Source organism: Aotus nancymaae, unplaced genomic scaffold, assembly GCF_030222135.1.
Source record: "Aotus nancymaae isolate 86718 unplaced genomic scaffold, 86718_ANA_hifiasm-v0.15.2.pri h1tg000003l, whole genome shotgun sequence".
In the NCBI taxonomy this organism is placed as follows: Eukaryota; Metazoa; Chordata; class Mammalia; order Primates; family Aotidae; genus Aotus; species Aotus nancymaae.
Window position 1 is genome coordinate 39178847 of NW_026988414.1, and position 288358 is coordinate 39467204.

At 43.5% G+C, this 288358-nt stretch overlaps 4 protein-coding genes and 3 pseudogenes across 11 annotated transcripts; 3 read left to right on the top strand and 4 right to left on the bottom strand.

Annotated features, from left to right (window-relative positions):
• Nucleotides 1-43035: 43035 nt before the first annotated feature.
• On the bottom strand, nucleotides 43036-43151 carry LOC135277433 (U4atac minor spliceosomal RNA; annotated as a pseudogene).
• A 7406-nt stretch (nucleotides 43152-50557) lies between these two features.
• Nucleotides 50558-115675, top strand: B4GALT1 (beta-1,4-galactosyltransferase 1). 3 transcript variants are annotated; one of them, XM_012454598.3, is made up of 6 exons: nucleotides 50558-51157; nucleotides 83266-83501; nucleotides 98365-98552; nucleotides 103407-103529; nucleotides 105954-106058; nucleotides 106258-109183. In XM_012454598.3, exons 1-6 carry the CDS (start codon nucleotides 50740-50742, stop codon nucleotides 106388-106390), a joined length of 1203 nt encoding a protein of 400 aa, XP_012310021.1. In that variant the 5' UTR covers nucleotides 50558-50739; the 3' UTR covers nucleotides 106391-109183. The 3 variants fall into 3 exon arrangements, with proteins under 3 accessions (XP_012310021.1, XP_064236735.1, XP_012310022.1); XM_012454599.2 differs by lacking the exon at nucleotides 103407-103529 and having other exon boundaries at nucleotides 50740-51157; XM_064380665.1 differs by lacking the exons at nucleotides 98365-98552; nucleotides 103407-103529; nucleotides 105954-106058; nucleotides 106258-109183 and adding an exon at nucleotides 114984-115675.
• Nucleotides 115676-131051: 15376 nt separating this feature from the next.
• On the top strand, nucleotides 131052-163539 carry SMU1 (SMU1 DNA replication regulator and spliceosomal factor). Of its 2 annotated transcripts, XM_012454600.2 has the most exons (12): nucleotides 131052-131158; nucleotides 135018-135228; nucleotides 136957-137109; nucleotides 140454-140564; nucleotides 148650-148778; nucleotides 150191-150310; nucleotides 153056-153172; nucleotides 153807-153934; nucleotides 154511-154637; nucleotides 157484-157651; nucleotides 162244-162396; nucleotides 163100-163539. In XM_012454600.2, the coding sequence occupies exons 1-12, from the start codon at nucleotides 131133-131135 to the stop codon at nucleotides 163196-163198; spliced, it is 1542 nt and encodes a 513-aa protein (XP_012310023.1). In that variant the 5' UTR covers nucleotides 131052-131132; the 3' UTR covers nucleotides 163199-163539. The 2 variants fall into 2 exon arrangements, with proteins under 2 accessions (XP_012310023.1, XP_021528524.1); XM_021672849.2 differs by lacking the exon at nucleotides 148650-148778.
• A 7258-nt stretch (nucleotides 163540-170797) lies between these two features.
• On the bottom strand, nucleotides 170798-185417 carry DNAJA1 (DnaJ heat shock protein family (Hsp40) member A1). Its single transcript, XM_012454601.3, has 9 exons — nucleotides 185279-185417; nucleotides 184039-184180; nucleotides 183655-183832; nucleotides 180719-180823; nucleotides 180086-180313; nucleotides 176152-176266; nucleotides 174009-174124; nucleotides 173585-173685; nucleotides 170798-172015 (listed from the first exon to the last, which is right to left on the bottom strand). Exons 2-9 carry the CDS (start codon nucleotides 184168-184170, stop codon nucleotides 171797-171799), a joined length of 1194 nt encoding a protein of 397 aa, XP_012310024.1. The 5' UTR covers nucleotides 184171-184180; nucleotides 185279-185417; the 3' UTR covers nucleotides 170798-171796.
• Nucleotides 185418-206579: 21162 nt separating this feature from the next.
• Nucleotides 206580-207170, bottom strand: LOC105718775 (large ribosomal subunit protein eL19-like; annotated as a pseudogene).
• Nucleotides 207171-211688: 4518 nt separating this feature from the next.
• APTX (aprataxin) lies at nucleotides 211689-233545 on the top strand. 5 transcript variants are annotated; one of them, XM_064380678.1, is made up of 9 exons: nucleotides 211716-211767; nucleotides 214427-214517; nucleotides 221636-221772; nucleotides 223372-223418; nucleotides 223660-223962; nucleotides 225148-225207; nucleotides 226025-226251; nucleotides 231763-231866; nucleotides 232640-233545. In XM_064380678.1, the coding sequence occupies exons 3-9, from the start codon at nucleotides 221637-221639 to the stop codon at nucleotides 232792-232794; spliced, it is 1032 nt and encodes a 343-aa protein (XP_064236748.1). In that variant the 5' UTR covers nucleotides 211716-211767; nucleotides 214427-214517; nucleotide 221636; the 3' UTR covers nucleotides 232795-233545. The 5 variants fall into 5 exon arrangements, with proteins under 5 accessions (XP_012310026.1, XP_012310027.1, XP_012310028.1 ...); XM_012454603.2 differs by lacking the exon at nucleotides 214427-214517 and having other exon boundaries at nucleotides 211689-211767; XM_012454604.2 differs by lacking the exon at nucleotides 214427-214517 and having other exon boundaries at nucleotides 211689-211767; nucleotides 223660-223746.
• A 37320-nt stretch (nucleotides 233546-270865) lies between these two features.
• On the bottom strand, nucleotides 270866-271182 carry LOC105718768 (large ribosomal subunit protein eL36-like; annotated as a pseudogene).
• Between the last annotated feature and the right edge of the window lie 17176 nt (nucleotides 271183-288358).

The window sequence follows — 288358 nt, forward strand, 5'->3', positions numbered from 1 at the left end:
TCATAATATTCTTTTCTTTCAGATCGATTTTCACAGTTTGTTATTATATACTTTTTTTTGAGATCGAGTCTCACTCTGTCACCGAGGGTGGAGTGTAGTGGTGCTGTCTCAGTACACCACTGCCTCCTGGGCTCAAGCTATCCTCCCACCTCAGCCTCCTAAGTAACTGGGACTCCAAGTGTGTGCCACCATGCTTCGCTAATTTTTTAATTGTTTGTAGAGACAAGGTGTCACTATATTGCCCAGGATGGTCTCAAACATCTGGGCTCAACCAGTTCTCTGTCTCCACCTCCCAAAGTGCTGGGATTACAGACATGAGCCACTACTCCTGGCCTGTTACTATATACTTAGTGGTATGTTTATTTGCTTAATATATCTCCCATAGTTGACTGGAAGCTCCATGGAGGCAAGTTCTGTGTGGGCAAGTTCAATGTGTGTTTTGCTTATCATTGAATACTCAACACCTGGTCCATGTCTGGCGCATGGCAGGCCTTCAGTAGACATTCACTGAATAAACTAATAAGTAAGCACTGACCATACTCAGGGGTGAGAATTTCTTGCAGTAAATCAGTGGTTCTCAAAGTGTGATCCTCGGATCCAGCAGGATCAACAATATGGAGGAACTTGTTAGAAGTGAACATTCTTTTTTATTTTTTGAGATGGAGTCTGGCTCTTTTGCCTAGGCTGGAGTGCAGTGACGTGATCTTGGCTCACTGAAGCCTCTGCCTCCCAGGTTCAAGCAATTCTCCTGCCTCAGCCTCCTGAGTAGATGAGATTACAGGTGCCTGCTACCATGCCTGGCTAATTTTTGTATTTTTAGTAGGGGTGGGGTTTCACCACGTTGGCTGGGCTGGTCTCAAACTCCTGACCTCAAGTGATCCACCTGCTTTGGCCTCTCAAAGTGCTGGAATTATAGGCATGAGCCACCGCACCCGACCCAGAAGTGAACATTCTTGATCCCACCACAGGTCAGAACTAAAATCAGAAATATGGGGTTGGTTTCCAGTAATCTGTGTTTTAACTAGACTTCCGGGGGATTCTGACGCACACTAAAGTTTAAGAATACTTACTAGATTAATAAATGGTCATTGTAGGCCGGGTGTGGTGGCTCACACCTGTAATCCCAGCACTTTGGGAGGCCGAGGCGGGTGGATCACGAGGTCAAGAGATCGAGACCATCCTGGTCAACATGGTGAAACCCCGTCTCTACTAAAAATACAAAAAATTAGCTGGGCACGGTGGCATGTGCCTGTAATCCCAGCTACTCAGGAGGCTGAGGCAGGAGAATTGCCTGAACCCAGGAGGCGGAGGTTGCGGTGAGCCAAGATTGCGCCATTGCACTCTAGCCTGGGTAACAAGAGCGAAACTCCGTCTCAAAAAAAATAAATAAATAAAAATAAAAAAATAATAAATGGCCATTGTAATGTATCCTAGACACCTAGATTTTAACACAGAGGCAAGAATAATTTTATCTGAATTGGGGAATACTTCATGGAGAAGGTAATTGTAAGGCTGGTCGTCTCGCTGGGAGCTCGGACACACCCCCTCCCTCTCCGGGAGCTCGGACACGCCCACCTGCCCTCACACAGCACCTAGCTCTCCCTTAAAGAACCCCACCAAAATGCAAAAGAAGTCTTGTAAATCTACCCAATAGCATTCGAGTCTTAACTACCCAATAGCAGTCGAGTCTTGTAAATCCACCCAATAGCAGTCAAGTCTTGTAAATCTACCCAATAGCATTCAAACCCTGCCTACCTGCCAATAGCAAGCTTGCCCTTCCCACACCCTGCTCTCCCATAACCAATCAAATGCCTCCACTCCCTATAAAACCCCATGTCTGAGAGGAGTCCATGCGACTTCTCCAGCCCCTCCAGTCGGACCGCAGAACCTCGCCCGGGAGCTGAATAAATTCGCATTGGATCTTCTTGTGCTGGCCTCAGTTTCTTCTTTTTAAACTCGGCAAGAACCCAAGAACCCTTACAGTAATATTTTAAGGAAATTTCCAGCTGGATAAATCATGGTAAGGCAATTCAGATAGAGAACTGTATACCCAAAGGCATATAGGCATGGGTTAGCATGGCCTTTGGAGGGATCTCTAAGTGATTCTATGGGAAGTTTCATGCATGGCAGGAAAGGGCCTGAGATGAGATAAAGATGGAGAGGTAGGCAGGGGTCTGGAATGTTAATTGTTAAGCAGGGAGATAACATGCATGGGGTTACTCCACCTTACAGCTGGAGGAATCCTGCTCCCAGGCTTGAGTGTAGTGGTACACTACAGCTGGAGAAATTCCTCCACCTTACAGCAAAAGCCTGTCCTGAGCAAACTTTCCTGGGCTCACTCTCCTATTCATGCTTTCCCTCCTCCCTTCTGCTGCTGCTCCCTCTTTTTCTTCTCCCCTCCCCTATGGGTGAGGCAGCCCAGCTGCTGGGGGCCAACCCGACCCTCCCCCAACCTGGCTTACCCACTGATGTCAGCTCTGCTGGGGCTGTCTGGTTTGCAGCTCTGGAACCAAGCCTGGCCTAGCCCCCTGCTTTAGAGGAAAGCTTGGGATGCTGGTGTGCTCAGAGGTAACGCTGTGGATGTACCTACTAGGAGGGTTCATCCGGGATTTCCAGGGCTCTAGAGAAATAGTCCCTTCCCCTGGAGACTTCCTGCTCCCAGAGAGGGGGCAGCAGCACCAGGGCCAGGGTTTCTTGGGACCCAAGCTTTCATGACTCAGTGCCACCCAGGAGAACTGGCTCCAAGCTGTGCCTGCTCCTCTCTGGTGACTCACACCAGGACTGGTCTCCAAGATCTTAAACCTAATTGTGCCTGGAAGTGAAGAAGCCTGATAACAATAGATACTATGTATTGAACACTTAGTGCTTGCTCTGGCTGGGGCTATGAGTCACCTACACCTGTAGTTCTCAATGTTATTTGATTAATGTTAAGTGCCCCTTTCTTGTACTAAATATTTTACAACACCACCTTTAGCATATGTAGATAATATAACCAAACTACATCGTGGTTTCATAAAATTAGGCCATAAAATGTCACAATTAATATAAAGGGGAGGGGGCCGGGCGCGGTGGCTCACGCCTATAATCCCAGCACTTTGGGAGGCCAAGGTGGGTGGATCATGAGGTCAAGAGATCGAGACCATCCTGGTCAACAAGGTGAAACCCCGTCTCTACTAAAAAATACAAAATTAGCTGGGCATGGTGGCGCGTGCCTGTAGTCCTAGCTACTTGGGAGGCTGAGGCAGAGGAATTGCTTGAACCGAGGAGGCGGAGATTGCGGTGAGCTGAGATAGCGCCATTGCACTCCAGCCTGGGTAACAAGAGAGAAACTCCATCTCAAAAAAAAAAAAAAAATATATATATATATATATATATATAGGAAATAAATGTATAGGCAGGGTATGGTGGCTCATGCCTGAAATACCAGCACTTTGGGAGGCTGAGGCGAGTGGATCACTTGAGGTCAGGAGTTCGTGACCAGCCCGGCCAACATGGTGAAGCACTGTCTCTACTAAAAATACAAAAATTAGCTGAGTGTGGTGGCATGCACCTGTTATCCCAGCGACTCCAAAGGCTGAGGCAGGAGAATCATTTGAACCTGGGAGGCAACGGTTGCAGTGAGCTGAGATCGTGCCACTGCACTCCAGCCTGGGTGACAGAGCAAGACTCCATCTCAAAAAGAAAAACAAAAACAAACACAAAAAGAAATGTATAGCACAAGGGTGTATATTTCAACACATAAATGTTTGGACAGATCCCTGCTAGAAGATATAATAGTCATAAGCTTGTGCCTTACACAGACTCTCTGTGAATGTGCAACAGTTAGAAGTGCAGACAGATACAGGTATGTTACATGACAGGCTCAAATACCACCAGTCCCATTGCCATTCAATTATGATTTACTGCAAGAGAACTCTCTTGCTAAAGCTCCAGGTAAGAGTCCAGTCTTCCCTTGATTTACATAGTAGGCTACTATCTTTTGTTTGTCCCTCCAGATACATGCTCCTTCCCTTTCTACTCTGCTCTCAGCCCTGGGAGTGTGATCCACCAACCATGTTCACACCCTCGGGTTTATGAGAGCCCTGGTAGGCGATGGACCATGGGAAGAAAGCAAGACTGGGACATTTATTTCTCTGGCTACCTCCTTCGCTGTATACCTCAACCTAAGATCACTGCTGCTCTCAACATGGCTGACATGGTTTGGATCTGTGTCCCCGCGCAAATCTCATGTTGAATTGTAACCCCCAGTGTTGGAGGTGAGGCCTGGTGGGAGGGGACTGGATCATGGGGATGGATTTCTCATGCATGGTTTAGCACCATCCCCTTGGCTGTTCTAGCAATAGTGAGTTCTTATGAAATCTGGTGGTTTAAAAGTGTGTGTCACCTTCCCCTCTCTCTCTTGCTCCTGCTCTGGCCATGTGACATGCCTGCTCATGTACCACACCTGTATCAGTCTGCACTTGTAACTGTTGCACATTCACAGAGATTCTGTGTAAGGTACAAGCTTATGACTGTTTATTATATCTTCTAGCAGGGGTCTGTCCAAGCATTTACAAGTTGAAATATACATCCTTGTGTTATACATTTATTTCACCGTTACCTTAATTGTGACATTTTGTGGCCTAATTTTATGAAACTATGATGTAGTTTGGTTATATTATCTACATATGCTAAAGATGGTGTTGCAAAGTGTTATAAGATAGGGGCATTGAGTCACATAACATTGAGAACTACAGGTGTAGGTGACTCGTAGCTCCAGCCAGAGGTGGAGACAAAGGATTGCTTGAGTCCAGAAGTTTGAGATCAGCATGGGCAATAATATAGTGACACCTCATCTCTACAAAATTGTAAGTTTCTTGATGCCTCCTCAGAAGCCAAGCAGATGCCAGCATCATGCCTCCTGTACAGCCTGCAGAACTGCGAGTCAATTAAACCTCTTTTCTTTATAAATTACCCAGCCTCCGGTATTTCCTTATAGTAATGTGAGAACAGACTAATCCAGTGGCCATGGTGGATTGAATGGAGGCCCCCAAGAGATAGGTCCACGTTTTGGCTCCCAGAACCTGTGAACATGAATTTGGAGAAAGGATCTTTGCTGATGTAATTAAGGACCTCAAGATAAGATCATGCTGCATGATCTGGGTGGGCTCTGAATCTAATGGCAAGTATCTTTATAAGAGACAGAAGAGAAATCAGAGAAGAAGAGATGGCCACATGAGGACAGAGGCAATTGGAGTTATGGAGCTGCAAGCCAAGGAGCCCTCAGAAGCTGGAAGAGGTGAGGAAGGATTCTTCCCTGGGGCCTTTGAAGGGACTGTGGCCTTGCTTGGATTTTAGACTTCTGGAAATGTGAGAATCTTTTTTTTTGTTTGTTTTAAGTCACCAAGTTTGTGGAAATTTGTTATGGCAGCCCTAGGAAACGAATACTCTCTGCAACACTGCGCCCACTCTGCAACATTCTTCTTCCAGGTTCTAGTAATCTCCCCACCCCTCACTCCTTGGGCATAGTTGTGGTGATAGCTCTGCTCCTGCCAGACCTGGGTTTCTGCCGTATCTCTTCTGGCTTCCCCATACCTGTCCACACCCTTGGGTATTTCTGTACTATTCAATATATCTTAAAACCACACAGCTGAGTGTGGCAGCATGCACCTGTAATTCTAGGTAATCAGAAAACTGATGCAGGAGGATTGCTTGAGCCCAAGAGTTCAATACCAGCCTGGGGAACATGGAGAGACCCATTGCAATGAAATAATAAAAATAGGGCAGGGCGAGGTGGCTCACGCCTATAATCCCAGCACTTTGGGAGACTGAGGCAGGTGGATCATGAGGTCAGGAGATTGAAACAACCATCCTGGCCAACAGGGTGAAACCCTGTCTCTACAAAAATATGAAAAAATTAGCCAGGCATGATGGTGCACATCTGTAGTTCCAGCTACTCAGAAGGCTAAGGCAGGAGAATAGCTTGAACCTGGGAGGCAGAGGTTGCAGTGAGCCGAGATCGCGCCATTGCACTCCAGCCTGGGTGATAGAGTGAGACCCCATCTAAAAAATAAGTAAATAAATAAATTAAATTAAATTAATTAAAAGTAAATTAAAACCATACAACAATATTTTGTGATTATATATGTAAGAGTTAGGTTCTAGGCTCATGTAATTGTAATGTCAGATGAATGATGAACCATATGAAAGCTATGGGGAACGAGGGACACTTATTGTGTGGGAGTGCTCTAAGTGTCACAGTACCTCTAGCATCCCTAGCCAGAAGCATTCCACAATCATCATTACAATGAAAAATGGCCCTACAAATTTCTAACCCACGCTCCCCAGAGAGTGACGTCATCTTATTGTGAACCACTGATTATATAATACCTCATTTAATCCTTACAACCACATTTTGACATGGGTACCATCTCTACAGATGCAGAAACAGTCTCAAAGAGGTCAGAAATCTGCTTATGTCTGTCTGAGGTGGACCTGGAGTTCAGAGTCAGATCTGAGGAGACTTAAGGTCTGTGTTCCCAATTGCAAAACTGCACTTCGGGTCTTTGTCAGGGGGAGAAGGTGGGGAGGGCTGGGGCAGAGACAGTGCTGTGGGAGATTAGGTCTAACTCTGTGGAGAAGAGGGGCTCCATCAGAGATGTGCTAGTCTGGGTATGCTGGGGTGTGTATAAGAACTTATAGCCTCAAAATCTCAGTGACTTAGCAGTAAAGCTTGATTACTTGCCCCAGCAAAATTCAGTGCAGATCTTGGTAGTGAACTATCTCCTGGGTAGCTCTCATCCAAGTGGTGAAATCAGAGATTTAGCTTTCTTCCTTCAGGAGGTTTCACCATTCCCAGAGCCTTTTGCTTCCAGACTCACAGGTGGAGGAGAGAGTGTGTAGAATTTTTTTTTTTTTAAATATTTGAGACAGAGTCTCACTCCGTCGCCCAGGCTGGAGTGCAGTGGCACAATCTCAGCTCACTGCAACCTCCGCCTCCCCGGTTCAAGTGATTCTTCTCCCTCAACCTCCAGAGTAGCTGGTATTATAGGCGCCCGCCACCACACCCAGCTATTTTTTTTGTATTTTTGGTAGATACAGGGTTTCACCATGTTGGCCTTGGCTGGTCTCGAACTCCTGACCTCAGATGATCCACCCGCCTCAGCCTCCCAAAGTGCTGGGATTACAGGCATGAGCCACCGCACCTGGCCTAAGTGTGTAGAATGTTACTTGGAATATTTCATGACCAAATGTGAAAGTGGTATGCATCTCTTCCCCCTCCTTCCATTGGCAGAACTCAGTCACACAACATACCTACATGCAAGGGATCCTGGGAAATGTAGTCTATGTCTGTTGAATACAGCACTGTCTCTGCAGAAGAGAGCAATACTTCAGCTGAATCTGGCCAGCTGAAGGGCCTGGTTTCTCCCCTGACTCTACTTTGGGCCCTCAGCTAATACATTGATGAAAGATGCTTTCCTTTACCCCAGAAGGAGCCCAGCAGAGACCGCTCCATCCTGTCCAGACTCTTCTATTCCTTGTTGAGCTATTACATAAGGTGAAATATAAAACACTTCCAGAAAGGCCTTGGTACACTGAACATGATTTGTATGTCAATCCCTCCCTTTCATTCACACCCCTGTCATTCATGCTATAGGAAGAATGCTAGCTTTCTGCCTGATAGTCACTATATCACTGTCCTTACTCCTATATTGGGGGCAGCAATGTGCCTAGTCTTAGCTAAGACTACATTTTCCTTGCAGATAGGGATGACTAATGAGAAGTCAGGGGAAGTAATTGGGTGGGGTTTTGAGAAAGCTATATAAAAGAGGCCAACTTAGCTAGCGAAGTACCACTGTGTCTTTCCTCCCATCATTCTTCCTTTACCCTCCCTGGGACATGGACCTGAGGTGCGAGGCCCTAGCAGTCATCTTTTATCCATGAGGTGATCTCAAGGAGTAGCGTCATGTGCCATGGATAGCAGAGCAGAAGACAAAATAATTCTAATGTGGAGACCTTGTAGATAGAGTCCCCATACCAGCCTGGTCTTTTCTAAGAGAAAACTAAGACCCTGTCTTATTTAGGCCACTGTTGCCTTGGATCTCTCTTACTAGCAACTGAGCAAATTCCTCATTGATAAAACCTCAAAACCCTCTTATAATTCAGTTTCTCTCCACCAAATAGTCCCAAGTCACTCATTCATTCATCAATTCGCTTCCATACTCCAGCACTCTCTGACTGATAACATTCCATATTCTAGAATCAGATGAGATTACGTGGGTATAAAAGCATGTTATAAATACCAAAGTATTAAATGTATGTTACACTGTGCCATTATTTTCATTAATATTATGATTTGTTGTTACTCTGGTGTCATAATTAAGGAGATTTTAGTAAGTAGTATGCAATTTCCTTGGGGAAAACTCCTGTTAGTGGGGTATAGTATTGAAACCAGTGCTAATTGATGTTGTAAATTAAAGAAGCAAGGGGTGATCTAGTACGAGCGCATCTCACAGTTTAATATGCAAAGAGAAAAACTTGAGAATCTTATTAAAATGCAGATTCAGATTCAGAGAGGGTCTAGAGTGGGGCCTAAGATTCTGCATTTCTAAAAAGGTCCTAAATGATATGCTTGCCTTGAACCTTAGAGTAACAGGGAGACCTTGCAGGTGCTAGGGAAGAAAATCATAAGAGAAAGATGAGCTGAAAGCAGAGAGGAGAGAATTTCTGAAAATGGGAAACAAGAAGTTACTCAGAAGCTTTACTTTCAAGCAGGTTAGTAACTTAATAAAAGTCAGGAACTATGCGCACATAATTTCATTTAATTTTTTACAATTTATGTAAAAAGAATTATAAGCCTTATTTTATAGTTGAGAAAGTAAGTGGAAACTCAGTGAAGTTAAAGATGTACCCAGAGGAGTCAGGTCCAGTGGGCTCACGCTGATAGTGGCAGCCACACAGGAGGCTGAGGCGGGAAGATCACTTGAGCCCAGGAGTTCGTGACACCGGTCTGGGCAACATGGTGAGGCCCTGCCTCTAAAGAAAAAGAACCCAAAGTCAGCAGTAGCAGGGATAGGATCGACCCCAAGTTTTTCAGTGTCCAGAGTGTGTACTTTTTCCTAAGCACCTTGAGGAAAGCTTGCTCCTTTTGCTGAATTCTTCCTCCTCATCCAGGACATATTGGTCAGAGGAAGACAAGGCCATTGTAGAGTACCAGGTCTGCTGGTGTTTGAATCTGCTTGGCTCCACTCTTATCAATCCCGAAGGCTTTCTGTGGCTGCTGTATTTTGCTTTCAAACACTGGAAGCCAGATTTTGGTGGGGCCCCAGGAGTGGGGAGCAGGAGAGGTTTCTGGGGGATTTTTTTTTTTTTTTGAGGAGGCGTTTCGCTCTTGTTACCCAGGTTGGAGTGCAATGGCACGATCTCGGCTTACCACAACCTCCGCCTCCTGGGTTCAGGCAATTCTTCTGCCTCAGCCTCCTGAGTAGCTGGGATTACAGGCACGCGCCACCATGCCCAGCTAATTTTTTGTATTTTTAGTAGAGACGAGGTTTCACCATGTTGACCAGGATGGTCTCGATCTCTCGACCTCATGATCCACCCACCTCGGCCTCCCAAAGTGCTGGGATTACAGGCATGAGCCACCGCGCCCGGACCTCTGGGGGATGTTTACAAGTTTTTTGGGACACTTCCCGTGTTGTAAGCCCAGTGTCCCTTCTAGAGGCTGCCATATTCCAGAGTAGCAAGAGCACATCCTGGAGAGGGGAGCTGCCAAGGCGAGAGCAACCCCTGCTTGGACTCTGACCTGGGACCCTCTCTTTCTTCCTGGATACCTGAGATCATTGAGCGGCTGATAAAACCTGAGATTCATCATAGCAATTGGCAGACTGGCAAGTGCCAGGCCTGGGTGAAGACCCTCACTTCCTCCCAAGATAGGAGATAAATGGACACTTTGTGTCCCCACGAAGGGTCAGCCACTCAGGGAGGATCCTCTGTGATTGGCTGTGGTTCCGCTCCCTGCAGCTCTGGTATAAATCTGGGCCATTTCCTTCTCCAATTTCCCCCATGTGACTTGCCTTTGTCTAATCTCATTACCATGGGGAGCTGGGGAAGCTTCCCTGCAATAAATCTTTGATTGGGAAGGTGGTTTTATCATTTGAGAGGAAAGAAAGTTAAAGGAGAGGACGCAAATGACTAATGTGTTCAGGGAGTGATGCAAGAGATGTGAAAAGGCAGGGAGGGGTTCCCAGCGGAGCACAGGGTGACAAGAAAGGGATAAGCCTGGGACCGCAGGGCGGGGCTGAGGAGGTGCCAATGGGGAGGATCCCAGAGACACATTAGGAAAGCTAGCCCCGGGCCTGAATGCAGAAAAGTGCAAAAGGGCTTTCAGGACAGAAGAGAAACCAACACAGATACTGTGGTTCCCTTTCTTTCCAAGAGGACAAACTGTGGTCTGCTTTGACGTCAGCTATGCAGATGTGCTGAGGCTATTGGAAATGTTGGTTCCAGGCCTGGAATGCAGCCGCAGCAGCATCAGAGGCAGGGAGGGAGGGGGCGGCAGGGGCAGCCTCTCCTTGAAGGATGTCCAGAGGCACCCCAGTGTGAAGCAGCCCAAAGGGAGGACTTAACAGCATCTACTCTGGCTGAGCTTAAATCATCCTCCAGCCTCCTTTTCTTCAGATGTGTTTTCTATTCCCAGGTCCCCACTCTCCCCTTGTTTCTGAGACAGCATCAGCATTTCCAGGGCAATGAAAGCCAAGGTCACCAGATGGGCTGCAACACTGAATGGCATTGGATATCCCAGGCAACCCTTGCTCTGGCTGCCCTTGTCCTAGAAGTAGAGAAAAGCCAGGAGAACCCTCCCTGGAGCCCACGGCCTTCACTGTCTCCTGGGCACCACTATCTTCTTCCGTGTCACGCTGCTCAAAATGGTTGACAGTACTTGCTACTTTCTCAATTCTTGTTCTCCCGGCACTCTCTAGTCTCACTTCTTCCCTGTCCCTTCCACTGAAACTGCTCTTGCTAGTGTCATCAACAGTCTGGGACCAAATCCAGGAGCCATTTCTCAGCTCTTACTTCTTCTGTCAGCCATTGCCTGTTGATAACACTCTTGTTTGTTTGTTTGGAGACAAAGTCTAGCTCTGTCGCTTAGGCTAGAGTGCAGTGGTGTGATCATGGCTCACTGCAGCCTTGACCTCTTAGGCTCAAGCGATCCCACCTCAGCCTCCTAAGTAGTTGGGACTACAAGCATGTTTTTTTTTTTAGTAGAGATAGGGCTTTGCCACATTGTGTAGTCTGGTCTCAAACTCTTGGACTCAAGCAATCCACCCACCTCCATCTCCCAAAGTGCTGAGATTACAAGCGTGAGCCACTGCACCTGGCCTCAGGTTCTTTCTAACTCAAAGCTCTGCCAACTCCTAGGGTGTAGCCCTCAACCTCCTACTCCAAGATGGTGCCGTCTCATGCTCCAAACAGCACAATGGAGGGAGGAAAAAGCATGAATGTAAAGGACAAGCTTCCACTTTCTCTCAAAGATTCCTAGAAGCTGCTATGTGACATTTCCACTTTTGTATTATTGACCCAAACTCAGTCACATGGTCACATCTATCTGCAGGGAGGCTGGGAAATGTAGTCCTTATTTAGCTAAAAACTGAATTCCATGAATGAGGAGGAGAACAGACATGGAGGGACAACGAAAGGTCCATGTCAGAGCTTCCACAACAATACCAATAGTGGATTCTATGGATGGGTTGACATAACACCCCTTCCCATCTCCTTCCAGTACGTTAGAGCTGGGACGCATACTTCCTAGACTCTATTGCAGCTGGCATTCCAAATGAGCTTTAGGAGTTGTCATTCTATAAACTTGCATGAGACTTGAACCTGAAACTAAGTTAATTGGAGACAGAGGATGCAGGTAGGGCATTAATTTTGCTGGTGCAGATTGTGGCAGATTGATTTTGTAGTCCCCAGCCAGCACTGCTTTCTGGCTCAGTAGCTTCCTGTGGCAGGAGTGGTGGCAGGTTCACGATCAGTGATGGCAGACCCATGATGATTCTGAGGGCTTGCAGTTATTTCTGGAAGCTCCATTTTAAGTCTACTCCTCCAGCCCTGCTAGTAATGTTGTAAGCCAAAACTTTTCAAACTTTAATGTTCATATGCATGGCCTGAAAATCTAGATACAATGCAGATTTTGATTCAGTAGATCTGCCATGACATATAAGATTTTACATTTCTAACAAGCACTAGGGTAATGCCTGATTGGTAAGAGGGACTTCTTAGTAACTTGAGCCTGGGGTGTCTTCTCCTCACCTATACCTGGTCATAAATTCCTTTCTGCTTTAACTATTGTAGTAGTCAGTGTTCTTCAGAGAGACAGGATCAAGATATATAAATATCTATTGTATCTTTATCTATAGACAGAAACTCTCAATGGAAAAAACGAAACTCTGCAATATATAATATATTTTAAAGAGGTTTATTTTGAGTCAATATGAGTGACTGCAGCCTGGGAAAATACAAACCCAAGGGCCTTGAGTAAGTGGTTCCCAAGGCAGTCAGAATGCACCTCTATTTTATACATTTCAGGGAAGCAGAAGTTACAGGCAAAGTCATAAATCGATACATGGAAATTATACTTTGGTTTGGCCCAAAAGGGTGGGACATCTTGAAGTGGGGACTTGCAGGTCATAAGTAGATTTAGAGAGTCTTTAATTTGCAATTGGGTAAAGGAGTAAGGATTTGCCTAAAATCTTGGAGTCAGCAGAAAGGAATGTTTAGGTTTAATTTTAACATACATTAGTTAAGAAGTCTGCTAACCATCATGTGATGCTATGCCAGAGTAAGGCTGCAAGAGCAAGTCACAGTACGCTGGGTCAGGGTGACCTGTAGGGTCTTCCTACAAAGAGTCCACTCTGTCAGCCTTATGGTCTCAACTTTAATATTAATGCTAATCAGTTGTTGTGTCTTCGTTGCAAATGAGGGAGTATAACGAGGTGTGTCTGACCTTCTGTCCTGTCATGACTGGGAACTCAGTTTTTAAGGTTTTTCTGGGGTCCTCTTGGCCAAGAAGGGATATGTTCAGTGGGCTGGGAGGTTTAGGATTGTATTTTTAGTTTACATTGACATACAATAAAAGATTCATTAGGGGGATTGTCTCGTGATTATGGAGGCTGAGAAGTCCTGCGACAGGCTGTCTGCGAGCTGGAGAGCCAGGGAAGCTGGTGGGGTAGCTCTGTCCAAATCCGAAGGCCTCAGAACCAGGCAAGCTGAAGACATAATTCTCACTCCAAGGTCAAAGTCCTGAGAACCCAGGGGCCTCTGGTCTAAGTCCTGGAATCCAAAGGCTGGGCAGCCCAGAGTTGTAGGAGAGGAGAGGAAGAGTGTACCCTAGTTCCAGCAGATAGATTAACACATTAATCTTTTCTCTGTTTTTGTTCTCTCTGGACTCAGCAGATTGAATGTTGCCCGGCTACATTAAGGTCTTCTCCACTGAGTTCACTTAGACTCACACACTTACACAACCCAAAATGATACCAGATTTCCAGATATTTTTTAATCCAGTTAAGTTGACACCTAAAATTAGCCATCATTACTACCTAGTGATGGTTTCTGATTCTCTTAATTCTATAATGGTTTCTTCCTTTTCTCTCTTCAGGGATCTTCTTCCTATGTTTGTCCCTTAAATACTGATGTATGCCAGGACTCAAGCTTAGGATCATTCTAGAAACTCTTCCTGATCTCCTTTATTCTCCTGGTTTTAATCACTATTAATCTCAAATTCATATCTACAATCTATCCTCTTTCCTGAGCCCCAAATTTCAGTATTCATAGCTGACCAGAACTGAGTTCTATAGATGAGCAGTACATGAAAGAAAGGTTCTGTGGTCAAATAAGCTTGGGAACATAAAACTAAATTGGTTTCCTTGCTGAGGTACTTCTAGAACTGTTAATGTGCTAATATGCATTGCAGATTTCTAAGTGGGGTCATGTAGTACCTAGTGTTTCTTTATCTTGTTTGACATCTGTGTTGGATACATTCTATATGTTTTCATAGGTTCTCTTCGCCTACCTAAGTCCTGGACTTTAGTCTTTTGCTTTTCCTTAACTGTTGCCACTGCAGCCAACTCTGGAGTTCTGTGGTCAGCCAGCTGCTGCCAGGAGTCTCTGGCTACTCCAGGTATCTTGCATCACTTCCCAGCCCTCCCTTTTACGTCATTCTTGAGGGTCTGGATTTGTGCCTTCATTAAAAGAATCAGCATATAATCATTGCCCCAGGCTTTGTTTTCTAGGCAACCTGAACAACCCTCAACAGTCCCCCATCTTTTTTCCTGGGATATTAATATCTCCTGGAACTAAAGTTCCTAGAAAACACTTTAGAAGTACTATCTTTCCCTGTATGCACCTTAGATTCAGCACATCCAACAATGAATTGTAGTAGTCCGTTCTCACACTGCTATAAACAAATAAATACCCTAGACTGGGTAATTTATAAAGGAAAGAAGTTTAATTGACTCACAGTTCCACATGGCTGGGGAGGCCTCAGGAAACTTACAATCATGGCAGAAGGTAAAAGGGGAGCAAGGACATTCTTCACATGGCGGCAGGAGAGAGAAGTGCAAGCAGGGGAAATGCCAGATGCTTAGAAAACCATCAGATCTCATGAGAGCTCACTCACTATCAGGAGAACAGCATGTTTCCATGATCCAATCACCTCCCTCCCTCCACATGTGGAAATTACGGGGATTAGAATTCAACATGAGATTTGAGTGGGGACATGGCCAAACCATATCATAAATCAATCCTGGGTCCTCACCATTCTCTAATGTGGCCAGTTCGCAAAGTCGCATTGCCTATCTGGCTCTGAAGGCACTGGCCTAAGTGACCCTTAGTTTAGAACATGAGGCCTCAGAGCGTCTTCATTGTTTTACCATCTTAGCCCCAGAACTATTCCAAGAGACAGAACAAGTGTGTTCCTATTTCACTGACAAGGAAACAGTAAAAGGGATTGGCCTGGATGACACAGTTGGAAGTAGTGGAGCCCGGGCTCTAACCCAAGTTTCCAGCCTCCCAGTCCTGGCCTTGTGCACTGATGAGGCCCATGTCTTCATGTCCCCAACACTAAGGGGATGCAGTGGGTTTTCATGGCCCTCCCTTTGTCCCCATTTTCCTGGCTACATCTTCAGTGTAGCCAATGCTAGCACTCTTGAGTTTTAGAGACTTTAAAAAACAGGCACATTTCTGAGGGAAAATCTTTGCACGTGTTTTTCCCAGAAAGAAGAAAGTGTAATAATGTGTTGTCTGAACTAAGGACAGTATGGTTTTGAGCTTGGCCAAACTTTCCTTCTTCAATTGTGAAAAAAAAAATAATAATAAATGGGACTAGATGTGTGAAGCAATCTTTGCAATTTTTGGGGGAAGGTCTCACTTAGGGGATAAGCCCTTTTCCAGATTCCTTGTTTGGAGACGCTGCCTTCGTAGAGAGCAGTGCTCCTTAAACTTTCCTTTTGGTTACTTGCTTGAGAATTGAATAATTGTTTTGGATCCTCTTCCTAGAAAAATTTACTTACAAATGTAAGGGAATAAATCAAAGTTGCTTGGTATTTTCTTTACGTTTGGTATTCTGAAATTTGATCATAGATAATCTGGGTGTAGGTCTTTTTTGTTTTGTTTTGTTTATTCTTCTTGGTCTTCAGTGGGTCATTTCAATGTGAAAGCTTTTGTGTTTTTTCACCTCTAGAAAATATTCCATTATTTATTTCTTTATTTTTCCCTTTCCATTTCCTCTGTTTCCTTATGCTGAAATTCCTGTTAAATAGTATGATAGAACTTCTGGATTCATCCTCCATACTTCTTGACTTTTCCTTTATACTTTCACCTCTGTTCTTTTGCATTTTAGGAGAATTTCTTTTTTTTTTGAGACAGGCTGGAGTGTAGTGCTGCAATCTTGGCTCACTGCAACCTCTGCCTGCCGGGTTCAAGCAATTCTCCTGCCTCAGCCTCCTGTAGCCGGGGTTACAGGAGTGCACCACCATGCCAGGCTAATTTTTGTATTTTTAGTAGAGACGGTTTTGCCATGTTGGCCAGACTGGTCTCGAACTTCTGGCCTCAGGTGATCCTCCTGCCTTGGCCTCCCAAAGTGTTGGGATTACAGGCATGAGCCACGACACCTGGCCGTTTTTTATTCTCCTGAATTTCTTAGCTGCTTGATCTTTTAACTCTATTGTTCACTCTTCAGCTGTATCTATTTTGTTATTAAGCCCATTCAATTTTCATTTGGGAAATTGAATTCTAAATCAATCTTTAGTTGATTCTATTTTTTAACTTATTTTGAGACAAGATCTTGCCCTGTAGCCTCAGCTGAAATGCAGTGGCAAGATCAGAGCTCACTGCAACCTCGAATTCCTGGGCTCAAGTGATCCTTCCACCTCAGCCTCCTGAATAGCTGGAACTACAGGCACACACCACCACTCCCAGATAATTTTTCATTTTATTGTAGAGATAGAGTCTTGCTATGTTGCCCAGGATGGTCTCAAACTCCTGGATTCAAGCAATCCTCCTACCTTGGCCTCCCAAAGTGCTAGGATTACAGGTATGAGCTACCATGCCTGGCCTAATTCCTTTTAGTAAATGAAATATCTTTTCACATATCTTGTTGAGATATTAATTATGTTTCATCTAATAGTACTCTGTTAGTATTTATTAATTCTCATTCTTAGATGTTTGTTTTTCAGATGGGTATAGGGAACTAAAATTATTTACTTCCTCAACATTCATATATTCTTAGTTGGAATGGACCCCTATAACAAAAGACAGATTGGTGAGAGAAAAACTAACAAGCTTATTAGCATGTATACTTCATATATACATGGGAAATACCCAGGCAATGAATAGGCCTCAAAGAGGTGGCTTGGAATTCCAGCTCATATAGCACCTTCAACAAAGAACAGTAAGTGTTTAGAGAAGTGGCAAGACAAAGGAAAAGGACATTGAGTCCCTAAGGGCAGCAAATTGTGGGAAGGCAAATAAATGGAAGTTGCAGGCTAGTGAGTAGAGCTTGCTATGTAGATTCCTTTGGTGCCATCTCCAGGCTGTTAAGCTCTAAAGTCGTCTCTGGTGGTTAACCTTTGTCTTTCCTGACAGAGGGTAGGAAGATCCCGTTGTCTTTGTAACTCTTCTCGAGTGCCTTCAACTCAGAATAATCCTTACGTCAGAGTGGCATGTTTCGGGATGGCATATTCTGGTTTCCCACAGTGAATTTTTTATTTTTTATATTTGAGGCAGGGTCTCACGCTGTCTCCCAGACTGGAGTGCAATGGTGAGATTGTGGCTCACTGCAGTCTCAAACTCCTGAGCTCAAGTGATCCTTCTACTTCAGCCTCCTAAATAGCTGGGACTACAGGTGTGTGCCTCCACACCTAGCTAACTAAAAAAAAAATATGTAGAAATGGGGTCTCCCTATGTTGCCCACGCTGGTCGCAAACTCCTTAGCTCAAGCGATCCTCCCACATTGGCCTCCCAAAGTGCTGGGATTATAGGTGTGAGCTACTGCGCCTGGCCTACAGATGGATTTTGATGGCTCTGTTTCAGTGTTGCTTTTACTCGACTCTTTAGTAACTCTAGATATTTTGTTTTGTTTTTGTTTTTATTTTTGTTTTGAGACACAGTTTCACTCTGTTGCCCAGGGTGGAGTGCAGTACACAATCTCAGCTCACTGCAACCTCCATCTCCTGGGTTCAAGTGATTCTCCTGCCTCAGCCTCCCTAGTAGCTGGGACTACAGGTGCCCGCCATCACGCTTGGCTAATTTTTGTATTTTTTAGTAGAGACGGGGTTTCATCTTGTTGGCCAGGCTGATCTCGAACTCCTGACCTCAGGCGATCTGCCTGCCTCAGACTCCCAAAGTGCTGGGATTACAGGCATAAGCCACCATGTCCAACCTGTTTGTTCATTTTTAAATTGTGCATTATTACTTTTTTTTCAAGACAGGATCTCACTCTGTTACCCAGGTTGGGATGCAGTGACATAATCATGACTCACTGCAGCCTCGACATCCCAGGCTCAAGCAACCATCCCATCTTAGCCTCCCAAAGTGCTGAGATTACAGGCAAGAGAGATTCCAGGTATGCTGGGATTCCAGGTATGCGTCACTGTATGAATCTAGTGCATTCTTGTTCTTGTCTGTTTTGTTTACTGAGCCTGAATGTAGTAATTTTGTGGGAGGTGCTGGGCCAGTGGCATACCTGTAATCTCAGCTACTAAGGAACCTGAGACAAAGGATCACTTGAGTCCAGGAGTTTGAGACCAACCTGGACAACACAGTAAGATGCTGTCTCTAAACAGAAAAAGAAAAAGAAAAAAAAAAAAGAAAGTAATTCTGTGGGAAGAAGAATGTGTTGATGGGACGTATACATGGGGATGTATGTCAGGAAGAAGATAACCCATCTTGTCTTTGGGCATGGCAATTCTATACCCAGTTCCCTACTCCAGTGGGGATAGTTGCTACCTGGGGGCATTCGCTGGTTTGGTGTGGAGAAAATCTGCACTGCGACTGGTCAGAAGTAAGGGGATAGTTGACACAAATACTCTAGATACAGTTGCTCAATTAACCACCCCAAGGAATGGCACAAGGCCCTCTTTTCTTTGTATCCAATAAATCTGACATTAGGGTAGAGTTCTTTCTTAACCTTTCTATTTTTGTGCTTTTGCAATAGTCTTCTGGTGCCGGACTTTTTTTGCGATGTCGTCAATCTTTTCTTTCTTATCTGCCTTTGGTGTTAAACTTAAAATGATCTTCTGTACTCTCCCTCCTTTCCAAAATTATAAATATTCACCTATTTTCTTATTTTACTATTTTTTTTACATTCAAATCGTTAAGCCATCTGGAATTTATTCTAGTGTCAGCCATGACTTGGGGCTCTAACTTAATTTTTTTTAATGGTGAGTCACTTGTACACACCATGTTTTCCATGTGTGGGCTTTTAAAGTGCAGCTCAACCCTAAGAGCTCCATAAAAGCCTAGGGGTTAAGAATAGAAAAGCTAGGACTATAACTCATTCAGCTCCTAATTTCTGCTCCGTTACTGCTCACTCCAGCACTCTGGCATAACTGAGTGCTCCTTAGGGAAAAAGCTCTGACCAATGATTTAAGACTGGGAGGGCTGGGGCAGAGAGGAGGATTTGCAGAGAACCCTCTAGAGGAGGTTCATAGTTGCTGTGTTCCAGCCACAGGGCATGGCCTAGGGAGAAACCGTTGTTCTGCCTTACAAGGAGCTGCAGGAGCCCCAAGCTCTACTCTATAACTGCATTTTCATTTTCTTTTCTTTTCTTTTCTTTTCTTTCTTTTTTTTTTTTGAGACGGAGTTTCGCTCTTGTTACCCAGGCTGGAGTACAATGGCGCGATCTCGGCTCACCGCAACCTCCGCCTCCTGGGTTCAGGCAATTCTCCTGCCTCAGCCTCCTGAGTAGCTGGGATTACAGGCACGCGCCACCATGCCCAGCTAATTTTTTTTGGTATTTTTAGTAGAGACGGGGTTTCACCATGTTGACCAGGATGGTCTCGATCTCTTGACCTCGTGATCCACCCGCCTCGGCCTCCCAAAGTGCTGGGATAACAGGTGTGAGCCACCGCACTCGGCTGTGCATTTTCATTTTCATTTTCTTTCTCTTTTTTTTTGAGATGGAGTCTCACTCTGTAGTCCAGGCTGGAATGCAGGGGCGTAATCTCGGCTCACTGCAACCTCTGACTCCTGGGTCCCAGTTCAAGCAATTCTCCTGCCTCAGCCTCCCAAGTAGCTGGAATTTCAGGCATAAGCCACCATGCCCAGCTAATTTTTTTGTATTTTTAGTAGAGACAGGGTTTCGCCACGTTGGCCAGGCTGGTCTTGAACTCCTGACCTCGTGATCTGCCTGCCTCGGCCTCCCAAAGTGCTGGGATTACAGGTGTGAGCCATCTCGCCTGGCTTATAACTGTATTTTTTTCTTCAGCCCCCAAGTCCTTTTCCTACTTACTCAAAATCCAGCTCCAAGCCAGCGAGGCTTAGATGCTCCTCTTCCTGGGTCCCCACTGCATTTTTGCATATGTCTCTAGAGCTATTTTTATAATTGTTGACATGTCTGTCATGCATTAATGAATTAGTTGATAAAGTTATCAGGCATGAAGGGTGCCATCTGCCAGGTGCAAGAGGAAAAACACACCAAAGGATATGGAATTGCCGATGCCCTGTAGACCCCCTGAGGGGGTCATGGCACAGTGGTTGGCATCATACAGGGGCTGCAACTTTGATTAGGCTGCCTGGAGCTAAGGAGTCTTTATTCTTTTTGACCAAGTGTTAGGTCCTGGAGACATGAGAAAGGATCCGATTGGCTTTGTCTCTTTCCTCAGGAGGCTGATAATCTAGTGTATAAGTTTGTAGATAGAATTAAAATTTTTATTTTATTTTATTATTATTTTTTTGAAACAGCTCTTTTGCCCAGGCTGAAATGCAGTGGTGCGAGCTTGGCTCACTGCAACCTCTGCCTCCTGGGTTCAAGTGATTCTCCTGCCTCAGCCTCCTGAGTAGCTGGGATTACAGGCATGTGCCACCACGCCTGGCTAATTTTTGTATTTTTAGTAGAGATGGGGTTTTACTCTGTTGGCCAGGCTGGTCTCAAACTCCTGACCTCAGGGGATCCACCTGCCTTGGCCTCCCAAAGTTTTAGAATTTCAGGCGTGAGCCACCGTGCCTGGTCTGTAGACAGGATTTTAGAAGAAACTTTAGGAAGGGAAAAATCAGACACATCAAAATCTTCAAAGAGATCAAAGAATGTAATTGAGTTGGAGAATGTCCCCTTAACTAAAAAGAAGTGCAAAAGCATTGAACCAGTGTTTTGTGTGTGCTGAATATGTCTGAGGCTCTAAACTCTGTTTTTTTCTTTTTTTTGAGACAAGGCTTTGTCACCCAGGCTGGAGTGCCATAGTGCAATCATGGCTCACTGCACCCTCTACCTCTGGGGCTTAAGCAATCCTCCTAACTCAGCCTCCTAAGTAGCTGGGACTACAGGCATGTGCCACCATGCCTGGCTAATTTTTAAATTTTTTGTAGAGACAAGGTCTCATTATGTTGCCCAGGCTGGTGTTGAACTCCTGACCTCAAGCGATCCTCCTGCTTCAGCCTCTTAAAGTGTTGGGATTACAGGCCATGCTGACCTTTTCCTTCTTTTTTAAATGAGAGAGGGACTTGCTATGTTTCTTAGGCTAGTCTTAAACTCCTCAGCACAAGCAATCTCCCTCCTCAGCCTCCTTGGAGGCTGGGACCACAGGTGTGCACCATGGCACCCAGCTTGAGGCTCTAAACTCTTGACATGCTTCATCTCATTTGATCCTCAAAAAAACCAGGTGGCATTATCCATTTCATTTTGTAGATGAGAAAACTGAGTCTTAGAGAGGGGAAATGATTTACCTAAAGTCAGAAAGAGGAAGCTACAATCAGAAGCCCAGGTAAAGGCCAAGTGCAGTGGCTCATGCCTGTAATCCCAGCACTTTAGGAGGCCAAGTGGGTGGATCACCTGAGATCAGGAGTTCGAGATCAGCCTGGCCAACATGTTGAAATCCTGTCTCTACTAAAAATACAAAAAAAAAAAAATAATGGGGTGTGGTGTGGGCGCCTGTAATTCTAGCTACTCAGTAGGCTGAGGCAGTAGATCATTTGAACCTGGGAAACAGAGGTTGCAGTGAGCTGAGATCATGCCAATGTATTCCAGGCAGGGCAACAAGAGCAAAACTCTGGCTCAAAAAAAAAAAAAAAAAAAAAAATCCCAGGTAAATGAAGAGGTTAACTTTGGCAAGAATGACCTGATCTTTGGCTGGTCTGTACTCCCTCCTTCTCCTTCTGCTTGGAACTAGTTGGTTGGGCTGAACAGAATTTGCAGTTTTAGTCCTCTGGGCCTTCTTTGCTCTTGCAATTTCCTTTGCCCGCAAATCCCTTCATAGCCCTTCTCTCCTAGTGAAATCTCAGCTTTCCATCAGAGGCCAGCTCCAATGTCATGTCATTGGTAAGGCCTCTTTCCCCTTCCTCTTCCTCTCCAGGGGCTCCTGTAACCCCTCAGACAAGGGCCTAGCCTAGTCCCTGAATTTAAATTCATGTCACCTCCAGGGCTCTACCTCCCCATCGGCTGCTCCCTACCGGCTGTTGCTCCCTGAGGAGACAAACTTGATGCTTTTTGTTATCTCCAGAGTCTAATATAGGGTCTGGCACACACGCTTGCTAATTAAGTGTAGGAAGAAAACTGACATTTTCAGAGCATAGTCAGTGTGTTAATTTTGGAGCTTGCGCTGTTCAGAATCTGTCCCTCTGAATCCTCATGTGAATGTTACCCGGGATGTAGCTAAGAACCATAAATGCCCACTGTTTTCACTTGTCTTTTGCATGATTTCCTTGAGAACTATCATTTTTTCAAGATATTTTGCATTTTGAGAATTAATTAAAAGACAATTTCTTAATTTCCAGGTGTAGTCTTTTTTTTTTGAGACTGAGTCTCTGTCACCCAGGCTGGAGTTCAGTGGCACAATCTCAGCTCACTGCAACCTCCACCTCCCAGGTTCAAGCAATTCTCCTGCCTCAGCCTCTGAGTAGTTGGGACTATAGGCGCCTGCCACCACACCTGGCTAATTTTTGTATTTTTAGTAGAGATAGGGTTTCACTATATTGTCTAGGCTGGTCTTAATGCCTGACCTCAGGTGATCCACTTGCCTGGGCCACCCAAAGTGCTGGGATTACAGGTGTGAGCCATTGCGCCTGGCCCAGGTGTGGTCTTTTTAAAAAACAGTGGTAAAATACAAATAACACAAAATTTACCATTTCAATAATTTTCATGTGTACAGTTTAGTAGTGTTTAGTATACTCAAATTGTTTGCAATCAATCTCCAAAATTTTTTCATCTTGCAAAACTAAAACTCTGTGCCTATTAAACAGTAACTTCCCATTTTCCTCTACTCTAAACCTCTGGCAACCACCAGCCCACTTTTTGTCTTATTAATTTGACTACTTTAAATACCTTATATAAGTGGAATCATATAGCATTTGTCTTATTCTGATTGGCTTATTGTACTTAGCATAATGTTCTCAAGGTTCACCCATGCAGTAGAATTTCCTTCCTCTCTTAAGGCCAAATAATAGTCCCTCCAGCTGTAGTTTGTTTGTTTAATTTTCAACTTGTCTATTGCCTTCAGTTTCTATTTTTGCTATTACTTTTTACTTTCTTTTTTTAATTTTTTTTTTGTTGTTGAGACTGAGTCTTGCTCTGTTGCCAGGCTGGAGTCTAGTGGTGCGATCTTGGCTCACTGCAACCTCCACATCCCGGGTTCAAGTGACTCTCCTGCCTCAGGTGCGCCACCACGCCCAGCTGATTTTTGTATTTTTAGTAGAGACGGGGTTTCACCTTGTTGGCCAGGATGGTCATGATTTCTTGACCTCATGATCCACCAGCCTCGGCCTCCCAAAGTGCTGGGATTACAGGTGTGAGCCACCGCGCCCAGCCGCTATTACTTTTTATCGGATTATAATCACATCTCTGACTGTCATCAGAGAATGTTATCTGGTACTCATTCTACTTTTTTTATTTTTATTTTTTTCTTTTGTTTTTTTCTAGTCATTCTACTTTTTGAAATGTATTGAGATTTTTGTTTTGTTTTGTTTTTGGCCTTGCATGTAGTCATTTGCAAATGATTCATGGGTACTTACAAAGGGAGTATATTCTAGGTTTTCAAAGTATGGACTTTTGTTTTGTTTAAGTTGGGGTTTCACTCTGTCACTCCAGGCTGGAGTGCAATGGCACTATCTCCGCTCACTGCAACCTCCGCTTCCCAGGCTCAAGCGATTCTCCCACCTCAGCCTCCTAAGTAGCTGGGACTACAGGTGTGTGCCACCATGCCCAGCTAATTTTTGTATTTTTTTGTAGAGACAAAGTTTCACCATATTGCCCAGACTGGTCTCAAACTCCTGGGCTCAAGCAATCCACCCACCTCAGCCTCCCAAAGTGCTGGGATTACAGGCCATAGCCACCAAGCCTGACCTTGAAGTTTAATATCCATCTATATCCTTATTTACTGTATGGTTTATTGATGAGTCATGGGCTAAGAGAAATGAATTAAAATGTCCTGGCCAGGCACGGTGGCTCATGCCTGTAATCCCAGCACTTTGGGAGGCCAAGGTGGGTGGATCACTTGAGGTCAGGAGTTCAAAACCAGCCTGACCAACATGGAGAAACCCCATCTCTACTAAAAATACAAAAAAAATTAGCTGGGTTTGGTGGTGCATGCCTAATCCCAGTTACTCGGGAGGCTGAGGCAGGAGGATCACTTGAACCTGGAAGGCGGAGGTTGCTGCCTGTGCAGCAAAAGCAAAACTCCATCTCAAAAACAAATAATTAATTTAATTAAATAAAATTTCCTTCTATTATTATTATTTATTTATTTATTTTGAGTCGGAGTTTCGCTCTTGTTACCCAGGCTGGAGTACAATGGCGCGATCTCGGCTCACCGCAACCTCTGCCTCCTGGGTTCAAGCAATTCTCCTGCCTCAGCCTCCTGAGTAGCTGGGACTACAGGCGCACGCCACCATGCCCAGCTAAGTTTTTTTTGTATTTTTAGTAGAGATGGGGTTTCACCATGTTGACCAGGATGGTCTCGATATCTTGACCTTGTGATCCACTCGCCTCAACCTCCCAAAGTGCTGGGATTATAGGCGTGAGCCACCATGCCTGGCCTATTATTATTTTTTTAAATATAAAGATGGGGTTTCACCATGTTGGTCAGGCTGGTCTTGAACTCCCGACCTCAGGTGATCCGCCCGCCTTGGCCTCCAAAGTGCTTCGATTACAAGTGTGAGCCACCAAGCCCGGCCTCCTTCTATTATTATATTTCTATTTCTCCATATATTTCCCATTTTTTGCTTTATGAATTCTGATACTATATTATTTTATAAATAAAAATTATGACATCTTCATTGTAGCTTTTAGCCTTTATCATTACCCGATATTCTGTGTCTTCTTTTCAGATTTTTTTTTTTTTTTGGTGAATTCAACTAAGTCTGATATTAACATTGTAACCTCTGTCTTCTTGTTTCATGTATTTGCATATATGGCATTTATTTTTGCTTTCTGTTTTTTCCTTTTACTTTCAATCTTTCTGAGGAACACTGTTTTAGATGTATCTCTTACATACCACACTAATTGCATTTTATTTTGTGAAATCCAGGAGTTGTTTCTGAAGAGTAAGATTACTGGGTCAAAGGTAAAGAAAGCTTTTGTAGCTCTTAACCCTCATGACCAAATGAAGAGTATTTTACAGGTGGGCCACTTTAGCTCATCACCAGCCATTTAGAACCAAGCCGTTTCCCCACCCCTGCCAGCGCGACTATTATATTCCTGTTTACATTTTTAATAGGTGAAAATGGGACCTCATTGTTCTTTTATTTGCTTTTCTTGGCTTCATCAAATGTTACTTTAAGTAAGTTAAGATGGAAGAAGGATGAGAAGTCAGCAGGAAATGTCCCTTTTCAGATCTCTCCAATGAGATTGATGGGTGGTGGGGTTTCTTATTCCTGATTCGTCTGGTGACACTGAATCAATCACTTCCCACAGGCTCCTCAGCCAGCCCTTGGCTTTTCCCTTCCTCACAGCCCTGTACCTTCCTTTTTTTCTCCTCCCATAATGAATAGGCACTATAACACAACAGGAAGATAGATACAGGGGAAGCTCAATTGAATGAATTCAAATCCAAACTCCATCTCTGCCTAATCATTTATTAGCTAGCCATTTAGCAAATCCTAGCCATTTGGCTGGGCACGGTGGCTCACGCCTGTAATCCCAGCACTTTGGGAGGCAGAGGTGGGTGGATCACCTGAGGTCAAGAGTTCAAGACCAGCCTGGCCAACATGGTGAAACCCTATCTCTACTAAAAATAGAAAAATTAGCCGGGTGTCGTGGTGCATGCCTGTAACCTCAGCTGAGTCAGGAGAATGGCTTGAACCCGGCAGGCAGAGGTTACAGTCAGCTGAGATAGCACCATTGCACTCCAGCCTGGGCAACAGAGCGAGACTCCATCAAAAAAAAAAAAAAAAAAAAAAAAAATCCTAGCCATTTATTAACTGGGTGATGTATGGCAGTTGCTTAACCTTCTTTGTGCCTTGGTTTCCTGAGGTAATAGTTCCCAAGGGTAATAAAGATTACAACAGTAATACGTATTGGAGTTTTGCAAAGTAATTAACATATGTAAAAGACAGAGGCCTCTGGAAATGTTCCTTTCCCACTCCAACAATGAGGAAGGAAATACCTTCCTACATGACCCTGCTTTTTTATCTACTGTTCTTAATCCTAGGCCAGGGGCAGGTCCCTGACATAAGGAGACCCAATCAGAGTCCCTTCCTGGGATCTTTGACATTGGGACTTGAGAAAGGAAGCCTTTGGTGCCTCTTGGGTGAGGAAGCTCTCAAACGTGAGACCCAGGCTTCTGGCAGCCGTATTTTCCAGCCTGTGGAGGAAGCCAGGCTGCAAGAATGAGAGAAGCAGATATTAGAGTCTGGCATTGTTCGAATCCCTGGTTCCTGCTACCCCAAAATGCATCCTATGAGCCAGTCAATAAATATCCAATTTTCCCTAAGCTTGCTTGTATTGAGTTTCTATTCACTTGCAACCAAAAAAGAGCTTTAGCTGGGTGCCTGGCAAGTGCCTGAACCCCAGCTACTTGGGAGGCTGAAGTGGGAGGATCGCTTAAGACCAGAAGTTCGAATCCAGCCTGGGCAACGAAGTGAGACCCCCTCTCCGTGTCTCATGAAAAAAAAAAAAAAAAAAAGAAGAGTTATAATATACCTCTTAAGCCATCTTAGGAGAGTAAATCATGAAGTCTCCTATCTGTCTCCAAAAACTCTGTCCAAGCCCCTCTCTCTCTCTCTCTCTTTTTTTTTCTTCTTTTGAAGACGGAGTTTCGCTCTTGTTACCCAGGCTGGAGTGCAATGGCGCGATCTCGGCTCACCGCAACCTCCGCCTCCTGGGTTCAGGCAATTCTCCTGCCTCAGCCTCCTGAGCAGCTGGGATTCCAGGCACGCGCCACCATGCCAAGCTAATTTTTTGTATTTTTAGTAGAGACGGGGTTTCACCAGGTTGATCAGGATGGTCTCGATCTCTTGACCTCGTGATCCACCCGCCTCGGCCTCCCAAAGTGCTGGGATTACAGGCGTGAGCCACCGTGCCCGGCCCAAGCCCCTCTCTAAGACACACACACACATGCGCTCACACACACAGAATGACGGTAGTTCAGTTCCCACTCCAACTGGAGGGGACTGTGGCTCCTTCTCTGCCTGAGCCGCCTGCACATGCCTATACTTCTCCACACACACCAAAAGACAGCTGTGTCAATGCCCAGGCCTCAGGAACTGCACTTGCTAAACAGGATGTTATCCCGGAAATCTATGCCCTACTCTGTATGCCTCTTGTCCTTTTTTCACTGCCCTATTCAGTAACTTCACAAATATATAATGAGCACCTGCCAAGAACCATGTCAGGCCTGGGGCAACAAACAGTCCTTGCTGTCAAGGAACACGCAGGCTTGTGGGGCCGTCACGCTGTCAAAAGACAGCTCCAAGAGAGACAGTGGGATGAGTATCGAACAGATGTTTTAGCCAAGTGCTGCAAGAGCTCAGAGAAGGCCTCGTCACTTGTTGCTTGGGACAGACATCTGGCTGGTCTGCCCGCCTCCCACCCCAGCCCTCCGTATGCGCTGCTGCCAGAATGTCTTCCTGAACACAGCTGTTCAAGTCCCTCTCCCTCTGCAGGCCTGAGCCCACATTCCTTAGCCTAATCCAGATATTGTCTCAACCTATTTTCTCAGCTACACCATCCACTTTCTCCATTCACAAACGTTGTCCACAAGCCTAAAGAGTAAAAAGTAAAAGGATCAGTTTGCAAAAATCTGCCATAGACATGTAGGTTGGGGGTGTGTGCAGGGGAAACAGCACACTTGGGAAGCATTTACAGACTTTGTTCCAGGTTCAGGTCTAATGTCATCCCCAGCCCCAGGAAACCTTTCTTGCCTCTCCAAGTGAAATTAATCACTTCCTTTTCTGAATATATATATGCTTCTCTGTACCCTCTGTTAGAGCACAGATCGCTCCTACCTTTTTGGGAGTGCACATATTTTTATCTGTTTGTGGAGGTAGGCGCATCCTATGGAGTATGGTACAAAACAGGGATTCAAAAGCTGTTTGCTGACTATTCGGAACCATGTGATTCACCATTTGTCATTCAGCAGGATGGATTCTGGCTGCTGAAGTGCTCAAGTTCCTGTCATGGGCTGGCTTTACCTACTCCTTGCACTCTAAGGATGGTATTTTCACTCCTGATCTGATTTCCTGTATTGTTACCTCTGTCCGATCTGTCATTTGCCATCTTCTTGTGAACCTGCGGCCACTGAAGTTTGAATTCCCAGCCTCTCTCATTTGTTCCTTTATTCAGGAAACCATTATTGATGCCTCACTGGTGGCCAGTTCAATGCTCACTATCAGGAACACAAGGATGGTGTCCTGCCTTGGGATCCTGACTTGGGAAGAGTAGGGAAGAGGTGGAGGGAAGACAAAGACAGGAGTGATGGGATACAAGGAGAAGTGATGAGGCCCTAAGAGAAGAGCAGGGCGAGTGCCAATGGAGTCACAGCAGAAGGCTTGGGTTGGGGAATATGGGATAGGGAAAGTTGTGACATACTCACATCCATACCAACTGAATTCTCTCTTCCCCTACACTCCTCAACATCTTATAACTGGGCCCTTGATTGCCACAGCTGCAAGCTCTGGTCTCCCAATTCCAGAACCTGCACCAAATGAGTGAGGAAACATTTGAATAGCCTCAGGTATAGCTCATCCCATAGCCCTCCCCAACCCCACTGCCCATTCTCCATCCCACACAAACACACAAATCTCAAGAGCTCAACACTAACTACCTTTCTAGACCTGGGATCTGGATGCTTCCCCCTGGATTCTCTTGAATTGCCTCTGCTGCAGTGCATACCCAGGACACTGGGCTCAGGTAACCCCGCAGGCTCCTGAACTACATGGGGGACCGGCTTTTCCTGTCCCTAGGGCTTGGGGCCCACCACAGGCATCTGTGATGTCCCTAAATTATCATAGGGGCTCTAGATCTATTGGCCAATTTTGCTAAGGCTGCTTTGCCTCTGTCTCTGTGGGTTCTGGGTCCCTAGGCACCTCCTTCACCTTCCTGCATAAAACCACTCCCCTCAGCAAACATGTGAGGCTGCCAGGCCCCGCTGAGGAGCTGTAGGCCCTGCTGGCAGCAGGCGGGCTAGCTCCAGAGAGTTGGCTGGAGGGGAACGCAGCAGATCACATTTCTTCAGCTCATGCCAAATACAATTCAGACGTAGCTTTTCAGACAGACACAAATTGCTCATCTAATAAACACAGAAGGGCTAATCCCAGGACATTTATCAAAGTGGGAAAAGATGAGAGAAAGGACAGTCACAAGAGGCCTTTGAGAGCCGACTCACTGTGGCTGGCGCAGGGTAGGTGGTGAGACTTCCATGCACTCCTGGGGCTTTCTCCTTAGAGGGCCTGAAACCCAGCACCGGGGCTTTGGGATTTGCTGTCATTGGGACACACAATGCTCACATTAGTGTATACACATCTCTGTGGTGAACAATGATTAAGAAATCTATGTGGGCCATGTTGCCTTTGTGAGCAGACAGCCCTCACCCCCATGTGACAATGGTCAGGTGAGAGAGCTGGCTGCAAGGACTTCATAAGCTGTCCCCACTGTGCATGCATAAACTGTGCTCATGCCTCTTCTGTATTTGCAGGGTTCACAGGAGACAGTCCCTCCTGGCCTGGAACTTCTTGCTGACAAGTGGAAGAACATGGGGACCAGAGACACAGGGTCCTCTGCTCATATCAGAGGGCTGGCCAAGTTACTGAAATCCTCTGCCAGCCCCTTTTCTGCTAGGCCCTTCTAACTAGCCCCATGAGCTTTCCCTTCCAGGGATTCAGCCTGGAGATTGGAGAAACCAAGCCCTGGTCTGAGGCCAGAGAGAGGAAGGACTAGATGAAGCCTCTGCAGGCTGCCTGGGTCCTCCCGCTGCCTGTGCAGGGTCTGTGCCATGCCGCTGGCACTCTGACGTGTACCCAACAGAGCAGGGGGTGGGCCATGGGAAGGAGGAAGCAATGACTAGATTAGGGTACGAGTATGAAAGTAACTGCTGACTTTTAGATAGAAGATTTTAAACATTAAAGCTGAGAGAATAAAACCTTCTGTAGGGCCAGACTATAGCCTCAGCTGGCAGGGACTCTCTGGCCCCCAGAGCTTGATGGAAACAAGGTGCCTTCTGGCATGGCTGGTCCTAACACAATCAGGAAGCCGAGGGGAATTCCCAGGCAAGACTCTCACAATCCCGTGAGGTCAATGTGCTATTTTGGGTATTACTTTTCAGATAAGACACTGTGAAGTTAGCTAACAAGTTCACATCACCTGGCTAAAGACTGAGAGGCTTCAGAATCTGTTTTTTTTTTTTTTTTTTTTTTTGAGACGGAGTTTTGCTCTTGTTACCCAGGCTGGAGTGCAATGGCGCAATCTCGGCTCACCGCAACCTCCGCCTCCTGGGTTCAGGCAATTCTCCTGTCTCAGCCTCCTGAGTAGCTGGGATTACAGGCACGCGCCACCGTGCCCAGCTAATTTTTGTATTTTTAGTAGAGACGGGGTTTCACCATGTTGACCAGGATGGTCTCGATCTCTTGACCTCGTGATCCACCCGCCTCGGCCTCCCAAAGTGCTGGGATTACAGGCGTGAGCCACTGCGCCTGGCCAGAATCTGTTTTTAATCTGACTTTGCTATATGGCACATAGACCTATGGAGAGATATGGGGGTTTCAGAAATATCCACTTGTAGCTGGGCCCGGTGGCTCACGCCTGTAATCCCAGCACCTTGGGAGGCCAAGGCGGGTGGATCATGAGGTCAAGAGATCAGGACCATCCTGGTCAACATGGTGAAACCCCGTCTCTACTAAAAATACAAAAAATTAGCTGGGCATGGTGGCGCGTGCCTGGAATCCCAGCTGCTCAGGAGGCTGAGGCAGGAGAATTGCCTGAACCCAGGAGGCAGAGGTTGCGGTGAGCCGAGATCGCGCCATTGCACTCCAGCCTGGGTAACAAGAGCAAAACTCCATCTCAAAAAAAAAAAAAGAAAAAAAAGAAATATCCACTTGTGTGGGAATCCTTAAGAGGGTAGGATTTCGCCGGGCGCGGTGGCTCACGCCTGTAATCCCAGCACTTTGGGAGGCTGAGGCGGGTGGATCACGAGGTCAAGAGATCGAGACCATCCTGGTCAACATGGTGAAACCCCGTCTCTACTAAAAATACAAAAAATTAGCTGGGCATGGTGGCACGTGCCTGTAATCCCAGCTACTGAGGAGGCTGAGGCAGGAGAATTGCCTGAACCCAGGAGGCGGAGGTTGCAGTGAGCCGAGATCGCGCCATTGCACTCCAGCCTGGGTAACAAGAGTGAAACTCCATCTCAAAAAGAAAAAAAAAAAAAAGAGGGTAGGATTTGGAGGTCTGGTGTCCCCAGGGTTGGGATGGTGTCTTCAGGGCACAATGCTCAGGCAGTTTCCACTGAGTACCTGGGGTCTCTATAATTAGGGTGACTAACCCTACCAGTTTCCCCAGAACTGAGAGAGTTCTTGGGATTTGGGACTTTTAGTTTTAAAACTGGGATGGTCCTGGGAAAACCAGAACAAGTTGGTTGTCTATCTGGAACTAAAGGACCGGGTACAGATCATCGCCATGGACTTTAGGACATGACTGCAGCTCAGCCAAGCCACACATCCCCAGGCTGGGGACCCAGGGCGTGGTATGCTGATTAGGAAAATGGGCAGAGGGCAGTCACCTGGGAACAGCTCTTCCCAGACACTTGGGAGTGCCAGGCTGTGGCTGTAGGCAGCAGTAAAGCAGGGATACCGTGACCCCAGAGCTTCACTGGAAAAAGGTGCATTCTGGCATGGTTGATCCTACACAAACAGGAAGGCTGAGGGGAATTCTCAGATGAGGCTCACCAGGCAGGCAGGCAGCATGAACCAAGTGGCTTCCATTCTGCCTGCAGAAAGGAAATTTCTTTGCTGGTTCCTGAAACCTGTCAGGAATCTACCTATCTGAGGGCCCACACTGACCTGCACTTCTAGACTCTTATCCTTCTTTCCCTCTCTGACTTTGTCCTGCTTGTTGCAAAACTGTGTTTATTCATCATTCTCTTTCCTTTTTGTTTGTTTGTTTGTTTGAGACAGAGTCTCACTCTGTCGCTCAGGCTGGAGAGTACAGTGGCCTGATCTCAGCTCACTGCAACCTCCAACTCCTACGTTCAAGTAATCCTCATGCCTCAGCTTCCTGAGTATTTGGGACTACAGGCGCCCACCACCGCCCCCGGCCAATTTCTGTATTTGTAATAGAGATGGGATTTCACTATGTTGGCCGGGCTGGTCTTGAACTCCCGACCTCAAGTGATCCACCCATTTCGGCTTTCCAAAGTTCTGGGATTACAGGCGTGAGTCACCAACATGCCCAGCCAGTCTCTTTGCTTTTGAAGATCTCAAACTCACTGGTATAACACTTGGAAGATTTTTAATATAAGGAGATTGAGTTCTGAGGCACAGAAACTATAGGCAGAAATGCTAATAGGCTTCAGGAAAGACCAGAATGGGGGCAAGGAAGCCTCAGGAATGTGGGCAGTGCTCTCTTTCATTTCTATGTCCACTTCTTTGTGGTCTGTTTCATTCTCTCAGCTTTCTTTGCTTCTCTGTGCTTTGGCAGAAGGTGAAATGTTTACATCATCTCAATTCCAGCCACACCGAGGGACCAAATGGCTTTCTGGAATCTCAAATATGTATTCTCAGGAGAAATCATCTGATTAGCCCAACTTGGGTCAGATGCTCACCCCTGGCCCAGGAAGCTGTGGCTGTGGCTGGGGGCAAGCAGTACCAACATGGCTACCCAGAACCCATCCCGAGGAGGGGCAAGTTTTTGGAGAAAGGAGTCACTCTGAGCTGGCTAGACATTCTTGCTTTCTATCATATATGTTTCCTGAGCTGGTAGGTAACTGTGCCTTCTGTTCCCAGAGTTTATAAAATTTCTTTTGAGGCTCCCTGGTGCTTGGCTCGATGTTAGTCTCACCCTGGAATATTGAAAAAATTAACCTGGATAACTGGTAAGCTACTCAACAAGCCAGGTCTTAAACAATGTGGCCCATTACCTCTACCTTATACAGCACCCTATCATTATCTCCTTTGTATGATGGTTAGGGCCTTGCAGCTCAAAGTGTGATCCATAGATCAGCAGCACTGGTATTGCCCAAGAGCTTGTTGGAACTGCCGAATGCAGTTCCTACCTACTTGAGCAGTGTCTGCATTTTAACAGCTCCCCAGGAGATTCACATTAAAGTTTAAGCACCTGGAGGAAGTTCTTGTCTTTTCTCTCCCATTAGATTAAAAATTCTGAGGGCAGGGACTCTATTCAGCAAACCTCAATTGTCTACTTTCTAAGTGTAAAGTACCTTGCTTTGTCTTGCAGTGACTCATCAAATGCAGTTATGAGCAGATTTTACGCTCAGGATAGTGGTTGAAGAGGATAAATTAATTACAGTCATCCACCCTTATCCTTGGGTATATGTTCTCAGATCCCCAATGGATACTGGAAACTGCAGATTGTATTGAACCCTACATACATCCTATGTTTTTTTTTTGATCTGATAACCAAAACAGCTGCTAATGGGTAGCTATCTAATGAACAGGAAGTGAACACAGTATGGATAAGCTGGAAAAAGGGATGATTCACATCCTGGGTGGGATGGCAAGGGACGGGGCAAGATTTCAACACTCTACTCAGAACAGTGTGCAATTTAAAACTTATGAATTTTTTATTTCTGAAATTTTCCATTTAATATTTTCGGGCCATGGTTAACCTCCAGTAACTGAGACATCAGAAAGCAACGGATAAGCAGGGACTACTGTACATGGTATCTGAACTTTGCTTTAATCCTGCAGGAGGTGGAGGGAAGTTGGGGGTATAGATGAAATAAACAGGCTAAATGTTTATCTTTTTTTTTTTTTTTGAGACGGAGTTTCGATCTCGTTACCCAGGCTGGAGTGCAATGGCGCGATCTCGGCTCACCGCAACCTCCGCCTCCTGGGTTCAGGCAATTCTCCTGCCTCAGCCTCTCGAGTAGCTGGGATTACAGGCACGCGCCACCGTGCCCAGCTAATTTTTTTGTATTAGTAGAGACGGGGTTTCACAATGTTGACCAGGATGGTCTCGATCTGTTGACCTCGTGATCCACCCGCCTCGGCCTCCCAAAGTGCTGGGATTACAGGCTTGAGCCACCGCGCCCGGCCATGTTTATCTTTTTTTTAAGTGGGGTGATGGAAACTTGGAGACTTACACTATTTTCTCTATTTTTGTGTATTTTTAAAATTTCTCATAATAAAAATTATAAGAAAGGAATGAGTCAAAGGCATTGTAAGAGATCATTTAGTTACTCAAAATAAGTTAGTTTCCTGGCCAAATGAAGTAAATCCAAGGCACTAAGAGAATTTCCAAATGAAACTGCTCAATCTTTATCAGAGACTTTTGGAGGATGAGTACAGTGGGGAGAAGTTTGGAACATTGGTCATGTGCAAATGATTTTCTAATTTTGCAAAAGGAGGAGTGGTAGTCAGTTTCTTTCTGTTACTTCAAATCAGCTTAAGGAGAAAAAAGGAGAAGTAATTCTCCAGGTCACATAACTGGTCAGTCCAGGGGAAGTCTGATACAGATTACCAGGGTGCAACCCTCTTGCTTCCTTGTTGGCTTAGTTCTCAGACAGGCTCTTTCCTCATAATGGCTGTAATGAGATGAACAGCATACCTCCAAAATGCATTTCTATCCAAAACCTCAGAATCGACCTTATTTGGAAATAGTCTTTGCAGATGCAATTAGTTAAGTCAAATTGGGGTCATACTGGATTAGGGTGATCCCTAAGTCTAGTGATTGGTCTCCTTATAAGAAAAAGAGGCCACATCAACAGGAGAAAATCATACGCGGAGAGAAGGCCATGTGAAGATGGGAGAGTGGAAGTCTCTTTCCCATGTGAGAAAGAGACTTTTACAGAAGGAGTAATGTTGAGGAAGCAGACAAAATCAATACCCGTCTATTACAAGGAGAAGTTGGTTCTGCAAACTACACTCTTATCTAAGAATAGTGTGTGTTTATGTGTGTGTGTGTAAGACAGCATCTTGCTCTGATGCCTAGGCTGGAATGCAGTTGTGCAATCACAGCTCACTGCCGCCTCAACCTCCTGTGCTTAGGCAATCCTCTCACCTCAGCCTTTTGAGTAGCTGTGACTACAGGCACACCACCATCACGCCTGGCTGTTTTTTTTTTCCTAATAGATATGAGGTCTCACTATGTTGCCCAGGCTGGTCCCAAACTCCTGGGCTCAAGCAATCCTAGCTTGGCCTCCTGTGTGCTGGGATTATAGTCATGAGCCATTGTGCCTGGTCAAGAATAGACTTTTAAAGATGTAAAGGAAGTGGAAATTTCTCAAAATAAGCCAGAGCAAAGACTATCACATTTCCCTCTTTTTTTTCTTAGAGTTTTGCTCTTGTTGCCCAGGCTGGAGTGCAGTGGCTCAATCTCAGCTCACCGCAACCTCCGCCTCCCAGGTTCAAGCAATCCTCCTGCCTCAGTCTCCCGCAAAGCTGGGATAACAGGCATGCGCCACCACGCCCAGCTAATTTTATATTTTTAGTAGAGACGGGGTTTCTCCATGTCTCTACTAATCCTGGTCTCAAAATCCTGACCTCAGGTCATCCGCCCGCCTCAGCCTCCCAAAGTGCTGGGATTACAGGTGTGAGCCACTGCTTTTTTAACAGGTCCCTAAACTGCCAGATCACAGAGCTGCATTTGATAGTCTGTTGGCAAACTGGGTCTTCAGCAAGGCCTTTAACAATTTGTGTTATGTTATTCCTGTGACTTAAAAGGAAAATATGGGTTGGACGATCGTACGATTAAAAGGAAATTGAACTTTTTTAAATGACTGGAGTGAAACTTTGCCATTATACTCGTCCACTCAGCATGCAATCCCCTATCTTATTTTGGAAGAATTTTTCAGCGTATATTGTACCAGAGGGCTGCAATGCCCTAGCTCCTACCATGGAGGAAGAAAAGGGAAGAGTCATTTCTCTCCTACCTGGCAGCTAGGGCTCAAGCATGTGAGTTGGCTCAGTCATTCCCACTGAAGACTGAATTCTTAGAATGCTAAGAGGCAGGAGTGGTGTAGTAATTATTCATGGAGGCAGCAGCAGCAGCATGAATGGTCCTGTAGCAGTGGTGTTAAATAATCATGGTAGTAGTGGCCATAGCAGAGCAGTTGTTATAATTGATGGTTTTCATAGCCAAAACTCTGGTTGGTACAATGACTTTATTTAAAGGGTTCAAGTTCAACTTATAGGAATGTTCCAGGATGCTGCCTTCAGCCTTTTTAGTTTAACATGAACATAAAAAAGTGAACATTGTTTTAGAAGGCATTGATGAAAATATGATATTTGAAATTACAGAGGTGATGGTCCTGCTCTATTCTGTTGCTTAGACCCTAAGTGGAATGCTGCATTCAGTATGGACCCTACTAAAAGCCCAGGCAGTCAAAGCCCAATCAAAGAAGAATAATTGGGACAGGGAAGGAACTCAACAAGGAAGCCTGAAGAACAATGGATAAGGAGCTGGGCATGGTGGTGTGTGCCTGTAATACCAGCTACTCCGAAGGCTGAGGTGAGAGGATCACTTGAGCCCAGAGTTCAAGACCAGGCTGGGCAACATAGTGAGACTCCATCTCTTAAAAAAAAAAAAAAGTACAGTTGATAGGTAGGCTAGTGAGGAGTTGTCTTCAGGTTGGGAGAAGGTACATGGCTCATCTCTTTAAATAACAGGAAGATCATCATGTGGAAGAGGATTCAGTTTATTCTCTGGCTCCATGAACAGACTTGATATTACTGAGGAAGTTAAAGACATGAATTTTAGCTTAATGCAGATGCTCTTACTTACAATGGGGCTTCATCCCAATAAACTCATCATAAATTGAAAATGTTGTTAAGTTGAAAATGCACTTAATACATCTAAGCTCCCAAAGATCACAGTTTAGTCTAGCCTTTTTTTTTTTTTTTTTCACTTTTTTCTCTTCCTATTGCTTTGAGCAAAATAGTCTAGCCTTTTAAAATACTCTCAGAACATTTACATTAACCTATAGTTAAGCAAAAGCATCTAACACAAAGCCTATTTTAAAAATAAAAGATTGACCTTCATATGTTGCTAGCCTGGGAAAAGATCAAAATTCGAAATACAGTTTCTGCTGAATGCATATTGCTTTTGCACCACTGTAAAATCAAAAAGTCATAAGTCTAACAACAGTAAGTCAGGGAGTGTCTGTATAAGAAGGCTTAATAGTTGGGTCAGTGATAGCCACAAGGGAGCAGGCTGCCTTATGATACAGCAAGCTCTCCGTCACTGAAGGAGTGCCCACAAAGCCAGGAGAACTCTCAGAGAGTGTGGCGTGTGGAAATCCCCACTAGATGAAGTTAGGTTGATGTCCTTCCATATTCTCTCTAATCCTGAAATCTGATGAAGTCCATAGTGCAGGTTGGAAAGAGCAGAAAACTGGAGGGAAAGAGACCAGAGATATTACAAATCGTGAGCTGTTCTGGAGCACAATTCCCAGCCACCATTCTAGTTCCAGAAAAAGAAAAAGTCATGGAGGGTTGCATTACTCCCAATTCTTCACCACTCCCTATATCCAATCCCTTTGCCATGTGACTTTGAAGTTTCTCCCACCAGAGGCAGGAATATGATAATGTTGGGTTGGCCAATCAGCTTGTTTTGGTTGATATAATGTGGATGGAAGTGACAATCCAACCACGGGCCTTATGAGGTATTGGGGCTTTTTGCTCACCCATCTTGTGCTATGTGAAACACAAGCCCTTGGTAGGCATCACAGAAGAAATAGAGACACATGGCATAGACTAACCTAGCCAACCTACAGAGCTACTACATCCTTAAGCAGAGCTGTCCCAGCCAATCCATGGACACCTGAGAGAGAAATACATGCTTTATTATTGTATGGCACTTCAATTTGGTGGTTATTTGCTAAGCAGCATTATTAGGGCAATAACTAATTAGCAGTTAGTTATGGAATATTCCAACAATTTTAAGATACAGCAATTGAAAGCAGTCACCAGGCTTCTGTTGGCCTTTCTAGGATCTGAGAAAGCAGCACTTGAGGCAAATAACCCATCCCAACAGACTGTAGACATATCCTGTCTTGGGGATAGATGTTGCTGGAAGTGGGTGGCCAAAGTCACTGAGCAGGGCCTGGACCCAGTGTTACCGTGCCTTTGTGCAGGTTGGGATAAAGGGGTGAGAGCAGGAAGCAGAGCCACTGCAGGTCATGGGAACAAGTATAGTTGAGTACTCAGAACAAAATGTAGATGGTAATAGCATCCTGACAGGGAGTTTATTTGTGTTGTAATGGATTAAAGATGGCCACAAATTCTTTCCTACATCTCTTATCAATATGTGGAGTCTGTTTTCCCTCCACTTGAATCTAGGTTGATCCTGTGACTTATGCGGATCAACAGAATGTAACCATGTATCATTGTGTAACTTCTGAGGCCTGGCTTTAATAGATCTTCTGGGCCAGGCACAATGGCTCATGCCTGTAATCTCAGCACTTTGGGAGGCGAAGTGGGTGGTAATCTTGACCCCAGGAGTTTGAGACCAGCCTGGGCAACATGGCAAAAAACCATCTCTACTAAAAATACAAAAATTAGCTGGGCATGGTGGCGCACACCTGTAGTTGCAACTACTTGGGAGGCTGAGTTGGGAGGATCACCTGAGCCTAAGAGGTGGAGGCTGTAGTGAGCCAAGATCACACACCACTGCACTCCAGCTTGGGAAACAGTGAGACCCTGTCTCAAAACGAAAAAAAAAAAGAGATTTTCTGTTCCCTCCTATGCATTCAGGATGCTCCTTCTGAGAACCCAGCTGCAATGCTGTGAAGAGATCCAAACAACTCTGTGAAGAAGTGAGACACCTGGCTAACAGTTCCAGCTAAGCTCCCAGCTGGCAACCAGCACCAACTTTCAGCCATGTGAGTGAGGTCATTTGTACCTCCAGACATTCTACCACCCCAGTCAACACTCTGTGAAGCAGAAAAACACTGGGTTAATGGTTAACACACAGAATTGTAAGAAATAATAAATTGTTTTAAGAGACCCATTTTGGGTAGTTTGTTTTATTTGCATAGCAATAAATCAGGCATTGGCAAACTTTCTGTAAAAGATCAGATAACCAATATTTTAGGTTTTGCAGGCCAGATGATCTCTGTTGCTACTACTTAACTTTGCCATCATAGTATGAAAACAGTCATAGACAATACACAAACAGAAGAATGTAGCTGAGTTCTAATACATTTTCACTTAGCAAAACAGATGGTGGGCTAGGTTTGGCCCATGGGAACTAGTTTGCCAACCCCTATAATTGATAATTAAAACAAATTAACACCCAGAAGTGGGGGGCTTCCATAACAAAAATCTGAAACATATAACATTGACTTTGGAATCAGGAAGCTTGCAGAGTCCTGAAGGGTAGGAAGGAGGATGACAGCACAGTGAGGAAATTGTTGGGAGGTTATTTAGGACCTAAGTGACAAATAGTGGTAACATGTAGTAACATGGATAAGAGAAAATATATCAATTGAACTTGCAGTCTTGGTATGGAGATTTCCAGGCAAAATGCTTAAAATGCCAGCTAACTCCCTTTAGCTGCCTGGGAAAAAGTCCAGGAAGAAGAAACTATTTTGTTTCAAGCAAAATTTAGAAAAACTAGTGGATCCAGGACATTATCTACAGCTAGAAAACAAAAAACAAAAAACAAAAACAAAAAACCTCTCAAATTAAAACCTAGAGGGAATATTAATTCTAAGACCTTTCCCATAAAAGGGGGGCTTAAGATCAAAGACATGGCTATAAGACTTTTTTGTTGTTGCTTCTCAAATGTTATATTTGTTATTTTTTGTACTCTATTAGTATATTATTGGCATATACCAATATATGGGTTAGCAATTTTTAAAAAAATTTTAGATTCAGGGAGTACATGCACAGGTTAGTTATATAAGTATATTGCATGATGCTGAGGTTTGGGCTTCAAATGATCCTATCACCCAATAAGTAGTTTTTCAACCCTTGTTTCCCCCCATCCTCTATTGGGTCCCCAGTGTCTATTGTTCCCACCTTTGTGTCGTGTGTACTCAATGTTTAGCTCCTACTTATCGGTGAGAACACGCGGTACTTGGCTTTCTGTTCCTGCATTAATTTGCTTAGGATAATGGCCTCCAGCTGCATCCATGTTGCTGCAAAGGACATAATTTTGTTCTTTTTTATAGTTGTAAGACTGTTGAGAGTCTCAGAAAGACTTAAAAGTGTCTCCTAAACCTCTCATGTAGACTAAAGTGCTTCTAAGAGTCTTAAAGTTTTGTCCCACAACACTGTAATTCACAGCCTAAAGGAGGGAAGGACTTATCTTGAGATTTGGGGGTATGGTTTAAGTAAAAATAAAATTCATGGAAAATCCACAGTTTTTTCCCCTACAAGAATTGTACCAGCGTAAGCATTAGTGATTGACCTAAAACAGACAAAGCATCTTGAACTAAAACAGTGAAGCATCTTGAACAAGTTACTGGAATGTGAACAAAGCCTATTTTTTTAGAAAAGGAGGAATGACTCAAAGGATGAAGCCAAGATCTCCATCTAAGGGTAGAGATAAGAGCCACAGAAAATCACATTCCCTGCCCCTGGAGCAGGGGGAATTGGTGACAAGTGCATGATTAGTTCTCAGATTTGCTAATGGCTGTTATGTGACTCTTTTTAATCTCCTGTTCTAAATGGGAGTGTCTATTGTGGTTTTCCTGTCCTTGTATTTCCATTATATGTTGGATGTGTTGGGGGGAAATCACTTAAGGAGAAGTTGCAAGTTTAGTACAAATAATTTTTTTGGACTACAGTCACACATCACTTAATCATAGGGATTCTTTCTGAGAAATGTGTCATTAGTCAATTATGTTATTCTGCAAACATCATAGAGTGTGCTTATATCTAGATGGTACAGCCCACTACACATCTAGGTTATATGGTATGGCCTTTTGCTCCTAGCCTACAAACCCACACAGCATGTTACTGTACTGAATACTGTAGGTTATTATAACACAATGATAAGTGTGTAACTAAACATATCTAAACATAGAAAAGGTACAGCAATAATACAGTGTAAAAGATAAAAAATTGTATACCTGTACAGGGCAGCTTTATTATAATTTTATGGAACCATCATCCTATATGCTGCCCATTTTTGACTGAAATGTTATGTGGCACATAATGGTATTTGAGATTAAATTTCTGATATGATGCCCTATTATTCCAAAATCCTTTAGTGAATATTTTCAATGTTACCACAATACAATAATTAAAACAGGAAGTTAACATTGCTACCTTATTATCATCTTATCTTTAGTCCCCATCCAAGTTCCACTGGTCGTCCCAATAATATTCTTTTTTTAAAAACATTTATTTTTATTTATTTATTTATTTATTTATTTTTGAGACGGAGTTTCGCTCTTGATACCCAGGCTGGAGCGCAATGGCGCGATCTCGGCTCACCGCAATCTCCGCCTCCTGGGTTCAGGCAATTCTCCTGCCTCAGCCTCCTGAGTAGCTGGGATTACAGGCACGCGCCACCGTGCCCAGCTAATTTTTTGTATTAGTAGAGACGGGGTTTCACCATGTTGACCAGGATGGTCTCGATCTCTTGACCTCGTGATCCACCCGCCTCGGCCTCCCAAAGTGCTGGGATTACAGGCTTGAGCCACCGCGCCCGGCCTCATTTATTTTTATTTTTTAGTGACAGGGTCTTACTGTTATCCAGGCTGGAGTACAGTGGCTTGATCATAGCTCACTATAACTTCAAACTCCTGGGCTCAAGTGATCCCCCTGCCTCAGACTTCTGAGTAGCTAAGACTACAGGTACGCACCACCATGTCCAGCTAATTTTTAAAATTTTTTGTAGAGACAAGGGTCTTGCTAGGTTACCCAGGCTACATTGAAACTTCTGGCCTCAAGTGAGCATCCTGCCTTCGTCTCCCAGAGTGCTGGGATTATAGGCATGAGCCACCACACTAGGCCCCCAATTACATATATATATATACACATACACATATATACGTGTATATATATATATACACACACACACACACACATATACACATATATACGTATATATATATATATAAATATATATATTAGACAGAGTCTTGCTGTCGCCCAGGCTGGAGTGCAGTGGCATGATCTTGGCTCACTGCAACCTCCACCTCTTGGGTTCAAGTGATTCTCTCTGCCTCAGCCTCCTGAGTAGTTGGGATTACAGGTGTGCACCACCACTCCCAGCTAATTTTGTATTTTTAGTAGAGATGGGGTCTCACCATATTGGCCAGGCTGGTCTTGAACTCCTGGCCTCAAGTAATCCTCCTGCCTTGGCCTCCCAAAGTGTTGCAATTACAGATTACAGAGCCACTGCTCCTGGCCCCCAATAATATTCTTTTCTTTTTTTTTTTGAGATGGAGTCTCACTTTGTCACCCAGGCTGAAGTGAGTGGCGCGATCTTGGCTCACTGCAACCTCTACCTCCCAGGTTCAGGCGATTCTCCTGCCTCAGCCTCCCGAGTAGCTGGGATTACAGGCATGTGTCATCACATCCGGCTAATTTTTGTATTTTTAGTAGAGACGGGGTTTCGCCATGTTGGCCAGGCTGGTCTCGAAACCCTGATCCTAGGTGATCTGCCTGCCTTGGCCTCCCAAAGTGCTAGGATTACAGGCATGAGCCACTGTGCTCAGCTAACATTCTTTATAATAGAAGGATCCACTTTAGAATCACATGTTGCATTTATTTTCTTCAGTTTTTCATTTTTCCAAAAGTTACACCAAGCTAAAGCATGATGTGGCTGTGTCGTGTGGACGTTAGCAGTACTGCCCTCACCACATGCTCTTTGGACAGTAGTGCAACCCCAAGAAAAGGACGGTTAGTTGTTATTTCTCTTTATTTTCATTCAACTGGGAGGAGAACATTTTCTCAGTCTTTGACTATCATGACCTTGACACTTTGGAAGATATCAGGATGGTTGTTTTATAGAATGTCTCACAATTTGGATTTCTCTAATGTTTCCATTGAAATTATTAGAATTTCTTAAGGCAGTATTTGAAGTTAGGTAAACATATTGTTACGCATCAAATTCTGTTTATTTATATCACTATGGACTCACAGTTTATTTTGTTCAACTGGTCATAAACTGTTTCTATCAATATTTCATGCTCAATTTTTTCTGTATTTGGCCAGTGGGAGCATCTTCAAACTGATTTGTCTTTTTGACACAATCTCATCATTCTTTGAGCTCTTCTGCACTTTCTGACACAAGATTGTCTAGGTTCATCTTGTAATATTCCTAGCCAATCCTTGGAATCAGAAATCAGCTTTTTCTCCAAGAATACCTAGGTTCTTTTATTGGAGAATGATGTTTAGAAACCAAGACTTGAGTACTAGATGTGCTCATTTTATTGGGAAATTTCTGCTCCCAGACAACACACACACACACACACACACACACACACACACTCTCATATCTATACTTCATTATCTATCACTATATTGAAAATCATGAATTCACACCAATTTCTCAAATTTAAATAAAGTATCAAAGGATTCATTTTAGCTTTCTTCCTGTCTATATTTGTAACTCCTCTTACTGTCAGAAACTTGTGTAACTCTCATCTATATATGTATACTTTTTTTTAAGACAGAGTCTTGCTTCTTTGCCCAGGCTGGAGTACAATGGCACGATCTCAGCTCACTGCAACCTCTGCCTCCTGGGTTCAAGCAACTCTCCTGCCTCAGCCTTCCCAATAGCTGGGATTACAAGCATGTGCCACCACACCCAGCTAATTTTTGTATTTTTAGTAGAGATGGGGTTTTATCATGTTGGCCAGACTGGTCTCGAACTCCTGACCTCAAGTGATCCTCCCACTTCGGCCTCCCAAAGTGTTGGGATTACAGGCGTGAGCCACTGCTGCAACCTCCGCCTCCCAGGTTCAAGTGATTCTTCTGCCTCAGCCTCCGGAGTAGCTGGGATTACAGGCATGTGCCACCATGCCTGGCTAATTTTTTGTATTTTTGGTAGAGACGGGGTTTCACCACATTGTCCAGGCTGGTCGCAAACTCCTGACCTCAGGTGATCCACCAACTTGGCCTCCCAAAGTGCTGGGATTAGAGGTGTGAGCCACCATGCCTGGACATATAGTTACTTTTTAATCAGTCTTTCTGTGTTTAACACTCTCTTCATCACATCATGGCTTTAACACCCTATACTGGGCTGCCCTACCTCACAGGAGACTTCCTACCATGCTCAGGTCCTGAGGCCATTTTTGTTCTCCTGAGCTTTGACCCCCTTTGCTGGGCTGCTGTCCTCCCCACCCCTCCCTATCCTGGTTGGGCTTTGACACTCTATGTTATTTGGACCCTTACATTGCTCAACCCTACTTAGTGACTTTTTAACTGAATTGCTCAGGAAAAAGGAGAAAAAGAAAAGAAGGTAATTTGTTTTTATAATCTACAGGTCCCATTTTAATCTTTATTTTTTAGAGATGGGGTCTCACTATGTGACCCAGGCTGGTCTCAAACTCTTGGGCTCAAGTGATCCTCCCGCCTCAGCCTCCCAAAGTGCTAGGATTACAGGTATGAGCCACTGCACCTGACTACCATACATCCTGTCCTTGAACCTGAGGAATATACCTGTGAAACGGTGTCCCTTCAATTCTAAATCTTTTGAGAAAAAAAAAAAGAAAAAGAATCTGTGTCCCAAAGAGTTAAAGAAAACAACTAACAGAAATTCCTGAGTTTGCAGGATGGCAGATAAGAAAAGAAACTGCTGAAATGCCAAAACTCCCTCTGCTTGAGATAAAAGAACTGGCTGAAATCGGTTGGAACGAATATGGCAACTAGAGTCTTGCACAGAAAGAGGTTGCTGGTGTCACAACCCAAATTTCCACATTTCATACTAATCTCCTTGAATGTGACCCATGAAGAGGCAGGAAGAAATAATGGTGCATGCCTGAGGACTTTCCAGACCTCCCCCTTCCTTTCACCAATTACTTATCTCAGAATTCACCCCCCAAAATTTTTCTGATAAAAACACTGCCTTAAAGCCAACGCAGGGAGACTTAAACCCACCACAGGATTTCAGCTGGACTCTTCTACCTCCTTTTTGGCCTACCTGCAACATAAAGCTTTTCTTTTCTCAAAAACCTGGTGTCACAGTATTGGCTTCTAGCACATTGGGCAGTGAGCGCTTTTGCTCTTTGGTCAGTAACACCTGGAACTGATTTAGATAGTACTTTGGTCCTGAAGTCTTTTTTTTTTTTTTTGAGACGGAGTTTCACTCTTGTTACCCAGGCTGGAGTGCAATGGTGCGATCTCGGCTCACCGCAACCTCCGCCTCCTGGGTTCAGGCAATTCTCCTGCCTCAGCCTCCTGAGTAGCTGGGATTACAGGCACACGCCACCGTGCCCAGCTAATTTTTTGTATTTTTAGTAGAGATGGGGTTTCACCATGTTGACCAGGATGGTCTCGATCTCTTGACCAGGATGGTCTCGATCTCTTGACCTCGTGATCCACCCGCCTCGGCCTCCCAAAGTGCTGGGATTACAGGCATGAGCCACCGCGCCCGGCCTCTGAAGTCTTTTTTTTTTTTTTTGAGACGGAGTCTCGCTCTTGTTACCCAGGCTGGAGTGCAATGGCGTGATCTCCGCTCACCGCAACCTCCGCCTCCTGGGTTCAAGCAATTCTCCTGCCTCAGCCTCCTGAGTAGCTGGGATTACAGGCATGCGCCACCATGCCCAGCTAATTTTTCGTATTTTGAGTAGAGACGGGGTTTCACCATGTTGACCAGGATGGTCTCGATCTCTTGACCTCGTGATCCACCCGCCTCGGCCTCCCAAAGTGCTGGGATTACAGGTGTGAGCCACCGCGCCCGGTCTCTGAAGTCTTAATTAGTTGAGCCTTTGGGTGGTCTTGGGAAGACACTAATGTATTTTACCTGTGGGAAGAATCTAAATAATTTGTGGCCATTGGGCAGACTGCTGTGGATTAAAGATTCGTGACAATTCTTTGCTCCTCCTTCCATCAAGAGGTGGAGGGAGTCAGCCAGGCGAAATGGCTCAGGCTTGTAATCTCAGCACTTTGGGAGGCCAAAGCACGAGGACTGCATGAGCTCAGGAGTTCGAGACTAGCCTGAACAATATCACAACATCTCATCTCTACTAAAAATTTAAAAATTAGCTGGACATGGAGGCGCATGCCGGTAGTCCCAGCTACTCAGCTGAGGCGGGAGAATCACTTGAGCCCAGGAGTTTGAGGTTGCAGTGAGCTATGATTACACCACTGCACTACAGGCTGGGTGACAAAGGGAGATCCTGTCTAAGAAAAAACCAACAACGCAGAGGCAGAGCCAGTTTTACTCTCCTTGAATCTGGACTGCCCTATAAACTTGTTTTAAGCAAAAGAATGCCCTAGAAGTGATGCTAAGGCCGGGCTTTAAGGGATCTGCATCTTCTGTATTTTTGAAATGCTCCCTTTTAGAATGCTTCCTCTAGATTGTGAGGAAACCCAAGCAGCCACGTGGAGAGTCCTTTGTGGAGAGGTCTAAGTGGAGAATGAAGGCCCCTGACCTCAACCCATTCTGAGTTTCCAGCCCCTAGCCAGCACCAACTGCCATTCATGTGAGTGAAGCCATTTTGGAACTTCCAACTGTGCCAGTGCCTCAGCTGACACTGTGTGAGGCAAAGCTGCGTAGCCAACTGCAAGACTGCGAGACACTATTGTTTTAAAACACTAAGTTTTGGGGTAGGTGTTACGCTGCAATAGATGACTGAAATAACTGTCTACCATGTGCCAAGTGCTATTTGATGCCCTTCTGATCCATGAGGGTAAAAACAGAAATGTAACCTGACAGGTGCAGAAGAGGGCGCCATAGAAGGGCAGAGGAAGGCCAGCTGCAGGGAGAAGCAGGGAGCTGGTGATTCTGGGCAGAAGAGCACTGGATGGGCCAACGGCCAAGCCCCTGTGCCAGCTTTTGGACAATCACCACTGCAACTTCCTTCTCCATTTGTCTCACCAGATGGGATTCATTTTTCACGTGATGCAGTTTAGAGTGGAAAAGAGCTTGAGACAGTGGGGAAGAAGGTTGCCTGGGTCTGTCTTTCACTAGCACTAGTTCATGTCTGGACTGCTGGACAATATTGTCCCGAAGGTTTCTGGGCCGTCTGTATCTTTTGTAATTTACTGATCTGTAATTTACTAATTCTAGGTGCTTGTGGATCAGGGGCTGCAAAGACTAGTGCTCAGGCCTCAGTGGACTCTGCAAGTTCCTGAGGGATAGGCAGTGAACAAGTGTTGTTCCTTTTCCTCAATTTCTGGCCAGAGTGTCCTGGGAGAGTCCGGTCTCCTGGCCATCATCTCTACCAACAGACGATACATCGTCATTTCCCCCTCCCCTTAATTTTCAGTTGTGGGACTAATCTGACCCACTGTCACTCATGGGCCAGGCTGACTTTACCCCTAGACACAGGCTGCTGGGGTCAGCTTCACCATTACCAATTAATTCCTTGGAGAACAAATCCACTTTATGTTCTAAACTAAGCAATAACTTTTCCCTTCTCCCTTTCCCACATCATCAAGATGATCACGTATTTAAAAAGTATTTTAACAAATATCTATTCAGTGCTAGGCTCAGTTCTAGGGGCTGAAGATACAGTAGTGAACAAGAGAAAAATTTCCTGCCCTCATGAAGCTGATCTTCTAATGAGAGAGGCAAGACAACGAAAATAAATGTGTGATATTGGGTAACTGATACCCACTCAAAAAAATCAAGTAGGTTAAGCAGATTCAGGCAGGAGGCCATTCTGCATAAGGTAGTCTGAGAAGGTCTTTGTAAAAAGGTGACATTTAAGAGACCTGAATTGAATGAAATATTGGAGACAAGTGTTTCAGGCTAAGGGAAAAGTAAGTACAAAGGCCCTGAGGCAGGAAGAAATATGGCAAGTTCAAGGAATAGCAATCAGGATAGTGCGGCTAAGGCAGGTCCAGCATGATAGAGTAATAGATGTGAGTGGGAGATAGGAATCAGATTGGACAGGGCTTCTGTGGAGTTTGGTTCTGAATAAAATGGCATGATCTGATTTATGCTTACAAAGATTTCCTGGATGCTCTGTGGAGAACAGACCGGGGAGGAGGAATGAAGGAGGTGGAAGCAGGGTGACCAATTAGTGGCTGCCATATAACCCAGGGCAAGATGATGGTGGCTTGATCCAGGATGATTACATCAGAGTTGGCCAGTGGTGAATTTTGATATTTTGAAGGTAGCACTGACAAGGCTCTCTGAGGACTTGCAAACGTCATTTGAGAGTAAGAGAGGCACATCAAGGACACCTTTTAGATTCTGGGGAGATGAATGAACAATGGTATCACTCTGTGAGGGTGGTAAGAATGGGTGTAGGGTGTAAGGAGTAGGTTGCTGGGGGCAAGATGTATTGTGTTTGAGATGCCACTAAAATAAGCAGTTGAGTCTGGAGGTCAGGGAAGAGATCTGGGCTGGAGACAGAAATTTTGGTGATCAGCATATGTATATTATAAATGACTCCTAGGGAGTGAGTATAGACACTAAAGAACATCATGGACTATGGGCAGTGCCTTCAACAGCTGGGGAAGAAGTCCAGAGAGGAGACAGAGATGGCCGGTGAAGTGAGGAAGATCAGAAGGACCTGGTGTCCAGGAAGTCAAGTGAGGAAAGTTGATTTTGTATGATCACAACCAAGTGTCAGCTCACAAGCCTTCATTTTCTCATCTGTGAAATGGAGACCGTAACACACCTACTTCATGGCAGATAGTACTGGCACATAGTAAACTCTCAAAATAAGGTAGCTACTGTTATTCTCTGCTGGTTGGCTGCAAGAGCCCTCAACTTCCCTGTCCACATTACTAACAGCACCTCCTCAAGTCGTTCTCTGGGGTGAGGGGTCTCTGCTCACTCAGGGTCTGAGGCCTCTGGGTCAAATTGAAGCCAACTGGCTTCAGTGCCTAAGTCTTTTACCACACAGCCTTCAGCCCTCATCAACAAAGGGTAAACCTGTGAAAAATACGGGTTTTGGAGCCAGAATCCTGCTTTTTGCCAGCTGTGGGCTCTTGGACAAGTTTCTTTTCTTTTTTTTTTTTTTGAGACGGAGTCTCGCTCTGTCACCCAGGCTGGAGTGCAGTGGCATGATCTCGGCTCACTGCAACCTACGCCTACCGTGTTCAAGCAATACTCCTGCCTCAGCCTCCTGAGTAGCTAGGACTACAGGCGCACGCCACCATGCCCGGCTAATTTTTTTATTTTTAGTAGAGACAAGAGTTCACCATGCTGTCCAGACTGGTCTCGAACTCCTGACCTCATGATCTGTCCACCTCGACCTCCCAAAGCGCTGGGATTACAGGCGTGAGCCACCGTGCCCAGCCTCTTGGGCAATTTTCTTAATCTTCCTGGGCCCCACTCTATCTATGACATGGAGAGAACTCCTACTTCATGGGACCGTGTGTAGCCCACTGTAGACTGTAAAACCAGCTGCTCTCCTGCACGCTGGCCTGGGAGTTAAGAGGCTTCTTGCCGCTCTTCTCTTCAAAGCATACAGGACTCCCACCACACACACACCTGGAACCGAGCTGGTCTGGTTTGAGAGCCCCTATAGCCCAGGCTACCTGATGGTGAGGCAGAGAAGGGGCAACCTGTCCACTTTGCCCCAGGGCCCCCAGTTAAGCAGCGGGGCCCGCCGGGCTGAGTAACGGGGGGTGGTTTCTAACGTGCCACCCCCCGACGTCTAAGCGCGTTTCCCCGGTAACCTTTTTCTGCCCCTCTTCTTAGCCTCCCAGGCCCACTGGCCAGAACGCCGCCGCGGCCCCAACCACCAGAGACCACCACCCGCCCGCTGTCCTCTCCGCTCTCTCCGCCGCTGCCGCCGCCGCCGCCGCGCTGTAGGCCCAGGCCCGCACCCCAGTCCCTTCGCACCCCACTCCCTTCGCACCCCAGGAAGTGGCGCGGCCTCTCAAGTGCAGCGTGGAGGAGGAAGAGGAGGCGCGGCTCAACCCGACCGAAGCTCCGCCACGAAGGCGCTGGAGGAAGAGGGCGGTGCACCGCCGGGCGTCGGAGCTCTAGTCAGACCCCGGGCCCCACCCCCCGAGGCCGCCCCGCCCACCACCCACCCTCCCGAGGCCCCGCCACGGGCGGCCCCGCCTTCCTGCACTCATCCCGAAAACCCCGCTCCCGGCCCCGCCCCCGCCCCCGCCTCTGCCGGGGCCCCTCCCCTCCCCTCCCCTCCCCGCCTGCGCCTCGGGCGCCCTCTCGCCTCTTCCAGGTCTGGCGGGTGGGAGTCTCTATGCTCAGCCGCCCGCCCCCTGGCGCCGCGCTGGCCCGCGGCCCCTCCGGCCCTTCCCCCAGTCGCCGTGGTGGGGCAGCGCCTGGCGGGCGGCCCGCAGGCGGGTCGCCTCCCCTCCTGTAGCCCACACCCCTCTTAAAGCGGCGGCGGGAAGATGAGGTTTCGGGAGCCGCTCCTGGGCGGCAGCACCGCGATGCCCGGCGCGTCCCTGCAGCGGGCCTGCCGCCTGCTCGTGGCCGTCTGCGCGCTGCATCTTGGCGTCACCCTCGTTTACTACCTGGCTGGCCGCGACCTGAGACGCCTGCCTCAGCTGGTCGGAGTCTCCACACCGCTGCAGGGCGGCTCGAACGGTGCTGCCGCCATCGGGCAGCCCTCTGGGGAGCTCCGGGCCAGAGGGGCCCGGCCGCCGCCTCCTCTAGGCGCCTCCTCCCCACCGCGCCCTGGTGGCGACTCCAGCCCTGTCGCGGATTCTGGCCCTGGCCCCGCGAGCAACTTGACCTCCGTCCCAGTGCCCCGCACCACGGCGCTGGCGCTGCCGCTGCCCGCCTGCCCTGAGGAGTCCCCGCTGCTCGGTAAGAACTCACGTCGGCGCCAGTTCGAGGATTGGGACTCCCTGGGATTTATCCGACAGGGGCCCCTAGACATTTCCTCATGCCCCCTTCTACGACAGCCGGCCTCCCCATTCTGGATCAGAGTCTTAAATCCCACACAGAAGCTTGGGACTGGATGGGAGAGAAGGGTTGGGAGGTGGATCCCTTGGGAGTCATGTTGGAGGCTTGGGGCTGGGACCGCACTGGGAAGTTCCGAGGCCCCTCTAGCCCCAGAGCCAGAGAAGGCCTTGGAGACTTCTTTGCTCTGGCCCGAGCTCAAGAAGTTTTGGAGTTTGGATCGGCTTAGGGCTTGGAACAGCCTTGCACTGAGAACTCTGGTAGAGACCTGGAGTAATCCACTCCCTTTTGGGAACTGACGTGAGGCTCCCAGTAGAGCCACTCTCCTGAGAGTGGCTTTTTCTCCTGATCCTTTGGGCCAGGTGACTTCTCTCTGAACCTCAGGTTTCTCTTCTGGGATAATAAATAGTAACCCTTTCAAGGGGTTGTTTTGGAAGATTATGTGAACAATATAAATAAGGGCTTAATTAATGAGGGTAAGTAAATTGTCACTGTGTGTTCATTTCTTCCTCTGTGGATCGTGACTGAGGGCCCTTCCCCCTAGCCTCCTCCCAGTACAGGTATCCAAAATCTAAGTGAGCAGGAATCCTTCCCAGGGACAGAGGGCTTGTGTACTCTGAGGGCTAGAGGGCTAAAATATAACCAATGGACACACGTTGCTCATTTCTTGTACTTCCTGTAGTAGCCAGTCTCAATTATTTTGCCCGGATGATCTGAACTCTGGCCTCTAGTCTTTGTTTCAGCATAGGCAGAGAACTTGAGTAGGTGGATTTGCATTCCTCATAGCAGGAGGCTGAGCCTAGTCTGGACTTCTCTTTGACCTGTGGTTGAAGGCTCACAGGCCCAAGGCAACCACAGGTTGCTTCGAGGGTTACCAGACAGGTGCCCTCTAATTTCTAATGCCAGGTTTTAGAGAAATGTTGTGAGTGAGGGGCCCTGGCAGGCAGGATGACATCCTGCCAATAGGACTTGTGTCATTTTCCCACAGAGCCCTGGCTACTACATACTCTTGCTCAGTTTCTCTGATAATTGCGTCAGTGTGTTCATATCAAGTTTGGGAAGGTCATCTTGGAATTGGTCAGACATGAACTGCGGTAATGGGTGGGGGGCTTGTTTTTTTTAAGCAGAAAATTAAATTCCTTTGCATTTGATGATTATTTTGGGAAGCAGACTAGTCCCATAAAATGAAATGGTCTCTGCCTTGCTGCTAAGTGTCTGACTTCAGGCATGTTATTGAGTTTCTCAAAGTCTCTTCCTCATGTGTAAAATGTGGTTGTTGATGATTACCTTACAGGCTTATTTTTAAGACTAAATGAGATCGTGGACATTAAATACGGGCACTCAGGCCAGACTCGGTGGCTCACCCCTGTAATTCCAGCACTTTGGGAGGCCGAGGCGGGTGGATCACTTAGGGTTAGGAGTTTGAGACCAGCCTGGCCAATATGGTGAAACCCCATCTCTACAAAAATACAAAAAAAAATAGCCAGGTGTGGTGGCACATGCCTGTAGTCCCAGCTACTTGGGAGGCCGAGGCAGGAGAACGGTTGCAGTGAGTTAGGATCGCACCAGTGCACTCCAGCATGGGCGACAAAGCAAGACTCTGTCTCAAAAAAAAAAAAAAAAAAATACAGGCACTCAATATACTGTGGCTAATAATAATATAGTAATAATATTTCCTTAGGACCTTTAAAAAGTTCCATTTTTTCAAACTCCCATGGAGATGACTCTGAACAGCAGAGTGAAGCGGGAGAGAGACTGAATCTCCAGGCCACAAAAAGGCCAGTTTTTTTTGCTTTTGTTTTTAGTTGTTGCCTGGATATTGCACAGAAAGAAAAAATAATTAGCAAATTAAAGAAAAGTGCTGCAAGGTTGATTAGATTGGTATTTGAGTGTCACATCTTCTCTCGGAAGCGTAAGAACAGGGTGGTGACCATAGCTCAGCTTAGTTTTGTTTTGTAATGGTGTTGCTAGTGATCAGCTTGTCACCAGTTACTGTTGTTTCTAAATGGACTAGAACTGGCTGCTTGAAAGGAGTTCCTGAGAGAGAATATTTTACAGGACAAGGAGAGAGTGCCTTTTCTAGCTTGGCTGCCTTTGTGTGACGTGCAAGGGACCATGACATTTACGGTGCTACTGAGGCAACCCCAGAAATGAGGGCTGAGAGCGCTTTTCTTCATTTTAATAGGGCCCGTAGGTTTGAATGGTTAGGTACAGTTTTCAGAGTGGAGGTTCCTGGCTATGGGGCCTTGAGAAAGCTGAAAGTCTCCTTGGAAGTGTGTGGGTGAGGGAAGTCGAGCCCATCTGTTCATGGGCAGGTGTTGGCCAAAGCTCTTGCAAGTGGTTTTGAGGTTGGTGGGAGAAAGCATCGTGGGGTTTAGAGTTATGGCCTTTTCACTACTTGCAGTTCCTTTCCCCGACTTGGCTTTACTTTCTGGTGTCCAGGGGTCTAAGCCAGATGCTAAGATTCCTCTCGGCTGACAGGTGTGAGTTATGAGCAAGCCCTTTCCTGGAGGAAGGCACTGGATTTGGACTGCTGATAGGTTGCTGTTGGATCTGTCAGGGCCTTAGAATAGTCTTCAGATATACTTGGGTTTGTTTGACTTGGGGCAGGCTGCAGTGTTTGGAGCTATAGTACCCCTTTCCCCACTACTGGGCACCCTGCCGTGGGCTAATGTGACGCTTGCAGGAGTGAGTGATGCAGTCAGGGAGGTGGGCCTTTCCTGAGGATTCCTATAGCTTTCTCCAAGGAATTCTCCCAGCAAGTTTAGGCCTGCAGGTGCTATGCTATCTTCCTTTCCTGACCCTTTCTCAGGTCCTCGGGGAGGCTGTGCAGCATCCACTCATGACCCTGTAGCGAGGCCCTCTTTTCTGGCCACCTGGGGGTTTGCCTGAGACGGGAGGAACAGTGGCCTTGGGTTTCTTCTCCTGGCGTGTTTATCTCTACTCAGATTTGGCAGCAGCTCAATGGGACTTGACCACTTGTGGCACTGCCAGTCTGGAGATGAGTAGGGTGATGGGGAGAGGTGGGCAGTACTTGAGGCTGAACTAGTGAGGGGAGGCAGGCCTGGCCTGGAGGCTCAGCTGGGGTCTGGGACGGTTGGTACAGCCCTCTCAAGGAGGCTGCTCTTGCCCACCTGTGCTTTGAAGAGATACTCTTCATTTGTTCAAAAGAGACGACTCTGATCTAGAGATGGGCACTTGGACGAACAGACAGCAGCTACAGGTAGCCAGGACAGCCGAGGAGCACTTGCCCATGAGCCAGTTTCCCGGTTTTTTTTTTTTTTTTTTGAGTCGGAGTTTCGCTTTTGTTACCCAGGCTGGAGTGCAATGGTGCAATCTCGTCTCACTGCAGCCTCCACCTCCTGGGTTCAAGCAATTCTCCTGCCTCAGCCTCCCGAGTAGCTGGGACTACAGGCGCATGCCACCATGCCCAGCTAATATTTTTTTGTATTTTTAGTAGAGATGGGGTTTCACCATGTTGACCAGGATGGTCTTGACCTCTTGACCTTGTGATCCACCCGCCTTGGCCTCCCAAAGTGCTGGGATTATAGGCGTGAGCCACCGCGCCCGGCCAGTTTCCCTAGTTTTTATGGGGGCTGTCGCTGAGCCTCTGCCAGGGTTTGTGCCCTAGCACTTGCTGGTCTTTGCTGGGCTCTCAGCTCTCAGGTGTTTCTCTCCCAGGACATTTCCCCCTCCCTCATATGCACACATGTGGACACAAGCAGGCTGCCCAGGACAGAGTGTACTTTGAGACTTGGGAAAGGACTCTGTCTCGCCTCTTTGGGGATGAGCCTTGGAACCTCATCACTTTCCAGCTTGGGGTGGAGCTTCATCCTGGGGGTTGAAGCTTTAGGCTTAGATAACTAGTCCTGTAAACCAGTTTTTTCCTGTTGTGTTTTTTTTTTTTTTCAATGGAAAATAATGTGTTGACATACCCTCAGATATTCCTTGTCTAACAGTCTGAGATTGAGAAACACCCTCCATGACTATCTGGCTTGCTTTCATGGTGAAACTTGGTCGCTATCTTTGACACAGCCTATGGCGATAAAAGTGATCCCTGCCTGCTGTAATTCTTCCCAGGCTTGGAGCAAGCGCAAGGAGCCTCCTCTTCCTCCTGCAGTGGAGCCTCTGATGAACCAAGCAGAAACTCCTTGGGGAATGGGGAGCAAGAGCCAAATGTGGGATTGAAGTCAAACTGCAGCTTCTTAGAACTGTAGCATCCCAGGATGGGATTGTCTAGTGCTCTTCCTGAAGGTTACTACTCAGTAGTTGGCTGGCGTACAGGTTCAGGGGTGACCTGATGTGGCCTAAAGTTTCAGAAGAAGATCCCTGCAAGATGTGTCTCTGGGTCCATCTTGTATGGTAGTCTTGTGTGGATGTCCGTGATGGCTAAGGCATCTGATAATTTCATTCATTCAGTTCCAGCAGTGTGCCTGTATTATACTGGGCAATAGAGCTACAAAGAAGAAAACAAAATGCCTCCTTTTCAGGAACTCTTAGTTTAGACAGGGGAGGCATAATTAAACAGTGCTGATGTCATCTAAGGGAACCAAAGTGTGTGTTTATCCCTTTCCCTATTACTACCCTCCCTCCTTCATTTCTTCCTGTCTCCTTTCAGAAACTCCAAGTTCATATCAAAGTCTCCATTCTTGGTATTATTTGGTTATGTGAAAATTTTCCTCTAATTTCTGAAGCTATGCATTAGCTCTGCTGGGTAATCTTTAACTTGCTGCTTTATAATGATTATAATGAGCTATCACTGGGTATTATGGTCTTTGGGTAGCAGCAGGGTAGGGATTTCCAGGCTGGGACTAGGCTAATGTATGAGTTGGGAATGATGGGTCAGTTAATGCCAAGGCAGTCCAAGCCTTCCACAGATTCCACTGTAGGGGCCATCCAGACAGGGAATAGGGCCAGCAGGTCCATCCCTTTGTGTGTTTGTGAAAGGGGCCTGGTTATTCTGTAGTCGGATCTGCTGATTTTCCCGATATCTGCTTACCCAGTCCCTCTTGCACCTTGTTTCTTACTCTCTGTTCTCTGCTCTTACTGTGAAGAAGCAGATACTGAAATTCTGCTTGAACTCCCATCCACCTGGAAATTCCAGTTTTTCTTATCCAGTGGAGCAGCAGTCCAGTTGTCTTAGGACAAATGGTCTGTCCTTGAAGCTTAAATCCTTTGAGGGCCTGGCACTGTGACAATTTTACATTTGGCTTTGGTATAGCCTGCTGTGGTCCCCCGACAGTGAGGTCACTGTAAGGCCAGCCAGCTAGCCAGACCCTGGCTCCTAGGGAAATTAACAAGGCATGGGATTAGAGTCACAGGGTCCCACCTGTCCCTAAACTTGGTGAGGGTTCCCGGGAGCCACACTGTGACTGAAATTGTAGAGACCTGAGACCTGAGTTGTGGGGGCCTCTGTATTGATCTGGCCTATGCAGGGTGAGGTGAGGTGGTCACTAGCTCAATGAGTGATCTCAGGATATTGTTTTGTAAGTCAGAGACCTCTAGTTTGGAGAGTGGGGCTTGGGGGTGGGGAACAAGGTTTAGCAGGGAGGTGAATGTGGCATAAAGGGATTTGTCCTTAGAAGACAGAGGGGTGAGTCACACACACTGTGTTTCAGGTTCCACTTTTCAGCCTGGCCTCAGCCCGCCCCTTCCCTACACAAATGAAGGCCAGGAGCTATATAATTGGCTGTTGCTGAATTCTTTGGCAGTGACTTTAATGTCTGGTCTGAGTGTGTTATGTAGCTGCTTCTCTATCCACTCCCCCAACCCACTGCTTCTCCAGAGCCCCTCACAAAGCCCAGGCAGAGCAAGAGAGAGAACGACTTGCCTCGCAGGGATGTTGGGGATAGGGCTGTAGGTCTTTGCTTTTGCCTTTTGAGGGGGCATAATCTCTTCCTTCATTTTGTAAAAGGTAATGCAGGCTCACTGAAAATAATTTGAAAAGTTGAAAGAGATAAAAAAAAAGCACAGCCAAATTCCTGTCACCCAAAAGAAACACGCTGGAATATTTCCTACTAGTCTTTTTCATGTTTAAGAATATAGCTGATGTCTTTCTTTTTTTTTCTTTTTTGAGACAATGTTTTGCTCTGTCACCCAGGCTGCAGTGCAGTGATCACGGCTGGCTGCAGCCTTGACCTCTCGGGCTAAAGCGATTCTCCCACTTCAGTCTCTCGAGTAACTGGGCCACAGACACACACCACCATGCCTGGCTAATTTTTGCATTTTTGGTAGAGATGGGGTTTTGCCATGTTGCCTAGGCTGGTCTCAAACTCCTGAGCTCAAGTGATTCCCTTGCCTCGGCCTCCCAAAGTGCTGGGATTATAGGTATGAGCCACGACACCCAACGTTATAGCTGTTGTCTTTATAGATGGACAGATAGATTAACATAGATTCATGCAGATAGCCTGGTGTTCAGCATTTTTCACTGAAGAGTCTGTCATAGATTTGACCCTGTAACTTTAAAAATTACAAAGACTATCATATTCTGTCAGCTGAATATGCCATACTTTAAAAGAAAGTCATTCAACTGTTGCTGAACACACACATGTACATATATAGTTTTTGTTTCGTTCTTAGCGATGTAGTGATGTTTGTGCATAAAGCTTTGTGTACTTTTGGAGGGTTTCTGTTGGAGAGCTTTCTAAAACAAGAAAATAAGGGTTGAATGGTTTTTTGAGAAGGGCGAGATTTTCAAGCCAGTCTTACGAAAGGATAGACCCATTGGAGATTCCAGATTTGCTTAGTGCTGGCAGATGAGTATTGCTTATTGCTGAAAGATGTGACTAGAATTCTGATTAAAAAGGAAACTAGGTGCAGGAAGTGCCTGGGGGCAGGGGCAAAGGGCCAGGCTGCAGGAAAGGCTCTTAGGATCTGGCTGAGCAGAAATCTGCTGTGAACAGAATTGATGGGGGCGATGCTTTCTCAGTAACTTCTCCATTTGTTTCCTTAGCAGCCAAGTCCCTGGGCTGGACTTCCTGGATTACTGTGGCTCTGGGGCTGTGGTGCTGGGTGGACAACAGTTACCTAACCCAGTGCTGTTGACATCACTGAGATGTGACACACAGGAAGGTGGGAACAAGCTTACAAATTAGATTCTGAAACAGAGCACAGCTCTCCCACGTTTAAGTGGTCCTGAGATCTAGGTAGGGGTCATAGGGAGAAACCAGATTTCTGGGAATTCTCTTAGGGAGAAGCCTCAGAGACCAGCAGAACCTGGGTCTCAGTTGGGGCTGGTTCAGGTGGGTTGAATCAATAAAGCCTCAAGCCAGTGTGCCAGGCTATTCCCAATGAGTATTCTTTGAAGTTACTCCCTTTTGAATGTCCTCAGTGGAGCTGAATTCTCTTTGAGGGGCAGTTTTGGTGCAGAGCCCGGAGTGCTAGGGCGAGGTTGCATTGAGGGAAGGGGCTGGATTATGTCAGTAGTGTGACTGATACGGTGTGAGGTCAGGCTCCTTCCTGCCCCAACACAGGGGCCTAGAGGTCATGTGGAGGGTCCCTGGCAGGGGATTCAATCATTACTTGGCCCCATGACAGGGTGTATTCTAAAAATGCCTTAAGTTTTTTTCTTTCAAAGTTTCTTCCTGTTTTTCGTAATGGTCTTTTAAAGCCTTTGACATCCTGAAACCGCAGAGTTGTCATTGGTGTTGCTGGACACTGCCAGCTTGAAAAAAATCAACCAAAAAAAAAAAAAAAACCAGGAAAGGATATGGATTTAAGGGTGGTGCCTAGGGAAGCTGATATTTATGTTAGGGAGTGTGGAGACGTGGCATTGAGGTGTTAGATAGCACCTGGCATTTAGAGGAGTACTCTGGGCCGAGTTCCTGCCTGGCGAAGAATAGGTAGAATTGAGTCTTCACACTAATGTCAGGAGAGACCCCCCCCCAGGAAAAGAATGAATAGGGACTCATTTGCACATTCAGCAAACTTTTATTGATAACTACACTATGTGAACTGTGGGAGATAGACATGAATAAGAGAGGCCCCCACTCAGACTCTGACAATATGGTGTGGTCAGAGAGAGGAAGCCTGGGTGCTTTGAGGGTACTGAGGAGGTGCAGGAAGCTAAATGGGTGATCTGGGCCAGGGCCAGAGTCAGAATGAAGGACCACTCTTTCAGACACTGATTTTAGCATCTCTGTCTCAGCATGTTTTAACAGTCTCCCTTATTTGAAGGGCAGGGGTCTACCGCGAAAAGTAACCTGCGATTTCCTCTAGTGGCTGTCACATGAGAAGAACACAACACTATAGCTGAAATTCCAAATGTTGCGTACCGTTGCCAGCAGGGCAGGAGAGGAAGGGAAATGGAGGCAGAGTGAGCTGAAGATGGTAAAAGCGAGAGAAGGTGGTACAGTTGGGACTGTTGTGGACAGAGGAAGTCTGAGGGTAGCTGGACTGAGGGATCAAAGGGAGGCAGTTGAAAGGGAAGAGCACTGCAGAGGATTTCATGGTCTGCAGAGGGTAGGAGCAAGCCTCGAAATTCTGAGCTCTGGTCTTCATCCTTTTCCTAATTCATTACATCATTTTAGGCAAGTCTTAACTCCTTTGGTCTCTGTTGTTTTTCTGAAATTTGAGTGGGCTGGGTCTGCTGGTCTTTAGCCTTCTTTCTCTACTTCCTAGATTCCAGTTTGGCGAGTTGAGGGGAAACCTGGTTATATCTGCAACATGAAAGGCGTCTGAAATTCCTTTTGAAGCTCTCTACCCACAAGACTTCTGCTAAGGATTTCATCATGTCTGTCTAAGCAGACATAAAAATTTTAGCAGGTGGATGACCCATAGAAATGGCACAAGGAATGTTTCTTGCTATCACACTGGGGTTTTTGATTTAGGAAAGTTGTTTTCCTCTCTGTGCCTCAGTATTCTCACCTGTAAAATGGTAATGACAGTATCCACCTCATAGATGTTGTGAAGTAGGTAGTAGCCACAAAAGGGCTTAAAACAGGGCCTGGCACAGAATAAGTTCTGAATATATGTTATTTATTATTGGTAGTATAAAAATTCCTATTTGTGAAGATTTTGCCTTTTGCTTTATAGGACCTTTTTTTTTAGTTGAAAATATGTTACCATGTTAAAAGATGAAAAAAATTCTACCTACCATTGTAACAGAACATGCTCCCACCCCTGTAGCAGAACTTTCTATTACTTTCCAAATACATACATATTCTAATGCATATGTTCCAATGCAATTATAGAGTGAAACTGTTTGCATGCAGCTATTTTTATACAACATTATCTTATAAAATGTTATGTTGTTTATAATTATCCTAATTATCTTTGTTGCTGTCTGGTATCCTTATATTCTGTTAGCATACGCTATTCCAGGTTTCACTATCATAGATAATCTCAGAAATGAACATTTTTGTAGTGTGTAGCTCTTTGCTTCAGTTGAATTATTTCCCTGGGATAAATTCCTGGAGAGGAATTTCTAGGCCAGAGGATACGGTCATCTTGACAATACCGGTTCACACTGCCGCATTGCTTTCCAAGAGGTTTGGAATCATTCACAGGCCCTAAATTGGAATTCCTGGCTTTTGAAGTAAGTAGATTCTAAGGGTGAGTTGGATCTAGCTGGAGCCTCACACTGACACTTGCAGCCTGTGTGTGTGTGTGTGTGTGTGTGTGTGTGTGTGTGTGTCTGTGAAGTTCCCTATGCTGGACACCATGTGGCCTTTTTAGGGTTTTCCTGTAAGTGATTGCCTCAGAGCAGTTCCTGTTGAAGTCACTCTGTGTACACAAAATGAGCCTTACTGTGGCTCTTTCAACACCCCACCTACCTTTGCCAAGTTGGTTTACAGAAAGTAAGAACGTTCTTTCCTTCTTCCTTGATATGTGGAGCTAAACCTATAGCATGGAGGCAGGGTCTGGCTTTAAAAACCTGACTTAAAAATAATGGTGTTGATCAAAAATTTTGTGGATTGGTTTTTGGTAACACTGCATGTAGCCATCCATAGAAACTGTCAGATTCTGTTTTGCTAGCCTGGGCGCCTGATCGTTTAACTCATGTGGATGAATTTCTGTCTGACAGTCCTCGTTTATGGGATCCAGAAACAGTGTCCTAATGAAGAAAGGCTTTTAAATTATGTTGCATCAAAATAAGTTGTTAATATAACCCAAAGTGTGCAAATATGAATTGCTAGTTCTGTCCCTGTAGTCATCCCCCATGTACCTGCCTCCTTTGTAGACTCTTGAAGATTCAGAAGCCTACTGAATTGCATAAATGATGGAATGATTTTAGTTAATGACTTCAGTGACTAAAGTTTATAGATCTGGCCGGGCACAGTGGCTCATGCCTGTGATCCCAGCACTTTGGAAGGCCAAGGCGGGTGGATCACCTGAAGTCCGGAGTTAGAGACCAGCCTGACCAACATGGTGAAACCTCATCTTTACTAAAAATACAAATATTAAAATTAGCTGGGTGTGGTGGAGTGTACTTGTAATCCCAGCTACTTGGGAGGCTGAGGTGAGAGAATGGCTTGAACCTGGGAGGCGGAGGTTGCAGTGAGTTGAGATTGGGCCACTGCATTCCAGCATGGGTGACAGAGTGAGACTCTGTCTCCCCATCCCTGGGAAAAAAAAAGCTTACAGATCCAGCAGATGGGGCATATTCAACTTGTGACAGCCACTTCCTTTACCTTATAGCTACCTCATATGTCTTCTTCTTTGACTGGATTCCACAGCTGTCAGTTATGACTTAATATGGTGCTCTGGGCCCATTGAATTAGTTCAGAGCTGCTAGTAGTGTATTGTTCCTAGAGACCTAGGGCAAAATTTTCTTACTATGTGAAATGAAGGAGATAATTTTGTACCTCAAGGGATTGGTAAGAGGAGTGAATGAAATTAGGTATATGGTAATATCAGTACACTGTCTTTTGATCAATGCCTAACTCATAATCTGGGGCACAAAAGGCACCCTTAGGCCACATAGTAAAATTTCATCCAAATGCAAGTTTTTCATCTGCTCTGGGGCAGAGTCAAGAGAATGAGGGAGAGGCGTGAGGCTGTGACCACAGCTTAGGGGCACAGTGTAGCCCAAAGCAAGTACTACCCCAGGTCACAAGGAGAAGGCCTCTGTCTTGTTGAATCCATAGCACTGGAAACTTGGAGTGTGTGTTTCCCTGTGTGAGTTATGCCAGGATTTTATGGCTGTGCACGGTCTTCTCTTCAGGTGGACATTGTTAAAGTATTCTCGGCAAGAGGCCATCATAGACCACAGACAGCTAAGTAATTAGGAGAGGAGCTGAAGAGGGAGCATTAGATGTTTGATTGAGTCTTAGGTGAGAAAACATATCATTAAAACAAAAAGATGGATGTAGGTGGGCTCAGTTTTGTGTGCCTGGTGTGCTGGTAGAAAAACTAAAACACAGTCCTGTAGATAACCTGCTTTATTCTCTCTCGGGGCTGGTGTTGGGATCCTGGATGGCAGACCCTAAAGTCCAGCTCTCTTTCCAACCTACTGAATAATCTGAGAGAAATCATGTCCTCTATCTGGGCCTCAGTTTGCCCATCTATAAAATGAGATGAAGAATTGGCTTGGATGTTCTCTGGAGTCTCTTCCTGCCTGGAGTTCTGACGTAGCCATGTATTATTCCTGCTTAGCATTGCTAAATGGCTTAGGGGTAGAACCATTGAGTGCTGCCTCCATTACAGCCAGCTATATAATGCTGGGGTGGCTGTCAGTGGGTGCTAAGAACCAGGATTGGTCTTACTGCAGAAATCCACACCCACCTAAACTTAAGACCAGGGGTGTCCAATCTTTTGGCTTCACCGGGCCACACTGGAAGAATTATCTTGGACCACATATATAATACACCAATGATAGACGATAAGCTTTAAAAAAATCTCAAAAAAAACTCAATGTTTTAAGAGAGTTCATGAATTTGTGTGGAGCTGCATTCAAAGCCATCCTGGCCATGTGTAGCCCATGGGCCATAGGTTGGACAAGCTTGCTTTAGACCCTTCCAGCAATTCTAGTCTCTAAACAGGAAATCAAAAGTCAAGATGAGTAGGTAAGTTGGTCAGTGTGAAAAAGTAATTTGTGGGAGCCTCTGTAAATGCAGGGCTCTAGGCTCCATCAACAGCCACCTACATCACCCCACAACAGATAATGCTTATTCAGCACTTACTACCTGCCAACCATGGGAAGAATACTTCAGATGCTTTGTTTTAATCAACTCTCACAGCAGCTCTGAATTGCCTAAATTCCCCGGTTAGAACCTCCAGTACAATGTTAAATAGATATGCTAAGAGACAGCATACTTGTCTTCCTAGGGGGAAAACATCCAGTCTTTGACTATTAAGAATGATATTAGCAGTGGATTTTTCCTAGGTGCCTTTTATCAGGTTGAGGAAGTTCCTTTCTATTCCTGGTTTGTTGAGTATTTTTATCATGAAAAGGTGATGGGTTTTGTCAAATGCTGTTCTGTGTCTGTTGAAATGATCATGTGCTTTTTGTCATTTATTCTATTGATATGGTATATTACACATTGATTTCTCAGATATTAATCTTGCATACCTGGGATAAATCCCACTTGGTCATGGTGTATAAATCCTTTTATTTGTTGCTGGGTTAAGTTTGCTAGTATTTTGTTGATTTGTATTCATAACAGATAGTGATCTGCAGTTCTCCCCTCGCCTCCCCTCTTTCATTTTCTTCTCTTCTTTTTCTTCTCTTTTGTAGTTGTTTACTACTGTCCTCCCCTCCCCTCCTCTCCTCTCCCCTCCCCTCTTTCATTTTCTTCTCTTCTCTTTCGTAGTTGTTTACTACTGTCAGAAAAGGTCTGTAGTTTTCTTTCCTTGTGAGATCTTTGTCTGGTTTTGGTATCAGTGTAATACTGCCTCAAAAAAATGAGTAGGGAAGTGTTCCTTCCTCTTCTATATGTTGAGAGAGTTTGTGGTGGGTTTTTATTAATTCTTCTTTAAATATCTGATAGAATTCACCAGTAAAGCCATCTGGGCCTGACATTTTCCTTACGGGAAACGTCTTGATTCCTAATTCAGTTTCTTGTTATAGGTCTATTCAGACCTTCTATTTTTTCTTAAGTCAGTTTTGATAGTTTGTGTTTTCCGAGGAGTTTGTCTGCTTCATCTAAGTCATCTAATTTGTTGGCATATATTTCATAGTGATTCCTTATGATCCTTTTTATTTCTGTTAAAGTTGGTGTATGAATAGTCCCTCTTCATTACTGATTTTAATAATTTGAATTTTCTTTTTTTCTTAGTCTAGCCAAAAGCTTCTCATTTTTATCCATCTTTTCAAAGGACCAATTTTGGGTTCATTATTTGTTCTCTTTGTTCTCATTTTTTCTGCTTCATTAACTGCTACTCTAATCTTAATTAATTGGTTCACTCTGCCTGCTTTTGGTTAAGTTTGCTTTTTCTGGTATCTTAAGGTAGAAAGTTAGGTTATTGGTTTGAGATTTAAAGATCATGCACTTTAAACATTTTGATAGATACTGTCAGTTTGCCCTCTGGCTTTTTCTCATTAACAGTGTATAACAGTGCTTATTCCTCATCCTCATACCAGTCCTGATGTTACTAACCTTTATACATTTGCCAGTATGTTATTTAGACTAGTATCTTGTTTTAATATGTTTCTCTGATTACTGATAAAGTTAAGCAAACTTTCATGTGTTTATTGGCCATCCATCTTTATTTTTTCCTTCTTTTTTTCAAGATGGGAGTCTTTGCCATATTACCCAGGCTGGACTCAAACTCCTGGGCTCCAGTGATCTTTGCGCCTCAGTCACCTGAGTAGCCGGGACCACAAGCGTGAGCCGCCATGCTTGGCTTGGCCATTTGTATTTCTTATGTGAATTACTTTTTTTTTTTTTTTTTTGGCAATGGAGTCTCGCTCTGTTGCCCAAGCTGGAGTGCAGTGGTGCGATCTCTGCTCACTGCAACCACCGTAGTGGTTCAAGGAGTTCTCACACCTCAGCCTCCCAAGTAGCTGGGACTACAGACATGTGCCACCACACCTGGCTAATTTTTGCATTTTTAGTAAAGATGGGGTTTTGCCATGTTGGCCAGGCCGGTTTCGAACTGGCCTCAAGTGATTCACCTGCCTTAGCCTCCCAAAATTCTGGGATTACAAGCGTGAGCCACTGCACCCAAATGACTTTTTTTTTCTCTTTCTTTCTCTTTCTTTCTTTCTTTCTTTCTTTCTTTTTTTTTTTGAGACAGAGTCTTACTCTGTTGCCCAGGCTAGAGTGCAATGGTATGATCTCTGCTCGCTGCAACCTCCGCCTCCCAGGTTCAAGCCAATCCTCCTGTCTCAGCCCCCCTAGTAGCTGGAATTACAGGCACACACCATCATGCCTGGCTAATTTTTGTATTTTTGGTAGAGACGGGGTTTTGCCATGTTGGCCAGGCTGGTCTCAAACTCTTGACCTCAGGTGATCCACTTGCCTCGGTCTCCCAAAGTGCTGGGATTACAGGCATAAGCCACTGCACCCGGACTTTTTAAAAAATTCATTTCTTTAACCCTTTTTTTAAAACCCATTTTTCTATTAGTTTAAAAAATATCTTTGCAGGAGCTTTTTATATTGTGGATTTTACTTGTTTATTACATATCATTTATAAATATGGTCTCTCCATCTGTCACTCTTCTTTATCTCGGGTATCTTTAGCTATATAGAAGTTTTGAATTTTTATGTATTTAAATCTATCTTTGCTATATGATTTCAGATTGCTTTCATACTTAAGCAGGCCTTTGCCATCCCAAAATGATGTTTTCTTCTAAGTTGGTTCTTTAGAAGCCACCAAGTTGGCCCCAACAGCAAAAGATGAACAGAATTTCTGTTTAACTCTCATGCTGCAAGAAGCTTTATGTAGTACTCTAGAGACTGGACCCTTTAAGGTCCCAGACTCTTCCTCCAAATCTATCACTGATGCTAGTGGCTAAGAGTAGAAATGTGAAAATTTAGCCATGTGAGCGGATAGAGCTGTAGTAATTTGTAAACTTTGAAGTTCTGAGGAGTCAGGGGAGAAGGGAAAGTAACATTTATTGAACATCTCTTAGTGCCAAGCACTGCAATAAATATGTATATATATTATCTCACTTACATCTGAAAGGAAGGCATAATTATCCCCACTCCTTAGAGAAGGAAATGGCTACATTTAAAGTGGTCCTGGCTGGGCGTGGTGGCTCATATGTGTAATCCCAGCACTTTGGGAGTCAGAGATGAGTGGATCACCTGAGGTCAGGAGTTCAAGACCAGTCTGTCCAACATGGTGAAACCCCATCTCTACTAAAAATACAAAAAATTAGCCAGGTGTGGTGGTGGGTGCCTGTGATCCCAGCTACTCAGGAGGCTGAGGCAGAAGAATCGCTTGAACCCAGGAGGCAGAGGTTGCAGTAAGCTGAGTTTGCACCATTGCACTCCAGCCTGGGAGACAATAGCAAAACTCTGTCACAAAAATAAATAAAATAAAATAAAATAGGCCGGGCGCGGTGGCTCATGCCTGTAATCCCAGCACTTTGGGAGGCCGAGGCGGGTGGATCACGAGGTCGATTGATCAAGACCATCCTGGCCAACATGGTGAAACCCCGTCTCTACTAAAAATACAAAAAAAAGAACTGGATGTGGTGGCGCACTCCTGTAGTCTCAGCTACTCGGGAGGCTGAGGCAGGAGAATTGCTTGAACCCGGGAGGCAGAGGTTGCAGTGAGCCGAGAATGTGCCACTGCACTCCACCTGGTGACAGAGTGAGACTCTGTCTCAAAAAATAAAATAAAATAAAAAAAGTGGTCCTGACACCAAAGAGGATTGCCAGGAGTACATGGCTGGCTGAGTGCCCAGATGGCCCATAGGGGCAGTGGGCCCTCCACAGTCCAAAGTCTGGTTTTAGATGGAGAGAGAAGAATGTACTTGTAATACTGAAGCTCCAGAAAATCTGTCAGGGCTCCAAAACTGATTAGAGGGGCAGCTGACTCAGTAACAAAACTCCCAGGAGACTTATATACATGCCAGAATGTAAAATTGCTGCTTTACTGGGAAGATTAGAACTGTTATTGAGTAACTTAGAATTCTCTGGCTGCAGGCAACACTACAAGGGAAGCCACAGGATAAGCAGATAGCTGGTGAGTCAGCAGTCAGAGCAGGGAAGTGAATTTAACATTAGATGGGTCAGGCTGTCATGGCTGATGAATTCATCCTCACAGTACTGTAGAACTGCCTTAGGGACCTTTGTCTGGACTAGGGATTGGGGTCCCCCCTCCTTTGTACAGCCCTGTAAGGACACATCCAGCTCCATCCTCCATTACTCCCTTACTTATTTCCTTTTTTCTTATTTCCATCCAGCCAGCAAGCTTCATTTCATGACCAGTAATCATCATTGGGGTCTGACTCTCCTGCCTTATGTATTTGTTTTATTTTGTCCTCATTCCCACTTCTATTTCCCAGCTATATCACAGACAACTATTCTAATGTATTTATAGTTGTGTATCTGTTTCTGCTCTTTCTAAAATGGAAGCCACTGCTTTATATATAAATGTACTCTTAAAAAATTTTTTTTTAGATTAACATACAATAAAATTGGCTTTTTGGCATACAATCTATAAATTTTAACACATATTTGTATTTGTGTATCCACCACTATAATCAGGATACAGAACAGTTCCATCACCCCAAAAAATCCCTCATGTAATCACATTCTCCTCTCACCCTTAATCAGAGGCAACCACTGATCTATTCTTCATTACTATTGTTTTGTCTTTTTGAGGATGCCACATAAATGGAGTCACACAGTATACATGCATTTTAATAATACATGTAAATGATATTTTATAGCTCATTTTGATTGTATGTTTTTCATCCAGTTGGATTTTTTTTAATTTTTAAAAAGTTTGATATAACTTCAAACTTGTAGAGAAGTTGTTAGACTAATACAAATAATTTCTGGATATCCTCTGGATTCCCTAAATGTTAACATTTTACTATATTTACTTTTTCCTTCTCTCTCTCTCGGTCTCGCTCGCTCTCTCTCAGTCTCTCTCTCTCTCTCTCTGTGTATATATCTATAGATAAATGTTAATGTAATTTTATCTAGATAGATACATCTAGATATCTCTCTCATATATAGATATATATACTTTTAACCTTAAATATTCAGTGTATATTTCCTAAAAACAAGATAATTTAAAAATATAATATATAACCATAGTATAATTAACAATCAGGAAATCAACATTGAAACATTTCTACTATGTCATCTACAGGCCTTAGGAAGACTTTGTCAGGTGCCCCAATAATAGCCTGAATGGTAAAAGAAAACCATCTGTTGTATTCAGTTGTAATGTCTCTTAGTGTCTCATAATCTGGAATAATTCCCAAATCCTTTGGATTTCATGACAGTGACATTGTTGAAGAGTACAGGCCAGCTATTTTGTAGACGATCTCTCAATTTAGATCTGTCTGATGTTTTGTTTCCTCATTATCAGATTCAGCTTATTCACTTTTGACAGGAATACTGCTGAAATGATGCCGAGTTCTAGATCTACAGACAGGCACTGTCAGTTTGTTACTTATGGGCAGTGTGAACGTTGAGCATTTCATAATAGTGATATTTGCCATTACTCCATTATAGTTAATATTTTACCATTTTATTTTTTTTTATTTTATTTTTTTGAGACGGAGTTTTGCTCTTTGTTACCCAGGCTGGAGTGCAATGGTGCGATCTCAGCTCACCGCAACCTCCGCCTCCTGGGTTCAGGCAATTCTCCTGCCTCAGCTTCCTGAGTAGCTGGGATTACAGGCACGCACCACCAAGCCCAGCTAATTTTTTTTTTTTGTATTTTTATTAGAGACGGGGTTTCATCATGTTGACCAGGATGGTCTCGATCTCTTGACCTCGTGATCCACCCACCTCGCCTCCCAAAGTGCTGGGATTACAGGCGTTAGCCACCGCGCCTGGGCCAATATTTTACCATTTTAAATTAAAAGTATCTAGGCGGGCGCAGTGGCTCATGTCTGTAATCCCAACACTTTAGGAGGTTGGGGTGGATGAATTGCTTGAGGTCAGAAGTTCAAAACCATCCTGGCCAACATAACATGGTGAAACCCCATCTCTATAAAAAATAAAAAAAATTAGCCTGGCGTTGGTGGTGGGCTTGAGGTTCCAGCTATTCAGGAGGCTGAGGCACAAGACTTGATTGAGCCTGGGAGGTGGAGGTTACAGTGAGCCGAGATCACGCCACTGCACGCTAGCCTGGGTGACAGAGTGAGACTCTGTCTCAAAAATAAATAAATAATAAATAAATTTTAAAAAAATGTATCCTATGGGCATATACTTTGAGATTATGTAAATATCTTGTTATTCCTCAAACTTTCATCTACTTTTTAAAAAAAGTTTTCCTTATCCTTCATTGTTTTCTTTATCCACTGGGTTTTAGCATCTACAAATGATTCTTGCCTGAATCAGTTATTATGGTAGTTGGCGATTTTCTAATTCCATTATTCCCTCTATGTTTGTTAATTACCATTCTTCTATGGGGAAGAGCTTACCCTTCTCCTCTATTCATATATTAATGCAGACCTGTGGATTCTTACTTCTTTAAATAAATCACAATCCTTTACTGTCATTATTTATTCTGATGTTCAGACTATCCCAGATTTGGCCATAAGATCCCCTTCATGGGGTATGGTCTTTGGGATTCCTCTTTAGAGATTCTTTTGACATATCCTATTCTTTGAGCATTTTTTTTTAAACTTTTAGGCTCAGCAAGAAGTTCCAGGGTCCTCTTGTTCTTTCCTCAACTCAGCCATAGAGTCAGTCACTTCTCCAATGAGCTCTACTTCCTTTTAGTAGAGAATCATAATTAGAAAATAAGAATTGGGTGCCAAGTGTGCACCTTTGTTTTTAAGGTCCATCCACATTGCCATGTGTATGTCCAGCATGTTGATTCTACTAACTGCTGAGTAATACCTCGTGATAGTTAACTATCCCAGTGTTTCTTTTTCCCTTCTGTAATGAAGGCCTCCTGGACTGCCTCCAGCATGACTTTCACAAGTATTGCTGTGAGGAACATCCTTAGACGTTTCCTTTATGGGAACGTGTGGGTATGTTTATGTTGATTCGGGGGTGCCAGACACTGCTCCAGAATGGCTGCCCCAGTTTACATTTCCAGTAGCAGAACATGACAGGCTCTGTGTCTCCGTGAATAATCAGCATTAACCAGCTTCCTATTTTTTGCCAAACGAATAGATGTGCTGGGATAATTCTTTGTTTTAACTTGCTTTTCTCTGATTACTAATGAGCTGGAGCATTTCTTCATATGCTTGATGGTCTTTGGGATTCCTGTTTGGTAAATTGCTTATTCATTCTAATCCTTTGCCTGTTTTTCACTGGGGTTCTTATATTTTTCTTGATGATATGCAGGAGTTCCTTATACATTCTGAATATTAATCCCTTGCTGGTCTCAGGCATTGCAGATATCTTCTGAATCTGTTACTTACTTATTTATTTACAATTTTGTTCTTAAGAGTTGGAGTTTTGCTCTGTCATCCGGACTGAAGTGCAGTGGTGTGATCAAGACTCATTGCAGCCTCACAATCCTGGGCTTAAGCCATCCTCCCACCTCAGCCTACTGAGTAGTTGGGACTACAGGTGTGCACCACCAGACTTGGCTAATTTTATTTTATTATTTAGAGATGGGAGTCTTAATGTGTTGCTCAGGCCACTCTTGAACTCCTGGTCTCAAGCAATCCTTCCACCTCAGCCTCCTGCATCTGTTATATCTGTGTTCACTTTGCTCATGCTGTATTTTGTTTGAACATAAAACTCTTTTTCCCACTGTTTTGTGCACTCTCTCACCAGCACTCTTCTTTTTCTGTAACTAAGTTAATACCCTTTGTTCTTCCATATGTTAGTTATGCTGGTATAGCTGAACTCTGCTAACCCTCCTCAGCAAACAATCTGTTTTTATGACACCTTATCCTCTACTGAATTCTCTTTATTAAGATTAACTTGGGGGGCCCTGTGTGGTGGCTCACGCCTGTAATCCCAGTACTTTGGTAGGCCGAGGTGAGTGGATCACGAGGTCAGGAGATCGAGACCGTCCTGGCCAACATAGTGAAATCTCATCTCTACTAAAAATACAAAAAAATTAGCTGGGTGTGGTGGCGCACGCCTGTAGTCCCAGCTACTCGGGATGCTGAGGCAGGAGAATTGCTTGAACTGAGGAGGCAGAGATTGCAGTGAGCCGAGAATGCGCCACTGCACTCCAGCCTCTGTGACAGTGCAAGACTCTGTCTCAAAAATAAAAAAGAATGACTTGGCCGGGCATGGGGGTTCGCATCTGTAATCCCAGCACTTTAGGAGGCCGAGGCGTGTGGATCACCTGAGTTCAGGATTCAAGACCAGCCTGGCCAACATGGTGAAACCCCATCTCTAGAAAAATACGAAAACTAGCCAGGCATGATGGCGGGTGCTTGTAATCCCAGCTACTGGGGAAGCTGAGGCTGAGAATCGCTTGAACCTGGGAAGGAGAGATTGCAGTGAGCCAAGATAGCCCATTGCACTCCAGCCTGGATGATAGAGAGACTCCATCTCAAAAAAAAAAAAAAAAAAAAAGAATGACTTACCTGCCTCTTAAGAGTGTGAGGTCTGCATGCAAGTATTATTAATATATTTATTCAGCAAATGTGTGACATAGGCCTATTGTGTGTTAGGAACTATGCTGTCACCAATGAAATTTAGAGAAGTTAACAAAACTTGCCTGTAGCTTTTTAGAGGTGGCGCAGTGATTTGAAACCTGGCCTCTGATTCCTTCCTACTGTGTTACCTTTGCTTGAAAATTGCATTTGGGGATCAGTCATGGTGGCTCTCATCTGTAATCCTAGCACTTTGGGAGGCTAAGGCGGGTGAATCACCTGAGGTCAGGAGTTCAAGACCAGCTTGGCCAACATGGTGAAACCTGTCTTTACTAAAAATACAAAAAGTAGCTGGGCGTGGTAGCACGTGCCTGTATTCCCAGCTACTCAGGAGGCTGAGGCAAGAGAATCACTTGAACGCAGGAGGTGGAGGTTGCAGTGAGCTGAGATTGCGCTACTGTACTGCAGCCTGGGTGACAGAGCCAGATTCTGTCTCAGAGAAAAAAAAAGAAAGAAAATTGCATTTAGTTTCTGTAGACTGTGTGTCAAATGTCTAAATCTCTTCTAACAAATGGCCTAAGGAGGTGCAGAGCAAAGCATCCTCACCAGCATCCTGACCTGGCAGTGAAGCATGGGACCCTGGAGGGAGTAGTGGTAAGTGTGACTCTGGAGTTCTCCAGTGGCAGGCCCTGGGCTACTTGTTAGTGACTGGCTCCAGGTTGAGAGGAGAGCCCAGAAGAGGCAGGTGGCTACCCCAGCCTGGAGGTGAAAGTCTTAAAATAAAATGCCAGATATCTATACCATTCTAATCCTTTCTAAGAAGCTAAAATCATCCCTTTGGGAAATGCTCTAGTTCTAAAAGGACAGATACACAGCAGGATCTTCCTGGGGCTAATATGGGGTTTGCAGGCAAGTAGGCCTCAGAGCCTTTTCCTGGTAGTGATAACTGTGGGCAGGCACAGTTTCCAGAAATTCCAGTGGAGGGAGTGAGAAGGCAGAATCTGCCTTTGGGTGAGGACCAAAGAAAGCAGAAATTCCTCTTGGGACTTTTTCCTCCAGAGGCCAAACACTTGGGAGCCTGTTTACTGGGCTTTAAAGAGTGACCTCTAGTCATTCTTTCTTGACCCCAAGGCTTTACATTTCTGTGGCTTCCCCACTGGACAGAAGTGGAACTGTCATGCTGCCTGTTTTGGGGTCTCCCAGAGGTTTCCCCATGTCCTCTCTTTGCTTGTACTGCCCCACGGAATTGGGGATCTGTGACCACATATGGTTTAGAAGTAATGCTTGAGAATGGTTTAGGTCGGTGACGTCAAATAAGATTCACTTTTATGCCACCTCCATCAGTTACAGGCCCCCTGGGCCCCTAAATTGGGAAAGATTCTGAGACAGAATCCCCATGGGCATAGCGTAGGGACAGTAGAAGCATGTGTGCTGTGATTTGCTATTCACTGTGTGGCTGCATCCAGGAAGATCAGAACCCTGGAAGATTAAAGGAAAGTTAGGACCGCTTTTTTGCCAATCCAAGAGTATCCTTAAGGAAGTCTGTCAACCTCTCTGGCCTTCAGTTTCTTTCCTGTGTAACCATGGGGCCAACACATAATTATCAAAGCTCCTTTGGCCCTGGTCTGCCAGGATTCTCTGGGGTCTGGTTTGAGGTGGATCCTGGCCCTTCAACGTGGCAGAATCTAATCGTGGCATTGCTTCCTTAGATTTAGGCTTTGATACCCTTAGTGACACCATCCTGGGATCCTGGGCTAAGTGACCACCTGAGGTTTTTCTGGTGATTTTGTGACCCATGTAAGACTTTCAGCTTTGGGGTTATTCTCTCAGGGAAATAGTGACATTTGGTGAAGAGCCTGTTTGGTGTGGCTATGTGAGGCTCACCTAAGAAAATGCAACATTTTTATTCGGAGGTTAGGTCATCCGTTGCCACAAAGTGTCAAATGCTAGGCCTAGAGCCTGGAGAAAACTTATTTTAAGATTGATGGGGTGCTAGAGGGGGTGGGGTGGTGGTGGTTGTAGCTCATGAATCAGGTGCTAAACCTAGAAACAAAAGGCCTCATGAGCACGATGAATGGAAAGCTGCCCAGTTGGTCTAGTTGTCCACTTGGCCACCGAGGCTTGCTGTGAAGACCTTGTCTGGCAGAAATGAGAGTGTTTTTGCCCCACCTTGATTGTAACTGTAATTTAGGACTAAAATCTTAGATTCTAAAACATCAAAGGCAAGATGGCTCCCAGCTCTGTGAGCTCAGCTTCTCACTTCTTAGTTGAACAGGATCTGTGTGGGTTAGCACACGATTGCTGCTCCTGCTGCCGGGAGCTGTCCCAGGCATAGAAAGGAATGGGACACAACCCCTGCCCTCAAGATGTCTAAGGGAGGAAGTGGGCAGGTCAGCTGGTGCCTCATCCCTGCGGGGCTCCAGCCAAGATTTGTGAAGGGTGTTGCAGGCCTATGGTGTGGGGACTGACTGGTCCCGAGAGGGTACTGGGGAAAGATTTGAAGAGGGGATGACATTTGGTTTGAACTTCAAAAAATTGTTGCTTTACCTTTTTCCAGAAGTTTTTGAGGTAGCTTATAAGAACACATACCATATAAAGGACCAATATAAATTTAAAATCAGAAAAAGAGAAAATGGGAGGCTGAGACAGGAGAATATCTTGAGACCAGGAGCGTGAGACCTGCCTGGCAACATCTCAAGTGAGACCTTATCTCTACAAAAAATTTAAAAATTAGCTGAGCTGCGTGGCTCATGCCTGTGATCCCAGCTACTCAGGAGGCTGAAACCACAGCCCAGGATGATTACCTGGGCCCAGTAGTTTGTGGCTACAGTGAGCTGGCACCACTGCAATTCAGCCTGGGGTACAGAGCAAGACCCAGTCTCCAAAAAAAAAATTAGATATTTGCCCCACCATGGGCAAACCATGGGTCCCAGCATAGTTATTATACTTGACCGTTTGCAAAAGCTGAAAGCAAAACATGTTAATGTGTTATACCTTGTTAGAGAGGAAAATACACGGTAGTTCCTGAGTGTGAGTTGTTTTTCTTGACCTCACTCTTAAATAGTTTTATGGGGGTGGGAGGGAGGTGGTAGTTAATAAGTGAACCTGTAAACCAGCGTTTCTCCAAATGTAGTCCAGGGAATAGCATCAAAATTATAGTTACCTAGAGTGCTTGCTAAAATGCAGATTCCTGGGCCCCTTCCCCAGGCTTATCAAATCAATCTGGTGAGTAGGACCTAAGAATCTGCAAATTCACATACTTCCATAGATGATTCATCTTGCACTCCACAGCGTGAATGCCACTGCAATAGACGGAAACCCACCAGCATTGTGAAAACAAGATTGAGTGCTTGGCCTTTGAAGGTTGAGTGGGACTTTAATGAGGGAGAGAGCAAGGCATGAGAAGTGGCAGCTCCACTGAGGTCAGTGGTTCATTGCTGACAAGGTCACTTTTAAGTCACATTTTAGAAGAACTATGAAGTGTGGCAGTTCAGGCATGTGGCAGGACTGTTTCTGAGCCCAGATGAATGGATGAGCAACTGGCCCCACTGTGCCCAATTGGTCTGGCTTCCCACTTTGGCCACCTAGGCTCTGCTCTGTGGACCTCGTTGGCAGGCTTCTTTATTTTTATTTATTATTATTATTTTTTCTTTTTGAGACAGAATCTTGCTTTGTTGCCCAGGCTGGGGTGCAGTAGTGCAATCTTGGCTCACTGTAGCCTCTATCTCCCAGGTTCCAGTGATTCTCCTGCCTCGGCCTCCCTGGTAGCTGGGATTACAGGCAAGTGCCACTACGCCCAGCTAATTTTTGTATTTTTAATAGAGACAGGGTTTCACCATGTTGGTCAGGCTGGTCTTGAACTCTTGACATCAGATGATCCACCCATCTTGGCCTCCCTAAGTGCTGGCATTACAGGTGTAAGCCACCACACCTGGCCTATTTTTTTCAGCAAATTCTTTGTTTTTCTCTATGTCTCCAAATTCAGGGTACTGAGACCACAGATGTGTTGTTTCCTGTCGAAAAAGTATTTCTCACTTAGCTGGGTGTGGTGATGCGCGCTGTAGTCCCACTACTGGGGAGGCTGAGACGAGAGGATTGCTTGAGCCCAGGAGTTCGATGATCATGCCATTGCACTCCACCCTGGGTGACAGAGCAAGACACGGTCTCTTAAAAAAAAAAAAAAAAAGATTAAAGTGTTTCTTTCCCTGGGACCTAATAGTGGCTTGGATGGTGAGTTGGCAGAAAGAACAGTGGGTATTGAACTTGTGTTTTGTGTGTGGTATGCCCAAGACACATGATGTCAGCATTAAGAATAGAACATTCCTGTTTGCTGGTCGCTGGCTTGTATGTTTTGAAATCTTTATTTTGGAAAATACTGCCTTATTAGGAATGAGACTAGGGAGGGGGTCACCTTTCCCATCTGTGGATCATATTTTAAAACATTCATTGTTCAAGTTTAAAGATATAACTGAAGATATAAAGAAAAATACCACAAACATCTGATATAAGAAACAAATCATTTCCAAAAAAAAAAAAAAGAAAAGAAAGAAATCATTTCCTGTACCTTTGAAGCCTTTATGAGTTAGATTTTGAAACTCAGTGAGAATTGCTTCACATGAGAGTTGAAAGTCCCTTCTGTTGGCTCTCCATCCCCTGTTTTTCTGTCAAGTTTTCTTATAGGTTTATGGAAACCTTTGTTTCTTGTGCTGGTGGCAGATAGCTATGTGCCACCCACACAGCTAGGATTTGTTGGCATACTCCCATGTGCATACTCCCATGGCAGCCAACTGGACACAACTCTGTGATGAATCCTCCCAAGAGGACTGAGGGGCCCTGATGGAGTAACTGCTTCTTTGCAAGGCTTTCCTTGACTCTATTCCCTGGCCCCTACCTAGTTGATTCCCCTTCTTCTGTGTCAGTTCAACTTGTCACCTGTCACACACACCAGTACTGTTTGTTGGCTTTGCTGGTCTCCTTGACTCCTGAGGGCAAAGATTTCTTCTTTTTTTGTTGTTGTTGAGACAGAGTCTTTTTTTTTTTTTTTTTTTTTGAGATGGAGTTTCGCTCTGGTTACCCAGGCTGGAGTGCAATGGCATGATCTTGGCTCACTGCAACCTCCGCCTCCTGGGTTCAGGCAATTCTCCTGCCTCAGCCTCCTGAGTAGCTGGGATTATAGGCACGTGCCACCATGCCCAGCTAATTTTTTGTATTTTTAGTAGAGACGGGGTTTCACCATGTTGACCAGGATGGGCTCGATCTCTTGACCTTGTGATCCACCCGCCTCAGCCTCCCAAAGTGCTGGGATTATAGGTGTGAGCCACCGCGCCCGGCGAGACAGAGTCTTGCTCTATCGCCCAGGCTGGAGTGCAATGGTGTGATCTTGGCTTACTCCACCTCCTGGATTCAAGCAATTCTACTCTCTCAGCCTCCCAAGTAGCTAGGATTACAGATGCCCACCACCACACATGGTTAATTTTTGTATTTTTAGTAGAGATGGGGTTTTACCATGTTGGCCAGGCTGGTTTCAAACTCCTGACCTCAAGGTGATCCAACTGTCTCCACCTCCCAAAGTGCTGTGATTACAGACATGAGCCACCACGCCCAGCCTCAAAGTCCTCTTCTTTACTTGCTCGCCCTGCCCCCCTACATGCCCTGTACCACCTGGCACATGATACATACTAACTGGGTACATGTTTGAATATGAATGGATGTGGTGCTGTGAATGCTTAGGGGATGTGGGTGAGGTGCTTAAGAACCAACCTTGAATGGTCTGGGAAGGCTTCCTAGGGAAGGTGATATTTGAGCTAAGGCCAGAGAGCTGGTAGATTTGGTGATATTGAAGTCCTTGGAGACTTAGAGAGCTTGCGCTCCTCCCAGAATGATGGATGAACCAGGTACAGTACATGATACTTCTCATTTCTAGTCTAGGGGGCCTCAAGGGGCACCGTGATTTCACAAGAATGCTGCAAGCAAATCTTTTCTCAAGCTGGGGAATTTGGTGGTAATGCCTGCTCAGCTTGCAGTACGCACCTGGCCTTTGGAAGACTGGTACAGAGAGAAGCGGCCCACCCACATGAGCCTGTGGAACAGCACTGGTGGGGGAGATGGTTTGTGAAGAGGGGCTGTGCATTTGTGCTGTCAGGTCTGAGACCCCGGAAGAAATTCCAGCATCCCAACTTTCAGAACCACAGAGTTCTAGGCACTGCCGAGTTCCACATGTTCTCAAATGTTTCCTGAATACTTGAATTTCCTGTCCAGGAAATTTTCAAAAGAAACTTAGAGGACTGACCCATGGCTGCCAAGGAAGGACTTTTTAAAAAATTAAATTTAAAATAATCAATCCAGCATGAAAATCTATGATCATTTCATAAGAGAAAGGACATTTTAATATTCAAAAAATAAGGAGCACTTAATCTTGGAAGAAAGGGCATTCCTAGACATTGATTACCTTTAGTTTAATGAAAAACCACCTATGTGACCTTTACTTTTATGATTTCATTCCCAGACTGGTGAAACATTGTCACAATAAAGCATCAGGCCAAGTCTTCTTTCTACCTACTGGCCAATCAGTTGACAAGCAGTGACTAGATGTTTCAGCCTGTTTTGTTGAGGCTAAAGGATTGTACTAGTGCTTCAGCCAGCATGAAACCAGGCAGGAGTCTGTGCTGGTGTTGGCTTAGATTAGCAGGGCCTTTGATGGAGGGGCATGTATGTGTTTGGGTTTGCTGTGCCAGGCAGGGGAGTAGTGGAATTTGTCTGAGTTGAGCTCACACATTGAAGTTATTGAGCGACTTACATGCAAGGCCATGACCTGGACTCCCAGCCGAGAGGCCCACGTGGCGGGGCTTGAGCTAGGGGAGCCGAGGACAGCTTACATCTGCTCATCTGCTTACGTAACCCTGCCTCCCAGCTTCCAGAGCCAAGAAAACACACAAGCCAGCCCAGCGGGGCCGAGAGCCTGTGGTAGCACACGCCATGCGCCGCACAGCAAGGGTGTCTTGGCTTGGCCTGAGGGCTGTCATGAAGCCCTCAGCCCTCTGCCTCCCAGAGCCTCTCTCTGCAGCTCCAGGGAATGGCTCTGAGACCTGGTAGCAGGTCTGCATGATTCTGAACAGAGCTAGTCGTTGCCCTCCTGGAGTCTGAGCTCTCTGGAGTTTCTCACTGGGACAGAGCCATGTGTGTAGCAGAGCATGGCCCCTGCAGTGTGGCAGGAGGTGTGCAGGTCACTCAGGAGGCCTCTTGGCTGGCACTCGACCCAATTAGTCATATACTCCAGGTCTGGGGCTGCTGTCTGCTGTCCAATCTCAGAGATGTGAACTGCAAGATCCTCAGAGTTGTGGAGGCTTCAGAGAGAGAAGGTGGAGAAAAAATTGCCAGATTGGGCAAGAAGGGCAGGATTGGGGGTCAAGGTGTCTCAATGTGTTGGAAGCACAATGGGAGGTTGTACTAGGGGCAGAGAGTACAGAAGGGAGCAGGAGAGTGAGAAGAGGCTGTTCAGTGAGAAATCTCTGTGCAGAGCCATTGGAGGAGCAAGCTCCTTGGCCATCCTTAAGCCAGGGTAATTTTCATTTAGGTTCTGCCACGCACTCAGCAGGGAGCTCCTGGAAGGCAGGATCTGTCTAATCCATCCTCCCTCCCTGCCTCCCTGCCTCAACCCACTCCTCCTGGGGCTGGCACACAGTAGGTACCCAGAAAGTATCAAGGGAAACAAATAGAAAGTGGTCTTGACACATATCACAGGGCGAATTTGCATTTAACAAACATTTCAGAATAATGACTCTGGTTTGATCCTCCATCACCTTCTGTGGATTGTCAGCATGCTGTGGACACCCCCTGCATGGGAGGGCGTGGGCGTGGGCATGTGTGTATGTGAGGGTGAGAGAGCGTTAGTGTGTGTGTTGGGGTTGGGGAAGAGGAGGGGGAATAGAAGATGCACCACCAGGGTATCAACTTCTGCCCTAGGGAGACAGTAGTGTCAGTTGCTGAGGGAATCCTGAGGAGAGGCAGGTCTGGCTGCAGGTGGTGATGGTGGTGGGGTTGCATGAGAGTCCATTTGGGGCAGGTTGAGTTTAAGGTGTCCATGGCATATGGCTAGCCATGTCTTATTGGCTGTGAGGTCAGGAGAGAGCCGTGGGATGGAAACAGAGGTTTTGGAACTGTCATGTGCTTAAACCAAAGACCTGGGTGAGAGTAAGAAGGAAGAGTGTTTAGGGAGAGTGAGAGAAGGGGGCAAAGATGGACATCCAGGAAAGAGGCTGAGAAAGCCTGGGAAGCAAGGTAAGAGGAGACGTAGGTGAATGTGACACATGGTGATCAAGGCTTCTTTCTACCTCTCCTGTGCAGGACACTCCCTTCTGTCTGCTTGGACATTCATGCTGAGGGCAGGGAAGGTGAGAGCAAGGATTTGTCTAAGATCTTGCTTTGGATCCCTGTGCTCCTCCTGGTTTACCAAGTGTCACTGGGTGTGTCAAGGCATTCTGAGACCTTAGAGATTAACCAGTCCAATCCCTGCAGTTTACAAATGAGGAAACCAGTGCCTTGAGAGTGTCTGTACTCTCGACTCAGGATGCCAGAGATCATCTGGAAAGTCACTGGTGGAGCTGGGCCAGGGCCCAGGCATCTCTGCACCTGAGCAGGGCTCTTGACTTCAGGACCACCTTTCTGAAACCCATGATGGGGCAACACCAGGACACTTTCCGGCCTGCAGGTGTCTGTCCCACGGAAGTGAGCCAGGCCACGTGTGAATTCCTGTTTTCTGAGTGGGTTTCAGAAGTTGTGAGCACGTTGGCAGGATGACAGCCCAGGTGCTTCTTGGGTTCCCCAAAATGGGGTTATGTTTAGCAGCATCCTCAGAACCAAAGGTGGAGTGGGGGCTGCAGATGTTGTGGGGGCCTCTGAAGTGAAAAAGCCCAGTGACAGATCTTTTCTTCATGTTTTTCACAAGTTGACTCTGCAGCAGGGTCCCCCAGGTGGCTTTGCCCAGGGTTGGGAGTTGGGCAGCCCAGGCCTAGCCAACCTTGTGGGGAAAGGTATAAATGACGACAATCCCTGAGGGCCCTCTTTGCCCGAAAGCCCTAAGGCTTTACATCAGAGATGCCCATCAGATGGCCCATCAGAGCCCTACTGCCCAGCTTGCCCAGTGAGAATCATCTGGGCTCCTTGTTAGGGTAGCCATTTAGGTCCTTCCCAAAATCCGCAGACTCTATAAGGAAAGGGCCGAGATTCTGTATTTATAGTAAATTCCTCAAGCAATTCTGGTGTTATATTTGAGAAAAACTTGTCCAGGGTGACCACTGACTGAGTCCTGGTCTTCTCTGAAGAGCACAGAGCCTGCTCACTTCAGGGCACCCTGGGAGGTAGGAGCTGGCTCAGCAGCCAGTCTTACAAGGGACTGAGCTTCAAGGCCTCTATCCCTTCAGGAGGGAGGTGCGTGGCCAGGGAGGGAGCAGGCCTTCTGGATATCTGAGGATCTTCTTCCCTGCCCCCGAGGGTCTGCTGCCTGAGCTCTGTGATAGTGCAGAGAGCAAAAGGACCAAGCTTGACTGAGGCCTGTCTCTCAGTGCAAAAGTTTGCTGGTTAGAGGAGAATGGGAAGGGCATTTCTGGCAAAGAGAAAAGTGTGGACAGACATGGCTTAAGGAATGGGGAGGGAGACGAACAGAGCTGAGATTGAAGGGCCTATTGCCCAGCTATGGGCCTTGGCCTTCCCTGTGCAGGGCCACACAGCCTTGGAACTATTGGAGGTTTTAGTGGGAAAGTAATATGTTCAGGGCTGTGTCTCATAAGAAAAACTAGTGGGAATAGGTCCTGTGATGGTGGACCTGGGTCAGCTACCGAGGGAGGAAAGGTGTGAGATGTGCACTGGGGAAGGGTATGGAAGAGGCAGCTATCTGGTGAGAGGAACCAGGCCCACAGGTTTTTTTCTCAGGCTCTTCAATTCAGAAGGGTGAGTGATTCTGGGACTAGGGGGTGCTTGGAGAACCATGCATTATTGATAAACAGGGCAGGCTGAGGCCTGTTCACTGGCCTTGGGTGGGTTCTCATCGGCATGTTTCAGGTTTTGATCTGCACTTGTGGTTGGTGTTCTCACCTGTTCTCTAGGTTCTTTCCTTTGTTCTTGTGGCTTGTTTGCTTCACAGGTGAAGCTGGTTACACTAGAGTAACAGGTCCCAAAGTGTGTTCCCTCGCAAAATGGTTCTGTAGCCAAATATGTTTGGGAAATGGTGGGTTAAATATAACGAAGGGTTTTTTTTTGGCTGCGCAACTTCTCAGAGCCTTTGGTATGTCTTGTGACTTTGCAGAAGCAGGATTTAATATGCAGCATCCCCATTCTTAATCTGACCACGGGCAATGTTTTTCCGTTAAGCATCTTGCTAGGTCTAATGTTTTCTGGAACCCATTTTGAGGAAGTCTGGTCTGCAGAGAGTCTTGAACCCAGGCTCCCCATACTCTCTGCGGACCCTTGATTCCCTATGTTGCCTGGACTGCACCATATGTACCATATACCCTGTATATGACCTTTTCCTTGTCCCTCTTCCCACCTACCATTACCTCACAATCCACAATCTTCACCTCATCCATTTTTCGTCTGCGCCAAGCACTCTCTTACTAGCTTACTTCCCTCATCTGCATCCATATTCTTCTAGGCCAGAAACTTGGGAGTCATCCCTGCCATTTTGTGACTTCTTCCTCTTTGTTACTTTATCCCCTCTGTTACTAAGCATTCTTCTGTGCTCTTTCCAGCTATGTCTTTTCTTTTCCCTCAGTTTCCTCTGGGGTCTCTTTGCCTCCATCCCTCCCAGAGCTTGGTTCACCTTCCATTGAGTCCCTTCCTGAGACATGATCATTCATGCCATTCCTGCTACCTTCCACTTTGAAGCTAACTCCCTCCACACCTATGTCCTGAATGTGCATGTGCGCGCGCGCGCGTGCGCACACACACACACACACACACACACACATCCTTTGCCAGTTAGGCTAGAATCAGAGAGCTGGTGGTGTCAGCCATTTGTCCAAGGCTACGCAGCTGGGAGGTGGCAGAGCTAAGTCTCAACCTCAGGAGTTTGGAGAAACTGCTTTATCATCCATAATCACTGATTTCTTCAACAGCCTATCAGGAAATCTGAGAGGAAATTATTTCCATTTTACAGTGGAGTCTGAGCAGGGAGGGTCCTGGGCAGGCGAGTGCTTCATAGAGTGATCAACCATCTGGGTTTGCCCCAAACTGAAGGGGGTTTCCGGGGATGGTTGGTCACTCTAGTGCTGGATGTGGTGCCTGATCTGGGCAGGAGGGCCCTCTCCGTGGCCATGCTGCCTCCCAGAAGGAGGTGTCTCCTCTGCAGGTGCAGCCTGGCTGTCTGATGCAGTCTGTGGAGCGATGGTGAGTCCTGTGGGCTGCTAACTTCTCCCTCCCTCCACCTCTCTAGTGGGCCCCATGCTGATCGAGTTTAACATACCTGTGGACCTGGAGCTTGTGGCCAAGCAGAACCCAAATGTGAAGATGGGCGGCCGCTACACCCCCAAGGACTGCATCTCTCCTCACAAAGTGGCCATTATCATTCCATTCCGCAACCGGCAGGAGCATCTCAAGTACTGGCTGTATTACTTGCACCCAGTCCTGCAGCGCCAGCAGCTAGACTATGGCATCTATGTTATCAACCAGGTGAGGCCTGGGAAGGTGGAATGAGAGAGGGTGTGTATGTGTGCAGATGTGTGTGTAATGAGGGCATGGGAAGGGGGGTGATTTCACAGACACCTGGCACTTAGCGCGAGGAGCCAGCCCCCCAGTCACCACCAGTGCAGATGAACTAAACACCAAACGGTGTGCTTGCCTATTGCTGTCAACTCTTTTAGCCAGGAAAAACTCTGAAGTATTTTCGTTGGTTTGTTTTGTTTTTGTTTTTTGGAAGTAGCCTTCCAGCAAAATTGGGAAAAAAGGCAACCCTAATTTCCAAAGTAAACACTGATTATTTCCTGGCTTTGTGTAGCTGTATATTTTCCTTTTAAAAATAAAACCACTATTTAGATGTCAGACTTTTAGGGAACTTCAAAGTTTATCCATTCAGTCAGACTGTGTCTCCTGGGGCACCTGGAGACAGTGCCCTCGGTTCAGGCTGCATGCCTACATGCGAGCCCCTGGTGAAATATCTGGGGAAGTCTGATTCGTGGGCCATCTGAGAGTCATGTACACTGAGCCGAGTCAGAGAAAAAGTTTCTTACTGCTCATCTGATCCATGTATGTTGGCCTTTAGCCCTGCTTAGGAAAATAATGCTAAGGATAGGTCAGTTTTCATTGTTACCATGGCATGGAGAATCAGATTGATCTAAAGGGCATCTTTATTGAAATATTTTTTTTAGTCCATTTGAGGTGCATTATTTTCCCAAGAGTATACTTTGATATTTCAAGATTATCCCTAACACTTAAATTTATATCTTTAGACTGAAACCTCCTAGGTGCTGTGACACATCTAACTTATCTAGGCACCAAATTTCATTGAAATTCATTTGAAGAATCTAAGTGTGCCCATTTCTACAAGGCCCAATGTCCACTGCATTTCAAGATAATCTCTGCTTTAGGTAGGAGGATTGTTGGCAGTTTATGGCTTCCATCGAAGTCAAGGGACTCTGTGCATCTTCCCTGGAATCCCAGGGGAAGCACTTGAGGACTGCTGTGGCATTGTGCTGCATCACTTGCTGCAGGAGATTCCTAAGACATGTAAGGTCTCAGTCCTGCCCTGTCCCAAAGGCTCCAACCCACTTCTGGCAAGTGGTACCCTCCCAGAGATCAATTTGTTAACAGACCCGAATAACCTGTGATTGGATGGTGGCTGCCAAATGCTTTGGAAACTCACAGGAAGGAGAGAGAGCAATGGCCTGGAAGAATCAGGATATGAACTATGTTTCAAAGTCTGCAGGGAGATGGGTGTCTCAGCTGGGGCCAGTGATCAGGGACCTCAAGGCAGACAGGACCCTCGCATGTTCCTGAAAATTGAGATGCTCACTGGGGTAGGAAAGCACCAGAAGCTCTGGGGCCAGGTGTCAGAGTGAAGCCTGTAAGGCAGGGGAGAGCAAAACAAGCCCTGTTACAAGGAAACTGAAGCAGGAGAGGAGCAGGTGGTGAGCAAAACCCTTGAAGCTGTTTGAATTCTTTGACCAAGTGAGGTACAGACCAGGGCCCTGTGAACACCTGCAAGCAAGACTGCTACACAGTTGTGGGTCACCTTGGAAGAATATTGGAGAATGTAAGAACAGGGAAATGTCCTGCTAAGTACAGGTCACTTTAACCCAGCAAGTATTCGTTTAAGGAAAGCCCTGTGATCGAGAAACATTTGTCTGATGCCAGTGAGCACATACTGATGACAAGATTAATAACAAAATTCAGGATCCTGTTATTAAAGCAGTGGCAGCAAGCACCTGGAAGAGGCGAGCACCTGGAAGAAGTGGCTACCATCACCAGGAGCCAGCAGGGATGACTAAGAACAAGCCGTGCCAGCTGCATCTCGTTTCTGTCTTGATGGTTACCATGCTAGTAGATGAGGGGTACACTGTATATACAATGCTGTCAGATCTTACTCAGCAGGGCATCTGACGGCATCCCACAAATCTGCCTGAGTAGAAGACAGACAGCCATGGTCTGGATGCCATATAGGTAGATTAAAATATGTACAATATATACTTGGGGGCTGGATGCAGTGGCTCACGCCTGTAATCCCAGCACTTTGGGGGGGTAAGGTGGGTGAATCACTTGAAGTCAGGAGTTCGAGACTAGCCTGATCAACATGGTGAAACCCCATTTCTATTAAAAATACAAAAATTAGCTGGGCATGGTGACAGGCACCTGTAGTTCCAGCTACTCGGGAGGCTGAGGCAGGAGAATTGCTTGAACCCAGGAGGCGGAGGTTGCAGTCAGCTGAGTTTGTGCCACTGCACTGCAGCCTGGACAACAGAGTGAGACTCTGTCTCAAAATAAAATAAAATAGAATAAAATCTTGGGTAAAAAGGGTAAAAGAGAGTTAGTGATGATGCTGAATTTTAGAACTGAGGTAGCTGTTTTTGAGGAAGCCTGGAGGATGGGATGCTATATCTAGAATGTTGCAGTTTAGGTAAATGTGAGACTTCCCTGTTTTGAAGTCCAAACAAATATTGGACCAGTGAAATCTAGCCATCAGCTTAAATTCCTGTGATAGAATTTACATACTACCCAGGCTCAGCATAGCAGATTTCTGAATGTCCTCTACCAGCTACATGCTCCTGCCCACCTCAATCCAAGTAGGCAGAACAGCTAACCAAGCCAGCTCAGACCAGTGGCACAGCTGTGCTGGCTAACACTGGGCACTGCCTGGGAGAGTGCTTCTCCCAAATACGCTTGAGGAATGCTGGGTTGAACCATGTCAAGCAGGTCTCGTTCCTGCAGAGCCTTCAGTACCCTGGTGTATACTGTAACCCCAGAAGTGTTTCCTGAGCTTGCCTGACTGGGGAACTTTTCCAAGAACCATCTCAAGTGATGAGTGTTTTGTGAGTCGCACTCTGGGGCAAGCTGGACTGAATTAACGTCTCCTCCCGACTGCCTCCCTGCTTTCCCTGGAACACTGGGAACTGCCCATCCTCCCTCCCTCCCTCCTCTTCCCACTTCATAGCTTAGCATCAGGAATATTTTAGTTTTGGTTTTTCAAACATATATACTTCCTTTTTTCTTATCTTGTCAGTATCATCTCTTTTTTTCTTTTTCTTATACTTTTTTTTCTCTTCATCTTAAGGGTTAACTTTCCGCCTTAAGAGAATCTTTTCCTCTTTTTCCCCCACTTTCCCAGCTACTCTCTTATCTTGTGCTCCAGTCTCACCCTAATTGATCGTTTTGGGAAAATAATGGTCAGAGTCCAGATAACTAAGTCAAGAAAGGCTTAAAGTCTGCCCTGCCTTTCCAGTAAATAATATTACCTAATAAATAATAAAATGGTAATGGGAAACCTGAACCCTGAAAAAAAGAGGTGGAAGGAGAAGCATTTGGAGCACATCCTGTCTACAAATTAGGAACTTCCTGTGTTATCTGTTTTATGGTTATATTCTAGAAGAAGAACAAAGGGATTTTGTAGCACCCAGTTTTGACCTTTGTGTACTGTTTGTTGAGCAAATAAGCCTTATGGGTTGTTAGCCCTCTTTATAGCCTCTCAGGGGCTTCCTGGTGCAGACACCCTGCTGTCATTTTGACTGTTCATTCTCACACACACACACACACACACACACACACACACACACACACACACACCCATTTAAGATTAGACAGAAAGAATGCTCAAAATAAGAGTAGCTTCTGAGACATTTGGTTCAGGGCTTCCCACACAGGCTTTTCAGTATCGAATTTCTTTCTGCCCCTTCGAAATGCTGCACACCCTCCACTACAGTAGGTCACAAGGGTTTCATTCTACTTGAAGTAGGGGACATATCCCATCTCCACCTCCTTAGCTTCCCATTCAATGGTCTTTGCTAGGATTTGCCCAGACCCCTGAGGCTAGACAATGTGGAAACTTCTGTTCCATGTCACAGGGGAGGAAACAGGTTTAGAGAGGGACAGGCTCCAGAAGCCACATAGACAACAGCAGTGCTACGGCTCAAACCCCAGCGCCTGACTCCAGGTTTAGTGTCTTCTCAAGCCCTCAGTGACACTCCTCACGACCAGGGTGCCCCTAGTGTTGCTCACAGCCTGGTATCCAGGGTTTAGAGTGTGCTGTGTGCTCAGACTGCTTAGGTTCAGTCTTGGCACTGCCACTTTCCAGTCACTGACCTCAGGCAGGCTACTTAAGCTCTGCAGGCCTCCATTTCCTCCTTAGTGGGGAGGGCTGTGAGGCATCTGGCACATGGTAAACCTCAGTCAATATCAGCCATTACTGGATATCCATTCCTGCCTCTGCACTCTCCATTAGTTCTGCCTGTTTTCTCTGCCTGCTTCTGTGGTGGTGAATTCTTCATGGCTCCCACTGCCTCCTGCTGTACTCCCACTTGGCCCACATCAGGACCCTTCCTCCTATTGGTTTGGACTCCTTGGGGTCAGAGGATAATGGATAATGGAATGAGCCAGGTGGCAGAATATCAGAGGACTCTGAGGCCTTGCTGGGCCTATAAGCCTCTTCAGAGTGGGGCTGTGTGTCAAGCTCCACACGCAGGAGTGAACTTTCACAGGTTTCTATGGCTCATACTTCTGTCTGTAGTAAGCTGTTAAGCACTCCCATTTGGCTTGGGCCTCTGTAATTACCATAATAACTTATATCTCAAGGATATTGAAGGAATGAACGGAGAGGGGCTTTCTAGTAGAGACAGAGAAGAGTAAGAGTTGCTCTTTGTCCTCAAGGTCTCTCCCCACACACCCACACCTTAGCTCACCAGCATGAGAGAATCCTATTTGGCTCCTTGCACTCTGAGACGTGGATGTCAAGATATAGCATTCTGATGTCAATGGCAGCAAGAAAAGAAGAAGAAGATATCGTAGCAAACAGGGATGCATGCTGCATTTCCTCATACTCAAATCCGGAAAGGAGACTGTAAAACCACTCTAGGTGAAGGAAGGGCAGGTTGCCACCTGGCAGCACTAGCTATAAATTAAAGAATACAGGATGTTTGTGGGATTACCCAACATAAAAGTTACAAAATGAGCGAGGAATGCAGGCACAGCTGGCCAGGTGGGTTTGTCATCACCATGGCAGCCCTTTGCCCCACAGCCAGTACCCGGGACCGGTCTCTCCAGTTCCAATTGCATATCTTCTCGTACCTTTGTTCTTCTCCCTCAGCTGCCCAAGATTTTTCTGGTTTTGACCATGTTACTTCCTCTTTTTAAACTTGTTAGCATTTCCCAACTGCCCACAGGCAAGGGTCTAAATGGTTGGAAGGCCCAAGCTTAGTATCCGAGACCCTGACCTAACTCCAGCCACTTCCTCCTCCTTCCTCCTTCACTGGATTCCCCATCTCCACCCGGATACCCCTGTCCTCCCCTCCTTGTGCCTTTGCTTATGCTGTCCCCTCTGTTCCTAGTGTGTCTCTGGCCATCTTTTAAGCTTCTGTCCCCAACCTCATTAGCTCTGTGGAGCGCCTGGAGTAGAGCTGACTTCTCCCTCCCTGCTGTTCCCAGACTGCTCAGAACTTTCTGGAAAGAGATGATTATGTGAGTTCCAGCCTCACCCCAGCCCCCAGACTCCCAGTCCCTCGTGTTTGCCTCCCTTCTTTCTACCTGACCACACAGCTGGTGCATAGTCAGTATAGACGCAGTGAGTGAAGCATGGGGCTTCTCCCCAGGACTCTTGCCCCTTTGTTTATACCTAGTCTCAGGACCCCCTGCTCCTGGTCTTCTGCCTAGATCTGTGCCTGTTGGAAGTGAAGCCTCCATTCCCAGTGAGGCCAGGTTATGACACCTGGGAACTTGCAGGGCTCCTCCCCTGGCCTCTCCCCAAAGCTTCCGGCTCATTGCTGAACAGAGCACAGGCTGCCTGTGACACAGTCCTTGGGGTGACCTCCTTTATCAGGAAAAATGCAGAAAACCTATAAATATCTTAGCCTTGTGATTGTTAATGATCTTAAGACTCCTTTAGGGTCCTTTGGACTTAGCACCTTTGTGGTCTCACTTTGAATTTTGACCAGTGAGGCAAATCGTCTTCCAATTGTTCCTGTGGAGGGAAGGCTCCGAAGGTAAGCACATGGTAGCCACGTGATGGCTGGGAAGCAGAGCTGGGGTTTGGACAGAGGTGACCTAGAGTCTGAGGAATGCGTCACCCTGCCAAGGTTATTCCCAGAATGCTCCGCGTACACTTGCCAACACCGTGAGTCTCACTGGGTCCTGTGAGGAGGCACAGCAGCTTTTGAGGACAGTCCCAGAGCGCCCCCGGGAGGCTTGCTCCATTGTTAGGCCAGTCCCTGAACCCTGCCTCAAAGGAGAAATGGAGGTAGGGCACAGCCAGCTGCCTTTAGGACTCTGGCTTTGAAATTTTCTCCTGTTTTCTTTTCTTCTGCGTACTGTTTTAGGATGATGGGGTGATAGTTCTAGGCTGGTTGAGGATGGATTTGGAGACAGTCCTTTGTACCCTCAGTGAGCAAGAGCATCTGTCACCCTACCTCAGCAGTTGTCTCTGTCACTGGTCCAAGCAGCTGGTTCCTATACAAGATCAAGATCACCAGGGGAGAAACACACTCCTGGGTCTGTCCCATTAGCAAGGACAGCTGCCTGGACTTATGGCCCCATTGGTTTGGTTTTTATCTTGATCATCTCTACCCTCCCCACATCCCTGCCTTCTGTTTTCTCCCTGAGCTGTCAGTGCACAGATTGATGTGTATGGGAACAGGGCTTGGGAGGGTTGGGGTAGGGCTGGTCCTGTCCTGCAGCCTCCCTTCCTTCGGGCACTTGGACCCTTTGGAGCCTGCCAGGGGTGGGGAGTGGGAGTGGGAAGGCCAGGGAGAGTCTCTGCACCGTCACTGTTTAAGTGTTGCCCCTTTGCTGTGTGCCCCACCTGGTCCATGTCTCTCTCTGTTCTCCTGGGGACTTGATTTGCTGGGAAATTGCTTCCATGGATATTGTTCCAGGAAACACCATTTTTTTTCTGCTCACCGGTGACTCTGTGACAGGGAAAGACAGCTTAGTATGAATTTGCCTTTGCATTGGAACAGTGGTCATCAGAATGGGCCCCTTTTCCCTTGCAGCTTTGACGTTTGCCTCTCTTCCTCACCTCTCTCCCTTGCATCCACCCTTTTCTCTTTTTCTTCTTTTTTGTTTTCCTTCTAGCAGGGGCCTTTTGCCTTTACTTGTTAATCCTGTTTGTAGCAAAGCAAGTGGAAGGAGAAGTTCCTCTCTGATCTGCTTTTATTCTCCACCTACCTTCTCTTCTGTACTCTCCGCCTCCTAGAGAGAGAGGAATGCCGACCTAACTGCTGCTGCCACTGCTGCTGCCACCACCGCTGCCACCACCACCCTGGTAATGTTCACATGCCCTCAAATCAACCTAGAGCCAGGACCCTGCTGGTCAGGGGGAGGCTGTGTAAATAATCCCATGAGTGTGCCGTCCTCAGGCCATGGGGTCTCCCAGGCAAGGCCAGGGCCTCTGTGGGCTCTCTCGGAAATGCCAAAGTTGCTGGAAGCCAGCCCGTTGTACAGTGTCTGAGAGTTTAGCTTCTTTTAAATTAAACCACAGTTGAGCTCATGCTGTATGTGTATAAACTTTTGTACCCTGCTTTTTCCTTAAATTCTGTATCATTGGCATCTTCCCATGTTATTTCATGATCTTCATCATCATCACTTTACGTGGCTTCATGGTAGTTGATCATAGAATTTCATCATAATTAACATGTCTTTTCTCTCTTAGAAGGCCTTTAGATAATGTCCAATTTTCCATGAGCATAAATAATACCATAATGAACATCTTGCAGACTGAAGTTTATTCTGTGTTGGTTTGTTCCACATTTAGGATCATTTCCCCAGGCTAGACTTCCAGATGTGGGATTATGCATTCAGAAATGGTTTATACATTTTTATAGTTCTTAATATAGATGGCCAAATTGCTTTCTGAAAGAAAAGCTTTACTTTCCTCAAGTATTTTTCTCCAACTTGTATCTCAAACATCCTGAACATGCTTATCACCACTGTCTTGATGTATATGCAGAAAGCCATGTTTTCACTTCTCAGTGCGCCAGGTCCTGGGAGAGGCAGGCATCCTGCACTGGCTCCTTGGAGCTGGATTTAAAACTGTCTCCTCTGTGCTCACTTCACCCAGAAGCCCTGCTGGGCTGTTTTAGGAGCTGAGTTCTCTCTGAAGGCAACTTTATAGCCTCTGTCCAGTCTGTGTTCCTGTGTGGCAGGGGTCAAGGTTGTGCTCACTTTTGAGAGTGGTGACTTGGGTTGGCGGAAAACCACTCCCTTAGCCTGGTCCCTAACCCTTGAAGGTCCATTTCTCTCACTCACTGGGGTGAAACATTTAAATCTCAGATTCAAGTTTTGTTGAGAGCTCTGAGTTACCACATTATTATGGTTAACAACTAGATCCCAGCAGAGCATGGTGGTGTGTGCTGACAGTCCCAGCTTCTCAAGAGGCTGAGGTGAGAAGATTGCTGGAGCCCAGGAGCTCGAGGCCAGCCTCGAGCAACATAGTGAGACCCTGTCTCCCTACCCCAAAACCCAACAATAACAGAAGCAAAACTAGAGCCCAGCTGCTGTGAACTCATGTGTGAGTAGATATTATTAGCTCTCCACGAACTCAGCATTTGTATAATCCCAGGCTCTTTCCAGTAATTCTCTGGGATCACCTCCTAGCCTGTCCACGGTTCCAGGATCCACACTTAGGCCTGTAGGAGTGCCCAGTCAGAGCTTCTGCTGCCGCTGATCTGTGACTATTTCATGCAACCCACTCGGCCTAGTTCCTTCCTCTTACTGTCTTAGTGGGCACAGAAAAGCGTACAGAGGGTGTTTCAGCAAACATTGCCACTGCTGTAAACCTGCCCCCGGATCTGTAGTGTTGAGAGCTTAGTGGTAGCTTTATGTATGGTAAGGAGGGGTGTAGCTCTACGATGAGCCAGGGCATGTATATGGGAGCAACAGTATCTCTCTCATCATGTAGAAATTCTGACTCATTGAGAGTCTTGGCTTTCGGTTGATGGTTTTAACCACATTGCTGCTGTGTCTTTTGGTGCAAGAGAGGCTGGGTGCAGTTGGTCCCTAAGCCATTATGGACAAGGGATGTGTCTGCTGATGTACATATCCCTGATGTACACACCTGACATTGAAGGAAGGCAGGGTGGTTGGACAGAACAGTTCTCTAGAGTCAGTTGGGACTTGGACAAGAGGGGCCTGTTGCTTTCTATAGTTGGTCATCTGTCCTGTGTTGCAGTCAGGGGAAGGCCACTCCTGCCTTCCTTAACCACAGTTAGGCTTTTCCTCGGAATTAGGCCAGACTCTGGGCACCTGTCCTGAACCTCTCGCCCCACCCCTACAAAGGCTGCTTGCAAGTGTAGTGCACATGCACAGGGAGCAGGGGAGGTGTGAAAGGGGAAGTGGAGCCCCTGTCTTTAGCCCCTGGGGGAGGCACTGTCTGCTTACTCACCGCTCTTGCCTCGCAGGAATCATACAACAGCTTCCTAACTGGTCTCCTTGCCTTCAATTGGATTGGGGCACAGATCCGTCCTTGACATACAAACCATGGTTTAAGGCTCCCTGTGGCCTAAATAAAGATAAAGCTTAAGTGTCTTAGCAAGCACCTAACCCTCCTCCCCGGCCTCTGATTTGGCCCATCTCTGCCTTCATGTCTCATTCTGGCTTCACTCATTCGGAATGTCTTGTAGTTCCTTGACTGTTCTCTTTTCCTCACAGCCTTTACAGGTGCTCTCACCATGCATGTTTTTCTCTGCTTCTACAGTTGCCTTCTCTCCCACCACCACCTCCGGAGTCAATGTCTGGTCGATTCTGTCTGCTCTCTCCAGTCCCCTTCCTGCAGCAGTCTCTGCTCATTTGTTTGGAGATTTTATACGTTTTCTGACCTTTTTTTTAGAGGGTCCGTCTTCTCCCTCTAAAAGCAGCAGTTGCCTTAGAAGGAAGGGATAACCGTAACTCTTGTCTGCCAACATAAGATTAGGCCTACCCTTTATAAGCTGGGTCTTTCAAAGGGACACCTGCACCCAGCATGCTGGCTCCTCTTTACCATGACTTCCTATGCATTTCACAGGCCTCCAGAGGTCCTCCTGACTCTCTTCTGCTGTGAGAAACTCTGATCATGTAAGCCATAGGCTAAATCTCTTGAGCCTTAAATGTTTTTGGTAATTCCCCTCTTCATCAGAGAAGCAGGATTTGGGAGGAATCTTGAAGCAAACACTACAGAAGGCAGAGTCTCCAGGTAGGATATCTAAGAGACATTTGGAATAGTCAAGACTGTTCAAGATGGGTGAGAAAGCCTCTTCCTGTCATAACAATAGTAGTCCACATTTGTTGCTAGGAAGTATGCTGAGGTCTTAGCCAGTGGGGCAGCCAAAGGCCCCATTTTTGAGATGGGATCTCACTGCGTTGCCCAGACTGGAGTGTGGTAGTAATGTCACGGCTCACTGCAACCTCAACCTCCTCGGGCTGGCTTTTCTTAATTCTAAAAGACTCAGCTTTTAAAGGGTGGGCCTAATCTTATGTTGATAGACAACATTGCCTACCAACCTTGTCTCATTTAATACAATGCGCATGCTATCTCCATGACACAAAAGAGGAAACTGGCCTGGAGGTGTGATGTGCCCCGAGTCACACAGCTAATAAGTAAAGAAGCCAGCATTCCTGAGATTAAAAATGCATGTGTCTGTCACAGTGGTGTATTTGGTGCTTGATCAACGGTTACTTGAGCGAATGGAGCAGCAGATGCACCAGATGAGTGTGCTCAGTGAGGAAGGCAGGAGTGAGGCTGGGTGTCTTCCCACCTCCTGCGAGAGGTGGGGCTTGGCAAGCTTGCCGAGGCCTGTCTTTCTTATCAAAGAAAGTGCGTGCCCTAGTGTTACAGCATTTCACCCAAAGAAGCCTAGAAAGTGCTTGACTATTCTGTCATTCTCGGGGAGGACACTTTCTTCCTCCACTGTTCTGCTGGCCTGGTGTTCCCAGGGCCCCCAGTAGGTGAGAGCACCAGCTAAAGTGCACCATGTGCTTCTGTCTCCCTGCATCCCACAGATGAGGGCTGGCTGGGAGGAGGGAGAGAGGGAGGGATATGTAGTTTAGGTTATTTTGGAAAACTGCCTGACCACCAGTTTTAAGTCTGTGCTGGACACTGGGGCATCTCACCGTGCTGAAAGGGCCGTGGCACCCCCCGCAGTGAAAGGGGGTAGAACCAGGTCTGCTTCTTGGGCTTCTCCAGGGTGCCGTTGCTCATGGGCCTTGGCTCTAGAGGTGCTCATTCATGGTTCCAAAATTCCAATTCCTGGGAAAGGAACAATGCTTAGTTCAGTCTCAGTCAGGCATCTGCTTAGATCAAATAGGCGAGACCAGTAGGCCCAAGCCTGTGGTAGAGACATGACCTCAAAAAGCCCTCTGCCCCAGTTATTGGGGAGTGTACAAGATAAGGGAGCATTGTCTTGAGCTGGGCAGCCAGCCCTGGGGGTCTAGTGCACAGGTGTAGAAAGGCTCAGTTGGTATACCTCCCTTTGCTGGTTGGAAAAGTGCTCAATGGGGCTGAATTATGTTTGACAGTGTAAGTCTAGGTTGGGGTGAGGGTTGTTACAAGATTGTCAAGATGATTAAATGAAATGCCATTTAAAACACTTATCCATGGCTTGTGTCCGGTATCCCTTCCCCAGTGAATAGTCACACTATATTATAATAATTCCAACAACTTCATAATTTTTATATCCAATTTCTAAAGTTTGTTTTTCTTTCTTTTTTTTTTTTTTTTGTTGAGACAGAGTTTCACTCTGTTGCCCAGGCTGGAGTGCAATGGCACAATCTCGGCTCACTGCAACCTCCGCCTCCTGGCTTCAAGCAATTCTGTTGCCTCAGCCTCTCAAGTAGCTGGGATTACAAGCTCCCGCCACCACACTTGGCTAATTTTGTATTTTTAGTAGAGACAGGGTTTCACCATGTTGGCCAGGCTGGTCTCGAACTTCTGACCTTGGGTGATCCACCCACCTTGGCCTCCCAAAATGTTGGGATTACAGGTGTGAGCCAGAGTCTTGCTCTGTTGCCCAGGCTGGAGTACAATGGTATGATCTTGGCTTACTGCAACCTCCACCTTCCAGGTTCAAATGATTCTCCTACCTCAGCCTCCTGAGTAGCTGGGATTATAGGCACTCACCATCATGCCTGGCTGATTTTTGTAGAGATGGGGTTTCACCATATTTGCCAGGCTAGTCTTAAACTCATGGCCTCAGGTGATCTGCTCATCTCAGCCTCCCAAAGTGCTGGTATTATAGGAGTGAGCCCCCACACCCGACAATTTTTTGTATTTTTAGTAAAGTTGGGGTTTCACCATGTTGGCCAGGCTGGTCTTGAACTCCTGACCTCAAGTGATCCACCCACCTTGGCCTCCCTAAGTGTTGGGATTATAGGCGTTAGCCACCACGCCCAGCCTAAACTTTGAAATTCTTTGAACCTATGACTTACACAGAATTAGCTGAACGCAGAATTCCAAATCAACTCAGCCTGTGGGGTAGCTAAAGAAAACAGTGCGCCTTTGGGCTCCTTCTTCACTCACCATGTGAGGTTAGAAAACATTGTCAGGGGCTTCAAAAAATGAGCTCTTGTGTGTAAAATGTTTCCTTGATTATTTTCCTGGTGCCTCTCCCTAAGTGGTTTGCTTCCCTGAGTTCCCCACCTGAGGCTGGGTGGCTGTGGTGCACCTGTGCATTTTGTACATAGGTAGGCAGCCTTGTGGAGTACAGTTTACAGGTCTTGTTTTTTTTTTTTTTTTTTTTTTATTCAGATGGGGGTCTCACTCTGCCACCCAGGCTGGAGCGCAGTGGTGCTGTCATGGCTCACTGCAATCTTAACCTTCCTGGGATCAGGTGATCCTCCTACCTCAGCCTTTAGAGTAGCAGGGACTACAGGTATGCACCACCATGACAGGCTAATTTTTGTAATTTTTTGTAGAGACAGGGTCTCACCATGTTGCTCAGGTTGGTCTTGAACTCCTGAACTCCAGTGATCTGCCCACCTTGGCCCTCCCAAGTGCTAGGATTACAGGCGTGAGCCACCAAGCCCAACCCAGGTCATCTTTTGAGGGCATGGAGAGAAGACTGAGCATGTCACTTTTGAGATTGTGTACCAATCCCAAGCCCCTGTGACGCACTTTTTCCCCAAAGTAGAGGGCTCTGATTGTGTTGATCCCGAGAGATGGGAAAGAGCACTGAATGAGGATTCCAAAGTATTGGGCCTTAGCTTGTTTCCTCGTGTTGGTGTTGGTGAGGATTCTGGTTAGGATGACAGCATGTGTGCAGGAGGCTTTGTGAACTGCTAAGAGTGAGGGGTGGCAATGTCAGTGCTGGGTCTGTCCTTACTAACCTGGGGCCACGGGAGGTGGTAAGACCAGATTCTTAACTCCACCCTGTAATGTGATTCCTGTGGTGACCCCTCACAGGGCTCTTTGGTTGAGCTTCCCAGAAGGAATTACCATCTGCCATTGTATGTTGAACCCCATTTGTTCATTCATTCATTCATTCATTCATTCAGCCAACCAGCAACTATTTATTGAGCTCTTATTGTGTGACAGGCAGTATTCAAGAAACTGGGTGAATAAAGAACAAAAAAATCTCAGCCTTCATTGAGCTTACATTCTTACTGAAAGTAAACAAATAAAACATGTAGTGTGGCCGGGCACGGTGGCTCATGTCTGTAATCCCAGCACTTTGGGAGGCCGAGGTGGGTGGATCACTTGAGGTCAGGAGTTCAAAACCAGCCTGGCCAACGTGAAACCTCATCTCTACTTAAAAAAAAAAAAAAAATTTGGGCCGGGCATGGTGGCTCATGCCTGTAATCCAAGCACTTTGGAGGCCAAAGTGGGCAGATCACCTGAGGTCAGGAGTTCAAGACCAGCCTGACCAACATGGTGAAACCCCGTCTTAAAAAAAAAAAAAAATTAACTGGCATGGTAGCGTATGCCTGTAATCCCAGCTACTTGGGAGGCTAAGGCAGGAGAAAAAAAATAGGCTGGGCATGGTGGCTCATGCCTGTAATCCCAGCTACACGGGAGGCTGAGGCAGGAGAATCACTGGAACCCAGGAGGTGGAGGTTGAAGTGAGCCAAGACCGTGCCATTGCACTCCAATCTGGGTGACAAGAGCGAAATTCCGTCTCAAAAAAATATATAAAAATACTCAGTGCCTTTGCACCAGCAGACTTGGTGCCTTGGGACCTCATGGGTTGGCACCCTGAAGCAGGTATCCTTCTTCTGTCTTGTGTACCTTGCTTTTATCCTGATATGTATGGCATGGCCTCCTGCCCTCCACTGTGAGTCCTGTGAGGGCAGAGGTTGAGCTGGGTTTGCTGTGTTTCTCAGGCGCCTACCTTTGTGCTTGACAAGTAGAGGGAAGGCACACAATGTGGTCATCAAACCACAGTCAACCATATAAGGAAGGTAGAAGTGAAAAGGCTCGTAGGTACCCAACCAATGTCACCAGTTTCCTAGAGTTTATTTATAGTATGTATAAATAAATAACGCATGTGTTTAAATGCCCTTTTTCACCTTTCCTTTAGAGCTGCGTCTTTTTAGCAGTTCCATTCCATTGTATGGATGTACCATGATTTATTGAACCAGTTCTCTACTGATTCTTATGTTTTTTGCAATCTTTTGCCATGATGAACATTCCACAGTGACAGTGTTGTTCCTAGTCATTCACACATATGCAAATTCTTCTGCAGGATCTAGAGGGGAATTGCTGACTCAGAGGTTTGGTTACTCTCTACTGATTGTAGAGTGAGGGCAGAAAAGTGAGGCCCAGGAGTTTACTAGTGACCATGTGTTGTAGGGGACAAGTCACCCGTCCCTGCGAGTGCTCTGCCCAAAGGCTTTAAGGCATTTGATATCACTGTTTTTGTTTCTGCACCAGGCTGGAGACACTATGTTCAATCGTGCTAAGCTGCTCAATGTTGGCTTTCGAGAAGCCTTGAAGGACTATGACTACACCTGCTTTGTGTTTAGTGACGTGGACCTCATTCCAATGGATGACCATAATGCCTACAGGTGTTTTTCACAGCCACGGCACATTTCCGTTGCAATGGATAAATTTGGATTCAGGTAAGAGATATTCAGTCAGTGTCTGTATTAGACATGTTTCTCTCTCATGTGTTGACTAGGAAATGCAGTCCTTGCAGCTCAGGAGTGCCTCTTTAAGCTCTGGAGAAGAATGCTTTCTCCTCTGAGAAACGGATGCTTTGTATTAGTTGAGATGGAAAGAGGAGACCAGAAATGCCAGTAGTCTCTGCACATCCACACAAGAACAGGTTTTCTCTTTTTTTTGGAGACAGGGTCTGGCTCTATCACCCAGGCTGGAGTGCCGTGGCATGATTTTGACTCACTGCAACCTCTGCCTCCTGGATTCAAGCCATCCTCCCACCTCAGCCTCATGAGTAGCTGGGACTACAGTCACATGCCACCATGCCCAGCTAATTATTGTATATTTTGTAGAGATGGGGTTTTGCTCTATTGCCCAGTCTGGTCTTGAACTTCTGTGCTCAAGCAATCTATCCGCCTCGACCTCCCGAAGTGCTGAATTACAGGTGTGTGCCGCCATGCCTGGCCTAAGAACAGTTTTTAGCATTTGGGATGGCTCTCATCTTTAGGCTCCAAACAGATACTTTATTTTCTTGCTTTTCTCTTTCTCTTGCCCCACAAGTTTTGGAAAGCAAACTGGAATAGTTTTTCCCCCACTGAATTATTTAGCTTGTATACCTCAGTAGATGTTCCTTGGCCTGTTTTGTTTTGTTTTTGAGACAGGGTATTGCTCTGTCACCCAGGCTGGAATGAAGTGACACAATCATGGCTCACTGCAGCCTTGACTGCCTGGGCTCAAGCCATCCCGCAGCCTCAGCCTCCTGAGTAGCTGGGACTACAGGCATGAACCAGCATATCCAGCTAATTTTTTATTTTTAGTAGAGATGAGGTCTGGCTGTGTTGCACAGGCTGGTCTTGAACTCCTGGGCTCAAGTGATCCTCCCACCTCAGCCTCCCAAAGCATTGGGATTATGGGTGTGAACCACTGCTCCTGCCCTTGGCCCTTGAAGAAGGAGTGTGATTCTGTTTTCCAGCAGGGCACAAACTTCTGCTTAAATACACAGCCCAGATTTTTCCACCAAAATGCCCCTAGTGAAGAGGCCAGCCCAGATACCCGACTAGGGTATTATCCAAAGCATATTGTTAGTGGTGGAAAATGGCCTTATAGTCCATTGTTTTGTCTTAAAAATAAGCATATAGGCCGGGCGTGGTGGCTCACGCCTGTAATCCCAGTAGTTTGGGAGGCCAAGGCGGGTGGATCACTTGAGGTCAGGAGTTCGAAACCAGCCTGTCCAACATGGCGAAACCCTGTCTCTACTAAAAATACAAAATTAGCTGGGCATGGTGGTGCATGTTTGTAATCCCAGCTACTCGGGAGGCTGAGGCAGGAGAATTGCTTGAATCTGGGAGGTGGAGGTTGTAGTGAGCCAAGATCGTGCCACTGCACTGCAGCCTGGGTAACAAGAGCAAAACTCCATCTCTAAAAAAAAAAGGTATATAAATAAATTTGCATATCGTTTCCTAATTTGTCCGTGTTTATCTTAACATAAAAGTGTTTTAAATTATTTATCAGTAGTTGAGCCTAGTGGCTCACGCCTGTAATCCTAGCACTTTGTGAGGCCAAGGCAAGCCGATCACCTGAGGTTGGGAGTTCGAGACCAGCCTGGCCAGCATAGAGAAACCCTGTCTCTACTAAAAATACAAAAATTAGCTGGACATGGTGGCAGGCTCCTGGAATCCCAGCTACTTGGGAAGCTGGCACAGGAGAATCTCTTGAACCTGGGAGGCAGAGGTTGCAGTGAGCCGAGATCGTGCCATTGTACTCCAGCCTGGGAGACAGAATGAGACTCTGTGTAAAAATAAATAAATAGGCTGGGCGCGGTGGCTCAAGCCTGTAATCCCAGCACTTTGGGAGGCCGAGGTGGGTGGATCACGAGGTCAAGAGTTCGAGACCATCCTGGTCAACATGGTGAAACCCCGTCTCTACTAATACAAAAAATTAGCTGGGCATGGTGGCGCGTGCCTGTAATCCCAGCTACTCAGGAGGCTGAGGCAGGAGAATTGCCTGAACCCAGGAGGCGGAGGTTGCGGTGAGCCGAAATCGCGCCATTGCACTCCAGCCTGGGTAACAGGAGCGAAACTCTGTCTCAAAAAAAAAAATAAATAAATAAATAAATAAATAAAATTACCTATCAGTTGAACAACATAAGCTTTTTCTTCCTTGCTTTAAGTAAATTTGAATATCCAGCAGCTGTGCTGCAGGTACCCTATGTTTTGGGTTTCCCTGATTTAGGCTGACTGGTACAGTGTGGTTGGCCCGTGTATACAGCAGACCCTTTATTTAAATACAACTTCTTTTCTTTTCTTTGAGGCAGAGTCTTACTTGTCACCCAGGCTGGAGTGCAGTGGTGTGATCATGCTCACTGTGGCCTTAAAATCCGTGGCTCAAGCAATCCTCTCACCTCAGCTTTCCTAGTAGCTGGGACCACAGGCATGGGCCAGTATCTCTGGCTGATTAAAAACAAAAAAATTTTTTAGAAATGTCTCACTGTGTTGCCCAGGCTGGTCTTGAACTCCTGGTGGCTCAAGCTATCCTCCTGCCTCGACCTCCCAAAGTGCTGGGATTAGAGTCATGAGCTACTGCGCCTGCCGAGATGCAGCAGCTTTCTGTCAGACTCATTTGATTCTCATCATTTCTTCCTGTCCTCCCTTGCTGGGGGCATGAGGGCTGTGATGGGAATATAGGAATGTATGAAGTCCTTCTCCCAGATCAAAGATCCTAACTTGTTGTCTTAAAGGGAGGAAAATTTGAATGTAACCTTACTTTTAGACTCTTCAGAAATCATTTTGGGCCCTTCCATCCCACTTCCACCCTTCCTCCCTCTCTGTGTGTGTATCTTCTTCTTTTGAAACACACAGGTTTATACCCTGTCCCATCTTAATTCCTCCCTTGAAGCACAGTTGTGAACCGGAAAGGGGCCCATGATGCCCTAATTCTTTGCCGCAGCACCATGTTTGTTTCACAAGGAGCCAGGCAGGTTTGGGCTCAGGGCACATAGGTAAGAGAAAGCAGCAGACACAGCAAAACCAAATCATATCAGCTTGGTATGCCTTGAAATAGCTAAGAATCTATTTCTGTAAAAGCACTGATTATCAAAAAACTTTATTGGCCTGGCCACCTCTGATTCAAACCCTCTCATTAATAGTATGAACAATAGTGTGAGGCATGCCAAATGTGGATGACTCGGCACCTAAGTGATGACACGTAATTATGAATAGGTTCATTAAAGCAGATCCCCCAGGGACCTTTGCCTGAGGATCCTTGCAGTCAGAATTCCTGAATATATTTGAAAATAATAATTGCATCTTTATTTTCATATGTTCTTACATGGTCTGGCTAACTTTCCCATCAAAGTCTGAGTTAGAGTTTTCCTTAATTTATGTGATGAGTTTGGTCTTTTTGGATTCCAGAAAGAGCCTGGGTGTGGTTTGGAGCTGCACTCAGAGTCGACACAAAACCACAGCTTTTAGAGAACCCACAGGAAGGCTTTGGGGCACATCCTGATTCTTGATATGTCTCATCAGTGCTGACTTTGTATCCCTTAGGCGTTCACAACTCATAACCCCTGAAATACTAAAATACAAAAAGTTTTGGAAGGATGAGGGCCCAGATGCTCTACTACTTGAAAATATGTTAAAACATAAGTTCATCATTATACATTTTGCTAAATCAGGATAAAGTCCGAAGTTTCAAAGAATTTTTATTTTAGCAAATTTCCAGAAACACTGCCTCAACTGTCAAGGTTGGTGTTCTAGTTAGTATGCCTTTGGAAGCATGAAAGCTAGATTGGTCAATAGGAGGAGGGTGGAAGGGGGGCTGTGACTGAGTGGGTACAGGGAGGCTCTAAAATAATCTCAGATTCCAGGAGCTCCTGGATAAGGACTTCTTGGGCAGGAGCAGAGCACAGGGGAAGCAGATTCCTGAGCCACTCAGAAAGAACTGGGCTTAGGCCTGCTCTTGTGACTGACTGGCTTTCTACATAACCACAGAAACAGCTGTGTGTTGTGGAAAGAGGAAGATCATACTTTTTGATATGTGTGTCTAATCTAAGGTCATCTAGACCTGATACAAAAACAAACAAAACCCTTATAACTGCTCCTTCCCACCCAACCTACCATCAAAAAAGCTCTAGAGAGGCTGGGCACCATGGATCACCTGAGGTCAGGAGTTCGAGACCAGCCTAATCAATATGGTGAAACTCCATCTCTATCAAAAATACAAAAATTAGTTAGTGATGGCATGCACCTGTAGTCCCAGCTACTTGGGAGGTTGAGGAAGGATAATTGCTTGAACCCAGGAGGTAGAGGTTGCAGTGAGCCAAGATTGCACCATTGCACTCCAGCCTGGGCTACAGAGCGAGACTCTCTCTTTCAAAAAAAAAAAAAAAAAAAAGGCTGGGCACAGTAGCTCATGCCTGTAATCCCAGCACTTTGGGAGGCCGAGGCGGGTGGATCATGAGGTCAAGAGATCAAGACCCTCCTGGCCAACATGGTGAAACCTTGTCTCTACTAAAAATATGAAAATTAGCTGGGCTTGGTGTCGCACACCTGTAGTCCCAGCTATTTGGGAGGCTGAGGTAGGAGAATCACTTGAACCTGGGAGGTGGAGGTTGTGGCAAGCCGAGATCGCAGCACTGCACTCCAGCCTGACGACAGAGCAAGACTCCATCTCAAAAACAAACAAACAAAAAAAAAAAACCACTCTAGAGAAGAAAAAAGAATAACTTTAAAAGTGTTCATATTCTCAGCAAGCTTTCTTTTGGGGATGTCAGAACTTAACTAACCACTGCTCCTTCTGTGTGTATGTTTTTCCCCCAGCCTACCTTATGTTCAGTATTTTGGAGGTGTCTCTGCTCTAAGTAAACAACAGTTTCTCACCATCAATGGATTTCCTAATAATTACTGGGGCTGGGGAGGAGAAGATGATGACATTTTTAACAGGTAATGGTAATAACTTAGATACCTTTCTCCTCTGTCAACCTTCACTTTCAGTTTTTGAGTCAGTGCTTGGTTATCCTGCAAGGACTGACCCTCAGATGGGATGCAGTGCTTACTCAGCCCAAATTCTTAGGTGTGGCTTCCTACAGGTCCTGTAGGTACTGAACGGGGTCTGTAGGAAAATGAGTTTCTGAGATTTTTGGATCAGCCTGGAAAAATGTCAAATGGGAACCAAGTGACACGGCAAGTTTACTTTGACTTGCCACATGCTGTTTTGTACTCAAGGAGTGAACGAATGTCCTTTGTAAAGATCCCTCATCTCATTGTGGTCCCCTTTCACTGTGAAACAAGATTCCTTGAGCAGAATTCTAACTTTCTTCACAGAAGCTTTGTGTTATATTTTTATTTTGGAATATTTTTCATATATACAAAAGAGGATACTGTGGTATAATAAACCTTTGAGGACCCATTCATCCCCAGCAACCATTATGCCATGGCCAATTCTGTCCCATCCACATCCTGGGCTCTTTTTAAGCTGGTCCTTTATGATGTGGGTTGTCATTTACAGTGGTAAAAACATCTATCAGTAGCATTTGAAAGAACATTCTGCTCAGTCCTCTGGCTGTGGAGGCTTCAACCCCACAGGCCGCCAATGAGCACCTTCTCCCTCCAGGGGCCAATGTGAACTCGTTTCTGAGTTTAATATCAGACTACACCCTGGTGCAGCCCTTCTGAATTGGAGTACCAGTAAACAGAAGGTGTCTGTCAGAGCAACACCCAAGTCATTCAAGTTACCATTGTGCACAAACTTAACAGAGACCCACGTCTTTAATATAAGCCTTGAAGAAAACTTGAGTTTAGAGTATGTGGATGGGTATCAAGCGTGCGTATGTTGAGCATCTGCTGCATACAGAGCACTGTGCCGGGCAGGCCCCGGACACTGAAAACCTGTACATAGGGTACAGACAGAAGCAAGCCTGCTTCCGCAGAGGCACTCCTGGCCAGACACTGGACCGGTATGACAGTGTGTAGGGCTGACAGGATAGCACAGGTCTGCATGGTCAGAAAAGCTCGGGAGAGAGGGAGCATCCACAGGCATCTAGTCCCATGCTAAGGCGGTGGCGCTAGAAGGGTGGGTGGTTTGTGGAGCAACTTCCTTGAAAGATAAAGGACCTAACACTTATTATAAACCTACTTATTGTGTGCTAGGCAAGGCCCAAAATGTTTAAGTGGTCTGGGATCAGCCGGTTCTGCCTCTTAAATAACTTCGGTGTTCCTGCTCTCCAGGCTTTCATTTTGGTCCTCATTCCTTTTCCTTAGACCAACACAGAATCCTCCACCCTGTTCTGGCTGCCTCTATTTTTGTTCTCAGCCCTCCATTCGTTTTTTTTTTCTGCCTTTTCCCACACGTTCTGAAATCCTCCATTTTTTATTTTTATTTATTTATTTATATTTTGAGACAGAGTTTCGCTCTGTTGCCCAGGCTGGAGTGCAATGGCGTGATCTCGGCTCACTGCAACCTCCACCTCCCAGGTTCAAGTGATTCTCCTGCCTCAGCCTCCTGAGAAGCTGGGATTACAGGTGCATGCCACCATGCCCAGCTAATTTTTGTATTTTTGGTAGAGACGGGGTTTCACCATGTTGGTCAGGCTGGTCTCAAACTCCTGACCTTGTGATCTGCTTGCCTCGGCCTCCCAAAGTGCTGGAATTATAGGCATGAGCCACCACGCCCGGCCCCTCCATTCTTATACTACTTCCAGAGAGATTTCCCCATGGCTAAAAACATTTTAGAAATATTATATATTAGACCCCTTTCAGATACTGGCAACTGTTTGCAGGATGCTCTGAGAAGGCCTCTGTGATTTTAGCCTTGCTCTTTTCAGCCCATCACCTTCCCATGTCCTACCCCAGACCCTTGTCACCAGTCAGGAGCTTATGTTGCTCCCTGAGGGCACTAGGGTTGCTCTCACTTCCATGCTTTTACCTGTGCCATCCTGGCTGCCCAAAATGCTCTGGCAGACACCTGTTCATCTTCAACTGGGCTCTGCCCAGGCTTATTCCGGCAGAGTTAACAAACAGTGCTTCTTCCTGTGTCTACGACCTCATCGTCCTCTTCTCACCTCCATCTGGCCCTGAAGGCCCTATGTTTGAAGCATCCACACTGTATGTTCTGTGGGGCATACGCCCACAGTGTCTGGCACATGATAGTCAATACCACAAACTGCAGAGCCAGTTGTAAAAGGACATGGAGTAGAAATGTGAGTTTTAACCAGGGTCATGCTGGGCTGGGTTCTGGCATGATGCTGGGTTGTGGGCTGAGTGAGAACAGCAAGCATGATGGTGGATGGAGCAACAGTCTTGCCACCGGGCTGTCAGGCCAAGTGTATGGCAGCTCTGTGATAATGACTTACCCCTTACTCTTTGCAGGTTAGTTTTTAAAGGGATGTCCATATCTCGTCCAAATGCTGTGGTCGGGAGGTGTCGCATGATCCGCCACTCAAGAGACAAGAAAAATGAACCCAATCCTCAGAGGTGCATTCTTTGTTTATTTATACTCTCTCCTCCTTTAGGATGGGGTAGGCTGCAGGTCCAAGGCTCTGCAGAGGGCTCTGGGCATAGAGGGAAATGGAGGTGGTCAGATTACAGTGGAGAAGGAAGAGGAAGTACATTTAATGGTTTCTTTTTAAGATTTTTGTTTTGACACAATCTCCTTGCTGTGTTTTCCTTGTAGGTTTGACCGAATTGCACACACAAAGGAGACAATGCTCTCTGATGGTTTGAACTCACTCACCTACCAGGTGTTGGATGTACAGAGATACCCATTGTATACCCAAATCACAGTGGACATCGGAACACCAAGCTAGCGTTTTGGTACGCAAATAAGAGACCTGAAAATAGCCAGGGACCTCTGCTGTGCGTCTCTGCCAATCTGCTGGGCTGGTCCCTCTCATTTTTACCAGTCTGAGTGACAGTTCCCCTTCGCTCATCATTCAGATGCCTTTCCAGATGACCAGGACGAGTGTGATATTTTGCCCCCAACTTGGCTCAGCATGTGACTTCTTAGCTCTGCAAGCTGTTTGTGCCTCTGGGGGTTTCTTGAGTGTTTGCAGTGTCACCCAGAATCAGAACTGTATGCATCCCAAAATTTGGTGGCAGTGGAGCACATTCCTGGTGATAGAACTGCTAAATTGTTGGGAAATAGGTTAGACTTTTTCTTTAAGTTATGGTGTTCTTATTACTTCATGAAAAATTGGAGAATGCTGCTAAAATTGGATTGGTGTGATCTTTTTTAGTAGTTGCAATTTGACAGAAAAACACAAAATTTCAACCATTTTCTTATGTTGTGTCCTCCCTCCACTCTCTTCTTTCCATGGCATGCAACTATTATGATCACTGTGCATATGTCTTTTCTTAGCAAAAGGATTTTAAAACTTGAGCCTTGGACCTTTTGTCCTGCTAACGTGTGGATGCCAAGGCAACTCTAGCATCAGAGCAAAAGCCTTGGGTGTTCTCACATTCAGTTGCCTGTCTCCAGATTGTCTGATTTCTGAATGTAAAGTTTTTTTAATAGCAGTTTGTAGTATTTTAAAGAAAGAACAGATCGAGTTCTAATGATCTAGCTTGATTTTGTGTTGATCCAAATTTGCATAGCTGTTTAATGTTAAGTCATGACAGTTTATTTTTCTTGGCATGCTATGTAAACTTGAATTTCCTATGTATTTTTATTGTGGTGTTTTAAATATGGGGAGGGGATTGAGCATTTTTTAGGGAAAAAAATGTATGCTGTAGTGGCCACAAGGAGGCCTATGATTCAGCTGGCAGGCCAGGTGTTCTCAAGAGCAAAATCACCTTCTGACCCCTTGGGAGGCAAGGCCTCCTGGTCAGCATTATCTTGCCAGACCTTGGGGCAGACACCTGGGAGACAGAAGCCTCTGCCCCTACTGTGCAGAACTCCCCACTTCCCCACCCCTCCCCAGGTGGGCAGGGCAGAGGGAGCCTCAACCTCCTTAGACTGACCCCTCAGGGCCCTAGGCTGGGGACTTGTAAATAACAGCAGTCAGGTTGTTTACCAGCCCTTTGCACCTGCCCAGGCGGAAGGAGCCTCTGTTCTGGTGGGGGCCACCTCCCTCAGAGGCTCTGCTAGCCACACTCCCTGGCCTACCCTATGTTACCAGTTCTCCTTCTTCCTCTTTTCTCTTTTCCCCTGCCTTTCTTCTTCCTTCCTTCCTTTCCCTTTTTGTTCCTTTGCCTCTTGCCTGTCCCCTAAAACTTGACTATGGCACTCAGGGTCAAACAGACTATCCATTCCCCAGCATGAATGTGCCTTTTAATTAGTGATCTAGAAAGAAGTTCAGCTGACCCACATCCCACTGCCCTCCCACGACGTCTGGTGCCTAACCTCCTGTTCCACCTCAGGTTTTCAGCAGGTGCTCCCACCCCAGTTGAGGCTCCCACCCACAGGAATGTGTCACAAACCCACCTCTGCTGGGAGCTTTTGAGCTGCCTGGGATGAGATGGCGCAAGTTATTTCCTACCACTGAGCGCCTCTGCCAGGTCCAGCCTGGGCTCTGGTCCCAAGACTCAGCTGCCTAATCCCAGGGTTGAGCCTTGTGCTCGTGGCCGACCCCAAACCACTGCCCTCCTGGGTACCAGCCCTCAGTGTGGAGGCTGAGCTGGTACCTGGTCCCAATCTTATCTGTGCCTTTACTGCTTTGAGCATCTCAGATGCTAACTTGGTTCTTTTTCCAGAAGCTTTTGTATTGGTTAAAAATTATTTTCCATTGCAGAAGCAGCTGGACTATGCAAAAAGTATTCCTCTGTCAATTCCCCACTTTATACCAAGGATATTATTAAAACTAGAAATGACTGCATTGAGAGGGAGTTTTGGGAAATAGAAAGAATGAAAGCCTCTCTTTCTGTCGGCAGATCCTGACTTTTCCAAAGTGCCTTAAAAGAAAGGAAACAAATGCCCTGAGTGGTAACTTCTCTGTTCTCTGTTACTTAATTGTTAAAACCAAACTCTACTTTTTCTTCTTTTTTGGGGGGGAGGGTACCTTCTCATTCATGTCAAGTATGTGATTCATTCTCGGAACCAAGGGAAATACTGCTCCCCTCACTTGCTGAACTAGTCCTCTCATGGAAGGCACAGCCAAGGCACAGTTAGGCCTGGACATTTGCCTGGTCGGTGAGATGCCGCGGGTCCTGTTTGCTTACTGGGGATTCCAGGGCTGGGGATTCAGGGAGCATTTCCTTCTCCTGGGAGTTATGACCGTGAAGTTGTCATGTGCCATGCCCTTCTCTTTTTCTGTGCATCCTATTGCTGGTGACCCTGTGTGAACTGGCCTTTGGGAAAGATCAGAGAGGGCAGAGGTGGCACAGGAGGGTAAAGGAGATGCTGTGCTGGCCCTCAGCCCAGACAGGGTCTCTGCCGACTGCCACGCTGGGGACAGGGGACTCCGCATAGCCAGGATGATGGCTTTCATGTCCCAGAAACCTATTGTGCTGTGTATTTTAATTTCCTGTGTATGCAAATGTGTGTATTTACCATTGTGAGGGGGCTGTATCTGACCTTGGTTTTCAAAACAGACAGAACTGTATTTTTGCCTTTAAAATTCAATAATATAACGTGAATAAATGACCCTATCTTTGTAACTGCAGGTGGTTTCTGTCTTCCTCGTCATGATTGTGGGACAGGGTGGGGTCAGGGTCATTTCCCTGTTCTGTGACCCACACAAATACACATGCCTCCCTGGAATCAGACATTTCCCCATCTTAACCTCATTCTCTTGTCTGTAAAATGGGAATAATAACACATAGGGACTTTTTTGAGGCTTAAAAGAGACGATATATCTAAAACAATGACTGATGCCTCACAAGTACCACTACATAGTAGCTAGTGCCATTTCAAAGTAGAATTTTTTCCCCTAGCAGTTCTCTGGCCACATTCTGCTGTTTTCAACAGATACCAAAATCGTTCAGATGTAGATCTCAGGGACATTTGCACTAGGTGCTCACAGTGTAACTTGAATGGAATTATCCAAAATGAGGTTTCTTGTCAGTCTCAGGAAATGTAACCAGAAGCTCTAAAGGGTCTTAGTTGTTAGCCAGGTGCTTGAGAGAGTAAATGCCCCAGATGCCTCCCCCTTGGTGACCTTGGGTCAGGCTGGTTGGATTGAATCAGCACTTGTGAAGAAGGGGGCCACAGGAAACTAACGTGCAGTAGAGCTACCCCTGCCCTCCAGGGTGAGGGAGCTGCAGGCCCTGCCAGGACAAAGCTGTGAAGGTGGGGCATCAGCTGGGGAACAGGAGCAGGAAGGGCAGCCTCTTCTAGCCACTCCAGGGCTATCTGGCTGTCTCCATCTATCCATGTCACTGCTGGAGGGATCCCTGGTGACCTCAGTGCTGTGCAAAGGTGGCCTGGGGTTCAGATTTGGCCTTCAAACATGACTCTGGTCCTTTGGACAGAACGCTGCCTTAAAGGATCTGACAAAATTAAAAAACAAAAAACTTTTTTTTCCTTCTCCTCACACACCACCGCTCACAACACTTTACTTCTGACCCCAGATATGTGGGGATTTCTCCTCACCAACAAGCAGTTTTCCAGTGGACACTAGCTGGGTGTCCTACAGTTTGACTCAATTCTGACGCTGTCTGCCTGGAGATAGCATCAGATACCACAGGTTGAGGGCTCAGTCTCACAAGACTGCCTCCACTGCAGATGCCAGTCATAAGTAGTTGGTTGTGGCCTGTACTTAAATTTCTTTGGCTGGGGGATACAGGGCCTTGTTGCGTCTCCCAGGCTGGCCTCAAACTCCTGGGCTTGAGCAATCCTCCCGCCACAGCTTCCCAAGTAGAAGTAACTGGGCTGCAGGCTTATACCACTCACCCAGCTATAGTTGTGACCTATAGTTCTGACCAACCAACTATAAATCGGGGTTCCCATGAGCCCCTTCTTGGGTTTGATTAATTTGCTAGGACAGCTTACAGAACTCAGTGTTAAGTATAACACTTAACATTTGCTAGGATAGCTTATAGAACTCAATGTTAAGTGTAACACTTAACATTTACTGGTCTTATTATAAGTGATACTAGGATACAGATGAAGAACCGGATGGAGAGACGCATAGGGCAAGGCATGGGGGAGGGGAGAGAAGCTTCCATGTGCTCTCCAGGGGCTCTACCCTTCAGACACCTCCACATGTTCAGCTATCTGGAAACTCATCTAGACTCTGTCCTTCGGTTTTTATGGAAGCTTCATCACATAAGCCTGATGGATTACATCATTGATCATTGCCAGTCAGCTCAACCTTCAGCCCCTCTCCCCTTCCTGAAGGATGGGAGTGGGGCTGAAAGTGCCAAGCTGCTCATGATGGCTTGGTCCTTCTGGTGACCAATCCCCATCCAGGAGCTCACCAAGAGTCATTTCATTAGAACAAAAGATGTTCCTGTCACCCAGGAAATTCCAAGGGAATATATATATTTGGCCTCTGCCTATTCCAGGGCCTATTTCACTGGTGTGCTCCACTTCACCGAGACACATATCCACACAGACACACACAGATAGGTCCACAGAGACACACACATCTACGCAGACATACACATCCACCCAGACGCACACCTCCACACATGCCTACACACTAACATGGATAACACACCTGACGTGCTTATGAGAGGTCAAAATTCAAATCCTGCCACTACCTCTTACTAATTCTACAACCTTGAGCAAATGACTTGGCCTCTCTGTGCCTCAGTTTCTTTTTTTGTCACAAAATACCTTTCAGAAATTTTTCTTTGTTTAGAGACAGAGTTTCATTATGTTGACCAGGCTGGTCTTGGACTCCCAGCCTCATACAATCTTCTTGCTTCAGTTTCCCTAAGTCCTGAGACTGCAGGTGTGAGCCACTGCACTTGGCCCCTAGTTTTTCTATTATTGTTTTTTAGAGACAGAGGTCTCACTATGTTGCTCAGGCCGGATTTCTTGATCTGTGTAATGGAAGTTATAACAGAACCTTTTCATAGGGCTGTTAGGAAGATTAAGTGAGTTAATACCATACTTATGAAACATTTAGAACATGCCTGGCTCATAATAAACATGAAAAGTGTGAATGCTTGTTTCATTGTTTAAAATGCACATGGGCACATGTGTTGACATATACATACAGAATGCCATGTACATGTTGCACAGATACACATATGCACACTCAGGTGATGGGGATCTTCCCTTTTCCTCTTCTAGGACACACGCCTTGAACTTTGCTATGTGGCAGCTGGGTGGGTAAACCTCAGGGCGAGTGACTGCTCCTATTCTGGAGACACCCAGACACCTCACCAACAGTGTTTCCCCCATCCTTCCATGCCGCACCTGAGTGAAGTTGTTTAGGATGGCAGCCTTGGGGAGGGAAAGAGGTTGACCCACCTCCCCATGGGCTCCAAGGGACCAGGGAAGGAGGGAGGAGGAGGAAGGAAACCAAGGACAGGCTACTGAGCTTGGCCATATCCTTGAGAAATGCTGTTTCTAGTCTCACACAGGACCCAGAAGAACCAAATCTAAGCAAAGCAGAGCCCCGTAGTCATGAGAGTTATCACCAGATCCCCCACATACCACCTCTTTTCCACAGGAGAATGTGGCTTGGGTGCCAAATCACCGGCCTACAGCTGTTCTTTGGAGGCAGGGCCGAGGGGCCCAACGAGGCGCCTGCCCATGGGGGTGAATGAGTGGAGCTTCCCCAGGCTGGATGTGTTTGCTGCTCTCGGCAGAGGCCAGCTGTGTGGAGGTGTTGGGGAAGAGGGGAGGGGATAAGGATGACCACATTGACCACATTCTGGGGGTTACCAAGTTTCTGCCACATATCCAGACTCCTCCCCTCTTGTTTCTTCCAGGTGGTGGGATTTCAGACATTCCTAGGGGCTGATTTCTTCTTAGGACTGGAACTTCTTACCATGTCAGAAAGGAAATGAGGTTTTTCTGGCCGAGCCAGTCATGGCCGGCAAGCTTCATTTCCGTCTTTGGCAATGTCCCCGGGCAGGGAACGTGGCTACTGCCTTTGTCTGGGCTTCATGGTCTGTACCCAGGGTGTGAGGCAGAGGAACCCCGGGTGCAGGGGACGGTTGTTATGAGTGTTAGGGTCAATAGACCGGAAACTAGAGGAATGTGGCACTCCAAGGACATTTGCACTGCAGCGAAATGTGTGCCAGGGTCACCAAGAGTAGAGACAGGGCGCAGTGAGGTCATGGTGTATTTGGAGAGAGTGAGTGCCTGGTCACCAGGCAGGGAGCCTGGAAAGACAAGCCAGGAGGAAGCCATACAATGACCATTCTGTCTGGCTGTCTCTGACTCCTCACTTGTTGTGTGACTCTAGGCAAATTGGTTCCCCTCTCTGGGTCTCTGTTTGCTCTTTGTTTTATGACTTGCTCTCAGAATCCACCCTTGGTCTCCCCATAGTTCTGCTCTTCCTCCAGTTGGAAGTGCCCTGGTCTTGGCTTTTCCTCTTGCCCTGAGACTAACCTTCTCTGTCTTCTTGAGGGAAGTCCATTTATTTATTTCTAGGTCATCATTTGTAAAAACAGCACGTTCACCCCTCCCTGCTCTCCTCCCTCTTTTCCTCCCTCCCTCCCAGGGTTTCCTGGAGCATCCCGGGGTAAGCTGTTAAAGTTCTACCTGGTGAGGGAGAGCTGGCATAGCGTTGGAGACATCTCCCTCTTCTGCCCAATGCCCTCCACGCTCCATTGCTGTCCCTCAGAAGCGCTTGTCTCCATCCTTCCTCTCACCTGCTCTTCCTTAAGTTTCCAAAACTCAGGCTTCTTGATCATCCCCTACCAAGCTCAGCAGGCTCAAGAGTACCCAAGAACCTGAGGGAGAAGCGCAGGGATGTGGATGGCGTGGCCGAGTGTCTGCTCAGCGCCCGAGAGTAAGGGATAGGGTTAAGAGGAGTGTTGAAGCCACCTCCCTACCCAGGCTCCTTTCAGCTGGGCCATCTGTCCTTTGACAAAGATCTAGGATTTCCTGACCGTAAAAAGGCTCCCTAGTGGAAATGCTAATAAAAACCACAAAGAGATACACCCATTTGGATGGTTATTATTTTAAAAACCACAAACACAAAATAAATGTTGGCAAAGATATGCAGAAATTAGAATATTAGCCATTGTTGATTCAGGGTAAAAGGAAGAAAAAAAAAGAAATTGAAATACTTGTGCATTGCTGGTAGGAATGTAAAATGGTGCAACCCCTATGGAAAATGGTATGGCAATTTCTCCAAAAATTAAACCTAGAATTACCATAGAATCCAACAAGTCCATTTTTAGTTATATACCCAAAAGAAATGAAAACAGGAACCTGAGCAGATACTAGTTCCTATCCCTAATATTCACAGTAGCCACAAGTAAACAACCCACATATCCAATGATGGATGAATGGATAAACAAAAGGCGATATATACAGACTATGGAATATTGTTCAGCCTTAAAAGGGAAGGAAATTCTGACATATACTACAACTCAGATGAACCTTGAAGACATGCTAACTGAAATAAGTCAGTCACAAAAGGACAAATATCCTATGATTGCACTTAGACGTGTTAGCTAGAATAGTCAAATTCACAGAGACAGAGCAGAAGGGAGGGAGAATGGGAGTTATTGTTTAATGAGTACAGAGTTTTAGTTGGGGAAGATGAAAAAGTTCTGGAAATGGATGGCGGTAGTGCAACAATATGAATGAACTTAATGCCACTGAACTTTACACTGGCACTCTGCCCCCGATGACTGGCTTTTCAGTTGCTACCTGTTTCCATTTAAAAATGGTTAAAATGAAAAGCCAGGTGCAATGGCTCATGCCTGTAATCCCAGCACTTTGGGGGCTGAGGCAGACAGATCACCTGAGATCGGGAGTTCAAGATCAGCCTGACCAACATGGAGAAACCCTGTCTCTACTAAAAGTATAAAATTACAGGCTCATGCCTGTAATCCCAGCTACTTAGGAGGCTGAAGCAGGAAAATTGCTTGAACCCAGGAGGCAGAGGCTACGGTGAGCCAAGATCACACCATTGCACTACAGCCTGGGCAACAAGAGTGAAACTCCATCTCAAAAAAAAAATTGGTTAAAATATAGAGGCTGGGCGCAGTGGCTCACACCTGTAATGCCAACACTTTGGGAGGCCAAGGCAGGCAGATCACTTGAGGGCAGGAGTCTGAGACCAGCCTGGCCAACATGGTAAAACCCCATCTCTATTAAAAATACAAAAATTAGCTGGATGTGGTGGCGCATACCTTCAACCCCGGCCACTCAGCAGGAAGGAGAATTGCTTGAACCCGAGAGGTGGAAGTTGCAGTGAGTAAATTGAGATCACTCCACTGTACTCCAGCCTGGGCAACAGAGTGAGACTGTGTCTCAAAAACAACAACAACAACAACAAAAACAACGGTTAAAATTATGGATTTTATGTTATGTGTGGTTTACCACAGTTTGCAAAAATAAGAAGGCTCCCTGTGGTGAAGGCTTCGGCTGGTCTTTTGCATCTGGAGGTGGCAGAGCATGGTGGTTAGTCCCAGCATCCTCCTGGAGATTTGAGCATGTGACGTGCCGGCCGTGCCCCCTGAGGAGGACTGGCCAGTCATGGGGACTCAGCCTGGTTGCTGAATCCAGCTGGGCTCACTTCCCCCAGTGACTGGCTTTTCAGTGGCTATCTGCTGCCAAGACAAATGGTGTCCTCCCCTAGGGAGTCTAGGCTGCAGCAAAGCTATGACATAGGTACGACCATCCCTTTGTCAGGTGGGGCTTAGGTGGAGAAGTTGAAGGTGGACTCAGTCAATCTCAGGACTGAGAGCAAGGAGCCCCTTACTCCCACGGTGCCCACTTGGTTCCCACTGACTGTTGGTGGAAACTAGGGGCTGATATGAAGGCTTTTTAAAGGAAGAAATGACAAGCTGGGGGCTGGATTATCCCTGGGGATGGAAACGGAGTCAGCTAGATAGGTTATGTCTAGAGGGAGAGGAGGGTCCTCTGGTGTCAGGAAGGAGGGTCTGAGCTCCATGTTAGACCCTGGATTGGAGGGTGGGCAGGACACTTGGGAGAGACAGGACTTGGTACTGGTGAGGTACTACCACGCCCTTTCTGGAAGGGGACTATAGAGAAATAAATCTTAAAAGTGGACCTATCTTTTCACCTCACAAGTCAGCTTCTAGGAATTTATCCTAAGAAAACAAAGTCGCACCCCAAGATGTATGTATATGCAGCAATGTTTGCCCTAGTGCTGCTTGTAGCCCTGGAAAATGAGAAGCCACCATCAACAGAGGACTGTGCTAAGTACATTGTGGTACATCCAAACAAGCAAGTACTGTGCCACCATTGAGAATGATGAAGTGGATCTATATTTATCGATTTAAAAGAGGTCTAAGGAAGAAAAGGAAACTACAGAATGGTCTTTCCATATGAGCCAGGGAAATGTATGAATAATTTAGTGCAGAAGTTACTCTGTAATTGTTTGTGGGAGCAGATGCACGAGCAAAAAATTAAAGATGATTTTCCTTTTTTACACAGCCTGGGGCCAGGCCTCTGTTCTGAGCGTCCCTACCCCACCCTGGGCTGAGGCCTTTGTTCAGAGTGTTGGCCCTGTTGAGAGGACATGCTGGATTGTCCTCTGGAGGAGTTGCATCTACCACAGCCTTGGAAGGGAGGTGATAGGTTCCTCCCTTGGGGGAATGGTGGAGGCCTGAACCCTGTTCATAGGTGGTGGGATATGGCATGGCTGCAGGAAGGTCTGAGAAGGCAGAACAGGAGGTCAACACAGGCTGGGGGGGTGGGGACTTCTGGCAATTCTCTCAGGTTTAGAAAAATAGTTATGACATTTCTTGCCACTCTTTTGTGAGTGCAATTGAACTGTCATGCCTCTTACACTTAGATACTAAAGACACTAAAGAATAGGAAGAATGAGGTAGGAGAGGAACACTGTGCCCTGACTCTGGAGGGGTAAGATTGGCCTCAGGCGCCTGATCAGGGCCCTATGGGAAGCCCAGGAGGACATGAGGGAGACCCTTTTCTAGTAGATCTTTGACTCCAGAATCCAGGAACCCTGTTGCAGAGAGAGGCCCTGACATCTGGATTTTGACACAGACCTGAGCCTGGAGCTGTTGGAGACTCATATCCGGGACAGATGTGGAATGCTGGACAATCAAGCACCGCTGGGGCCTTTGGAGTGCTCCCTTCCTGTGAAGGTGTCCTGTTGTGATGGCTGCAGTGACTTTAGTCTCCCCTGATGACAGAAGCACAGCAGACAGGCCAGCTCCACGACCCAGCTCTTAGTTCCCACCTCCCCCAAGGTGGGCCTGTGGGGCAGGGAGGCTGCAGGTGGACTTGTGAACCCCTCACCCATATTCACCCCCCATGAGTACACTCAGTGCTTTCCCACATTCTCTGTGTTGCTCCTTACAATAATCCCAGCATGGGAAACTTAGGCTCAGGGAGCTCACATAACTTGCACAAGGTCACACAGAGTAGTCCCAGGCCAGGGCTCTGGCCACTGGACCATGACCCAGCTCCTCATCCACGCAGTGTGAGAGCCGGGGGATGGAGGCTGCGAGGTGCCTTGGCCCAGCCAGGGAACGGCGGCCTCAGCTTCTGCTTTGAGAAGTACAGCCTGGATCCAGGGCTGGACCCAAGAGCACCTCTGGGATGAGATTGTTTGTGTTTTGTTTTCCCTTTATTGTTCTAGAGAACTTAGGAACCTAGTGAACTTGACAGCGACGGTTCTGTATACCAGGGACATCGGTGTTGCCACCATCTGGAAGATATATGGGAATGGTTAACACTGAAATGATCCATGGGGATGCAAGGAGGCCTGAGGCATGGGGAAGAGGAAGGAAGGGAGACCCTGGGGACTGGGAATGCAAGTGGATCTGAAGGCATGGGGCTTTCTGCCTCTGAAGCATCACTCGGGCAGCAACAACCAGTTCCTGGTTCAGAGACAACATAGCTTCTTAATCCTCCTGGACCTGCCCTGCCTGGGCAATACCTGGTGCTCAGGAAGGCTCAGCACAGTATCTGTCTCAAGAGTGCAGGGACCCAGAAGGGCAGGTGGAGAGATAGGATTCCCTAAGGCCTAGATACCTGCTCAGTTCTCCCTTTCTTTTTGGGGCAACTTTCCTCCCTGACTGTACACCCTCTTCCCAAAGGAGGGCAATTGCCACACCATTCCAAGACCCCCTGTAAGTTCTCAGCCAAAGGCATTTTCCTAAGCAAAGCCAGGGGCTATGGTTTACTTGGATGACTCGTGATTTTTAGACAAGCTGAATCAAGAGTGCTAAAAAGCAGGCTGTTGGGTTTTAACTTCATCAACTGCAAACCTCAGTGATTTGTTTCATGTGGTTTGCTCTGGAGAGATGCTGACCTAGCGACGAGACTATGGAATGGGGAGAGAATTGCATGCTGAGGACAGGAGAAATCTCCCTCATGACCAATTTGTCTGTTGAGCAAGACATCTCAGATGCCAGCTTGGGCCATTCCTACCAGCTCGGAATGCTCTGTGTCTGACTCGGATGCTGTGTGTCTCTTAAGGGCACTGGGCTTGGTGGCCTCTGTGAGTTTGGCTGGTGGAGCTTGGCCCTGTTGGCTCCCAGGATCCACGGGCACTCTTCCTGTCTTGGGTCTACCCTATCGTGCAGGTTCACTGCCCACAACCTCCAGGAGACTGTTCCAAGGCCTTTCTTTGTGGGAGACAAGGCCTGCCAGGCCTTTCCCTGGCCCCTTTCCAATCCTGAGGTCAGTACACATCCTAGCATATTGCTGGGAATGAAAAAAAAAAAAGATATAAAAATTAGCCGGGTGTGGTGGCGGGTGCCCGTAATCCCAGCTACTGGGGAGGTTGAGACAGGAGAATCACTTGAACCTGGGAGGCGGAGGTTGCAGTGAGCCGAGATTATGCCATTGCACTCCAGCCTGGGCAACAAGAGTGAAACTGTCTAAAAAAAAAAAAAAAGATACAGGTCACAAAGACCCTGCTGATAAAACAGGATGCTGTAAAAAAGCCAGCCAAAACCCAACAAAACCAAGATGGCAATGAAAGTGACCTCTGGTGTCCTCACTGCTCACTAGACACTAATTATAATACATTAGCATGCTAAAAGACACTCTCATCAGTGCCATGACAGTTTAAAAATGCCATGGCAATGTCTGGAAGTTACCCTGTATGGTTTAAATAGGGGAGGAACCCTCAGGTCTGGGGGAAATCCCCACCCCTTCCCTGGAAAACTAATGAATAATTCACCCCTTGTTTAGCATATTATCAAGAAATAACTATAAGTATACTCAGTCAAGCCGCCCATACCACTGTTCTGCCAATGGAGTAGCCATTCTTTTATTCTTTTGCTTTCTTAATAAACTTGTGTCCACTTTACTCTATGGACTTGCCCCAAATTCTTTCTTACACGAGATCCAAGAACCCTTTCTTGGGTCTGGATTGGGATCCCTTTCTTGGATCTGGATTGGGATCCCTTTCCGGTAACAAGATCATCACTCTACTCCCCAACTGGAAACGGGGTCAGGAGGCTGTGAGAGCCCTTCAAAGCTGCCATTTTGTATTTCTGAGAAAACTCTTCAGCCTAATTAAGGTTCCTGCTAGAGTGCCAATGACAGGACTCCCATCCTCCCCAACGGTGGCAAAGCCAGAAACAAAAAAAGGTCTACTTTGTCAATCCAGGAAACCAGTGAAGGGAGGGAGGAAGAAGAGCAGCCCCTGGCGGTTCCCAGGGAACCCCCAGGGCTTGGCCCAGAGGCCAAAGGGAACTAGGCCTGGGCCACAAGTTTTCCTGGAAGGCTCTACTGCTTTTCCTTCTTCAGCTGGCCTCAACCCCTGGGCCAAAGCCACAAAAACAAAGTTCAGCTTAAAAAGTGAAACATAAAACTTATCCCAAGGGTCTCTGGTGACCTAGTTCTGGCTTCCTCTCAAACATGGCCTGAGGCAGACCCCGAAGGAACCTCAGAGGATCAGCCTTTCACAGCACCCAGAGGGTGTTCAGTCCTGAGCACCCTGGCTATAAGACCAACCTCCTGCTCAAGTCCCCCTGCCCAGAGTCAACCAGAGGGCCACTCTTTTTCAAGGGGACTTGATGCTCAGGCATCAAGTCCTCCTTTACCAGAGAGGAGGGGGACCCAGCAGGAGCTTTAGGGCTATGGGCCAAGGCGACCCTACTTACCCGGAAGGCAGTAATTATCTTCTCCGAAGATATTCACACCATTTTCTGGGTCACAGAACACCTCCATAACTTGGGAGGCCTGTTGCTCACGACAGCTTTGGGAGGTGACAAGGTGGTTGGCAGAATGTAGAGTATGGACTTTCGAGCCAGTTACATTTGGGTTTTAAGACGGCTTCAGGCTGGGCATGGTGGCTCATGCCTGTAATCCCAGCAATTTGGGAGGACAAGACAGGCAGATCACTTGAGGTCGGAAGTTCAAGACCAGCCTTGCCAACATGATGAAACCCTGTCTCTACTAAAAATACAAAAATTAGCTGAGCATGAAGGCATTTGCCTGTAATCCCAACTACTCAGGAGGCTGAGGCAGGAGTATGATTTCAACTCAGGAAGTGGAGGTTGCAGTGAGCCAAAATTGCACAGCGGCACTCCAGCCTGGGCGACAAAGCAAGACTCTGTCTCAAGACAGATACAAAAATAGAAAAAAAATAAGGACTTGGCTTTACCACATAGCCATTGGGGAACTGTAGGCAAATAGGTTTTTTGTGGACAGATATCCAATTATCCCAGTGCTGTTTATTGAAAAGCTGTTGTCCTTTCCCCACTGTACTACAATGCCACCTTGGTCATAAAGCAAGTGTCCATTCCTGTGAGGGTCTGTCCCTGGACTCTATTCTAGTTCATTGCTGCCTTTATTTATCCTCGTGCCACTACCGTACTGTATTAATTAGTATACCTTTTTCATGAATCTTGTTCTTTTTCTAAGTGTCTTGGCTTTTGCATTTTCATATGAACTTTCTAATCATCCTGTCAAGAGCCACCAAAAAAACCCACCATAATCACCCACTTTTTGAGATATTGATTGAAATGCTGGTGAGTCTATGGATCACTCTGAGAGACCCGATCTCTTTAAAATGTTGAGCGTTCAATCTGTAAACAAGATAGAATCCTTTTTTGTTTTAGGTCTTCTCTCATTTTTTCACAGGGATCTTATACATTTTTATTATTTTTTCCTACATAATATTTTTTTACTATTTTTTATTTTTTGAGACAGAGTCTTGCTCTGTCGTCCAGTGGGAAGTGCAGTGGCACCATCTTGACTCACTGCAACCTCCACCTCCCAGGCGCAAGTGATTCTCCCACCTCAGCCTCCTGAGTAGCTGAGACTTACAGGCACATGCAGCCATACTATGTTCTATTTTCTGTGGAGACAGGGTTTCACCATGTTGCCCAGGCTGGTCTCGAACTCCTGGGCTTAAGTGATCCACCTGCCTTAGCCTCCCAAAGTGCTGGAATTATAGGCGTGAGTGATTGTGCCCAGCATATTTTTACTATTTTCTTTCTTTCTTTCTTTCTTTTTTTTGCCCCCCTAACCCCTACTATTTTTAAATAAATAATAGCCTCTTGAAATATGTTTTTCTGGCCAGGCGCAGTGGCTCACGCCTGTAATTCCAGCACTTTGGGAGGCCAAGGCAGGTGGATCATGAGATCTGGAGTTCAAGAACAGCCTGACCAACATGGTAAAACCTCGTCTCTACTAAAAATACAAAAAAATTAGCTGGGCTTGGTGGTGGGCTCCTGTAATCCCAGCTACTCTGGAGGCTGATGGAGGAGAATTACTTGAACCCGGTAGGTGGAGGTTGCAGTGAGCCGAGATAGTGCCACTGCACTCCAGCCTGCACGATAGAGTGAGACTCTGTCTCAAAAAATATATATATATATATATATTTTTTCTTTTATTGCTCGTATATGTAAACAAAATTTTCTTATATTGATGTTGTATTCCATAACCTTGATAATTAATCCTAATAATATTCTCCACATTCATTTGGATTTTCTAAGTATCTTCTATGAAGATTTCCTGTCATTTAAAAATGATGTTTCTTCCTTTCCAATCTCAAAGCTTTTATTTCTTACCTTCCTGTGCTGTCTGGGACTTCCATTACAATGTTGAATAGAAGTAGTATAGAGAGGTATTTTCATTTATTCTACGTCTAGATCTAAAGGAAAACTAAAGTTTCACCATTAAGAATGATATTTGGGTCAGGCGCAGTGGTTCATGCCTGTAATCCCAGCACTTTGAGAGGCAGAGGCGGGTGGATCAGGAGGTCAAGCGTTCAAGACCAGCCTAGTCAAGATGGTGAACCCTGGCCCCCAACTCCTGCCCCACACCCCACGTCTCTACTAAAAATACAAAAATTAGCAAGGCGTGGTGGTGGCAGGCACCTGTAATCCCAGCTACTCGGGAGGCTGAGGCAGGAGAACTGCTTGAACTCGGGTGGCAGAGGTTGCAGTGAGCCAAGATTGTACTGCTGTACTCCAGCCTGGGTGACAGAGTAAGACTCCCTCAAAAAAAAAATAAATAAAAGAATGATATTTTATATAGTTTTATGTAGACCTTCTTACTATACTATTCCTTGTTTGCTAATAATTGAGTTTTTTGTTTTGCATTGTTCTGTTGTAATCATGAATGGATGTTGATTTTATTAAATGCTTTTTGGCATCTATTAAAATGATCATATGATTTTTCTCCCTTATTCTTTTAATGGGGTAAATTTCTTGGATTGGTTTTCAAGTGTTAAGCCAAACTTGCATTCCTAGAATAGAAACAATTTACTCATTATGTATAGCAAGACTTGGCTGGCTAATCTGCTATTTAGGATTCTTTTAATTTTTATTTTTGAGACAGAGTCTCACTCTGTGGCCTAGGCTGGAGTGCAGAGGCGTGACCTCAGCTCACCGCAATCTCTGCCTCCTGGGTTCAAGCGATTCTCCTGCCTTAGCCTCCTGAGTAGCTGGGACTACAGGCATGTGCCATCACACCCAGCTATTTTTTTGTATTTTTAGTAGAGACAGGGTTTCACCATCTTAGCCAGGATGGTCTCAATCTCCTGACCTCGTGATCTGCCCGCCTTGCCCTCCCAAAGTGCTGGATTACAAGTGTGAGCCACCATGCCCGGCCAAGGATTTTTACATCTATGTGCATGAATGAAATTAGTAGGTAATTTTCCTTACTTATAATATCCTTTTTAGATTTTTGTATCTCTGAAGGAGTCTTCTTCCTTTTTATTTCAATCTCATAAGTCTGTTCAAAGAAAGAAGGTTTGTGGCCAAGCACTGGCTCATGTCTATAATTCCAGCACTTTGGGAGGCTGAGGCAGGAGGATTATTTGAGCCCAGGAATTTGAGGCTGCAACGAGCCATGATCACATCACTGCACTCCAGTCTAGGTGACAGAATGAGAAGACCCTGTCTAAAAACAACAACAAAAAGGCCAGACATGGTGGCTCAGGCCTGTAATTCCAGCACTCTGGGAGGCCAAGGTGAGTGTATCACTCGTGGTCAGGAGTCCAGACGAGCCCGGCCAACATGGTGAAACTCCGTCTCTACTAAAAATACCTCTCTCAAATACTATGCTCATCTATTTTCAGATTACAATTGACCATGGGTTAATGAAACCATGGAAAAGGAGACTGTGGATAAGAGGGGGACTACTGTAGTTAGAATTTTAGGGGACAGTGTTCTGTGTATCCCTCTTAGGTCAAAGTTGTTAATTGTATTGTTCAAATCTTCTACTATCTTAATGAATTTTGAAAATCAAATCTTCTATACCCATTATCTCTCTCTTCTGTCTTACTGGAACTTGAATTATACATGTGTTAGAACTTCTCATCACACTCTTTATTAATCATCTCCTCTCTTCTGTATTTTCCATACTTTTGTCTCTCCACACTTCTGTTGTTTTTGTCTGACTTATTTTCTAATTCATAAATTCTCTCTTTAGTTTGTCAGATCAACTGGTAAACTTATCCATCATTACTTATTATTGATGATTATACATGTATACCTTGAAGAGATTGTGGGTTCAGTTCAAGACCATCACAATAAAGTGGATATTGCAATAAAGTGAATCAAACAAATGTTCTGGTTTCTGAGTGTATATACTAGTTTATGTTTGCACTAGAGTCATTAAGTATGCAATAACATTATGTCTAAAAACCAATGTATATGTCTTGATTTTAAAATATTTTATTGCAGCACAAGGTGGCTTGTGCCTGTAGTCTCAGCTACTCAGGAAGCTGAGGTGGGAGGACTGCTTGAGCCTAGGATTTTGAGGCTGCACTGAACTGTGATTGTGCAACTGCACTCCAGCCTGGATGACAGAGCAAGACCCTCTCTCCAAAAAGAAGAAGGAAGAGGAGAGGGAGAGAGGGAAAAGGAGAAGTAGGAGAAGGGGAGAAGAAGGAGGAGAAGAAGGAGGAGGAGGACGAGGAGAAGGAGAAGAAGAAGAAGAAGAGGAGGAGGAGGAAGAAGATTGCTGAAAAAGGCTGTCACTTTGTGAGATAGAGACACAAGTGAGCAAATGCTATTGGAAAAATGGCCTTGATAGATTGTTCCAGACAGAGTTGCCACAAACCTTCAATTTGCAAAAAGTGCAATTCCACAAATAAATAAAATAAAATATAGTGAGGCATAATAAAACAAAACATACATGTGTTTTTAGTTCTTGAATTTCCATTTAGATCCTTTTTTATTATTCCCAGTCCACTGCTGAAATTCTCAAATGTGCCTTTGAACGTGGTAAACATAATTACTTTAAAGTTGGATTGTTATACCAACATTTGGAGCTCTGTGGAGTTATTTCTATTGTCTACCGGTTTTGCTGGTTTTCATTCTTGCTGTATTATCTTTTCATGGGCCAGAAACTGTATGTGCAAAATACAATGCAAAAAATTGCTTATAGCAATAACTTGAGGTCTGTGATGTCTTCCTCCAGAAAGGCGTTAAATCTGCTTCTGCCAGGTTCTTCGGAGTCACTAGCATTTCCCCCAGTTGCAGGGATTAAGATGATTTGAAGCTGATTCCAATTTGTCTACTTCAAATTCACCCTTACTTCCAAGGTTCAGCTGTTCCACATCTCAACTTGAGGAGGTTCATTAGGGCCTCTTTTTTAATTTTTTGAGACGGAGTTTTGTTCTTGTAGCCCAGGCTGGAGCGCAATGGTGTGATCTTGGCTCACTGCAACCTCTGCCTCCTGGGTTCAAGTGATTCTCCTGCCTCAGCCTCCTGAGTAGCTGGGATTACAGGCACTTGCCATGATGCCTGGCTAATTTTGTATTTTTTTAGTAAAAATTGAGTTTCTTCATGTTGGCCAGGCTGGTCTCGAACTCCAGACCTCAGGTGATCCACCCACCTTGGCTTCCCAAAGTGCTGGGATTATAGGCATGAGGCACCACCCCTGGCCAGGGCTTCTTATTTTGGCTATCCCTAAACTTCAATCATTGCCCTCCTGTTTAAAAAAATCCAGGGGAAAGTAGTCCCAAACACCAATTTATTATCTCTTCTATGGCTATAAGCAAATTTATTTTATTTCCAGTTGTCCTCATGAAGGGGCTGGACCAAATCGCAAGAATGAAACTCTACTTAACCTTCTGATCCTCAATTTTCTCTAGATGAAGACCTAGGTATGCTTGTTGGATTTGGCAACAGGAAAATCATCAGTGACTTTGACATGAGAAGACTTTGTGGAATGGTAGAGATGAAAGTCATATTGGAATATAGTGGGAGTGAACAGAGTGAGGGAGTAAAAATAGCATTTTTGGGGCAACTCTTTCAAGAAGTTTGGCTATGGAGGAAAGCAGAGAAATGAGGTGGAGTAAGAAGAGAAATGATATAGGTCAAGGAAGAATTTTAAGAGTGAGAGATAGGCCGGGCGCGGTGGCTCACGCCTTTAATCCCAGCACTTTGGGAGGCTGAGGCGGGTGGATCACGAGGTCAAGAGATCAAGACCATCCTGGTCAACATGGTGAAACCCCGTCTCTACTAAAAATACAAAAATTAGCTGGGCATGGTGGCGTACGCCTGTAGTCCCAGCTACTCGGGACGCTGAGGCAGGAGAATTGTTTGAACCCAGGAGGCGGAGGTTGCAGTGAGCCGAGATTGCACCATTGCACTTCAGCCTGGGTAACAAGAGCGAAACTCCGTCTCAAAAAAAAAAAAAAAAAAAAAAAAGTGAGACATACCAGAGCATGTTTGTTTGCTGATGTATACATTTCCCATCCTCACGACAGGTATGTTTCTCACAGTAAATTAACAAGATAGCTTCTATGTCTGTGTTAGTATTGTTTTAATTAGCATGAGTCAGAGCCCAGGGGCTCAGCTCTGACCAGGCTTTTTTTTTTTTTTTTTCTGCGGCGGAGTCCCACTGTCACCCAGGCTGGAGTGTAGTGGCATGATCTCGGCTTGCTGCATACTCTGCCTCCTGGGTTCAAGCAATTCTCCTGCCTCAGCCTCCTGAGTATCTGGCATTACAAGCGTCTGCTACCACACCGGGCTGATTTTTGTATTATTAGTAGAGATAGGGTTTCATTATGTTGGCCAGGCTGGTCTCAAACTCCTGATCTCAGGTGATCCACCCACCTTGGCCTCCCAAAGTGCTGGGATTACAGATGTGAACCACTGGGCCTAGTCTGACAAGCCTTTCTTATCACATCCACAGTCACTGCCATTTCTTTCTCTTTTCACTCCTATATCATCCTTAAACATGTCACCCTCCACTTAGTAAGACCTCTTCCCCATCGAGCTCCAATTTCTAACCTATCTCTCCAACCTCACCCTCCTCAGCCTTGGTTTCACCCCCTGCAGCAGGCTGCTACATGAGGTAAGCCTGGCCTGTCTGGGAAAGAGATGCTTTGGTTGCAGGCGGTGGGGGCTCTGAGCACCAGAGCTTGAATGTTTGGTCTGGGCCAGCTGTCCCAGTGGGAGTTGGTGCCTGGGAAGGCTCTGTTTTCCTTGGCTGAGATCCCCTGGGGCAGCATTTGAGCCAGAACTACAGTTCCAGGGAGACGAAGGTAGGACAGACATCCTGGACTGGTGAGCCAGGGCTGGGCTGTGCCAGGGCCTTTGTTTCTAACTTGGGAGAGGCTTCATGTTTCTGCCCTTTTTCTAAGAACTGTGGATGTGCCACGTGGGCACCACAGTGACCAAGTCAACAAGAAAAACAATACCCGGGGGAAAATCTTACTCCTTAAGTCACAGGATTGTGTGTGTGTGTGTCTTTGTGTGTGTGTGTGTCAAAGTTTCCATGTCTATCACATTATTTTACGTGTTTCTGTATATGCATTTCTTACCTGTGTATATGCCTATATGTTTATTTCTTACCTGTTTCTGTGTGTGTATCTCTAGTGACTCCAGGGTGGGGTCACCAACAGCCACATCTTATCAAAGTACTTTTCCTCCCACTATACATGTTAGGAAGGAAGAAAGGGGAATTGTGAGCTTGCCAGATGCCCCAAAAACTGTCCATTGCAATTAGAGAACAGGGAATCCCAGGCTGCTCCAAGAGTAGGAATAATATGGGGAATGAGGCTAGAACCCTCCCCTCTGTCCGATGAAAGAAAGACCAAGCATCCCAGGCATATAAGTTTAGGATTTATTCTGTGCCCTAGAGTCCCTGGAAAGTAGAAAAGCAGTCGGGGTAAGGAGATGAGAGATGCCATTTTAAAAAAAGGACAACAGTGGGAAAGTACTTTCCCTGGAAGCTGCTGGGGCTCTTGTGGCCTGGCCCTGTGGATTCTGTCTGTACAGATCCCAGATCAAAGGTGTGCTAAGGGAAGCCTCTAGAACCACAAGTGCTAACAAGTCATGATGTGGGAAACAGGCCTCCCATTTGAACCCCAGCCTTGAGGGAAGAACCGTTTCTGTGTAAATAAAGGAGGTGCTGGCTACACACTCCATCGTGGCTTTGTGTCACAGAGGCTGAACTGGCCAGTGAGACACAAACAGGGATTTCAGGGGTCAAGACAAAGTGGACTGCTGGAGACCAGCCAGCTTCCAGGTGGTGGAGCATGAGCGGGGTATAAGCCCATCTGTGAAAGCAGTATCGCACTAAAGAAAAGAGTTCCTCATTCCAAAATGGACCAATTTTAGACTTTATTTTGACTTAGAGTATTTATTTTCTTATTGTGGTAAGAAAGATAAATAATAGAAGGGCTTTGACATCTTAATATATAATAATAGGCCAGGCACACTGGCTCACACCTGTAATCCCAGAACTTTGGGAAGCCCAGGAGGGAGGATAGCTTGAGGCCAGAAGTTCAAGACCAGCCTGGGCAACATAGCAAGGCGCCATCTCTACAATAACAACAACAACAACCATCTCTTACTCAGTGCTCACTACATGCCAGGCACTGTTGTGTTTTCTATGTATTAACTCATTTAACCTTCATAACTTATAACTCATGTTCTGCAAAGAGCAGACAGAATTATGTGATTTTTTTCTTGGCTTTGCCTTATTATACCATGTTAGATAAAACTGGTCTAGTTTAATAGGAAATAAAGCCAAACTTTTGTCCCATTTTGGTACTCAAATATTGACTTTCCCTTCTACAGTACAGGACCAAGAATCTCTCTCCCTCCCACCTCGTTTCCTTAATCACTAGTTAGACGTTTGGAGGCCAGGTTTACAATGGTAGTTTTTCTGTGGCTGTCCTGCCCTCTGCTGGATTCAAGAGATAGATTGCAGATACGTGGGCTTACAGGAGGGGGTCTATTTACCGGAAAGCGGGGCGGATCAGGAGACCGGATTTCCCTCTGGGTTACTTTTGTTCACTAGAAATCTGGTCTGGGAGGTTGTGATCCAGCCTCTGAGTATGCAGTAAAGATTCTTGGTGGATACAACTGCCTGGTTTAGAGTTTAGAAGTTGTCTCTGTGTGTGCCTGCTTGTTTGTTTATATATGGATGGAGAGATGTGAGAGACCTCACTTATCTAGGGTTAAAAACAAAATTTCCTAACAAATTGATCTTTAGGAATTGGCAAAATTTATCAACTTGTGAACAAGAGATCAGCAAGGTGAAGAAAGCTATACTTTTGGGTATGGAAAAGGCATGGAAATGGATGGATTATTGGAATACTTACATAAGTAGCCAGTTCAGGGAAGGGAAACTACGTATAGATTGTAATTTCATTATACATAGTAACAAAAATGTCATATTCCACTTTCTTTTTTCTTTTTTTTTTTTTGGAGATGGAGTTTCGCTCTTGTTACCCAGGCTGGAGTGCAATGGCATGATCTCGGCTCACCGCAACCTCCGCCTCCTGGGTTCAAGCAATTGTCCTGCCTCAGCCTCCTGAGTAGCTGGGATTACAGGCACGCGCCACCATGCCCAGCTAATTTTTTTGTATTTTTAGTAGAGACGGGGTTTCACCATGTTGACCAGGATGGTCTTGATCTCTTGACCTCATGATCCACCCGCCTCGGCCTCCCAAAGTGCTGGGATTAAAGGCGTGAGCCACTGCGCCCAGCCCCTCCACTTTCTTATTACAGAATAAATATTAATGAGGAGGGTTTGCGATGCCAGGAGCATTGACTGTCAATCAGGGGCTAAAAATCCAATATATCGAAGAAGCAAAGGATAGGTATACATCTGTGGCTGCTTGCTAGTCATGATAAAGTTTCATTTCTCAAGAATGGTGCCCATGATCACATTGATGTGAATGCATAGACTACAGGCAAAGCAGCAAATAAGTTCTGACTTGAAACAGGCCACTTGGTACCAGGGATTATCTCAAGCAGCATGTGATGCAGACAGAGTATAATTCACACTCCCTACCCTCCGCTGCCCCACTTTTTCTTTTTTAGTTTTTTTTTTTAATTAAATTTCCTTTTTCTTTTCTTTTTATTCTTTCTTTCTTTTTTTTTTTTTTTGAGATGGAATCTCACTCTGTTGCCCAGGCTAGAGTGCAGTGGTACAATCTTGACTGACTGCAACCTCTGCCTCCCAGGTTCAAGCTATTCTCCTGCCTCAGCCCCCTGAGTAGCTGGGATTACATGTGCGCGCCACCATGCCCAGCACATTTTTGTATTAGTAGAGACAGGGTTTCACCATGTTGGTCAGGCTGGTGGTGTTGAACTCCTGACCTCAGGTGATCCACCCACCTCAGACTCTCAGAGTGCTGGTATTACAGGCGCGAGCCACGGTGCCCGGCCAGATTTATTATTATTGTGCTGTAAATAATTTTTAAAATTTATATACAGGCCGGGTGCGGTGGCTCAAGCCTGTAATACCAGCACTTTGGGAGGCTGAGGTGGGCAGATCGCGAGGTCAAGAGATCGAGACCATCTTGGCCAACATGGTGAAACCCCGTCTCTATTAAAAAACTACAAAAAAATTAGCCAGGCGTGGTGGCATGTGCCCGTAATCCCAGCTACTCGGGAGGCTGAGGCAGGAGAATTGCTTGAACCCGGGAGGCAGAGGTTGCCATGAGCTAAGATCGAGCCACTGCACTCCAGCCTGGCAACAGAGTGAGACTCTTGTCTCAAAACAAGCAAACAAACAAAAATTTATATACATTGGTAATAAAACATTTAAAAATAGGTTTTATGTATGAACTTCACTGATATCTCTACATTTCATTTGTCACTACAAATGTAATAATGTGTATGATCTAAAGTCCAGTGAGGGGCGCGGTGGCTCACGCCTGTAATCCCATTATTTTGAATGGCTGAGGTGAGAGGATGGCTTGAGTCCGAGGCGTTGAGGCTGCAGCGTGCCGTGATTGTGCCACCGCACTCCAGCCTGGGCAACAAAGCAAGACCCTGATTCAAAAAAATCCAGAACTAACCAACCAACCAACCAACCAAAACCCCCCAAACCTTCAATTAACTTTCTATAAATTTTGATCCCAATCAGGTAGTGCATATTCAGCCTTATCTTAAATCTAATCAACTAATTACATCAAATGACAACAACCGCTCCTCTTCCTCTTCTTCCCTCCCCTCCCCTCCCCTCCCCTGCCCTGCCCTGCCCTCCTTCTCCTTTCCTAGTCCAGTCTGAATCTTTTTTTTTTTGAGATGGAATCTCACTCTGTCGCCCAGGTGGTGTGATCTCGGCTCACTGCAACCTCCGCCTCCTGGGTTCAAGCGATTCTCCTGTTTCAGCCTCCTGAGTAGCTGGAATTACAAGCGTGTGCCACCACACCCGGCTAATTTTTGTATTTTTAGTAGAGAAGGGGTTTCACCATGTTGGCCAGGCTTGTCTCCAACTCCTGACCTCAGGAGATCCGCCCGCCTCGACCTCCCAAAGCGCTGGGAGTACAGTTGTGAGCCACCGCGCCCAGCCCCAGTGCTTTTGTTTTTCACTGCATTTGTGAGCTGTATGGTGCCCAGTGCTTTTAAACAGTCTTTCTTCTGGCGCTTATTTCTCTAGGGCAGGGGCATAAACTCCACCCTCTGACAGTCCCTCGAGGCCCCGCCCTTGCGCGTACCCCGCCCCTCTTTTTGGTCTCTCTGTCTGAAGGGCAGGCGCCGGACTCCGGTTGCCGATCCAAGCGGAAGTGACGTAAGGCGGCCGCCGGAGGTGTCGTTGCTGTGTTGCGCGACTGGCCTTGAGGGAGAACTGGGGCCTGCTCCCTGAGAAATACAGCTATGTCGATCGAAATCGAATCCTCGGAGTGAGTTCTGCGGTGGGGATGTTCCCGCCGTGCCGGGCACCCGGAGGTTAAGGGTGTGGGGCGGAGGGTACTCGGGAGAAGGCATCGGAGAGGCTAGGGAGTGGAGGGCCATTTCCTTGGGCCCAAAGAAGCATCTTGGATCTGGCTACCTCGGAGGTGGGCCGGCAAGAAAGTAGCCACTCTCAGACGTGAAGCCCAAAATCTCGAGGGAGGTGGCACCGGGTGGGGAAAACACCTTGCAGACCTGAGTTCTGTCCTTGGCCGACTGTGCTGTGATTGACCAAATTAAGGATCCACTCTGGACTCCAGTCTAATTATCGCACAGGGGGCTTGGTCTCTAAGCCTCGCTTCTCTCCCTGCCCAACTTACGCGAAGTGATTCGTTTCTTCCTCCGTGCTTATACGGTCTCTTTGCTTTCCTCTGCCTAGCGTTTATCACTCAATATTGTCACTGTTTGATAACCTCATCCCAAACTAGCTTTGACGGTGCCTAGGGGCTCCTTTTCCTTGTGGTCTCAGTGTCTAGCATACCTTAGAGGAAGAGTTAATTGCTTTTGGAATTAATGAACAACTAGCTATTTTATCAGGCCCTGAATTTTGGTTTGTGAGCTCTCTGTAGCCGTAAAGGAGAGACGATCTCTGGGACTGGGCTAGAAAGAAGAATTTTCAGGGAATGGGGGAGAGAAGTAGTGACTAAAGAAGACCTTTAGTGTGCTTTTCCAGAACTCCATCCTCCACCTGTCCTTGCCAACACTTAATAATGATTAAATTAACAGATATAATTGTGAGAGAGGACCTTTTTTGGAGACTTTTTTTTTTTCTTTTTTTTTTGTGAGACGGAGTCTCACTCTGTCACCCAGGCTGGAGTGCAGTGGCGCGATCTCGGCTCACTGCAACCTCCGCCTCCCGGGTTCACGCATTTCTCCTGCCTCAACCTCCCAAGTGGCTGAAACTACAGGCGCCCGCCACCACACCTGGCTACTTTTTTGGTATATTTTTAGTAGAGACGGAGTTTCACTATGTTGGCTAGGCTGGTCTCGAACTCCTGACCTCTTGATCCGCCCACTTCAGCCTCCCAAAGTGCTGGGATTGCAGGTGTGAGCCACTGCACCTGGCCCTTTTTTGGAGACTCTTCATAGGAGGAAGGGAAGTTATGCATTCTGCAAATACTGAAATCTATGTGTTGTTATAGACGCTGGAAATACAGTAGTGAACAGAACAGACAAAAATCCTTCCTCTCATAGAACATACATTGTGACTGGGGAAGGCAAGCAATAAACAAAAACGATAAATAAAATATGAAATGTAACAAATGGTGGTAAATGCTTTGGACAAAAATGAAACAAAGAAGAATGATAGGGAGTGCTGGAGATTATGACAACTAGGTCAGGAAGGAGTTGGAAAGGATTCCATGCTTTGGGGCCTGAGTGGTACCTGTAATGACCATTCTCCCAGTCTTGACCTCGGCTGTAGCAGTAATGGCTACCGCATGTTTTGTTTTGTTTTTAATTAATAATAGTTACTATTGGGCCGGGTGTGGAAGCTCACACCTGTAATCCCAGCACTTTGGGAGGCCGTGGTGGACAGATCGCGAGGTCAGGAGTTTGAAAACAGCCTGGCCAACATGGTGAAACCCTGTCTCTACTAAAAATTCAAAAATTAGCCTGGCATGGTGGCGGTCGCCTGTAATCCCAGCTACTCCAGAGGCTGAGGCAGAAGAATTGCTTGAACCCGGGAGGCAGAGATTGCAGTGAGCCAAGATTGTGCCATTGCACTCCAACCTGGGCAACAGAATGAGTCTCAAAATAATAATAATAGTAGTTACTATGTACTAAGTACTTTCTATGCTAAGTATGCTGTAAGTAGTATAATCAACCTTTTTATCAACCCTAAAGGATAGGTATTTTTCTTAACAGATAAGGAAGCAGGCACAGAGATGTTAACTGACTTGTCCCAGGTCACATAATTTTGGTTCAAATCCCAGATTGTCTTCAAAGCTTTTAGCTCTTTTTTTTTTTTTTTTTTTCTGAGACAGAGTTTTGCTCTTGTTACCCAGGCTGGAGTGCAATGGCACAATCTCAGCTCACCGCAACCTCCGCCTCCTGGGTTCAGGCAATTCTCCTGCCTCAGCCTCCTGAGTAGTTGGGATTACAAGCGCGCGCCACCACGCCCAGCTAATTTTTTGTATTTTTAGTAGAGACGGGGTTTCACCATGTTGACCAGGATGGTCTCGATCTCTTGACCTCATGATCCACCCGCCTCGGCCTCCCAAAGTGCTTTTAGCTCTTTATGTATTCGTTTGTGTTTGAAGGTAGAGAATTTGATTTTGGCTATGTCAAATGTGAGGTGTTTGAGGAGAGAGATGTCTTATTTTGGGAGTGCAAAATCAAAGTCACTGGAAATGTGCTAAGGAGGATAGTACCATACCAGAATAGTAGGGGTCTAAGCTTGGATACCTGCATACCTCAGAAAGGGGCCATGGGAGAAAAAGGCTACTGCAAGTAGCAGCTATCAGTTCTCTTTTATAGTTGTTTTTAAGAAGAGGGGCCAGGCATGGTGGCTCACACCTATAATCCCAATGCTTTGGGAAACTGAGGTGGATGGATCACTTGAGCTCAGGAGTTTGAGACCAGTCTGGTCAACGTGGCAAAACCCCGTCTCTACAAAAAACATAAAAATTAGCTGGTGTGATGGTGCATAGTTGTGGTCTCAGCTACTCAGGAGGCTGAGGTGAGAGGATCGCCTGATCCAAGGAAGTTGAGGCTGCAAAGAGCTGTGAGCACAACACTATTCTCCAGTTCTCCAGCCTGAGCAATGGGAATGAGAACCTGTCTTTAAAAAAAAAGAAAAGAAAAAAAGAAGAGAGTGTTTGCTTTCTCCTCAGGAATATATGTTCAAGAGCCACACTGCCAGTTTGAGTCCTGATTTTTCTACTTATTATCTCTATTATTTGGTCACATCCTCTGTAATTTGGGGATAATAGTAAACTTTTTTTTAAAAATTTTTTTAACAGGACCACCACTATCAGATAATAGTAAATTTACCTCATAGATTTTATTTTATTTATTATTTTGAGACAGGCTCTTGCTATCTTTCTCAGGCTGGAGTGCAGTGGCATGATCATGGCTCACTGAAGCCTCAACCTTAAGGGGCACAAGCAGTCCTTCCACCCCAGCTTCCCAAGTAGCTGGGACCACAAGCACACACTACCATGCCTAGCTAATTTTTTTTTTTTTGGTAGAGAAGGGGTCTCCTTATGTTGCCCATGCTGATCTTGAACTCTTGGGCTCAAAGGATCCTCCTAAATCAGCATAGCAAGTAGCTGGGACTGCAGGCACGTGCCACCAAGTTTGGCTAATTTTTAAAAATTTTTGTAGAGATGGGGTCTCATAGCTGCCTGGTCTGGTCTCAAACTCCTGGTTTCCAGCAGTCCTCCTGCCTCAGCCTCCCAAAGTGCTGAGATTACAGTCATGAGCCAAAGTGCCCAGCCTCATTGAGATTATTTTGTATCAATGACTAGACTAGTCATTTAAAGTATTTCAGTGAAGTGTGCTATAATATAATCATAAGAATGAACAAGAAACTAGGCTCTAGATTAGGAAATAAGATAGTCACCTTGATACTAACTCCCTTTCTAGCTGGCTGAGACATTAGGCAAATGATTTCGCTTCTCTGAACCCCAGTTCTGTCTCTAGGGTGGGGAGGTCCCCTTGTAATTTAGATTCTGTGACTTTGGAAAGTTTTACTCACATGATAAAGAAATGGTGGTGAAAGGAAATGATGAGTAGGAGCTAGGTAGGCTTTATTTTTGGCCTCTGGCGAGTGGGAATCCCTGAGCTGAATGATTTGTTTTCTTTCAGTGTGATCCGCCTTATCATGCAGTACTTGAAGGAGAACAGTTTACATCGGGCATTAGCCACCTTGCAGGAGGAGACTACTGTGTCTCTGAATACTGTGGACAGCATTGAGAGTTTTGTGGCTGACATTAACAGTGGCCATTGGGATACTGTGTTGCAGGCTATACAGTCTCTGAAATTGCCAGACAAAACCCTCATTGACCTCTACGAACAGGTAAGAGTGGTGGTGATGCTGATCCCCATGGGTTGGTTCCCCATGGGTTGGTTTGTTGTGAGCCAGCTCCCTGACTGGAAAGCATCAGTGAGCATTCCTTTAAGCACCATAGGGCTGCATCAGCCCATAAAACTTACACTGGTTTGCTTTTGATTTAAAAAGAAAAAAAAAACAAAATTAAAAAAAAAACAACAAAAACTTACACTGTCAAGGTTTGACATTGTTATTTTTTCTCCCTTCTTGCAAATCCAAGATTTCCCAAATTAAAATTCTTCCTTTTTTTTTTTTTTTTTTTTTTTTAAGACCGGGTCTTGTTTTGTTACCCACTGTGGAGTGCAGTGGCGAGATCACAGCTTGCTGCATCCTCCATTTCTAGGATCAATCCTTCCTCCTGCCTCACCCTCCTGAGTAGCAAGGACCACAGGCATGTGCCCCCATGCCTGCCTGATTTTTGCATTTTTTTGTAGAGACAGGGTCTCACCGTAATACCCAGGGTGATCTCAAACTCCTGGGCTCAAGCAGTTCGCCAGCCTTGACCTTGCAAAGTGCTGGCATTATATAGGCGTGAGAGAGCCTCAACTTTCTAATCACATAGTTAGTCTTTCTGTGACTAGCTCCTACCTATCCTGAACATCTCCTTTGCACAAATCCAGGTGTGCTTCAAGGGGCCCAGGAGTAACAAAGATACTTGTATCACTGGTCAAATTCCAAGGGTTTTAGAAGCTCCAAGTCAAGAACCTAGGACAAAGATCAGACAAATTACTCATTAGAAAACAACACAGTAGGCTTTCTGGAAATAAGATTGTAATTTGAAGTAAAAGTGGTGCGATCTCTGCTTACCGCAACCTCCGCCACCTGGGTTCAAGCGATTCTTCTGCCCCGGCCTCCTCAGTAGCTGGGATTACAGATGTGTATCACCATGCTCGGCTAATTTTTGTGTTTTTAGTAGAGACGGGGTTTCACCACATTGGACAGGCTTATCTCAAACTCCTGACCTCAAGTGATCCACCTACCTTGGCCTCCCAAAGTGCTGGGATTATAGGTGTGGACTGCTGCACCCTGGCAGTTTGTTTCTTTACATCCATATGAGTTCAATAATTCCCAAATTTTGGTAACTGGAGAAAAGTTTCTCTGGAGCTCATGGGGATATTCCCATCTTTAGCTTTCTTAAACATCTATATTCTGAGCAAGAAGCCTGAGAGGAGGGGAGATTGGTAGTTAAAAATGAAGGATGGAGTTTGAAGGATTGAAGTTATTATTTGTTTAATTTTTGAGAAAGAGTCTCTCTGTTGCCCAGGCTTGAGTGCAGTGGTGTGATCTTGGCTCACTGCAACCTCCGCCTCCTGGGTTCAAGCAATTCTCCTGCCTCAGCCTCCTAAGTAGCTGGAATTACAGACATGCCACCAGGCCCAGCTAATTTTTTTGTATTTTTAGTAAAGAGTGTGTTTCACCCCATTGGCCAGGCTGGTTTCAAACTCCTGACCTCAATTGGTCCGCCCATCTTGGCCTCCCAAAGTGCTAGGATTACAGGCATGAGCCACTGTGGCTGGCCGAAGTTATTATTTATGATTACTTCAGTTGTCCACCTGAAATTGCTAGTGAAAAGGGAAAGGGGCACTTCCTGGTATTGGAAATCACTTTGACAGGCTATATCTGTGTTAGATATTTTACTGAAAAATGTTAATAAGAGAATGTATTGAAACATCTAATTTTTTTTTAATTGTCCAGGTTGTTCTGGAATTGATAGAGCTCCGTGAATTGGGTGCTGCCAGGTCACTTTTGAGACAGACTGATCCCATGATAATGTTAAAACAAACACAACCAGAGCGATATATTCATCTGGAGAACCTCTTGGCCAGGTCTTATTTTGATCCTCGTGAGGTATGACTGTGGTAATGAAAAGAAACTTTTTGTTAACTTTGGAAATGCAATAACATGATTTTTTTTTTTTCCATTTTATTGGATACATTTTGTGATTTTGATTTAAGTTTTGAGAATGATGCTTCTCTGTTTATATATGTTGGCTGAAATTTGCATATGTTAAAGACAATAATTTTGTTCAGTTTTCTGATTATTTGAGTCTTCTACATACCTCATTTTAGAGGATTGTGTGTTGATTAGTGAAAAAAGAAAATTTTATTCTGATGTCATTTCCACATTAGCTCTCCCTGAAATGCTGCCTGACTGCTGCTATGCTCACTGATCATTCCTGTCTCCTGCCCCTAACAATTGCAGTTTCCTTCCAGCCTTTTTAGTCCCTGGAAGCTTGTGCTTTTGTTTCTTAGCTGATTATGCTTACGAGTAGAGCATGATGATGGATGGTCTTTTATTCTTCCAAAACTTTATTATCTATATAATTTCATTTTTCCTGCCCACCCCCCTAGCCTTTCACTAGAGGTTTGTCAAAATAGGAGGAAAAAGAATTTTAAAAAAATTTTTTTATGGGTACATAGTAAGTATATATATTTATGGGGTACATGAGATATTTTGATATAGGCATGCAATGCATAGTGAGGGTAAGTGGGGTATCCATCACCTCAAGCATTTATCCTTTGTGTTACAAACAATTCAGTTCTTTTTTTTTTTTTTTTTTGAGATGGAGTCTGACTCTGTTGCCCAGGCTGGAGTGCAGTGGCACGATCTTGGCTCACTGCAACCTCTGCCTCCCGGCCATTCTCTTGCTTCAGCCTCCTGAGTAGCTGGGATTACAGGCACACGCCATCACTCCGGCTCATTTTTATTTTCAGTAGAGACGGAGTTTCACTGTGTTGGTCAGGCTGGTCTCAAACTCCTGACCTCGTGATCCGCCCGCCTCGGCCTCCCGAAGTGCTGGGATTACAGGTGTGAGCCACTGTGCCTGGCATAAACAATTCAGTTCTTTGAATTATTTTAAAATGTATAATTAAATTATTATTATTTTTTCTTTTTTTTGGTCAGCATTTTCGCAATTATTATTATTATTTTTTGAGATAGAGTCTTGCTCTGTCGCCAGGCTGGATTGCAGTGGCACAATCTTGGCTCACTGCAACCTCTGCTTCCTGGGTTCAAGTGATTTCTCCTGCCTAGCCCATGCCACCATACCCAGCTGATTTTTGTATTTTTAGTAGAGGCAGGGTTTCATCCCGTTGGCCAGGATGGTCTTGATCTCTTAACCTTGTGATCTACCCGCCTTGGCCTCCCAAAGTGGGATTACAGGTGTGAGCCACTGGCCAATTAAATTATTATTGACTATAGTCACCCTGTTGTGCTGTCAAATACTATTTAAAAAAAAATTTTTTTTTTAATTAATTTTTTTAAAGACTAGTCAAGTGAAGCAGTGGGAGTGGAGAAGGAACAAAGAAATCTGTAACTGGTTGTGATCAATTAGTTGTAAACACCACTGCACTCGGACCAGCCTAAATACTATTTCTTATTCATTCATTCTTTATATCTTTTGTATCCATTAACTATCACCACCTTCCTTCTTACCCCCCCACCTCCACCCTTCCCAGCCTCTGGTAACCATCCTTCTACTCTTCTATCTCCATATTTTAGTTTTTAGCTCCCGCAAATAAATGCAAAGTTTGTCTTTCTGTGCCTGGCTTATTTCACTTACCATAATGACTCCACTTCCATCCGTGTTGTTGCAAATGACTGGATCCCATTCCTTTTTATGGCTAAATGGTACTCCATTGTGTGTATGTACCACATTTTCTTTATCCATTTACTGTTAATGGTCACTTACGTTGCTTCCCAATCTTGGTTATTGTGAACACTGCTGTAATAAACATGGGAGTGCAGATGTCTCTTTGATACACTGATTTCCTTTTGGGTGAATACCTAGCAGTGGGATTGCTGGATCATATGGTACCTCCATTTTTAGTTTTTTGAGCAACCTCCAAACTGTTCTCCATAGTGGTTATACTTATTTACCTTCCCACCAATAGTGTACAAGACTTCTTTTTTCTCCATTTACTTACCAGCATTTGTTATTTGTTATTTCCTGTCTTTTTGTATAAAAGCCATTTTAACCAGAGTGAGATCATATCTCATTATAGTTTGATTTGGATTTCTCTAATGATCAGTTGTGCTGCACACCTTTAAATAAACCTGTTTGCCTCGTGTATGTCTTTTTTTGAGAAATGTCTATTCAGATCCTTTGCCCATTTTTAAAATTGGGTTATCAGATTTTTTCCCTGTAGAGTTGTTTGAGCTCCTTATATATTGTTTTTGTTGTTGTTGTTTGTTTGTTTGTTTTGAGACAGTCTCTCACTCTGTTACCCAGGCTGGAGTGCAGTGGTGTGATCTTGGCTTACTGCAACTTCCGCCTCCTGGGTTTAAGTGATTCTCATGCCTCAGCCACCGAGTAGCAGGGATTACGGGTGTGTGCCACCATACTCAGCTAATTTTTGTATTTTCAGTAGAGATGAGGTTTCACCATGTTGGCCAAGTTGGTCTTGAACTACTGGTCTCAAATGATCCACCTGCCTCAACCTCCCAAAGTGCTGAGATTATAGGCACCCACCACCATGCCTGGCAATTTTTGTGTTTTTAGTAGAGATGGGGTTTCACCATGTTGGCCAGGCTGGTCACAAACACCTGACCTCAGGTGATCCACCCGCCTTGGCCTCCCAAAGTGCTGGGGTTACAGACATGAGCCGCCGCGCCCAGTCATATTGTGGTTATTAATCCCTTGTCAGATGGGTAGTTTGCAAATATTTTCTCAGGAGGAAGAAGAACTTAGTAGGCACTGGATAGTAGAATGTTAAAGTAAATCTACAAAAACTATGAGGATAAAGAAAAGTTTAGATTACAGGATAGGATTTAAGTTAGAGGTGGTGAAGTACTTCTGTGCTGGGAGTCATTTAAGAAATTACTAAAGAATATAAAAGAATTCTTGGTTTTGCAAATTTTTTGAAAACTGGAAAAACAACTCTGGCTTTAATATGGTTTACCTGGACTCTTTTCAGAAAAATAGCAGTGTGTCCTTTGGCCAGGAGCTCACTGAAAAAATACTATTAATGTGGCTTGGCTGACCTCAGTTTTTTCCCAACTCATGCTTTTGAAATGCAAATGGGCAGAATTGGGAAGTCATTTTCAAAAACTAAATTGTTTTAACTAATCCCCTCTTTAAATGGGTAATTTCTTTTCACGTTTTCCTCTGTGTGTGCTTCTGCTTGTTTTAAATAAGCACATTCGTATCTTATTGCTTCTTGAAAATGATGCTACATCTTCTCATTTTTCAGGCATACCCAGATGGAAGTAGCAAAGAAAAGAGAAGAGCAGCAATTGCCCAGGCCTTAGCTGGTGAAGTCAGTGTGGTGCCTCCATCTCGTCTCATGGCATTGCTGGGACAGGTAATTACATTCCTCTAGAGGCCAAGTGTGGTGGCTCACACCTGTCATCCTTACACTTTGAGAGGCTGAGTCAGGAGGATCACTTGAGCCTAGAAGTTTGAGACCAGTCTGGGCAACACTGTGAGACCCTGTCTCTACAAAAAGTAAAAAAGTTAGTGGGATATGATGGTGTGTGCCTGTGGTCTCAGTTACTTGGGAGGCTGAGGTGGGAGGATCACTAGAGCCCAGAAGGTTGAGATTGACAGTGAGCTATGATCATGCCATTGTACTCCAGCTTGGGCAATAGAGTGAGACCCTGCCTCCAAAAAGAAAAATAAACTTAAACAGTGAACTCCTGGTACAATTTCCTAATTTCCCATACATAAACCATGTCTTAGCTGAAGAAATTGTATACCCTAAGAATTGGGGACTACCTACAGAGTTGCTTATACCGATAGCTGCTGTTCCACTCTTCCTCTTTCCTGGGAGAGGCAACATAGATTAGTGGTTAAGAGCATAAGCTCTGGGGTCAGTTAGAATTAGGGTTACCATAGAATTTATCATTCTGTCTGGGATATCATTGAGAGTACGTTGATCACTATGCCAGGACATCAAGTACAAATATTAACTGTCCTGGAAAGGTTGAAACAAATGCCCACCCTAGTTAGAATCCAGGCTCTCTCATTTACCAGCTATATAGTCTTGGCAGATTGCTTTTCTGGTCCCATTTACTCATCGTGGTATTGATGAGTAAGGATTAAGAGAAATAATGTCCATAAGCACTTTATGTATTTCTTGGTACCTTGTAAATAGTAAATGGTAGCTGCTGGTAATGATTTTTTAAAAATTACTAATAGTGGCCGGGTGTGATGGCTCACGCCTGTAATCCAAGCACTTTGGAGGCCAAGGCGGGCAGATCACCTGAGGTCAGGAGTTCGTGATCAGCCTGACCAACATGGTGAAACCCCATCTTAAAAAAAAAAAAAAATTACTAATAGTGTTGCTAGCATTGTTATTATTATAAAGCTACCTAGAGTAACAGGTATTTTATAAACAACAAAGGGCATAAGTAATTAATAGGGACGTTAATAGCCTTTTTGCACTAAATCTGCATTTAGAAAACGACCAAAAAGCTATTTGTTGCAGGCCTGCAGTGATTCTGAGATTCAAAAGTAAGCTGCTTTTTAGTTTTTTTTTTTTTTTTTTTTTTTTTGAGATGGAGTCTTGCTCTGTCACCCGGCTGGAGTGCAGTGGCACAATCTCAACTCGCTGCAACCTCTACCTCTGGGTGCAAGTGATTCTTCTGCCTCAGCCTCCCGAGTAGCTGGGACCTCAGGTGTGTGCTACCACGCCCAGCTAATTTTTGTATTTTTAGTAGAGATGGGTTTCACCATGTTGGCCAGGATGGTCTCGTCTCTTGACCTCGTGATCCACCCGCCTTGGCCTCCTAAAGTGCTGGGATTACAGGCGTGAGCCACCGTGCTCGGCCTGCTTTTTAATTTTTTAATCAAACAGATAGATGATGGGCATAGTTTAAGTAGTACTTCAGGTTACAGTGAAAAATAGTCCCAGGTTCCCTTCTCCACCTCTGATTCTTAACTTTCCTGACCTATTACCTCCATAGCTGAATACCATGTTTCTACTGTTATCAACTGACTTTTTTTTTTTTAGTCTTTAGCAACTCACTTTCTTCAGTGAAAAATGACTATCTCATACCTACTCTCCACAACACAAACTTATTCTTCTTTCAGATTTTCAGTAGAGTTACATTATAACTTTTGGTTCAGTCTTATTCAATGTTTATGTAATTATTTTTACATAGATATTGTTCACATCTAAAAAATAATTACATGTGATGTCTTACATAAATTTTTATTTTTTTTATTGCTTTATTTTTTCTTTTGCCTAGTTTTCTATGCACTTCTACTAGTCCAGCCTGAATCTTTCTAGTAGAATTGTCAAAAGTCCTTTTTTTTCCCCTTGCTGATATCTTTCCTGAGGCCCTGCTCTTTTTGTTCTCATCAGGACTAGTTCTCTTATACTGCTGTATGTACAATTAGGACTTCTCTCATCTTCATAACAGGAATTTTTGGCCTCTCATGTGTTTTGTAGGTCTTATTTATAGATTCCTCATTTTTCTTTCTTTCATAGTTAGACCTCATTTTTTTAAAAATAGAGAACAGGGTCTTGCTGTGTTTCCCAGGCTGGTCTTGAACTCCTTTTCTCAGGCTATCCTGCCTCTGCCTCCCTAAGTGCTGGGATTACAGGTATGAGCCACTGAGCCCAGCCTAGACCTTCATTTTATGGGAGTACTAAGCCGAGTAACTTCCTGAGAAAGGATGCATATGAATACATTTTTGACATGTTACTTGTGTTTGTACTTGTATCTTTCTTTCTCTTTAAATTCTTAAAGTTTTATTTTCCTCCCTGCATTGTCCCCATATTGTTCCTGTTTTTTCCTTTTTCTCTGAGTTCTCCCCTTCCCTGTTTGTTTTGCTGACTATATGTGGGAGTTTTCCTCAGATATTTAGAGATCACTGGCTATTTTTTATATTTAAAAATACTAGACATTAGAGTGAAACACTAAATAACTGGGAAATATATGTCAGGTTGGGTGGTTGGAAGGAGTTTGAGAACTGATAGAATTCATCCTGGGATGATAGGGTCGGGATCTTCATTTGTCATTCTCTGCAGAAATATTCTCTTGGAGTGGTCAGTTTTTCCAGAGAGTAGTTCCTGCCTGGAGAGTAGTTCCTGCCTAAACCATCTCTTGGGAGCTAGAGCTGAGAGGATGCAGGTTGGAATGGAAGATAGAGAAATCTCTCTCTTCAGCATACCAGTGTAAACTGAACCCTCCAGTTTTCATTATGGCTTCTCACCTCACCCTGTTCTCAGCTCTACTGAGATTTCCACAGCACAGGACTTCAACCTTTCCAGAGTATACATCACCTGATTTCTCTTGAGGCTAAGGTGAGGTAGTTGCACAGGGTTGGGAGAAATTGTGGTAGCTAAATGCTCCTCTTACAGACTTTAATATTGCCCCTGTTTTCAGCCCTCGTCGTGCCTTATCCTTGAACGGCATATGATTCCTCCAGTTCCTAAGCCTTTCTGGAGTTTTGCAAGGTAGTTTGGCTTGCTTCTTGTGGCTTCCACTTTTTTGCCTCTTACAATTAGGTTTCAGTTTTTTCTGTTCTTGGTTCCATTAGTCCATTCACTTTTCACCTGATGAAATTTAACTAACATTTTTTCTTGCTGTTCTTTTCTCTCATTCTCTTTGTCTTTTGGGGCATGTACCTTTTTTATTCCTTAATCACCATCACTTTAGTGGATTTTCTAGAGAGAGTGAAAATAAACTCATGTGTTCCACATTTAGTTGGGTTAGATGTGAAGAGCAAGTGAGGTTTTGGTTCTAGGTTTCCCTTTAGTTTCTGGCTTGAGTGACTTGGTAGAAAATATAAGAAGGACAGATTTGTTGGGGGCTGGGGCTGGAAACTAGGAATAGGGCAAATGATCTGTTTTTAGACGTGCTAATTTTGAAGTTCCTGTGGGACATACAAGTGGAAACTTGCAGTATAGGCACTTGGATCTGTGAATCTGGACCTTAACCTAGAGGTTTTGGCTAAAATTATAGATTTGCGAATTGTAGTAGTATTTGAAGCTGTAAATGTAATTACCCAGGGAAAGCATGTAGACTAAGAAAAGTAAAAATTTGGCTGGGTGTGGTGATTCACGCCTGTAATCCCAGCACTTTGGGTTGCCGAGGCAGGTGGATCACCTGAAGTCAGGGGTTTGAGACCAATCTGGCCAGCGTGATAAAACCCTGTCTCTACTAAAAATACAAAAAAAAAAAAAAAAAAAAAAAAAATAGCGGAGTCAGTGGCCTGCTCTTATAATCCCAACTACTCAGGAGGCTGAGGCAGGAGAATTGCTTGAACCTGGGAGGTGGAGGTTGCAGTGAGCTGAGATTGTGTCATTACACTCCAGCCTGACAAGAACAAAACTCTGTCTCCAAAAAAAAAAAAAAAAAAAAGTAAAGTAAAAATTTGAGAAGGAAATCATAAGAAACACTTAAAGTAAACAGAGCAAACAGAGAAAAGAACCTCCAGAGAGATAAAAAGGAAACTCAAGAGTGGATTTAGAGAAGCCAAGAGAGAATTTGAAGAAGAAGAGTGGACATTAAGGTCAAGAGCAACAGAGAACATGATGAGTGTCAGAAAGGAGTCTAGTTTGGCTGTTGGGATATTTGAGATGCACTGCCAGTGGGAAGGTGGGGACAGAGCGATATTGCAGTGAGTTAAGGAATGAATTTAACTGAGAAGTGAAGGTAGTGAATGTAGATGGCTTTTGAACCTTGGTAGTTAAGGCAAGGAGATGAAGGTGGTGAGGAGGACAACAGCAGCTGAAAAAGAACACAGAACAAGACAAGGTGTTTTTTTTGTGCGTGTTTTTTTTTAATATGGAAATGATTAGAAACTGTTAGAGGCCAGTAGAGAGTACAAATTGATTGGAGAGAGGTCCAAGGAGACACAGTTCCCTCTGGTCATTGCAGGAAAACATGACAAGTAAGATTTTGGAAAGAAATAAATTAATATATTTAGAAACATAAATATTTCAACTATAGTAATCTTAGAATTAATTTAAAAGTTTGGAAAGTTGCTAGATACAAAATATCTAAGTTGATTGCACTCCTGTTTATCAGCAACAGCCAGTTAAAAAATTCAGTGGAAAAGTGTTCTGTTTATAGCATAAATATGCGATATAAAACCTAGCACTATATGGGAAATAAATGATTTCCATATTTAAAAAGGCAAAAAAAAATCATTCAAAATTTACAAGAGAAGACTTGATTACTGGTGAAACTGATTTTCTTGGATAATACTTAAATTTGATGTCAGTTCTCAGGTTTGAAACAATTATAATAAAGATTACAATAGGATTAGAACTACTTTATAAAGGAATTTAGCATTCATTTGGAATAATAAACTTGAAAATATCAGGCTGGGTGTGGTGGTTCACGCCTGTAATCCCAGCACTTTGGGAGGCCAAGGCAGGTGGATCATTTGAGGTCAGGAGTTTGAGACCAGCCTGGCCAACATGGCAAAACCTTGTCTCTACTAAAAATACAAAAATTAGCTGGCTGTCATGGTGTGCATCTGTAATCTCAGCTACTCAGGAGGTTGGGGCAGGAGAATTGCTTGAATCCAGGAGGTGGAGGTTGTAGTGAGCTGAGATCACACCACTGCACTCCAGTCTGAGTAACAGAGTGAGGCTCTGTCTCAATTACAAAAAAAAAAAGAAAAAAGAAAAAATGTATTTAGCAAAGAAACTTTGGAAAGGAAGAATGTTGAAAGCATGCTAGGCTTAGAAATATTGCATTTAATAAAGACCCATAATTTGCATCATTTTGGTAGTGGGTACAAGAATATCTGTTGCAACCAGTGCAACAACAGTGCAAAAACCCAATCCTGTTATTTATAATAATTCAATAGATGACTATGAAGAATACCATAAAACCTAGAAATAACAGAAAAATATATTTAATATATGGTATTGGGACACTGAGTTTAGAATTGGTGGGGAGAGGTCAGATCAGGGCCTGCTCTCATTTTATGCAGCATAATTTAAGATAGAAAGTTAGATATTTTGGGCCAGGCAAGGTGGCTCACGCCTGTAATCCCAGCACTTTGGGAGGCCAAGGCAGGCGGATCACAAGGTCAGGAGTTCGAGACCAGCCTGTCCAACATGGTGAAACCCCGTCTCTACTAAAAACTATAAAAATTAGCCTGGCATGGTGGCAGATGCCTGTAATCCCAGCTACTCAGTAGGCCGAGGCAGGAGAATCATTTGAAACTCGGAGGCAGAGGTTGCAGTGAGCTGAGACTGTGCCATTGCATGCCAGCCTGGGTAACAGAGCGAGCCTCCATCTCAAAAAAAGTTAGATATTTTAAGAAAATAGAAAAACAGGCCGGGCGCGGTGGCTCAAGCCTGTAATCCCAGCACTTTGGGAGGCCGAGGCGGGTGGATCACGAGGTCAAGAGATCGAGACCATCCTGGTCAACATGGTGAAACCCCGTCTCTACTAATACAAAAAAATTAGCTGGGCATGGTGGTGCGTGCCTGTAATCCCAGCTACTCAGGAGGCTGAGGCAGGAGAATTGCCTGAACCCAGGAGGCGGAGGTTGTGGTGAGCCGAGATCGCGCCATTGCACTCCAGCCTGGGTAACAAGAGCGAAACTCCGTCTCAAAAAAAAAAAAAAAAAAAAAAAAAAAGAAAAACACTGGGAGATAATATAATCTATCAAACCTATAGTCTTTCCAAACTTAGAGATTAAACACCAAGGAAAATATCAATAGATTTTATCACTTGAGAATGGAACTTAAGATGAAAAGATACCTATAAAGCTATAATCAAGAATAGACATAGTCCCAGCTACTTGAAGTAGCTGAGCCCAGGAGTTCGAGGCTGCGGTGAGTCATCATCATGCCACTGGACTAGAGTGAGAACGCTTCTTTTTTTAAAAAAAAAAAAAAAAGTTGGTAAAAGAATTATTTGCAGCAAACATAGACAACAAATACCTTTAACACATTAAAAGCTCACTAATTGGTAAGAATGGTAAGAGTATGATAGATAAGTGAGCAAATAACATGAGTAAACAGTTAACAAAAGAGGTAATATATCTAGTTAATACAGAGAAAAGTTTAAACTTATTAGAGAACTGACTAAAGTAGGGTATTATATTTCTACTTATTTTTAAATCAGTGGTCCCCAACCTTTTTGGCATCAGAAACTGGTTTTGTGGAAGACAGTTTTTCCACACATGGTGATGGGGGTGTCAGGGTCGTGGGTTTCAGGATGAAACTGTTCCACCTCAGATCATCAGGCATTAGATTCTCATAATAAGTATGCATCCTAGGTCACTTGCATGCGCAGTTCACAATAAGGTTCATGCTCCTATAAGAATCTGATGCTGCACAGATCTGACAGGAGGTGGAGCCCAGACCATAATACTCTGGCTCCCTGGCTGCTTACCTCCTGCTGTACAGCTGGGTTCCTAACAGGCCATGGACCGGTACCGGTCCACAGTTCAGGGGTTGGGGACCTGTTTTAAATGATATCCAAAAATTACTGAGTTTTATTGTTATAACAGAAGGAAAAGGGAATAAACATTGATTGTGGGTTATTATGTGAACATGTGCCTATTATATAGGCTTTACATATATTATTTTGTTTTATCCTCTAGGAATTAGCCTTTTTTTCCTGACTTTTTCAGTTGGCAAAACTGGGAGTCAAAATGACATAGCTGATGAATAATTTAGCCTAGAACCATCTGTCTCCAAAGTTAGTTGTGAACATTGTTGCAACTGCAACATTTTTTGGAAAGCAGCCCTTTTGGAAAGGAGTTTGGCAGTATATATCAAATATATCAAGAACCTTAACCATTCATGTTCTTTTTTGGATTTAGTAATTTCTCTTCCAGGAGTATACCCTAACTGGGGAATATCCCCAAAATAGAAAAAGCCTTATATCCAGAGATGTTTATTGAAGCATTATTTAGGTGATTGAAAAATTGGAAGCAGTGTAAATGTCCACTAATATATTGATTAAGTTAACTGTGAGACATCTGATGGGATATATTTTACCAGCCATTAAAATGATAGCTGTGACTAGTATGATCTATTGATATGTGAAAAGAGGAGAAAATAAAATTTTACATATAATATAATTACAGCTAGGTTAATGAAACACATATGTAGGGGGGAAAAGATTGGAAGGTAGCATATAAAATGTTAATAGTCGGTGTGTTTGAGTGTTAGAACTATGGGAGATTACTGTTTTCCAAATTTTGTTTATAACAAAAGAGCCACACCTGTAAGAAAATAGGTGACTGATAGACTTGTTGGCTCTCAGAGTCCCCGTCCACCCTGAGTTCTTGGACACACAGAGGAGCACAGATTATGTTGTGTTTGGATGGCCAAAAATTATTGGGGTCCTGATGGCTCACAGCTTTTCCTGAACCTCATCTTTTCAGGCTTAGTTTCTGAGCACTCATGACCAGATCTTAAAAGCATCTGAACAGATTGCTATACTTTATTTTTTCCTCATAGGCACTGAAGTGGCAGCAGCATCAGGGATTGCTTCCTCCTGGTATGACCATAGATTTGTTTAGAGGCAAAGCAGCTGTCAAAGATGTGGAAGAAGAAAAGTTTCCTACACAACTGAGCAGGCATATTAAGGTAGGAACCTAAGACAGTCAACCAGTCAGTAATCATTTGTTGAGGACTTGTCATGGGCTCAGCTAGGTCCTATGCCAGGAGCTTGGATACTAGATGGGGAGAACTCCTTCTCTAGCTCTGAGAGTATTCAAGGTTGCTGCAGGTGTCCACTGGGATACCGCTGTGGCCTGGCAGTGGTCCAACTCAGATGTGTAATCTAATGGATGAACATCTAGTTTGACATCTAGCCCATCATCTGCCCTTGCATTTCCTCCCAAGAAACCTGCATTTGGAAGAATGATTAGTTCTTTGGTTAAGTCGGGGACTAACTGTGAACTTTCTGTGTACTTCTCCCGTTCACCATTTTTGCTTTGCCTGCTATGTGTCAGGCGGAGTGCCAGTCAGGGATTACAAAGTGGACTTATGTGATGTTTGAAGAAAATGATTTTATTATCTTATGTATTTTTTAAATCTGAGTTTCCTAGGAAAAAGTTTTCTAGGTAATTCTCAGAACTACAAGTATATTTGCTACTTTAGCATCTCTATATTATAGTTTCTCTGGATTTGTGCTCTAAATTCCTGGATTTTAAACTATTTCATATTCCTCAAATCTTTGACTTTGGCTTAACATTTTGAATTTGCCTTTTCTGGATTATATATTCTAACTTTCAGATAAAGATATTTTTGAGCAGCACCTTCATTTACTCTGCCTGAAACCTTGAGACAAATAGAAATCCATCATTATTATGCTGCTGTGCTAAAATTTTCTGTTATAAACACTTTCCTTTGTTGGCATTTAAAGTGAAATCCACATTAGAGCTTTTCTCTGTTCTTTTTCCAACTAATTTTCTATAGTTTTCATCTGTTACTGGGATTATCATCACTAGCAAATGCTCAGGATGCATATACCAGACAGTATATTAGCTTTAATTAGTTCTAAGTTTGATCAATTATACATTATCACTTGATTATATGAAGGTTGTGAAACACTGATAGAAAGTTTATTTACAAAATAGTATAGGGAAGCATATATTTACTTTGAAAAAATGAGTTTTCCCCCCCTGAGATACACAACAAGAACATATTAGGACATATTGAGTATGAAAGTCATGCTAACAGTGTCTGTTTCTAGCAAAACATTATACTCTGAGCTAACAGGATTATTTATTCTAAGTCTCATGTGCTTTTCTTTGGAAATATCAATCTCACATCAAAAAAACTAGCTTCAACTTAGTGCCCAGATGTAAAACTAGTCAGAGAAAACACATCCACCTGGTCCCTGTGTCCATGTACAGAAATATTCCTCTAATACTCTATAATATGGGCCAGCTATGACTTTATGCTAGAGCAGGGATTCTCAAAAGGTTAAAATAGGAATTGTTTTAAGTATACTAGATAAAAATGCATCTGTTTCATTATTTCATTTGAAACAGTTTGGTCAGAAATCACATGTGGAGTGTGCTCGATTTTCTCCAGATGGTCAGTATTTGGTCACTGGGTCTGTTGATGGATTCATTGAAGTATGGAACTTTACTACTGGAAAAATCAGAAAGGTAAAGTATTTTAAATATATTAACCTTCCTAGTGTGAAAATTACTGACTTTGAATTACTTATCTATGCCCTCACTCTAAGTCAGATTGGTTGAAAAAGGATCTATATGTAATGAACATGTATTATTTTAAAAAACTCATTTAAGGCCAGGCACAGTGGTGCACACCCATAGTCCTAACTACTCAGGAAGCTGAGGCAGGAGGATCACTTAGTTGAAAACCTAGTAGTTCAACCCAGCCTGGACAGCATAGTGAGACCATGTCTCTATAAAAAAAAAATTTTTTTTAATTAACCATGCATGCTTGTGTGCACCTATAGTTTTAGCTGCCTGGGAGGCTGAAGTGGGAGGATCCCTGAAGCCTCAGGAGTTTTAGGTTGCAGTCAGCCATGATTGTGCTACTGCACTCCAGCCTGGGCAATGAGGCTGTCTCCAAAAAAAAAAAAGCTAATTTTAAATTATTTTTAATTAAATTCTAATTTTATTATTAACCAAGGGAGGACCTTTATCATCTATAATTGTTTTATTATCTATTGTTTTTATAAGTAAAAAAATTTTTTTCAGGCCAGGCATGGTGGCTCACACCTGTAATCCCAGCACTTTAGGAGGCTGAGGCAGGTAGATCACCTGAGGTCAGGAGTTCAAGACCAGCCTGGCCAACATGGTGAAACCCCGTCTCTACTAAAAATACCAAAAAAAAAAAAATAGCTAGGTGTGGTGGCAGGCATCTGTAATCCCAGCTACTCAGGAGGCTGAGGCAGGAGAATTGTTTGAACCCGGGAGGCAGAGGTTGCAGTGAGCTGAGATCCTGCCACTGCAGTCCAGCCTGGGCTACAGAGCAAGACGACTCCTCAAGAGAAAGCAAAAAAAATTTTTTTAGGCAGTTTCACTCTTGTTGTCCAGGCTGGAGTGCAGTAGCAGGATCTCGGCTCACTGCAACCTCTGCCTCCCGGGTTCAAACAATTCTGCCTCAGCCTCTGGAGTAGCTGGGATTACAGGCACGCAAAAAAATTTTTTTTCTTTGAGCGGGTTATATGTACAAGTGATACAACATTCAAAAAACAAAAAGTTACTCAAGTAGCATTTTGCTCCTACACTTGTACCTCAGCTAGTCAGTTGCCTTCCTTGGGCCAGCCAGGATTACTAGTTTCTTATGGAACTTTCCTGGAATATCCTGTGTGTGTGTTACTTACATATCTTACTCAAAATTTTTTAATACAGATGATAGCATACTATATACCCTGTTACATTCTTGCTTTTCTCTTTATAGCATATTTTGAAGATTATTGCTGTATTATATTACATTGGATGGATTGAACCATGATGTATTTAACCAGCCATTTTATTTAAGATCATTTCCAGTCTAATCTAATTGTAGTACTAGTTACATTTCTCTTATGAATGAAGTTAAAACATCTTTTTATATGTGAAAAGCCATCAATATTTTTTTTTATTTTGATGAAGCCACTAATATTTCTTATTATGAAGTCTGTTAATATCGTTTGCCCATTTTTCTGTTGAATTGTTCTTTATTGATTTGTAGGAGCTCTTTATATTTTAAGGAAATGAAGTTTTATAATATACATTACAAATATTTTTAAAGTTTGACTTTTATCTTTTGATTTTGCTTATTTTGTTTTACAGACTTAAATATTTCTATATCATCGAATTTATTCATCTTTTCTTCTACAGTTTCTTTTAGTATTTTAATATTTTATGTTTAACTTTTGACCCTGTTAGAATTTGTTTAGGGGAATAAAGTTGGTATAGATCCAACTTAGCTTTTTCCCCAAATGGCTATTTACTAACTTGTATCCACTGATTTAAAATGTTATTTTTGGCTGGGCGCATGGCTCATGCCTGTAATCCCAGCACTTTAGGAGGCTGAAGTGGGTAGATCACTTGACGTCAGGAGTTCAAAGCCAGACTGGCTAACGTGGTGAAACCCTGTCTCTACTAAAAATAAAAAAAATTAGCTGGGTGTGGTGGTGCGCACCTGTAATCCCAGCTACTTGGGAGACTGATGCAGGAGAATTTCTTGAACCCAGGAGGCAGAGGTTGCAGTGAGCCAAGATCATGTTATTGCACTGCAGCCTGGGCAACAGAGCAAGACTGTGTCTCAAAATAAATAAATAAATAAAATAAATAAAATGTAATTTTTATCGTAGAGTATCAAGTTCCACTCTGTGGGTAGTGGATTTATGAGTGATTTTCATTTTCTACTGTATATATTTCTGTATAGTTTGCTTTTATTTTTTAAACCAGGAAGTAGTCTTACTTTATAATTAGAAAAAAATAAGAAAGACACTCTATTTGAACAATAATGGATGATAAAAGAAGCATCACAAATAAATAGATTAGTCAGTAAACTGTTTCAGGAAAGGTAGGTGATGATTTGGAAAAAAATATTAGTTTCTCACATCATACAAAAATAAGTAAATTCAGATTTATTAAAGATGTAAAATATGAAACTAGAGAAATTTTGCCTAGAAAAAATCAGTAAGAAAAAGGTCTAGAGTAGTGTGTTGGTATTTTTTATAATACTAATTTGAATTGTATAAAATTATTTATCTCCAGCAATATCACTAGGAACTAGTTATTTACTAGGAACATGTATGTATGGCACTTCTGTTTACTTTGGGGGTTTAGAGTAGGTATAATCTATTGCCCTGCTTTTTGTGAGTTTCTAGAGACCTGGGGCCTTGGCTTTTGCATTATTTTGATAACTGCTAACCATTGTTTCTTTAGGATCTTAAGTACCAGGCCCAGGATAACTTTATGATGATGGATGATGCTGTCCTCTGCATGTGTTTCAGCAGAGATACAGAAATGTTAGCAACTGGGGCCCAAGATGGAAAAATCAAGGTATGGATTAGTGCCACAACCTCTCATATGTAGACATTTTGAATGTTCTGCTATGGGGTAGTGTCCTACATATAATATTCAGGTAATAATGACTACTGTTTATTGAGCATTAGCTTTATTATAATCACTTTACTTTTTCTTGTGTAATCCTAATAATAACTCTGCCTGGGTGGTCCAGTAACATGTTTAAGGTCACATGCTTGGTAAGTGATAGATCTGGGACTTTAGTTCACATCTGCTTATTCCCTTTCTATTGTACCACCCTTGCTGGCTGTCTAAAAATTAGAATCACTTGGACTTTTTTTTTTAGGAGATGGTCTAATAGCCAGTTTGCTGTGGTTCATATTTAATGCTAGAAGTACATCCTGGGCTACAGAAGATATGGAAATGGTTTCTGCTAAGTGAACTTAGAGTCTCTATTTTTGTTTTAATAATTTACAAGGAAAGAGTTTTAAGTTTCAAAGGATTCAGTTACCATTGTACTACGTGAACCAGACACATCATATTCAGCTATTAGCATGCATTTTTAATGCTGTTTCAGTACATTAGTGAGCATTGCATCTTGCTTGGCTCTGTGGGCTGTAGTAGGACACTTCACAAGTTTTTTTTTAATTCTTTTTTTTTTTTCCAAAAGGTATGGAAGATTCAGAGTGGACAATGTTTAAGGAGATTTGAGAGGGCACACAGTAAGGGTGTCACCTGTCTAAGCTTTTCTAAGGATAGCAGTCAGATCCTTAGTGCTTCTTTTGACCAGACAATTAGGTAAGTAAAAATCCCAAAACTGCTCCCACTTGTTTGATACAATGAGGGCATGGAGGGAGGTACTAGTGATTCCTTATGCTTTTACCATGATGGTATGATATGGAGAGTGAAGGTATGTGAGACCTTATGTCCCCAGAGTAGAATTGACACAGTGCTGTTGTTTTGTCCATTTATCCAGAAGAGAGATTAGAAAGAGGGGGTAGCAGTGATTCATGGTTCTCAGAGCATGATCTTACGGACCCATCTGCATCGTAATCACCTTAGAGTCTGTTATCCTGGGACCCAGCTGAGAGCCATTGATCTCAACCTCTTGTTAATCTGTTTTTTAGAGGTCCATCCCTGAACAGAAGCTTGTGGTATTATTGGCATATTTTCTTCCAGTCTCTTTCTTTGCAAAGCTTTTGTTTCATTGTTTAATATAATGAAAATTATACCGTATACACAATCATATAGCCGTCTTCACTTAATATTATAACTTGAACTTCTGTAATTTATCGAAAATGCATTCAATCATTGGTCACAACCATAAGATACTAAATATTTATTGTTCTTTTCATTTGCTTTCATTTGTGGTAGAATTCATGGTTTGAAATCTGGGAAAACCCTGAAGGAATTTCGTGGCCATTCCTCCTTTGTTAATGAAGCAACATTTACACAAGATGGACATTATATTATTAGTGCATCCTCTGATGGCACTGTTAAGGTTAAGTATTTGCTATTGGTTTATTTTGGGATGTCCACTTCATCTTTTTCCTTTGAGGAGTTTTCAGTAGTGATAATGGGGATGATTGTGGTAGAATAAATTTCTTTAATGGCTATTTTAGCAATAACTGAGGTGAGTCTGAGACAACAGTGTTCTGTGGGTACTTCCCATTGGCTTTGGGACCCCAATCTCAAACCTTTTCAATCCAAACAAACTTTATCATGAGTAGGAAAAGAGGAAGGGTGAGGAGTCCTAAACTTAAGCCATCCCCCATTCACAGATACACATGGTGGTTAAATCTGTTTTGTCATAGGTATGGTCCACCTGCTAACAGTGAAATTGACGAAAGGCTCAGTGGCCTAATAAATAGATCTCTTTTTTGTTGCACAGCCTCACTGCACTCCTGGCCTCCAAATTTAGGGCCTTCCTAGTAGCATTTATAGAGGAATAGGAGAAGTGAGTAAAACTAAGCCTTCTCCTGGATACTTATTTAATAAGTTATTTGCTGAAACTAATGGATCTTTAGTACCTTTAAAGATTTAGTTATTTGAAGAGAAGGTCTCATTCCTAGAAAAGATAGGAGAAACCCAAATAGAAAATTATTAGAGATCTTTGAGACACTCTTACTTATGTTCTGGACCTAATCTTTTTAAGTTGCCTTATATGAGTGAGTACTTTGTGGCAGAGGATCTAGACATTTTAACAAAACATTTTAACACAAATATCTAGACATTTTAGATACATATTTAAGTATCTAAAATTCAGACAGCCAGGTGTGGTGGCGTACACGTGTAGTCCTAGCTACTTAGGAGGCTGTGGTGAAAGGATCACTTGAACCCAGGAGTTCGAGGCTGCATTGAGCAATTATTGCACCACTGTATGTTAGCCTGGGCAACAGAGCAAGAACCTGTCTCAGTCAGTCAATCAATAAATGTATGTATATATGTATGTATGCATAGATGCATGTCAGACCAATCTCTGACATTGCTTGTTCATGGTTGAAAATTGAAGTGGAAACCTGAAGGCAGGAGCTGTAATGCTTCCTCGGGATGGATGGGAAACCACACAGAGCTCTTAGTACTTTAGTTGTGGGATTTGCTCTCATGCTATGCCTATGGGCCTCACAACTTGTAAATGCCATTTGGAGATGGCTTGTCTAGGCTTCTTTATTTGTGGTCTTTCCCTCTTAGTTCTGCAGTGAGTGAGGCAAAAGATGTCACTGACCTTTTGAATGGAAAACACTGGAAGCCTTAGCATTCTTAATTCCTGAAATGTTCATTTTCTTCTTCTAAGCAATGGGGCTTCAGAGGAGATTAGGGTAGGCAATAACAGTGTTGACACTACGGCAACTATTTTCTCTTATTTATGGGTCTTTATTAGACATCTGCTTTGTGCTAAGCTCTGTGGAAGGCACAGAGGAAACACAGCAGAGTCCATGCATTAGAGATTTTGTACCTGATGAATGGAATGGTATCTGGACAATGCTATTTCATGTTTGGTTCATCCCTTCTCTAAGCACATCTCAAGATTTCTGTGCTACCTGATTTAACCCCTTCAGTTCATAAGAGCTCAGAAGGGCAAGGTGAAAAGATAGACTGGGAAAGTAATACAAGTGGCCAAGAGTAGCTTCCACTTCATAGATCCTTATGTGTGTATGTGCTAATGTTGTGACTTCCATTCAGTCATTGTCAGTATAAATGGTGCATTGGAATCATTTGTAGCTTTTTAAAAAATGCCTGTGCCTCACCCTAGACCTACCAAATCAAAATCTCAGGATAGAGTCTCAAGCTAAAAAGCCTCTATTTGAACCAGGCTCAGTGGCATCTGCCTGTAGTCCCAGCTACTCAGGAGGCTGAAGTGAGAGGATCGTTTGAACCCAGGAATTTAACGCCAGTGGGGGCAATAGGGCAATATAGTGAAACCCTCATCTCTTAAAAAGAAAAAAAGCCCTGTTTTTGTTTTGTTCTATTTGTATTTTAAGTATTTTAAATAGCAACAAGGTCTCACTATATTGCGCAGGCTGGTCTTGAACTCCTGGTCTTAAGTGATCCACCTGCCTTGGCTTCCTAAAGTGCTGAAATTATAAGCGTGAGCCACTGTGCCTGGCCCCCTGTTTGGTTTTGATGTCCAGACAAGGGTAGCTTTCTGGTTGTTTCTTACAGTAGCAGTGTTGACACGCAACTAAGTTTAAAGAGAGAGCTCTATTGGCTAAGGTAATATATATGAGCAAAGATCATAGATTTTTAAAAGTTTTTAAAATTTAGTTTGTAACTTGTTTTTGCCAGTTAATCAACAAATACATGATGAATGCTTACTCTATACAGTTGGTCCTATGTATCTGGAACATGGATTCAACCAACCACAAATTGAAAATATTTGGGGAAAAGAAAATTACACAAAGTTCTAAAAAGCAAAACTTGAATCTGCCCCATGCCAAGTACTACACTGAATCCATGCAAAGGAAGGGGTGTGTAGGCATTGTATTAGGTATTATAAGTAATCTAGAGATGATTTAAAGCATGCAGGAGGATGTACATAGGTTATATGCAAATACTACATCATTTTATATATGGGACTTGAGTATCCTTGGATTTTGGTATCTAAAGGGGATCCTGGAACCAATTCCCACAGATACCGAGGGACCACTATATATGGCAGTGCTTGGATATTTGATTGGACCTAAAATCAAGTAAGAAACTGTTTTCCTCTGAGTCATTTCTACTCTTTCTTAGTAACCTATTCATGTTTTAAACCCTAAAACTTTAGAAATTTTCTTGCAGTTGATTGGACTGGAAACTTTAGAAATTTTAATACCTTAAAATAACTTAAAATTTTTTTTGTGGTAGATCTGGAATATGAAGACCACAGAATGTTCAAATACCTTTAAATCCCTGGGCAGCACTGCAGGGACAGACATTACCGTCAACAGTGTGATCCTACTTCCTAAAAACCCTGAGCACTTTGTGGTGTGCAACAGATCAAACACGGTGGTCATCATGAACATGCAGGGGCAGGTGAGTGCTCAGAAAGTACATTTGCACAGGACCTGTGGGACATTCCCAAATCAGGACATCCTGGTCCAGGCTCGCCCTCCCAATAACCAAATTTGGGTTCACTTCTCTGTAAACCTTATAAGCCATATTCATTTTTCAGATTTATTTATAGCTCTGTAAAACATTTCTGCTATTTCAAAAGTGATCTCCTTTCCCCTGGGTGTTTGTATATTATGCTTTTTCATCCTTTGGATAAATGAAGCTCCTGTCCATCTTTAAGCCTCCTTCAGAAGCTCACTGAAGATTTTAAGATAACAATCTTAGTCTGACTTAAGGGGATGCAGTGTAGCAGACTACCAAAAAACTCAGGACATCTCCTAGCTACCACAGTCTAAAGTGGAACAGTAATAGGAGAAGGGAAGCACTGTCCTCATTGTATTTTTAATCAGAACACCTGCAAGGTTCCTAAGGAATCTCACTTTTGTGGACTGTGAGGTAGCACTGGGGGTGTCTAGAGAAGCATCAAGTTTGAGGACTCAAGCCCTGGGTATGTATGCTAGTGCTACTGGATTATTGGCCTGGACACTTAGGGATCTTACTGAGCATAGTGAAGAACCAGGGGCTGGTGTGTAGTATCTCTTTCCATTCTTTGTGTTCTATAACTGATGGAGCAGTAGTTCAGAACCCATAGCTGAGATGGCTCATCTGCAGTATCTTTTGGGCTGCTGCATATGGCCACTGCATAATAGCTACAGCTGCCCAGTACATCTGCTAAGCACACTACTTCATAGTTCTGTGCTTGACTTTTTAAAAGACTTTATTTGAAAAAATAATTTTAGATTCACATAGAAGTTGTAAAATAGTATGGAAGAGTTCCTATGTGTCCCTCTCTCAAATTCTTCTAGTGATAACGTCTTATATAGCCATAGTACAATGATCAGAACTAGGAAATTGACATTGGTACAGTTATTAACTCTATTACAGATCATATTTAGATTTCACCAGTTTTTACATGGTTCTTCTATCAGTTCTTACATGCATTTTTTTTTTTAAGGTAGGGGTATAATCATTTTGTAAAGTTTCATTGCATGTATAGAGTCATATAACCATCATTATAGTCAAGATACAGAACTGTTTTATCATTCCCAAAGAAACTCTCATGCTACATCTTTATAGTCACATCCTCCCCATACCCTTAGCCCCTGGCAACTACTGATCAGTTTCTATTGTTATAATTTGTTGTTTTTTAAAAAATAGACTAGAGTGCTTTTAGATTCACAGCAAAATTGAGCAGAAAATATGGAGGGTTCCCATATTTCCTTTGTCCCTTCCATGGGCACAGCCCTCCCCACTATTAATATCTTGTGCCAGAGTGGTATGTTTGTTACAACTGATGAACCTGCATTTGCTACATCATTAACACACAAAGGCCATAGTTTACATTAGGGTTCACTCTTGGTGTTGTATGTTCTGTAGGTTTGGACAAATGTATAATGGCAGGTGTCTACCATTAGAGAATTGTACAGAGTAGTTTCATTTCCCAGAAATTCTCTGTGCCCTTGCTATTCTTCCCTCCCTCCCACTTATCTTTTTACTGTCTCCATAGTTTTGCCTTTTCTAGGAAGTTATGTAGTTGGAAACATAAAGTATGTAACTTTTTCATTTTGGCTTCTTAATAATATGCATTTTTCTCCTTGTTTTTTCATGGTTTGATAGCTTTTTTTTTTAAGTGCTAAATAACATTTATTTATCCACTGATCTACTGAAGGACATCTTGGTTGCTTCCAAGTTTTGGCAATTATGAGTAAAGCTGCTATAAACATCCATGTGCAGATTTTTGTATGAATATGTTTTCTATTCCTTTCAATAAATGCTGAGTAGTATGATTGTTGGATTGTATGGTAAAGTTTGTTTAGTTGTAAGAAACTTATCAAACTGTTGCAAAGTGGCTGTATCATTTTGGATTCCCACCCTTGGTGAATGAGAGTTCCTGTTACTCCACATCCTCACTAGCATTGGGTGTGGTCAGTGTTCTGGATTTCAGCCATTCTAATAAGTATAGTGGTATCTCATTTAATTTGTATTTCCCTAATGAAATGTGGAACATCTTTTCATGTGCTCATTTGCCATCTCTGTACTTCTGGTGAGGTGTCTGTTTATGGTATTTGACCCATTTTTCAATTGGGTTGTTTTCTTACTGTTGAGTTTTAAGAGTTCTTTGTATATTTTGGATAATAGTTCTTTATTTTCTCCCAGTCTATGGCTTGTCTTCTCTCTCTCTTTTTTTTTTTTTTTTTTTTTGAGGCAGGGTCTTGCTCCATTTCCTAGGCTGGAGTGCAGTGGCATGATCATAGCTCACTGTATCCTTGAGCTCCTGGGATCAATAAATCCTCCTGCCTCAGCCTTCTAAGTGGCTGGGACTACAGGCATGTGCCACCATGCCCGACTATTTTTTTCTATTTTTAAATTTTTTAAATTTTTTGTAGAAATGGGGTCTTGCTGTATTGCTGAGGCTGGTCTCAAACTCCTGGTCTCAGGGGATCCTCTTGCTTTAGCCTCCCAAAGTGGTGGGATTACAGGCATGAGCCACTGCATCTGGCCTCATTTCCTTTTTTTTTTTTTTTTGGAAACGGAGTCTCATTCTGTTGTCCAGGCTAGAGTGCAATGGCGAGATCTTGGCTCACTGCAACCTCTGCCTCCCAAGTTCAAGCGATTATCCTGCCTCAGCCTCCTGAGTAGCTAGGATTACAGGTACGTGCCACCATGCCCGGCTAATTTTTGTATTTTTAGTAGAGACGGGGTTTCACCATGTTAGTCAGACTGGTCTCGAACTCCTGACCTTGTGATCTACCTGCCTCGGCCTCCCAAAGTGCTGGGATTACCGGTGGGAGCCACCATGCCTGGCCCAGCCTCAGTTTCTTGACAGTGGCTTTTACAGAGCAGAAAATTTTAATTTTAATGAAATCTAGCTTATCAGTTCTTTCATGGATCATGTCTTTGGAGTTGTATCTAAAAAGTCATTATCAAACTCAAGATAATCTAGATTTTCTTTTTTGTTACCCTCTAAGAGTTTTATATACAGTTTTGAGTTTTACATTTAGCTCTGTGATCCATTTTGAGTTAATTTTTGTGAAGAATGTAAGGTCTTTATTGTATCTAGATTCATTATCTTGCATATAAGTGTCCAGTTATGGCATCCCTTGTTGAAAAGACTGTCTTTATTATATTGCTTTTACTTCTTTGTCAAAAATCAGTTGAGTGTATTTCTGGGCTTTCTATTCTGTTCCATGGATCTGTTTCTTTGTTGTTTTGCCAGTACCACACTGTCTTGATTACTGTAGCTTTGTAGTAAATTTTGAAGTTGGGTATTGTGAGCCCTCCAACTTTGTCCTTCTCTTTCAATATTGAGTTTGCTACACTTGAGAATTCGGTTGTCAATATCCACAAAATAATTTGTTGAGATTTTGATTGGGATTGTGTGAAATCCATAGAGTAAGTTGGGAAGAACTGACATCTTTACCATATTGAGTCTTCCTGTTCATGAACATAGACTATCTCTCTGTTTAGTTCTTTGATATCCTTCATCAGAGTTTTGTAATTTTCCTCATTTAAATCTTGTATGTAGTTTGTTAGATTTATACCTAAGTATTTTCATTTGGGGGTGTGCTAATGTAAATGGTATGTTTTAAATTTCAAGTTAATTAATTCCAAGACTTAACGCTTGGCAACCACTGATCCGTTTTCCAGTATTATAATTTTGTCATTTTGAAAGTGGTATAGAAATGGAAGCATATGGTATGTAAACGTTTAACCTTTTCAGATTGGTTTCTCTCCAACTTGATTTACGATGATTTTAATGTGTCAATATAGCAAGAAAAGTCTTAGAGACAGAGTGTCATCTTGCATGGGGAAAGCTTCTCATTCTGTTAGAGGAAACTGGGGAGCAGACTTCCAGAAAGCTTTGAGAACTACTGGTGTATTGATTTAGAAATTGTTGTATGAGCTGGGAGCGGTGGCTTCAAGCCTGTAATCCTAGCACTTTGGGATGTTCAGGTGGGTGGATCATGAGGACAGGAGTTTGAGACCAGTCTGACCAACATGGTGAAACCCTGTCTCTACTAAAAATAGAAAAATTAGCCAGGCATGGTAGTGGGCGCCTGTGATCCCACCTACTCGGGAGGCTGAGGTAGGAGAATCACTTGAACCCGGGAGGTGGAGGTTGCAGTGAGGTGAGACCGTGCCATTGCACTCCAGCCTAGGCGACAGAGTGAGACTCCATCTCAAAAAAAAAAAAAGAAAAGAAAAGAAAAGAAATTGTTGTATGTATGGCAGTGAAATTTGCTTAAGGGTATTATATCTCTTTAGGTCATGATTGGTGACTTGGGATGTATGAATTCTAGATTTTTGTCTGCCACTTAGTTTAGATTGCTTATCTATTGAATATTTTCCAGGCAAGGGAGTTAGCACGTGATGAACAGGATTGGAGATTTAATTACAAATGATAGTAAACCAAAGTGCAAAATAACAATGTAAAAATGTCAGTTTAAAATGCTTCATGTGCTTGAGCTGCTACTAATCCTGATGTTTTTGTCTTGGGGTGTGGTGTGATCTAGATTGTCAGAAGCTTCAGTTCTGGTAAAAGAGAAGGTGGGGACTTTGTTTGCTGTGCCCTCTCTCCCCGTGGCGAATGGATCTACTGTGTAGGGGAGGACTTTGTGCTCTACTGTTTCAGTACAGTCACTGGCAAACTGGAGAGAACTTTGACAGTGAGTATTATTTACTAAGTTCATCTAAAGAAATATGGTAAGATGTGTGTCTTTCTGAACTCTAAAGTATGTACCTTTTCCAGACTGTTATCAATGTGACCCTCCGTATAAAAAAAAAGTTATCTTTTAAAACATTTAGCTCCCATGTTAAATTCAAGAAATAAAATTAATGCCAGGTGCTGTGATGATCCCCAGATTTCAGTGACTTAACACTATAAAAGTTTTTATTTATTTATTTTTTTGAGATGGATTCTTACTCTCACCCAGGCTGGAGTGCAGTGGTGTCATCTTGGCTCACTACAACCTCCGCCTCCTGGGTTCAAGTGATTCTCCTGCCTCAGCCTCCCAAGTAACTGGGATTACAGGCATGTGCCAGCACTCCTGGCTAATTTTTTGTATCTTTAGTGGAGATGGGGTTTCACCATGTTGGCCAGGCTAGTCTTGAACCCCTGACCTCAAGTGATTCACCCACCTCGGCCTCCCAAAGTACAGACGTGAGCCACCGTGCCCAGTCTAAAAGTTTATTTCTTATTGTGTCACAGTGTGATGTGAGTTGGAAAACCCTCTTCCATCTTTCTCCTATGCCATTTGGAATATGTGGCCTTCCATGATCTCTTCTTCCCTCCCATCCAGCTCTAGAAGCCTCGTCAGAGTGATTTGTTGCAGATCCGTACACCCTAACCCTGTGCTTTACGTGTTCCAGGTGCATGAGAAGGATGTGATTGGTATTGCACATCACCCTCATCAGAACCTGATTGCTACCTACAGCGAAGATGGACTCCTAAAGCTCTGGAAACCATAATTCAGCTTTTCTTTTTAAATCAGCTTGAAAGCACGTACTTAAATGTGCTCTTTTTTTGTTTTGTTTTGTTTTTAAAGGCCAGCTTTTCTAAGCAAATAGATTGAATTAGTCACAAGAGTAATTTTGTGAAAATTCATGTTAAACTAGCAGGTACCGTTCCCTTTTTTATGTATTTTTAAGGTATTAGAACTGGTGCAGTCACTTAATGTTTTCATTAATCTTCTACCTGAAGAGTGAAATACTGATATTTCTGGAAAAAAATTCTACTCCTTTGATTATTTGAAATGCTGATTAAAATGTGCCTACCATAGTAAAACTTGTAAATAAGGTACTAAACCATATTTAGTAGTTGCGTTCTGTTCTTTTATTTTTTTTGGATGGAGTTTTGCTCATCGCCTGGCTTATATTTTTGTGTTTTAGTAGAGATGGGGTTTCACCATGTTGACCAGGCTGGTCTTGAACTCCTGACCTCAAGTGATTTGCCCGCCTTGGCCTCCCAAATTGCTGGGTTTACAGGCAGGAGCCACTGTGCCCAGCCCATCTTTTTTTTTTTTTTTTTTTTTTTTTAAGATGTTAATAAACTTTATACCTTTCTGGAGACTTTGTTCTAAAATGTAAATCAGTGCTCATCTAGTTAACATATTTACTTAGATGTGGGGGAGAAGAGTAACATTATTATCCCTGAATCTCAAGTACAGCAGAAGTGAATTCCTGGGATAGTAGGATAGACTAACATGTAAAAAGGCCAGGTGATGATTAGGCTCTCATTTCTCTGCCCTGAAGCCTTCCTCTCCTTCTGAGCTGTGCCTTCTCACATGTTCAGTCAACTCCAGGGAATATGTCTCCATCTTCTGGACAGAACTAATTGCAGGATCTGTTACAAGAATTCAGAGTTTTGGCATCTGCTTTGTATGTTGGAGGGTACAGTTTGACATTGAAAATGTCTTATTCCAAAGAAAAATTAGCTCTTGTTCCAAAGAAAAATTAGCAAAGGACTTGAGATTTAAAAAACTCTCCTTTGTTATGTGCATCATTACCAGTTATTTAAAGAAAAACATGTCAAAGCCAACAAAACCCTTGAAAATATTTTTCACATGGATGTCTGTTTCATGTTTCAGCTGAAGATGTGTAGCGCACCTCTGATGATGAGGGAGGTACTGTGCTAAGCACTACTTTGAAGAATGTGAGTTCTTGTTTCTACAGGCCTTTTGTGCTCCCTTTTAAATGTTAGCATTTATTAGATACAAAGTAGTGGGGAAGGTTTTTTTTAAGAAGTTTTGCAGTCTTGTAATTTACCTTTTTTTTTTTTTTTTTTTTTGAGACGGAGTTTCGCTCTTGTTACCCAGGCTGGAGTGCAATGGCGCGATCTTGGCTCACCGCAACCTCCGCCTCCTGGGTTCAGGCAATTCTCCTGTCTCAGCCTCCCGAGTAGCTGGGATTACAGGCACGCGCCACTATGCCCAGCTAATTTTTTGTATTAGTAGAGACGGGATTTCACCATGTTGACCAGGATGGTCTCGATCTCTTGACCTCGTGATCCACCCGCCTCGGCCTCCCAAAGTGCTGGGATTACAGGCTTGAGCCACCGCGCCCGGCCTTAATTTACCTTTTTTAAAAATTTATTTTATTTTATTGAGATGGAGTCTTGCTCTGTTGCCCAGGCTGGAGTGCAGTGGTGCCATCTCAGCTCACTGCAACCTTCGCCTCCTTGGTTCAAGTGATTCTCCTGTCTCAAGCCTCCCGAGTAGCTGGGAGTACAGGCACCTGCTATCACGGCTGGCTAATTTTTGTATTTTTAGTAGAGATAGGGTTTTGCCATGTTGGCCAGGCTGGTCTTGAGCTCCTGACCTCAGGTGATCTGCCTGCCTCGGCCTCTCAAAGTACTGGGATTACAGGTGTGAGCCACCATGCCCAGCCTTGTAATTTACCTTTGATTGTGACCTGAAGTAGAGTATGAGCCTACGCCTGGCACGTAGTAATGCTCAGTGTTGGCTGAATTAATTCTGAGCAGTGCTAGGAAATCCCTCTTTCCCAGTCATATTCTATAACATATTTCCCATTTGCCACAAAACCTGTAGCTTTTTGGCCCAGGTAATGTCATTTGCTGCCATTTTGATGATTTTAAAATGGTTGTGGGAGTTGAACATAGTCATGAGTTCAGGATTCCTGAGAATGTAGACAGCCATCCCAGTTTAGAAAGACATTTTCACTTAAGTAAGAGAAGTTTGTTAGAAAGAGGAAACAGTTTATGCTAAAAATTTTTAGAAAAATCTTTGAGAAGAATTTTTGATTTAGCCTTGACCTCATGAAACTGGTAGTTTTAATATGCATAGTTTGCACCACAGCTTATAAAGATGGAGAATGTAGTCAGCATATGTTAGTTTATTCTAGGAATTTTTATGGAACACTTCTGTTGCTGGCATCAAGTGCTGAGTATGGTTAAAAAAAGACTCGCTTCTTTCTGCCTTAACATAGAGAAGAAGAGCAAATTAAAAGGAGTAATTGAAACTCATAAAAGCTCAAGTCACCTTTCTTTTTTTTCCTTTTTTTTTTTTTTTTTTTGTAGAGACGGGGTTTCACCATGTTGACCAGGATGGTCTCGATCTCTTGACCTAGTGATCCACCCGCCTTGGCCTCCCAAAGTGCTGGGATTATAGGCCTGAGCCACCGCGCCCTGCCCAAGTCACCTTTCTATGATGGGAGGCGGGGCACCTAACGAGAAAGGATTAGGAAAGGCTTCCTGGAGGGACTAGGGGGCAAGTTAAGCAGAGGGAACCTTCCCAGGGACTGCAGTGTGGCATAACGGCAAGGTATGTGCTGGGCAAATGATAGGTGTCTTGGGAGACCAGGCAAAGAGAGCTGGATTAGGAGCCGTTAAGTATGTATCTTTCGTCTTTTTAAATAATGCACTGGGTGAACATGTAAACACTAAGTTGAAAATCTGCCTTTCCCAGGTTGTTAATCTTTCTACAACTTCATTTCGTACAAACCTGAAAAACAGTGTTTTTGTCTTTAAATGGGGGCACGCTCCTCACACTGCTTGGCGCCTAGCCTTTCTGAAGCCCCACGCGGCCGTCCCTTCAGCACTGTAGGCGGGGTCGGCCCAGTTCCGCTCCAGTGCCGGCACAGCCAGACTGCGGCGGGGATGGGCCGCGCATGCGCGGGGCTGATGGCCGGCTCTGGGGTGCCGCTGCAGGAGATACCGTGGGCACGAGGCAGGAGTCCCATATTGGCTCCCCGGCAGGGAGAGCCCCTTAACGGGGATAGGGGGACCGCGCACCCGGCGAAGCCAACTGTCAGGGGCTGCAGATATCAGGTGACGCTGTTAGAAAATTGGCTATCACATTGCGTTAAGGGCCGGTGGCAGTGGGTACGCGAACGGGAGGGAGTTGGCTGTAGGGAATCAGTGCGCACTTCCTTCTGAAATTGGGCGTGTGCTCTCTACTGCAGCCACCAGATTTAACGGATACTTCTCTCTGGCACTTAAAATAGAAGCTGAACTACCTGTTAAAATTAATTCCACGAGAATAAGGACGTTTGTCCTATCCCCCGTTCAGCTGTTGAATTAGTGACTCGAAAACATTGCGTGGAGGTATTTAAGGGTAATCTGGTTTATTTATTTTTTACACGATCCGTTGAGTGTCTTCTAATCTGGTTTATTTTTAAATAAATTTCAGGTACAATTCAGTATCTTCACCAGTTGGGTTATTTTTTTCCCCCCAGCTTTATTATTACTACCACTAACAGCCTCTGTTGAGCCCTTCACTGCTGTGTAAGCAGCCATATTTCTCAGAACAACCTAATGAGGGAGCACCTGTGATTCCCACAAATTTATATGAAGCAACAGGTTTCCAGACCTAAGGCACCTAACTCAGTCCAACTTGCATGAAGCGTGCATTGAAAACCAGATGTGACTCCAAAGCTAGGTTTCTCTTCTCGCTTGCCTCACTCTCAATATTGCTGTCAGTTTCTCAATCTTTAGGTTTGGACAGAAGCAAAGAACCCATGGGTTGTTCCTCCACATTGTCAAAAACATTTACCTAAGCAGAGCACAGGTAGTGAGTTGAGTAGAAAGAGAACTGAATTACAAGATTCTGGATGTCAGTCTTTGCTGTCACTTCTTTTGGCTTGGGCTAGAACAAGTGTCACCTGGCAAATTGAAAGACACGTTCTAAGGTCCTATCCCAGACCTACAGAATCAGAAATTGGTGGTGGGGCCCAGCAAGCATGCTCAAATTTGAGAACAGGTAGACTACGGGATAGTTTCTGCATATACAAAAGGTGTTTTAATTCTTGCTGTCAGTCTCAGAAGGTACATGCTGAGATAACCAAATTTAAATGATAAAGGTGCAAGAGTGACTCTTGAAATAAAATCACATTTTTTCAAATTGCAGTAGCTTGCTAGCATTTCTCATTCACTGTGCTTTTAGAGCTTCATTTTCCGCTATTTTAAGAGAAGAAATTGCTATGAAGTGTATGTCCAAGTTAGGAAGTTCCCTGGTCTGAGCTTGTTTAAAACTTGCAATACTGGCCGGGCGTGGTGGCTCACGCCTATAATCCCAGCACTTTGGGAGGCCGAGGTGGGTGGATCACAAGGTCAAGAGATCGAGACCATCCTGGTTAACATGGTGAAACCCCGTCTCTACTAAAAATACAAAAATTAGCTGGGCATGGTGGCGAGAGCCTGTAGTCCCAGCTACTCGGGAGGCTGAGGCAGGAGAATTGCTTGAATCCAGGAGGCGGAGGTTGCAGTGAGCCGAGATCGTGCCATTGCACTCCAGCCTGGGTAACAAGAGCGAAACTCCGTCTCAAAAAAGAAAAAAAAAAACTTGCAATAGCAAGGGCTACCCGTTATTTAACCTTCCACAGCAATTTTAACAGTGGCATCATTCTGTCCTGGGTGGTTAATGTTAAATCTATGTGTCAGTGTTGGTAGTTTTCAACCTTGGCCACACATAATCATTTTGATGCTTAGGCTATACCCAGCCTAATTAATCAGAATACCTGGAGGGTGGGACCTGATTAATGTTTTATGTTTCCCAGGTAATTCCAATGGTAGCCAAAGAACCAGTACCCTATGTACAAAAAAGTTGAGAAGCTAATTTCACATACAGAAAATTTGCGACTGTTCTAAGAACACTCTTAAGGGATGTAACTGTCCTCTACTATTCCCTACAAGTATGAATAGGTAGAAGCATTACAGAAAAAGGTGGAACTCGTATTTCTGTGGATGATGACCTTGGTCAATATTTTAAAGGGCTTTGTTTTTTCATAGGCTTCCCCTCATTACATTGTTCTGAGAATTAAATGTGGCTGCTTACATAATGAAGGGCTCAACAGAGGCTGTTAATGGTAGTAATAATACAAGCTAAAAAAAACTACATAGACAAACCTATCAGTTTCTGCCTCTTCAGGATATAACTATTAGGTGCAAAAGTAATGTGCCATTACTTTTAATGGCAAAAACCGCAATTACTTTTGCACCAACCAACCTAATATGATTTTCTTTTAGTGTTCTTAGGATTTATTGTATAACATATATAACAAAATTTCCTACTTAAACCATTGTGCAGTTCAGTGGCATTAATTATTTACAATGTCATGCAACCACTGTTATATTTCTAAAACATCACCGCCAAACAGAAGCCCTGTAACATTATCAATTAACTCCCCTCCCCACCCGCCGCAGCTTTTGGTACTGTTTCTGCCTCAATGCATTTGCCTAGTTTAGTTCATATAAGTGAAATTATACAGTATTTGTCCTTTTGTGTCTGACTTATTTCATTTAGTATGTTTTAAAGGTTCATCCATGTTATCAGAACAGTAATGTTCTTCATATTTGGGGGAAGTGTAAAAAGTATTCCTTTTAATGGCTGTATATATTTCACAGTATGTGTACACATGTATATTGAAAATTGAGAGATTTATATGTACACATTAACTATTTGTTGGTGGACACTCAGGTTTCCACTACACTGTAGAGATGGGGCTTTACCATATTGGCCAGGCTGGTCTTCAACTCTTGACCTTAGGTGATCTGCCCTCAGCCGTCCAAAGTGCTGGGATTACAAGTGCGAGTCACTGCATCCTCCCTGAGTTCCTGTTTTTAATTTTTTGTATAGTCATCCCTCAGTATCCATGGGGGACTGGTTCCAGGATTTTCCATGGATACCAGAATCTGAAGATACTCAAGTCCCCGATATAAAACAGCATGGTATTTGCATATAACCTACACATCCTACATAATTTAGCTATCTATCTCTACGTTACTTGTAATACCTAATATGAATACAATGTAAATAGCTGTTATACTGTGTGCTTTAGGGAATAAGTCTGTACATGGTCAGGAAACAATTTTTTCCCAGTTGTTTTTGACCCAAGGTTTATTAAATCCATGTATCTGAAACCCAAAAAGGAGGGTCAGCTCTTGGTCATGTGGTAATTCCATTTTGTTTTTTTGAGCAACTGCCAGACTTTTTTAGAGAGTTTCGTTCTTGTTGCTCAGGCTACCACCTCCCAGGTTCAAGCTATTTTCCTGCCTCAGGCTCCATAGTGACTGGGATCACAGGCATGCACCACCATGCCCGGCTAATTTTTTTGTATTTTTAGTAGAGATGGGGTTTTTCCATGTTGGTCAGGCTGGTCAAACTCCTACCCAGGTGATACGCCTGCCTTGGCCTCCCAAAGTGTTGGGGATCTATAGGTGTGAGCCACCATGCCACGCCCTGCCTCCATATTCTTATTTCCCATCTTTTGGATTAGAGCTATCCTAGTAGGTGTGAAGTAGTATCTGGTTTTTATGTGCGTTTCCCTTAAGACTGACAAATAATGCTTTTTGAGACAGTTTTGCTCTGTCGCCCAGGCTAGAGTGCAATGGCATGATCCTGGCTCACTGCAACCTCTGCCCCCTGGGTTTGAGCAATTCTCCTGCCTCACCCTACAGAGTAGCTGGGACTGCAAGTGCGCACCACCACACACGGCTAATTTTTGTACTTTTAGTAAAGATGTGGGTTTCACCATGTTGGCCAGGCTGATCTCAAACTCCTAACCTCAGGTGATCTGCCCGCCTTAGCCTCCCAAAATGCTGGAATTACAGGTGTGAGCCACCGTGCCTGGCCCTAAACAGTGCTCTTAAATATATTTATTAATATAGAGGTTGAGAAATTTTTAGAATTTGTATATAAGCTCAGTGAAAGGGTCACAAGTGCTTTTTTCAACACTGATCAAATTATACTTTCCTGAACATCTGCTTCACATCTCTCAAACTTTAGGGTAGCTGTGCTGTCTAGCAGAGACAAAAAGGAAATTGACGAACACTGATGGTTTGGGAACCTTATTTTTAAAAGTTTTTTTCCTTTTTAAACTTGTGTTCTTTATAAGAACTTGTTTTCTCATACTCCAATGTTTGCAAAGTTTTCTAAGACCCCTTCTTCTTGGCTCATTACTCAGTCCTCCACTTTACTCTCCATTCTGTTTAATATTATAGTTCAATAGTATTTTTGTATTACTCATTTAGACTAGCTAAAAATCAAGTTACGTATCTTAGTTAAAAGCCAAAACTCTGATGATCTGGGAAAAAAAAGCCTGTAGTGACACACATTGGAGATGCTTTGTAATTAGTATATTAAGGAGACAATACATTTCAAGAATAGCTTAAATTCTGATACCCAGATTTAAGCATGTGAACATACGAGACTTTTAAACATACAATTAAAGCTATTCATCATAATTTGCTATACTACCAACATTAGTTACTTTGGACTGTAAGTCAAATGGATTAAAGTAATCCTGTAACATACCTAAAGAACACCTTTCTGTATTACGCATGCAGATTACTTCTCCATGTAAAGGTCTTTTCACTTTAATTTCTACGTTACCCAGCTCTGAAGTCACTACTCGGGCTTATCATGGTCCACAGAAAAGGAGGGGGGCAAATAACAAGGACTGGTCAAGATATATATGGATATATATATATATGGATGGCACAGCAGAAGGAAACAATTTTGGAAGTGCAAGCCTTCAAGAAGCAGCATATTATGATAAACCCCTCCTACAGAAAGGTATCATTTTTATCACTGATACCACAGGATAAATTATATATTACGCCATCTTCAAGTAACAGTTGAGGCAATAGAATAAATGCAGAGGCATTACAATGAATCCCACTTAATACAAGAACTATACAGACCAACACTTCTCTACAATTTTTTTTTCTTATTGCCAGTTAAATACAGTTTTACTTTCATAGCTTAACAATGAAGGGTCATACACTGAAGCCAATACATATACCTAGCATTTCAGTCTAAGCTTGTCCACGTACATAGCTGAAGTCAATTACAAGGTTTGGCCTAGCAATGCTAGGGGAACTTCTTTGTAGTTTTTACAGGTATTAAACTTCATTTTGCACACTGAAGTCATACATACAGGGCAAAGTCAGAGCTTTTATATTTGCCTTTATTCTTCATTTAACTTTTTAAAACACTACTATAGTTGGTTAAAACAAAAACAAGAGCAAGTAGTGAGCATATTATGATTACAGTCCTTACTCATTCACTACTGCACATAAAATGCCAGCAGTGAGTGTTATTCACTGGCCCATTAAGAGGTCTGACACTGAACACCACCTCTGGGATGATGTTCATCATCCTCATATGCTTCTCCATTGTAATGGCGCCGTCTTTCCTGATTTGGATCAAAGTCCACCAGTTCTACTTGATCCATCTCATCAGTCTCTTCCACTTCCTTCCTCTCCGGTAGGAGTTTTTCCAGCAAAGAGAGTTTATCAGGAGAGAGAAAGCCATTCTCAGGAAAGTTTACCTTCAAAAGAAAATTTTTACTTTTAAGTTCAATCTGTTTTCATCATTAGCTCCTTAGAGTATCATGGATTCACTTTCCACAGAAAAACACATGTAAACACATGATATTTAGGTGAATCTGCCAATCTCAGGTTAAGGTTCTAAAAAGGCACAGTGTATAGCGCACTCTCAACTAGAGTTCAAGGATTATGACCAAAAGTCAGGCTTCATTAAAAAAAGATTGTATTAAATAAAACTGTACTTTAATCACCATTGTTCTATCCAGCAAATTGACTTTTAATACCAAAACCCATCCTGAAACAGTCTAACTCTTCTCATGAGGTATTTAAACAAAGCTACTCTTACTCTCAAAAGCGTAGTTCCTTCTTATCCAAAGATGTTTTTAGGCCAGGTGCAATAGCTCATGCCTGTAATCCCAACACTTTGGGAGGCTTAGGTGGGCAGATCATCTGAGGCCATGAGTTTTAGATCAGCCTGGCTAACATGGTGAAACCCGTCTCTACTAAAAACACAAAAATGAGCCAGGTGTGGTGGCAGGTGCCTATAATCCCAGCTACTCAGGAGGCTGAGGCAGGAGAATTGCTTGAACCCAGGAGACTGAGATTGCAGTGATCCAGGATCTTACCACTGCACTCCAGCCTGGGCAACAGAGCAAAACTCCCTCTCAATAATGGGGAAAAAAAGATGTTTTAATTAGTATCTTTTGTGATGAGAGGCCAATTTAAGACTGAGGAAAATGACTGGATTGCTTTATACCTATTAACAAATCAAGCATTACACTATTTTGCCAAGAAATCTGCAATTATAAAGTGCTTCTGAACTTTAAGATGACAGTTACAACCTGTAATTAGTAAAATAGCCACTTGCCCAGCACACCCTTCCCACAATCTATCTTTAAATATCTGATTAATGATGCAAAAACCGCATCCTCAACCTGGTTAACAAAGAATGCTCACTCAACATGACAAGAATTAGTAGTATTAGATAAAATTGTTTTGAGACAGGGTCTCATTTTGCCACCCAGGTTGAAGTACAGTGATATGATCTTGGTTCACTGCAGCCTTGACCCCCTAGGCTCAAGCAATCCTCCCACCTCAGCCTTCCAAGTAGCTGGGACTACAGGTGTGTGCCACCATGCCGGGCTAAGTTTTGTACTTTTTGTAGAGACAGAGTTTTGCCATGTTGCCCAGGCTGGTCTTGAACTCTTGAGCTCAAGTGAACCAACTGTCTAGGCCTCCCAAAGCACTAGGATCACAGGTGTGTGCCAGAGGCACGTAGCCAGATCAGTGTACTAATTGCTGGGTAAGGAAAAATATAAACTTCGGGTTGCTTGGCATTCAGAAATTGTAATTCTCTTTTTTTTAAAAAAAGACAGGGTTTCACTGTGTTGCCCAGGCTGTTCTCAAACTCCCAGGCTCAAGGGATCCTCCTGCCTCAGCCTCCCAAAATGCAGGGATTACAGGCATGAGCTACCACACCTGGCTGAAATTTTACATTTTTTATTTTAAAAATCACAGTTTAGTAAACCAATTGTTCCTCTCAAATATACTTAAAGTACTTTACAGCTTACCTTAAATTCGATGATTAGGCGACCCTTTTCATACGGTCTACGATAAATTGGCATGCCTTCATTTAGTACACACTTGATATCTCCATGCTTGACAATCTGACCTAAAAACATTGAAGCCAAGTTCTTCCTTAAGTATGGTCATATTTTTATGAGGCAGAGAAAATAAAGAACAGAGAGCATTGTCCTAGCTCACTGGCAGAAGTAAAATTTATGTGGCAAAACAATCCTGTTACCTTTCATGTATGGGTTTTTCAAGGGCAGACAAGAGAGCCAAGACCTTATAACTTCATCTCAACCCAGGGAACGGTACATAACCAAGGAAGAAAAACAATGTGTTTCCCTCTGCCTATAATACTGTGGTATCAGGAGACAAGGAAAATACTTGAATAGAAAAGAGAAGCTTAAGCTTGCCTAGTTACCATACCTGGATGAGAGGTGATGACTATGGTTCGGTTGTCAAGAGTAGATATCGGCTTTTGGAAGCCACACAGTGCTTCAACCAGCTGTATGTCCATACACATGAAAAGGTCTTCTCCTCGTCTGCATAAAATATGACACATATTTACATTTTTCAAATCACCAATCAGTAGATGTACCAAAGCAGGCTATTGTTTATTGGTTTAATAAAAGCAAGGGTGTCTTTTGTAAAGACTCTCTTTTCTTCCCCTGTTGTAAAAATCAGAGCAGAGATACGGGAATAGCACACATGTAGAACCTGCCTGCCCTGTTTCCTAGATAAGGATTCAAAGTCATTCCAAACACTCTAGGCAGCCTTTACCATTTACCATCCCTGAATTGTTTCCTTACCTAATTTTTAATCTGGTTTCTCAGAGGGAAAAAAACAGTAACAACAAAACTCACAAGAGTGAGACTTAGGTTGGGTGCTGTAGTTCACGCCTGTCATCCCAGCACTTTGGGAGGTTGAGGCGAGTGAATCACCTAAGGTTGGGAGTTCAAGACCAGCCTGGCTGACATGCTGAAACCCCATTTCTACTAAAAATACAAAAAAAAATTAGTCATGTGTGGTGGCACACACCTGTGATCCCAGCTACTCAGGAGGCTGGGGCAGGAGAATCACTTGAACCTAGAGGCGGAGCTTGCAGTGAGCTGATTGTGCCACTGCACTCCAGCCTGGGCAGGGTCCTAGATAATTTAAGCTCCATGAAATTAAACAAGGGGGATATATGACCAATTTATTTTTAATTGACTGTAAGAATTTCCTCATTGATGTACCTGAAATACAGTTCCTGGCACATTTACAGCCTTTCATATTTAACAGCCCACTTCCTCCTCATGTTTAAGACCTTCCTCTTTTACAGCCTACATTAATAAAACATCTTTAATTTTTAATACTCTTCTCAAATGACAACATCAAAATCCTGAGCTTGACAACCCTTCCCATTTTCTTCAGACATTTGTGAAATACTTTGTTTTTTGAGACCAAGTCTCACTCTTGTTGCCTAAGCTGGAGGTGCAATGGTGCAATCTGGACTCACTGCAAACTCTGCCTCCCTGGTTCAAGTGATTCTCCTGCCTCAACCTCCCAAGTAGGTGGGATTATAGGTGCCCGCCATCATGCCTGGCTAATTTCTGTATTTTTAATAGAGATGGCATTTCACCATGTTGGCCAGGCTGGTCTCGAACTCCCAACCTCAGGTGATCCACCTGCCTTGGCCTCTCAAAGTGTTGAGATTACAGGTGTGAGCCACCACCAGCCAAAATATTAATAATTCTAAACCAGTTTAAGATGTTTCCAATTTCACCTCCAGTCCACTTAAAAAAAAAAAGGGCTCTATCACCCAAGCTATAATGCAATGGTGTGATCATAACCTTCAACTCCTGAGTTCGAGCCACTCTCCTGCCTTGGCCTCCCCAATAGCTAGAACTCCTGGCCTCAAGTGATCCTCCCACCTCAGCCTCCCAAGTTGCTGGGAATATAGCATACACAGAGGGTCTGTTATGTTTTGATATTAGCCGTGGATATATTTAACACAAACGTTTGCTATTAACCATCAGTTTTTCTTGTGCTTCAGTGTTAAGTTCATCATAAACTTGGTATTATTTAGTTCACAATGGTAGACCTGAATTTATACTTAATATTGAGTTCTAATTTAAGTTTCTTATAGAGATGCTTTTGGGTATTTACAATTAAAAGCAATTCAATTTATCTTAAACTTAGGATTGAAAACTGGTGAAACCTTTAAGGCACTTACTTTAAATTGTTTTACAAAAACTGAGGGCAAACTTTTGTCCAGTGATGTTTTCCCCAGCCACCTGGTGTTTAGGTTCACACAAAACATCTAACTGAAACACATTTTCAGTGTTCCACACACAAGAGACAAAAAGCTAAAAATCTGATCCTATGTATTCAACCTCTTATGATTCAAACAATGGTTAACAATCTATTACAAGATACATTATACATAGTATAACTGTCTTGCTATATTTTCCTAGCATATCTCCAGGAAATATGTTGTAAGAGTAATGGAAAACACATTATAAAAAATAAAACCCAACAACACAAATATGTAAAGATGTCAATTTGAATGGTTTATAAAATTCTTTACCGAGTAAAAACAGCATGGTCCTTCTGATCTAACACAATGATTATATCTCCTGGCTCCAGTCCTGGTTCTTGGTCTCCTTCACCATGGAATGTTATCTTCTGGCCATCTTTCATGCCTTAAAGCAAAACATTAATTTTATACTCTTAAGGTCAGAATCATAAAATCTATACATAGATGTTTATTTATGCATAAAAATCACAGAAATGACTAAGAAAGCCCACTTTCTTAGTAGTTCAGTCCAATTTGTGCCTGAAGAAAGGTATCACAGTGGGGAACACAAACTCTAGAAGCAAGGACCAGCCTTCAAATCTCAGGGCTGCTATTCACTGGCTGGATTACTCTGGGAAAGTAAGCTGCATATCCTACCCAAGTTTCAACTTTCCCACACCTACACCTTATTATGATTGTCAAGTGTATTAACTAAACAGTTATAAGCTGGTACTAAACCAGTGACTGGCAAACATTAGTTATAACCAAAAAATGTTAATTAACTATTTCATTACTTATAAGAACATATCAAATTACTTCTCTTAAGTCTAACAGCAATGTAAATCAAGACCCTTCTCACTATTGTATTATTTATATATATGAAACTAGAAAAATTTAAAATCTCGAGATAGGCTATTGCTCTATTGCCTAGGCTGGAGTGCAGTGGCACAAACATGGCTCACTGCAGCCTTCATCTCCTGGGCTCAAGCGAACCTCCCACTTCAGCCTCCTAAGTAGTATCGGACCACAAGCCAGCTACTTTTTGAAAAAAAATTTTTTTTTTAATATAGAGATGGAGATTCTCATTATGTTGCTCAGGCTGGTGTTGAACTCCTGGGCTCAAGGGATCCTCCTGCCTTGGCCTCCTATAGGGTTAGGATTATAGGTGTGAGCCACTGTGCCTGCCAAAAATTCATATTTTTGTGTAAGAACTATTCAGTTTGGCTGGGCGTGGTGGCTCACGCCTGTAATCCCAGCACTTTGGGTGGCAGAGGTGGGTGGATTGCCTGAGCTCAGGAGTTTAAGACCAGCCTGGGCAACACGGCGAAACCCCATCTCTATTAAAATAAAAAAAAAAATTAGATGGGCGTGGCAGCATGTGCCTGTAGTCCCACCTACTTGGGAGGCCAAGGCAGGAGAATTTCAAGAACCCGGGAGGCGGAGATTGCAGTGAGCTGAGATTGTGCCATTGCACTCCAGCCTGGGCAACAGAGCAAGACTGCATCTAAAAACAAAACAAAAAAAACAAACAAACAACAAAAAAAAACTATTCGGTTTGTTCCCCTTAAAATTACACTTTGGGGAGGCCGAGTCAGGAGGCTAGCCTGAGAATAGCACCCTGGAGCACAGGAGTTCGAGACCTTGTCTCATTTAAATTAAAAAAAAATTTTTTTTTTAAAAAAAAGTAAAAAATAAATAAATAAATCAGCACTAGACACTCCCTTAGCTCATGTGGTCCATAAAATACAAGGAGTATTTTCTAACAGGGCAAGAAATTTTTAAACAGGCTTTTTTTTTTTTTTTAAACTAAGATTTCCTCAGCCCTCACCTCTGACCCACATATTTTAGTTCAGTAAGGGTTTGGACAACATTTCTTAAAACATAACTGGTGTAAGAAAACCTGTGTTTGTACAGTATTACACCGAAGCAGTTATCTCCTGATTATTTCCTGAGATCGCTCTGCTTACCTAACAGAGCAATCTTGTTTCACCTTTTAGTACGGAAAATATTAATCCTGTATAAACAGAGCCAACACTACAATGAATTCCTACATAACCATTCAATCTGGCTTCAGCAGTTATTAACTCATGATTAATATTTCATGTATTATATCCCCACCCATGCCCTCCACATATACTTTCAGGTAAACCCCAACCATATCCATTAACCCAAATACTTCACTGTGTACCTCTTATATAAAGACTTAAAGCAATATCAGTATCATACACTGACAAAATTAAACAATCTGTCTTTAATCACCTATCCATGCAAAATAACTTGTTATGCTAGTGAAGCAATTAAACTCAGCTAGGTTTTCCCGAATAAAGAGCAAGGATAGGCATAGCACAAATGTCTTCACTTGCTACAGTTAGGGTATTAATTTCAAGTCCTCGCTTAGTGTCCATCATTGATAGGTTCCTGGAAATTGCCTTAAATGAAACAACATATAACAAGACCCTTTTTTTCCCCCTCAGCTGTTACAGTGACATGACATTGAGATCATTTTGCTAGAAGTCCTAGTTTCCAAGAACCTATAAACAACATTAAGTGAAGACTTACTCTATATGCTGTTGGTATCAAGAACACCTCAAAATATAAACCCTAGGCATGGGCCCATTAAGGGGAAAACAGATTTATTAAGTTCAACAACTGGCCAAGGAAACTTATTTTTACCTTTCAATGCACTACATTCTTAGGTGGAAAACTCTAGGGGATCAGAGAGGCCAGTATCATGAGTTACATGATAGAATCCTATTGCAGCCACTTAATGTAAATTTGTATATTAATATGGAAATATGTTCAAATATTAACCTAGTTCCAGATTGGTATCATACCATAGGTACACTATAATAGAAGTTCCATTTAAAAATAGCAAAATCTGGCCGGGCGCGGTGGCTCAAGCCTGTAATTCCAGCACTTTGGGAGGCCGAGGCAGGTGGATCACGAGGTCAAGAGATCAAGACCATCCTGGTCAACATGGTGAAACCCCGTCTCTACTAATACAAAAAATTAGCTGGGCATGGCGGCGCGTGCCTGTAATCCCAGCTACCCAGGAGGCTGAGGCAGGAGAATTGCCTGAGCCCAGGAGGCGGAGGTTGCAGTGAGCCGAGATCGTGCCATTGCACTCCAGCCTGGGTAACGAGAGCGAAACTCCGTCTCAAAAAAAAAAAAAAAATAGCAAAATCTGAAAAGAGATTACCATAATGTTGATTTAAGTTTCCTCTGGGGTTACATACATTTCTAAAATTTCTGCAATGTACACGTATTGCTGTAATACATTTTAAAATATTTTCTTAGGTTGACAAAAGTAAAATTTAAAAATTGACAAATCAATCAACTCCCAAGAATACAAAAAGAAAAAGGTTATATAGTTACTTCTAAATTTGGAGCCCAATGGGTAGGGAAGTGTCAAGTCTAAAAAAAGGAAAAGTAAATTCTTTCAAATCAAGTAATGGAACATTTAAATACAACAGATGGGCAAGTAAGCCAATTAAGTGGGCCAAAATGCTTATTTAAACAAGTCCAGGCCCCACATGGTGGCTCACATCTGTAATACCAGCATTTTGGGAGGTCGAGGCAGGCAGATCATTTGCGGTGAGGAGTTCAAGACCACCTGACCAATATGGTGAAACGACATCTCTACTAAAAATACAAAAATTAGCCAAGCCTGGTGGAATGCTCCTGTAGTCCCAGCTACTCAGGAGGCTGAGGGAGGAGAATCGCTTGAACCTAGAAGGTGGAGGTTGCATAAGCCAAGATCGCACCAGTGCACTCCAGCCTGGGCAACAGAGGAAGACTCTGTCTCAAAAAACAAAAACAAAAAATGTTCATTAGTTTAAAAAATAAACATGAAGCCAGGCGTGGTGGCTCATGCCTGTAATCCCAGCACTTAGGGAGGCTGAGGCGGGTTGATCACCTGAAGTCAGGCACTGGAGACCAGCCTAGCCAACAAGGTGAAACCTGGTCTCTACTACATTTATGGCACCAGTGATGTCAAAAGATGACCCTGTTATATTAAATAAGGACATTCCTAATATATTCTCTATCAGTAATATACCAATGTGCAAAATTATGTCTGAATGGAAGAACATTATTTATTAATGTTGCTAAGAGCTATTCCTGATAGGATATGTAACCTAATTAAGAATGATTTTTAAACAATTACAAAATGTTAATAAACCTGCTACAGCATTCAACACTTCAGAATAAGTAGCCCAGAACTCACCTTTGTCAATATGAACTTCTAGAATCTTCTTCTCTCGAACTATCTTCCTTCCATTGCAGCTTTTACATCTGTCTTTAGGACTGATCCGCTCCCCATGGCCCTGGCACTCCATGCACACAGACTGAATTTGCTGAACCATTCCAGGTCCTATCTGATGAATTCTTATTTGCATTCCAGTACCTCGGCAATTGGGACAGCACTCTACTGCTCCTTTCTTACCTCCTCTACCTAAATTTAAAAGAAAATTAAATTAGTAGTGTATACAGTATTAAGTGTTTTAGGAAGACAATGCCTAAATGCTATACTTTTAATATTTTCAAGGTCTGATGGAATGCTACCCTCCGAATATACAACTGATGAGATCATTTTAATGAGATCTGTTCTCCAATAAGTAACTTTTACTTATTAGAAAAAAGACACCAAACTAGCTTGATCCCAACTGTATTTAAAATATACACAGAAAAAAGTGCAGCTATTTCTTTAGATGGCAGGCTCAGTTCAGGTAGTTTTCTTCATATCTGCACTCCCCGAAAATCTAGGTAGTGTACATGTGTCAATTTTACATATCCAGGAAGTCTTAGCTCCTTTTTGAGGTGTCATATTAAAGATGTTAAAAAAAAGAACACACCATACCTTCGCATTTGTCACAAATCACATTCTTTTGCAGAGCCAGTTTTCTTGTTGCACCATTATATAAGTCTTCTAGGGTTACTGAGAGCTGATGTACAACATTTTTACCTAAAACAAAATATTTCTCATTATAAATCTGTTTAAGATGCTGGATCTTATTTGTGCTAAAGGCACTACAAAGAATGTGTCAAAGGATAATAAAAGATGAGCCTCACAGGGTACATCTGTTGACTACCTACTACATACACAGAATGTTCACATTATCACAGATGATCCTCAAATGTGATGTAATCACAGATGATCCTCAAATGTGATGTAATCACAGATGAGGAAAATCAGGTCAGAGATTAAGTATCTGCCTAAGGGCACAGACATGGCCATCTTGGAAATATGGTTAAGCAAAACATTACCTTCAAAGTCACTTGAGAAAAACCAATGTTATTTAAAAGGGCACATTTCACAATAATCCAAACATTCATTTCTGTCACTATATATTCTTTGAAGCTTTCACTTAGTACCGTATTAAGCAACATGGCCAATTATTTCATCCAAAAATTCTTTAGTACAGTAAGTTCTCATTAATCAAGACTGGCCAGGGAAGCTGATGTATTCATTGAGCCACCACAGAAGAGTATCAATTTCTACTTCTTCCTGATTTAGTAGAAACAGTCCATTTACTGCTAGGCCAGCACTGGTTGTTCTAAAGGCCAAATTTCTCATACCTTTTTATAATAGTATTGTGCAACAGTACTTTCTGCAGTGATAAAAATGTTTTATATCTGTTCTGTCCAACATAGCAGCCACCAATCACATGCGCTTAATTGAGCATGTAAATGTGGCTGCTTAGATTAAGAAACTGTATTTTTATTTTTGTCTTAATGAAGCCACACATGGCCAATGGCTACTAAGGAGTGCCTTACGTCACTTAAATCAGAATGGGAAGTGGGAGGCTGAGATCACATAAGGACATTGAGGCTACAACTGCTAATAAGTTAGAAGTTCCTAGCTAGTGATCCTTCCACAGGGACTTATTCGCAACAGTATTACTGCCTTTCCATCTACTGAAAAAAGTTCTCAAACTCCTTTCTGTACAACATGCCTAATGAACATTTTAACTTTCTAATCAAGCATGAAATACCATTAATTATGTCCTCCTGCTTATAGCTCCACCTTTAGTTCTGGCACGCTAAAATTTAGCTGCCCTTATTTTGTATAGTGTTGAGAGTATACGGAAGGAAAAATAAAGCTTCTAGAGCTTGATGAAGCACATTTCCCCCAAAATAACCTCTCAATATGATCTAAAGCCACATAAAAGAACTTGCCAATGTTAATTTGCAGGTCAGTTCCTTGTAAGGTAAGTGGAAAACCACCACTACTTTTTTGTGGACAAATTCTAATGGTTTACTAAGCAAGTGATTTAGATTGTGGACTTTTTAAGGAGTTTAAGTATCTTAAAAATAATTAACAGAGGCTGGGTGAGGTGGCTCACGCCTGTAATCCCAGCACTTTGGGAGGCCAAGGCGGGTGTATCACGAAGTCAAGAGATTGAGACCATCCTGGCCAACAAGGTGAAACCCCGTCTCTATAAAAACAACAACAAAACAAAAACAGAATCCTTTCTTGGAGATCTTTAAAGAAGAACTGAATAAACAGTTTCCCAAATCTTTCCGAACCTTAAGCTCCAAGTGAAACTTAATGGCTTGCCCATTCATTCTAAAACTGGGTCTGCTCATCAGCCCGTTTGTATACGCTATACTGGGAATAAAGTGAGACCAGTTTCTCTTCAACACTTTACTCCTACCTATGAGCAGTATTTATAGAGCCCATAGACCACTTTCCTAATAAATATATTAAATACATATATTTTGACACAATAAAGCTGAAGCAAGATTAGATAGGTGGCAGGCAATGAACCAGTTTTCAGCCCTGCTCTGTTGGCTTGCCATATGAGCTTGAAGAAGTTTTAGGTTTTTGAACTTTAACTCACTTTCATTTGAAAAAGACCACTCTATCTACCATCAGATTCCTTTGGGGCATGATGGAACATCAAGTAAGATCTGTAAAAAGGGCTTTGAAAATTATACTGCTATACTTTGTTCTCATAATTTGCTTTTTTTTTTTTGAGATGGACTCTCTGCTGCCCAGGGTGGAGTACAATGATACAATCCCAGCTCACTGCAACCTGTGCCTCACAGGTTCAAGTGATTCTCCTGCCTCAGCCTCCCAAGTAACTGGGATCACAGGCCTGTGCCATGACGCTTGGCTAATTTTTGTAATTTTTTTTCTGAGACAGAGTTTAACTCTTGTTGTGCAGGCTAGAGTGCAGTGGCACAATCTTGGCTCACTTCAACCTCCACCTCCCAGGTTCAAGAGATTCTCCTGTCTCAGCCTCCCAAGTAGCTGGGATTACAGGTGCCTGCTTAATTTTGTATTTTTAGTAGAGATGGGGTTTCACCATGTTGGTCAGGCTGGTCTCGAACCCCTAACCTGAGGTGATCCACCCACCTCAGCCTCCCAAAGTTTTGAGATTACAGGCGTGAGCCACAACACCCGGCCATTAATTATTGCATTTTTAGTAGAGACAGGTTTTCATCACCTTGGCCAGGCTGCTCTCAAACTCCTGACCTCAGGTGATTCACCTGCCTCAGCCTCCCAAAGTGCTAGGATTACAGGTGTGGGCCACCGTGCCCGGCCTGTTCTCATAATTTATGTTTGATAATATCTAAGATTTTTGGAAGCAGTCATTTGCTACCACTCGATTGGCTATTTTTTATATCCCTTAAATCTCATTTTTAAAAAGACACCATAAATCAGAGGCAGCTTATGGTCAGTTTGCAACATTATACAATGTAAACAAGCATTTAAAATGGGTGATTTCTCAAAGATCTGCTGTGACCAACAGCTACTTTTAATTAGCTGCATAAGGACTAGATTCTTACCTCTCCTTTCTCTCTGCATCCTTCCTCCTCCTCCAAAAAACATATCAAAGATGTCCATGGGGGAGCCAAAACCGCCACCTGCTCCACCCTCTTTAATTGCCTGTTCTCCTCCTTTGTCATATAATTCCCTTTTCTTTGCATCAGAGAGAACTTCGTAAGCTTGAGAAATCTGTTTAAACTGTTTAAGAAAAGAGGAGTGAATTTCATTTTTTTTTTATAAAAAAACAAGTGTTACCTAGCCACTATATTACACTTAATCTTAGCTAAAAAGGCAGAGAAGCGATCATAGTTACTATATTAGAGACTCAATTTCAGGCCGTAATAGAAATACTACACATCTGACAAGGAACTATTCAGATATGTTTAAGAGTATGTACTACTTGCCTTCTCTCCTTCATTTGGATTCTTATCAGGATGGTACTTCAAGGCCAGTTTCCTATAAGCCTTTTTTAATTCTTCCTGAGTAGCATTGGGTTTGACTCCCAAAACATCGTAGTAAGTGGTTTCTTTCACCATCTTCTACTGCCTGAAGTAAGAAAATGCAACTTTAACTGGCAGTTTTAATTAGTAAAAATGAGAGCTAAGGCAGAGCAATCTGCTTTTTGCCAAATCCGATTATAAGAACACCCCCTTCCCTAAATTTCACCAAAAAGGTAACAATTCCTGCAATTCAGCTATAAATTTGAACAGACAAAACAAACTAATAATCATTATCAGAAAATAATTCAAGAGCCGTGTTCTAGCAGCTGGTTCCCACTCTCCCACACCAAAGCTTCCATACTAATATAACACAACTATTATCTGGATTCTTCCCGTTTGCCCTAGAGTTGGTGACAGCTGTAACCAAAAGGAGCACTAATAGGTTCAGTCTATTGGTCATTACACTATCACCGTCTTTGGTAAATCTGATAAACTCCATATACTCCCCAGAAAAAGACAACTATCTGGGGACACGGTCGGGGGAGTGGTTTATAAAACCGGTTACCCGCTCCACATAGCAAGCCCTCTACCGCCTACGGCTTACAGCTTCTCCACGTTCACGGCCGAACCCCTCTCGCCCCTCAGGCCGACAGAGTTTACCTACCAGCTTTCCCCCTGCACTTGGCGCCGACCGTTAAGGTTTCCTTCCTTTCTCCCTCCCACCCTGGATCCAAGTGGCGGAGGGGAAAGCCCAGCCCTCAACAAACAAAGCGAGGGGAGACAGGAAAAGCGAAACCGGCAGCCCCCGCCCGGCTCCCCCCGCAGCCCCTCGCCCTTGCCTCCCAGTGCGCGTGCGCAGATCGCCAACCGCTCTCTCCGCCCCTCCCCCACCGACCAAGCGACCGCGGACGGGGTGGGGGGCCGCGGGAGCGCGCATGGAAAGGCAGCCGAACGCAGCAGCTCGTTCGAGATCCCAGGCTGGGTAGGGAGGGAGGTCTAGGAAAAGTCTTGGACCCATTAACTGCGGGTGCCGGGGATGGGTTGCCGGGGCACACCAGCCCTCCAAAAGGGAAATCGTGGGACCAGGAACCGACAACGCTCCTGCCCACGCGGCCAACGGCCTCTGGACCGCGGCTCCATCCGGTTTCCTGGCGCCAATGGCGCCAGCCAAGGGACTGGGGGAAGCGCAAGGACTCAGACTCACCGGTGGGCAGGCTGAGGTCGGTGTGTGAGGGAGCGGGAAGGAGCACGGAGCTGTGCGCAGCTCGGGCAGCTACCGCTCCTCCGCCTCTCACCGAGCGTTCTGGAAAGTTCCTCCCGGTGCACCGCAGCCGTCGTCTTTTGTAGCCGAACCCTGGCGCGTCACCCGCCGGAAGTCCCTCCCTTCTCAGCCGTTGCCACCGCCCCGCGGTTACCTGGGCAACGGCGCGGGGGCGCACGGGTCGGGAGGAGCTGCGCCGAAAGGCCTTGTGGGGGGTGAGTGCTAGCCCGGCTTCCCGACGCTCGTGGAATCTTCTGGAGACCTTTCCTCCACTCAGCGAGCTCGAGAGTGCGGAAGCCTCCGGCTTTTGGGCCATGGCCCAGGAGCAGTGCAAGTCCTAGGGTTCCCAAATCACTGGGGCGGCCGCCTCCGCCCGTGAGGGCGGGAAGGGCTGGAGTACAGTGACCCATCGGGAGTTTTATGTGATTGGGGAAGCTGTTGGAACAAAGTCTTGCCCAGCTCCCACCCTTCTACTGGCGCCCTTTTCTCTTTTAGGGAACACGCTGAGCAAGAAATGCTAAGCCAGGTGGGTCTAGTCCCCAGACCAATAGCATAGGCCTTGGGTCTTGCTGTTTTTCACGCAAGGTCCAAGACGGCATAATTCACCAAATTGCTAAGTTATTAGGGATTTTTGTGCAAGTCCAGGCCCCTAAGACATACGTTATCTGCCCTGGACCTTGCTGACTCCTGCAGATTGAGCGCAGAGAGTCTGGGACTGAGCTGAGCAGTGAAACCTTTGGACCACCTTTGATGCACAGAGGGCTGTGGACTCCACTGGTCAGGCTTTCACCCTTTCACTCAGGCTACAGAGTAGCAGCAAGATGGCTAAAACAATTATTTGACCTAACTTTCACATTCCAGGGGTCAGTGAACCTGGATGTACAATCTGTAACGTGAGCCCTTGGACTTTAAAATGCTACCACGAGTGCTTAATGGGAATTGGGGTCCGCCTTTTTATCTAGGAACACAACAGATATATCAGTGTCTAGCACCAAGAATGGTGGAGTTTGCCAGGCGCGGTGGCTCACGCGTGTAAGCCCAGCACTTTGGGAGGCGGAGGCGGGCTGATTGCTTGAGCTCACAGGTTCGAGAAGGCCGGAGCAGCAAAACACTGTCTTTATTTTTATTTTTATTTTTTTGAGACTGAGTTTCGCTCTTCTTGCACAGGCTGGAGTGCAATGGCGCGATCTCGGCTCACCGCAACCTCCGCCTCCTGGGTTCAGGCAATTCTCCTGCCTCAGCCTCCTGAGTAGCTGGAATTGCAGGCACGCGCCACCATGCCCAGCTAATTTTTTTGTATTTTTAGTAGAGACAGGGTTTCACCATGTTGACCAGGATGGTCTCGATCTCTTGACCTCCTGATCCACCCGCCTCGGCCTCCCAAAGTGTTGGGATTACAGGCGTGAGCCACCGCGCCCGGCAAAACACTGTCTTTATTTAAAACAAAAACAAAACTGGAGATGCAGAGTTGAAAAGCCCCAGTTAGATTTTAGTGAGAAGCCAAACAAGTCAACAAACTACCGGGGAAGCCATAAGTTAGAAGTCAGCAGGGGAGAGGCTCCTGTATTAACCTGATCAGGGAGAGTTTCCGTGGGAAAATGGCAATTGAGCTGAGTTTTGAAAATGGGAGAAGAGCCATGGACAAAGCACAGGGGAAGGCTAGACTATGGTGTGGAATATGTTGTTTTTAGGAAATTGTAACTAATTGGATATAGCCAAAGCTAGGGGAGCTAGAATGTCCGAGGTGAGGCTTCAAAGCTAGTTAGAGCATGCCTTTGTTGGTATATATGCTACGCTAAGGATTTTGAACTTCATTCTTGGAAGCATCTTCGTGCTACCTCTTCAGCCTTTTCTCTTTCATTAATTTTAACTGCATTCCAGTCACAGAACTGTCTGCAGTTTCCCATATGCACCTTTTCACTTTTGTGTGCTTTTGCCTTAGCTAACAGATGCCTGATTTTTTTCAATCTTAGGTGTTGCCTTCTTAAGTATCACCTCTGGTATAACTTTTTTCGTTTAAACCAACACTTAGTAAACGTCTAATATTGCCAGGCAGTGTACTAGGGCTTTGTAATACAAAAATCTCACGTAAGTCAGGCTGGGCTCGGTGGCTCACGCTTGTAATCCCAACACTTTGGGAGGCCGAGGTTGGTGGATCATCTGAGGTCAGGAGATCTAGACCAGCCTAACCAACATGGTGAAACACCATCTGTACTAAAAATACAAAAAATTAGCCAGGTATGGTGGCATGTCCCTGTAGTCCCAGCTACTCGGGAGGCTGTGGCAGGAGAATTGCTTGAACCTGGGAGGCGGAGGTTGTCATGAGCCAAGATCGCAGCACTGCACTCCAGCCTGGGCGACAATCAGACTCTGTCGAGTCTCAAAAAAAGAGAGAGAAAAAAAAAAAAATCAAGTGAGTCATGGCCCTGCCTTTAAGGAGCTCACAGCATTAGGAACCAGAAACATAACCAGTTGAGTGATGAATGCTAATAAAGGAAGAGTAGTGGGTGCTGAATAGAGGAACCTTGCACCATCCAGATGAGTATCCCAGGCAGAGAGATTGGTGTCAAAGCATGAACTGTTAATGGAGAACAATAAACAATAACTACATAAATATCATTCATGGGTTGTAGTCCTGAAATTCCTATTTTACTGTAACATAGACTGTGCCTTTGTGAATCTGATGTTGGTTAAGCATGGTATCAAATCACTTTAACCAAGAGTTTCAACAATTAATGTTACCCTGTCTACCGTGTTTAGTATTTCTGCACCAGGAACCCAATTGAAATTCTCACAACTTTGAGAAAGCTGTAAATGTGTTACAGGCATGAAAATACCTCCTTGAGACCGCCAACTTGATTATGAAATCTGATATCGAACATTTAAAGTCTATAAGCTCATGTATTAAGTGAGCTAAATTCTTTTTGTTGTTGTTGTTTTAGACGGAGTTTTCCTCTTGTTGCCCAGGCTGGAGAGCAATGGCGCGATCTTGGCTCACCACAACCTCCGCCTCCCGGGTTCAGGCGATCTTCCCGAGTAGCTGGGATTACAGGCATGCGCCACCACTCCCGGCTAATTTTGTATTTTTAGTAGAGATGGGGTTTCACCATGTTGGTTAGGCTAGTCTCAATCTCCCGACCTCAGGTCATCCTCTCACCTCGGGCCTCCAAAAGTGCTGGGATTACAGGTGTGAGCTACCGCGCCCGGCCCTAAGTTATTTCAAAATTTTTTTTTTTTTTGTAATTAGGCCGGGAGTAGTGGTTCACATCTGTAATTCCAGCACTTTGGGAGACCAAGGAGGACAGATCGCTTAAGCTGAGGATTTCGAGACCTGGGCAACATTGTGAAACCCCGTCTCTATAAAAAATACAAAAACTAGCCTTTTGAGTGTGGCAGTGCACGCCTGTAATGTCAGCTACTCCGGAGCCTGAGGTAGGAGGATGGCTTGAGCTGGGGAGGTGGAGGTTGCAGTGAGCTGAGATTGCACCACTGCACTCCAGCCTGGGCAACAGACCTTGTCTGCAAAAACAAAAAACAAAAAAATTTTTTAAGTAGAGATGAGGTCTTCCTATGTTGCCTGATAGGACTGGTCTCAAACACCTGTGCTCAGGTGCTCCTCCAGTCTTGGCCTCCCAAAGTGCTGGAATTACAGTTATGAGCCATGCCCAGCTGAAATTCTTTTTTTTCTTTTTGAATTTTAGTTTGGGAGAAATTATTAATAAAATAAGGGCCATAAAAGTTGGTTTTAAAAAAAGAAAAAGTGCCGGGCGCAGTGCCTCACGCCTGTAATCCATCCCAGCACTTTGGGAGGCTGAGGCGGGTGGATCACGAGGTCAAGAGATCGAGACCATCCTGGTCAACATGGTGAAACCCCGTCTCTACTAAAAAAAAAAAAAAAAAATTAGCTGGGCATGGTGGCGCGTGCTTGTAATCCCAGCTACTCAGGAGGCTGAGGCAGGAGAATTGCCTGAACCCAGGAGGCAGAGGTTGTGGTGAGCCAAGATCGCGCCATTGCACTCCAGCCTGGGTAACGAGCGAAACTCCGTCTCAAAAAAAAAAAAAAAAAGAAAGAAAGAAAAAGTATATATTTGCTTGTATATGCATAGAATACTTCTGAAGGACACATAGAAATGTGTAATATGGTTGGGTTGCCTGTGGGGAGAGGGAAGTGCTGGGTAGAAGTGGATGGGAGGAGGAATTTCATAATACAACCTTCTGTAACTTTAAAATTTTTAACCTCTGAATGTAGTACTTAAAGAATTAAGATACAGAATTCTCTTCTCCCTATTCAAGCTTCGAACAAGTAACTTGTCATTCCTAACAGCAAAGTTAGGTGATTCTTAGTTGCCTTAAAAATTATCATTACAGGCCCAGGCCTGGTGGGTCATGCCTCTAATCTCAGGACTTTGGAGGCTGAGGCAGGTGGATCCCTTGAGCCCAGGAGTTTGAGACCAGGCTGGATAACAAGGCAAAACCCTGTCTCTACAAAAAATACAAAAATTAGCTGAATGTGGTGGCACAAGCCCATAGTCCCAGCTACTCAGGAGGCTGATGTAGGAGGATTGCTTGAGCTGGGGAGGTGGAGGTTGCAGTGAGATCATGCCACTGCATTCCAGTCTGGGCAACAGAGCCAGTGAGAATCCGTCCAAAAACAAAAACAAACCAGAAAACATAATTACTTTAAGGATCTTGCAATAAAAAAGAAAAATCATCATTACATATCTTCTGTTTGACACTTTTTTCTTTGTAGAAACCTATTTCAATGATGTTAAAAATATATCCTGATGAATATTCTGGCTGGAAAGTAATTGAAGTTAACAGTTTTGGCAGGGCATGATGGCTCAAGCCTGTAATCCCAGCACTTTGGGAGGCCTAGGCAGGTGAATCACTTGAGTCCCAGAGGTTGAGACCAGCCAGGGCAGCATAGTGAGGCCTTGACTCTACAAAAAAATTAAAGAGTTAGTGTGGTGGTATGGGCCTGTAGTCATAGCTACTTGAGAGGCTGAGGCAAGAGGTGGACCTGGGAGGTCAAGGCTGCAGTGAGTGGTGATTGTACCACTGCACCTCAGCCTAGGCGACGGATCATGACCCTGACTAAAAATGAAACTAACAAAGAATTTAACAGTTTTAAGAAGCATTCTTTTTTTTTTTTTTTTTTGAGACGGAGTTTCGCTCTTGTTACCCAGGCTGGAGTGCAGTGGCGTGATCTTGGCTCACCGCAACCTCCGCCTCCTGGGTTCAGGCAATTCTCCTGCCTCAGCCTCCTGAGTAGTTGGGATTACAGGCACGTGCCACCATGCCCAGCTAATTTTTGTATTTTTAGTAGAGACGGGGTTTCACCATGTTGACCAGGATGGTCTCGATCTCTTGACCTTGTGATCCACCCACCTCGGCCTCCCAAAGTGCTGGGATTACAGGCGTGAGTTAAGAAGCATTCTTACTTAAAAAAACAAAAACAAAAAAACTAGTAATAACTTTGTATGTGATCTTCGTTTGTATAGAAATGGGATCATTATACAAACTGTTTACAACTTGCCCTTTTCACTTTGTCATCTTACTATGTCAGGATAAATATTAATCTACTTAGCAGGCACCATAATTTATTCCCCTATTGATGAACATTTCAGCAATTTCCAATGTTTTACAAACTGCTGAAGAGAAATTAGCAGATAAAGCTTTGAGTACTCATGCAAGTATTCCTGTAGGATGTACAGCTAGAATTGAAATTGCTGAGTCAACAGGAATACAGATTTAGAATTGTAATGAATAAGTTTCCATATTGGTTTGTAACTGCTTCCAGCAGTGTGTGAGTGGGCCTTGCCAATATGAGGGATTCTGTCTTTTGTTGTTAAATCTTTGCTAAGCTTGGAGATAAGAAGTGATACCTTATTGTTTCAAGTTTCTTTATTAATAAGTTTAACCATGTTTTAAATGTTTACTGACTCTCCTGTCACCTATTCATATTATTTTACTATTTTTCTATGGTATAATTCCACTATTTTAATAATAGCACTTTTAGGGATAGATATTAGTCTGTCATATGTTATTACTATTGTCTTTAGTATATTGTTAGCTTTTTACTTAGTACCTATATGTATATTTTTGGCCATATAAAGATTTTAATTTTTTTTTTTTTTTTTTTGAGACGTAGTTTCGCTCTTGTTACCCAGGCTGGAGTGCAATGGCGCGATCTTGGCTCACCGCAACCTCCGCCTCCTGGGTTCAGGCAATTCTGCCTCAGCCTCCTGAGTAGCTGGGATTGCAGGCACGCGCCACCATGCCCAGCTAATTTTTTGTATTTTTAGTAGAGACAGGGTTTCACCATGTTGACCAGGATGGTCTCGATCTCTTGACCTCGTGATCCACCCGCCTCAGCCTCCCAAAGTGCTGGGATTACAGGCATGAGCCACCGCGCCCGGCCCTAAAGATTTTAATTTTTATGTAGCTAAATTTCAACTCTTCCTTTTTGGCTTTTTTCTTCTCTCCATCTTCCCCATCCCCCTTCTCCTTCACCAGTCCAGCATTATAAATATAAATCTGTTGTCCCAGGTTTACAGGTTTATGTCTAGTTCTTTCATTGTTTCTTTCTTTTTTTTTTTAAACAGTCTTGGCCAGGTGTAGTGGCGCACGCTTGTAATCCTAGCACTTTGGGAGGCTGAGGCAGGTAGATCCCGAGGTCAGGAGTTGAAGACCAGCCTGACCAATATGGTGAAACCTCATCTCTACTAAAAATACAACAATTAGCTGAGTGTGGTGGCACATAGCCTGTAATCCCAGCTACTCAGGAGGCAGAGGCAGGAGAATTGCTTGAGCCTAGGAGGTGGAGGTTGCAGTGAGCCAAGATCATGCCACTGCACTTCCAGACTGGGCGACAGAGTGAGACTCCGTCTCAAAAACAAAAACAAATGTAACAGCCTTGATATGTTGCCCAGGCTGGCCTCGAACTCCTAGGCTCAAGTGATTCTCCTGCCTCAGACTCTTCAGTAGCTGGGACTACAGACACTTGCCACTGCATCTGGAATCATTGTTCCATTTTAAACTTAAATTTTTTATTCAATCTAGAAGTTATTTTGGTGTAAAGACAGGATTATTTGTAAGTAACTGATCTTTATTTTTCTCCAAATGGCAAGCTAGTTTATCTAACACTAATCTTATTTTTCCTGAGTAATGCAAAATGCGCCCCCAACCATTTTTTTTTTTTTTTTTTTTTTGTAGAGAAAGTGTCTTCCTATGTTGCCCAGGTTGGTCTCGAATTCCTGGGCTCATGCAATCCTCCTGCCTTGGCCTCCCAAAGTATTGGTATTACAGGTGTGAGCCACCACACCTGACCACCACTTTTTTTTTTTTTTGAGAAGTCTCACTCTGTTGCCCAGGCTGGAGTGCAGTGGCGTGATCTCGGCTCACCGTGACCTCTGCCTCCTGTGTCCAAGAGATTCTCCTGCCTCAGCCTCCTGAGTAGCTGGGACCACAGACGTGTGCCACCACGCCTAGCTAATTTTTCGTATTTTCAGTAGAGGCAGGGTTTCACCGTGTTAGCCAGGATGGTCTCGATCTCCTGACCTCATGATCTGCCTGCCTCCGCCTCCCAAAGTGCAGGGATTACAGGCATGAGCCACCGCGTCGGCCTGCCACTTTTAATGTGTACTAAATTTCCACTGAAATACATGGTACTACTTCCCTTCATTGTTCTTCCTTTTTACAATATTCCTTGCATTTTTTAGTATGTTTATTCTTCCAGAGGAAGTTAAGAATATTTCTGGCAGATTCTCCCAAAATCCCATTGTGAGTTTTATTGTGATTACAATGATTTTATATATCAGTTTGGAGAGAATTAGCATGTTTAAAATGTTGAATCTTCCTACTCATGAACATATAACTGTATATTTACTTTCTTCATTGTGTTTTATGATTTTTTAAAATTTTGTTTTTAAACTAGGTCCTGATCATTTCTTCTTAAATGTGTTACCAGGCCTTTTTTTGTTGTTGTTGCTGTCATGGATGGCCTCTTAACATTTTATTTTATTTTAGTGGGATGCTTCATAACTTTTAGTAACGGCATGGCCAGATTATAAGTGTTCATAGAGGTAGCTGGAGATGACTGGAGGCCTAGCAGGAGCCAAGTAATAAGGGCTTGGGCATTATGCTAAAAAGTTTGAATTTTATTTTGAAGGCTCTTGAGAGACACTGGAGGATTTTAGGGATGGAGTGATATTGCCTGTAATAGCTGACTTTTTCCTTCTTTTCTCTTTCCTCCATCTTTTCTTTCTTTTTTGAGGACCTGTCAGGCGCTGTGCTAAAGTCTCTACAAATGTTGCAGTGTTGTAATCCTCATAGTAACCCTTGTTTTACAGCTGATTTGATTACATTTCCATTTTACAATAATCACTTGGATGCTAATGTGAAGGTTGGATTCTTAGCAGGTTTTTATGGTGAGTGATCAGATCAGAAGTGATAAGGCCTAAATAGAAGAAATGGAGAGGGAAATAAATATAATTATAAAAACATAAAGATGGAGTCTTCAGATGGAGTCTTTGTGATGCAGAGGTGGGGAGGAGGAGGAATGACTTCCAGTTTTCTGGCTTGAGCAACAGGATGGTTGGAGGTGTCCTTCCTGGGGTGGGAGCCAAGAAAAGAGGAAGAGGCCAGGGTAGGAGCAAAATTGGGTGAAGGAAAAGGTGAGTCCAGGTTTGAATGAGTAGAACTACAGCTATACTTTTTTCTTTAGTTTAAAAAGAAAAGAATAATTTTATCAGTACAAAGTGAAAAATAAATCCTAACTAAAATGCTATTTTTTATGTTTGTATAAATTAATTTAAATTTATTGGAATATTTAGTTTTTAATTAACTGGGCCCAGATTATTTATTTATTTTTTTGAGTAGCACCAATTTGTTCTGGTTCTTCTCTTACCTCTCTGACTACATACAATTTCAGTCTTTATTATGGACTCCCTCCTCTATTCCTACCCCCACCTACCACCCCTCATTTTTTTTTTAAGTAAACTTTTTATTTTAGAATAGTTTTAAATTTACAGAAAAGTTGTCAGGATAGTATAGAGTTCCTGTTATTCCGCACTCAGTCTTCCCTATTGTTAAATTTACATTAAAATGGTACAGTTTCCACAACTAATGAAGCAACGTTGATACATTATTATTAATTAAAGTTTGTTCTTTACTTGGGTTTCCTTAGTTTTTCCCTTTTCTGTTCCAGGATCCCACCCAGGACACCACATTACTTTGAGGTGTCATGTCTCCTTAGTCTCATCTTGACTGGCAGTTTCTTAGACTTTCCTTATTTTTAAGGACCTTGACAGTTTTGAGGAGTACATGTCTTTCAGTTTTGGATTTGTCTAATGTTTTCCTCATGGTTAAACTGGATTTAGGAGTTAGGACCACAGAGGTAAAGTGCCATTTTCCTCATATCATATCCAGGGCATACTGTCAACGTGGCTTGATGACTGTTGATGTTCACTTTGATTCCCTGGCTGAGGTATTGTTTGTCAGCTTTCTCCACTGTGAAGTTACTCTTTTCCCTCTCCTTTCATACTGTCCCCTGTGCAAGGAAGTCTTATTCATTTTGATAACATTGGCGTGGAGACAGGGTCTGACACAGAAGACATTCTGTAAATGTTTGTTGAACTGAACTGAGTCGCTATTATTTTGTTAGTTCTCACAAAAGCCTTGCAGGTTATTTTCTCCATTTTAGCCGTAGGAAAAGAAAACAGAATTTGAATAACTTCAAGTGGATCACTTGAGGTCAGGAGTTTGGGGCCAGCCTGGCCAACATGGTGAAACCTCATGTCTACTAAAAATACAAAAATTAGCCAGGCGTGGTGGCGTGTGCCTGTAGTCCCAGCTACTCAGGAGACTGAGGCAGGAGAATCACTTGAACCTGGGAGGCAGAGGTTGCAGTGAGCCGAGATTGTGCGACTGCACTCCAGGCTGGGCGACAGAATGAGACTTTGTCTCAAAAAATATAATAAAAAAATTTTGGTTTTCATTTCTGGCTCCTGGCCAGAGGTCCTAAAACTCTTGAAATTTCCTAAGTGATAAGAGTGAAAGTGGTATCTTGTTATTCATAACAAGCTCCTTTCAATCACATCTGAGTTTGTATTAATGAAGGAACTTTTGGAGAGCCCCTAAGAATGTGGGGGAGCTGGTTGCTAGGGGAACTAACCATGTGATTAGAAGGTTGGAACTTTCAGCCTCACACCATGACCTCCAGGGAGGAGAGAGGGGCTGGAGATTACCAGTGGCCAATGGCTTAATAAATCATGCTTACATAATGAAGTCTCAATTGGAAAAACCCTAACCAAAGGGGTTTGGAGAGCTTCTAGGTTGGTGTTGGAAGGATTGAACTCCTGAAGAGGGCCTGGAAGGTCTGTATCCCTTCCTCAAACTGAGAAATGTAAAAATTCTAAGTTCTGTGAACTGTTCTCACAGAACTTAGGTTCTCAAATTATTGAACCTAAGGAAGGGGTTGTGGGAATCTCTGTGCTATGGTCTGAATGTTTGTGCACTATCAGAATTCATAAATTGGAAATCCCCAAGTTGATGGTATTCAGAGGTGGGGCCTTTGGAAAGTGACCAGGTCATAGGATTAGTGCCCTTACAAAAGAAACCCAAGAGAGCTTGTGTGCCCCTTCTGCCATGTGAGGACACAGCTTTGTCTACAAACCAGGAAAGAGGCCCTCACCAGACACCCATTCAGCTGGTGCCTTGATCCTGGACTTCCCAGCATACACAACTGTGAAAAATAAGTTTCTGGTGTTTGTAAGTTACCCAGTTAATGGCATTTTGTTATAACAGCTCAAACAGTTGAAGACACCCTAATTCATAGCCAGTCTATCCGAAGTACAGGAGACCCTGGACTTGCTATTGGAATCTAAAGTTGGGGGCAGTCTTGTGAGACTGAGCCCTTAACCTGTGGGATGTGCAATAATGTTGGATAATTAGTGTCCACATTGAGTTAAATTGTAGGATACCTAGTGGGTGTCTGCAGAGAATTAAGAGAATTGCTTGGTGTGAAACCCCTCCACCCCTGACATTTGGTCTGAAGTATTATGAATAGAGGAACAGTTTTCTTTTTAGGCAGATTTTTTTCTGTTTTGTTTTATGATATATCCCAAGCATCTAGAACACTGCCTAGTACAGAGTTGGTACTCAATAAATTACGAATGAATATGCATTGTGCCAGAATTTATGCCAGGTACAGGGCATATAGTTGTGAAAAAGCAGAGATGGTTCCTGCCCTCTTAGAACTTCCAGCCCAGCACTACACAATCCAGTGATTGTTCTGCCTGCCTGGGCTGCCCTCCTCTAACAAACATCAGGTGCCTAATTGCTGAGCTAAAAGTAGACTTTCCTCTTAGCAGTGAGCAATTTTCAGTTTTGTTTTTGTTTTCTTTTAATTCTTAAAAAGTGAGTAAGGGAAAGAGTAATGCATTCTATTTAGTCACTCTAAGTTAAAAGTTCACAATTTTCCTCAATACAAAGACAAAATAGTGTTATCTTTAAAGCTCCAGGCCTGGTAGATAGCCAAAAGAGGTCATGACTTACATTTGGTTTACTTTTTCTTGCCTTTTTTTTAAACCTAAAGGAAGATGGTTGTAATTTTTTATACTCATGAAGAGTGAAAGGATGTACAATAAACATGTTTATTGCTGTCTTTTTGTAAACTGTAGAATGCTTCATTTATGAGATCCTGACCTAATTCTTGAGATTTTCTGTGTGCTGTTTGTTGACATTAATTTTTACATGGCCAAAATGCTTAAGAAAAAAAGGAGCTAAAATTGAGTGTATTTAGAGATTATCTGCTGGTTCAGCACACTTCAGCTGTTGTGTCAGCAACAATTCTTTCTCTCACCCTGTTCTCACACAGGCAAAATCACACCATCATGGGAAATTCCAAGGCTGGGGATATACCTGAAAAGTGGAAGGAATTCAGGAAGAATACTGCTGCACAGGTATGAGACTGAACAAAATGACTTTTAGTAGCCCTTCAAAATCTCAGACTGTTGGTCTAGATAACGTAAACTCCTAAATCTCGTTTGGCATCATTTATTTAAAAAATTCAGTTGATAACATTTTGTATATATACATCTTCTAGATAATTAATTCTTCACCTCACTTTGTTGTCAAATGTCTTCTAACTTAAGTTTGATATTTCATCTGAATTTCCTTCCCTGCACAACAATTCAGAAGCAGATATGAATTGTTTTGCCCCATAATCTTGTTGTCAGAAAAAAAACTGATGAAACCATCATGGAAATAGCTTTGATTAGTTATAAACAATTTCAGTGATGTCCTATAAGCCCATGATACGACACCAAAATTTACACTGCAAGATTAAAAAAAATTTTTCTTACATGTGGCAGCAACTTAATTTTGTTTGAAGATTGGTGTATTGTGACATTCTCACTAAAACACAGAACAAAAGAAAACACAGGCTGGGCATGGTGGCTCACATCTGTAATCCCAACACTCTGGGAGACTGAGGCTGGCAGATCACAAAGTCAGGAGTTCGAGACCAGCCTGGCCAATGTGGTGAAACCCTGTCTCTACTAAAAATACAAAAATTATCTGGGCATGGGGGTGCGTGTCTGTAATCCCAGCTACTCAGTAGGCTAAGGGAGGGGAATCAATTGAACCTGGGAGGCAGAGGTTGCAGTGAGCTGAGATCATGCCATTGTACTCCAGCCTGGGCAATAGAGTGAGACTCTGTCTCAAAAAAAAAAAAAAAAAAGAAACTGCAACTCAAGCAATGACCCTTACACAAGATCTTCTATAATGCCTTTGATAATTATAAGGCATTAAAATTTGTGTTCCTACATCACCCAGTGCACATACCTCCATCATAGCATTTACGCAAATGTGTATACTATATTATAACATTGAAGACAATCCTTTCTTCCAGAAGGGTTCACAGCTGCTTCCAAGGATACAACAAGCAAACAGAGACTATACACCCCAAGATGCCATAAATTAAAAGTGTGGAGAATGCAAAAAATAAAAACATGGGCAGTGACAAAATGGAATCAGAGACAAAGCTAAAAATGCATGTAAGAATGACCTTCACATTTGCTACAGCTGGGCCATGAATTTGTCTCTAAGCTGACAACCTCATTGGTCCCACAATTCATGGTGTCTGAAGATTAAACATAAATCCAGTACTTTGGAGAAGTAAAACTATTCCTGGAACGAAGATCATATTGGAATGTCTCCCAGGGATGCTTATAAAGAGCACATTGCATTATGTGAGAAGCAGTGTCCTTGACAGTATCCCTGACTGGGTGACCAGTGCAGAGGGATGTCTCTGATGGCAGCACAACAAAGGGCAATTTGCTGAGCTCCAGCAATGCTTCTAGGTTGGAGGACTGTCTTGGTGATTATGACTTACTGTTTTATCTCCAGCACCTAGTACAGCAATTGGCATATAGCAAGTGTCAAGAAGTGTTTTTTGAGTGAATGTCTAATGGACAAAATCCAGTTTAAGGACTCCCTCTGGGGTGGCTCCCCAATTACCAAGACCTGATATCCTGCTCCCCAGCTATGCATCCTTTTGTTAAGCTGTTAAGTGGTACAGCTATGGAATATTTCTTCTACTGTTGGGTTAAACTATCATTTTCTCCCCACTACCATGATTTCTAATAAACTTCCCTTTAAATATTTTTGTGTTAAATTTCCCACATCTTCTTTAGATATGGGAGTGAGGCCAGGGGTGTTTGTTCATACACACTTACTAGTGGTGGTAGTAGTGGTGTGTCAAGAAAGTCTTGTACTTAGCACACTGAGAGATCAGTCCTCAGGTAACCTTGTGAGTGCTGTTGGCTTAGACTCCCACATTCAGGCTGTCCCTCAGAGCAGAGGTGGGCTGGTAATGGTGCCAGGATAGGCCTTTGCCATCAGTTTCTGTGCTGAGCATTGGGAAGACCCAGACACAGGCCACAGTAGTACCAGCATTAAAAGGGACTCTGCACTGAGTTAGCAGTTACTGACTAGGGGGTCTTTACACTCCGGTTGGGAGACTGAGGTTGGGTTGAATGCATAGGTTGGAGTTTAGTTATTTTTAGCTGCCAGACTTAGAGCCCTAGATGTGAGGCCTGATGTAAGAGTCTTTCTTCCTGGTGGTGGTTCCCACCTGTCATTTCTCACTTTCATCTCTCTGTTATCATTGACATTGAAAAGGCATTTTGAAGCAGGAGCTTGGTTCCATGAGCAGCTTTCTGTCTGCCTAGTCATGACGATGTCTTCATTGTGAAGAAGTTGTGATGAAGATAACTGTTCATCTTTGGTTGTGTAATCTTACCTTTTTCTTTCTTCAACAGCAATGCACTGTCAGATCTAGGACAAGAAACTGGGAAAGGTATTGTAGTGGCTAACAATACGAATTCTGGAAACTGAATCCTGGCCCTGCCACAAACAAGTTACTTATTTTTTCTGTGCCTCAATTTCCTTGTCTGTAAAAGGGGACAATAATAGTATCTAGCTCATAGGGTTATTGTGAAGAGTAAATGAGTTAACATGTACAAAGTATGTAGAAGAGTACATGTAAATAAATATTATGTAAATGTTTGCTAATAATAATAATAATAATGGTCATAGAAATCACTATTCTATTTAAACAGAAGAAATAGTATAGCTAGTAAATTGACATTACATTGATTTATGTCAGGGTCTTTTCTAGGTAAATAAAACAATGACAGACACAATCCCTTTTCTTACGGAGCTAATGGATGAGTGGGGCACAGACATTAAACTAACATTTATATGAGTATATAAGGCAACTCTTCTATTAGAAAGTTGAGCCTTGACCTAGATTTCAGACAATCTTATGAGTTCCAGCACATGGCAGGAATAGTGCCCCACCTTTTTTTTTTTTTTTTTTTTTTAAAGAGAGTGTTCTGGTTATCTAATGCTGTTTAGCAAGCCACCCTCAAAATTGGTGACTTAAAGTAACAATCACTTATTTGCTCAGAATTCCATAGTGGGGGCAGGGCTTAGCAGGGACAGTGCATCTCTGTTCTGTGTAGCAACTGCTAGGGTGGCTTCCCTAGGGCTGGAGGACCCACTTCCAACCTGGGTCCCTCATATACTGGCCGTTACTGGCTGGGAGCTCAGTTGGGGCCTCAGTTCTCCTTCATGTGGCTAAGTTGGGCTTCTTGCAGCATGGCAGCTGGATTCTTTGAACAGGAGCACCCAAAGAGGATAGGCCACAATGTATGAGCATTTTTTTCCCCCAGGCTGGATTGCAGTGGCTCTATCTCAGCTCCCTGCAACCTCTGTCACCTGGGTTCAAGCGATTCTCCTGCCTCAGCCGCCCAAGTAGCTGGGACCTGCCACCATACCTGGCTAATTTTTGTAGTTTTAGTAGAGATTGGGTTTCACCATCTTGCCCAGGCTGGCCTTGAACTCCTGACCTCATGATCCACTCGCCTCAGCTTCCCAAAGTGCTGGGATTATAGGCGTCAGCCACTGCGCCTGGCTGTGTAGGCATTTATTAAGGATCTGATTGCACTGTGCTTGTTAATGTCTCATTGGCCAAAGCCAGTTACTCAGCCAAGTTCAGTTAGTGTGGAAGGGAATTATGCAATGATACGAGATCTGAAAGATGAGAATCAATTAGGTCTACTAAGGTAATAGGCTACCACAGAGAGAAAGGCTAAATATACATTTTCTAAAAAAAGTTGCGTTCTTTTTTTTTTAATCACGTATACTATATCCTTTCTCTCTAAAATATCCAAGAAGTCACACAGGTGGGAAGTAAGATCTCTTGTGAGGTCCTAAGCCCTTTGGAGGGTGGTTAAGGTCTCTTGTAAGGTCCAAAGCCCTTTGCAGGATTGTTAAAATTTTTGTTAGAGGCCTCATAATTTAGAAGCAATATTATTCTATGAAAGCAGAAGTTTTACTGTGGTTAAAAGTATGATGAAGAAAGAGTACAGTTGATGAAATCATTTTATTTTGACATAGCTGGAGCTTTGCTTTTGAAAAGATTGACAAAGTAGGAGTGTGTCAGGGTTGTCTGAATAGTGTAAATGTGTAGACATACAAATTTGTTGTTAAGAGGAACCAAACCATGCTCAGGAAAATGCCACTGGACATCCAGTCAGAAGTGCAGTAAGAAAGACAAGGGGGAGAAAGATCAGCAATGCAATATTGGAAAGACTGGCAGAGTGGAACGGCTCAGCGCTGAGGCTGTGAAACATGAGTGTGTGCTGCAGCTCTCATCACTACACTGAAAGGCCCTTAAGGGGAGGGGTTATTGACTCAACACAGACCCCCACTACCTGACACAGAGAAGGTACTCTTAAGTGTTTGCTGAATGGATACAGTTTAAAGAAACACAGAATTGGAAACCGTTCCCTCTCTTTAAGACCCCGGTGCCATACAATAATTAGAGTAACCTTTTAAAAAAATATGGCACTCCACTGATGAAAATCCTTTAATGGTTTCTTATTTCACCCAGAGATCCTTGTGACTTTCTTCTTTCAGGTCTATTCTTAAGTGATACCTTCCACACTACACAAGAGATCCTCACCACTTTTTTCTTTTTTGTGAGATGGAGTCTCACTCTGTCACCCAGGCTGTAATGCACTGGCAGAATCTCAGCTCACTACAACCTCTGCTTCCCAAGTTCAAGCAATTCTCATGCCTCAGCCTCCCAAGTAACTAGGATTACAGGCAGCCGCTACCATGCCCAGCTAATTTTTGTACTTTTCAGTAGAGACAGGGTTTTACCACGTTGGCCAGGCTGGTCTTGAATTCCTGAACTCAGGCAATCCACCCACCTCAGCCTTCCAAAGTACTGTGATTACAGGCGTGAGCTGCCATACCCGGTCATCCTCAACACTTTCTATATCTCACTTTTTTTTCTTTATAGCATTTATCCTCACATGACCTGTATCTTTCTTTATGGTCTCCCTCTCCCCTTTAGATTGTAAGCTCCTTGAAAGCAGGAACTTTGTTTTGTTCACTGTGGTAGCCCCAGTTTCCAAAGTGATTCCTGACATGCGGAAGTTGCACAGAGCCGGCAGGTGTGGTGGCTCATGCCTGTAATCCCAGCACTTTGGGAGGCTGAGGCAGGCAGATCACAAGGTCAAGAGATCAAGACTATCCTGGCCAATACGGTGAAGCCTTGTCTCTACTAAAAATACAAAAATTAGCTGAGTGTGGTGGTGTGTGCCTGTAGTCCCAGGTACTTCGGAGGCTGAGGCAGGAGAATCGCTTGAACCCAGGAGGCAGAGGTTGCAGTGAGCTGAGGCTGTGCCACTGCACTTCAGCCTGGCAACAGAGTGAGACTCTGTCTCAAACAAAAACAAAAACAACAACAACAAAAGAAGTTTCACAGAGTTGAATGAATGAATTTACCAGGCAATGGAGAGCTAGAGTTGCTTTAGTTTCATCTGACTGGAGGTCAAGACCCTGAGAGTGTGTGACGTGGGTATTCGTGTGGGCTTCTATAGCCATGTCTCTTCCACTTGACCAGTAAGAGGAGCTGATGTGACAGTGCCAAGAGCCCAGGCCCTCCTGTTCCGGGAACTACTATTGCCTGTCTGTGATTGTGAGATTAAGGGCCTGGATAGTGTAAGATTCTTACAGTTTGGGGATGGTACAGAAGACAGCCCCATCAGTTTTTAAAGTAGCCAGAGAATTTTCTAAGTTTCAACCCAAGAACCTTGACTGAGTGGGTTCAAGAAATAGAAGGAAAGCATCTGTGTTTGTGCAAATAGGCAGGGAGAGAGTGGTAGATGAGATTAGAGAGATGGACAAGAACTTCTGTAAAACAGACCAAACAAGGGCATTTATTCTTAATTTGATGAGCACTGGAAACGGATTTAAGCAGAGGAGTCACATGATCAGGTTTGTTTGTGTTTTGAAAAAAACATTTTCCCTTTCTTTTCTTTTTTTTTTGTTCTTTTTTTGTTTTTGCTGAACTAACTGAGAGAAACAGTTTATACCCTTTTCTTTTATTATTATTTTTTTAGAGACAGGGCATCACTCTGTTGCCTGGGCTGGAGTACAGTGGTATAATCATGGTTTACTGCAGCCTTAGACATCTGGGCTCAAGCAGTCCTCCCTCCTCAGTCTCCCAAGTAACTGGGATCACAGGCACATACCACCATGCCAGGCTAAGTTATTTATTTATTTTTTTTTATAGAGACAGGGTCTCTCTTTGTTGCCCAGCCTGGTCTCAAACTTCTGGTCTCAAGTGATCTTCTTGCTTCGGCCTCCTAATGTGCTGGGATTACAGGCATGTGAAATATTTTCTCTAGCTGCAGTGTGAGTGGATTGGAGGGGGTAAGAGTGAATTAGGGAGAAAAGAAAGAATAACATTCCAGAAAGAATAACACGAATATCAAAGAACTCAGTATACTGATGTATTGGAGTGGGGGAAAGGTTAAGAAGTTCAATATTGCTGGTACAAGGCTGGGACTAAAGAGGTGGTTGAAGGCAAGGCAGGGTAATTATAAGGCATTCCTATGCCTTTCTTTTTAATGCTTATAAGAAATTTCAGGATATACCATTATAAGATCTGTGATTTACACAAATTAGCATTGCTGAATTGAAATAAAATTTTCACATAAACCACCAATGATATGAATGTCAGTACTTGGAATTACAGTAACCATCTCCTAAACTCTTAAAAATTAGATCCTTGAAAGAGTTAAGAGTTAATTAGATCCATGAAATCAGCACAGAGTGGGAGAAGTTAACCAGTCCTAAAAGCAGGAGTTGAAAATAATAAAGTGTAAATTATAGTTTGAAGATTTTAAAGTGAATTACAGGGTATAGTTTATGATTAAATCATCATGTTTACACTGTAATGTATAAAACAGAACTCAACTGGTGTCCCAATTATGGGTATGATTACCAATAATTTGAAAAGATTATCTTTAAAAAATCTTAATCAGGCCCACGAGGTGGCTCATGCCTGTAGTCCCAGCACTTTGGGAGGTTGAGGCAGTTGGATCACCTGAGGTCAGGAGTTCAAGACCAGCCTGGCCAACATGGCAAAACTCTGTCTCTACTAAAAATACAAAAATTAGCTGGGCATGATGGCACACGCCTGTAATCCCATCTACTGAGGAGGCTGAGACAGGAGAATCACTTGTACCTGGGAGGTGGAGGTTGCAGTGAGCTGACTTTTTTTTTTTTTTTTTGAGAGGGAGTTTGCTCTGTCGCCCAGGCTGGAGTGCAGACACAATCTCGGCTCACTGCAACCTTTGCCTTCCCAGGTTCAAGCGATTCCTCTGCCTCAGCCTCCCGAGCAGCTGGGATTACAGGCGCCTGCCACCATGCCTGGCTAATTTTTATGCAGTGAACCGAGATCATGCCACTGTACTCCATCCTGGGCGACAGAGTGAGACTTGGTCTCAAAAAAAAAAAAAAAAAAAAAAAGAAAATCTTAATTAGAAGCTGTGTATGGTAGTTCACACTTGTAATTCCAGCACTTTGGGAGCCTGAGGCTGGAGAACTGCTTGAGGTCAAGAGTTTGAGACCAGCCTGGGTAACAGTGAGACCCTGTCTCCAAATTAAATTTTTTTTTTCCCACCTGGATGCAGGTGGGCTAAGGCCGAAAAGGGCGTTAGCCTAAAAAAATCTTAGTCAGAAATTATATAGCTATTTTATCATGAAACCTTAATGTCATAAATGTTATATTTACAGAAATATGCTCAATTTCCTCATGAAAAAAATCTAAAAATGTTTTACTCAGATATGTAGCCCAAATCAGTGTTTTCCCCAATACTTTGTTTTTTATTTTTATTATTATATATAATTATAAAGAAAACATAAGGAAATTTTTTTCACCAAGCTCTTCTTAGGTCTATCTCCTCAAGTCCCCTCAAATTTTCCTCCATATGTTCTGCAAATATTAGAATTTTACCTTTGTGCCATAACATAAGGAAGCTGGGAAGCAGTAGAGGTTAACTTACCTAAAAAGTAAATAACATGATATCATTAGAAAATAGAAGCAGTGCATTAGGTGGATTCCCCCAGAGCAGACACTGTCACAAGGATTTGGAATGCTAGTACTTTGTTTGGAGATGATCCCAAGAATTACCAGTAGGGAGTGAAGAAGTGAGACAGGGATGGGAAGGAAGCCAGCAGAGGATGGGTGGATATGCTGGGTACCCCTCTGGGTAGCCTGGGCTTTCTCTTGCTGGGGAGTCTTGGGGAGACAGTGTAGTATACACATCAAAGTTGTTTCACTCCAGGGGTGAGAAAACATGTTTACATACTTTTTTAACATCATTTTCATTACTCTCAGTAGCATAAATCTCACTTTAGACCTATATATGGTCAGAGAAAGCAATGTTGCAGTTCTTGCGGTAAGAAGTTTTTGGATATATGAAACATGCAACTAAATTTATGTTTCACTAGATTTTGATCCTATTACCACTAAATAACGTTTACGATTTGGCATTGGACCTAGGATTGCCTACAGAGAAGAATATGTCTTGTCTTGTGCAGTCGATGCTGCCCCCAAATATCCCTTGAGTCAGTGCACTTCTGTCCCTTTGTTCAGGCTGCCAACATCCTTTGCACTGCATCAGTAAAGCTCTAACTGCTTTCCACTTTTCTGCTCTTGCCCTCCCCGCTAGTCCATTTTTGCTCACCACAGCCACAGTGACCGTCATAAAATGAACATCAAATATGTCCCTCCCTAGCTAACTCTTCAGGGGTTTTTCATTGAATAATGAATCCACATATAGTTCTTGAATGGTTTACTATCATCCTTGCTCAGGCCTCTTTACCTTCCTTTCACTAACTCCATTGGCTTTTCACTTCCATTGGACTTCCAGCAACCCTGAAAACATAATCTAAAAGCCCTGCTATTTGGGCCTTTGTACATGCTCTTTCCTCAGTTTGGATCACAGACCTAGAATCTTCTTCCATCAAGTCTTCATGTGCTTGTTTCCTTTCTATCTTTTTTGGACTCAATTTAATTGTCCTTTCCTCATATAAGCCTTTCTTGACACCCTCCCAACTCTCTCCCACCCTACTGTTTCTCTGGAGAACCCTGACTAATATAACTTTCTCCAAATGCCAAAACAAAATGAGGTATCCCAGCTATACTCTCTCTCAGAACTTCCTATTTTCCTTCTGAGGAAGTCTCTGGACCAGGCAACCACAGCATCCATCTTCATCTGCTTTTCCCTTATACCAGGTAGATAGTCTGCTTTTCCCTTCTAGCAGGAGTCTCAAAGTATTTTTTTTTTTTTTTTTTACAGACAAAGGGGAGCTTTTATTTCTTGGTTTCTTCCTCCTTGGACAAAGTCTTGACGATCTCCTCCTTTTTGGCCTGGAGGCGCTCTTCACGGTGCTTGCATGCTTCCTTGGTCTTAGACCTGTGGGCCTCAGCCTGGTCAGCCAGGAGCTTCTTTCAGGCCTTGTCTGCCTTCAGCTTGTGGATGTGTTCCATGAGAATCTGCTTGTTTTTGAACACATTCCCCTTCACCTTCAGGTACAGGCTGTGATACATGTGGCGATCAATTTTCTTAGATTCCTGGTATCTTCTGAGCAGCCAGTGCAGAATCCTCATTCTCCTCATCCACGTGACCTTCTCTGGCATTCGGGCATTGACTCTACCTTTACGCTTACCTATGCCCATGTGCCTGTCCTTCCGGCGGGCCAAGGTGTTTTTCCAGCAGCGAGCCCAGGAATGGACCGTCACTGGCTTGCAGATGATCAGCCCATCTTTGATCAGCTTCTGGATCTGCTGACTCGAGTTAGCATTGGCGATTTCATTGGTCTCATTCGGGTCCAACCAGACCTTCTTCTTGCCACAGCAGAGGACACGAGAGGCGAGCCTCTTCTGAAGCCTGAGCATACTCATGGCTGTGGCCGCAGCAGCGAAAGGAAAGAGCTCCAGGAGTCTCAAAGTCTTAAAGAAAGAAGGGCTTTCAGGGGGCCAGACAGGTTATAAAAGTGAGTGGGTGGAGACAGTGGCAAACTGGAGAGCACATAACAGCTATTCACAATTCTAGCTATTTGTTGTTTTCCCAAGAGACCAGGAATCCTGATTTTCTTTTTTAAAAAATTCCGTTTATTAATTAAATTTTTTTTTCATAGAGACAGAGTCCTTGCTATGTTGACTGGGCTGATCTTGAACTGCTGGCTTCAAGCAATCCTCCTGACTCATCTTCCCAAATGCTGGAATTACAGGCATGAGCCACTGAACCCAGCCAGAATCTGGATTTTCATGTGAGATCTCATTTCTAACTGTTGGAATTAAAACAAACAAACAACAAAACCTTGAACAGAGTAGCCAAAAACAATCTTGAAAAACAAAAGAATGAAGTTCTCATACTTCCTGATTTCAAAAAATATTACAAAGCTATAGTAATCCAAACAGTGTAGTACTAGCATAAAGACAGACGTACAGACTGATCGAATACAACAGAAATCCTAGAAATAAATCCTTGTACAAATGATTGATATTCAATAAGTATGTCACTACCATTCAGTGAGGAAAGGGCAGTCTTTTCAACAATGGTATTGCTAAAATCTGGGTATCTACACGCAAAAAATTGAAGTTGGAGCCTTACCTTACATAGCACAGAAAATGAACTCAAGGCCAGGCACAGTAGCTTACACCTGTAATGCCAGCACTTTGGGAGGCTGAGGCAGGAGGATTGCTTGAGCCCAGGAGTTCAAGATCAGCCTGGGCTACATAGCAAGACCCTCGTCTCTATTAAAAAAAATTAGCCAGGCATGGTGGTACATGCCTGTAGTCCCAGCTACTTGGGAGGCTGAGGTGGGAGTATTGTTTGAGTCTGGGTGGTCGAGGCTACAGTAAGCTGTGATTGTACCATTGCACTCCAGCCTGGGTGACTGAGCAAGACTCTATCTCACAAAAAACCCACCACACCTCAAAATGGATCAAAGACCTAAACATAATACCTAGAACTATAAAACTCTTAGAAGAAAACATAGAGAAAAAGCCTTCATGACAGATTTGGCAATGATTTCTTGGATATAACACCAAAAGACAGGCAGCAAATGTAAAAATAGGTAAATTGGACTACTTCAAAATTAAAAACTTTTGTGTATCCAGGGATACAGCCAGCAAGCAGAGTGAAAAGGCACCCTTTGAAATAGGAATTTTATATTTTATCAGATATCAATATCCAGAACATATAAAGAACTCCTACAACAAAACAAACAACCTGATTAAAAAATGGTTGAAGTACTTGAATAGACATTTCTCCAAATACATACAAATAGATAGGAAGCTTATGAAAAAGATCAACATCACTAATCATTAGGGAAATACAAAACAAAACCACAATGAGATACCATCTCACACCCATTAGGATGGCTGCTATCAAAAAGTAACAAGCATTAGCAAGAATATGGAGAAATTGGAACTCTTGTGCACTATTGGGAGAAATGTAAAATCATCCAGCTGCTATGGAAAACAGTATGATAGTTCCTCAAAATATTAAAAATGGAATTATATAAGCCAGCAATTTTACTTCTGTGTATATATTATAAATAATTGAAGAATTTAAAAAAATTGTTTCACATTAAAAAAATTTCAGTGGCTTTAGAGAAGTACAAGTGGTTTTTGGTTTCATGGATGAATTATATAGTGGTCAAGTCTGAAATTTTAGTGTACTCATCACCCGAGTAGTGTATATTGTACACAATATGTAGTTTTTAAAAATCTCTCGCCTTCCTCCCCCTCTCCCCACTTCTGAATCTCTAATGTTCATTATACCAGTCTGTATGCCTTTACATACCCAAAACTTAGCTCTCAGTTAGAAATGAGAACATGTGGTATTTGGTTTTCCCCTCCTGAGTTACTTCACTTAGAAAAATGGCCTCCAGTTCCGTTCAAGTTGCTGCAAAAGACATTGTTTCATTCTTTTTTACGGCTGAGTAGTATTCCACGATATGTATGTACCACATTTTCTTTATCCATCATCAGTTGATGGGCACGGTAGGTTGGTTCCATGTCTTTGCAAATGTGAATTGTGAAAACAGAATCTTGAAGAGTTATTTATACACTCATGTTCATAGCAGCATTATTCACAATAGCCCAAAGGTGGAATATCCACAGATGGATGAATGTATAATGTGTGGTGTGTACTTGCAATGGAGTGTTACTCAGCTTTAAAAAGGAACTTTTTACACATGATACAACATGGATGAACCTTGAGGACATTAAGTGAAATAAACCAATCACAAAAGGGCAAATACTGTCTTATTTTACTTACATGAGGTATCTACAGTGATCAGACTCATGAAAACTGAAAGTAGAATGGTGGTTGCCAGGTATTAGAGGAGGGAAAATAGGGAGCTATTTAATCAATACCGAGTTTTTTTTTTTTTTTTTTTTTTTTTTGTGAGACAGTGTCTTGCTCTGTCACCCAGGCTGGAGTGCAGTGGAGTAATCTCAGCTCACTGCAGCCTCCGCCTCCCGGGTTCAAGCAATTCTCCTGCCTCAGTCTCCCGAGTAGCTGGGACTACAGGCAAGTGCTGCCACACCAGGCTGGTCTCAAACTCCTGACCTCAGGTGATCCACCCGACTCGGCCTCCCAAAGTGCTGGGATTACAGGCGTGAGCCACTGCAGCCAGCCGAGTTTCAGTTTTTCAAGGTGAAAAAGTTCTAATGATTAGTTGCATGGCAATATGAAGTTCCTGAAAGTCTTAAGTGCCTTCCATACCTTTAGCTATGCATTGTACCATGTGATCTTGCTTTTCTGGCCACTAATACACTATAGACAATGGACTAGGCCTAACAAGCAGGACATGGAAACTCTGCCCAATTTTGCACATTAAATGGTGAAGATGTAATTAGAATGATCCAATCCAACTTTTGGATGCAAGACACGCAAAGGCAGGTCAAAGAAGTACCCTTAACCCAGAGGCTAAGGGATGCTTAATTCTAAGGGAACAACAAAACTAGTCAGGTCACCAGAGTTGCTTCTTTTTATCTTGAGCAGTTGTGAACGACATTCCTTAGCCATAGGGCCGGGTGGCTGCTGAGATGCTGCTTGTATTTTCGCACTTCCTCATATGACCCTAATATAAACCTGCATCTTTTCTGCTAACAAAAGCAAGCCTGTCTTCTGTGTTTCTTGGAAGATCCTCCCACCTTCTGTCTTGAAAACTCGGATAGCTCCATCATACCCTTAAGTCTCTGCTTTTCCACGGAAGGAAACAATGCTCTACCTTGATGAAGAATGTGACTCCTTAAGTCTTAATGTTGTTAAAGAAAAAATTATTCAATGATACTTGCTAAAGCATGGTAAGGAAGGCTTTATTCAGGAACTTCATGATAGGTATATAGAGCTCATTGCAACAGAGTTTTCTAGTGGAGGAGAGATAGGGCTCAACTCCGAATAACAGCATGGGCAAGTGGGAATTTATGGCTAAGGAGCTGTGTAAGGGTCAGTGGATAGAAAATTACTAAGAGGAAACGTCAGGGATAAAGGGGATTCTGGCTAAATAGACCCAACAGGATTCTTGCTGGAGACAGGCCAAGGTGATCAGACATCACCTGGAGTATAGTGGAGAATAAGGAACCTGAGCAGATATTGAGGATATTCACGTAAGAGGCAGGGGTGGTGGTGGTTTTTGCTAAACTGACTTAGCAAGGGTCTGTGCTAAAACTAGATTTTATAGGAAAGTGCACAGATGGGCCTAGCAGCAAATTCAGAAACCTAATTCAACCGAAGAATCTTTGCCAGTGTGTTGTATTTGAGAAAAATGATAAACTATACTTTCACCCCCGAGATAGGGATTGTTCCTTCTGCCAAAATGCCTTTGAATAATTGCAATATGATTCTTAGGGAACATCCTGGAATTGCTATTAAAAAATCAGTACACGCATCTTATCCCTGCATCCTGCTTTTCTTCTCCCAGATTGCTCCACAGTTCATTTAGTGTAGACATCGCTACAAAAATCTTAAGTTTCTCTGCCTTTTACCGCTCCATTCTTTCCTCCACGCACAAGGGAGAAAGTGGATTGTAGTTTAAAAAGCAAGTGGCAGTGCTACAGCAGGTTGCCTGCAGCAGGAGAGATGGCCTTAAAGGTTGTGAATGTCTCCTTATGGAGTATCGAGAAGCTGCACAGCCACCTAGAAACGTCCACAGAGGGATTGAGTCCAAAGTGTCACCCAATTCAGACCCTGTGAGGCAGTGACAGGCGAGTGGCCCTGAGGTAGAGAGATGCTGAGACAGCTGGTCCCCATCGGGATAACTGCCAGGAACCTCACTTGGACCGCGGCCCCGGGAGAACCCAATTGGGGCGGACGCTATTTGCTTTGGGAACTGGGAGAGGCTCTTTCAGCCAATCCGTGGAAGATAGGTCTGGTGACGTCACCAGCCGCGCTACAGCCGGTCTCTTAACGTCATCCCTCAGCGCCGGAAGCGATGAGTTACAGCTAGAGTAACGAGATCTTGTACATCTCCGACGTCTGGAGGTAAGGCGATTGTCAGCATATCTACTCTGTTAGCTGGGTTCAATGCCGCGGGTGTGAGTGTTAGGCCGAGGGTGCTCCTACCCTTGAGTGATGTGCCTTGATCTCACGGCTGCGTTCTCTGTTCTCTCCTCCTACTCTTTTGGGCTGTTTGAGCGGGTGGCCTTCGACTCACTTTGCGTTTGTTCGCGTGTGCTCCCGACACCTGTACGTACCTTGGTAGCAACGCATGCAGAAAAAGATTAGAGAGTGGGCCTTGTCCTACCAAGAAGGCGGCCCAGCTTGTTGGAAAGGACGGCGTTTCTGCCAGAAATGCTTCCTGAAAGGCACTTGAGGGACCTTCGCAGCATCCTCAATAGGCCTTGTAGGAATGCCAGAAGAAGCAAGCCTTTCTCCATACATACAAGTGATAGTGACTCAACAAAGCAGGGATGAAATTTCTATTTGGGATTACTGTGGTCTATGTTTAGAACTTTTTGGGATTGTTCATATGCAGATTTGTGCTCGTTCTTCTTAGTTACACAATTACTGCTTTCGAATGATTTTTTTCTATGTCCACAGCCCCTGCTTGCCCTACCTTCACTATGAACAAAAGTGATAATAGTGTTGAATACTTTTTATCAGACACTGAGCTTTAAATACTTTGTCCTTTAGCTCTTGTGACAACCCCATGGTGTCTGCTTTACACCTGAGGGAATGAGGGCTTGGAGAGGTTAAACAACTTGCCTCAAGTCACACATCGAGTAGGTGGTAGAACCAATATTTGAATTCAAGCATTCTAACTTAAGAGGCCTTGATCTTCGCCACTATTCTATATATTTTTTTTGTCAACTGTCCATTAAGCTCCCAGACACCTACTCTTTGTTACCTGTTATTTTATGGAGAAAATTAAGGTCATGAGATGTGGTTTCCCACACATTTCTGCCTTTGCTTTCCCTTTTAAAGTCATGAAGATTTATACCCTTTATTTTTCCTTTTGTCTCAGAAGATGCATTGTCTCTCTGATCAAAGCAAATTCCTTTATCTATGCTTTTGATATTTTATGCTGTCACTTATGAGACTTTGTTTTCATTTGTCATTTCTGTCTCTTTCTGTCTGTGTTCCAGTGATGTATAAACAAGGTCAGGTTTCTCAGATCTCTGACACTTTCCCCTACCAAAGAAAGAAAAAAATCTTTGATGATCCATCTTAGTGGGTAGTCGTTTTCCTCCTACCCTAAAATGTTGGGTGTTTCTATTGCTTGTGACTTTGGCATAATGAACAATGAAAAACTGTTCTTTTCATTCTGTACACATTGCCTGAGCAAACCCATCAGCTGGCTTGGTTTTAATTACCTCCTATGTGCTCCTAAATTGAAGTTGTCAGCTTAGACCTCTCTGAGCTTTACCCTCACCTCTTAACTATCCTGCTGGACAGCTCTGCCTGCAAGTCCCACAGACACTTCAAATTCAGATGAATGAAACTGAACTCATCCTCTTGCCTGGACTTAACTCTTACCACATTCAACACTAAGTCCTTATAGTTTTACCTGCTAAACATCTCTCAAATCTGTGCAGTCTTCTCCATCTCTGTTGTCCTTTTACCTGCAATATCATGGCCTTCTAACTGATTTCCCTGCTTCTAGGCCTGTTCCCCCAAACCTGTTCTCCACACTACTCCCCTCCACCCCCAGATGGTCTTTGGAAACAAGTCTGTATCAAATTCCTGCTTAATCTTTAAAGATCTATCTGTGCATTCATCCATTCTTTTCTCTAATTCATTCAGCAAACATTTGTTATCTACTGGCTTGCAAAATCCATTGAAAACTCTAAAGTTAGAGCTTCTTAGCCAGGGCTCTGCTTTATCTGAACCCTGCCTGTGTCTCCAGCCTCCCCTCTGCCTCATTCGTTAGGTTCCAGCTACACTGAATGGTATCTTCAGGGGTACTGTGCTATTTCTTTTTTGTATATTTGCCCTTGCTGTTCTCTTTGCTTGGAATCTTCTCCCTGATTCCTTTCTCCACTTCCTGCTCCTCACCTAATTAGGCTGCTCCTTTTCACCTAAATAACCCAGTTTATAAATGGGACTCATTTATAAAGTTTAGGTCTACCTCCTCCAGGAAATTTTTTCCTGATACCTCCTTCCCCCTAGTCTCAGTTAGGTACTCCAGCATTGTGCTTCCATCATACCCTTTGCACAGAGCAATCATCATACTTACCACACCTACTATTAATATAATTGTTTCTGTGTTTCTCTCCTCCACAAGATTTTTTTTTTTTTTTTTTTTTTTTTTGACGGAGTCTCACTCTTGCTCAGGTTGGAGTGCAGCGGTGAAATCTTGGCTCATTGCAACCTCTGCTTCCCGGGTTCAAGTGATTCTCCTGCCTCAGCCTCCTGAGGAGCTGGGATTACAGGTGCAGTTTTGGCTCACTGCAGCCTCCACTCCTGGGTTCAAGCAATTCTCCTGCCTCAGCTCCTGAGTAGCTGGGACTACAGGCATGTACCACAATGCCTGGCTAATTTTTGTATTTTTAGTAAAGATGGGGTTTCACTATGTTGGCCATGCTGGTCTCGAACTCCTGACCTCATGATTCGCCCGACTTGGCCTCCCAAAGTGCTGGGATTACAGGTGTGAGCCACCATGCCCAGCCGATTCTGGTTTATTTATTTTATTTTTTTATAGATGAGGTCTTGTTGTGTTGCCCAAGCTGGACTTGAACCCCAAGGCTCAAGCAGTCCTTCCACCTCGGTCTCCCAAGTAGCAGGGACTACAGGTATGTGTCACTGTGCTTGGCTAAGACTGAATTTTTTTAAGGCTGGGCTCATATATTATCTCTTTATTCCCAGCTCTAGAATGGCACAAGGTATACAGGAGTGTATTAATTTTGATTGAATGATCAAATGAGTGAAGCCAAAAGTTATATGAGGTAGTGGTTAAGAACCCATTCTATGGAATTAATTCAAATCGTATCTCTGGCACATATTGGCTATGTGACTTGAACATGTTACTTATCTTCTTATCCTTAATTTTCTTGTTAGAATGGGGTTCTGAGTTTTAAAATGAGACCATGTAAGAAAGACATTTAGCATAGTACCTAGCACATAGTATGCACTTGATAAAGGTACGCTGAAAACCAGGGGATCCTGGAGTAAAGACAAGGCCTAGGACAGTGATCTCCAGAAACCCTCCTCAGTGTTTTGTGAATGGGTAGGCAGTGATGCAGTCTGTTACCAGGGAGATTATAATCTCGTTTTGAGAGTAGAATTATATCCACATTAAACATTCAGAGAACTGTGAAGGTAGTTTAACCACATCCAATAATAAGATGTAGAGAAGAGAAGACAGCTCAATGAAGGCCTTAGGGAAGAGGTGAGGCTTGAAAGTTAAATAGGACTTGGGTTTTAGATGAAAGGAAAGAATATAAACCAATGCCAGGAGACCATATTAAGAATGACTTTGGCTGGGCATGGCTCACACCTGTAATCCCTGCACTTTGGAAGGTCAAGATAGGAGGATTGCTTGAGGCCAGGAGTTTTAGGCCAGCTTAGGCAACATAGTGAGACCCCATCTCTATAAAAAATGAATTGGAAAGTCATGGTGGTGTGTGTCTGTAGTTCCAGCTAAGAAAGTTGAGGCTGCAGTGAGCTGTGAGGATGCCCTGCACCCAGCCTGGGCAACAGAATGAGCCCGTCTCAGGAGCAAAAAAAAAAGAATAAAAAAAGAATGATTTATTTGGGAGACATTATTCATTATGTTATACCTGAAGGGTATACAGGCATACCTCGGACACATTATGGGTTTGGTTCTAGACAACTGCAATAAAGTGAGTCACATGAATGTTTTTTTTTTTAGTGCATATAAAAATTATGTTTAGACTATACTGTAGTGTGTTAAGTGTGTAGTAGCATTATGTTTGAACAATGTACATACCTTAATTAAAAATACTTTGCTAAAAATGCTAACAATCACGTGAGCTCTCAGTGAGTTGTGATCTTGCTGATTGAGGGTGGGTCTTGCCTTGATGTTGGTGGCTGCTGACTGATCAGGGTCATCGTTGCTGAAGGTTTAGATATCTGTGGTAATTTCTTAAAATAAGACAATAAAGTTTGCTGCATTGATTGATTTTCACAAAAGATTTTTCTGTAGCAAGTGGTGCTGTTTAATAGCATTTATTTTGTTTTCTTTTTATTTCATGTATTTTTTGAGCCCAGTTTATGGATGTTTTATAGCATTTTACCCACAGTATAACTTCTTTCAAAATTGGAATCAGTCTTCTCAAACCCTGCTGCTACTTTATCAGCTAAATTTATGTCCTTTGTTGACTTTTTTTTTTTTTGAGAGGCAGAGTCGCTCTCTGTCATTCAGGCTGGAGTACAGTGGCACAATCTCGGCTCATGGCAACCTCTGCCTCCTGGGTTCAAGTGATTCTTGTGCCTCAGACTCCTGAGTAGCTGGGATTACACGTGCGTGCCACCATGCCTGGCAAATTTTTGTATTTTTAGTAGAGACAGGGTTTCATCATGTTGGCCATGCTGGTCTTGAACTCCTGACCTCAAGTGATCTGCCCACCTTGGCCTCCCAGAGTGTTGGGATTAGAGGCATGAGCCACCACACCCAGCCCTTTATTGGCATTTCAGTAATGTTTACTGCATCTTCACCAGGAAATTTCATCTCAAGAAACTATTTTCTTTGCACATCCATAAGAAGCAACTCCTCATCCATTAAAGTTTGATCATGAGATTGCAGCCTTTCAGTCACATCTACAGGCTCTACTTCTATTTCTAGTTCTCTTTATTTCTGCTACACTGGCAGTGACTTCCTTCACTGAAGTGTTGAACCCTGCAAAGTCATCCATAAAGGTTGGAATCAACTTCTTCCAAACTCCTGTTTATGTTAATATTTTGACCTCCCGTAAATCACAGATGTTCTTAAGGGCATCTAGAATGGTTGAATATCCTTTTCAGAAGGTTTTCAATTTACTTTGCCCAGATCCATCAGAGGAATCATGGTCTATAGCAGCTATAGCCTTATGAAATGTATTTCTTTTTTTTTAAGATGGGGTTTCACCATGATGGCCAGGCTGGTCTTGAACTCCTGATCTCAGGTGATCCACCCACCTTAGCCTCCTAAAGTGCTAGGATTACAGGCATGAGCCACCGCGCCTGGCTGAAATGTATTTCTTAATTAATAAGACTTGAAAGTCAAAATTACTTCTTGATCCATGGGCTGCAGAATGGATGTTGTTTATCAGGCATGAAGACAATATTTATCTCCTTGTATAATACATCTCCATCAGGGATCTTGGGTGTGTTGTCAGTGAGCAGTAATATTTTGAAAGGAATCTTTATGAGCAGTAGTTCTTAACAGAGATCTTAAAATATTCAGTCAGTAATGCTGTAAACAGATGTGTTGTCATCCAGGCTTTGTTGTTCCATTTATAGAGCACAGGCAGAATGGACTGAGTATAATTCTTAAGGGCCTTAGGATTTCCAAAATGGCAAATGAGCATTGGCTTCAGTTTAAAGTCTCCAGCTGCATTGCTCCATAATAAGACAGTCAGCCTGTCCTTTGAAGCTTTGAAGTCAGGCATTGACTTCTTTCTACCTGTGAAAGTTCTAGAAGGCATTTTCTTCCAGTAGCATCAAAGATCAAAGATCACTGATTACAGATGATAACAGATAATAATGAAAACGTTTGAAATTTTGTGAGAATTACTAAAGTTTGACACAGAGATATGAAGTGAGTACTTGCTATTGGAAAAATGGCACCAATAGACTTGCTTGACATAGATTTGCCACAAACTGTCAATTTGTAAAAAAAAAAAAAAGAAAAAAAATGCAGTATCTGCAAAATGTAATTGAGCAGAGCACAAATTGGCAGGTAGGCCAGTATATATGTGTTTCTAGAGGAAAAGAGGAGAGACAGGGATGGGCAAGTGGGACTAGTTCTGTGAAGAGAAATGGGAGGTGAAATTCGTAACCACTGTGGGATTATGGTATGATGAGTTTAACTTCAGGCCTGAGGGACTTGAGATGGAACAGGGTTGGGCAAGTTTCCAGGACTGTGGTGGATATTGTGGTACCCCCTAGCCACATGGAGTTTATTTAACTTTAAGTTACATTTTTAAAATTTAAGTAAAAAATGTAGTTCCTCTGTTGTACTAGTTACATTTTAGATGCTTGATTGTCATGTGGTGAGTAGTTTATTGGACAGCTCAGGCTTAGAACATTTCCATCATTGCAGAAAATTCTACTGGACAGCACTATTTGAGGTTATCTGATTTCTGGCCTTGTGTGATCTATCAGATCACTTGAGTTCTTTAAGGAATAATCAGAATTTCTTTCCAACTAATCCCCTCAACTCTAGAATGAAAGATAAAGAGCTGGACCAGGTGTGGTGTCTCATGCCTGTAATCCCAGCACTTTGGGAGGCTGAGGCGGGTGGGTCACCTGAGATCAGGAGTTCCAGAACAGCCTGGCCAACATGGTGAAACCCCATCTCTACTAAAAATGCAAAAAGTAGCCAGGCGTATTAGTGCATGCCTGTAACCCCAGCTGCTGGGGAGTCTGAGGCAGGAGAATCACTTGAACTTGTGAGGTGGAGTTTGCAATGAGTTGAGATTGCACTACTGCACTCCAGCCTGGACAACAGAGCAAAACTCCATCTCAAAAAAAAAAAAAAAAAAAAAGTTTTGGGCTGAAAAATAGAGAATTGGGATCCATCTAGATATGAGAATGGATGGGATTGCCCAAAGAGAGGAACAGAGCATTCCATCCTAAGAAGAGCCATAGAAGGAAGGGAGAGGGAAGGAAGGAAAGAAAACTGGGATAACTATTATTACTCTCACGCAGAGAGTAAATATCATTTGATCATTCACTCGTAAATATTTATTGCATGCTTGCTGTATGCCAAGTATTAGATTAGGTGCTAGGGATATATTGATAAGCAAAAATGGGCATGACCTCTACTGTCATAGAGTTTTCAGTTTATGGAGTTTTACTGGAGGGACTGGATTGAAGATTCAGGACATCCCAGCCTTTTGGCACTTGCCATATTCTAAAATACTCCATTCCTAGAAGTTGGAATTGGAGGCTGAAATGGGTGAAGATATTATTTAAGGTTAGTTACTTAACCATTGTGCAGTCACTGCTTCAGCTTCTTAGGAAGTAGTAAATAGGAACACCGTAACTTGAGAACTTTGGGGAATAAAGTATGTGTATTGGTGGAGGGCAGGAAGGGTAGTTCCTATTATCCTGCATCTGTCAGCCATGCTCTCTATTGCCCATTGGATTCCTCCCTCTCCCTTCTCTCAAAATTGTTCTCTTCCGGCTTCTCTTATTGTCAGTGTGAGTAGTCAGGCACCACATGACATATTTCCCAATGCCTAGTGAAGACATACTTCACTTCTCAGTCTATTACCTGCTCATTTATCAGTTTCCAGCAAGTGCAAACAGATGCCCCTTGGAACTCATAGCATTTAAAAGTGGGACCTGCCTGTAGCACCATCAACATTTGAGGCTCCAGGTTTAGGATTTTAGATTTATAGCTGACTCTTGATGCGCTTGTATCACCTCCTTCACAGAGACTTGCTGAACTGCCTTTTTGACCTCTCTGGCACACATTATATTAACAGCCTCCTCACTAATCTCTGACTCTATCTAGATTTCTCTATGCTAGACTGCCTACACACAGCTGTTGAGTGTTCTTTGGATTCTGTTGTTTTATCTCACTGTGAAGCTCAAAACTTAGCAGTTGTCTCCTCTTGATTATGTTAAATCTAGACTTTTCAGCCTAGTATTCTTTCAACACCTCTGTCTTTTTCTTGTGACTCTCTGAGGCAGCTCCTCTGGTTCTGCCAACTAAGTCTGCTTTTTACCCTGACCTATGGCTTGCCATTGCTGAAATCTGTGCTGTCACTTGTGCTTTTTAAAATGGAAGGACCCCTTCCACTCTATTTCTTTTTTATCAGTCCCCTTGGCTCCTAGCTGTCTCTAAACCAGAAGGTTTCTGGAAGCCTGTACTGGCTAATACAGGACTTTTTACCTCTTTATACTCACACTAATCTAATCTGAATTTGCATCTCCTCACCTGTCATTTCCTCACTTTGCCTTGCATTATCTTGTCTTCGCAGATGGTTAATAAAACTGATTTTTAAAAATTGGGTTTCTTTTTTCATTGCTTATGGACACAAAACTTGTGCAGAGGGCATAAGTACTGCCTTGACTGTAGGCAGTGTTTCCAGGAGAGGGGTGTTAGAGGCTTAAGCACTGATAAAGTCTGGAGTCTAGAGAGGCATCCAAAAGAGCTAGTTCTGTCTCTGCCCATAATTCCCTATTTCACCTCATTGGGTGATCTCATCCTCTCTCTTTGCCTCAGCCTTTATGACATGTTGATGCCTCTCAAATATATGCATTTAATCCATTCCCCTCTCCTGAGCTTCATACCCATGTATCACAGCTTGACTCTTGGATCTTCCACAGGCAACTTAAACTAATTACATTTCAATATGACATTGGTCCTTCACCTTCCTTTTCATCCCCAAATTATGTCTCCTTGTGTATTTTTCATCTTGGTTAATGGGCATCTTCCAAATTAGAAGTTTTTGGTCAGTGTCTCCTTTTATTCCTTTGTCATTCCCAAATGTCTTCCCAAATGTCATCAGTGATTAAGTGTATCTTCCAGATTTCTCCTGGCTTTTCTTGCTCTCCATCCCCTTTGCTTCTGCTGTTGTTGAGACCTCATCTCTCTTCTGAATTTCTTGTCTCTTTCTCTTTTATTGATAGTCTCCATGGCCATAGGGTTGTTTTTCAAAAGAACATCAGTACTTCCATTATTTTGCAGGTTGTGTATTGCACAAAATTGCCATGTTCACACTTTAGAAATTGTAGATTTGCATATTTATTATGACTGTCTCCTGGCAGATGGGAGTAAAATATATTCTAACATCAGTATGTTGTGACAATTAAGGAAGGAAAACCTAAGACACATAAAGACACCTAAGTGTTTGAGAACATCTTTTTTATGTCCTTAGTTCTCTGGCAGGCAAACTCCTTCTCATTCTTTAAAACCCCACATGAATATCCCTTCCTCGTGAAGCCTTTTAAAATATTCTTCACAAGTCAGTCAGTCCTTTTACTGGGCTAATGCCATATTAGGTTACTCTCTTCTTGTAGTGTTTATCACATTACATTGTAAATATTGGTATATGAATCTGTCTGTCCTATTGCACTCCAAACTCCTCAAGGACTGGGACAATGTCTCTGTTTTATTCACCCTTTGACTTTCGATATGTAGCCTAAAGTCCAGCACATATCAATAAATGTGTAACAGGCCATGATGGCTCATGCTTGTAATCCCAGCACTTTGGGAGGCCAAGGCAGGTGGATCACTGGAGGTCAGAAGTTTGAGACCATCCTGGCCAACATGGTGAAACCCCATCTCCACTAAAAATACAAAAATTATCCCGGCGTGGTAGCGGGCACCTGTAATCCCAGCCTCTCGGGAGGCTGAGGCAGGAGAATCACTTGAACCTGGGAGGTGGCGGTTGCAGTGAGCTGAGATCGTGCCACTGCCCTCCAGCCTGGGGGACAGATTGAGACTCTGTCTCAAAAAAAAAAAAATTAAAAATATGTGTAACAAATATTTGATTGCTTAGCATGATTCAGGGAGGGAGGTAAATACTTACCCACATTATCTCATTTAATACAACAGCCTCCTGAGTCCCGTCATTACCATGGTTTGTAGGTGAGGAAATTGAGACCAGGGTGGTGAAGTCACTTGCCTCAAGATAAACAGCTGGTAAATCACATGTGTGGTGGCACCGGATGTGGCCCTGGAGGACTCGTGCTAGTGGATCTATTTTTCTAGTGATTCTCTTGTTTTGTCCCTCAGAATGGTGATGCGGGTGTGCTGGTTGGTGAGACAGGACAGCCGGCACCAACGAATCAGACTTCCACATTTGGAAGCAGTTGTGATTGGGCGTGGCCCAGAGACCAAGATCACTGATAAGAAATGTTCTCGACAGCAAGGTAACTGGTCATAGAAATGTGGAGATTCCTATTATATGGGATAGTGATAACCAAAGATGCGTATTTTCTGGGTGCTCTTGATGGAAAATCTGTCGTCTGCCAAAAATACAGCTCCAGAACTGAGCTCTTTGAGCCAACACCAAAGCCCTATTTATTCCTGATTCTGCCCTCCCAGTGTGGTAATGTTCAAGGAAGGGCAGGTGAAGGTTGGGAGCAGGCAAGTTCATCCTGTTACCACAGAATGGTGGAATTGAGTCCTGCCCTGCTTTCCCCAGGGAGATTGCTCAATGGGCAGCAAGATGTAAAGTCTGGAGTCTACAGGTGAAACCATGTCTCTCTGAGAAGTGATAGGGTAGTGCCATCCTTTACATATTGCCTCATGCAGAGAGTAACGTCTTTTGAGATGATGGCATCTAGCACTTGTCTTAGGGTTTAATAACATGAAAGTCCTTGCCCTCAGAAAAAAACCTTATCATGTACCTTATTTTTCCTGTGAACATGCTCACTGCTGCCTGGAGTGTGATCCTCCACAGCAAAGTTTCCCTGCATCTGTAGCACTGATTATGATCTTTCCTATATAAGGTAATCTTAGTAGAGGGATAAAAAGCCATGCTTGAGCTGGGTAGGCCCAAGATACAGAGGCAGCAGCTGCTTCTCTCTCTGTTCCCTTCCTCACAATAGCAACTGAAGGGGCATGTGTGTGTGGGGCACCCTGTCCTCTCTGGTGAACAGCTATAGTATCTCTTCTTTCCTCCCCGTCTCAACTGCAGATACCTGTTCATTTATCAGAACAGGAATGCTTAATGTTACCACTTCTCACACATGCTCAGATTGTTCTGCTTCTACAATCATCTTTCTAGAACATTCTTTCCACTCCTTCCACCCAAAGCCAGCTGAAGTTTTGTTTTCTAGGAATGTGTATTTTACTGCTTTTTCTTTTAAAGGCATCTAATAGTTGTTGTTATTTTTCCAAAATAACTATGGAAGCCTGATTTAATCCTTGGCCAAGAGCTTGTGTGAGAAATGGGTCTTTTTTTTTGCTTTTTCCTGAGACAGGGTCTCACTCTGTTGCCCAGGCTGGAGTGTGGTGGTGTGATCTTGACTCATTGCAACCTCTGCCTCCCAGGGCTCAAGTGATCCTCCCACCTCAGCCTTCCAAGTAGCTGGGACTACAGGTGCGTGGTACCACACCTGACTAATTTTTGTATTTTTTGTAGAGATGGGGTTTCACCATGCTGCCCAGGCTGGGAGAAATGGGTCTTCTTCTCTGGCTGCAGAGTCTGTGATCCTGAGCAGGCCAGGGGTTCTGAAATAGGGAAACTTGTGGGGATTAATTGAAGCTGCCTCATAGGGATCTTGACAATAGCTAAGGGAGTATGTACACTGTTGGACATTTTATGGAAGGCTTTAAACCCTTAGAAATTGGTGGGATTTGGAGCTCCAGCCACCTGCATAACAGGTGATTACTAATAGGTCTTTAAGGAAACATCTGTTCAGCTGCCTCTTGTAGTGAAGCTTCATTGTTTTCCTTAGGTAAAATAGGAACAAGTGCCTGGTTCTTTGTTGCATTTGTGTTTAACTTTTTCCAATCTCTTTCAGTACAGTTGAAAGCAGAGTGTAACAAGGGATATGTCAAGGTAAAGCAGGTAGGTGTATTTATAACTTGGATTTTCATTTTATACTTGATAATTTTCTTATACTGTTGACTTTAGAGTGTCTGTGCCAGCCAGTGAAGGCTTCTCTGTCATGTTTCGAAGTGATGGAGAAATATAGGTGAACATTACGCAAGGTGCCTGGCGTCTAGTAAGTGGTTAACATAGCAGTGGCTATCTTACTACTGGTGCTATTGCTATTATTATAATCATTTTCTGATTGTTTATTCCACAGGTAGGAGTCAATCCCACCAGCATTGACTCAGTCATAATTGGGAAGGACCAAGAGGTGAAGCTGCAGCCTGGCCAGGTTCTCCACATGGTGAATGAACTTTATCCATATATTGTAGAGTTTGAGGAAGAGGCAAAGAACCCTGACCTGGAAACACACAGGAAGAGAAAGAGATCAGGCAGCAGTGATTCTATGGAAAGGGATGCTGCCCAGGAAGCTGAGCCTAGTACAGGGATGGATCCTGGGAGCAACCCTAGCCAATGCTCGGTGCCCCCAAAGAAGGGAAAAGATTTACTTGTCAAAAAGGTGAGGGTAGTGTGATTGGTAGATGATGTGGAGATGAAATGAAATATAATGACTGCTTAATTGTTTTGTACACTGTAAAGTTCAGAAATGCGGGAGGGGTTATTAACCATGATGAAAGAGTCAGTTATTTGTTGTTTGGATGATTTTCCTTTATGTGCTTTTCTCTTAAATTCCTGAGGTAAGCCACTTGAAGATAGAGCAATAATGGCAGTGTGTACTTAACACTGACCAACTAAAATGGGTCAGTTGTTTGTGCATCTATAGAAGGTTTTCATAGATCATGTAATTCATATGCTGATGTCAAAGTGGAAAATTGGTCAGGCTGTAGTTGGAGTGAGAGAGGGCAAAGAAGGTATGACTCATACTCTGGCATTTCTGGCCTTCATCTAGAAAGCCAGCTGTAAATATAGGAAGGCTGGCTGGGTGCAGTGGTTCATACCTGTAATCCCAGTGCTTTGGGAGGCCGAGATGGGTGGATCACCTGAGGTCAGGAGTTTGAGACCAGCCTGGCCAACATGGTGAAATTCCATCTCTACTGAAAATACAAAAATTAGCTTGGTGTGGTGGTGCACGCTTGTAATTCTAGCTACTCGAGAGGCTGAGGTGGGAGAATTGATTGAACCTGGGAGGCAGAGGTTGCAGTGAGCCGAGATCGTGCCATTGTACTCCAGCCTGGGCAACGAGAGCAAAATAAAAAAAAAAAAAAGGGTCAGGTGCTCACGCTTGTAATCCTAGCACTTTGGGAGGTGGAGGCGGGTGGATTACCTGAGATCAGGAGTTCAAGACCAGCCTGGCCAACCTGGTGAAACTCCATCTCTACTAAAAAATACAAAAATGTCAGCTGGGCATGGTGGCAGGCACCTGTAATCCCAGCTACTTGGGAGGCTGAGGCAGGAGAATCACTTGAACCCTGGAGGTGGAGGTTGCAATGAGCTAAGATGGTGCCACTGCACTCTAGCCTGGGTAACAGAACGAGACTCCATCTCAAAAAAAACAACAAAAAAAATAGAATATAGGAAGCCAGTGGAGTGACATAAAGTCAAGTGAATCTTGTTTAATTCTCAAAAACTAAGCTTATTTCCAAATTTAGTTGGACTTTGCTATCACACAGTATTAACTATTGCAAAATTTAATTATTGGCATTTGCAATTTACATTGCCCTTTTTTTTTTTTTTTTTTTTTTAGGAATCACTGGGCCACTGGAGTCAAGGCTTGAAGATTTCTATGCAGGATCCCAAAATGCAGGTCAGAATTCAATTTTGGAATTTCAATACATTTCGTGTTGTAAATGACCGCTCCACAGAGGTCTTAATTACAAATGAAATCAAAGGATATCAGTCTTTCTAAATGAGATTCATTTTATTCGGCTATTCTGTGAGAACAAGAGGCTTTTCGCATTGGTAGTAAGGTAGCAACTGGATTTGTTTGGAGAAAAAGCTAAGTTCTTCAAATGAATATCCCCTCTGCCTGTCCCTTTTAAACTTCTGGGTACTTTAAGGGAAGTTGCGTTAACCTTAGTGTGGTTCTTTTCAGGGGAGCATCAGAGATAATATACTGTGACAGCAGTACTGTGCTGCCCTGGCATTAACAGTCAGGCATCATCCTTGAGGAGCCTTTGAGTTCCGCTTCAGTTACATTCCTGGTTGACAAGGGGCAGGTCTAATAGAGCTCACTGGAACCCATGTGTGTGTGTGTCAGACAGTCTGTCATGTTGGATTGGAGAAGGATGCTTTTGAATTTATGTATGCCTACAGAGATTTTATCTTTGGGAACTATTTTGTACTGTGCATCTTCTATGTATTCTGGGTGGTGTGGTGGTTGAAAACAGACTCTGGAGTCAACTAGATCTGAGTTGGAATCCTAGATTTCCCTCTTAGGAACTATGTGACTTGTGCAAGACACTCAACCTATCTGAGTCTGAGTGCTCTCATCTCTCAAAACTGGATTACTAAAACCATTTGCCCAAGACTATGGGAATTAAGTGACTTAGTGAATATAACAACCAGATCCACAGAAGATTCTTAGTAGATGTCTGTTTCCTTCTCTTGTGTCCCTCTGCTAGGTTTACAAAGATGAGCAGGTGGTGGTGATAAAGGATAAATACCCGAAGGCCCGTTACCATTGGCTGGTCTTACCATGGACCTCCATTTCCAGTCTGAAGGCCGTGACCAGGGAACACCTTGAACTCCTCAAGCATATGCACACTGTGGGGGAAAAGGTGATTGTAGATACTGCTGGGTCCAGCAAACTCCGCTTCCGATTGGGCTACCACGCCATTCCGAGTATGAGGTAAGCCGTGTGGGTAGTGCTGGTGGCTCCTGGTTCTGTCCAGGTGGGCAGATAGATTCAGCCTGGGCTTGCTGAAGGTGCTGATGGCACTGAGGCCCAGGGAAGTGGGATGGAGTTTTTCCAAAGCAGGTGGGCTGAAGCTTCCATCTCTCTGCCTGACTTGCATGCAAGCTTTGAGTTCCCACTTCTGCCTATAATTCAGTCAGATTTGGTTCTTTGTTCCTCTCAAAATATAAACCTTTGAGAGCCTAATATATGAACTAGATGAAGCAGCTTAATTATCCTTAGATGAAAAATTGTGGTCAGTGGCTTTTATCAGATTCTTCAAAAGCATCTGTAACCCCAGAATGATTAAGGACCATTACTCTGAAGGAAACAAACATCATAGACTTCTGTAATGACAGCTTAGTAGATCCAGGATTTGAAAATAAAATAAGAGAAAAGTGTAGAGTCCATTTTCCTGTGGCTTATACCCAGAAGGATTCAGAAAGGAATGATTGATTTTTTTTTCAAAGAATACAAGCAAGATGGATCTTCATGATTCCTTTGATTTAAAGAATAAGATGATGAGTCCAGATTTTAGAGTTTTTATTTTGTTTTTTAAAAACTGTGATAGAATATACATAACAAAATTTACATTTTAGCCAAGTAAAATAATTTTTCCTGTTGTAAGTGTACAATTCATTGGCATTACTACATTCATATTACTATGCAACCATTATGACCATCCATCTCCAGAACTGTTTTCTTTTCCCAAACTGAAACTCTGTACCTTAAATAATAACTTTCCATTTCCCCTCCCACTCCTGGCAGCCACCATTCTTCTTTCCTTCTCTGTGAATTTGACTACTCTAGGTACCTCATATTAGTGGAATCATACAATATTTATCCTTTTGTGACTGGTTTATTTTACTTAGCATAATGTCTTCAAGGCTCATCCGTGTTGTAGCATGTGACAGGATTTTCTCTGCTTATCTTTTTTTTTAACTACCAACACTCACTTTTTATTTAGGTGAATAATTATAACTTAGGTTACTGGGTACTTGACACAAATGAAATCTTTGTGCCAGACTTTCCCCTAGTCAATACTGATTCTTTTAAATTGAGGCATAATTTACATATGATATGGTACATAAGATGTATAGTTTGATCAGTTTTCATAAGTGCATACAATTTTGCCACTATCATTCTGATTAAGATACAAAAGATGTCTATCCTCTCATCCTAGAAAGTTCCCTTGTGCCTCTTTCTAGTCAATCCTCCTTCAAGGATTGCTCTTATTTCCTTCAGCATAGATAGTTTTTGTCTCTTCTAGAGCTACCATATATAAATGGAATCATACAATGCATACTCTTTTTTGGTCTGCCTTTTTTGGGTCTGCATAATTTTGAGATTCATGTGTGTTATTGTGTATATCATGGACATGTGTACTTTATTTTTTTTTTCCTCTGAGTAAATGTTTAGTGATCCCAGCCTGGGCAAACATGACAAAACCCTATCTCTACAAAAAATATAAAAAATTAGCCAGGGGTGGTGGAGCATGCCTGTATTGCCAGCTACTTGGGAGGTTGAGGTGAGAGGATCACTTGAGCCCAGGAGGTTGAGGCTGCAGTGAGCTGTGATAGTGCCGCTATACTCCAGCCTGGGCAGCAGAGTGAGACCCTGTCTCAAAAAAGAAGAAAAAAAAAGAATAAATGTTTGGAGATGGAATTGTTAGGTCATAGGGTGGGTGTATATTGTGCCTTACTTTAAAAATATAAATATATTTTTACTGTTAAAGCCTTATTTGAAAATTTAGGGCTGGGCGCGGTGGCTCATGCCTGTAATCCTAGCACTTTGGGAGGATGAGGTGGGTGGATCACCTGAGGTCAGGAGTTCAAGACCAGCCTGGCCATCATGGTGAAACCCCATCTTAAAAAAAAAAATAATAATAATAATTAAAAAAAAAAAAGAAAATTTAGGAGGGAAAGTCACACATAATCCTATTCCCTATTGCAGAGTCCTTGGCTAACAGAGCCCTTAGCCACTAAGCCCTTTTCACATAGTGATTGATCATGGTGCTCATACCTTTTTCATATGATGAATTTTGCTGTGCTAAGGAGAATGCTCACAGCAAGGGCTGTGGTAGGCTGTGCCTCTCTATGGGAGGCAAAATGAGCCAGTAAGCAAAGTTGTTACTCATATACCCTTTCATATTACTCTCTATTCTGTAATTTTGGATAAACATGTTAGAAAGGAAAAGGTGATAAATAAGTAAAATAATTTTTCCTATTGCAAAAGTAATGTTTTCAATTAAGAAAATATAAAAAATTAAGTTTGAAGCAGAACAAAGACCTTCCATATACCACTGCTAACTAAACTGTAGACCTTATTTGAACTTCACCCATTTTTCCTGTATTGTTCTTTTTCTACTCCAGAATCCAATCTCACATTTCATTTATTTGTTCTTTCTTCTTAGTCTCCCTCAATCTGTGACAATTCCTACTTTCCTGGCTTTCATGACCTTGAACTTTTTATGCATACTGGTTAATTGTTTTAATTTGGGTTTGTCTAATTTTTTTTCATGATTAGATTGATGTTACACATTTATAAAAAAAAAGCACTGAAGTGATATTTCTGATTGTGTCTTTTTCAGTATATCAGGGGGTGCATGATGTTGAATTGGTTTATTACTGATGATGTTAACTGTGATTATTTTGTTAAGGTGGTGTCTGCCAGGTTTCCATCTTCAAAGTTACTGTTTTTCTTTTTTTTTTAAATTGATGAATATTTTGGGGGAGATATTTTGAGACTGTGCTACTGTTTCTCCTCAAACTTGCACCCGATGATTTTAGAATCTATTCGTGCATCTTGCCTGAAATAGTTATTGTATTGTATTTACTCTATGGTGACTTTATACTTCCTTCATCTAACTTATTAGTTGGAATTATTCTGTGTGAAAGAGCTGTTCTGTATTTCTCATTAGTTATTTATTCAATCATTTAATAGTATGGACTCATGGATGTTTATTCTATAGGTTTTAATTCAGTACTATAATTATTTTGTTTCTCAAATTGTTCAGCTTTGGTTATTGAAAGCCCCTTTAGGTCAACTCTTGTGTCACTTTGATATACTTCCAGCATCTTTTGGGCAATTCTTGATTTTCTGGCCCCACAAGATGGTCCAGGTTTATCTGGAATGAACCACTTCTCTAAAGAGATCTAGGTCTTTTTTTTTTTTTTTTTTTTTTTTTTTTTGGAGAATGGTATTTATAAACCAAGACTTGGGCACTTGGTTTCTGTGAGAGAAGTGGTTGATTCCAGGGTGTCCTTGCTTCTAGGTCCTCTCAGCCAATAGAGACAGAAATACATGTATGAGTCCTAACCCATACACACACACACACACACACACACACACACACACACCCCTATAATTCTGTGTTTACCTTTATTTGTATGTGGAAAACCATGAGTTCATACTGATATCTCTGATGCCATTCCAATTCTGTGAGTTTCATTCTTGTTTCCCTTTTTCCTTTTTTGTAACTGCTTTCCAGCAGTGAGAAACCTGGCTCTCATTAGTTACAATAAATTCATTTACTTGTTCAGTCCTAGTGTACCCATGAAATAGTTACAGGATTCCTACCCATACCACTGTGAGAAAGACACTTACTAACTAGAGTACAGTACTTGCCTGTAGTTCTTTTTGTCTTTAGCCTTTTGGTATCTAGTCAAAACAGTGTTCTCCAAAGCTAGATTAGTTATTATATTTTCTTCCTCACTCCCTTTAGTGTGGTTTCCTCATTCATTTGTAATACAGCTGTGCTTATTTATTACTGCCTATATTTCATTTTGGGTTCTGCACACATATTGACTGATTTTGATTGTTTACTGGGAGAATGTGACATATTACTGATTTTAAGAGTGAAAGCTGTTATACAAAAAGGCATTTTACTTGGCTTAACAAGTCCAAAAGAGCACTCTTGATTTTCTTCCCCAAACCTGCTTTTTCACCTAACCTTTTTTATCTCAGTAAGTAACACTGTCCCAAAACATGCAGCCCATTAATAAGTTCTGTTGGTTCTATTCCAAAATGTATTCAAAATAGGATTGCTCCTTGCCATCTCAGCTGCTACAGCTCAGCTCTAGTGGAAGCTGTGATTTTCTGGCCTAGACTGCCGTAGCAGCCTCCCTAACTGGTCTCTCCATGTCCCTCCCTACTCTTCCTACAGTCCTTTCTTCACACAAGAGTCAGAGTGATGATCTTTTAAATGTGTGAATCAGGTTGGCCCTCTGGGCTTGGTTTGTGAGGAAGGGCCTGGCCCAGCCTGTCAGGAGCATTGAAGCTTGTTTCTTGCCATCCTTTCCATCTCAGCTTTACTCACTTCTCACCTCCAGCTGGCTAGGTGTGAGGAAGACCTGCTAGAGTCACAGAGGATGAGGTGGTTCCCGTAGCCAAGAAGATGGACAAGATGGTGCAGAAGAATACAGCTGGAGCATTGGATTTGCCAAAGGAGCTGAAAAATATTCAGCCTCTCGGGTAGCTGGGATTACAGGTGCCTGCCACCACACCTGGTTAGTTTTTTGTATTTTTAGTAGAGACAGGGTTTCATCATGTTGGTCAGGCTGGTCTTGAACTCCTGACTTCAAGTGATCCGCCTGTCTCGGCCTCCCAAAGTGCTGGGATTACAGGTGTGAGCCACCCCACTCGGTCACATTTTCAAAAGAATGAATTTAAGAATAATAAAATAGGCCCACTTTTTGTGGTCTATTTTAAAATTTGTAATTCAACTTTTTTGTTGTTTAAAAAAAGTGTAAATCAGATAATAGCACTCTTTGGTTGAATCCTTCAGTGGCTTCCCAGTAGATTCAGAATAGAATGCAAACCCCTTATTGGCCTTTAAGACCCTTTATGATCTGGCTCCTGCCTTGTCTCTGCTGCTTGGCTCCAACAATTCAGGCCATACATTTGGGCTGTATTACCTTCTTTCTGTTTCTTGGTTGCACTGAGCTGTTCATCATCTCAGGGCCCTTGCAACTTGGCCTCCTCACTTTCTGAGACACTCTTCCCATAGACCTTGCTTGCCTGGCTGCTGTCTCAGTTCAAGTCACTTCCGGGAGATGCTGTCCCTGAACACTTTTAACTAAAGAGGCAACTTCTACTCTCCTGGTACTCTATCCTATTTTCCTTATTTTTTATTAGCAATGTTAACTCTTTGAATTTTTTTCTGTTTATTTAATTGCTTATTTATTATTTGTGTTTCCTCATTAACATACAATTTCTATAAGGGGAGAGACTTTTCCCATTTTGTTTCTTGCTAAAGGCTCAGTGCTTGGAACAGTGTTTGGCCCTAGTACATACTTATTGAGCATTAAATATTCTTAAGTAAATGAATGATTCAGTTGAATTAAATGGACACACTATCAGTACAAAGAGTGTGAATACAATGTATGAATTGAGTATGGATTAATTATTTTGATTAAGCCATAGTTGTTAAAGAGTTTAATGCCCAGTTTTTTTTCTTTCAACTAGCCATGTACACCTTCATGTGATCAGCCAGGATTTTGACTCTCCTTGTCTTAAAAACAAAAAACATTGGAATTCTTTCAATACAGAATACTTCCTAGAATCACAAGGTAAACAGTGTTCTTTGGTTTCCACATTTGTTTCATTTTCTGAGCTGTTCTTATATTTGATTCAATTGTTTCCCTGAATAACAACCTGACCTAAAAAACCTATGTACAACTTTGTGTTCCCTATAAAGGGAGCCCTGTGAAAAGAAACTGGATGATTTGGATTGTAGTATTATTGCCACTTTGCTGTGAGTTGCCTTCTTGGGGGACCTAGAAAGCTATCATGTCAGGGTCAGTGTTTTATTGTGACAACAGGGGGCTTAAAGGCTGTTGTGAGAATTATTGGAGTTCATGGATAAGAAAGCTGTGGACCGTTCTTTGTCTCTTCTGCCATCAGTTGGGTGGCAGCTTCGGGGCTCCCTCATGTCAGGAATGGTGAAATAGCAGGGGGAAGGCTTTGTATATGTAGAAGAAAGCATTTCCTGGCATGTATACTGTGGAGCTTAAGCATTGCTGGGGTGTTCACAATGGCAGCTGTCATTTATCAAGGGCCAACCAGAGGTAAAGCACTGTGATAAGCTCTTGTCAGAGTAACATGGATTGCCTAGAGTGTGTCCTGAAGGAGTGTATTATTTCAAAGGTAGGTGCTTGTATTCATAATCTGATCAAGCTCATTTTGCCTGAGGTAAGTCTAAACTCAAGCTTATGAGCTTTAGAATACCTGGCCTGGCATGCTGATTGGAGTCATGGTTTTGACTTCTTTCTTTTTATTTTTTTGGTATCTCATATTGGTTTTCCAGAGTAGCTGAGACTTGACTTTTCTTCCTTGCTTGCAGCTGTGATCGAGATGGTACAAGAGGCTGGTAGAGTGACTGTCCGAGATGGGATGCCTGAGCTCTTGAAGCTGCCCCTTCGTTGTCATGAGTGCCAGCAGATGCTGCCTTCCATTCCTCAGCTGAAAGAACATCTCAGGAAGCACTGGACACAGTGACTCTGCAGAGCCTGAACTGCTGCTGCGAGTGTGGCCGATTGGAGCAAACTGCTGGCACCTATTCTGGGTTGCTTGTGAACTTCTACTCACTTCCTAAATTAAAACATGCAGCTGTTTCTCAACGTTTTTTCTATTATTGAGTGGCCACAATGTAGAGTGGCTCAAAGTAGTTCAGGAATTAGGAATTTGGGTTTGTCGTAGATGTATTCTCTGGTGAGGGTGGCTGGAATATACCTGACCCACCATCTTCAGGACCCATGTCAGGTCTAACCAGTAGGAGCAAAGCCATGTTCACATTGATCTAATGCATAGTATGGAAGCAGTGGGCTGGTTATATATTTCTGTTTCTTAGATTTATCCTCTACCTCTGTAGGCATAGACACCCTTTAAGCAGAGCAGCTAGAGTGGCCTCTTGTTTATCCTGAAGATACTGATGGGTCTTGTTTTCTGTCAGTCTTTTGTAATATTCTTTCCCCTTCCTTCATGGAGAGGCTTAGTTTGTCCAGTCTTTCCATGCCCTTCTATCCCAGATCACCTAAATGCTCCCTTCTCAGGAATTCTGTCTCATCAGTTCTTCACTGTGAGCAAAGAAGCCAGATGAGGGTGTGGGGGGGTGGAGTTTTCTTCTAAATCAAGGGTTCCTGGCTGGCGAGGAAACACTCGGCCACGTGTTCATTATGATTCAGCTATGAAGTCGTCTTGGACCTCCTGTCTGAAAATAAAGTTAATTTGTTTGAGGCTCTCTCTTAAATAGGTGAAAACTGTCGAAGTTCAGCCGACAATCACAGCGGACGTTCCAATGCATGAAAAGGTGGTTGGTGAATGAAAAAGTTGCACAGAGCCACTACTTTATTTTTCCCTGAGAACAAGTTTGGGCGAAACAGTTGTATTTAGTTGTTTTTTGCGGTAATATTAGAACTAAAGGTGAAGGGAAAACCAAAATGTTGTTTTTGATCAAATTGTGGATATATTTGGGGATGTGACTTTTCACTCAAATTGTGAGGAAAAAGGAAACACTCTTAACAAAAGCTTCTTCTGGAGAGAAAAAGCCTCAGTCCATGGAGACATTTGACCTCAATGTGTTTTACAAGCAAGATGCCACAGTGGTGACTTAGTGAGCATGGGTATAGTAATAATTACATAATTAGTGATCATAGCAGCTCACATTTGTCTCACTCCCATATGCCCTGCATTATGCTAAACACTTTGCTCAAATGATCTCATTGAATTCTCACTGACACAACTCTATGAGGTTAGGTACTATTGTGATGCCCCTTTAATGGATGAGGATCTAATATTCCATAATGGATTCTGGGCACCATCCAAAATTGGTATTGATTCTGATGCATCAAACTCACTATTTTTCCTATCAGTTGAATAGTATAAATGCAAGACTAACAACAGAAGCCATAGAAGCTAGGGTCCTTGGATCTGTGCTGATCAAAAGCTTTCTGTGGTATTGCATTGATTTCCCTGAGGTCATCCAGTTCCTTTAGCCCTTTTTGTCCATCTCTTACTACCCAACGTCTTTCTTCTCTTTACTCTGCTCCTTCTGCACTCCAGGAATGTAATCCTTATCTCATTGGCCCATCCATCCATAGTTCCTTCCATCTGGCTTGACGCTGGGCCTTTGCGCCTGCTTGATTGTCTGCTTCCTCTCCTGCAGTCGTTGTCTACATACCCTGTGGCTTCTGGAGGTTCTTCTGCAACCCTGCTGCATTCATAGCCTTTTCTGTGCAGTCATCAGGTACTAGGCACAGAAACTCTTGAAAATCATGGGCATATTAGTTAAGAACAGGCTCTGGATTCAGACCTGGGTCCCAATCCTGGCTCTGCTATTCAGAGCTGAGGGATCTTGGGCAAATTACTTATTTTCTCTGAACTTCAGAATTCACATATGTAAATAGACATAACAGAGTTGGATTCTAAGGATTAAATAATCTATGTAAAGGGCTTAGCACAGTATCTGGCACGGAGAAGGACCCAATAAATGGTAACTGGAAGCCTCTGCTTTTATCTGAATGGAGGCTGGGAAGGAGGATTCACCTGATCCATGCCTCTCTCTGCATCTGAAGCCTTACCACCCCTAGAAACTTTCTAAATATGTACTCCCTGGACTCCTTAGATCAGAATTACTGGTTTCCCTTTAAAAAATATAAGCACTTGGGCTTTACCCCAGAATTACTGAATCACAATCCTGAGGGCCTAGGAATCTTCATTTAAACCATCCAGGGTGAACTTTATTTTACTGAGGTTTGAGAACCACAATATAAATGAACCTTTGGCTTCAAAGCACCTTGCATTTCTGAAGCTTCCAGATTTAGCTGTGCCCTGCCAGGACACAAATAGCATTTTCTGGTTAGCTGCCTGGGCCTGTCATAGGCCTACCTTCCCTCTGCTGGCTCAAGGTTATTTCAGAGTCCATGGAGACCTCTGGTGTTAGGTGAAGGGGAGTCCATCGTTACAGGGATCAGCCCTTCGTTTCTTCAGGAGTTTGACAGAGCCCCTTGGGCCCCCGGGTCTTAGGAGCCAGGTCTGGAGATGACTTCCCCCTCAATGGCTCCCATTCCCTCTTCATGCCCAGAGGTCAGTGCAGTGACTTGTCTAGGACCTGTAATGAACACTACCAGCCTTAGGCTCAGAGTGTAAGTATTTTTCCTCCTCTGGGTCTGTCTTTGAGATACCCAGGTACAAATGGTCTTTGTAGGGATCAGATCATACTTGAGGTGGTCGTTAAGGATGTCTTCTGATTCAGGGACATTTTCTAGAGATTGGCATCTCATGATCACACAGACGACATGGCTGGATATCAGAGATTCAGGACTCATCTGTCAGTGTTGGCCTAACTGCTTCCCTCTGCCTCCAACAGCTCCGACTCGGAGAGAGACTTTTGCAGGGCTCTGAAGATTCTACCACAGACTAATTTTTTCAAATGTGATGGAAATCATGAAACCTGCTCTTCAGCGTAATGTATATTTACACATTTTGTATATGTCATCAGAGAGTTTATGGAGCCACTGAAGTGATTCTGTAGGGTCTGTGGACCCTAGTTTAAGAATCTCAAGAGAGAAGGATCATCACCTGCATCTGGGATGTACAGGAGAGGGTTCCAGGTCACTGTGGAGGACTAGGCACCCACCACCATGCCTGGGTAATTTTTGCATTTTTAGTAGAGACAGGGTTTCACCATGTTGGCCAGGCTGATCTCAAACTCCTTAGCTCAAGTGATCCACCCACCTTGGCCTCCCAAAGTGCTGGGATTACAGGTATGAGCCACTGCATTTGGCTTTTTCTTTAAAAAAATATTTTAGCAACCAAAAAGCAGCATTGTGGTCCTGGCAGCTACAAATTGAAAGTTGACACTGCCCCCACCCCCAACCTGTACTGTTTGACATTTATTGGAGAAAATAACTATCATTCATTCACATTGAAGAATTAGTTGCTGGCCAAGGACCTTTTGTAGAAACTTCCCCAGAAACTGTAGGAGGTCCTCTTACAATGCTGGTTGGAGTTGCTAGGGTCCAGAGGCACCTCCATGCCCTGGGTCACCAGATCACCAGCCTTGCTGCTCTTTCCCCAGCTGCATTCTGGAGGTAAGAGACTGGGCCCAGGGCACAGGAGGGGGCATCTGGGGATGTTTGAAGAGCGAGTTGAGCAGCTGGATTCTTACCTACTACTGATAGCATTTCCACAATCACAAGCATTCCCTAGGTTACAAATAACATTGCTCAGAGACTAGCAACTTTTTTCTGTTGCTTTCAAGAACTGGTAAAGTGGAAGATGTTCACGAAAAACCGAGAAGGTTAATAGGTCAAAGACTAAAATATGGTCCCTCCAGCTGGCCAGGCATTAGGAAAGATACTCAAGTTGTGGGAGGGAGGCCCCAATAGGTATCTGTATCCCCGCATCCCCACAGTAGCTCAAACCCTCTTTGTCCCCTTTATGTGAATGAGAAAAGGCACCCCCTGGAGGCAGAAGCTTTTAGCTCACACTCACTTGAGACTGAGGGCCATATAGGGTGCGACTGTACAAGCTTACAGCGTGGGATCCCTGTTTCTAATAAGGTTCTCTAGGAAAGATAGTTTTTTGGTTCTCCATCTTGTACCCAATGAAGTTAAAAGAATCTGGAAGAAAACAGGCTTCCAATAAAATTTTGTTGTATGAATGACACCTGTGTCAATACACTTGGAATGGATGTAGAAAAAACTTTCTGTTACATCTGAATTTGTCAAACGTGTTGTCCAGTGAGTCTGCGTCTTTGCCCTTAGAAACAGTTTTTTTCCCTTTTTTAAAAAAATCCTTCTTTTCACAGGTGTTGACCTTTAATTTTTATTATTTAAACATTTTTTTCTTGCCTTCATTTTTTCTTCATATGACTTTGGAAACACTCTGATAAACATCTTGCTGCCATTGTTTATGAGAAAAAGTATATCTTACATGTTAGAATTAGTAGAACATAAGCATGTTAATATTTTTCAACAGAATGTTCCAAATTATCAATCTTTGCTAACAAAGCAAGTGATTAGGGAAATTGAGGTTTTCCGTACTTTTTCTATGAATTGTCTATTTTCGGGGCCTTCCATGTTTGGCCACCAGATGGCAGCATTTAAACAATAAATTTTTAATTGTCTTTTACAAGACAAAGCTGTTTTTGAAGCCCTTTTATATATTTTATGTTTCCAAATCAATACTTCAAAATAAAATATATAAGGGGCTTTTAAAATAAGACTGATGTGTGTTTAATAGATCTCCTAATTAAGATAGAAGTTTGAGGGAAAACCAGTGTGCGGGTAAAAATACGAAACATACACTATTGACCAGGAGGCTCTCTGTTGGACTGAGAGGTGAAATAGACTCTAAAGTTGGCTGGAAGCTGGGCTCTGTGGCTCACGCCTGTAATCCCAGCACTTTGGGAGGTCGGGGCTGGCAGATCACTTGAGGTCAGGAGTTTGAGACCAGTCTAGCCAACATGGCAAAACCCCGTCTCCACCAAAAATACAAAAATTAGCTGGGTGTGGAGGCATGTGCCTGTAAACCCAGCTACTTGGGAGGCTGAGGCATGAGAATTGCTTCAATCTAGGAGGCAGAAGTTGCTGTGAGCTGAGATTGCACCATTGCACTCCAGCCTGGCGACAGAGCAAGACTGTTTCAAAAAACACACAAACCCAACAAAACATTCTTTCTATTAAAAAAAAATAATAAAGTTGGCTACAGCCAAGGTTGAAGCCTGATTCTGGCACTCATGAAATGGGTCTTGAGGCATGTCAAATGCATGGTAGTTGTTGAAAATATGCTGGCAAATTTTCTTAATTTGACCCGAAGTTAGTAACTGTTGTTCTCATTGCAAGAGGACCTGGGAGTAGCACTGGAAGCAGACACTTCTTTTGGGCATATTCTTCAAAAATGGCATCATTTTTACGTCGATAATTGTTAAGTCGCTGGTGGTCAGATATTAGAGGAAGCACTGTCAAGGCAGGATGGTCAATACACAGAGGTATTAGGTAAAGTAAAGGCTGTGTCCGTATTTTCCATGGGTCAGCTTCCCCGCAAACCTTCTTTTGTTAGAAGAACCTAGCTTCATCTATTTTCCAGCTCTGCCAAGACTTAAGGAGGCAGAATAAAAGCCCTAATGCCAAATAGTACAGAATATTAAAATTGAAAAGGACTTTATATCCCAGGGCTCCTGACGTTTTGAGGGAGTTGTAGATCCAGAATTTGGTGAAGATGATATCCCCCTTCCCATATGTTTTGCATGTAATTTCAAGAGAGGCACTCCAAAAATCAATAATCCATGGATTATCTAGGGAAGATCTTCTCAGCTGGGGTGTGTGTGTGTGTGTGTGTGTGTGTGTGTGTGTGTATCCCCTAGACTCTTAATTATTTTGAACCAACTGGCAGGCCTTTTTTCCAAACTACACACAGAAAGTTGCTCTGCTACCACTGGGCATCTAATTTCTCCAGTGCTTTGGGGCAGACAAACTTTAATCTTTGCCTGGAGAATCTGTCAAAACTCTTTATTCTAGTAGCTTCTGATGTTCCATTGAGGGATTTGAAACATAGAAGTGATTGTTATAATACCAGCAACCAACTTATGTCCTAATTAAACATCAAGAGTGCTTGCATTCCCAAATTCATGCTGGGAGAGAATACACTAAAACGTTAATTAGCTATCCTCTCTTGGTGGTAAGAATGTGGGTAATTTAAATTGTGTTATATTGTTGTGCATGCTTCTAAATTAGCTACAGTGAATACATATTTGGGAGTGTGAAAAAAGCTTCAAATTTTATTTAAAAAAGTGATAGTTCACAAAGGAATGTAATAAACATTCAATTATTTATATTAATAGCTGATAAAACAAAAAATGGCTAATAATTTTTTTTTTTTTTTTTTTTTTACAAATAATGACAGTTTCATTAGCGTGTTCTATGGCCCTCCAGAGACAGGCATCCTGCAAGGCCAGATTTCAAGGCCAGATTTGCTTGAGTCTGAGAATGACACATGTGAAGGTAATTCATGTCCTGGATCTGATGTTCCTAACAGTAGATATAGAAAAGCAGTGACTTTTTCTCTGTTTGCCCCAACCTCAATGTCTGCAAGACACCAGCTACATTTTAGCTATTCAAAATTGTCCGTAGCAACTTTCTGTTTGTACTTACAAATGCCTTTCACCACCCATTGAGATCCCATGACTTTCCTTGTAAGTTATCTTGATATGAAATGTTATATTAGGTTTCCAAATATTGAACCACCCTTGAATTCTGGGGGTGAATCCTCTTGGTTCCCTAGGGCTTCTCTTTCAGGGCTGACTTTGACTCTGAAACATTTATGATGGGACGGGTTTAGGGAATAAGATTTATAGATTGATTTATGTATTTGGCCTGGTCCCCAGATTTTGACAAAAGTATCAGGAAAAAGGGAAGAAAAGATGGAACTTGAAAATGAGAAGAATGGTTACAATTTTGGCTTGTTGAATCAGTTCCGAGAACATCCTTTGTAGTAGAGAAATCAAGTAATGGGAGAAGTGGAAAGAAAACAAAAAGATCAGTGAAGCTAAACCAATCTACATAGTGAAGAGAGAAGGGGGAGAGGACTAAAAAAGATATGTGAGGTAAATATTTGAGGCAAACTCTGAGGCATCTGGGAAGTGGGAGCTTTAGAGTGGTCTGGGAGATTTGGGGAAGAGAAGAAGGGGATTTGAAAAAGGATTGGTCTCTCTGGGTATAAACAAATCCCTTTTAATATATTTTTGAGAGATGCAAGCAAAGATTATATACTGGATTTAATGTTTTTTTTTTTTTTTGTAGAGACAGGGTCTCCCCATGTTGCCAGGCTGGTCTTGAACTCCTGGCCTCAAGCGAGCCTCTCATCAGCCTCCTAAAGTGTTGAGATTATAGGGATGAGCCACTGCACCTGGACTTTTGGCCAAATTTTGACTTCTGTTATTCCTATTCCACTTTCTCATATCTTGCATTTTGTGTTTCTTCTTTTTTTATTGATTACATTTGCTAGATGTTTGCTTATAAGATGGTGTTTTTTAAATTTTTATTTTAGAAAAGTAGTTCTTTATAACGATTTTATTTTTGCCTTTATTTCTTTTCCTTTGCTTTCTTTTTCTTTTAATAAAACTTTTGAGTCAAATACAAAGTTCACTTACTTTAATATTAAGAATTTTCTATGGCTGGGCACGGTGGCTCACGCCTGTAATCCCAGCACTTTGGGACGCTTAGGCAGGTGGATTGCCTGAGGCCAGGAGATCGAGACTAGCCTGACCAACATAGTGAAACCCCGTCTCTACTAAAAATACAAAAAATTAGCTGGGCATGGTGGCAGAGGCCTGTAATCCCAGCTACTCGGGAGACTGAGGCAGGAGAATCACTTGAACCTGGGAGGCGGAGGTTGCAGTGAGCCAAGATCGCACCATTGCACTCCAGTCTGGGCAACAAGAGCAAGACTCTGTCTCAAAAAAAAAAAGAATTTTCTTTCGTCTGGGTGTGGTGGCTTACACCTGTAATACCAGCACTTTGGGAGGCTGAAGTAGGCAGATTGCTTGAGCCCAGGAGGGAATTCAAGATCAGCCTGGGCAACATGGTGAGACTCTGTCTCTACAAAAAATAAAAAAAATGAGCTGGGTGTGGTGGCACACACCTGTAGTCCCAACTGCTCAGGAGGCCAAGGTGAGGATTGCTTGAATCTGGGAGGTCAAGGCTGCAGTGAGCTGTGGTCATGCCACTGCACTCCAGCTTGGGTGGCAGAGTGAGAACTTGTCTCAAAAAGAAAAAAAGAATTTTATTTTTATTATGAATTAAATTTTTAAAAATAATGAAAATATTTATGGTTACAAATTGAATGCTGGGTTGGACCTGAGATTTACAGAGACTATCTTGGCTGTTGATAACAAGAAAATAGTTACTCTAGTTTCAAGACCTGAACCATCAGGTGTTCTTGTTTCCTTCAGAGAAGTCACATGTCAGGATGCTAAAGTGTAACTGTAGGATAAGGCTTTGTTCCTTTATATCTCACAATTTCTTGTTTTTGAGATGAGTTCTCACTCTGTCACCTAGGCTGGAGTGCAGTGGCATGATTATAGCTCACTGCAGCCTTGAACTCCTGGGTTCGAGCGATCCTTCCACCTTAGCCCACAAATATCGTTTCTTCCTATTTTCTTTGTCTTTCTTTCTTTCTGTTTTTTTTTGAGTCTGAGTTTTGCTCTTGTTGCCCAGGCTGGAGTGCAATGGTGTGATCTCAGCTTGCTGCAACCTCCACCTCCTGGTTTCAAGTGATTCTCCTGCCTCAGCCTCCCAGGTAGCTATACAGTAGCTGGGATTACAGGCATGTGCCACCATGCCTGGCTAATTTTGTACTTTTAGTAGAGACAGGATTTCTCCTTGTTGGTCAGGCTGGTCTCGAACTCCCGACCTCAGGTGATCCACCCGCCTTGGCCTCCCAAAGTGCTGGAATTATAGGCGTGAGCCACTGTGCCCAGCATTTCTTCTGATTTTCTTTTACATGTGTATGCCTCTACCCCACCACCACAAAAACACAGGATCTGCCATTAGTCGTTTATATTTCAGCATGATTTTACAGATCACTATTATCTCTTCCAGACAGAAATTTGCATTTCAACTCTGTTTGTATAACAAAAAGCTTTGTCCTCAATTGAAGAATTTGTAATTTTGATGAAGTCCAACTTTTCAATTTTGTCTTTTATAAATTGTGCTTTTGGTGTTGTAAAGTCATTGCTAAACTGGCCTAGATTTTTCTCCTTTGTTATCTTTTAGGAGTTTTATAGTTTTATGGTTTAGATTTATGTCTGTGATCCATTAGGTCTGTGAGTTAATTTTTGTGAAAGGGGTAAGACCTTTATTTAGATTCATTTTCGCGAATGTCCATTTGAAGGATTTTTAAGCATTACTTGATGGGGAAATTTTTAAATATAAAGTATTTCCTTTTCTCCCAATGTCCTATTTCCCTAATAATGAGAATTTGTGATTAAAATAATTTTAAGAGAAAAGAATACAGTTGCTAGCAGAAAGCCATCCAAATTAGGGAGACTGGAGTGTGAGACCTCCCCCCTCCTCCAGCTGTTTTTATTCCACTGACAGCTGGCAGCAGGGTGGGATTACAGGAACCGCTGCCTTCTCTGGGCTGCATGTGTCAAACCTTTCTAACTTCCGGAAAGCCATCAGCAGAGGCCCCCCATCTCCTGCCTGTGTCTGTCTGCCAGTACACGCCATGGGATGGGAGCAGTGCTCAAAGAACTGTGCATTTGCTTTGGTCTCTTAATCCCCAATCCACTTCCAGATTTGGGGAAGAATGAGCAAACTCCAGTGTTAAGTGTGAAAAGCCAATTCTTTGTGGAAGGCATGATTGAATTGTCACAATTGAAGAACTTGTCACAGTGTGTGATCTGCCCAGAGGCACTCTCCAAAATACCAAAAATTCTCTAGGAATGTTTTCACCTTTTTGAAACCCCAGTTTGCATTTCCAGGAGCCAGGCTGACCTGTGTGCACAGTGTTGTGTAAAGACAGTTTGTTTTTTCAGTTAAAGGTGATGGGAGGAACACCGGAGTGGTGTTCACTGTTGAGAAAGAGATGGGAACTCATTACTGAAAGAGAGATGGGCGTAGAGAGCATCATTAGGCTGCCCAGGCATGTGGGCAAGCAGTGAGAAGAGGAGTCTTTGGGAACAAAAGTAAGTCCTGTGCTAGATTTGCCAAGAGAACTACCAACTGATTTCTTTAAAATGAGATCTGCCGGGTGTGGTGGCTCACACCTGTAATCCCAGCACTTTGGGAGGCCAAAGTAGGTGGATCACGAGGTCAGCAGTTCAAGACCAGCCTGGCCAATATGATGAAACCCCATCTCTAATAAAAATACAAAAATTAGTCGGGCGTGGTGATGGGTGCCCATAGTCTCAGCTACTCGGGAGGCTGAGGCGGAGAATTGCTTGAACTCAGGAGGTGGAGGTTGCATTGAGCTGAGATGGCGCCACTGCACTCCAGCCTGGACGACAGGGCGAAACACCGTCTCCAAAAAAAAAAAAAAAAGATCCCACTCCTTATCTGGGGCCTGGGAAATATGGTCTGCTGGGTGTAAGGTATATTGCCGAGTTAAAATGAGGAAACTGAGGCCAGTGAGAAAAAATGAGAATCCAATTTATTCAGCTCCCGGGCGAGGTTCTGTGGTCCAGGAAGGGGCCAGAGAAGTCGCAATGGGCTTCTCAGGGCGTGGGGTTTTATAAGAAGTGGAGGTAGTTGATTGGTCATTGGGAAACAAAGAGCAGACAATTTCATTGGTAAGGAGATTTGATTGATTGTTAGGGAAACAAAGAGCAGACAGTTTCATTGGTAGGCTGACTGGCTGGGGAGGTTAATGTTAAACTGCCATTGGACAAATCTTCTGTGGGCTTTTTAAATTTTGAAAGGGTTGAGTGAGGAATGCAGGAGTGGGGGTGTGGAGCCTGCATGGAGAAACCAGAAAGGAGCAGGTGTGGGGAGCCAGCACAGAGAGATAAGTGTGTCCATTTGGCTCTTTAGCGAGGCAGCCGGCCTTACACTGGGTATAGAGACACTAAATAAACAGCACTGAGACTCCCTGTGTGTCAGTCACTACCCCTGGCAAATTCCAAAATGCACCACTTTGCTCAAGGAATTTACAACTCTAGGTGTTTGTGTCACAGGCCGAGCGGGGAGTGGAGGATGTGGCCATCAGGATAGAATGCTTCCCATATGCCAAGACTCCTTCTCTTGTGTCCACACACAGCATTTTCCTGAAACTGGTTACTGAGCCTGGAATTTCTGTTAATGTTCAAAGGCAAGTTGAGAATTACCCAGCGGAGCTGAGGGCTGGGGGCATGCTATCTTCCCTTAGTCCCCTTCATAAAAGCTCCTGTGCTGACCAGCTGCCTCTCTTTCCAGAGGGTGGTGGTCCAGTTTTAGTTATGTTAACACAGGGAGTATAGCTAAGAAACGACTTACTCCATCAAAATCTCTCGCCACCGAGAGCACAGCGACCAGCAGATTTGGCTGTTTGAATCCTCCCTGCTCTGCATGGCTTTTCTGAACCTCGGATCCTTCTCCGTAAACTCAGGGGTTAAAACCCTAAGAATTAAACCAAGTAAAGTATGTAAAGTGACTGAGCACAGAGCGTGGCCCAGAGGGTTGAGTTTCCTCATCTTCCCGGGTGAGGGAAGCGGTGATGAGACCAGGTGGAGCCTGAGGGCCTGCCCCAGAGGCACTGCTGGAAGCAGGTGCCGGCCGCGCCCAAGAGGGGTCGGGGAGGGTCCCTGCGGGGGAAACGGGAGAGGGCCCGCGGCTCCCGCCAGCGCGGGAGCCCTGGCCCGCCCTCTCCCTTCTCGGACCTCCGGGGGAGACAGGCTGAGAGCTGGGCCAGGTGGGCTGCACCGAGTGGGGAGAAGCAGCTGCAAGAGCCGCGGCGGAATCCTCGGCACGAGGGCGGCCCCGGGGATCTCCGGGCTCCTTGGCTCCCTGGTAGGCGCGGGAGGCGCCCATGGGGCTCCAGCGGGGTCCTGGGAGGCGGTGACCGGAGGGAGTCCCAGATGGCTGGGGATGGAGGAGGCTAAGCCCGGACTCTCTCCCAGGTGCCCGCCCAGGCACCTTCGGCGGCGGACCGAGCTAGGCCGCGGGGCCGCTGGTGCGGAGACCTCCCTGGGCTTTGGGGTCGTGGAAAGCTCCGAGAGGCTCTGGCCCTGCAGGCGCTGCTCGTCACCGGGACCGGGCTTGGCTCGATCTGGGCAACAGCAGCTACACTGCGGCCGCTGCTCCGCCCGGGCCAGGGCAGCTTGGGGGCCAGGAGGAAGGGGGCGCATAATTTCCTCGGGGCTCCTGTGTGGCCAGCCTAAAAGTGGGGTTTCGGTTGCCTTATGGTGAAATATCTGCGCCTCTTCCATCCTCAGTAACCAGTACTGATTTTTCTTAGCGTCTCCTGTTAACTAAAGCGACCCACAACCTAGATGACAGACTCACTAGAAGCTTTGGGGTCACTGGGTTCTAATCCCACACCTACCACTTAGCAGCTCTGCAACACTTGGTAAATTGTCTTTCTGTTCCTCGGATTTCTCACTTGTAAAACAGACACTGTAATACCATCTATTTTGTAGGATGAATGTCAATATTAAATGAAATCATGAGAGTAAAGCACTTGGTAGATGGTCACTCCATGAATGTGATGATTATGGCAAGGAGTTGTTTTTCAAGGGAAACTTTGCTGTGTAGTTGGTTTAATACATTTATTCATCTGCATTCTTTGTTACTTTTCTGTCCTAAGGAACTACACAACAATGAGCAGGCTAAAGAAAATAGCAACTTTGGTAGATGCTAAATACGGTTTATGACCGAGTTAGACATCCTTGATAAGATAAGTCGCTTTTAATTCAAAATAATTTTGAGAAAGAAAATGATTTAGCCCCTCTTCCAAAGATAAGAACAGTAGTAATTTCTATATTAATTAATAAACCTATGTTTTTAAAGTGGAAAAAACGTTCTGACAGATGACAGGTTTAGGGGAGTTCATTTCATAAGTGTCTGGAGCAACAGTTAACTTCAAGATTAACCCCATCATTTGGCCAGGAACAGAATCACTTCCCACACATTTGCTGTGCCAGTGTGGAAAGTAAACATGCTGAATAATTGTAAACACCTGTTGTTACAGTAATATTCACCCTCTACGTCCTTTCCTACTGTTTTCACATGCCCTATCCCCCAGCCCTGTAAGCTCTAAGCCAATATGACTAATAGCAAAGGTGGCCATGAGAGCATTTTCCCTCCTTCTGTGACTCATTTCTTTCTGTGTGAGATGACTCCGTAGACACAACACAATCGAGTCTTCCGTATTATCTACTCCTTTATTTAAAACCCAAAGAGGACTTGTCAAAAAGAAAAGAAATCCTCTTTAAAGGTGAACAATGCAGTCAAGTTACTTGCTTATAATCACATTTATAGGCTAGCTTAAGAGGACTTTGCATTATAATAAAAAAGTGTTTCTGAATTGCTTTTTAGTTCCTCATCACTGTATTCATTATAGTTCTGTTTCTTGAGAGAAAAGCCTAATATATGTTTTTTTTAAAAAAATGGAATTATATAATTGCATAGTCATTTTCAGCCATATAAAAGCCAACATTACAAGTGAGCAAAGGGAAATAATTGCCACTTGCAGGCTGGAAGAGGTAAATCATCTGATATGTAGTTCGTGTGCTTGAGGGATTTAATTTGACATCAACAGAAAAATAATGAAGAGAAAATATCTTATAATTTAATCCACAATGTATTTAGCTATAGAAAGTTTTATTGACAGAATTCCTTTAATGTTTTTCTGATTGATTTGGTGCTTAACAAAGGGATTACTTTAGCTCTTGCTTCTTGATTGGTTGTTGTATGATTCTTTAATCTTAACTTTTATCGACTAGTGAAATAAACAAAATAATTATAGTGAAAGATTCTAACATGTGCATATCAAACTTGGACATCTCTGTTAGAGAAGCAGGAGCCTAGAGGAGCCAGAATGACACCATTTTAAAATCAACTCCATCTTAAAACTAGCAAGGCACATTCCTCGCCAGTCATGACCCATGATCCTAAGATGTTTACAGCTAAATCAGCAGCTTGTTAATGCCTGCAAGGACACACTCCTACAATAAGAGAAAAGTCCAGATGTCCCAATACCCATAACAGTATGTGCTTTCAATATAATTGTAGTTATGATTTGATGTACGTACACACTTCACTATTATACATTTTGTCATGCTGTCTGCTCACCCTTATGTAGACTCAGCTTAGCTTAGTCTTTACAAAGCTAAGACCCCTACATAAGAAAATCTTAAAACAAAGATGGTGTGTTCCTCTGCTTATTTTCTGAGGGTGCCATACTCTGGAAGGGAGTAGCTTCTAATTAACTTGCTTATTTCACTGCACTCTATGACTCACCTTGAATTCCTTTCTGCATGAGATCCAAGAATCCTCTCTTGGGGTCTGGATCAAGAATCCTTTTCCGGTAACAAATCCAGGAGACAAAAAATAAGTAAGGACATTTAGGAATTGAGCAATTCAATAAACATTTGTGTGCATGTGTGTGCCCACGTGCATACATACACTTATGTGTACAGGATCTAGAAAGACCTTTATATCCTTTGAATACAGAAGATACACATCTCCCCCCATGTGATCATGGTACATTTATTTATTTTTATTTATTTATTTTTTTATTTTTTTTTTCATGGTACATTTAAAATAGTTGATCCCATATTTGGCCACAAAGAAAATCTTTTTCTTTTCTTTCCCTGGAGGCAGGGTCTCGCTCTGTCACCCAAGCTGGAGGGCAGTGCTACAATCATAGCTCACTATAACCTCAGGCCCAAGCAATTCTCCCACCTCAGCCTTCTGAATAGCTAGGACTGTAGGTACATGCCATCACATCCAGCTAATTTCAATTTTTAAAATATTTTGTTGAGATGAAGTCTCACTATGTTACCCAAGTTGGTCTCAAACTCCTAGCCTAAAGTGATTCAGTCCTCCCCAACCCTCCAGCCTCCCAAAGTGTTGGGATTACAGGTATGAGCCACCACGCCTGGCCTAAGCATTCTTGATACATTAAAAAACAGAAGAGGTGTACCATAGGCCATGATGTGGTTTGGATCTTGTGTCCGTGTCCAAATCTCATGTTGAATTGTAATTCCCAAGTTGGAGGTAGGGCCTGGTGGGAGGTGGTTGGACGTGGGGGTGGTTTCTATGAATGGCTTAGCACCATTCCTCTAGTGCTGTTCTGCTGATAAGAGTTCTCATGAGATCTAGTTGTTTAAAAGTGCAGCACCTCCCACCCCGCTCCTGCTCCACTGTGTAAGATGTGCCTGTGTCTCCTTCGCCTTCTGACATGATTGAAAGTTTCCTGAGGCCTCCCAAGCAGCTGAGCAGGTGCCAGCATCATGTTTCCTGTACAGCCGGAGGAACTACCCTGTCTCAGGTAGTTCTTTCTTTTTTTTTTGTATTTTTAGTAGAGATGGGGTTTCACCATGTTGGCCAGGCTGGTCTTGAACTTGTGACCTCAGGCGATCCGCCCACTTTGGCCTCCCAAAGTGCTAGGATTACAGGCGTGAGCCACCACACCTGGCCATCGGGTAGTTCTTTATAGCAGTGTGAGAATGGACTAATACAGGCCACAGTATTTGAGCATAATTAAGATTATAAATTAATAGTTTTAAAAGTATCTGAAAATCTTGACCACTTGGATGTGAAGAATTATGCTGCCAGGTAACTTTTGGATTATTAAAGAAATCAATGCTGAAATCACACTCTTAGAAATGTAAAGTCTAACATTTTATACCAGAATCTGTAGGATATAGCGAAAGCTAGTTTCAGAATAAAATAGATTGATTTAAATAGCTTTCATTATACAGGCAAGAGTCTGAAGGTAAACTCATCTTAATAATTTAGAAAAAATATATAAAAATAAAGAGAAAATTAACCAAGATAAATTAGGAAAAGGGAAGTTACAAAATTAAGGCTGAAATTAACAAAATAGAAAGCAAAAACTACATATCAAAAGGTTGTATAAATTCAGAAGCTGGTTTTTTGAAAAGAGTAATAAAGTAAATAAACTCATCACTAACCAGGTTAAAGAAAAAAGAAAGCACAAGTATATGATATTTTGAGTAAGAAAAGAGACATAATCCCAGAAATAGAAAAGGTTAAAAATGATTTAAGGAGAATGTTGGCTGGGCATAGTGGCTCATGTCTGTAATCCCAACACTTTGTGAGGCTGAGGTGGGCAGATTGCTTAAGCCCAGGAGTTCGAGACCAGCTTGGGCAACATAGGGAGAACCCCCATCTCTATAAAAAATATAAAAATTAGCTGGGCTTAGAAGGCACACACCTGTAGTTCCAGCTACATGGGAGACTGAGGTGGGAGGATTGCTTGGGCCCAGGAGGTTGAGGCTGCAGTGAGCTGTGATCACACCATTGCACTCCAGCCTGGGCAACAAAACTGTCTGAAAAAGAGGCGAGAGAGAGAGAAAGAGTGAGAGAGAGACAGAGACAGAAAATGTTAACTTCAACTCTACAATAACTATTTGGAAATGTTGAGGATTTTGAAGCTGAAAACTTAAACAGATTCATTACTACAAGAGGTTGGAGAAATGATTAAAGCTCTATCCTTAAAAAAAGCTGGTGCCAGGTGATTTCCCAGCTCAGTGCGACCTGACTCTATTTTTTTAAAAAGCAGGTAATACAGTGTTATTTAAACCAGTCTGTCTCAAACATCAATAGGAATCACCTGTAAATCTTGTTAAACTGCAGACTGGGATTCAATATGTCTGAGGTGGAACCTGCAATTCTGTATTTCTCACAAGCTCTCAGGTGATGCTGATGTTGCTGGTCCATGCTCTTTGTGTAGCAAGGATTTAAACGACTCAAGACCATAAAGCATGCTGGACGTGGTTGTTCACACCTGTAATCCCAGCATTTTGGGAGGCTGAGGTGGGCGGATCACTTGAGGTCAGGAGTTTGTAACCAGCCTGACCAACAAAGTGAAACCGGGTCTCTACTAAAAATACACAAATTAGCAGGGCGTGGTGGCTGCATGCCTGTAATCCCAGCTCCTTGGGAGTCTGAGGCAGGAGAATCGCTTGAACTCGGGAGGCGGAGGTTTCAGTGAGCCAAGATAACACTGCTGCACTCCAGCCTGGGCGACAGAGTAAACTCCGTCTCAAGTCATTTAATAAAGCCAGCACAGCTTTCATAGCTCAATCAGGTACAGGGGATGCAAAGAAAAGGGCATCATAGACCAATTTCACTTGCACATGCATTCAGTAAACGTTTATTGAGCACTTACTAAGAATGTCAGGTACTGTTTTAGGGCAGAGAATATAGCAGGAAACGAAACAGGTTAAGTCCCTGCTCTCTTGAGATTACTTATTGTGAAACTGGGAAATTACTTATTGTGATATTGGCACAAGCTCCTAAAACCCTTGGCATCTCTGGAGTAATAAGAATATCTTTTACATGCCAATGAGATGACTGGTGGCTGGGAGCCCCTAGAGATCTTCAGGCTGAGGGCAGGTCACTGGAAAGTCCAAGGCATGGTTAGAGGGTTCCAACTTCCAACCCACCCTCCAGCTTCTAGGGAGAGAAGAGGGGCTGAAAGTTGCGTTGATCACCAATAGGTAGTAATGTCATCAGTCATGGTGCAGTAATAAAACCTTCATAAAAATAAAAGGACAGGGTTCAGAAGAGCTTCTGGATAGCTGAACACATGGAGCTTCCTGGAGAGTGGCACCCCAGAAGGGCATGGAATCTCCGCTTCCCTTCCCACACACCTTGCAGTATGCATCTCTTCCATCTAGCTGTTCCTCTGTATCCTTTATAATAAATGGGTCAATGTAAGTAAGTGTTCCCTGAGTTCTGTGAGCTGCTCTAGCAAATTAATTGAATCCCAGGAGGGAGTTGTGGAAACCCTGACGTAAGAGCTGTTTGCAACCAGAGTCTGAAGTGGTGGGGGCAGTCTTGTGGGAATGAACCCTCAACCTGTGGGATGCGATCTCCAGGTGGATAGTGTCAGAATTAAATTGAATAGGCAGCCACCTAGCTGGTGTCCACTGGAAAATCATTTGCAGAACTGTTTCGGTGTGCGGGGGAAAAATCCACACATCTGGTGTCAGAAATGTTGAGTGATTCTGTGAGAGCAGAGAGTAGAAAAAACACTTTGGTTATTTATATATCCTTATACTTATGAATACAGATGCAAAAATTCTAAATTAAGTATTAACAAAAATCAAGTTATATAATAAAATAAGTTGGTGCTTTTTGTATATTTATCTTGCACCTGCCCACTTTCCCAAAATGACCTACAATTCAAATAGTTTATTACTAAAGTCCTTTGAATTTTCTAGGCAAATAAGTCACATAGACAAACATAGTTTTATTTCTTCTTTTTCGAAGTTTATGACAATTATTTTATTTCCTTACCTTACTATGACTATTTTATTTTCTTACCTTACTAATACTGCTATAGAATAGAGAGTATTTAAATTATGCACTATTTTATATATTTCAGGTATATAGGCTGGTTCACTATCAAGACATCTATTACCATTAGTAATGAATTATGATAATGCTATATAAATATACATTGAAGAAACATTTTATAAAATTTAATAGCTATTCCTAATAAAAATTCTAGGCTAATAGAGTGTGATGACTTTTCTATTAAAAAACAAGTTTAAGTAACAAGACAAAGGAACTACTTATCTAGGATAAAGACTGTATGTCTAAACTGAAGAGCAAACATTGTTCTCAATAGCAAAACTTTGAAATAATATCACTGAAATCAGAATTTAGTAAAGGATGTCCACATACTATTATTATATTACATTGTCATAGTAAGGTAAGAAAATAAAATAACTGCCATAAACTTCGAAAAAGAAGAAATAAAACTATTTATGTTTGTCTATGTGACTTATTTGCCTAGAAAACTCAAGTGACTTTAGTAATAAACTACTTGAATTGTAGATCATTTTGGAAAAGTGGGCAGATGCAAGGTAAATATACAAAAAGCTCTGACTTCTCTCTATGTTAGCAGTAAGTACTTTGAACGGAAATTAGAAAACTATTTTATTTTCGACAGTTTTATAAAAGCTTAAATACTTAGGAGTATAATTTCAAAATACCAAACCATCCACAAAAACCCAGAGAACACTACCCACAACCCATCTTCAACAATTGTCAATATTCTGCCCTTCTTGTTTCACCCTGCCTCACCACCCTACCTACTGGAGTACTTTAAAGCAAATTTCAGAAATCAAATCATTTTGCCTTGACAGTAAAATTAATAAGATATAAGACCTATTTAAAGTTATAAAAGCTCAATTAAAGTTATACTTATTATCTGAACAAATAGAAAGACATCCCATGTTCTTTGATGACTTGGAATCATAAAATCTATTTAAAAATTTTTAAAAATTTATTTATTTATTTTCAGAGACAGAGTCTTGCTCTGTTGCCTAGGCTGGAGTGCAGTGGTAGGAGTGGAGCTCTCACTGCAGCCTTATACTCCTGGGCTCAAGGGATCCTCCTGCCTTAGTTTCCCAAGTAACAAGGAATACAGGCGCACACCACTATACCCAGCTAATTTATTTTTAAAGACGAGGCCTTGCTATCTTGCCCAGGCTGGTCTCAAACTCCTGGCCTCAAGAGATCCTCCTACCTTGGCCTCCTGAAGTGTTAGGATTAGAGACATGAGCCACTGTATCAGGCCTGAATTTTTAAATATAAACCCAAAAGCACAGGCAACAAAAGTTGTAATAGACAAATGGGATTACATTAAACTAAAAAGCTTCTGCACAGCCAAGGAAACCATCCGCAGAGTTAAGAGGCAACCTACAGAATGAGAGAAAATATTTGCAAACCATAACATCTGATAAGGAATTAATATCTAAAATAATAAGAAACCAAAGCAACTCAATAATAAGAAAATAAATACTGTGATTAAAAAATGGGTAAAGGATTTGAATAGACATTTGTCAAAAAAAAGACATACAAGTGACCAAGTCCAGTTGTCTCTTGGGATCTGTGGGGGTTAGTTCCAGAACACGCTGTGGATACCCAAATCTGCTGATGCTCAAGTCCCTGGTATAAAATGATACAGTATTTGCATATAACCTACACACACCCTCCCATATACTTTATTATTATTTTTTATATATATAATGATGGGGTTTCACCATGTTGGTCAGGCTGGTCTTGAACTCCTGGCCTCAAGTGATCCTCCCGTCGTGGCCTCCCAAAATACTGGGATTATAGGTGTGAGCCACCATGCCTGGGCCCCTCCCATATACTTTAAATCATCTCTAGATTACTTATAATACTTAATACAATGTAAATGCTGTATATGAATACTATCAGCTTCAAGAAAGAAGGAAATCCTGCCATTTGTGACACCCTGGATGAACCCAGAGGACATTATATGAAGCAAAATAAGCCAGGTACAGACAGACAAATACTGCATCATCTCATTTGTATGTGGATTCTAAAGAAGTTGCACTCGTAGAAGCAGAGAGTGGAATAGTGGTTACCAGGGACTGAGAAGTGGGCGTTGGGGAGATGTTGGTCAAAGGATACAAAATTTCAGTTAGGAGGAGTAAGTTCAGGAGATCTATTGTACAATATAGTGAATATAGTTAATAACAATGCATTGTGTTCTGGAAAATGCTGAAAGATCAGATTTTAAGTATTCTTACCTCAAAAAATGATAGGTATGTGAAGTAATACATATGTTAATAAGTTCAATTTACCTACCCCACAGTGTATATATATTTTAAAACAACATATTGTACACAAAAAATATGTACAATTTTTGTCAATTAAAAATGTTAGAAAAAACACATTGGGCCAGGCATGGTGACTCATGCCTGTAATCCCAGCACTTTGAGAGGCTGAGGCAAGAGGATAGCTTGAGCCCAGGAGTTCAAGACCAGCCTGGGCAACATTGTGAGACCCAGTCTCTACAAAAAAGTTTAAAAACTAGGTGGGTGTGATGGCACGTGCTTGTAGTCCCAGCTTACTCAGGAGGTTGAGGTGGGATGGTCACTTGAATCCAGGAGGTCAAGGCTGCAGTGAGCCATGTTCGTGCCACTCCACTCTAGCCTGGGCATCAGAGCCAGACCCTGTCTCAAAAAACAAAAACAAAAACAAAAAATTTGGTTACCTCAGAGGAGCAGGATTGGAAGGTGTGGGGTATAAATGGGGCTGATTAGCTTTTTTTAAAAAAATATATCTTGTATTGCTTCACTTTTTACACAATCTTGTAATACTTTTATAATACACAAAAAAAGAGAAATTTTAAAAATGTATTTACTCTGTCTCCAATGTCTAGAACAGTGTTTGGCACATATTTGGCATTCAATAAATGTTGGCTGCATAAATAAACAAATGGATTTTGTTAACATTTGTTAAGTACCTGCAGTGTGGTAGGCATTGGACAGCAGGTATTACTTTGCATTTGTGTGGTCTAAAGCCATTTGAGTTAATTGGATTCTGGTATATCACAGAGCAAACTACCTGCCCTCAAACATAACTAATGGAAACAACGTTACAGCTGCTCCTCTAGCCAAAGACAGGGGCTACTCCTGCTCTGAGCGCATCATAAGGATACCACTGATGCTTATTTCATATGCTTGATATACAGGCGTACACACCTTGCATGCTTCAGGAAATCATTTGCACATGGAGGGAGGGTGTGATAAGGGCATGTGGAGTAGGAGAAGTTTTCTGATCTGGACTTTACTGACTGTGCTGAAAACTCCGATGGTATCCTTTCCAGTGTTACTAAGTACAATTCTTCCATTTCTAAACAGCATGTTGTCTGTTTACTTATGATTATTTTCTACTCGTTATCTGGAAATAAGCTTCTTTTTAATTTAAAAATAAATACAAATTTATTTTCTTTTCAAAAATTTGGCTCAGTTGACAAGATTGAATTTCTGCAGTGATTAATTAATTAATTTTTATCATTTGAGACAAAGTCTCACTATGTCACCCAGGCTGGAGTGCAACGGTGCAATCTTGGCTCACTGCAACCTCCACCTCTGCGGTTCAAGTGATTCTCCTGCCTCAGCCTCCTGAGTAGCTAAGATTACAGGCTCACATCACCATGCCCAGCTAATTTTTGTATTTTTAGTAGAGATGGGGTTTCACCATGTTGGCCAGGCTGGTCAAATCCACACTCTACAGCTTCTAGGAATTAATTTTTTTGAAAATGCAAATCTAACCATGTATATTGGAAACACCTTCCCTACCTCTGTAAATTCTCTCAGCTTTATCAGTTTCACAGACCCTTGGATTGTTGTTCTACTCAGGCCCCTGCAATTTCACTTGAGGCAGACCGGCCATACTCTTAGCTTCTCCCCTACTTCTGGGTTAACTCCTCTGGGGCAACTTTGATGAGCAGGAGAAAGGAGTCCCTTCCGTGGACTTGTCCGAGGCATGGTTTTCCCACACAGCCTGTCCAGGGACATCTCATGAGGCCGAGCGGCGTACCTTTTAGCTTTTGAGTAAGGCTGTGCGTCTTTATGGCTTGTCATAAAGCAGTAAGTAGTTGCATTTGTTTCCAATTCTTTCTTCACTTCACTGCTCTGAGGCTGTACTTCCCAATAAAATTGGGCCTTAATCCTACCCTTAAGCTCTATTTTCTAGGGAACTTGGGCTAAGATATGAAGGTATTTTCTGCTTGAAAAGTTTCCTTGGCTTGTTATTGCTTCCAGAAGTGTTTATGGGGTTGGGGACAGCAGTTTGGACATGAGTAGGATTTCTTTTCTAGTAGGTATGGGTGTGTCTGAGTGTATTATTTTATTTTAATTTGCTTTCTTCCCTTATAGTCAAGATATTGCACTATTAAAAATTAGGAGTGCAGATAAGTTGTGATCGATGATTTTCACTTCAGCATAGTAAAGGGCAAGCTACAGAATCTTTCAATAGAAAGGGGACATTGGTAGAGACGGGGTTTCACCATGTTGGCCAGGCTGGTCTTGAACTCCTGACCTCAGGTGATTCACCTGTTTTGGTCTCCCAAAGTGCTGGGATTACAGGCATGAGTCACCACGCCCAGCCCCATTGTCTCTACTAAAAGTACAAAAATTAGCTGGGTGTGTTGGCATGCACCTGTAATCCCAGCTAATTGGGCGGTGGAGGGTGTAGTGAGCTGAGATTGCACCACTGTACTCCAGCCTGAGTGATAAAAGTGAAACTCCATCTCAAACAAAAAAAAGAAAAGAAAAGAAAAAGAAAAGACATTGGGAGTGAGTGATAGGACTGAACTTCTGGTTACAGGGTCTGGTCCAAATGGCTCAGTTTGACATACTTGGTCTGTGGTCTACTGTTGCCCCCTCTGCAGCCTCGTACCCTGCTGTATTCTTCTTCCAACCATCAAGGTCCAAGACAGGAGCATCTGCCCTCCTGGTGGCAAAATGAATGAACAGATGAAGGGTGTCAAGGGCTCACACAGATTGTCTCTTAAAAAGGTTTCTGGAAATTCCCCCATGACTCTCTTCTTACATTTCTGTGGGCAGAAAGCCCATGTGACTCCACATGGCCTCTTGTGACTAAGCTTTATGGGAGGTTGTGAAATACACACTTTATTTTGGACAACTACATATCCAATTAAAATTTTTATTATTATGGAAGGACAAAATGAAAATCGAAGACGTCCAAAAGTCTCTGCCAATGCTCCTTTGCACAAGGAAAAAAATTAAGTTGCCTCTCTTTTTCCTTTTGACTTATTTATTATGTTGCAAATATGTTACAGATTTAGCTCTTTGTTTAAAGATTTCTCTCATGACACAAAGTTTAACAGTTATGTAGCTAAGTGGTCCCTAACTGTTTTGGTACCAGGAACCAGTTTTGTGGAAGACAATTTTTCCATGGACTGGTGGTGGTGGTTGGCAGGGTATGGATGGTTTCAGGATAAAACTATTCCACTTCAGATCATCAGGCATTGGATTCTCACGAGGAGCACATAACATAGGTCCCTTGTATGGGCAGTTCACAATAGGGTTCACACTGTCATGAGAATCTAATGTGGCTGCTGATCTGAGGCAGAGCTCAGGCAGTAATGCTCCATTGCCTTACCTCTTGCTGTGAGACCCAATTCCTAATAGGCCACAGATTGCTACTGGTCCATAACCTGGGGGTCAGGGACTCTTGATGTAGCTAAATAGGCATTACTTTTTTCTTAATTGTTTCTGGATTTTATATTATGCTTAAGTAGGCCTTTCCTGTCCATATGTTCTTTTATATATATTTTTTTCTGGTAATTTTGTACTTCTGTTTTTTGACTTTAGGTCTTTATCGTATCTGGAACTTTTTTTTTTTGGATGGTATAATGTGAGGTAGGGATCCATCTTTATTTTTTACAATTTTTACCTAATTGCTCCAACTTATTTATTAAATTAGGCTTCATTTCTCATATCACTTGAAATGCTACATTTCTGGTAAGTTCAATTCTAATACATATATGAGCCTGTTATGAACTCCTTATTCCAGTTCCACTGAGCAATTACTCAACTCATATCACAATTTTTATTACTACAATTTTCTAGAAATTCTTTTTTTTAACTTTAGGGATGGAATCTCACTATGTTGCCCAGGCTTACCTTGAACTCCTAGGCTCAATCTTCCTGCCTCAGTCTCTGAGTAGCTGGGAGTACAGGCATAAGCCACCATGCCTGCCTTGTAGAAATTCTCTATTCTTCTTTCTGTTTCTTTCCTCTTTCTCACGACTTTTTTGTCTTTCCTACTTCCATTTCACCTAGCCAAGCTAATATGGTGCCCCCATGAAGATGAGGCAAGCAAGTGCATGCTTCATTCTCTATCTTCTCAACAATACATTCTTTTGTACCTTTCCTACTCATCACCTTTCCATTTCTTTGCTGCCCAGTATCATGCCTTCTAGGTCTTGCATTGTGTGGAAATTCTGGAATTAAAAGGATTGCTTTTTTTTTTTTTAATACTTCTTCCTTGCGATCCTTTGGACCTGCATTGTGCAAAATCTGTTTTTCTCTGTTGCTGGGTTAAAAAATTCTCTTTAGGTTCTCTGAAGATGTAAAAACATCACTGACACCTGGATATATGGATTCACCTTTCTTTATTTCCTCTTTTATTCATTTTCTTTGCCTGACTGGTTTCTTCAGGCAGGATGAAGCTCTTCTCTGACGTAGTGAGTGGGTGAATCTCGGAATCATGTGGCGAATGAATGAGTTACATGGTGCTCAGTAGTCCCATATGGTCTTGGGAACAATTTGCTGCCCCAAATTCTGGCTGAATTTGTCTTGGATGGAAATAATGAGGAAGTTCATGTGAGTCATCATGATGAGAAATAGGAGCATCCCTCCCTATGCTCCACCTCCCAGGGCTCTTTGGACTATTCTACTGTCACCTACCTTGATTTTCTCTATGGTCATGGCCTATCTGACTAGTGTTCTTAAACACTTTATTAGCTCAAATTGTTACTCTTCCAGGTGAAAGTTCTATGTAACTTGTCAGATTCTATTAAAAATATTAGGATTTTTCTTTGATTTTTTAAAATTTATCAATTAACGGGAGGGATTTTGCCTGTATTAACTTACTATATTGGATTATCAGAACAGATTTTGATGCCAGGAGCTTAGACTCTAGTGGGTTTTGTGTGTGTGTGTGTGTGTGTGTGTGTATGTATGTGTGTGTCTAGAATGGTGGTAGTGGGAGGTAAGCATGGAGGGCTTTTGTTTATAGTGTCATTTTCATAGCAATTTTAGAGAGAAAAGTAAATTTGCTCACTCAGCCATCTTGAACTAGAGACCTGATATATTTTATGAGATGAAATAATCTATATTTAAAAAGGATTCAAGGCCAAATAAGCCAATACAGTCTAGTTTACATTAAAATGTTAATACATTATAAAGTCACTGAAGAATACACGTTGAAAGGTTGCCATAGTAACAGTCATATTCATGAAGTGGATGTAGGTACTAGACTCTTGAGTGATGGCATGCCTTGTTATTTGCTTTAAGGCATGTTTAGATGTCTTTCTTTCTTGTCTCCTTGGGGAATAGAAAATGGGAAAGGGACTTGTACCTGATGCAGTTCTGTGGTTGAAAGTGACAGAAGTCAATTTTGACTTATTTAAGTTGAAAATGTATTGGTAGGATGAAGGGGTGGTTCATAGAGTTTAAGGAAATGCGAAAGAGAGGGGGTTCAGAGGGGGGTTTTGGAGGGATCAGAAATCTGGAGCAGTTCTGAGGACCTGGGGAACAGTAATCATGGGACAGCCTCTGATATGGTTGTTTTGTGTCCCCACCCAAATCTCACCTTGAATTATAATCCCCATAATCCCCTAACCCCAAGGGAGAGACCAGGTGGAGGTAATTGAATCGTAGGGGCAGTTTCCCCCATGATGTTCTTGTGATAGTAAGTTCTCATGAGATCTGATGGTTTTATAAGGGACCCCTCCTTCTTCACTTGGCACTTCTCCTTCCTGCTGGCTTGTGAAGAAGGTGCCTTGCTTCCCCTTTGCCTTCCACTATGCCATGATTGTAAGTTTCCTGAGACCTCCACAGCCATGCTGAACTATGAATCAATTAAACCTCTCTCCTTTATAAATTATCCAGTCTGGGGCAATTCTTTATTGCAGTGTGAAAATGGACTAATACAGCTACCAGGGGAAACATAAAGATCAGTGAACTCTTACTAATTTCACTTTTGTTTCCCTACATTCAGAATTCAAATTCCAAGGAGGTTCTGATTTACCTGGTTTGAAAAAAATTCTGTGTGTTTATACACACACACACATACACACATACACACACACTTTTTTCTTGCAGAGAGGATTCTTGCAGAGAAATTGTTCTAGTGGCTCACAGCTCTTTTAGATTATAAATAGTAAACCACAGGTAATAGACTAGGGATGATCATACAAAAAATGCCAGTTTCAAATGGAGAAACGTTTTGCTGGAAAAGTTTCCTTTCTGTGCGTGATTTTGTTAAAACTTGTCTTTCTCTTGGACTTCTTTTATCTTTCATGTATCTATGTCTTCCTGCTGTCTTAGCTTCTTTTTCTTCATTTCTGAATTTCCATCAGTAAATTTCAATTGTGAGGATCCTCTGCTTTATGATGTTCTTTTCCAGGGACTGCCACCATGACTCCTTCCCTAGCCCTTCCTCTATCCTAGGCAATGTCCAAAATGCTACATGTTTCTAGATCTCACTTTCCCCCTTTCTTCTGTCCTCTTCCTTTAGTGTCTTACTTTTAAGACCAGTTAAACATTAAAACAGAAATGTTACTGTATAACTGGTTAACAGTGAGTTAATATTACCTTTGACAGATTATATTTTTGTTTACAGTTCTTCAACCCTCCTATGTCCCTGCCTTTTGCCATGGGACTTTGTGGTTCCTCTCACTAGAGAGGGACTACATTTCCCTGTCCTACTGATGTTGGGATTGGCCATGTGATTTGCTTTGGGCAATGGGATGTGAGCGAACATGATATTGGCAAAGGCTTAAAATATGCTCATGGGTTTTGGCTTGCCCTCTTGTGCTTCTGCATTGCCGTGGATATTTCTTGGGTTTTCTGCTGTTCCCAGTAGAAAGTGTGACATATGGAGCAGAGCTGCCCCAACTGACTCGCACGCCCACAGCCTGAGGCTGAGCTGTCCCAGTAGACCTGCAGACTTATGAACACGAGAATAAACGCTTCTTGTTGCATGGCCTTCAGTTTTGGAAAAATCTGTTAAGCAGCACTTTTGTGGCACAGTTTAATGAATACATTACTTATACCAGTGAGTGCATTTTCATTTAAACTGGGGTATTCTGGAGTTCATATCTGTATTCATGTGAATATTTTATAGATTCATTCAAGGTACCAAGAAAATGCTGGGCTGAAGGTGTCTTATGGGACCTCCTAAGTATGCACCAGGAGGCAAAAACCTCTAAATACGTTTTGATTGCCCATATTAGATGATCAGTGTTTTCATTAGAGAATGAAGTAGTTCCTGAGAAGCCTTCGTAACACAGAATCCTTTCCCAGTGAAGTGCATTTTTACCATAGTTCTGGTATAGGTTACAGTGTGGCTCTGGTTCCTATGAACTTGCCAGGGCTTTGCTGGACTCTTGAAACTGCTTAATATGGTACCCAGCAGATTTCCAGGGAGAGGTCCACCAAGGCCGAAGCCAGCAGCACTTTCCTGGAACTTGCTCTGTCTATGAGATCAACTTTGAGTTTATTCACTAGTTTTTTCTTTTCTTATTTAGTCTATAAAAATCAGTGTTTTAATTTTGAGAGGCTTCTTATTTGTGGCAGCAGGCAGTATATAGAGGAGTGCTCATCTGTCATCCACGTCTTCCAGGAGCTCGGGCTGGAAGTTTTAAAACACTGAACTGTGTTTTAAAATCTTTTAATTAATTTATTTATGGAGACAACTGTGTTGTCCAGGCTGACCTTGAACTTCTGGGCTCAAGCAGTTCTCCTACCTCAGCCTCCCATGTAGCTGGGACTAGACACACACGCCACCATGTCTAGCTTCTTGTTTTTTATGCTTACATAAAATACTTACTTCTTATAAAATAGCCAAACAATACATAAATAAATGGCACAGTATGTAAAAGTTCTCAGTAATCCTGTATCTCAGAGATAATTACTCCTAATTCCTTCAGATTTTTTTCTATACATTGCAAATGTATGCTTTTTAAAAAAATTAACAAATGGGATTACATTATAATGTCATTTTGCAGCTGACTCTTTTCTATGTAATAGTGTATGGTAGCTTTCTTTGTTAGTCAGTACTCTATTGAAAAGGCCATTCTCTTTGAGGTATAATTTTGTTCTGCTTTCTAGGATTATGTCATAAGCCAACATATTAAAAAAAATTTTTTTTAAACAAGTTCTTACTCTATCACCCAGGCTGGAGTGCAGAGTAGCTGGGACTACAGGTGCATGCCACCATGCCCAGCTAATTTTTGTATTTTTTTGTAGAGATGGGGTATCACCATGTTGCCCAGTTTGGTCTCGAACTCCTGAGCTGAAGCAATCTGCCTGCCTTGGCCTCCTTACAGGTGAGAGCCACTGCACCCAGCCAATATAATTGTTTATTTGCAACTGCTGAAACAACAAAAACTTGGAAGAAAAAAATTTTAAAAGGGTATTAGATAACCAAAATCAGTGCTAGAAAGTCTAGGTAATAAAAACTAATACACTTTACTCAGGAATGGATTTCAGTCTGAGGCAAGTTTGTTCTAAAATTTAAATTCATTTTATTTTATTTTTTTAGAGATGAGGTCTCATTCTGTCACCTAGGCTGGAGTGCAGTGATGAGATTATGGCTCACTGCAGCCTCAACCTCCTGGGCTCAAGCAATCCTCCTGCCTCAGCCTCCCGAGTAGCTGAGACCACAGGAGCATGCTGTCAAGCCTGGATAGTTTTTGTATTTTTGGTAGAGACAGGGTTTTGCCATGTTTCCCATGCTGGTCTTGAACTCCTGGGCTCAAGTGATTTTCCTGCCTTAGCCTTCCAAAGTGCTGGGATTACAGGTGTGAGCCACCGTACCTGGCACCCCTGTTCTTTTTTTAAACCTTAGACACAATTTTTACACCTTAGCATAAACCCTTAGTAGAAGCAAGATATTAGAGGGAAAGGAACTGTTAGAAGTCTGCCTGTGGAAGCAGGAAGAAGTGACAGATGCTATCTGACTCCGAGGAAGGATTCAGAAAAAACATTTCAAAAGAGTTTTAAAAGACGGTAACCCAGGACCTTTTAGTATAGAGGCAGAGGATCAGCAAATCCTCAAGAGTTCCTGAAAGTAGTCCCAGTGAGAGGGCTGGTGTTCACGACAGTCGCCAGCCCTAGGAGAAGACTTACTATTGCCCACTGTGTTGAAACAGGGACATTGTTATGCATCTTAGGAAAAGGTTCATCAAAATATGCCAAATCAAATGTGTAAAGAGCAAGCTCCAGTTACATGAAAAAGATAATTGGGTAGCTCCTTCTTCACCTAGTGAGTAGATCCGGTTGACCATTCTTTTCTTGAGGGGTGTGGAAGCAGCATGGGTCCACTTCCCAGGCTCCCTACTTGCTGATAGCATGGCCTTGAGACTGAGTGCCTTCAGGGGAATGTGAACAGTAGGGAAGGCATCTCATTCAGATCTGGTCCATGAACAACGTCCTTCTTCCTCTTCCCCCATCTGTTGGTGGGATGTCAAAGTTCGGGGAACCCTGAAAAGCCTGTATTGAAGATGGCAGGGCTCCATCAGCCTGGTTCCTGACCTTCCTCTCTATCCAAGGCTGATTAGACCTTTTTTTATTTTAATGTGCACAAAGAGGCAATGATTAGACTTTTAGGTAAGCAGGAAAGTAATTTTCATTTTGTTCTACCATTGAGAAAATGGGGTTTATCTTTATAGCTGCAAGCATTCCCTTCAGTTACAGTATAACACAGAGGCACATACTCCTACCTCAGGCAACCTGCAATCTATGAAGATAATACAGCTCCACTCGTTTATATTCTTTTGTTTGAAGTCTCATTACCATGAAAACATGACAACAAATGGACCTGGTGAGCTTTTTGGCATAGTGTCTTCCCATTGTCCAGTGATTGATCACTAGGATCCCACAGAAAGCCCAGCTCTCTGTGTTTGGCGTACATCGTCACTGCCTTTGAGCTTGAATGGGGTCTCAGTGGGCCTGGGGAACTCCAGTTTTACAACCCTTGCACGTCCCTGGAAGCTGTTTGGTTCAAATCTTTATGTCTTACAGCACAGTTCTGTAGTTTTCTTTCAATCCATACCCTCCACATTTCTTGTTAATGGTTATTCTTTATACATAAACAGATCATGTTGCTGTTAAAGTGGTGGGATGTATACTTTTCATAATATTCATCATATTTGATTTATTGTTCATATATAGCAAATTAGTGATTTGGGTAATTTATTTTATAACCAGCCCCTTAGTGAATGTTTTGATTAGTTTTGATAATGTGGTAGTTGACTTACTGGAGTTTGTACGTAGATTATCATTCGATAATTCTTACCCCTTTGTGATAGTTTTACCTATTTCTTTTCCTTATTTCTTTCTTTCTTTCTTTTTTTTTTTTGAGACGGAGTTTCGCTCTTGTTACCCAGGCTGGAGTGCAATGGCGCGATCTTGGCTCACCGCAACCTCTGCCTCCTGGGTTCAGGCAACTCTCCTGCCTCAGCCTCCTGAGTAGCTGGGATTACAGGGACGCGCCACCATGCCCAGCTAATTTTTTGTATTTTTAGTAGAGACGGCATTTCACCATGTTGACCAGGATGGTCTCGATCTCTTGACCTTGTGATCCACCCGCCTCGGCCTCCCAAAGTGCTGGGATTACAGGCGTGAGCCACCGCGCCCAGCAGTTACCTATTTCTTTTTACTACATTCTCCTCATCCCTATTTGTTAAAATATTCAAAGCAATGTTAAATACTAGCTGTAATATTGGTTATTCCTGTCTTGATTATAAAACTTATTCTATATTTGTAACAGGCTTGATTTCTTGTTTTTTGTTTTTTTCTATTCAGGGATATGTGAATTTTATTAAACAAAGAAAATTGTTCCCTAGTTTAATGCTCTGGAGTGGATTACAGAGCATGGAAATTACCTGTACCCTGGAGGTGTGTTACTTTCAAATTATGTCAACTGGGGTGTGGAAGAAAATCACATAAATTCTTCTTTAAGAAGAAAGAAAATTGGAAAAACAAAATACAATTTTCCCCTTTAAAAATAGAAGCCAACTTATCAGTAAAGTGCTTGTTAGCTAGATTTTGAGGGTTCAAAAAAGTGTCTAAGACAAATACATTTGCTTTGATTGAGCTAACTGTTCTCCAGCATCTGACACCCAAGGAGAAGATCAGAATTTTTCTAGCACTAAAAATCCTGTTCATTCTTATCTTGTAGCACACAATAGATCTTTTGTTTAGTTTACTCTCTCACATTTGTGAATACTGTTTAGACACATTATATTATTATTATGATTTTTAAGACAGAGTCTTACTCTGTCCCCTAGGCTAGGGTGCAGTGGTGCAATCACAGTTCACTGCAACCTTGGGCTCCTGGGCTTATGTGATTTTCCCACCTCAGCCTCCTGAGCGGCTGGGACTCCAGGTGCACACCTCCATGCCTGGCTAAATCTTGTATTTTTTATTTTGTTTTTTATAAAAATTTTTTTGTAGAGACAGGGTTTTTGCCATGTTGCTGAGGCTGGCATTAAGCTATTTTAATAGTAGTTTTTATGAAGAGGAATAATGGATAGCTTGTGTGTTCAGTGATGTAAATGATTCACAGCAAACTTCTGAGACCATCCTTAAAGGCGAACTGTAATCAACATTGATATAAAAATATACACCTGCTCTCTTCTCTAATATTAGATTAAAAATGAAATAATTATTGTCAGTTTTGCCCCCTGAAACCTAAACACAATTCAATAAGTAATATGGTGAGATAACTATATGGCCATGGATAACCCCAAATTATAATGTAAACCAAACTCATCCAGTCAGTGTATAAAATGGATTGAATGTAAACTTATTTGGCACTTACTGTATGCAGAAGTGGGCACACGCTTGCAGGCTATGTGCGTCACAAGCTGTCCTCAGCCTCGTGCTCTCCCCTCCTCTCTTCTTCACTTCTCCTCCCACTTTGAGAAACCCATTCATGGGGAGATCCACGCAGTCTAACTTCCTTCTTATCCTTTTCCTCCATTAGCTTCCACAGCTCTAAGCTTGGAGGCAATTGAGGCTGCTCACAGGTGAGTGTGCCAGGTGTGCAGCTGGCTGAGTGGGATCCTCCCTTCCCGTAGGGAAATGGAGCACACCTAGGAATGACCTGCCAGCCCTGCCGCCCCGCCCCAGCCCATTTCCCCTCTCTTCCTCCCAGGGGGGATCTAGGTGGTCAGCCTCCATCTTCTCAGGGTCACCTCCCCTGGGCCTGAAATGCTACTTGACATTTGACTCAGTTGACAGCCCGGGCTCAGGGCTGTGTGAGGCCAAGAGGGAGGGGCACAAGAGCTAGAGCTGTCTGGTGTCTGGACCTGAGCTGCCAGGAAGTTATCCTGGGTGGGCTCCATCGCAGCTGTGCTGGTCCATGTCATGGGGGACTGCGGAGGACAGTGGTGTGAACAGCAGGTCCCACTGATGCAGGACTGCAGGCTGCCCTCTGATGGGAAGGAGGAGGGCTGCTATGGGCTGAATGTGTCCCCCCAACATTTCTGTGTCGAAGCCCTAACCACCAATGTGATGGTATTTGGAGATGGGGCCTTTGGGGGGTGATTAGGTTTAGATTAGGTCATGAGGGTGGGATCTTCGTGATGCAATTAATGCCCTTATAAAAAGAGGAAGACAGGCTGGGCGTGGTGGCTCATGCCTATAATCCCAGCATTTTGGGAGGCCGAGGAGGGTGGATCATCTGAAGTCAGGAGTTCCAGACCAGACTGGCCAACTTGGCAAAACACCGTCTCTACTAAAATACAAAAATTAGCTGGGTGTGGTGGTGGGTGCCTGTAATCCTAGCTACTCAGGAGTCTGAGGCAGGGAGAATTGCTTGAACCCGGAAGGCAGAGGTTGCAATGAGCCGAGATGGTGCCACTGCACTCCAGCCTGGGTAACAGAGTGAGACTCCATCTAAAAAAAATAAAAATAAAAAAATAAATAAAAAGAGCAAGACAGAGTTCTGTTTCTTTCCATATGAGCACACACTGAGAAGGCAGTTGTCTACAAGCCAGGAAGAGAGCCCTCACCAACAATAGAATCTGCTGGTACCTTGATCTTAGACTTCCCAGTCCTGAGAACTATGAGAAATAAATGTGTTGTTTGAGCCACCCAGTTTATGGCATTTTGTTACACCAGCCCGAGCTGTCTAAGGAAGGGCCATTTCACACAGTAGAACCTGTGGAGTGCCTCTGTTGGCTCTACTTTTTCAGACAATAGGCACCTTCTAAAGTATAGCTCCTCTGTCCCTACCCCCTTAATAATTGTAAATTTTCCACAAATTCGCTATTATTGTATCTTAATGGAATTACTCTAAAATGTGTTCACCTAGCCCTAGAGAATTCAGGATTTAATCTATGTCTATGTCTGTTTCTTTTATGCTGTGGATCTTCTCTTGCAAGAATGTGACTTTTGGCTGGGTGTGGTGGCTTACATCTGTAATCCCAGGACTTTGGGAGGCTGAGGTGGGTGGATCCCTTGAGCTCAGGAAATTGAGACCCGCCTGGGCAACATGGTGAAACCCTGTATCTACAAAAAATACAAAAATTAGCTAGATGTGAGGTGGCACACAACTCTAGTCCCAGCTATTTGGGAGACTGAGGTGGGAGGATGGCTTGAGCTCAGGAGGTCAAGGCTGCAGTGAGCCACGATCATGCCACAGCACTACGGCCCTGGGTGACAGAGTGAGATGCTGTCTCAGAAAAAAAAAAAGAGTGACTTTTTACATAGCAGTATCTATAATAATTTGAACTTACTGTTACATTTATAGGATTGGAGCGCTCACTGCGGTCTTTTTATTACGTAACATCCCATGCTCTGGTTTCCATCTGTGGCTGGAGCGAGGCCTGTCTGAGGAGTTTCCCTGGAAGGTTGTGTGGTGGTGAGCCCCGAGCCTTGCACACCTGAGCATGCACAAGTTGCTTTTCATGGGGAACACAACTTAACTGGTGGGGAACTGCTGGATTATATTTTTCCCTTTTAAAATTTTAGCTTTTGTGTTGTAGGCAAAGGTTAGCCCGACTTTTCTGTTTTGTAGGTAATTTTGTTTTTGCTGCTTTGATGCTTCCAAGATTAATTTCTTATCTTAGAGTTCATTATTTGCATCTTTGTATGTCTGGAAGCCGGTCTTTTCTGTTCAGTTCCACCTGGCTCCTAATGAGTCTTTTTCATCTAAGGATATAATTCTTCTTTAAGTTCAGGCAGGTTTTTTTTTTTTCTTTCTTTGTATGATTGTTTTTTCTTTTCAATTTTTTTTGTCTTTTCTTTAGGCACATAAATTATTCATATGTCAGATCACCAGTCTCTGTTTTCGTTATCTATTTTCTTTCTCATAATTTTATCTCTGTTCTCTTTCTTTAGCTTTCTGGGAAAGCCTCTCAAATTTGTTCACACATTATTGATTTAATTTTTTGCTGTGTTGATTCTACTCTGCATTTCTTCCAGTATTCTGTAAGCTTCTTCATCACATATCTGGTATCACAACATTCTTCCTGCTCTCATTTTCGTCTGCCTGGATCTTAGCCAGGTTCTTTTCTGACCCAGGCGGCTGCCTTAACACCTTGTCCCAGAAATGTCCATCTGGGCCTGCCCTGCTCACAGTCCCTAAAAGGACCCTGGAGAGGCAAGCCCAGCACATCAAAGGCATCTTTCTCTTGCACTGGCCTTGGCTGATTGGACCAGGGATGCACATTTGAACTCAAGAGGTTTCATCTTTCACAAATTTGAAAAAAGCGAGAGGAAAGTAGGCAAGTTGTTTAGGCACTATTATTTTATTGAATTCACTTTTTAAAAAAACTTAGTGAATGTGCAGAACAGATGTATAATGAATACTCACTCAGGTATGCATGTAACATCACACTTAAAACTCTGTTCCTTGCCTGAATTTTGACTCTGGACCCCATCTCATTAGATTGGTGGGATTTCACTTAATTTTTTTTAAAGGTCTTTCTCATTCCAGGTTGGTAAAAAGGGGGTCTCACATAGTTTTAGGACATTGGGGTGGAAGCCCCGTGCATTGGTTTTCAATCTGTTCTGATTATTACTGAGCTGTCTTGCACCGCACCTTCTGGTCCTGGGTCCTCTGTTTCTGTGCCAGCTCTTTGATATAACTGGGAACCTCTCAGCGATTCCTCTTGGAAGGCTTACATCTCGCAGGCTCCGCCAGCGAGAGGGCTGTAGTCTTAGCTACCTGCAGACTTCTGGGAATCTTTTCTTGGTTTTAGGGAATATACTCACTGTTCCTTCTTATTCCCTTGAGAATCTTTTCTCTCTCAGGACATTTGGCAAATCTCCAACTGCTTTAGGTTTTGGAGCCAACAGTTAGGAAGGGAAACATTGCTGCAACTTCTGCTTTCTACCCTGCAATAAACTTCCACAAGGGAGGAAGCACAGAGCCCATTACTGCTTGAAAGAGAAAAAAAAAGAGAGAGAGAGAAGGAAACAGGTTGGGCAGGGCAGGGTGGCTCACACCAGTAATCCTGGCACTTTGAGAGGCTGAGGTGGGAGGATTGCTAGAGTTCAGGAGTTCAAGACCAGCCTAAACAACATAGTGAGCCCCTGTCTTAAAAAAAAGATGAGTAAAAAAAGGAGGAAACACAAATTTATATTATGTGATGTTACGCTATTTTATTGCTTCTGGAATTCTATGTTTTACATTAAAAAATAGGTCCCACTATATAGTTACTATTGTTTCTGTTTATTCAAACTTGATCTATGAGATTCTATCCAATATTGGCGTTGTGAGGATATTTCTTGGGTATTCTCACTTCTGGATGCTTTTAAGATCTCCCTCCTAACTGGAGCTGGAGGCTGGTTCCCTGCTCGGCGATGGCACAGCCTGAGGGAAATGTTTAGGCCGTTAAGGCTTGGTCAGACCTGGTGGGACATATGGCACAACCGTCTTTGTTTGAGGAAATGACTGGGCCAGGAGTCAGACTTGCTGCCGCTGGGCTTTTTCCTCTCACTCCTGCCTGCCTTTTCAGGGAAGGAAATGCCCTGTCTCCCACCCAGCCTCTTCTGGGCATTGCTGTTGCCGTCTCGGAGCCGAGCTTTGCTGCACTGGGAAGATGTGCCTCCTGCTTCCAGGGCTGCTGCTCTGCTTTGGAGCTTATGCCCTGGGGCCCCACCCCTCCTGCCTTGTTAGGCCCTTAGATCCACTGCTCTGAAGTTCCTCTGAGAGAGAGGTGGATGTTGAGGGGATTCAGGTTCTCCTCTACTTCCTTCGCACCAGACACACTACTTTTCTATGGGAAGTGAGTTGGACATTGGCTTCTGCCCTCTTTCTTCATTTTGGCTACCAATATCATTATCTCTAGAATAATGTTTTTGGCTCATGGATGGCACCTTTCCTTAATTTCAAGCACCGATGAGATTTGTCCCAGTTTTACATTGCCTTAGTCATTTCAGACACCTATGCTCAGATCTCCATCTGTGTTTTGAGTTGAACATCTTTACCCACCCCTCTCCTCCACCTTGTCTGTCTTTAATTAACATCTAAATAGATAACACATTCTCCTATAATTACAATATGAAAATGTCTGTGAACAAAACAGAGACTTTTTTTTTTTTTTTTGGCAAATGCCTAGGAAAGAGTGGTTCCAGCCAAGTTTATCCGAAGTTTTAGGCAGCTGCATCTACACAGCCCAAGGGCATGGAGGTCAGTGTCTGGGACACAGAGAACTGCAATCCGTGCATTCCTTTGATTTTCCTTTTTTTTTTTTCAGTGTCCGATTAATCATCTGGCGCTGAGGGACAGTTCTCATTTCTTTAAATTCTTATGGTTTGATCTGGATTTTATACATCACCTACAGCCTCCTGACTCGAGAAAACGTTTCTTTGAGAATTTGGGTCCCTTTGAGCTCCCCCTCAGTCTCGGAGGCAAACATCCAATGAACACAGTGCAGAAAAGGAAGCCTGCAGATCCTGCATGGCAAAGGAGCTACAAGGGCAGGCTCCACATCTCCGTGCCTCACTGATGTAGCCCACTGCCCCAGGTCACTGGGCCACCTGAAAGCTGAGCATTCTTTTTAAAAAATGTTTTGGACCTTTTATTTTGAAATAATTTTAGTCTTAAAAGTTGCAAAAATTAAATAGAGTTTCTTTATACCCTTCACCCTGCTACCTCTGTTAACATCTTACATAATCAGGAAATTAACCAGGAAATTAACATTTATGCAATGCTCGTAAGGAAATTACGGACCGTATTCAAATTTCCCCAACTTTTCCCTAATGTCCTATTCTTGAGCCTCCTTTTAAAAATGATTTTTTTTGGCGGGGGGTGGGGTCAAGCTGTTCTTTATTTCAGGGAGAGGGCAGGGGAGGGGCTCAGTCTTTCTTGGCAGCGGCTTTCCTCATGGCGGCCAGGACATTGCTCAGCTCCTCCCGCTTCCTCTTGGCGCGGATGTGTGTTCCCACCCTTTTCTTGATGAACTTGAGGGCCCGTTTGTCCTTGGAGGCCTTCGGTAACTCCATGGCGCGCCGCTCGTACGGGGCGAAGCCACACACCTCCCGGATCACGTCCGCATGAACTTGGAGTGTTGGGTCAGACGCCCGCGGCGGCGGCTGTGCCTGGGCTTGCTCGCGTTCTTGGTTACCTTGTGGCCCTTGCTGAGGCCCACGGCCGTAGGGTAGTGAAGAGCCATGGCTGCTGCTCTCCAGTGGCGGCCGTGGCGGAAGCTAAAAGTGATTTTTAATGCATCACAAATGTTTTGCATTGGTACTGTAGTCATTCCTGGAGGCCCAAAGAGTGGGTCACGTTAATTTTGAGTTATACATTTGGTCGTTTGTATGTTACTTTTGAGATCACAGACTCGTTCAGTGCCAAGCGTGTAGTCTTGGCTGAATGAACATTGACGGTGGCCCTGCGCTTCATGCTGTGATTTGAAAGACGAACTAGATGGAGTCTCTGGTGTCAGCATTAAAACCTCTAGGGAAAAGCATGTTCTTATGTTGGTAATTCCAAAGATAAGCTGTAAGGAACACAGTTGGAACATTTGCTCTCTAGAGATCGCGTGTTGTAAAGAAACTTTGCTTTACTGAAAATTAGAAATTGGTTTTGAGTGATAGGAAAAATCCTATCAGCCAGTAACCTTTTAACAAATGATAGAAACTAGAGCAGGACTGGGAAGAGAGGTATCGGGAATGAGAAAATGTAGCCTCGGCTGGGCGTGGTGGCTCACGCCTGTAATCCCAGCACTTTGGGAGGCCGAGGCGGGCGGATCATGAGGTCGGGAGTTGGAGAAAATGTAGCCTTGCCTGGCCTCCTCACCACACCTGGAAATACATCACTTTGAGAGTCAATTAATGGTACCCCTGCATGTATGGGATGAGGATAGTACTGATATTTGGATAACACTCTATAGTCAGTGGTTTTCCATACAGCATATCATTAAAAATCCTCCTCTTAAAACCTGATCATGCTGGTCTGGTGCGCAGAGTGAAATAAAACCTCTTTACTGGCTCCGTTTCTTTCCAGGCGTAGAGATGACCTGGATCCAGAGGCCCCCTGTGAGTGCGGTCAGTGGGAGCCCTCCAACATGCCCTATACGTTCTCCGCTTCAGACAGCTCTCTTGCCTATGCTGTCAGGACTAGAATCCTCCCCGCCAGGCATGGCCCTGCCCAGGGATTCTCTAAGTCTTATTTATTTATTTATTTATTTTTGAGTGCAGTGGCACAATCTCGGCTCACTGCAACCTCCGCCTCCCAGGTTCAAGCGATTCTCCTGCCTCAGCCTCCCAAGTAGCTGGGACTACAGGCGTCTGCCAACATGCCCTGCTAATTTTTGTATTTTTAGTAGAGCTGGGGTTTCACCATGTTGGCCAGGATGGTCTTGATCTCTTGACCTCGTGATCTGCCCATCTCAGCCTCCTGAAGTGCTGGGATTACAGGCATGAGCCACCACACCAGGCCTGGGGTTCTCTAAGTCTTATGTTTACCTGTGCTGTGCAGTTCAAATGTTCTGTTAGTAAAAGAATGACCTGCTGATAGAAATGAAGTAGAGAAAGGTGATAATTTAGGAATTTCACCACCAGCTAAACTACTTCCAAACTTTCAGAGAACCTTGGATGAGCAGTCAAAGTCCAGGGCAAGCACAGAAAATGTTGTGAACAGGGTTCGCTCTTTATTATCCTTGGTTGTGAAGATGATGTATTAGTAACAGTGTTACAGGTAGTTAGGCATGAGCAGACAGGAGAGGGCTCTCCCTCTACCCACTAGAAATGTTGGGTGATGGTCTGGCAATTATCGAATTGCTTATCTAAAATTGATAATTTGGCCGTTCCAGGGAGAGGTCCACACCTGTAAACATCAAAATGCTAATTGAATGCAGGCCCCAGGGAGAAGCAACTTCCTGGGCATGTGTGTTAAGAGACAACAATGGTGAAATATGATCTTCAGGGGCACATGTTACTGGAAAAGGAAGAAAGCCTCAGATGGGCATGCATACAACTCCCTAAACTCACTGCGTGTGCTCATTTCCAAAGAGAAAGGAAAGCATGGGGCATGTGGAAAGCCCACCCTAAGGGAAGAATCCTGGGAAGAAGGCAAGCCTATAAAGTCCCAGGATCAAGGTCAAAGTCCCCTTTTGCTGTCTTATTTTGCTCTCATTTCTCTCTTGGACCTTTGGCACCTGCTTGGGTCTCTTTCAAGCTAATTTTCCTTTCTTTCCTGTTCTAAAGACTTTTATGTAGCTTTCCACTCCTTCTCTGAAACTTGCCATGGTCTCTTTTCTGCTTTATGTTCCTCTTGAATTTTGGACCCCTACAGATACGCCACCAGTAACTCAGGGTAACTTGATCTCTTCCGCTGGTTACAGTGGTAACTGTAATCAACTGTAAGTGCGTCATCCTCTGTGCTTTACTTGAATTATTTCCTTTAATTCTGACAATCTATAAATAGGCAACATTATTATATCCATTTTATAGATGAGGGCTTAAAAAGTTGGGCCACAAGATTGAGGTCTAGTAGCCAATAAGTGCACAGCAGAGCTTTGATTCACACCCAAGCATCTTGGCTAAGAGCCTGCCCTCTTAACTACAGACCATACTGGGCCACAAGTAATCCCAACATCGTTTTGTTTGATTTGACCTTCAGCATTCTTCTGATCTGTGTAACACTCAAGGCCTGGTTTTCTTATTACCTAAAAGCATATGCTCTTTGAGCTTTTGTTTCCTATTTTTTTGTAAAATGAGATACCTCTGTTGGTCAGTGTCTAAGCTCCTTTCTAGGGCTAAAATTCTACAGTCCTGCAATTCTTTTTGTTGTTGTTGTTGTTGAGACAGAGTCTTGCTCTGTTGCCCAGGCTAGAGTGCAGTGGCATCATCTTGGCTCACCGCAACCTCTGCCTCCTGAGTAGTGATTCTTCCACCTCAGCCTCCTAGTAGCTAGGATTACAGGTGCCCACTACAATGCCCAGCTAATTTCATATTTTTAGTAGAGTTGGGGTTTCACCATGTTGGCCAGGCTGGCCTTGAACTTCTGACCTCAGGTGATCTGCTTGTCTTGGCCTCCCAAAGTGCTGGGATTACAGGTGTGAGCCATTGCACAGGCCAGTCCTGCAATTCTTGATATCATTCTCTAAGTGTTGGATATCTTTAACATTGCTGCTGAAAACATGCAACAAACAAACTTTAGGCTTGCAAAGATATAGAAGTCTGGATAGATCCAACAGAATGTTACCCTGGGTTATTTCTGGGTGGAAGGATGATGGTTGTTTAAAAAATGATTATATTTCTTTTCTTTATTTGAGACGGAGTCTCACTCTGTTGCTAGGCTGGAGTGCAGTGGCATTATCTCAGCTCACTGCCACCTCAGCCTGCTGGGTTCAAGTGATTCTCTTGTCTCAGCCTCCCAAGTAGCTGGGACTTCAGGCACATGGCACCATACCTGATTAGTTTTTGTATTTTTAGTAGAGATGGGGTTTCACCATATCGGCTAGGCTGGGCAATAGCTTGAGATACAGAAAGCTGTCACACTGGCCCTCTGCCCCTGCAAAAAGGCAGAGAGTCCATTGAGCCAGTTAACACTTAAGCTGCCCACGGACAGCAGGGCTAATAGGGCACACCGTAACACATGCCCACTTGGGCTCCGGCACCTTCCATTTGTGTGCTTCCCCTCCCCTCAGGGGTTTGAGCAGCAGCAGCGACTGAGCAGGCAAGCCATACCCCTGTTGCGTGTCCTGCCATGCGGATCAGGGAACTCTCCCATTTCATAGGCAGCCACCATTCTATTTTCTGTTTCTCTGAATCTGACTACTTTAGCTACCTTGTATAAATGGAATTGTATGGTATTGTCTTTTGGTGACTGGTTTAGTTCACTTAGCACAACATCTTTTCAAGGTTAATCCACGTTGCAGCATGTGTCAGAAATTTTTTCCAGTTTAAGGCTGAATAATATTCTATTGTATGTGTATGTCACATTTTGTTTATCCATTCACCTGCCAATGGATAGGGTTGCTTCTACTTTTTGGCCATTGTAAATAATACTACTTAAAGTATATTTTTTTAAAAATTGAGGCTGGTGCCAAATTCAGGGAAAAAAGGAAGTAAGTATCTGTGTACAGTAAGTCCTCACTTAACATCATTGATAGACTCTGGAAACCGACTTTAAGTAAAATAACATATAACAAAATCAATTTTTTTCCAACTTTTATTTTAGATTCGGGGGGTACACAAGCAGGTTTGTTACATGAGTAAATCGCATGTTGCGGGGGTTTGGTGTATAAGTGATTTTGTCACCCAGATAGTGAGCATAGTACCCAATGGGTAGTTTTTCCACCTTCACACTCCTCCCACCCTCCACCCTCAAGTAGGGCCGGGTGTCTGTCGTTGCTATCTTTATGTCCATGTGTACTCAACGTTTCACTCCCGCTTGTAAGTGAGAACATGCAGTATTTGATTTTCTGTTACTGTGTCAGTTCACTTAGGATAATAGCCTCCCAGTGCATCCATGTTGCTACAAAGGACATGACTTCATTGTAATTTATGGCTGTATAGTATTCCATGGTGTGTATGTACCACATTTTCTTTATCCAGTCCACTGTAGGTGGGCACTTAGGTTGATTCTGTGTCTTTGCTATTGTGAATAGTGCAGCAGTGAACATATGAGTGCATGTGTCTTTTTGGTGGAATGACTCACATTCCTTTGGGTATATACCCAGTAATGGATTTGCTGGGTTGAATGATAATTCTCTTTTAAGTTCTTTGTGAAATCTCCAAACTGCTCTTCACAGTGGCTGAACTAATTTACATTCCCACCAGTAGTGGATACGCAGTCCCTTTTTTCTACTATCTTGCCAATATCTGTTATTAACAAAACCAATTTTACCATAGGCTAATTGATAAAAACAAGAGGTGAGTTCCTATGGCATATTTCTGGTCATGAAAACATCACCAAACTTCTAAATAAAGACTCTAACATTTTTAATATTACACATTGAAATATGAAAGTGGGCTGTACATATACCTAAGAAAAATTAATGAAAACAAGTCAGATAATAACCTGCTTATTCCAGTTCAGAGTGCAGGTGGCCAGAGCCTCTCCCTGCAGCTCTGAGTGGAAGGTGGGAACCAATTCTGGAGTTCACCATCGCATTGCAAGGCAAGCTCATACACACTCATGCTCACTCACACTGGGACCAGTTAGACACCCGATTTACCTAACGTGTACAACTTTAGGATGTGGGAGAAAGCCAGAGTACCCAACAAAAACCCACCCAGACATGGGGAGAACATGCAGACTCCACACAGACAGTACCCCTGGCTGGGAACTGATTTTTTCCCCCTTCATCAACATTATAATGAAATGATGTTGAACAAAATGATGTTCTTTGAGGACCTGCTGTAGTTTGCCAGAGCACACTGGCTCTTGGGAGTCTTCACATCAAATTCATTTAAATGACAGCTGGGGCTTTGGTAATGCCAGACCCCCCACAGTTGGTGTTAGCACTCACTGTGTGTGAAATCACAGCATCCATGTCAAATAGCAAGAGTTTGCAGGGGAAATGAGTAAGTGCATAAAAACAGAATTGAACAATATTTTGGGGCCGGGTGTGGTGGCTCATGCCTGTAATCCCAGCACTTTGGGAGGCCGAGGTGGGGGGATCACCTGAGGTTAGGAGTTCGAGATCAGCCTGGGCAACATGGCAAAATTGCACCTCTACTAAAATACAAAAATTAGGCCGGGTGCAGTGGCTCACGCCTGTGGTCCCAGCACTTTGGGAGGCTGAGGCAGGTGGATTGCTTGAGGTCAGGAGTTTGTGACCAGCCTGGCCAACATGGTGAAACCCCATCTCTACTAAAAATACAAAAATAGCTGGATGTGTTGGCGCTTGCCTGTAATTCCAGCTACTCGGGAGGCTGAGGCAGGAGAATTGCTTAAATCCGGAAGGGGGAGGTTGCAGTGAGCCGTGATTGCGCCATTGCACTCCAGCCTGGGTGACAAGAGAGAAACTCCGTCTCAAAAAAAAATTAGCCAGGCAAGGTGGTACAAGCCTGTAGTTCTAGCTACTCTAGAGGCTGAGCTGAGGCAGGAGAATCACCTGAACCTGGGAGGCAGAGGTTGCAGTGAGCCGAGATTGTGCCATTGCACTCCAGCCTGGGTGACTATGGAAGAGATTATAAGCCATGATCACGCTATGCCCAAATGTTGGAAAATCCGGTTCTTGTCACAAGACCAGGATCATTTAGGCACATGGACACATTGTAGGGTGAGTAGGGCAGGGTTCATTGGGTGAAAACGGGAAAAAAAAAATGGGAAACAGGGACTCTCAGCAAGATGAGAATCCTGCTAGATTGAATCCCCGGTTACCAGACAGGAAGAGAAGCGACCAGCTCAACCCCCTACAAGCAGCTCAAACTTCCCAAGGACCCACCCCATCCTCCCCATGCACAGGCTGGTTGCAGATTCTCCAGGGAGCACTTTTTACTTGAGTGTCTCAATATCCTATAAATTCCATGAAAAGTGTTGTTGCACCAGTATTCTCCTTATGTAAAGAAAGCATAGACTGAAATGAGAGGTATTCTCTACTACAAATACTAAGTCTTTTTTTACTTTAAAATAATTTTAGATTTACAGAAGAGTTGTAAAGATGGTACAGAGTTTTCATATACCCTTCACCCAGCTTCACATTATGTTAACATCTTATGTAACCGTGGTACATTGTCAAAACTGAGAAATTAACACGGATATAATATCATCAACATACAGAATGTATTCAGGTTTTAACAGTTTTTCTACTAATGTCTTTTCTCTGTTTCAGGATCCAATCCAGGATACCATATTACATTTAGCCATAAAAGTTTTTAATTAGGAAAACAAAAGGAATATCAGTTGTTAAGTGACAGGGAATATTTCTCAGTGGATGCATAGGCTTGTTGGTCAGGGCAAGTTTAAAAATCCTCTTTTGACACTGATATCCAATGCAATTCTAATGCTTTTTTTGGGACATGATGTGAGCTGTCCAGAGAGCCCTAAGTTACTGAAGACTGGGAGGGGCTTGATTCACCCAAATGGCTCCTCTCCTGTTATTGAAATTCTTCTCACATATCAGTCTGTTTTTTTTTTTTTACTTTTGCACAAGGCATCTATAGCATGAGTCACAGTAAGAAGCTCATCATGAGAAGGTGCCAGATTACAAAATAGATTTTCTTTTTCACCCTAATGGCAGAGTCAAGATTTTAAAATGACTGTGATTCAGAAGGCTTAAGAGCATGATTTTTGAAACTCCACGTCTTTTACTTATTTATTTTTTTTGCTAATGTAAACTGAATTTTGGACTATAAAAAACTAAAATTGTCATATAATTCAGGCAATCTCAGGCTTAAAACAATTGCCCTGCAGAGCTGTGCTCTTCAAGTTGGAAATGAGAGGCACAATTATGCCGTAAATGGGGGCAGAGAGGGAACCACCAGGAGAGGCCGCACACGCCACTTTGCTGTTCAGTGTGACTGAATGTGTGTGTGCTATGTGTATATGTTGATTGTATGTTGTGTGTGTGGTTTGTGTGGCATGGGTGTCGTGTGTGTGGTGTATGTGTGTCTATGTGGTGGGTATGTGGTTCGTGTGTTGGTATTTATGTGCTATGTGTATATGTGTGTGGTGTGCGGATTGTGTGTGTGTGCATATGGTGTAAGTGCATTGTTTGTGCAGTGTGTGTGTGATGAATTTGTAGTACGTGTATGTCAGGTCTTGTGTAGGGAGCTGAGACCCAGGGCTTAGGGTTTTTGTTTTGAAAGTATCTCTGCATTGAGATCAATTGATAAACGTCTTTTCAAATGTTTTTTTGAAAAGACATCATTTGGTAGGTGTTTTCTGAAGCCCAAATGTTTGCTTTTTAGGAGGAAACTTCAAATACTGTAAGCTAGATTAAAGTGAAAGTGATTGCTGCATTACTGTAATTTCAGTAAAAGCTGTAGTTTAATTTAGCAAACAAAGCCACTTTTATTCAGTTATTATGCTCAGAGATTCTAGGGGGCCTTTCTCTTTTGTCTCTGATGTATAAATCTGTTTCTTCTGGTCAGTTGTAGCCATTTCTTGCTCTTCAGAGGTGGCTACGTGGGATGATGTGCCTCATTTTGGGATCTCCCCCCATCGGCCCTGTGCCACTCTGTGGGAGACAGTGTTGTTTAGATGCTGAGTATGGGAGTTCTGGAATCTGACTGCTTGGGTCCAGCTGCTGGCTCCCAACTAGGTGAGGGCTTTACCTCAATGGGTTTCCTCATTTGTGAAATGGGCTAATGTTGGTAATTTCCTCTCAGTGATGTTGGGAGACTTATATGAGATGATGATGTAAACATAATGCATGGAACAAAGTAAGTTTTCAATGAACACACACTGATGACCAGAGGATCTTGGACGGTTATAACTGTCCTCCACAAGTATAGAGAAAAGGGGAAGCCATTAGTGGGTCATTTTGTCCAAGATTTGTTATGAATGTATTCTATTTTGCTTGCCTGTGCTGATTAGATTCATGAGTGACCTCTCACCTTGTGCATCAGCGTATCTGCCCTCTTGGTGGGATAACTAATGCATGACTTAATGGATGCTCACAAGGGGTTCTGAAGATGCCAGTGGGTGTAGGTCTGGTTCATTGCTAGGGCAAAAGTCCTTTGAGCAAAAGTGCTCTCTCTCCAGTGTTGAAATTGGCTTTATCATCTAGTTCCTGCACTGGAATAGGTAAGTGTCTCAGCAGTGGAAAATGGTACTCTCAGAGCATTAAAAACAATGACCACAACAAATGCCTGGCATATCATATAAGTCACTCTGACTCCGGAGTTATTTGCCATGATTTTCAAATGAAAGTTCACATTTTGTCCCTGCTATTTCTGGGCCCTTATGTAGAAATTAAAGTCTCAGCAAAGTGCCCATTAGAAGGCTCTGGATGCTGAAATGGAGTGTGGATGTGTGGTGCCTGCTGTGAGGTGCTCGTTTGTGTTCCCTTTTTACTTCCTGTTGGATAAGGAAGATCTCCAGGCCCTCTCCTGGTGTGAGGAATGCAAATTGTGGATTCAAGGGGGCTGGGAGGGTGGAGAAACTCCTACAGAAACTCAGAGTGTCTAGCACTGAAGCTGCTGCAAAAGAGTTTTGTGAGGACATGGAGTGCCCAGCCAGCTGGAAAGATGCTGATGGGGACAACTGCTCCATCCACCACGCAGCATCCACTTCTGCCTGCTGGCTTTCCTGGTTAGTGCTGGTCTTTAAAATCACTGCTGGGTGTTTTGCTGAATGTCAAAACTTATCAGTGAGAAAGCAGTGCTGCCAGGTTTCTATCAGAACTCACCTCTCTCTCTGTTCCTGTCTTGTCTGTTCTAACCGCAGTCTGGGCTCCACAGGTGGATTAAAGGGACCACCTCCAGGTAGTTCTCATTCAGTGTTAATGACAGTCTTCTCCTGCACCCATCCTTTAGTCCCAGATTTATCCCATCTCCTCTCAACCCCATCTACTTAGCCAAGGGTTCTTCATTATTTCTCCAGCAAGAGGAGGATCAATATCTTTATCTTTTTTCAGGCATGACTTTCCTCCCTTCATTGCACTTTCTCTCCAGCAGTTTTTCCAGGGGCATTTTCTTGTAGAATCTTTTACCCCTTCTAGGTTCTCTGCTGCTAAGCTTTGCATTAGGCTTAGCTGTGCCTGCATGTCTTCCCCACCCAGCTCACCAAGGCAAGTTCTCTCTTTTATGTAGATAACTCCTGCTCTCTTACTTTTAATAAATGTGTCCAAATTTTCAATGGGTGATGACAATTTTCTTTAGACCCTGAATTATTCACTTGTAACAAAAATGGGGTTATGCTACTGATCAATCTACAAATCAATGAAGAAATCAGTAAATGATGAATATTATTGAGTGAATGTAATATGTGTTTTGAGGGCATATAAAAGGATAAAATCCATTGGCCTGCTTTCAAGAAGCTTATAATCATGTTAGAGAGACAATATTAACATCTATGAATCAATAAAAGAACAGAGGACTGGTATGTATTAATTTTTACAGTCTGCTCACACCAAGGAATTGAGGTGCTTTACAATAAACGATAGTCATGTAAATGTGACAATAGTGATACAAGATCAAAAGTCACGTAATAAGGAGATAATTACAAAGGAAACCCAATGTAAGGTAAATTGTTAGGCTTGAGTACAAAATTTAAGACTGAGCTTCCTGGAAGTTAAGACGAAAGAGAAACATGATGAGTTACATAATTCCATGTTTTATAAGAAGATGCATGTCAGTTTGCAAACCACAAAATATTTCATTTTCTTTGTATGGTACTACATGCCAAAAAGAATGCATTCATTCATTTATCTGTTGTGCACATACTGTGGTCCAGGCACCGTGGATATGAAGGTGTACAAGACAAATTCTCTGTCTTCATAGGGTTTAGTGGGGAGAGAGTCAATATTAAGTCAGTCAAGTAAGTAATTCCTGGTAGTGATGAGTGCCCTGAAGGCAGACAAAGTGGATGAATGAGATAGAGAGTTCTGGGAACGTGGGGGAAGATGTCTCTGAGTAGCTGACATCTGAGCAGACAGCTGAATGGGGAGAGGGAGTGAGCCACACAAAGAGCATTTTAGGAGAACGAAAAATAAGCTCCAAGAACCAGAGGTAGGAAAAACTTGGTGTATTTGAGAAACAGTCATTTGGACCGGAGAGGACTTGTACAGAGTGAGAGATACAGTGGTGGTGGTGGGGAGTGGCAGAGGTCTGGTAGGAGATCAGGTGAGAGAAGGTAGCCATGCATGGCTTTGTAGAGATTTGGATTTTTTCCCCCCAGAGAGATTGGGAGCCACTGGAAATTTTAATCAGAGAGTAATGCCATATATCTGAATGTCGAATTCTAATTTCCTCTGGCTGTCTGGGGAATGATGTCAGGGAGCAAGAGTGGAAGCAGGGAGGCCAATTGGGAAGCTACTGCGAAAGTCTCAGTGAGAGATGACAGTGGCTTTATCCAGGATAAAGCTGGTGGAGGTAAGTGTTCAGAATTGGAAGTAGAATCAATAAGACTCACTGATTTGCTGCATGAAGGAAAGAAGAGAAAGAGAGGAATTGAGATTGCTCTAGATTTTTGGCTTGAGACAATAGATGAATGATTTTCCATCTTTTGAAATGGTAAAGACTGGGCTGGTTTGAGGAGCAAAATCAGGAATTCTGTTTTAGAATGCTTAATTTGAGCTACTTAAGGATAACTTGGGCCAGGTGTGGTGGCTCACACCTGTAATCACAGCACTTTCGGAGACTGAGGTAGGTGAATCACTTGAGCTCAGGAGTTTGAGACTAGCCTGGGCAACATGGTGAAACCCAGTCTCTACCACAAGAAGTACAAAAAGTTAGCTGGGTATGGTGGCATGTGCTTGTGGTCCCAGCTACTGGAGAGGCTGAGGTAAGAGGGTAACTTGAGTCTGGGGGGCAGTGGCTGTAGTGAGCCATGACCACACCACTGCCCTCTAACCTGGGCAACAGAGTGACATCCTGTCTCAAAAAAAAAAAGAGAGAGAGAGAGAGATAATTCAGTTGAGATGTCTGGTGGACAGTGGCTAGGTAGATCCTTAAGTATGGATGTCAGGGAAGTGGTGGGACAAGAGATACATACATTTGGGTGTGAGCAGGCATTCAAGTTGTGTCTAGGACTGTTTCAATGGAGCACTTAACATAATGGACAGGATTTTCTTTGCTCTTTTTTTCTCAGAAACCTATTCTTTGCTTATGGACAGTGTTTTCAATGGGACATATATAGAAACATTTTTCAAATGGCTGCTTTGTGACTGTGTTAAAGTTCTCCAGAAAAACAGGGGTGTGTGTGTGTATGTGTGTGTATACACACACATATATAAAATCTCCTGGTTCTCAGGCCTTTTTCAGATTTGGACTGGAACCACACATCAGCTCTCCTGGGTCTCCAGCTTGCCCACTGCAGATCTTGGGACTTCTCAGCCTCCATGATCACGAGCCAATTCATAATAATATGTTATAGTAAATCTCTCTAGAGGGAGAGAGAATATCTTCTCTCTATATATGTATAAATAATACATATTTTTTGGTTTCCAGAGAAACAGAACCAATATGAATCTATTCATTACATATTATAATATATAGAATATTATATCATTTTTAATGCATAAAGTACAGTTCTGATGGGGCAGGATGGACAACTGTGGTGGGGCAGCGGGTGTTGGTCAGGGAAGGATTCTCAGAGGAAGGGGGATCAGGGTTTTACTAGGTGGAGGAGAAGGCAGGGAAGCAGAGTATAGAGACAGGTGTGGAGGTGTGGAGGGACTGAAGTGTTTGGACAAGAGTGAGAAATTAAGTATGACCGGTGTGTAGGATGAACAGTATAGAGTGGAGGGAACTGAGACCAGTTGGGCCGAGGGAGTGAAGGACCTTGTATTTTTGCCTAAGGAGCTTGGATTTTTCTCCTGCAGAACCATGATTCTCTACCTTTAGTGGGTACAAGAATGGCCTGGGGAGCTAATTAAAAAAGGGAATTCCCAAGTCTTCTCTCCAAGGAGATGGATGCAGTAGGTCTGGGCTCAGCAAGCGATAGCTTAATGAGCTCTCCCACCTGATTCTAATGTGGTTGATCCACAGATCCCATCATTGCTATGGGCTATGTAAGGCTTTTCAGAACTGGAAGTGCCATGATCCTGTTTACTTTTTAGGAAGATAATTCTGCCAACTGTGCATAAGATGGACTGACTTTACTGGTAGGGAAACCACATAGGAGGTTGCTCCAGGCATCCTGGTGAGAGAGAACAAGGACTAGGGCTGAAGTGTTAGTGGGGATGAAGAAAAGGGCTGAATCTAAGGCACCTGTGTGAGTTAGTGCACAGCGTTGACCTGAGCAAGTAAAGGACTGAGAAGAATGAAGGTTGATTTTTTCATGTCTATTTGGAAGAATGTGTGGTCAATAATACATACCAAGCAATAATTATGCCTGGAACTTGTTAACCATTTGTGGAATGAATGAATAAACAAATGAACAAATAAATATAAGACAAAGAAATTGAGATGGGGTAAGACAGGAAAATTCCATTTTAGGTGTGTACATTTAAAGTCAATACAATAAATATTGATCTAATATTTGTGAGGGAAGTTCATGTAGAGTTGGAGGTATGGATTTTTTTTTTTTTTTTTATTGCATTTTAGGTTTTGGGGTACATGTGAATAACATGCAAGGTTGTTGCACAGGTGCACACGTGGCAGTATGATTTGCTGCCTCCCTCCCCTTCACCTATATCTGGCATTTCTCCCCATGCTATCCCTCCCCAACTCCCCACCCCCCCACTATCCCCCCTCCCCCCCAACAGACCCCCGTGTATAGTGCTCCCCTCCCTGTGTCCAAGTGTTCTCCTTGTTCAACTCCCGCCTATGAGTGAGAACATGTGGTGTTTGATTTTGTGTTCTTGTGTCAGTTTGCTGAGAATGATGTTTTCCAGGTTCATCCATGTCCCTACGAAGGATGTGAACTCCTCCTTTTTAATGGCTGCATAATATTCCATGGTGTATATGTGCCACATTTTTCCTGTCCAGTCTAGCATCGATGGGCATTTGGGCTGGTTCCAGGTCTTTGCTATTGTAAACTGTGCTGCAATGAACATTCGTGTGCATGTGTCCTTATAGTAGAACGATTTATAATCCTTTGGATATATGCCCAGTAATGGGATTGCTGGGTCAAATGGAATTTCTATTTCTAGGTCCTTGAGGAATCGCCACACTGTTTTCCACAGTGGTTGAACTAATTTACACTCCCACCAACAGTGTAAAAGTGTTCCTATTTCTCCACATCCTCTCCAGCATCTGTTTTCTCCAGATTTTTTAATGATCGCCATTCTAACTGGCGTGAGATGGTATCTCAATGTAGTTTTGATTTGCATTTCTCTAATGACCAGTGATGATGAGCATTTTTTCATATGTTTGTTGGCCTCATGTATGTCTTCTTTTGTAAAGTATCTGTTCATATCCTTCGCCCATTTTTGAATGGGCTTGTTTGTTTTTTTCTTGTAAATCTGTTTTAGTTCATTGTAAATTCTGGATATCAGCCCTTTGTCAGACGGGTAGGCTGCAAAAATTTTTTCCCATTCTGTTGGTTGCCGATTCACTCTATTGACTGTTTCTTTTGCCGTGCAAAAGCTGTGGAGTTTGATTAGGTCCCATTTGTCTATTTTGGCTTTTGTTGCCAATGCTTTTGGTGTTTTGGTCATAAAGTCCTTGCCTATGCCTATGTCCTGAATGGTTTTGCCTAGGTTTCCTTCTAGTGTTTTTATGGTGTTACGTCTTATGTTTAAGTCTTTAATCCATCTGGAGTCAATTTTAGTGTAAGGTGTCAGGAAGGGGTCCAGTTTCTGCTTTCTGCATATGGCTAGCCAGTTTTCCCAACACCACTTATTGAACAGGGAATCCTTTCCCCATTGATTGTTTTTTTCAGGTTTGTCAAAGATCAGGTGGTTGTAGATATGTTGTGTCGCCTCCGACGCCTCTGTTCTGTTCCATTGGTCTATATCTCTGTTTTGGTACCAGTACCATGCTGTTTTGATTACTGTAGCCTTGTAGTAGAGTTTGATGTCCGGTAGTGTGATGCCTCCCGCTTTGTTCTTTTTGCTTAGAATTGACTTGGCTATGCGGGCTCTCTTTTGGTTCCATATGAAGTTTAAGGTGGTTTTTTCCAGTTCTGTGAGGAAGGTCATTGGTAGCTTGATGGGGATAGCGTTGAATCTGTAAATTACTTTGGGCAGTATGGCCATTTTCACGATATTAATTCTTCCTAACCATGAACATGGAATGTTTCTCCATCTGTTTGTGTCCTCTCTTATTTCGTTGAGCAGTGATTTGTAGTTCTCCTTGAAGAGGTCCTTTACGTTCCTTGTTAGTTGTATTCCTAGGTATTTTATTCTCTTTGTAGCAATTGTGAATGGCAGTTCGTTCTTGATTTGGCTCTCTTTAAGACTGTTATTGGTGTATAGGAATGCTTGTGATTTTTGCACATTGATTTTGTATCCTGAGACTTTGCTGAAGTTGCTTATCAGTTTCAGGAGATTTTGGGCTGAGGCGATAGGGTCTTCTAGATATACAATCATGTCGTCTGCAAATAGAGACAATTTGACTTCCTCCTTTCCTAATCGAATACCCTTTATTTCTTTTTCTTGCCTGATTGCTCTGGCTAGAACTTCCAGTACTATATTGAATAGGAGTGGTGAGAGAGGGCATCCTTGTCTAGTGCCAGATTTCAAAGGGAATGCTTCCAGTTTTTGCCCATTCAGTATGATATTGGCTGTTGGTTTGTGAGGTATGGATTTGAAAACTGCATAGAGATACGAGTTCTTGAAGCAATAGCAGACTCTGAGAGTCTCACTTTCATCAAGAAGGTGTAAGCCTGAAAGAGAAGAAAGCCAAGGATGTGAAGCATTTTGGGTATTTAACGTCAGACAGAGGATAACTGACTGGGAGAGAGGGGAAAGTGGTTGAACAGAAGTTAAGGGATTGAAAGGGGGTATGTTTTGAAAAGACATAAAAATAAAGAAAAATAATTTCGTCAAGTATGTGTGCATGTGTGAGTTGTATGTTTGTAGTGCTGGAGCAATATATTGGGAATATACTGTCAATCTGAATGTGCTCTACCTCAACTCTTTTTTTTTTTTGAGACAGAGTCTTTCTCTGACACTCAGGCTGGAGTGTACACCCAGCTAATTTTTGTATTTTTATTTATTATTATTTTTTGAGATGGAGTCTTGCTCTGTTGCCCAGGCTGGAGTGCAGTGGTGTGATCTGGGCTCACTACAAGTGATTCTTCTGCCTCAGTCTTGTGAGTAGCTGTTATTACAGCCACCTGCCACCACACCTGGCTAATTTTTGTAGTTTTAGGAGAGACAGGGTTTCACCATGTTGGCCAGACTGGTCTCGAACTCCTGACCTCAGGCGATCCACCTGCCTCGGCCTCCCAAAGTGCTGGGATTACAGGCATGAGTCACGGTGCCTGGCCTAAGTTTTGTATTTTTGGTAGAGATGGGGTTTTGTCATGTTGGCCAGGCTGGTCTTGAACCCCTGGCCTCAAGCAATCCGCCCAACTTGGCCTCCCAAAGTGCTGAGAATATAGACATATGCCACTGCACCTGGCCCTAAACTCTTCTTTCTAATGTAGTTTGCCAGTTGATTTAGCTCTTTCTTAAAGTCATTGCTGAATCATGATAGGAAAACCAGGTCAACAGCATAAAGATACTTGTCTTTTTATTTGCGACAACTGGAGGACAGCACTTATTTTAAATAGAAGCTGTTTCAGCATATTTGGACATGAGGTAGACTAGGATATGTGAACTCTCACCCCATCCCCACAGCACTTGTTCCTTTGTGGTATTTAGTTTAGAATCAGCCCTGTCAGGATCTCTTTCTTATCTGTTAATATTTTATAGATTTTGAAGATGTACTAATGTACTCCCACAATCAGATATGAGAGTCTCTGTGTCACTCTTTTTTTTTTGGAAAATGTTTATTAAAAACATCTCTGGTAACATGTGTGGCAAAAAAAGGTAGTTCATTTTAATTTTGATTTCTACTCCAGGCAAACGCTTTTCACATGGTTATTAGATATTTGTGTTTTTAGTAGACATTTTTTTTTCCTGTAAATTCTGTTCAGTTTTGTTTCCTAGTTACATGTTGAGACCTTAGAGGTCTTTTGGATTGATAATTGTAAGTTCCTTTTTTTAAATGGCATTAATAAACCTTTTTGATACTTGTTCAAATAATCATTGATGCACTTGTTCACACAATCACTTTGTCAAACAATTGTTGATGCAGTGGTGGAAAGGAAGTGTTAACAGTATTTAGAGCAGGATTTACGCCAAATTCTGGCCCTCTGACTCTCACTGGCCAGGGTTCTTGGTCTTTGGCTTTTATCCTTTTGTCTACATTTCTGGAAGGTTCTTCAGCCAAGCCCAAGAAAGTTTTTCTTATAGGAATGGTGCTCTTTGAAAAAAACTAGAGGATGAGCTTGTGGGTCTGATCTGCTGGAAGACTAGGCTTCCTCTCCTCTCTTTCAAAGCTCAGGCAGGCATACTGGAAGTCTTATGGCATCGGCGGTATAGGGCTCCCTTGCAGCTAAATGTCAGGAATGTTGTTCTTGTTTTCTGCCTAAAAGGAAGACACACATGTATTTATGTCTGTTGGATAAACAAGAATGCAAGACCTTCTCTTTTGATTCCCTCCAAAGTTTTAAATTCAGCATCAGATGATTATTTAAAAAAAAATTAAAATCTGCCCCAATGTGGGGGGACAGATGAAAGCCACTATCATATCATTTTTCAAATTTTATTTATTTATTTATTTTAGAAAGAGTCT

Coding starts and splice junctions, on each gene's coding strand:
- SMU1 (XM_012454600.2), top strand. CDS start 131,133: ATGTCGATCGAAATCGAATCCTCGGA. Junction 131,159..135,017: donor ATCGAAATCGAATCCTCGGA/GTGAGTTCTGCG, acceptor GTTTTCTTTCAG/TGTGATCCGCCTTATCATGC. Junction 162,397..163,099: donor AACTGGAGAGAACTTTGACA/GTGAGTATTATT, acceptor TACGTGTTCCAG/GTGCATGAGAAGGATGTGAT.
- APTX (XM_012454603.2), top strand. CDS start 221,637: ATGGTGATGCGGGTGTGCTGGTTGGTGAGACAGGACAGCCGGCACCAA. Junction 223,419..223,659: donor GATATGTCAAGGTAAAGCAG/GTAGGTGTATTT, acceptor TTTATTCCACAG/GTAGGAGTCAATCCCACCAG. Junction 223,963..225,147: donor AAGATTTACTTGTCAAAAAG/GTGAGGGTAGTG, acceptor TTTTTTTTTTAG/GAATCACTGGGCCACTGGAG.
- DNAJA1 (XM_012454601.3), bottom strand. CDS start 184,170: ATGGTGAAAGAAACCACTTACTACGATGTTTTGGGAGTCAAACCCAAT. Junction 180,824..183,654: donor GATGCAGAGAGAAAGGAGAG/GTAAGAATCTAG, acceptor ATTTTGTTTTAG/GTAAAAATGTTGTACATCAG. Junction 180,314..180,718: donor GATTTGTGACAAATGCGAAG/GTATGGTGTGTT, acceptor TTTTAAATTTAG/GTAGAGGAGGTAAGAAAGGA.
- B4GALT1 (XM_012454598.3), top strand. CDS start 50,740: ATGAGGTTTCGGGAGCCGCTCCTGGGCGGCAGCACCGCGATGCCCGGC. Junction 51,158..83,265: donor TGAGGAGTCCCCGCTGCTCG/GTAAGAACTCAC, acceptor CCACCTCTCTAG/TGGGCCCCATGCTGATCGAG. Junction 103,530..105,953: donor GATGATGACATTTTTAACAG/GTAATGGTAATA, acceptor TACTCTTTGCAG/GTTAGTTTTTAAAGGGATGT.